A 288,358-nucleotide genomic window follows, 5' to 3' on the forward strand; every position below is an offset into this window, starting at 1 on the left:
CTTATATACCCCAAAATCAGCAAGTCAGAATGACTTGCACTTCTTTTTGAGTGGAAACATCTGGTTTCATTCTCCTGTTGGATTCCACCCAAAGCCTGGCCAGGGCTCGGGAGGGAGAACCAGGGGAGTTTCTAACAAGGCCAAACGCTTGGGTTCTCAGCCTTGAACAAGGCTAAACGAGGGAAGTTGGATACGCATTCTCCCAATGTTTCATCCTCACTATATTCTGTCTAAGTTACATCTTTCACTAGTGAGCATACATATTTTGTTAATGATCAGATACTAATAATAAATGCTAATGGTAATACAGATTTTACTAATTAACAGATACTAATAATGGATAATGTTTGTGAGGTTCACCTAGAGGTCAACTTTATTTCAGGGTCTTTTATTCAGGCCCTAGCACTACACAGGACCACTGCAGACTTTCAAACAGGTGAGATCTAGCACGCAATTATTAATTGCTCCTCATCATAAGGGGCATTGAAAAGATACACACTGATTTATTTGCACTAGTTTTTAAACAGTACTACAGAAATGAGAAGGCAAAACATACTGAGGGAAAAACATCTCAAAAGCTATGTATATATAGATACACTTTTGTCCGCAACAGTCTGAAGCTTGCGATTCATCAGCTAGTCTTTAACCTGAACTCTCTGCAAGATCATGATGTCATTGGGGTGAAAAAATGGGCTACATGAATCACAGTTCCTATTGTTAAAGAACTAAAATTAAGATTTGTTCTATGTGAAGCCAAGATCAAAATCTGTCCTAGCTTTAGTATCTGTCCTGTTGTTTATCCAGTCAACAAAACATTTTTAAGCTTCAGACCTTTTGCACAGTAGCACACGAAACAGTAATAACAATGGAGCTCATTTGTCCCTCTTTGTATTTTCTTTTTATATTTCTCCAAAATCTGTCAAATTTATGATTTTGCAACTAATTCTACATCTGATTATTGCTCTTCTTCTTGGCTAGATATCAAGGACTACTGATATCTAAGGCTGGTATTCTTATCCTCAAAGCCTGAGTGAGCCAAATGCGTGACTCACAAAGTTCCATCTAACAGTCTCTGTTCAAAAAGCCCAATCTTAGAATGAGATATATTGAAAGGAGAAGAGTCAGGCTGAAACACAGACATAGCCTTAAATAGATGAAAATACGCCGTGAGCTTGGAATGTGCAAAGCATTTAGTTTTTAAGATCTCTTCCATGCTTCCATCAGAACCATATGGAGCTTCCATTTCCTTATATTCTACCCCTACACTATCCTACACTATAAACCACACTAGAATATAGTGGCCAACTACATCCAGTAGTTTAAAACATAATTGTTTATATCCATATTAGCTCTACAGTACATTGAGCTTACACAATTATGACTGACAGCAAAGCTCATTGAAGTGTATTTAGTCATTTGCATCCATCTATTTAATTTATAGTTATCTCCCAAGTACTCATTTGTATTTACAATTACAATGCAGATTTACTAATGGCTCTCAAGAAAACAAGACTGTTGGTGAAGCATCATCATGTGCTGGGATGTCACTAGATGATGCCACTTCATAAAAGATGGAGATCACTTTTCAGTTTTCAGAATTTCTGTCTTAATTTTCTGCAGGGCAAACACCACCACAATCTTTTGATTTCAGTGTATTTCAAATGCTCAGCACCTATAGAAATTAGACTGCATTATCTGCGGTGTCATAATGTTGATAATTCATCTAATGCCAGGTGCTCAGTCTCTGTGTAGAAGGAAGAACGAAGAAACTGGAAGAAAAATTTACTACCTCTAATATCTCATCTCTCCAGTCAAGTTGCTGTACAGAAACCAGAAGTTATTGAAAATTCAGTCTCACCTATAAATCTCGCTCCTTTTACACTTTTAAACCATCTCCAGAGTGACACTATAACTGCTTCACGGGCCAGGCAGTAAGTGCTCCAAGTGTAAGATACACATGACTCATGCCACTCCTGGGGCAAGCCCACAAAGGCTGTTGATCAGACTTCTAACTCCAGTGACCCTACAAGGCTGTCAAGCATTTAATACCCATTTTGGGGATGATGAGATATAATCTTGTTATTCCTATGTACATAGTATTTTCAGCTACAGTTTAGACAGCCTTGTCCCTAACAACTTTTGCATTGCATAAGGATGCTTTTTATAGTATCAGTTCATTCTGTCCTGTATAGTTTAAGCTTTGTAAAGCATAAATTAAGGTGTTATGTTCAAATATATATATACAGTTTTTATATTAACATTAAAAAGGTTTATCAAAGCAGAATTAAAATTGAGCTTTGAATAACTAAACTTTCTGATTTTCAAAGGCTGGGGCTTTATGTGTTTGGTTTTTTTTTTGTAAAAATAGTGCATTTTTTTAACATTTTGTTGAATTTGTTTGTGGGGCTGTATTTTTCTTTTTAAGTAAAGAAGAAAAATGTGAGGAAACCCTTGGTATAGTTGTAGATTCCCTGATACAGACGTTATGTAATGTGATATTACTATGGCTTGGTCTCTTTTTTTGGATTGAAGATAGGAGAACTCGAGCTGGGCAGGAATTTTCCTACACAAAGTACATTGCTGAAAAAAACTTATTAATTAAAAACAATGCTGATAATTTATTTTTTAAATGTCTAGCTTTTGTACACGCAGGTACGAGATGGTCACCCTCTCTACTCTTTAGAGTCAATGAGGAGACACAAACGATCCAGAAAGTGATTCACCTCCTTCTAACACAGGCCCTTCCAGATGGTAATTCAGCTCACCGCCATCAGGCACCTGTCTGAGAACAAGACAAACCACCTCCAGGAATGTCTGTTTCTCTCCACTGGCTATCAAGGGTAGACAGTGTGACTGGCTCATAGCTCAAGATTTTTTTTAAGTCTGTGATAGAAATTCCATCTAAAGTGTTAGCTGAAATACAGTGGTTAACTTTTCAGGTTCTGCCAGCCAAGGACAGCAGGTACCACATTATTTGACCCTGTGGGCTGCCCAGACTCCCCGGCCTGGAGAGCCAACTCGAAGAGTTGAGTTTCACAAACATTACTGAAATGTCTATTTCCCAGGAAGTTTTATATATATATATATATTTTTAATTTTTTTTTATTTTTTTTTCCTGAAGAGCATGAAAACATGTGAAGCACCAAGGTTTCTTATGAATCCAAAATTCTCAAACTCAACAAGTCGAACTGGAACCCTGTTTATTTCTGGACTTTGATATTTGATGATGAGGCATTAGAAAAACACAGCTATTTTATCACCTGGTTTCAATCCACTTAATAACTTTGCACCTGATACATTCTCCTCCATTAAGTCAAATTTATGCTAATACTGTCCTGATTACCAAATACTATTTAAAGCTGGTTTATGGGATGATTTCTGAATAAGGTAGGTGTCTAGAGTCAGTTAATTTTATCCAGGAAGATTATATCCAGTGAATTTCAGCTATCAGGTTGTAAGAAAACATGAACTTCACAAGTTATCACAGAATCATTGAATACCAGGTTGGAAGGGATCTCAAGGATCATCTGGTCCAACCCTTCTTGGCAAAAGCATGGTCTGGACAAGATGGCCCAGCAGTCTGCCCAGCTGAATCTTAAAAGTGTCCAATGTTGGGGAAACCAACTTGTACCTATTACCCCTCGTCTTTTTCATGTGACTCTTTGTAAAAATGGAGTCACCGTCTTCTTAGTAGTCACCCTTTAAATACTGGAATTATTTAAATTATTATTATTATTATTTAAATTATTTAAATACTTATCTATCTATAGCTATCCCTGCAAAACAGTGGAATAGCCTCCAAGATGACAGTGACAGCTAGGGAGGGGTCTTTTTCATGCTGGGTAATTCTGTGCTTTTACTGAACACAACACAATCTCTAGCATTGAAAACTGCAAAACTCCAGTATTTAAGTTTCTTTACTGAAAATTCAGTTAGCCACATGAAACTCACTCAATGCTGAAGATACGGGTCTTGAAATAAGAGTATGTACTTAAACAATTCCAAAACTGGATTGGATAGGCTGTCCTCTGCAGGGCTTAATGAAAGATGAAGCAAAGGGCACCAAGCTGACAGGCTCAGAACAACTGTGTACCTTCTTCTGAAGGAGCCTTAGGTGGCAACATCTCTGGCCTCTCTGCACTGTATTTCATGGCATGGTGTGGGCAGAACTTAACTCATTCTATAAATCACACTGTATCCTGAAAGACATGTTTTCTTCTTTTTTTTTTACCTTCTGAAAAATGCTTCAGGCAATAACTTTGTATATACAACACTCTGCTTCTCTTTAGGATCTAGAAAAAGCAACAAAGGCACAGAAGGGATACATTTTTGTCTTAGATTCATTTGAGCTCTCAGGGAAATACCTAAAACACATTTACAGCATGCTGGTTTTAGAGCACTATCTATTAAAATAATAATAACCTATTCCTCTCAGCCCCAGAGTGAAGCAGGTGATTTCATATTTCTACTACTTTACAGAAGCATGGATAAGTACTTTGAAGGAAAGGACAATTTTCAGAGCTTAACACAAGCAGATCTTCATGCTCGACAGTCAGAAGAGGATATCCCACATCAATCCACCCAAGCATGCACACAAAGCAGGAGTTGGACCCAGGAAATATGCAACTAGGACATCTTGTTTTAAGGCACTAAGGGCCAAAGCACACACCAAACAATACACTTTGCACTTGTGCAGGTTTTATCAAGCACAGGATCTGCATCAGTTGCCACTTTTCATGGCAAATATCCCTGCATTCATTTTAGAATCAGAGAAACTGATGCACATTAAATTAAACCATTCACTCAAAGCTCTTTGCTACCTTCTCCAGGCTGAACAACCCCAACTCTCTCAGCCTGCCCTCACAGAGGAGGTGCTCCAGCTCCTTGATAATCTTCGTGGCCTCCTCTGGATCCACTTGAGCAGGTCCATGTCCTTCTTGTGTTGGGGGCCTCAGAACTTGACACCTCAGTACTCCAGGTGGGGTCTCACAAGAGCAGAGTAGAGGGGGAGAATCACCTGGTGGCCACACTTCTCTTGATGCAGCCCAGGATACAGTTGGCTTTCTGGGCTGCAAACACACACTGCTGGGTCATGTTGAGCTTCTTGTCAACCAACACCCCCAAGTCCTTCTCCGCAGGGCTGTTCTCAATCCACTCATCGCCCAGCATGTACTTGTGCTTGGGATTGCCCTGACCCATGTGCAGGACCTTGCTCTTGGCGTTGTTAAACTTCATGAGGTTTACACAGGCCCACCTCTCAGGCCTGTCAAGGTCCCTCCAACATGTCAACTGCACCATACAGCTTGGTGTCATTGGCAAACGTTCTGAGGGTGCACTCAACCCCACTGCCCATATCTCTGACAAAGAGTTAAATAGCAGCAGTCCCAACACTGACCCCTGGGGAACGGCACTTGTCACTGCTCTCCACTTGGACATTGAGCCATTGACCACAACTCTTTGGGTGCGACCATCCCACCAATTCCTTATCCACTCAGTGGTCCCTGTTAGGTGTGAGCTTAACTAGTACTTAACTTGATGTGCAGTATTCTCAGTTCTTTCAGTTGTAACTCTTTCAAACTTAGGGGATAATTAGTTTACCATTGAATCTGAGAAAGAAACAGAGAATGATTCAGTGATTTAATGGCTGACAAAGACCTGAATTTCCATCTGCCTCACTTAAGTGTTTTATAGGCTATATATAGGCTTCAGCTTTTTCCAGAAGGGTTGGATTAGAGGGAAAAAAAAGATAGAAAGTTAGAATTGAGCTGACAAAAAGGATGTTACTGGTGAACAGACTCAGCAGAGGCAAAGGGACCTAATACAAAATGGAGAAAGGGGAGACTAGAGACATGGTACTTAAGAAGGGGAACGTGTAGTGTTGTGCAGTCTTGGTCACAGAAAATCAGCCTGGGCTCCACCTTCTGCAGGTTCTTTGGGTCTAACACAGAGTAGCCCCGGGATCCACCTGCCTTCCTCAGAGCCTCACACAACCTCAGCGGGGGTGCAAAAGTACCAGTCTCCTCATCATAAGGTCTCTGCTCCTCATAATGCTCTTTTACAGACAGAACACATACTCTCAGAGAAAGTTCAGAGGGAAATTAGTGCTATGGCAGTGGCCATTCATGAAGAGACTGGAATGGCTTTTTTCTTTTTTTTTTTTTTTTTCCCCAGCGCTGGCCTGGAGAAAGACGCCTGCCCCAAGGACAAAGACTACGTAATGCCACCGACACTGGCAGATCACTTGGCTGTGTGTTTTGGGGTGTTTACCACCGGTGGGATGCCACTTGGAGAGGTACAGACTACTCGATACCCCATAGTCTAAGGGTAAAGTAATTGCTTTAAACAGCAGAAGGCGCAGACCCACCTTCCCGCGGACAGGGAGCTGAGTCTAGTCCGACCACACCGAGCCATGTTCTGGGGAGCCCGGCCTAGGCAGGGGAGCCCGACCCCGCAGCCCGGGGTTGCCCTGGGGGAGGTGAGGCGAAGCCTTACGGGTTTGAGGCCGGCAGGGCCCCAGGGCGGCAGCACGGGCCCCTCACAGCGAGCCCCGGGGCTACGAGAGGGGCCCCGGGGCGCACGGCACAGTGGCGGGAACAACCCAGCTGCCCGAGGAACGTACCGCTGCTGCCGGGCTCCGTGCCCGGCGCACGGCCGGTCCCGCCGGCAGCCGCGGGGCGGGGCGGGGCGGGGCGGGGCGGGGCAGGACCCGCCCTCGGGGCCGCCCCGCCCGTACAGGTGCGGCAGCTCGCGCCGAGCCCCGCCCTCCGTCCCTCCCCCCAGCGCTACCTGGCGGGCGGGGTGACGCGGCGGCGGATGGATACCGCCTGCTCTGGCGGGGTGACCCTCTGGCGGGGTGACCCTCCCGCCGGGCGCCCCTCCGAGCCCTCCCACAGCCGCGTCCGGGCGGAGGCGCCGCTGTTTCGGCCAAAGCCCGCGAGAAGGGCGGCGCGTCGGGCCGGCGTTAGCACCCGGAGGACTATTTTTCACCGCCGGCGCGGGGCTCTCGTGTCCGTGGCGGGAGTGCGCGTCGGCGAGCGACAGGCGGCCGGCGGATGCGTCTGCGGCCGCAAGTAGTTCCGGTTGAGGAAGTCGGCGCTCGCGGCAGCCGGTTCCCGTGGCTGCGCCAGGGCAGCGCCGCGTCCCCGGCGGTGCCGCGCCCGCCCCGGCCCAGCGCCCGCCCCGGCTACCGCCCCGCCGCCGCCCGCCCGTGGGGAGCCGCCCGCCGCTGCCGCCATGGCCACCCGCTCCTGCCGGGAGAAGGCGCAGAAGCAGAACGAGCAGCACCAGGCCATCCTGGCCAAGCTGCTGCGGGAGGAGGACAACAAGTACTGCGCGGACTGCGAGGCCAAGGGTACGGCGGGGCGGGCGGCCGCTGGGCGCGGGGGAGGCGGCCGGGCGGGCCGGCCCAGGTGAGGCTCTGCCGGCGGGCCCTGCCTGTGTCGGCCCGCGCCCGCCTCGGCGGGGTCCCCGTTCGGGGCGGGGGGCCGGCGACGAGGCCCGGGGAGGGGCGCTGCCCGCCACCCCGCCCCGCTCCACGTCCGCAGGGGCGGCGGGGCGCTGCCGGGGCCGCCCTGCCGGCGGCGGCCACCGGCCCCCTCCCGGAGCGGGGCCTGGAGGGGCGGCAGCGGGGGTCTGCGCGGCTCGGGGAGCGCCGTGATGGAAGGCAGATAACCTTTAATTTCGTCGTGACCGGTCTCTGCTTCTCCACCGAGCTCAGCCGTAGCTACGTTATCCTAAAGTGAGAAACCCCCCAGCTGAGGCTTTATGCAACGACTGGCCCAGCCCTTTCCTGAAGTTTCACTGCTGCGTCCTCTTCCTGCACTGCCAGGTATTGATCAGGAGGGGCTGTGTCAGTGGGCCTGCAGGGAAGTCGCTGGGCGATGCTGGGGGTAGGTGCTAGGCGAGTTGAATGTTGAGTGTCCAAAAGAGTGCCCTTCAGTGCTGACTCAGTCATGTAAACGTCAGGCTCTTTGATCTTCCATGTGTCGAGTTAAATATGTCACAGATACAGTTTTGGTGATGAATGAAAATTTAAAAATTATATTACTGTCAAAAATTACCTCTCTTTAGTCTAATAGTTTTATTTGACACACAAGTAGCTATATATTTATATTTACCTTGCCTTCTGTGGCTTTGAAATGGAAAAATGTAACACATTCCTCTTTCATGTAGAGTTGATTCATTAAGATGTTACCGTAAATAAGATGATTGCACAGTAAGTTATTGTTTTAAGTATAATATTTCCTGAATAACAACCAGGTGTTTGAACTGTATTAATCATACAGAACTCCAGAACTGCCTTGTTCAATCCTTCCCTACCTCAACTGGCATTTAAGTATGGTGAACTAGGTTGAGCAACCAGAAATGGCACTATGTTTGTAATTTCCCATTCCAATCCATGAATGCTACTCTTTCCGCCATGGCCATAAATTGTGCAGTGCCTTCCGGAACACTGATGCATCAGAAACACAGAAAGAACACTTTATTTTCCTAGTGTATAACCCTAAGAAGTATATCATATGGATTGTACCAAAGATATTTATATTTTGCAAGTAACTCTTCTTAGTCATTTTCTAGCACAGCTGTTCTTGCCCCCAGACTTCTGGTTATTGTGTAAAAGACTCATAACCAGTGGTTTTCTGAAAAACGCGCTTGTATGTTTTGTGCATTATGGGCACTTGAGATTTTCATGCTGAATGCTGCTCTGAGTTGCTTGCTGAATGTGTGTTGTTCCATAGCGTAGGCCTCAGATCTGGGTCACTCAAGATCAGAGGCTGGAATTCTCCAACTAATTTTTGTCCTGCCTTCTGAGTTCTCTCTCTAACCATCACCTGGTCTAATTTTCATTTGTAAATCTCCATAGTCCTTGGTATCTTTTGCCTCTTCAGTTCAGTAGCACTGACACTTTTGTTTTCCTCCTTCTTATTTGTGTCATTGAGCATCTTTATCCACTGTTCCTTACTTTGACGCCTCTCTTTGACATCTCTCTTTCTTTTATAAGTTCAATCGTTGATGTATCTTGAGTTTGTTTTTTTCTGTTCAGGTTCTGGAGGACCTATCAATCTCTTCACCAAGCTGTCTTCTGCTTGTACCTGTAATTCAGTTGCCGTATTTCTAGTAAATTATTTTATTTGGCTATCTTAGTAAAATTTGACTACACTTCTGAAGGCTTCTGTTTTCTCTTTTGCTCAACCCCACTTCTCCCTTGCTGTCTCTCTCTGTGCCAGAGGCATGGCTTCATTTCACCCTATCTACCCGGAAAGCTGACATGGAAATACTGTGTGATGCAATGTGAGCTTCAATATTGAGGGAACTTTAAATTCTCTTTCTCCCTTCAAGTTTAATTTGCACTTGCCTAATCCTCTTCTGGCAATTCTCGTTTCAAATTTTGTGTCGTATTAGCTTCATAGTGCCGCCCACCTTTGCCTATACTCTTGTAGTTAAGTGTATGGTTTTCTTGGAGGGGAGAATGTGGAATGATAAACAACTAGTTTCAACTGTTCTAGAGGCACTTGACTGAGAGATGGTCGTATATGGACACTGTCGATTTCTTAGGTTTAGGAAGTTTCCTTCTAGGAAGGAGAGTTCTGTGAACAAGGTTAAGATGCCTCCACTATACCCTGAAGTCTAGATTTCTGTATACTTCAAAAAGACCTGTGACTCAGAAGAAAAAATATCAGTTGTTTAGTTGAAAATCAAGTTTGCCATGAGCACATAATGCTTGTGTTGAAGTCTTTCTTGATTTATCAGCCTTTGTTGAAACTTCTTGTTGACCAGAAGAAGAAGAAAAGCAAAGGATACTTCTTCCAGTTGCAGCCAGCTGTTTTTTCCTAATATGTTTCACATTTAATCCATTGTGGTTGAGTGCTCATGTTGGTGTCTGCCAAAGTTGTAGTTTTGCTAGTCCTGGTATGCAGTGATGTCTGAGACAGCAATTTTTAACATTGCCCTATTAACTAACCAGAGGCTGTGAGCTGTCTGTGTGGCTTTCCCCAGACTGTGACAGTCTCCTTCACCTCTTGCATCACTAACAGCATCCCTTTAATCTCCAGTTGTGTCTATCATTAGTTGGGAGCTCCCTATTGCCAGTTCCACTAAAGATTCTCTTCATCCTGGGTTCTGCAAGCCATGAATGTGAAACTGTTGATGACAAATTATTTAGGACTTCTCTGGTGTCAGTCCTGGTTCAGAATGTATGTTTTTCCTTTTGTTAAAGTAATTGATTCTTTTTTCTTTGAAATGCTGTCTGCTTCAATTTCTGTTACTTTCCTCTTCTGTGTGAGCTTTGCTCTTTTGTCTGTAATCCTCCTTTCTGTTGTTCTGTAGCATCCCCTGAGTTCTGTTTCTTTCTTCCTGTTCACCTAATTGTTGGGTGACATTGTGATTAACTCTGATTGTGTTAACTGAGTTGCGGCCGTATCTTGGATTTTATTCTGGCAACACTTAAAACCATTGTTTTCAGCATGGTCTTTCCGATAGCTGGCAATTCAGCATGGGTTCTTAACTGAAGATTAGACTAGTGTCATCACTAATTCCTTCCTCTTACTGTAGATATTAAAGTCCCTCTTAAACCTTAGGTATTATATTTACTCTAGGCTTCTGTTCAGATCATCACATCCAAGGGATGCTGAAGTCTTGCAGACTGTACTTTTAGGGTCTGGGAATTCTTAGGTATCTAGATATTACTTGAAATCATATAAATATCCTCTTGACCCTAAAAAATTCAATGTGGTCCTATTTGCACATTTATCCCTCATTACTTTGATAGTATCTACTGTAATGCCACTGTTGAGCTCTTCCTTCGTATCATTGAGGCTTCTCTGCTGGCTTTTATTTCTGCCATCAAAAAGATGATCATCAGAATTTACTGTTGTCCTACTGATTCACTCCTAAATTAGTGAGTTAGCTCTCTTTGCTCTTGGTATATGGCCACCATCAGCATTCCTTCTGAGGGAGTTTCAAGCATGCACCTTTTGTGTATTATCACATGCTTGCTCTGTGTAGGAATTAAAACAGCTGCTTCTTGGTTTTCGTCAAAGTAATCTTGCTGTTGTTATTAGAGGTCTTGTATCAAGAACAAACCCATCCTTTGGTGTCTGGCCTACTTTTTTTCAGGTGTGAGGTGTGCAGATACATTAGACAGCTTTGTTCAGCAAGCCTTTTGGAAGGTGAAGAATACAGCTGAGGACACATCTGCCAGAGTAAGCATTAAGCAATAATTAGGATTGCTGACTCTGGCAATGGTTTCTGGAAGTGCTTTTTATTTTGTATTTGCCTTCTAACTGTTGAAATAGCAGCTATGAATCTGACTCCCATTGCTAAAATGTGTTGGAAAGTACCTGCTGTAGGGCCATACTGTGGTTGCCATATGTCACCTTCAAACTCTAAGTCTTACAGCTACCGGAAAGACTAGATGACACCTCTGTGGGGAAGAAGCTTAAAAATCAAAGGCTTTGAAACTGCCTTTGCAATCATTGAGATTTTTGGAAGAGTGAGGAAGTTGGAATGACATTTGACAAGGCAGTGCTTGTCTGTTCTTTACAACCCTATCTGAACAGCCATCTACATAAGGCAGTAGATGGCTTCGCAGTGTTATACTACTGGGAAGCAGTTATCTTACTGTTTCTCATATTTGCAGGAAATAGTAAGAGATGTTGGCAGTAACTTAAATCATCCTGAATTTTGGAAAGAGATAAGCAACTGAAGTTCCTTTGTGCTTCTTTTGTGTGTATAACTAGGTACAACTAGCTTCTCCTAGATCCTTCAAATTCCTGCAAATAGCTATAGATCTGCCTGTCTTGTGTGTAGTCTATATTGAAAGCTGTTGTAAAGCATGTGACTTTTTTCCCCCTATCACTGTAGAGGGAGACTAAATGCAATTTTATTGTTCCAGTGTTGTTATTTGAATCGCTTAAGCAATAGCACCCCTTAGAGACCTGTCAAATGGAGCCAAAAAAAACCCCAGCCTGTTAACTTCAGTCAGCAACCTTTTGACTATAGGGGCCATAATTTGCTATTTCTATGTACTTAATATCTACATATAACATGCTAGAAGTCTCCTAGGCTTGTGTTACTGCTTGGCAGCAAGGCTGGTGGTATTTGGGTGCTGATATTACACAATACTGAATGAAGTACTTGGTAGTTGAAGAGTGTGATGAAGCACAGACAGGGATGCTTTTTCTTAGAAGGGACATGGTATTCAGCAGTATCAAAGGACTAGCCATCAAAGCAAACAGGCCTGTGAAGTAAACTGAAGGCAATCAGTCTTGGTCTAGTGTGACTGTCTCTGCAAATGTGGACAATAAGACTCCAATTACTGTTCCTAACGAGGTTTGAACAAAAGAGGCATGTTTGAAACCAGTGTGAATGTTTTCTAATGTATCTTTTCTGTTTGTTACTCTTGTATTTGGATGTTGGCTTTAGTGCAAATGGATTGACTACTGAAGTATGCTTGTAAATTAATCCCTCTGTCAAGAAGGCAATTACCTGAGTTGTCAACTGCTTTAGAATTTTAACTGTAACAAAGTTAAAATAATGTAATTGTAAGCTTGCAGACCTTTGTATAGGTAATTGCGGATGTCTTGGGCCTTCAAAAAAGGCAAATAAACTTATGTATCAGAGCAGGTGTTCTGTTGTTGGTTTTTTTTTTTTTAATGTTTAACTGGTAGTGCTTGAAGCCTGGTTAAATGATCTCTTACCAGAATCCTAGTACAAAGAGTCCCATCGACACTCTTGTTTGTTCAACCAGAATAAAATTGGTTTACTTTGATTATAAACTTAATGAAAATACTTTTCAATATTTATAGTTTTACTGTATGATCTTTGGATATTTGCATATGACTGAACACTTTGTCTTTTCTTTCTGAAGAGTGGCAAGTACAGGCTTTTAGAAGTATGGGGAGAGACTGAACAGGGAAAACTGTGGTGCTGAAATTTGTGTAGGAAGAACCAATTACAGTTTTGGCTTCAAGTGAACCTAACTTCCCTAACAACTTGCTATTCTCAAACACAAAGTCTCAGCAGTGGGTGAGAAAAAAAAATAAATCTAAGTTGAAATGGGCAAACTAGCTATTGAAACAAATGTGGAATATTCCAGATATGTTTATAGGTGTTCAGACTCAGGTTTTTTGTAGACGATTAAGTCTTGTGTATGATCACTTATGTGGCTTAGAGACCAACTTAAATGTGTGTGAACATCACTTTCTGAAGCTGCTTTTACTGCTTACTTGTTTTGATGGCTGGTCTTCTCACTGTGTTAATCTTGTCTGTATACTTTAATAAATAGTGTACTTCTTCCTCAGGAAATAACCTAAAGCAAATAAATAACTCCTATAGCCCACTGCCTTCAGTCTGTGGAAGGCTTTAGCTTTTGCCTCTGACTGTAAGTGTAAGAAACCCTTGGAACACCTTATCAACAGTATTAGCTTGTTCTAGGACAAGGCACTAGCTGCTCTACCTCCTCAGGTGAAGACTTTCCCATTCCTTCTCTTAAGGTGGAGAAACTGCTGAAGTAGGCACCAGGGGGAATGGAACACAGTTGGATTGTGTTGGAGGTTGCTTCTACGCATCAAGTGCAACTTCTAGCCCTATACTGGAGTTCAAACACAGTAGTAACCAACCAGTAACTGATTACTGCGCTATGGATATCTTGTACCAGTGAATGTAGTTGCAAATATCAGATGTGACTTCGGGTTACTTGGATCAAGAAATTGTTAGTACTTTTCTGTGTGATTCTGTTGCAAGGTTGATGTTGCTCCTGAATGATCATATGAGCATAATAGACTAGAACATGAATTGAGAGATGCAACAACTGGAGGCTTCTAGCTGTCCAGTGAGGCTTTGCAATATCCTTCCACAAAGAATAATGAAGCCAAACCACTTTGATTCAGGGTGGCCCTTGCTTAAGCTTAGCAGCTGAATGATATATCTTGACCTCTAATAATAGTAAGGAACTAGAAATCCTAGTGATTATCTGGTACTTACCTGGTTATTTTTCTTGCCTTCTAAGACCTTAAGGGTCCAGAAACTGCACTCAGTCTCTCCTGACACTATCACCAGGATTTTGTTCATGATTCCCTACTACTAAATAAAAATACCCCAATGCTCTTGTTTCTGTTCTATATCCTTTTACCAGTTCCTGACACTTATTGCATGAGACTGAAACTTTGTTAGGAATTAGTTGCTTTTTGGCCCTGTGAGCTACAATTGTTTCACCCAAGAAAAGAGTTCTTCAGAAGAACACCTCTCTTGCTGGGAGAAGAGGAGCATGGCAGCTTTAGCTTAAAACTTGTGGGCAGGGTCTTGCAGTATTGGATGACTCTAGTGGTATGTTTTCTGCCTGTAAGGAAAGGATTTGTTTCCATCTCCCGACTCTTACAGTGCAGAAAAATATTCTGAAATAAGTCAAGGAAATCTGTTTAACTTCTAGTAGATCAGGATTGTCTGCAAATACAGGTTCCTGCTGTTGAAATTGTGTGCAGGGCCTGAAGTCTTTTTACCAAAGCCCTTAAAATGGTATTTGTGGGTGCAATCTCCATTTTTCAGGACTGAATCAAACATGATTGGATGAGACCCAAAGTGTCATGATGTAGCTTTGAAGTTAGCATTGTTTTGACGGGAGGCTGAGCTAGATGACCTCTGGAGGTCCTTTTCAGCCTAAATTTTTCTGTGACTACTATTAAAAATATTTGTGGGACTTTGGTTTTTTTTATTATGTTGCAATTTTTTTAGGTTCTCTGAGGTGGATTATAGAGGTGTTGGAAACCTTACATCCTTAGTTTGCTGCCCTATATTGAGAAATATAGGTCTTGGCAATCTAAACTGTTTCCTTTGTGAGCTAAAAAACTGGGACAGTTCCTGAAAGTTGATTATTAGTATTGATGAGACCAAGCTTCTGCCTTTTGAAGTTCAAGACACTCTAGCTCTTTTGGTTAGGGGTTACTGGTGTGTGTCTCCTAATGGTACCTAAGTGTGATTCTGCTGCTTAGTGACATGAAAAATATTCCACTTCAGGATGCTGTTGATACAAGCTGTTTATCTTTGCTCCTAAATCTCCTTTTGTGGAACTGAAACTGATGCTGTCTTGTGGATCTGCCCTCTTTGGTCTGAACTCTGTAAAGAAGTTCTGTAGCCTTGAGAAGTCCTTGTCAGAGGAAGCAGTTAAATATATGTATATGATAAGTAGACTTCTAGGGAGGTACCTTTTCCTGGAGGGTGACTCCCTCCCTCTTTAATTCCTGCTTCCTGTAGGATTTAAGAAAGAGTCAGTTATCAGCCATTACTCAGGGAGTAGTCAACAGTTAATTTAGCTCAGGTGTTCCATTGTCCTAGACTGGATCACTAAGGTTTGTTTCAGCATGATTCAGCTTTACATTAGGAATTTAGATGCTTTGTTTTGTTCTCTTGTGGCCACAACTAAATTCCCCAAGACTTAATGAGTTTGCCCTGTGAACAGGTAAAGTTGTTCAAGTACCTCAATGTGAGAGTGAGATACCACTGAAGAGTAACACTGGTGAACCCATGAGTAGTTGAATCCATCTTCATTCTACTGTTAACAATAAATTGCTTTCAGCTATTATGGAAGAGTAGAAGTGAGTTTGAGCTATGATTTTATTGGCATCACAGAATGGGATAGCTTGGGCAACTAGAGGACTACAGTAGATGGGAACAGGTGCTTTAGGAAGGGCAGGCTGGGATGGTGATAAGGAGAAGTTGCTGTCTTCTGTGAGAGTAGCAGGGCTGTGTGCAGCTTTGTGTAAAGATTGCCAGTGAGCCAGCTGAGAGTTTATGGGTCAGGATTAGGGTGAGTGAGCCAGCTGAGAGTTTATGGGTCAGGATTAGGGTGATGGTGTGGGTATCTGCTTCAGATCCTGATCAGAAAGAAGTAGTAATGAAGCCTTCCTCAGACAACTCGGGCCTAACATTCACAGACCCTGGTGCTCTTGGGGGACTCATACCACCCTGATGCTTGCTGGAGGGACAGCACAGCAGGGAACAAGCAATCTAGGAAGCTCCTGGTGTGCATTGATGATCACTTACCAACACAAGTGGTTGAGGACAAAGGAAGAGTCTCAGATGGACCTGATAGACCTATTACTTACAAGCAGAGTAGCACAGGCTGAAGATGTAAAGCTTAGGAGTAGTCTTGACTGCAAGTGACTGTGAGATGAAAGAGTTCAGGATCTCAAGAGAAGGGAATGTAGCGGAGTAGAGTAACAACCATAATCTTCAGGAGAGAAGACTTTGGTCTGTTCAGGGATCTGTTGGAAGAATCATTTGGGAGGTGGTTCTAGAGAATAGAGGTCCAGGAGAGCTGATTAATTTTTTTTTTTCTCCAGGAGTCACTCCTTTAAGCTCTAGTGTGGCATATCCTGATGAGCAGGAAGTTGCACAAAGGCAGCAAGAGGCCTGCTTAAATGAACAAGGAGCTCCTGACAAGACTCAGACATCAAAATGAGACATATAAGAGGTGGAAGCAGAAGTAGATGACCTGTGGGGAACATGGAGATGCTGTCCAAACATGCAAGGATGCATTTAGGTAGAAAAGACAATGTCCACATGGAGTTGAATCTAACAAAGGATATGTGAATGGCAATGAGAAAGGCTTTTACAGATACTTGGCAGCAAAAAAAAAGAGAAAATGTGGACCTGCTGCTAAATGTAGCAGGGGCTCTGGTGTTCAGGGATGTGGAAAAGGCTGAGAAATTGCATGCTTTCTTCACCTTGTTCTTTACTAGTAAGACTTACCTTCAGGAATTCCAGGTCCCTGAGGCTAGTGGGACAGTCTGGAGCAAGGAGGGCTTGCTCTCAGTAGTAGAGGAGGGTCTGGTTTGAGAGTGCTTATAAAGAAACTGAGTGTACCCAAGTCTGTTGGCTCTGATGGGATGTACCTGTGAGCACAGACAGAGCTGGCCAGTGTCATTTTGAGGCCACTCACAATAACTCTGAGGTCATGGTGACTATGGGGTGTCTTGAGGACTGACAGAAAGCAAATGTCATTCCTCTCTGAAAAGGGCAAGAAGGAACATATAGGGAACCACAGGCCAGTTTGCTTTCCTCAGTCCCTGGGAAGGTAACAGAGCAAATAATCCTGAAAACATAATGGAGATGATGACTGGGAATAGTTAGTGTGGATTTATGAAGGGGGTATCATGCCTGACCAACCTAATAGCATTCTACAATGACCAGTAAGCCAGATGACTGGCTTGGTGGATGAGAACATTGGCTATCCTCTTGTGAGGCTTTTGAAACTCTGTCATATAACATGCTCACTGATAGCTTGATGAAGTGCAGTCTGGATCAACAGATGGTGAGGTGGATTGAAAATAGCTGAAATGCCAGCCTAAGATTTGTGATAGGGAGCTTAAAGTTGAGCTGGAGGCCAGTCACTAGTGACATACTTCAGGGGTTGATACTGAGGCCATCACTGTTTAACATCTTCATTAATGACTTGTGTGATAGGACAAACTGCCCCCTTGACAAGCTTGTTAAACTGGGAGAAGTAGTTGATAGAGCAGATGGATGTTCTGCTACACAGAGCAAAAGAGTTGACAGGCTGGAGAAATGGGCCAGCAAACTGCATGAAGTTCAATAAAGGGAAATGCAAAGCCCTACCTGTGGAGGGGGGTGCTAGTGGTGCAGAATTGTTACTTGGGGGTCTTGTGGATTACAGATAGGTCATGAGCCAGTAATGCGCCCTTGCCACAAAGAAGGCCAACAACACTCTTGGACTAAATTTCAGGAAGAGCATTGTTAGAGGGAGGTGATCCTTCTCTTCAGCACCCATGAGACCACACCTGTAGTACTGTGTCCAGTTCTCTGCTCCACAGTATGAGAGAAACATGGACAGACTGGAGCAAGCCCAGCAAAGTGACACTTTGATGGTGTCTGACATACAAGGAGAGACATACAAGAGATTGTTTAGCCTGGAAGAGAGAAGGCTATTGGGGAGATTTTATCAATGTGTATGAATACCTGGATGTCAGGGAGCAAAAATGACTGAGGCAGACTTCTCTATGGTATCCAGTGATGGGACTAAGAACCAATAAATACAAATTTAAACACAAAAATAAACTTTTACTGTAGGGGAGGTTGAATGCTGGAAGAGGTTGCCCAGACAGGCTGTGTCTCCATCCCTGGAGATACTCAGAACCTGACTGGGAACAGCCCCAAGCAACCTGCTGTAGTTTGCTCTGAGCAGGGGGTCTGGACTAGATCTCCAGGGATTCCTTCTAATCTCAGCTACCTCAGATCCAATTCAGCTGTTGTATCACTTATGAGCCGGTTTGGAGTCCTACTGCTGATAAGCTTCTATTTTTCCAGTGCAAGCATCTGCCTATATAGATAGAAAGTAGATTATTTGTTTAAAGTTGAGGTCCTTTATGAGGAAGTGATTAAACAGCAGTAAATGCAGACTGTAGTAGAGTCCTGACTTCTCTTGAAATAGCTGATACAGGAATCTTGCTGTGGTTTGTGCATTCATGGGTTAAAAGAACCAAATCTGGATGTTTGAAGCAAGTGGGAATTGAGTGGCTATGTAGAAAGGTTACTGATGTCTTTTGACTGAAACACTGCTTAAATCTAGCCAGGAGAATACCTTCACAACTTTAAACCGCCTCCTAGAGCTGGCAGAAAGTTGCTTAGAACTGGAGACTCTTGTGTCGGAAATATCTCTGTATCTTAAAACTGCTGGTTGGAGCTCTGTATTATTACTACAAATGTTGTCCCCTGGAAGACTGGGGCAAACCAGACAACTACAACAGAATCCTGTTCTCCCATTCTGACCTCTTATCTGATTGATGTCTGTTGAGAGCCTGAGCAATACTAGTCTTTAAATCTTTCTCTTGAATTGTTTCACGAAAGACCATTCACACAAAACTTTGACTTTCTCTGTGAGAACTTGGCAAGTTTAGATTTGAAGGGATACTGTTTCATATTCATCTTTGTTTACAGTAGTCTTTGAGTACATGGTATAATGCTAACCCTTATTTATCTTTCACTCTCTTGTCTTGATCGCTTGTTGCTTTCCAGTAGGTGATAAATGTATGTCTGAGTATATACTGTCGTGGAGTTCCTACTTGGTGTTATGGTATGCTTGACCCAACCTAGAGAACCTGAGTTCCTGCTTTGTTTCCAGCTTATCCAAAATACTTACGAGTAGATCTGTGTTACTCTGACCAGCAGAGCTAGATGCTTTTGTGTTCTGGGGTCACCTTCTGAAGAGGGAGGAAGAACTTGGAGGTTCAGAGAACATCCTAATGATGCAAGTCTGTGGTAGGTGTGGATATAGAGAGCACTGATTCTGTAGCTTCTGGAGATGGTGACAGGTTTTATGGGAGAAGTGAAGACTGCATGGGTCAATGTACTGCCTATCCCAGTAAACCTAGACTGTCAGTTGCCACCCCTTTCTCTTGGGGAAAGGTTTTTACTTCCAACAGACCATGGAAGAAACAGGGGTAGAGGTTGTAGCTTGGTCCCTGTGAGAGTGGAGCTGGGACAGCAATGTGTGATACTTAGAGGCAGTGTTGCCAAGCAACTAACTTTGCAGCTGTGATTTGGTAAAAGAGCAGTTCTGCTTCTCAAAGCTGTGCCTGGCACTGATGTTGTGTAAGAATATGGTTATATTGATGAGGAGTAGGGAACTGTCCCTCTTGCATGGATGAGAAAATGAATGTGATATTCCATGTTTGGCTATTGGTGGCCATACTCTTCTTGTGTGCTACCTCCTTTTGAAGGAGGAGGGAGCAAGAGTCTGTAGTGCAGTTTTACTGAAGTGCTTTGCTAAATATGAATAAAGCTTCATAGTACAGGACTTCATCAGTAGGATTAAAGGTGGTAGTAGTAGTAGTCGTCCTATAAGAATTTCTGCAAAAGAAGATGGAAGTGATTCCTTGTGTGTAGCCTTTTATTCTTGAATGCAGCTGAACTTGCAGGTGTATTCAAGACATGGCAGTGACTGGAGCTGAGTGATTATTTTAAATAAGCTCTCTGTAATGTGCACAAGTAATTTGTGTTTAAATTTGTCATTCACAACAATTTCTAGAAACAGCGAGTGTATCATTAAGTAATCATACTTTTAAGTATACGGATTGATTTTCCCATTAGGGCAGGTACCTATGGGATATTTGTTCAGTTTCCTGTTGTCTGTAGATGATGGCAAAAACATCCCTTTCTCCAAACATGGCAAATACCATATTTAATGTTCACCCTTTAGATCTCCAGCAAAAATGTGCTTGTGCATTTGAGCTCCCCTCCTAAGCAGTGGTTAAACAGAAGAAACACACCAGTAACACATTGTGTAGGCTTTTTGGTCTTTGTTGTCATTGCCAAGTGATACACCTAGCTGAGTTATTCTTAACTTTAAATGTATTGAACTGTATTGGGTCTGGCTGGGATGGAGTTAACTTCAACTTCCCCATAGCAGCCCTCATAGTGCTGTGATTTGTATTTTTGGCTAGAATGGCATTGATAACACCAGTGGTTTAGCTGTTGTTGAGCTGTGCTAGCACAGCATCGGGGCTGCCTATCCTTCCCCCAGCCCCCCAAGGCCTCTAGGCTAGGTGTGGGCAAGAGATTGGGAGGGGATGTAGCCAAGACAGGAGATCCCAACTGACCAAGAGGATATTCCATACCATATGATGTTGTGCTCAGCAATAAAAGCTGAGGGTGAGGAGGGTATTTATTTTTAAGATGTTTGTCTTCCAGAGCAACTGATATGTGTACTGAGGCCCTACTTCCCAGGAAGTAGATGTGGTCTGCTGATATGAAGTAGAGAGTAAATCTTTGTTTTCCTTTGCTTCTGCGTGTGGCTTTTGCTTTTCTTCATTAAACTGCCTTTATCTTGACCCATGAGGTTTTTTTCAACTTATTTTCTCCCCCTTGGTGAGCATGTGACAGCCAGCCAAGGTTAACCCACCACAGCTGCTGAGGGTTTCTTGTGTGTTCCAAGTAAGAAGTAACTATCATGCCCCTTAGTAAAGATTGTGAAGCCTTGGTTCACTTTCCTGGGTGTTCTGCAGCCCATAGCAAGCAGACTCCGGAGGAAGTGATGCTAAATGCCTGTTCACACTTGTCTTGTTCACTGCAGTTTCCATGGAGTTTGGGTGTTCATGGAGTTCCTGTTTAAAAAGGTTACTCCAAAAATATGTTTATACAGCAAAAAGATTGTCAAGTGTTTGGTCTTAAATGAGACTTTACAAAATATAATAGATTCAAGATCATGTGCTAGAGGATCCTGCAAAATTTTGGGAGTGCATATTGAGTAATTCTCAAGAAACCTTTATTCCGCTCTGAACACTTACAATTCTGTATTCCAGGCTAAATGCAGCTGACTACTTTGGAATTGTATTCAGTTTTTCTTCCTGGCTTCTGAAGAAAACAATACTTTGAGGAAAAATATTTTACAGTCACAACTTCTTTTCTTAGGACGACTGAAGGTAGCCATCACTTTGGAAAAATAGCTTTCAAAAAAATGGAGTGCAAAGGTTTTTTCTGTAACACAAATCTAGTTAAAACAGCTGTGAAGAACACTATGTAAATTCGTTTCTTCCTTTCCTGGTTTCACATAGCTGATAATGATGTCTGAGTGTTGATGATTATCTGTCATGCCAGAATGCTTAACTGTGTTAATTTGAATGATATTTAATTTAGTATGAGATCACTGTAGTTTTAGGAAGCAAGAAAATGCCTTTAGAAAAATGGAAAGCACATTCCAGCCTTGTGTGACATCATGCATTTTGATTGGATATAAAGAAGTTATTTTATTTTTTTAAACTATGCAGTAATCAAATACTGGGCCAAGTTTTCCTTGGGTGGTAGCATACCTTAGAGGTGTTCAAGACAACTGAACAAAGCCCTGAGCAGCCTGGTCTAATTAGATCTGATTGGAGCATCAAGTTAGCCTAAATAACCTCAGGAAGCCCATTTACACCTAAATTATTTTATAGTTTTTATACACTGACTGAGGAAATACAGTAGCTGTATCTTTTAGAAAGCAGGTGTTAAAATATTTCACAGAGCACACATGCCTTGTGTTTTGTGCGCTGTCCCAAACCCAGCTACTAGGCTGGGTATTGAAGCACTCAAAGATCTGAGATGTTTTCTGAGGCTTTGGGAGAGTACAGCAGTGAGGTGTAGTTAGCCTGGCCTGCAAGTCCTGGGGATTTTTGGGAAGGATTTATGTCCATGCCATGGGAGTCTGAAGTGGGGGAAGGGCTCGTTCTGGCTGTCCTCTTCGGTCTGCTCTTTCCCATGGTCTTTTAAGTTAATACCCTGAGGTCCACAGAAAGTGCTGCTCTGAAGATTAATATTTTTACAGTAAAACTCGGGGATCATCCAAGAATGGAGTTGCTGCGTTTGCATGGTAGGCTGTTCCTGTGCCTGAGAACTGCAGTATATTAGTGTTTGGAGGTAGGCCGATAGGCTCTCTCTAGGTGAGAGGGGTGAATAGTGCCACATAAAAATCTACTTAGTCTGGTCTATTTAACCTGCAGAGGAAGTAAGGAAAGGCAGTATGTAGGGTAGGAAAGTAGGTGAATAAGTCTCTGCAGTGCACGCAAATGATGTAGGTTAATCCCAGTAAGCATCTAAGTAACCACACAGACACTTACTTTGTCCTCCCCTGCCTGTGGGCCAGGGGAGAGAATCAGAAGGGTAAGAGTGAGAAAGCCTGTGGGCAGTTTAATAGGTAAAGCAGAAGCTGCACAAGCAAGGAAAGCAAAATAAGGAATTCATTCAGTACTTCCCACAGGCAGGCAGGGGTTCAGCCATCTCCAGGGGGGCAGGGCTCCATCACATGTGATGGTTAATTGGGAAGACAAATGCTGTGATTCCAAATATCCCACTCTTCCTTTTTTCCCCAGCTTTTATTGCTGAGCACAACATTGTATGGTATGGGATGTCCCTCTGGTTAGTTGGAGTCAGCTGTCCCAGCTGTGTCCCCTCCCAGCCTCTTACCCACCCCCAGCCCACTCACTGGCGGGAGTGAGAAGCAGAAGGGGCCTTGACACTGTGCAAGCACTGCTCAGCAATGACTAAAATATTGGTGTTATCAACACTGTTTTGGTCACACATCCAATACACAGTACCATATGGGCTGCCGTGAAGAAAATGAGCTCCATCCTAGCACAAACCACCACGGCCGACAAGATTGATACAAGAAACTAATTGGCCAGTCTTTACAGATGGTTTCAGTATATTTCTACAGTCCAGATCCTGAAATTTGGCACTTTGCTTCTTGTCTACAGACTCGAATCTTTGGTTTCTCTCTGCATCTTTCTCAGGCATAGGTTCATGTGGGAGAGGTCATGGAGGTGCATTTGCCTGCTTTGTAATACAAAATGTATGGGGAGAGCATATCCAGAGTCACTGAGGGTTGCACAGAGGTTGTATAGTTTGGGGAGTGTTTGCTTAAGTCTCTTCAGTTGTATTTGTGTAAAAATGGTGAAGGGAAGCTGATGAATGCAACTGCTAGATAATGTCTCTCTGGTAGAGAAAAGTAACCTTTCATTTTTGTTTATGGCAAATGGGCTATGTTATTATAAACACATCTTGCAAACAAATCTTATTTCTGAGGGTTTTGTCATTATTAAAGGAAGAACTTCAGTTGTTGTTTGAAGATTTTTATTTTTTTTTTTCAGCATATGCTTATATAACCTTTATCCTGCGCCTGGCTATGTTGGGGGGCTCTTACTATATCCCAACAGAGTAGCATAGATGTACACATTTATTTTTTTCTTATCAGTAATGTTTTTACTTAATGCTTAGCTATCAACTTATGAAAACATTTTGTAAAAGCTCACTGTTCCCCAATTATCCTTTTATTTCTATTTTCTATATAAAAGTAATATAAATTGTACAGTTAAACGGTAAGTCTTTTAGCAGTTCCTTTCCGACAAGGGAAAAATTGCAGTCAAGACCAGCTCCAGAAGCTTCCTATTAATACTATGTATTAATGCTATGTAACCTTGTATTTTTTAGAAAGTACCAAATGCTGCTAACAGGAGATGGCAATGTACACACCTTACTCTTGCAGCTTGAACTCTGACACAAGCAGTCTTTCTCTTTACCAGCTAACAGGCAGGATAAAATTAAGGTACTACTCCTTAGCCAAATTGAAATTTGATTTTTGAAGCTGTTAGTTTATTGAATGTGCCAGGGTTAGCACCTCTGTCATTTCTGGTTCTTAGGGCAGTGACTGTACTTTCCAAAGGATGTGCTGTAGCAGGCTGGTATCCCCCATTGCTGGTGGGAGTGCCGTGCCAGTGTGCCATGTACCCTTCATGTGCTCTCCATGTGCATGTGCTCTGGGTAACCAGATGTGAGCGTGGCAGGTGTGGCTGCCAGCCAAGGATCAGGAGTGGCTCTCTGACAGTTCAGTAACCTGTTATGATCCTGCTTACCTGGGTGGTGTTAGGATGGTTGAGGAAATACTGCCAACTCAGGAGTACGAACTTTGGAAGATTGACCTGAAACTGCCTTTAAAACAAAACATTGATATTTGCATTAAAAATATGTGTTTTAGTGAGGAAAGTGGTCTATTTAAATCCTATCATCTTAGAAATAAGATGAATAGGAGGCCTTGGTGACATTTGGGGGAATGAATCCCCCAAAACCTTTTTTTCTTAATACTATTTTACATGAAGAGTGGTCAATTATGTGTATATATATATATAACTTCATAGTGAACTCTAATTATTTTTATTTGTTTGACAACTTAGCATTTACATGATACCATCACCTAATGTTTGGTAAAATGATTATTTTTTTTTTAAAACACACATCTCGCAAAACTGAGATTTTTAGTAAATGGCTCTTTGTTTATAGGGCCAGAAAACTTTAATTCTTTCACTTTGTCACCTTATAAGATTGCTTGTGCCAGATGGGTATTAGACAAGAAAAAGGCTGTGCATCTCAACAATAAACTGGCATTACCTGTATATCTCCAATAGCTGTAACTGGCCAGTCCTCTGATTTACAAACTGCATTTTTTCCATGTTCCTTAGTTTCCTGTATAAGGCTTTTGTTTGAAATGTTGTATGACTTGAATATATTCCAGAATTAAAGTGGTTATCAAGCCAGCCAGTTAATTTTGTGGCTTAAACATAGAACTGAAAGAATATTCATGTCACTGTACTACTTTATACAGCCATTGAAATGGGGATGCTGTCTTAAGTTTTTTGAAGCATTTTTAACAATTACTGATGCTATTGAAGCAAATAGATCAGTGAGCTGAAGGAATAATTGAAACTGGTTGATACGTATTTTTCTCTGACCTAGAGGTGGAACAGGTTATGCAGGGTAAGAGTTCCATTTGGACTCTTCGGACTTGTGAATAGGATTGAACTTAATGGATTTGTTGATGACTTTCATGAAAAATAGTTATCCAGATAAAAAAGACAAATTTGGAGGGTTTCTGTCCCTGAAATTCTATACCATTTAGCAGACACCGGCTAAAAATAGCCGAGTGATGCTTCTAAGGCTTGTTTTCCCACTGTTCTTGCAATATATCATGAACCACAGAAATCTCTGCTGTTATCAAGCTGGGCTCTGGAACAGTGTGTTTAGTTGCTTGAATTGTCTGCCTTCAGTGCAACTTCATGCTGTTGAGTTTGATTTTACTTAAAACTACTGAAATAGCTCCTCTTGTTTGAACTCCCCCCACGGTTTTTTAATGTGGCTAATTTTAAGTTCTCAAATTCTGGGCTTGATTGTCAAAACACAGGTTTACTAAGCTAGCTATAAGAGACTTCTAAAGACTAGAGGTATGTTTAAGGTACAGTCTTTTGTTGCCTCTGTTTATATAAAACAGTATTTTGCTGTATACTTAGACAATGACATCTGAAAAGCATGTAAAAACTGTACTTGAATGGTTTTCCTACTCTTTGGGTATGGAAGTAAAGCAAGGAAGCCCCTTCTACTGTAGAAGAAAAGAAAGCAGGCATAGTATGGGGGAGTAGATGTGACACAAGAATGTGCTTCAGGCTAGTCATTCTGCTTAATCAGAAACTAATTTAGTGGATCAAGTGATAGGTAAATAGCCCCATATCAGCAGTCTCAAAAGACTAAAGGTTCAAGGACCTCAAAGGACATTTTATTTGAGAATAAAAATTCTTGCATTATGGTTCTTTCACAGTTTCCGTTGAGTCAAGATCTTTATGCGGCATCTTCAAGGTCTTTTATTCTTTCTAAGATTTGTTCTTTAATTCACAAAGTCTGATTCAGGGGACATGTTTAACATTGCAATTAAGTTCTTTGTGGGGGGTGTGTGTGTGGGTGTTCTCGGATTTTTTTTTTCTCCCTCTCAGAGTTTGTAAATCAGAAATGTTTGAGGATGGTAGATGTGATACTACCTTTTTGGGGGAGAACTAAGTAGCCTCCAATGAAGTTAGTAAGAGATGGTCTGTGAAGCAGCAGGGTTAGACTGAAAATGAGTGATAGTAATTGTATTGGTTTTGATCATTTCATTATCACCTTGGCTTAATCCCTGTCTCTAGTGTGTTACGTTTGGAGGAGAGAAACTCGGAGGAATTACTATAGTTCTGCTTTGTTCTTTTGGTCTTCCCTGGGTAGCCACTGGAGGAGGGACTGTTTTGTGTTACCTAGCTCTTCTCGTGTTGAATTACATAAAATACAACTTCTGCTTACTTGTTTTCCTTCTTTTCTCTGTATCTGATATGAGTGCTTGTCTTCTGTTCATGAAATTACAGAAATTGCAGATGTTTCTTGAAAACATTCATTGATAACCTGGTTGAAGTCTTGCGTAGCAGAACACTTGTGCAGTATGAATTGCGTGGAGGATTAATGGAGAGAGAGTGAGCAATGCGTGGGCATGCTTGTACTGATGCAACCACTGAGGCTTTTTAGTGAGGCTTTGGCCAAAGAGTGATAGTTTTTAGGAATTGGCTAGCAATCCTTCAGGATGAGTCAGATGTGTAGATTTTCTTGCAGTTAATTCTCTGTTCCACAAGATGGAGCCAGTTATTTGACAAATGAAGTCTGTCAACCATCAGCAGAATTTGAAGACACAGAAGAGAATTAAAGTAACTTCACTGTGCTTTATGGTCAAAGGACAGGCAGGGTGCAGTTGAGTGAAAGGAAGAATTGTAGTCTATCAGAAGTCTTTGAAGATGTTGGCCCAAGATAAGGTTGCTACAGACTATATTGAGATGCAAAGCAGTTAGTGCTCTCTTATATGTAATACTTGGCTTCCTTTCGTGTAGAATTGCTAATTGGTAACTGCAAGAACGTAGAGTGAAAACTAACTTTGTTTTTATGTGCCTCTGTAATACAAATCTTATTTAAACTCAATCTTGACAAGCTTTCTTCATTTAAAACTTTGTCTCAAATTTATTAGTCTCCTGGCTAACTGGTTTTATGCACACAGTGTAAAGGGTTCGGATTAGTTGCTGAGATGTAAAAGAGTCACCCTTCCCTTTGACAGCAAATAGAAAATGGAAGGGCTGTGTGCTTGCTTTCTCTACCCCAGTTCTGACCTCAGGTGCTCTCTGTAAGTTGTGATGTTTAGTAAGAGTGGGCAGCACCTGTGTTGCAGCAAAAGAAGTGTTTCAGTACTAACCTGCATTAAACTGAACAGATGGTAGTGGACTGATGGAGGGGAGGAGATTTTGAATTACTGTGTTAAGGGAGGCAACCATCATCATTCTCCTACTTTGTAACCATATCTGCAGTAATCTTATACTTCATTCTTTGTGGACATCCCCCAGTTATGTCATATCCCAGTACTTTTGTTTCTTTTGCCCGTTTTTAGTCTGTTCTGGTCTCCGTTGCTTTTTTCTCTTTTTTTTTTTTTTTTTTTTAACTTGTTTGTGTGACAGGTAGTCCTCTTTCTCCCTAGTCTTGTCTAGTAGTGGATAACCTTTCTCACTAATTCCTTACTGCAGGTAGAAACTGAGTAGAGAATGGAGTGTTGACTGAGATGTTTAAAGCAGTTAAAGGATTTTTATACAAACTAATCAAATGGAGACATAAAGGAATGTTTCACACTGTATTGACTGCCTGGATTCATATACTTTTAGTATATAAGGCTTCCATGTTTTTTGTAATGCAGATAAAAGTACTTTTGCCTCAGCCTTTTAAATGAGCAGTATCTTGTGAACCTTGTTTTGTACATGATACAGGACTATGCATTCATTGATGCAAAATAAAAGTCAACCAATTTGTAATAAAACTTAAACCTTGGGCTTCTAAAAGCTAATGTGTTTTGTCTTGTGTTTGCTTTGGAAATACCAGCTTCAGTATTACCATTCCTGTCATTCTTGCCTGAAGGTCTGTATCAGCTGTACCCACAAAAATTTGGTTGTTTCAGCTATAATTACATTAGCAGAGCATCAGCAATACTGCGAGTGTTTATTGCAGCTTCTTCAATCAGCTTTCTAATCTAGTGGAGTAGAACATATATTCCAAACTGAATGAGTTATAGGGACAGGGAAGAACGGTACATAAAGGAGTATATGCACACACATTAGGCACGTGCAAGATACGAGTTCAGTTTAAATAATAAGGAGGAGAAACATCTAATCAAAAATTACATCCTGAAGGAGGGAAAGTGTGGGGGAAAAGTGGGGAAATTTTTGAGATATGTTGGGACAAAACCTTTCACCTCACCAGAGAATATGTAAAAATGATGCCTTCACAAAATTCACACTTTGAAGTGCATTTTTAGAATAAAAGAATGTCGTATGAAGATGGATAACTTTCAGCAATTTAAAAATTGGCTTATGTGAAGACTGGTATCTGAAATTATGTAAATTTCTTTCAGGCTCTTTACTTAAGTTTTAAACAGCTGAAGTCAGTTTTTGAAATATTCTCAGTTTTTCAGTAGCTGTAGATATTTCTGCAAGTAGAGAGAATGTTTGTACTGTACAATAATTATACTGCTATGAAGTCTAAGTGGAGAAAAATCTCTTTGGGTTGTTTCTTAAATTCACAAGTTATCTAGCAATTCTAAAAACTTAGACATACCAGGAAACATTGTGTCTTGTGACTAATGGTTCTTTCATTCTTAAGAGTCAAAATAGCCTTTAATAAAGGAGTCCTTAAAAGTCTAAATATGTCACAATTAGTGCTGTTTCTGTGCATCTAATTGAATTCTTGTTTCTGCTGAAAACTTGGTATACAATTCCTGAATGCAGGCTAACATACTAGTGGGTGTGGTGGGCTGACCCTGTAGAGCAGCTGAACACCCACCCTACCTCTCATGATTTTTCCTCTCCTGTGGAAGGGGGAGAAAAATAGAAGGAAGATGAAAAGACTTGTGGCTTGGCATAATGAAGTTTAATAAGGAAAGCAAAAGCTGCACATGCAAGTGAAGTGAAAGAGGAAGTCATTCACTACTTCCCATCAGCAGGCAGCTATGTTCTGGAAAGCAGAGTCTCAGCATGTGTAACAGTTGTTTGGGAAGGCAGATGCCATTACTACAAATGTTCCCCCTTCCTCCTCCTCCTTTCCGCCAGCTTTTGTTGCTGAGCACCATGTCATATGGTTTGGGATGCCTCTTGGGTTAGTTGGGGGTCTGCTGTCCCTGACTGTGTCCCCTCCTGGCCTCCTGCCCATCCCCTGTCTACTGGGTGGGAATGGGAAAGAAAGCCTTGATTGTGCAAGCACTGTCCAGCCATAGGCAAAACATTAGTGTTATTGTCACTGTTTTAGTCACAGATTCAAAGCCCAGCTCCCTACGGACTGCTCTGAAGAAAGCTAAGTCCACCCTAGCCAGGCCCAGTACAGTGGGACATGTTGCTTGGTGTTCTCCATTTAACGTGTAATAGCCAAGACTCCAAATTAATTTGTGTGAAACTATATGACAGCTCAAATCCATCTTTTTATTCAGCTCTCAAAAGTTTGCAACTGTGCTGTGTTTAAATTTCAAATCAAAACTTAATCACTGCTTTTTATTAAGGTAACTGAATTACAGTTGCCAGCAAGCCTAAATATGCCCAATAAACCTTGTGGGTTTTTATTCCAGATTAGTTATTTTAAGAGTTACTTAAATTGTTAATGTCAGACCATCCTAAGGAAGGTTGTCAGGCATTCACAAGAATGACCTAACACACTCAAAATTTTGTCTTGATAATTTCTCTGGAAAATAGCACACACCTTCAGAGCTGACTTTACTTAACTACCTATTAAGAATTGAAAAGGAAATTTAAGTCTAATCGGTAGACAAATATAAGAAAGAAAGAAAGAAGTGAAAGTTAAGATTGAAAACAAAAAGAAGTTTCTCATTTTGGAAGCAGAAGTCTGTCTTTGGGTTGCTGAATTTTTTTCCTTGGTTCATCGAGGCAGTGTTTCAGGGACTTCATAATATCCTAGTATATAGTCTAGGATAAACGTTGGTCACTGAAAGCAAAGGACAGCAGAAGTCTTGTGGCTTTTTTCCTTAAATTAACTTTAGCAAAGGGTGAAAGAGGCTGAAAATATTTTTAAGCAGTTATCTGTATCTTAAATGACTGAAGAAATTACTTGAAGTGCATTTTTATATAGGAGGGGTGCACTGATAGTGTGCAGCAAGCTGCTGAAGTACAGCTCAGCTCTTCTGGTAGAAAGCTTGTATTCAAATGGCTTGCAAAAGAATAAAATTAAAATTGTATTAAAACATTTCAAATATTTCATGTTAATATTGGCTGATTGGAGTTGCACTGTGTAATGCAGATATTGATAGGTAAGATAGTGTTAATACTGACATGTAAAGGTGTTTGAAATAGCATAAAATAGCAGTCCTCAAGACCTTTAATGTCCAGTCTTAATTTCTGAAGCCAAGTGTCTGTCTTCTTTCTTGGCTAACAAAATACATACAAGCAGATAAACCAGGTTACTTTTGTAAATTTTGCTGGAGAAAAACAAATGTATCTTTAAGGACTCAACCAGAAGAAACCTGTGAATGTTTCTATTAAGTGCAAAATCCTTCCTGTGTAAAGAAATAAGGCTCCTGACTTAATACAGAATTGAGATAACTGTAAATTGTTTATTGAATCAATCCAAATTACTGTTAAACATTTGTCACACAGAAAGGTTTACAGACTAAGCTTTAGTTGACTCTTTGGTTAAGTCAAGCACAGCTGGTTTGATGCCCACGCAGAAAACATTATTTTGTAACTTCCTTTGCTTAACTGTGGCTGTAATTGATTTGAATTAATTAAAACATTTTTCATTTGAAATGTTTAATATTCCATATTGTCATGAATGAAATAAATACAGAGATTACGCATGAATGTTTTTGTCTGGCCTCAGGTTTGTCTGTGATTCCACTGCTTAATTTGTTACTTTATTGCTTAAATATACTTGATTTCCCTAAGTTATTTCAGAAATAAGTACAAATTAATGAAATCTGAGCTTCTGGGGAAATATGAAACTTATTTTCCAAGAGAAAACCAGCTAATTCACAAGCTGTATTGTGATCTGGTTTTTTGTTAATAAATTTCAAGTTAAAATATTATACTACAAAGTTAATGATATCTCTCTTAATTTATTAAGAGAGACTTCAGTCATATCAAGTCCTCATTCTGGTCTTGCCTCATTAATGTCCAGCTTGCCTATCTGGGATATCACAGCTGAGGAAGAACCTCAAGAATAGGAATCTCATATGGTGTGTAGTTGTACAAACTCTGCTGTGGTAAAAAGTTTATAGTGACTGTGTAAACACCCTATAGGATAAAAATACAGACATCATATAGGTACTACAGATGAACACCTCTTCTCCGTATAGTAACCTGACCAAAGCTGGCTTCCTGTTTAGAAGGCACATCCTTGTGTTACAGTTCAGGGGAAAAACTGGAGAAGCTGTTGGGCACACAAGACCTTGCCTTACCTTTTTGTTTCTAAATCGTCATGGCTCCATTAAGCAATTGCATAAAATGAAGTACTTTATCCACAGTGGAGTGGCTAAGGAGGTTTTTTGATTAAGTTTCTTCTGGTGTACTACTTTAACTGAAACTTGATTAATATGTTGAGACAAATGGCCAGCAAAACTCTATCCTGAAGCACTAAAACTTGAAGTGGTATAAATTGTAAGTGGGATCTTCCTCAATAGATATTTACAGACTGTAAGGACAGAGTGAGCATTTTGTCTGTAGAGTTTTATAGGGGAAAATAAAAATGCAGGTCAACAGGTTGCTAGCTGTTAAACTATTTAAGCCACACATTGCAAACAACTTCACTGTTCATTCTTACATGACAGTAGTAGTTTTAACATAGAAGTGGCATGTTGGAAATGATGTGTTAACAGATTAACTGTTAGATCTCTTGACCCCTGATATCTAATGTTATGATGGTAGCACTTATTTCAAAAAATGACAGTCACCTTAATCATTTTGGTCTTAAAGGTGAAGCAGTGGACATCAGGTGGTCTGACTTTTTGGGATCTTGAACAAGACAAATTAAAAGCAAGGTGGCTACCCGAAATATAGCCAGCATTTCCACTAGTAAGAGGAAGGCTTCTTGCAACAAATCTGGGGAGCTGTGAATACGTCTTGGGATTTTTGCATAGCAATTCAAAAGAACGGAGTCTAACTGAAAGGATTTCTTCTGCTTCCTCATTTTTGCTATTGTTGCACTATCAGGGCTTTTCTTTTTTTCTGTTCTGTCCCTCACAGATGAGTAGACTAGGGGTGGGTGGGCAAGAAATTGGGAGGAGACACAGCTGAGAGCTGCTGAGTCTTAATTGACAATTCCATACTATGTAATGATGTGCTCAGCAATAAATGCTCAAGGAATGGAGGAGAAAGACGGGACATTCTTGGTTATGGTGGTGTCTTCCAAAGCAAGTGCTGTGTGTGCTGAGGCCTGGCTTTCTAGGAAGTGGCTGGACGCCTGTCTGCCACTGGGAAGTAATGAAGAAATTTTTTTGTTTTTTTCCTCTTTTTCTCCTTTTTTTTTCCTTTGCTTTGTGCCGTTTTTGCTTCACTTATTAAAACTGTTGTTATCTCAGTCTACAAGTCTTCTTGCATTCCTTCTCCTTTCTCCCTGTCCTGCAGAAGAGGAGAGTGAGCAGCTCTGTGGGTGTTTGTCTAGGGTAAACCCAACACACTCCTAAGCCAAAGATCAGGAGAAGAAGGCATAAAATGATTTTCTAGGCCCCAGGAAAGCGTTCATACAATATATTAATATTGAAATGCAAATGGCTGCAGTCGCATGAATGGTCTAGATGTGCATCTGTTGAACAAAGACAGAAAATAATTGCTCAGAATGTTTTCTTCCTCTTCAATGCACCTTCTTACTTTTGATGGTTACTTAGAGCTCAGAACTAGATGGACTTTAAAGCAGTACCTTTAACAGTGGTGGTGTACTGACCTGGAATAAACTGATATAAACGTGTTTAATTTGAGACTGTGTAGTAACTTCATGTCAAATTTCCCAAATGTCACTGTGGGAGTTCAGGCCAGCATACTTTAGGTCTGTCTCAACATGCCAACACAGCTGAGAAGTATTGGTAAGGTTTATAAATCCACGCAATTCTGTGAGAAAATTCATTGGGCTGTGAATGGCAACTCATAGTATAGTTTAGGAATCAAGGGTACAGAATATATTCAGTTTTCCACCATTCTAGTCATGTATATTTTCATCAGTTGGTTTTGCAAATCTCTGTATAATCAAGAATTGCATGTTACTGTTGTAAAGTCTCTGCTATGTGAGGTATTAAAGGATTTGTTGCATTAATATAAGATTGCCCTGCATATAATATCAAGTTAAGTACAGATGCATGTCTTAGGAAGCTTTTAATTGGAGAGAAGGGGGAAACTTCTACTAATTTCTGCTGATACTTGTATCTGATGCATAGCTGTAAGGATTATTCAAAATGTAAGCAAAATCTTCTTGTTACTAGTAAGCCAACTTTCTAAAATGTTTTTTTTTGTTGGTTGGTTGATTTTTTTTGTTGTGTGTGTGGGGCAGTGGACACAGCATATGACTTCCTAGCTTAATCTAACTCAAATGTTATGTGACATCACTTAGAAGTAGAAATGGAGATTATTAGAAGTAATAGATATCCTAGAGAAAGAGCTGTGAACCTTTATTCAGACTTGTTTATTTCTGTTGTCACTATAGAATTATGCCAAAGAAAATCTTAACATCATATGGAATTTCAAAAGTAATGAATTTATTTCTCTATTCCCCTTAGGTCCAAGATGGGCCTCTTGGAACACCGGTGTTTTTATTTGCATCAGATGTGCTGGAATACATCGAAATCTTGGGGTCCATATATCAAGGGTCAAGTCTGTCAACTTGGACCAGTGGACACCAGAACAAATACAGGTAAAATATTCTAAAATATGTTTTAAATTTGGAGGAAATGCAAAGAGTGCTTTTGAAAGGATTAGAGTTTATCATGCAACCCCAACTTAGATTTTTTTACAATCAGAGTAGTTCTTAATGTGTTATATTTCTACTCTAATGAATTTAAGTTCTGAAAACTCACTTCAGAAATTTGTTTAACTATCTTTTCTGTATCATTTTAAATGTACTATACCTTGCTGTGGAGACTCTGAAAGCTGTTTCTTTGTGGTATCTACAGAAAATATGTTGTAAGCGTTTTCCTTTGCAGTAGGGGACAGTAAGGTAGCGTTCATATATCTGTCTGATTCTTGACTGCATTTTTTTGGTGTACCACGTACTTGACTTCCAGGTATGTTCCAGTCTGAAGCCTTTCTCTGCTGCCAGACAAATTTTCTTACTTCTGTTCCTCCCGGTCTGAAGAGCCATCCTGAGAGATGAAAGCTTATATTTCACTGGATGGGTTAGTTTACACTGTAAACAGCATATATGTTGTTAGCTTTTATCCAGCAAGTCTTGGCAGCAGCCCTCCTGTGCCATGGGAACATCTCCCAAGACATACAGCAGCAGAGAGGTCTCCAAATTAAAAACTTGCAGTGTCATTTAAGACACCAATACCATTCTGACTGTTTCAGGATTTAAATTACTGATGGACATGAACTAACTGTTTCCTACCACTTTTCCTTAGTGCATGCAGGAAATGGGAAATACTAAAGCAAGACTACTCTATGAAGCTAATCTACCAGAGAACTTCCGAAGGCCTCAAACAGATCAGTATCCTTTTTGTTTTAGCTTTCACATTGAAATGACTTTTAATGCAGTTTAGATGTTATGACTGTCTCAAGGAACTGCTACATTTGACAACTCACCTTATTTATTTCTTTGATATTGTTGTATAAGAAATGACAGTGGAATTTGGGAATGGTTCAGAATAGATTTAAATTACTTCAGTTATAGCAAATCTGCTTTGTAATGAGATTTGGCAAGACCCAATTATTTTTGCTTTCAAAAGAGGTGACTTCATAAATTCCCTGTATGTAGAAAGTTAGAGTGATACTAGAGAGCTCTTGAATATTCTGTCTTTATCTTGAGTAACTGACAACTGAAGTCAGAAGCATTTGAAGAGGAAACAATGAGCTGAAGGGTAAAATAAGCCATTGGATCTTACTCAAGTGGTGTATGGTTTCCTCCTCTGGATTAAATATTCTGTAACTTCTAGATTTAATATTCTGTGACTTTTTGGAGTTGAAGTGTATACATTCTGAGAAGTGTGCAAACACAGATGACTATCATGGGAATATCTAAATAAACCAAACCTCCCTGACAGCCACCACTTGTGTTGGTGTGTGGTTATCACCACGTACCTGGAAGGGGAGGATTGAAGAAAAAGTTGTCTACTGCCAGTAAATAGCTTTCCTCAAAAAATACCTTTTTCAAATGTACTGAATCATTAGGCTAATGTATAGTGACATTAATTTAGGTTTGTATTAGCTCCTGATTTAGTGATGTTAGTCCACAGGTAGGATTTGCTTCACCTGATCTTACTGGAGCTCTTCAGCTATAATGAGATCCTAAACACATACTGTTAAGTAAGCTGAATCTTTCCCCAACTCTCTTAGCCTGATGATGATACAGGCTATGGAGGCTGATAAATGGACTTAGTTGTAGCTGGATCTGAATTTTCTCTTTCTATATCCAAAAGTCATTTTGTTTCTTCTGCTTATTAGATAGTGTGCTCGATATGCTATGTGCAGAAGACTTTTTTTGGAAGGGTTAGATTCCTCATTATAAAATGCACTTGAGCAAAACAGATACGTTTTTTCATATTTCAGTAGCTTTTAAATTAAACATACATACGCATAAGAAAAAAGTGACTGGAACCAGATAGCACTGTAGTATTCCAACTGTAACATTATGGAATTTATTTCAGACACAAGACTGAAAGAGTTTGACTAAAACTTACTCAGAAGTGGATCTTGAAGATGTTTATTTTGTTCTTACTGCAGCTAACTTGAATTCACTGATGCTATTGTAGGAGAAGCAATAATGCTTTACTCTAAGCTTTCCTTGTCAGACCAGACCAAAAGTCTCATTTTTAGCCTTTAAAAATAGTTCTTTTGTTGACACTGTATACCTTGAAATAATTACGTAGCCTTTTGAAGAGTTGTCAGTTTCTAAGTGGTAGACTTAATCAACTAACTATATTTCATTGCATGTCTTTTCTTTATTAAAAATCAGTGCCAGGAGAGAGGAAACCAACATTTTCTGTTTTATTTCTTAATTTCCCCATAACTTTGGCAGCTACTTACCTATTTGGCATTCATGACAAGCTGTTGTGTTACGGTCATTTTTTGCTTTCCCTCTTGGCCCTTTATATCACTACAAAATCAGCATTGCATCTCATCAGTATTCTGATTATGAACATTCTCAATATTCTGAATATTCTTTTGGATGAACTATGAAAATTCTTTGCATGTAATGATCACTTTTGTATATGTTCTGTATTAGTGTTTTAACTTATTTCTGGTTTTTAGGTAGTAGAATGGAGACACAGGAGGAATGTATATGTGGGATCTGCCCAAAATCTCCTGCTAAAGGTTCCCCATTGTTTCTGTTTCTTAATCACAAGACTGACCTTTGTGGGCATTTTTTTATTCTTCCCTTCTACTTGGCAGGGATGCTCTGGCATGGAAGTTAACTTTGAGGATCATCTTGATGGTTTTTTGTATGGCAGCTTTAGCTTCTTGTTTCAAAGTGTTTTTTTCCAAGAGTAGAGCAAATCATTTCTTTGTCTCTTAATTTTGCTTACTTTTTAAAACAGTTTTGACATCTGTTGAGTTTGCTTAAAATTCTTTTGTTAACAAAAGCACAGTTGGCTATTGATCTGAAGAAACTTAGATGTGGTCCAAAAATTCATGGATGTTGATGTGGCGTAACTTGAATAAAGTGGATATTTTTCAAAATATGCAGCTTAATACCGCAGTGTAATAGCATCCTGAAAAATTAAACCATATGGAATATAAATACTTACAATTCTGTGTTACTAATTTTCAAATTAAAACTTTCTGATTGTCTGAAATACTAAGTGTGCATTCTGGAAAACTGCTGAAAATAGGGAAATATTTATGCAAAACAACTAAAATATCTTAACACCAAAATCTCAGCAACCAAACCTTAGAGCACTTGACAAAATAAATTGGCCATCTGAAAATGTTAATTTTGGCAAATAACTTAGGACTTTTTGTTTGAAGAAAGGATAGGTTGTTCTTAGGTGTTTTATAACAATCAAGTTTCAAATCTTTTCTGTTTACTTATAGATTAGTTTTAATACAGTTATCCAGTTACAGCCCAAAACCATGGAAAAAAATTAAATTCCCTCTCTCTGTCTCTTCCCCGCACTGAGATTATGTAATACAGTAATTTCTACTGCAAGCTGAAAATAAACTTTCTGAGGGAATCCTGTTTAATCTTAGCTAAATTTGAAAAATTGTGGAAGTTGCATATTACACAAGTTCCATTAATTTGTAATTTGATAATATACATTGATTTTTTCGCAAAATGGCAGTTCTTTGGTATGTGTAATCAATAATACAATATTAGTACCAAGGTAGGTGTACTTTCAAAGTGCTCAGGATGCCCTTTAGAACATAGATATATTTGGAAAGAGATAGAAAAGAATGTTTTGGTTTTTGCAACTTTTATGAAGTAATGTCTTCAGGTGACACTTGCATACAATTTGAAACTAAACATGATTGTTCATGGTATAATTTGATGCACAGAATTAAGGTATTGATGGTAAACTGTAATTATTTACTGTATATGACTACCTTTGTTCAGGTATTGCAGTACTGCAGCATTGTCGCTTATAAATACCAAGTGAAAATGTCCCAGCTGTGGAACACTGAGTTACTTTTATTCCATCTTTCTCATGCTGTTTCATTAAGATATTAAACTGATTAATTCTCTGTAGTAAAGAGAAACTCTTTTTGGACACTGCAATTATTCTGTATGTAGTAGTTCTGTTGTTCTAAAACTACAAAATGAGATGGAGAAAGAATCAGGTGGAATTCTTTAATTAGAATAACCTGTCAGCTTTTTAGGTTAATGTTGCTGTTTATCTGAATGTGTATTTTCCTTAAAGTAGCTGCTTCCAGAGCTGTGGAATTTTTCATCAGGGATAAGTACGAAAAGAAGAAGTATTATGATAAAAATGCAGTTAATGCCTTCAATGTAAGTAAACAAGTTTCACCAAGAATTCTATCACTTTTTTGAAAACTGTGTAAGAGAAATGTAGAAAACATTAAAATGTCTTTCACAGTTTAAAACTTTTTGATACAGAGCTAAATGCTTTCTTTTGTATCTCCTGAAAGCTCTTTCTAGGTTAAGTTCATCATACGTTGTATATTATATATGTAACAGCAAAGCATTATGATCCAACGAATAGCTTTCTTATGACTCTTTATATTGTGCTTTTTTCTTTCAGTGATGGGTAGTTCAACAGTGTACTTTGAGTCCTTCCTGAGTATCTTTTTCTGTGTTACAGGGATAAGATAGGATTACAGTTTCTGGTGACTTTGTCTTCCCTTATTCTCTGTAAAACCTTGATGAGAAATCCTAGGGTTCTGGGCCCCTCTTCTGAGGGTCTTACTGCTCTGCTGAATGCCAGACTGTTCTTGCAGCGAGGTGCACTGTAATAGCAAACACAAGCCGTATGGCAAACCAACTGTTTAATCATGTAGCTGTGTGTTCAGTACAGTAAGTTGGTGAGTGCTCTTCTGGCAAGCGGTTTTGAGAGTGTCAGACTTTACTGGAGTTCATAGACTTGTCTGTTTTTTTTGGATACAGCTATTTCTGGGACATACAATCTAGTTTATTTATATAGGTGCATTTATGCTTGAACACAGAGTCCTCTGTACCTACATTATTTAAGTATGGCCTAATATGTAATTTACTACTCCATCTTACTAGACAGTGAACTTTAACAGGGAAACAGGTGCAAGGGTGGATTTAAAGAGTAGGAATTCATGCTGCCTTTTCCATCTGAGAAAAGGGGTCTTTGAGTGATAGTTTCATTTCAGAAGGAAAAAAAACCAAAAAACCAAAAAAACAAACCTGGAAACTAGAGAAGTGTATTTCATTAAGCATTGTTGAAGTAGGGGGAAAATTGCTTCACTTAAGAGGCAGAATACAACTGTGGTTTGAATTACATTGTCAGTTACCCTTCTTTACTTCTATTCCAAAGTAGAAAAGAGGAAGAATTGTTTAAAATTTTGCGTCTTAAAAAAAGTTCAAAAGACTCCCAAGATCCTTCTGAACAGACAACCTAGGTGTCTAATATAGTAGTCCACTGCTGCCTTAGAATGTTTGAAGGCGTAATCAGATTTTGCTTTATTGTGTTGCAGACTAATATGAATCACTTACCTGTCATAGCAACAAGGATAGAATCCAGACTGCTGAGTAGGGAACACCATTTTATTTCTTGCTACCTGGGCTTTTCTTTCATTGACTAATGTAAATGACTTAATCTCTCTGAGATAGGAACAAAATCTGATTATGGAGTATTTTAGCAATAGGTGACTCATGCAGATTCACATTCACCTGCATTTCTTCAAGGCCACCAAACATCAGGTTTGAAGTAGGCAATCTGAAATCACAGTTAGGGCAAAATCCTAAAAGCACACAATAGTAAATTAGCTGAACTAATGTAGCACCTATAGTCCTAGTATGCTGCTTGCATTGGGTTACCCTCCTTGGCTCGGACCCCAGCCCATCTCCCATGCACCTCTAGCGCTGTGACTGGTATTCAGGGATCATCTTTCAAGTGGGCCTGGGACTGACAAGGAAGAGGAAGAAAAGGTGAAGCTGAGCCTCCATTCTGTGTCTGCTATGCTGCTTTTCTGCTCCTGGATGCTGTTGGCAGGGAAGAGGGGAAGTTACTTCCAGCACATGGAGGTCTGTGGGAAGTTTGAGAAGAATGGGGTGAGGAAGGGAGTTCTGCGGGGACATGCATTTGTACCCCCGTGCAGGGGGTAGTGATGGTTTCTAAAGCTTTGCTTTTGCAGTCCTGATGACGTCTGAGACACCTTCCCACTTCCCACTATGCTGGTTGGTGGCTAAGATTCCCTGGGAACTGAGGAGCAGCTGTGGAGGAGGGGGAGATTCCTGCTTGTAGCCTTCAGCCCTCTGCCAAGTGTTTTGGTACCATCAAAGCACTTGCTAGCATGGTACTTTCATGAGCAATAGTCTTGTGAACTGTTCAGGTGGGGTGTCTGTGCTGTGTTGTGGCAAGCTCTTTTCTTCTGGAAAATTTCTTTACCCCACTTTTGCAGAGAGCACCCTGTGTCCTATTTTTAATCAAAGTGAGCATTGTTGGGGTGAGGTGAGCTTTTTAGCACACTTACTTTTTTTTACCACCTCTGAAATAGCAGTGCCTTCTGCTTGGGTTAGAAACAATTTAAGTTGGAGATGTGTATGTATGTTTTCATTTGGTAAAATGAACTCCTTCTGGGTATGAACAGGTAATACAGAAGTGCAGAAACAGGCTTGCTGTGCCCTAAGGGCTGCTTTCCTTAACCAGGTAATTTCGCTGAGGTGGGATTTAAAAATTTAAGGGGCTTTCCCAGATTTCATCCACTGTTATCAATTGCTTGTAGTAAAAGCTTTCTGTAGCAATTAGCTGCGCCTCTGCGATAACATATTTAAGAAGGGGAACCTGGGAGGAGTTGTAGAGTTGTGAGGAGAAGTTTTGAGGAGAACATCTATGTGAACACTGAGGTCAGTGGAAAGAGAAGGAGAAGGGGGAGAGGTGTGCCAGAGCAGAGACTTCCCTGTATGCTGTGGTGAGAGAGCAGGGCCTCCCCCTGCCACCCATGGAGGTCTGTGGTGGAACAGATACTATTTTGTGGCCCGTGGGGGGCTCATGCCGGGACAGGTGACTGTGCCTGAAGAAGGCCCCTGTGGGAAGAAGAAGTCTCACTGTTGTAGTTTGGCACTGGGAGGACTGCAACACACAGGGGTGTCCCATGCTGGAGCAGCTAGGGAAACGCTGTGGCCTATGGGAGTGACTTGTGTCAGAGCTGGTTTGTGGACGACTGTCCCCTGTGAGAGGGGCACTGTGCTGGAGCAGGGGAAGAATGCCAGAAGTCGTTCTCTCACCCTGTGGTGGAAGAAGCGGCAGGGCTGACTGCACCCCCTATTCCCTGCCCTGTGTGCTGCTGGAGGTGAGGAGGTAGAGATATCAGGAGCAAAGCTGAGCCCAGGAAGGAGGGAGGAATGGGGGAAAGTGTTTTTAAGATGTGGTAACACTTCTACTCTGTCTGTTAAGTGGTGTTGTTGTTAGTGTCTGCATTAAATTTATGTTCTCTTCCCCTAACAAGTCTGTCTTTTGCCCATGACAGCAATGGATGAGTCATCCCTCCGTGTCCTTATCTTGATTCCTGAGCCTTTTGCTTTACTTTGTCCCTCCCAGGGCTGGGGGGAAAGTGAGGAGTGAGCGGCTGCGTGGTGCTCAGTTGCACTCTGAGCCTGAACCACGACACCTACCCAGGGAGGCAAACTGATTTTTTTGTACCTCAGGGAAGTATCTTCAAATGAATGTCAGCTCTTTGAAAAACTCTTACAGTTGAAATGAACTGTAAATATTAGATACAGTGTAAGGTTGTGATATTATGACTAAAACTGTGAAGACAACTGTATGGTATTTATGATATTTAGGAAAATGTATCCTTATTCTCAAAGTATATTCCATTTAAGCAGCGTAGCCCATGACAGAGTTAGAAGTAGTATTTCTCAAGCCAGCCCCTATCATAATTCTCTCCCAACATTAACAAGAGTCACACCGGTATGAAAGATTAAACTTCCTTTCTCAGAAAGTAGTTCATAGTCATACTGTGGTGAGGACTCCGTTTGTCAAGACTTCTAAAGACTGACTGTTTAAGAAACCCACATCTCTTGATCTGACCAGATGCTGTCCTGTTTTGCTGTATGATGTAATTTTGAAACATTCAGAAGTTTATGTTTTTTAATGCTTTTTATGTATGCCTAAATTTAAAAAGAGAAACCATACAAGTAAAACCACTTGAAACTGACAGGAGTTACTTGGGTGGATATATATTGTGAGTTTTTGTGTGAATGACACGTGATTTGGTATTGTTAACATCAGGAACATTTTTTGCTCTTTGAATAATCGACTGAGGAGCAGCAGTAGCTGTTAGCAAGTCAACTTATTTTAAATATCCTCAGAACAATACCATCGTAATTAATTTTCTGCAAAACCTCCTCAATTTTTAGGCATACGTAAGCTCTGAATGATGCAATAAAACCCAATAAAACACACTATACATAGTAGTGCAATGATTAGGGCATCTTTATAGATGTGGTGCATCTAAGATACAGAGCAGTTAACTGTGCATTATGCTATGCTCTTTGACTTGATTTATCCCTGAAAGCTTGTACAATGCAATCGAAAGCTTGCATTGATTCTGTGGTTAACTACAGACACGTTACCATAGGTCAAGTGGCATGAGGTTATTTTATATCTTAAAACTCTCCTTCAGGTGGGTGCTGACATGAAACTGTTCAGGAATATCATTCTACTTCAGACTTGCACCTGATTATCACTTTCAAGCATAAGCAAATCCTTTTATATTTGTCATATTGGTTTTTTGTACACAACAAGCCTAGAACTGAAGGGTAAAGCGTGCAGAGCAGTTTCTCTTCTAACAATCTTAGTCCTGAAGACAGTTGCTTATTAAAACTTTTGTTTGCTTTGCGTTCTTATTAAACTCTTTATGCTCCTTTAGTTCACTGTCTCCTGGAGCACGCTTAGAAGAGAACAGCCTGCAGTTAGACAGATACCTTTCCCCAAGAAACTGAACTTGTGTGCACTTGTATGAACTAAATGACTTGAAGGACTTTTCCAGAATTGTTGCAGTAAATATAAGTGGAGCAAATATGAGCCTTGTTGGAGACACCCTTTGAGATGTTTGTTTTTATGAAAGTAATGTCTGAACAGTGTATTCGTCTTGACTCATGATCTCTGTATTGAGTCCCAAATACTTGTAATCAAAGCTATGCAACTGCTAAGGTGGAGCGATGGTTAATGAGGCTCATGATGCAGTGGCCAAGAGAAATAGCAAATGTTGCTTGTTTTAGGTTTTTGGGAGTTAATAATAATCTCCCAAAATTACTGGTTAGAGGAAGTAAGCTTTGAAGTAGATGATTACACAGTTTACCAATAATCCAAGAGGAAATGTGTGACTTTCAGAATTGAGGTTCCAGAAAGAATAAAATCTGTCTAAAATGAGCTGTTGAGTAACAGCTGCTGGAGTGATTCTTTGAGGCACAGGACTGCACTAATGAACGGGTTTCTGGTACCCCTTCCAAATCATTTAATTTGACTGTATCTACATGCTGCTAAGTGAAAAGTTTACTAAAATTGCACAGAGGTTCAGGAAACCAAGTTTGAAGCAATCATATTTTGCAATTTTTAAAAAGCTTAGCACCTCCTCTTTGATGTCAAATAAAAACTGTAAAAATACAGTCTTTTTTAAACTATTGTTTATTTTTATATCTAACACAGTGACCCTTATGCCATACAAGTAATGAGGAAAAGCAGTGAGGTCACTGTTGAGTGTGGATAAAGATTAGCTCTGTAGGTATTATCACAAACAATCTCTGCAGCTTTTAATAAAAATAAGTATGTAGGACAAGAAAGAGCACAACTTCCCAGAATGCGTATGGAAGTTGCCTTATTCAGGGTGGATGTTGAATCAACTAAGTGGATACCCGATACTTTCAGTCTCAAAAATTATGAACTGGAACAATCTATTCCACTACATTAATTATCACATCCTGACAATGTTTAGAGAATAGTAAACGAAGTTTCTATATTTAAGAAAGGGCGTGAATTATGTATGGAGCAGAAGTTTCATATAACTCTTAAGTTCACTGAAGGAAAAGAATAATGGGTTGTTGTTTTCCATTCTTTCCTAAGATGTGTATAATTTAAGAAGTATGAACTTAGGCAACTGGATAAAATGTGATGTGAATTTAGACATTGTGATGGCACATTTTCCAGAAAGTTATCTTAAAGGAGATTAAATCCATAAAACATTTACCACACTAAAATATGTCACGTAGCCACCATAAGATGAATAAATTGGGGTATGATAGCATACGTGAACAGTAAGTTCAGAAGCATTCAGTTATTGGCTTAGAGAGAGGTTTACCGTTACCTCTCCCGGTATTGCAAGAACCATAGCAGGTTTTTTAGTGGTCTGTGAAGAATTTGTGAATCAAGTAGTTTTGAAATATGCTAATGAAGATAGGCATCAATAGGAAGCACCGAAATACTGTACAAAAATGGTGACTTGAGGGCAGGGATAGTGAAAGTGGCATACATTATTTAGCCAGATCATGCTGTTAGAGTGAGTTGAATTACAGAATCACAGAATAGCTCAGGCTGGAAGGGACCCTTGGAGATCATCCAATTCTCCCTGCTCAAAGTGGGGTCAGCTGCAATGGGTTGCTTAGAGCTGTGTCCAGTTGGGTTTTGAATATCTCCAGGCTGAAGACTGCATAGCCTTTCTGGGTGACCTGTTCCAGTATTCAACCACCCCATAGTAAACTGTGTCTCAGTTTACGTTCAGTGCCTCTTGTCCCTGTTTCTGAATACCACAGGCAACAGTCTCTCTTGGTCTTTGATCCCTGCCACCATGTACTTATATACATTAGTAAGACTTCTCCCCTCTCTGCCTCCTTTGGCTTTTTCTCTTCCAGGCTAAACAGTCTCAACTCACTAAGCCTGTCCTTGTCTTAAAGGTGCTCCAGTCCTTTAATTGTCTTAGTGTTCCTCTGCTGGACTTAATCCAGTCTACCTATGTTTGTCTCTCTTGTACTTGTGAGCTCAGAACTAGCCATGTTGTTAGCTCATATCCAACTTGTCCACCAGGACCTCCAGCTCCTCTTCTGCAAATGTGCCTTCCTGCCAGTTGACACCCAGCCTGTAATGGTTATAAGCATGGGCTTATTCCTCCTCAGGTGCTTGGCACTTTCCTTTGAACTTCATGTGGTTCCTGGTGGCCCATCCTGTCAACAGTGCTCTGAATGGCAGCACACCTATCTAGTGTACCAACTGCTACTCCTCATATTTTATCATCTGAAAACTTGCCAGTGATGTGCTCTGACCCATTGCATGGGTCATTAATGAAGAAATTTAATAGTGTTGGCCCCAGTGTTGACCTGGGTATACCACTAGTGACTGCTCTTGAGCTGGGCTTTGCACAGCAATGGCTTAATGAATGAATTAGAGATGTCAGGGTGTGGATTTTCGGTACGCTTGCTGCATTTCCATCAGCTCCCACATGCAGGGTCTTGTTTCTCCAACTTCTGTAAGTACTTTCATTTGAAGAGTAGTAGTTCACACAGCTGGACCACCTAGCTACAAATTACTATGTCCAAGTAAACAAAACTTCTGCCAAAGCTGAAATATATGGTGACTCCATTGCCATTTTAACGTGAATCACGAAAATGTAAATGATTGCAGCAAGGCAAGCCACCTAGGAGAAAAAAAGGTATTGTTCTGAAGTGTTGGGAAGCTCTCACTAAAGAGTTTTCTCTGGAGCAAATATAGAAAATGTTGGTTAGGTTGGACAGGCGAAATGGAGGGCACTCCAGTAAGAGATTAAAAGCATCTGTTTTGTATATCCTGTGTCAGCCTTTAATTAACCTATGGTGACTCTCCATAATATCTCAAGAGGTGGTTATCTGAAGGAGAAGCTAAATAATCTAAAAAGGTTGTGGACAACAATAGGTATGGATGCTTTTGGTTAGAGCTAGAAAAAGTATTTTTCACTCAAGTCTAATACTGTTAAATACGTTTGTATTTTCCAGAACATCGAATTATTGCATATCTGCTCAATGTGAATTTTATGAACACCTATAGCTCTAGCATATGCACAGGCTTCATTGTATTCCTGTGATGAGATATGGGTGCTCTGAAGGGATGGGGAAATGGTGTGTTCAGAATATTGCTGGAATATTTTGTGTTTTGTTAAACACGGGACACTCAAGAATTTTATGTGGTATCCAGTGATTAGCACACTGAATAGGGGAGAAATGTTAGCTTCTGCAGAAATTTATAGGTAATTGTTATTAATAATACATGAGTAGTCTTATGATCCTTTCAGTTTTTCGAGAATAAGCCTCTTGAAAAAATGGCAAGCAATTGGTTGTGTGTTATATGCATCTAATAGCAGTCTGTAATTGCTACTGCTTTAAAATAAAAGACTAATTTTAGTGTTGTAACATTTGTTGGAGATGTCCAGTAATAAAGTCAGAAGTCTGCAGAAATAAGAGAAACATATGTAGTAGTTGAACTTAAAACCTGTCAAATGAGTGTAGAGTAGTCCTCTTCATTTAGGTTATTTCACTGTATATTGCGTGCATATAAAATGGCCACTCGAGGGCACCTCTGTATTTGGTTCAGCTACTGATTTCCTGAATATATTGACATGGTTTGATAATGCACTCTTTTTTTTTATCTCTTGAATCTTCTGAGCGATAACACACTAAATTTCATATATAAATGGAAGCTTAATATAGATTTCTAAGCTTTAACTTGAATCCTTTTTAATAAAAGGCTAAATAATAACATGCATTACATGAAGAGCAGGATTTTGGAAAAACAGAACATAAAAGTTGGTGAAAACTTTATTTAGTACATTGACCTTAATGACCAATAGTGTTTGTATGACTGAACACATTTCTGATGTTCTGCCATCAGAAATATGTTAGTGCAAACTGAAGTAAAATAATTCTGAAATTTTGTATGTTATATTCTGTGATAGCTTCATTTAATGCTGCTTCTAAGCTTACTTTTTTCACTTGAAATAGTAGCCATTGGGCCAGATAGTGTTTGTATTAATGCTTTTATGTTAACTATTAATGTAGTGTATATGTGGATAGTGCCACTACTAAGTAATAACTTAATAAATGCTACAGAATTTTTTTGATGGGGACAGGTAACACATTGCCATATAAGAGACAGGGAACTGGACTAATATTGTAAACCTGCAGATCCTTTCTTTTCCGATCTTAAGTTTTATGTGAACCAGAGTCTTACAAAGCATAGGTGAAAATTAAATCTTACAGTACTACTTCATGTGTATGTATTTTCTTGCTTAGCACTGAATGTACATGATGCTTTAAAGACAGTATTGAGTTTCATTATGCAAATTTTTTTTTTACTTTATCAACTTTCTAAAAAGGAGTCCCAAAACACAAACGATGGAAAGAGATTCATGAATTGCTGACAATGAAATAACTACAAGTCTTTTAGTGTGAAACACGATCAAAGTTTTGTGGATGTAGGAGTATAAATGTACAAACTTCAGAAACAGCTCCTTGCCTTCATTCCATCTTTTAGGCAATTCTGAATTCACTTAATCAAAAGACTAAACTAATCTTAAGAATGAAAATTAAATATTCACATGCTAGTTGTCAGCTTGCAATACATTCTTAATGTACACAAGCACATCAACTTTATTGTTTTTCCAGAAGCATGTATGGTTGGTTGCAGGGGTTGCCGTCACTTTTGGTACTTTAAAGTGCCAATAATCAAGGACATCTTAGCTGGCAGCTTTCCAGAGCATAGTGCTAACATACATTATCAGAGTAGATCAGTGTGTTCTTCTTTACTTGAATTCTGGAAGATGGCTGGATATTGCTTTTTGGACTTTGATGTGAAAACTTAGGTGAATTTATTGCTTTACATGTGCCCAGAAGTGGGGGAGGCTTTGATCACTTGTTTTCAGTGGTTGTGATGATAAATCTTACTCTTAGTACCTACTTGCCCCAATGTCTTTTTCCATTGGATTTAAATTAAACAAAGCTATTTTCTACTTTTCATGCTGTCTGCTCTTCAACCTTCATAATACGTGTCAGTATTGGCCAGTCTTTCTAGAATCTGATTCTATAGCTTTTTTCTTTTTGTTTCCACTGGAATATAACAATTGGATTAAAACTGACAAATTAGAAAAGTGATGACAGAAGATAATTATTGCTGTGGAATAGTGTTTTTTTGCAAACCAGATTTTCTGGTTTTGCTACACTGAAGAGGGGATGTCTGCTTGTAAACAACAGTATTTTAGGTACTCAGACTTGGACTCAAGCATGGAGTAGATCTTTCTTTACTGATGCTTCTGATCGAGCTTATAGAAACAAGTCATTATTTCTGAAGGCTGATAAATACGAAATAGAAAACCCATATGTTACTTTGTGGGATTACATAGTGCTCATTTTCAGTGATCTCAGTCTCCTAAAAAGCAGTTTGAAAATTATTATTAAAACTTATATTTGCAGTCATGAGTGGTGATCAGGATTCTGCTATAAATATTTAAAGTACATTTGTGACTTTCAACTAATTAAAGGCAGTTTCACAAGGTCTGAGTGCAGCACTTACTCTGGGAGAGTTGGATGCGTATACCTGTTACGGGTGAGTGGTTGATCTGGGAGTTCGTCTAATGGTCCCACTACTGGCCAGGGATGTAGAAGTAGGTCACTGAGCAGATGCTTTCTTGTTTGCCATTTGTTGTCAAGCTAATGAATCTCTCCTGACTATAGATGGAAACAGCTCTATGAGCTGCTTTATCACTACAGTATTTTTAGAAACAAAGATTTACTGGACGTACAAGCCAGCAGCACATAACTTGTTGCCAACTACTGTTCCTTACCAGTGTTTCATCTGCTCGGTAACTAATATCCCCCATAACTAATGGTATGTCTGCACTGCAAACAGGATGTAGAAGGTACTAATACTATATTTGAATGGTCTAACCTGGGTTTTGGCACCAAACTCATCAGAATAGCATCAAAGGTTGGGTTGACTTACGCTACTGAGAAGGATTATTTGTTGAGGTTTTTGCTCTACATTACATCTGTAAAGTGTGCTGCAGTTTGAAACTATGAACATACCACAACCTTTCAGACTAAGAGTTGGGGGACAGTACAAGGGATAACAAAACCTGTGAGGTTTTATTTACATACCAGAATATCAAGCAACTTTACTGGTTTCCTAAAATAGGGGTTAGTTCAGGTTAAAAATGAGTGTTTTGAAATCTGCTGAAAACTAGTCACTTGATGTCCAAGATGTTTCGTTTCTCTTCACGCTTGAAGAGGGTGTTAGCATCCGTAATAATGACTTGGATATTAGTGAAAATTCAGTCTTCTAACTGAAAAAAATCCCAAGATAATAGAAGAATACCCTTATGTTGCAGTGTCATTATAGTTTTTGGTTTTATTTGGTGCTCGTTCTGGTATACGGATATGACACAGTATGACACCTGAGCACAAACAATGAGCAGAATAGTTGGCACTGCCAGGACTCGATTCTAGCGGGAGAGCACTGCCTCTCACTCAGGCTCCTCTGCACTCCGTGTGGGCCACAGATTAACTGGTCAGCTGTCCCTTAACTATCAGTTTGTCCCAATGGCAGGTGTTTTTTCCAGGCTTCTCTGGTACCCTGATGGGCTCTCGATGCTCAGTTAATCACTCACCACAATGGACTGCACCAGCTTCCCTTTTAATCCTGTTTTATGTTTAGCTTTATCCAGCCACTCAGTTTGACCTGATTGGATTTTTTCATTCAGATTTCCTTATCAGCGCAGCATGGTAGATAATAAATTTAACATGATGAGGTGGTGATAAAGCTGTTCAGCAGCCCAAACTCATGCTATCGCTTTCATTATATAAACTCAGTCAGTTCTTTATACGTTGTAATGTGTCTTCTCTTAAAGATTAGCTTTAGTCATATGCCTTTTGTACTCTTGCTTAGTTGAATATTTGCATGTGTGAAGCGTGCTTTCAGGTGCTGTTTTTTAGCCTGAAGTGAATATAGTGCTGCTCTTTGTCTTTAAACATTATGCTTGGGCATTTCTCAACTTGTACATCCTGTTCTATATCTCAGGCTAGATGACAACTGCTTTTCACTCTGTCTCCTGCTTACAGCTCGTGTGGCATTTCTCCATAGGTTCTGTGATTCTGTTACTTGATTGGCAAAACTCTAATAATTACTTTCAGACCTTCATAGTATTATTTTATCCTAGATTAGATAATCGTTTAATACATGAAGATGATCTGCTAATTGAGAATAACTATTATGGGAGGATGGAAATGTGATGCAAACACCTGTAGTGCTGATTTCCCCCCAACACCTAAATGAAATTCTGCTTACCTGGTTCTTTGTTGTGAGTAGCTGTTACCTTCTGTTTACCTGAGAGCTACCAAGCTTAAATCCTCTTAAAATCTGAAGCATACAAAAGAATGGGGAAAAAAACCCCACCAACCCAAAATCCCACTTTAGAAATTTGAAAGTATGCCTAAGATGTTCCATTATCACAATTTCACACATTTACATTTAACTGAAATCTTAGTAAGGAACATAGCTTTAGAGCTCATAGTTTAATATATGTAGTTACCTAATAATGTGACATCTTTATTTGGTTACAATGTGGTGTAATTGGAATAAACAGGATCCCGGTGTTCCTATAGCAACAGAATGCTACAATTTGAAAACTGCTTCATTGCAGCAGATGTATCCATAACTCTTCTAATAATCTGAGGATTTTAAAACAGTAAATTTAAAAATGAGGATTCTGTTTAATATTTCTGCAGGTGAAATTTGGTTTAAAAATTAAACCTTACAAGTATCTTTCCTGAAGCTCTATACCACCTTCCAGGATAGGCATCATTCCTGAGCTTTTAAAAATACTGAATATATATATTCTATGAATATTCCAGCTATATAAGCTATGGCAGGATTTTCTGCAAGAAATATGGGGTATTTAGAGATGAGGTAGAGGGGTTTTTTTCATCTTTCAGTTTCCTTTTAGTGAAAGCTTTTTTTTTTAAACTAAGTAAAAACATGTCATCTGAACTGGTTATTTTGATCCAACATAATGACCTGCTCTGTAATAGCTTCATTTGTTTTTAAATTTTCCTTGTAGATGGTAGAGGTGATAGAAGTGTCAGCTTTATAGCTCTGAAGGTCTTCTACATGTTTGGTAAATGTAATTCAGTTGAGTTTTTGTAGTAAGGGGAATAGAAAGATAATGTTTCCATTAAAGTGATCAACTATGCATAAAGAAATACAATAGCAAGATGTATGAAAATGCATTTAGAAAAATCCTATTTTCTTGAGCAAATCACATCTGTTGCATATATAAATTATATCTTTTGGATAATTCTGGAAGTCTAGTGGTACTAATAGCAATTTTTACATACTGATTCCTAGAAAAGAAGTATCATCTGTCTGGAAGGTCTTGGCATCCTACTGCTAGGATGTGGCTTTATATTAAACATAAGATGTTTACTCATTTGGAGTGCTCTTAGAGAAGAGTTAATTAAAACTTTAATTAACGTATAACTTTGAAAGTTATTTTGCATTCCTCTTAATAAAAATATTCTATTACAGTGAACAAGAACAAAGACGCTCTCTTCTCTCCCCCTCCTCTGGGACAGTGTGCCTTCATGCTTCAGGACATTAATATTTCAGTAGTCACACTGGATAAAATTGAACAATGGATGAAACCTAATTATTTTTCTTAGGCCTGTGATATGATCTTATCCAGGTTCATTTTCTTACATTCTATTCTAGTAAGTCACTCATTCCTATCTGACAGATTTCCTTTAAAAATCATACTGATAAAAAGAAAAAACCAAACACCAAATCCTTTGTCTTCTCTTTTTTGTTTCTTCTATGTTGTTTGTATATTTCCCCCACCCCTAAAATTATTGGAAAAATAGAATGAAAGTCATGTCTCTTAGCTGACTCTGCTCCCTCCCTTCGCAGCTGTTCTTGCTTATTTTCTTTCTCATTTCTTTCCTCTGTTTTGTACAGATATCCTCTTCTGATGCTGCTCAGCCTTTGGCATCCTCTCCTTCTCTGCAAGCTGCTGCTGAGAAGAGCAAAGCAGAGGTATCTTGTTTGCGGGTGTAACTCTTGTCAGGTTACTGTTTTGTGCAAATGTTTGCTTCTATAGAGTAATTTGTCTGAGATAAGTAGAGAATTCGAATTGCTCGTAATACTTCAGGCATTTAAAATGCTTCTTTCCTTGCTTGCTGGACTAGATAAATGAAAAGAACTGAAAAGAACAGCAGGACAAAGCACATGCGTGATTTTTACCTCTTGGTGTTATGTCAAAATTCTGTTTCTGCTGTGGTTTAGTGTCACAAAACTGTGGAAACACCATTTCATTCCCAGATAATGGGCATGAGTGACATTGTCCTGTGTCCTCAGGAATATTTTTTGGTATCTTTTTGTAGATTACTTGGTTGTTTCAGAATCTAAATTATCAGTACTGTTCCAGTCATTTATTTCAGTCTCCTTAGAGATAAATACAGAATTAATTTGGAGACACTTTTCTTAACTCATACTGGTTTTTATGTGCCTTCTAGCTGGGATATGTGTGCATGTGGTGATGTTAAATTTACTGTTTAGAGGGGCCTTTGAAAAACTCAGCACACAAACAAGTAGTAGATGAGGCATCATTTGTATGAATTTTCAGTAAATGTCACAATTTGCAACAGTAATGAAATACACTTTTTTAGAATGTGAATGCTCAGTGTTAGACTCTTGGATACTTCACTCTAAATTGAGACTGTATGCAGTATATGAAGTAACTTATGATCTAAACATAAATCATGGGGTTTTTTTCTTCTAAATACAGAAAATATGGACAGATGTTATAAATTATTTTAGTTCAGCTATATTTAAAAATTAATTAAAATTTAAATGACAGCATCATGGGCTAGACCACAAGCCTTGGTGAATTTGACATGTTTTTAAATTTGTACCAGGAATAGCATCAGCCACTTAGAATGAACTCACCTTTCCTTTCTCACCCACCTCTTGATGCATTCAAATTTGAAAGCTCCTCTGTGTAACTAGTATGCCGTGTTTTTAGAAGTTAATCTTTGGGGAAAAAATGAATATTTTTTTCTTAGAATTTAAGACCAGTATAAAGCCAGTTTCATTGTATTATCTTCATAGTGCTTTTTGACTGCTTTTGCAAGTAATGAAACACTTGAGTTGAAGTTCTGGCATGAATACAGCATCTGAGAAATGTTTTTATTTAGTCTGAATTCACTTTTATCTAATGGAGCTGAAGCAGAAAGCTTGCATATTGAAATTGTGAAGTGTGAAGATGAAGGAGTTACAGGTTTTCAAGTCCATAGTGAAAATGAACTGAATAAAAATAAAGTCACTGGGAGTTTAGAGCCTTCTTGTAGGCTTTGTGAGGTGTAGAGGCAGAAACACTGACGCAGAGTTTAAGTCTTCATATTTTCACTATGAAGCTGTCAGGGATTTGTTAAGGACAGTGAGAGGCATTTATTCATATTTGGTCACCTGTATCGAGTGTTTGCCATACAAAACTTACTGCAAGCCCTCATTGTTTTTGAAGTCCTAAAGAATAAAGGTTTACAGATACTTTTTTCCTCTAGAAGCAATGTTTCTCTAGCAAATCATATTTTTAAAAAATATTGACGTTAAACTGGAAATCGGGACATCTTGAAGATGATCATATGCAAAAACTTTAACTCTACTTTCACTTAAACTTCAAGTAAACTTAAGGTACTTCCAACATCCTTTCCCAGGAGGAGAGGAAACAAATCATAGTTGTCTAAGATGTAGAAAAGCTTCCACGGGAGAAGAAATGGGTTTATTTGAATTTTTCAACTTGGGGAGGTTGGAGTGGGGACAGGGAACGAAAAGCTTTTGGAAAAGTTATTGCTCTGACATTATATTTGCAGTATATGATTATGGTCACAGAATTTTGAGAATCTTTAGAATATAGGTTGGTACTCGGTTCGGTGACGCAGTAATGAAAAAGGCTAAGCTTTGTTTGAAAGGCATGGCTACGCATTTGTAATCTTAGGTCAGTAAGCCTGCAAGTCTTAGGTTATTATGATGCCCTCAAAATAAAAAACAACTCTATACTTGTCTCAGACATACAGACTTTTTCTTAAACAACTGGCACTGCCACAGGTGAGATACAGCGTAGTCTGGACCTCTGGTTTGGACTGCTGTGCTCATTTCTGTGTTCCTAATGTTTGCTAAAATCTAACCTGGTCTCTGTTTCTTTTCTTCAGAACAGACATTTCAAATTCCTTTTTCTGCAGTTTTGTGACTGTGGTCATTGTTTCCTATTGCTTGAGTGACACCCACATTTAAGCAGGTGCTTGGTGTGATAGTCTCACTTTCTAGGACCTGGGGGTTCAGTTTAATGCCTGATGAAAGAATTCACAGGGGTTAGTTGGGACTTGAGTAACTTCAGTTGAGTAACCCCAAATCATCTGGTAAATATGGTGAAAGTTTTGAAAATTGATTATTTGAAGTTGTGAAGAAGGTGTTACTTGGGTCCCACCATGCCCATTTACTCCCTCAAAAAAAACCCAGGAAAACACCCCTCCATCTTAGTGTTAGAACTATTTTAACCAACTGTTATGTTACACAGATTTAAAAATTATATATATTGGATGGTAAAAAGAAAAAAACATCCTTATTGACAGAAACCTGTAGCCCAATAATCTGTTTTATTTTTAATACTAGAGCTTCATGGACAGTTAACTAACCTCTCAAACGTTCTCCTAATAGTGGAAAACTTAATAAAACATAGTGTCTTGTGGAGCAAAGCTGTTTCAAAGCTTTGACAAAGGGATCCAAGTCTAGTGGCTAAAAGAACATTTAGGAGCTCCTGTCTCTTCTCCTTTATTACATATGGTAGATCCTTGTTCCATCCATTTTAATGTTTAAGTATACTTTCTAATGCTATGCTGTAGTTGTACAAGGTAGATGCAGATGTTTTGCTAGGTCTAAAAATCACTACTAACACTGTGTCAAAGCAATTGCTGGCCTAAGAAGTTAGTATCTTCTGTATGTTGTGATGCCTTAAGGAATTATTTTATGCTTCTCTTCAGTCAGACTGGGTCTGTAATATTGCCCCATTATTCATTCCAAATTAAAACGAAAAACCTTCTGTAATGTCATTATGATGCATTCAAACTAAAGGGATCTCTTACATTTTCTCTTTCTGGAACAACTTAATGTCTTATGACTCAGTGCATCTGTCATAGTCAACTTTTTACATTCAGGAGTATTTTAAAACTACTAGATTAGCTTTTAAAAATTAGTAACTCTTTGCAGAAAGCTGCATACAAATTACCTTACTATAGTTCTTTGGTCAAAGAGACTGGCATCTGTCATACCAACAGAGGTTATCAGAGTTAAGAAAGTACTTGTAGATGTTTTTTTGTTTTCAGATCTGCTTAGCTTAGGAGAAGAAACACTGGTTGGTTTTTTTCCTTCAGCTTGTAAGAAGAAATGCAGATGAGCAGGTGAAATAGTGAATTTCTTGAATTCTCAAAGTTACAGTATTTTTAGTAGTACTATATTTGAGAATTTCTTGAATTCTCAGAGTTACAATATTTTTAGTAGTACTGTTTGAGCAAAATGAGTCACTTCTGGAAACAGCAGATAGAAGCATAAACTGAATTGAAAGAGAGTAACTGAAGATCTCTGTTTATATTCTTTATGACCGTAGACATTCACTATATTTGCAAATACAACGCTATTGAGTACTAGCAAAATACCTTTTTTTTTTTTTTCAGAAGGAAAAAGAAAAAAAGAAAGAAGAGAAAAAAAGAGAGAGAGAATCAGAAAAACCATCAAAACAGTTAGCAGTTGAAAAGGTAAGAATAGTTTATTTTCTCCAGTTATTTAAAAATTACACATAGTATTAGACATGTACAAAGATTTGAAAAAAATTACATTTTTAATGTGTGTGTGTATATGTGTGTATTTATATATGTATGCATGTGTGTATTTATGTATGCATGTGTGTATACGTATGAATAGTAGTCTGGATAATCCACATGAACGGTTTACATGTGCTGTTACTTGCATACAGAGGTATACATGTGTTTGGGGGAAGAGGAAAGTGAGTTAAGATTTGTTAAGATTTCAGCTCAGGTAATTAAGGTTTTTAAGACGTACCATTTCTACTGTTGCACAGAAAATTTTCAGTTTTATTGAATGCTGTATGGTCACTTAATACTGTCTTTCATAAATGAATTCATTTTAAATGTAAGTGTATAATTTATAGAATGTAATTAATAACTCTAGTCTCAGTAACTTGAAAATACTCAACTAGATATGTCACAAAACATGACAAGCCAACCAGTTAAAGTGCTTCTTTATGCAGTTATATTAAAGCATAATGAGCAGCCTTAGCAATGTAGGTACAATTAAATTATATGCACTTCTGTATAGAGTTAATATTAAAAAAAATGTAATGGGCAATTTAAGTATTAAATGCAATAATTTCTTCTAAGACAGATGTCCCCTCTCAGTGTAGTCTGCGGAATGCATAGGAGTCTCCATCTGTCAGTTTATTCCCCAATAGTGCTGTGTTACAATTATGAAAAATGTTGTGTATTCATACATTATGATTGCAGATGTATTTCTAGTTCAGTTTTCAAATAGAAGTTGTTTATTTTGCATAATAAAACAAGCTACAGAAATATGTGAACACTTGGAGGGGAAAAAGCCCCTCCCCAATACAAATATCTTTTTCCTGAAATTGGAAAGCAGTTTGGAATAAGTTTGCAGAAGCAAACTTCATTATGACAATTTGTGTAGCTTCACTGAGCTAATGGAAAAGGATATCCTTATTTGAATGGCAGGAGCTTAAAGCATATTTATGGATGACAATAAAAATATTATTTTTTTTTATTATTGAAGTTTTAGAAGGGCGTCCAGCCAAATTTACTGTTATATTCTGGTACTTAGAACAATATGCTTTGGTTATAAAGGCTAAAAATATTGCTGTGGTGTGGAAATGTTAACTTTGTTAAAACCGAAGGTCTAGCTTTGGTCTGGTCTGGGGCAGAGAGGGCTTCCCTTTGCAAGGATGCCTGAACCTTTTCATATGACTGGGAATAGTTGGTTGGGTGAGGAGAAAAGATGACAGTGCATAGTTACAGCTGAGGGACTACCCTAATACTTGAAATAAAAACCAATTCACACGCTAGTGATTAGATTTACATTTGAAATGTCATTAGATTACCAGTTAATGATTAAGCAAGTGAAAAGAAGTATTTTGATTTTAAATGCTTGTACTACAAAATGTGAAATTTGGTAAATATATCTGCATTAGATAACAGTGCTGTTGTAACAGCTGCAAAATGTTTGAAATACTGCAGCATATTTTATTTCATTATTAATGTGTCAGCACTGATTGCTCAAATGGAACTCATCTATGTGTCATCTTTTTAATTTAAGAGATTCTTTAAGATTGGGCTTTTCAAGTCTTTTAAGGATCATTCAAGATAAACTATTTTTAGACACAGCCTGTAAACTTACATATTTTAAAATCGCTGTCACTTTCTAGAATACAAAGGAAAGAGGCCTATATCAAATGCTTGCATTTCCATTGGAAAGTACTGGTGAGATAGAGGACCAAAAGGTTTTATTTTTATGTATGGAATGATGTAATGCTTTTGCGGTGTGATTCTGCTTCAGGGAGCTGATATTAATGTTCTTAGTTTGACTAATAACGATACACTTCACATTCAGTTAGAGACTGTCTATAGGATATTTTAAATATTACATGTTGAATCAGTAGGGGAATGCTGGCATCTTGACCATAGTATCATTTTTTCAGCAACTTCGTCAAGCCCTAGATGGATATTTATCCCAGTTCTCAGCTTTCTGGAGAAGGAAGCAGAATATGGACACTTCATATGTGAAATCACCAGTCACTTTTGTTGCTGGCATGGTATATGTCCAGTCTAGACATTTCAGGCTTGGGAAGTTAATTAAAAATATGTGACCAAGCAGTTGGCAGTTCTACCAGAATTTTGAGTCTTCTCTGTATTAAGGTAATTCAAGCAGTGTTTTAGCCATCCTATAGAAGAATCAAAAATGATGGAAAAAATGACAAACTGATGAAAAGTTGAAGCTACAGAAAACTTCAGATCTCTGTACAAGTGTCATGTATTCCTAAAAGTCTTAAGTTCCTAGTGTCTTCTTTTTTATATCTTGTATTTAAGTTTAAGTTTCTTAGCTTTTAAAACAAGAATATGCATCCTAAAAAATAACGTTCACATTCAATTCTCATATTCTGATCTCGCTTCATAGAACTGACTAATCTGCTTCTCCATCCACGTAAGAGCCTTTCTCCAGTGACTTAACTGTTCTTTAGCCTTTAACAAGCTGAATGACTAGTATGATTTCTGTTTCATTTTCAGATGTTGCTGAAAGCTTGTAGCATTGATTAAGTAAACTGTATTATTCCAATATTGTGTTGATGTATCAGGTAATTATGGCATAAAAGATACTTTGTTGATTAGCATGCTTTGATAAGTAAAAAGAACAGAAAATCATATTTTATCTGATGTAACAATAGTGGGCTTTCTTACTGAAATTGCTTTTCAGTAAGCATCATCATGTCTTTAAAGTGGGTTTGTGGGAAACATTTTTTATGAATGCTCAAGTTGGAGACAGTGATTTCAGATGTAGAGTAGAATTTCCTTAAGATCAGAGTGATCTTCTGCAGAACCGTGTGTAGCAGGGGTACTTGTTTGACTTTTTTTCTGGGCCATTCCAGTTTCTGTGACAAAACTACTGGGTAATTTGTAATATAACAAGATCTCACTATGTCAGCTATGGATTGAGTCTAGTCCAGTGATTAGCACTGTATTCAAGCAGCCAATAATGTGATGTTCCACATCAGATCTGCAGAATTCTTAATAAAACAAAATGACATTGCTGAGCTACTGGCAGGTGTAATATTTTTTCAGCCTAATTGAAGAAAGTTGAGAAACTTGCATAACTTACCCAGGGTCCATCCTTCCCCTCTCCCCATGCCATTTCCACAGTTACCAGACCTCAGGTTTCCTCAGTGTTCATGCTTAAAAAAACCTTATCCTTACAGTTGCTCTGGAGAAAAAGAAAATATTGCAAGAAAACTGCTGGAGCAATTATACAGTTCTTCATGACATGAACACTGAGGGCAGGTTATGTGGAGCGGAGATGTCCAGTCAAAGCCCAGCTTGTTTGCAGGCAACTGAAGTGTGAATTTTAGCAATATAAAAATGTGTTGAACTGCAAGAATAAATAATCAAACTGAGCTAATCGCATGCTTCTTAATGCTTCTTACAGGCCAGTAGCAAAAATAATAGCACAAGGCAGACTGGCATGCAGTGAAAGCAGTTTTAGACGTTATATACACACAATTAAGATTAAGAGTTTTTAAATTGGCTAAAACGGTAAATCTGATAATTTAAGAGCCCATTTCAGTAGTGGGGAGGGAAGAAGGTCAGTAGTTTGACCACCAATCTTACGTGTTTCATTGATGGTAACACATGAATATTTTTAATTTGTAGGTAAGAATAAACAGCTAGGCTTTTAATACCTGTTTTTTAAACTTCATCATCCTGCCCACCCTTTCATCAGCTGCTGAGAATCTTTCCCTGATTATTAATTACTCTTTTGCACAGCTGAAGTTGGTGAAATTTCCCAAATTGGTTGTGACTTTTTTTTCCTGTCTTTTCTGCCCAAGCTGACTGAACAAGTTCTACATTCAGAACAGATTAAAACACGGAACTCCTTTTTATTTCTGGTATGTCTACTGAGTAGGATTTTTGTTCATCCTTGGATACTTGATTGTGCTCGATTTACAGACATTTGGTGAGTTTAAAAAGAATTTGTAGCCTTCATCTACATATACTACTGGTGTGTGAGGGAGCTACCAAAGATTCGTAGTAGTTTTCTGAACTAAAATTTAAACTGTGCAGTCATTTTAGGTAGAGTTTCTGCTCATAGCACAGAGGAGCATTCTGGTGTGCTCCATGCTGTTTCTTCATGCAACATGTTGGAGCAGGCTCTGTGTGCATCCCATCCACCTTGTACCTGTTTTCCACTGAGAGGAAGTATAGAAAGGAAGGAGATGGGATACAGTCCGGTCATTCAGGCTGAGGGGTCAGGACTATGAGGGACATGATTGAGGCATGACCAGTGTGTGAACTGGGAAGATTGTGTGCCCCAAGAATAAACAAGAGCTGTAAGGAATGGACTGAGGAAGACTGCTTGTGAAGGATCAGATGGCATAGGGAATAATACCTCATTTAGTAAAGGCATTTGCATTGCAGTATTTAGAACAGAGAACTTGGACTGAGCTGTATGAATGACTTTTTGAATTTCAGAGCAGCTAGGACAATTCTTGCTTTTTTCAAGACATATCTTTTTATGTCCATCTGCAGTACAAATTCAGACAAAAAGAGCATAACTAGGTATGACATCTTGAGGTTTTGGAGTGTTCCCTAAGTAAAAGGGGAGAAGAGTCATATGTTTAAACTTTCAGATTTTTATAGGGTTCAATTTTTATATAGTTTAATTTTTAAATGAAGAAAGCCTGATGTGTGTCAGTGCTAGCAATCCAGAATTAAGCCAGAAGTGATTTGGAAAACTGTCTGTGGAAAATTTGGCAAGTATTTCTGGTATCCAAAATTAGAATGTTCAGCTAAATCCATGGCACTGAATGCTTTGTAACTATTTGGATTCAGCACTGTGTGGCTTTCTGTGGTGTTTATTTTAGAGGTTTCACATCAGTTGAAGTCATACATGAAAACATTGTGATGGTTTCATTGTAAAATACTGCATATTGATGGCCATAGTTACTGTGAAACCACATCTAATTTATTGAAAATAAGCCCTTTTAAGACAAGAATGTGTTGTATTGGGACAGTAAAGTTAAATGGTTAAGATGTAAAGAACAAGCTATTTTTTTCCCCACAAACTATTTGTGCTTTTGCAAACTAATGTTGACATTCAAAGTTAAGACTTTTTCTTTCTGCTGAACATATCAGGATGATGAATATTTTTGAAAGATTGCAATGGTTAAACTTGATTAACTGAAGTACTATTTGACACTGTGAGTTTAGTTTATTATATTGCATTTTGAGTTTGGAATTGGCTCTTGTTTGTGTATAGAGTTGATTTAAGTGACAGGAATGGGTCAGAGGTTATCTTTCAGTGGTAGTATATCAAATGCTGTTTTTCTTCCCCAAACTGGAGACTAAATTGCCAGCTTAGACTCAGCAATAATAGTAAACTGCTGCCTCTCAGTCAGCTGGTACCAACCAGTGCCAGATGGCCCGCAGTACAGAGGTGCTGACATAAGTTTATTTGCATTTTAAAAGTGCTAGAGAACCCATCAAATAAAAGTGAGGGCAAATCACATTAGCAGCTTTTTCCCTTTATATAGGAAAATCAATGTGTCAAATACTCATTTGCCCAAATAGGAAGAACTTGATGTAGTTTATTAGGATGGTGGTTTTCTTGGTTTGTTTGGTTTTTCCCCCAAACCAGCTAAAACTCCCATAAAAATCAACCTGTCTGGGGTAACTGAAACAAGAGGAACTATTAGTCCCCATTAGTTCTCTGGGGATGTGTTTTACTTACTCAAAGTATTCCAAATTATCATCCTAATCAATCTGTACAAGGAGAAATGAGTTGGAGCAGATAGTGCTCTAGTGTTCCTCACTTTTTAAAAACTGAGTAGCATTTTGAGAATGTGTGGAAGAATGAAAAGGCTTCACACTTTTTGGTGTCCACTTAAACACCAGTTTTGTGGAAGTGATATAGTTAGGTGTTTACTTCTAATTTGTAGGAGTAAATTGATAAATCTTGACCTGAACAATAATTTAAATACAGAATTACATTGTAAATATTCGAAATGTTTTCTTTATTTTGATACCATATTGATGATATATTTGCAAAATCACGTGAATAGTTATTAATGTTTCCCTAGATTTCTAAACATTTGCCTGAGTTATTTAATTTTATTTTCTTTATATTCTTAAATAAAATGTAATATAAATGTAAATTATGCTATATATGTGTGGTGGTTTGACCTTGGCTAAATTCCAGGTACCCACCAAGTCACTCTATCACTTCCCCCCCTTCTCCTTGTTTTCTCAACAGGGCAAAGAGGGGAAAGAAAATAAGATAGACCAAGCCTTGTGGGTAAAACAAAAGCAGTTTTTTAATATAAGCAAAGCAAAGGTCTGCATGAGGAAGAAAAAAAAAGATATTTATTCTCCCCTTCGCATGAAGAGGCGATGTGGGGCCTTCTCAGGAGCAGGGCTCCCATACATGTAGCGGTTGCCTTGGAGGACCAAGGGTGACCCCATCCCCCTCCTCCTTTCTCCCAGCTTTATCCTGAGCAGACGTCACATGGTCTGGAATATCCCTTTGGTCAGTTGGGGTCGGCTGTCCTGGCTGTGTCCCCTCCCAAGATCTTGCCCGCCCCGTCCCACTGGGGGTGGGGGGAAAATGTCGGAAAGAGCCTCGGTGCTGTGTAAGCACTGCTCAGCAGCAGCCACAACACCAGGGTGCTATCAACACCCTGCCAGCTCCCAGCATAAAACACAGCACCTGAGGGCTGCTATAGGGGAAAACCAATTCCAGATCAGCCAGACCCAGTACAATATGTAATCAAGGGTTTATCACAGGAGCCAAAAAATAGAATGTGTTTTGCCTTCTGGTTGAATTCATAGTTTTATTTGTACTCAGTCCTTGTTTTCACAAATTCAGACTAAGTAGATATGAGTTAAAGCTCAGGATTTAGGACTATGTAATAAGACAGAGGACAACCTGTTTCCCTGCCTCCTACCCCCACAGCGGGTGAAGGGTTTTAAGGCTTCTTGTTTTCTCAGTCTGCATTTTATGGACCTGTCCCAGCCTGGTTTTACATTTCTAATTATACCTTTTCAGTCTTATGGAAGAGATCAGATTGTTTTGGGTTCTTTGGTTGCTTCTAATGCTAATCTGGAGAGAGGCAAATCAAATTAAGTTCTTCCCAAAACTGTGCAATTCATTCCTTTTGCAGGTAACAAAGGACTCCTTATGCTCGAGGATTGCCTTGAAAAATAGTCTTACTTAATGAAATTAATCTGTTGTGTCTCTTATTACGTACTGAGAGTTGTAGACAAAGAAATTAAGAAATAGATATTGCAGGTAGAAACAACTGAAAGAAAACCCTTTTTTTTCATCAGATAGGAAGAAGGGTATTTGTCTTTTTAGTGTTGGAAAAGGAGTCAACCTACAGGAAGGGTATTGTGTTTTTCCTCAGCCCTGTGCACATTCTCTGTATCAGTTTGATCCTCTCAACTCTGGACTGCAGTAGAACAGTATTTTAAAGTTTGGCGTTTTTTAATTCTATAGAAAAGGAGTCTTAAAACTATGAGAACAAACTTGGGTTAAATTGGCCTTTGTTTAACTTGCCAAACTATTTTTAACAAAAAGATGTTGTTAAGTGTGCTTTGTTTTCATTCATCCTCATTTATATTTTCATTCCATGCAGGGTCAAAACCTAAAACTGCCCTGGGTTTTTGGTTGATAATACTTATTGATAGTTGCCATTTTCAGGTTTCTCCTTCTTGCTTGTGATAAACTTCACCTTTTTTCTTGGTGACTTTGAGACAATTAGGAAGGCAACATCTACATATACTTATGTGTATTTTGAACGAAAATAAAAGTGGGCATATTCAAATAAACTTGAACTAAATCAGCCTTATTCATGGATGAATGCTATCTTTAGATAAAAACAATTATATGACCAAGGCTTATTCATTCCAAGACATTTGAAACCACAGGAGCATGCATGATTGAAAGTGCAAATATGCAATCTCATCTAAAAAGTTTTATAGAAATTATGGTACTAGTTAAGAGATTGTGTACAATCAATCAAATGTGCAAGAACAAAAAGCATGACATTTTAACAATAGTGGTACTGATACATGGAACTGAATGTAAAGAAGGGTAAGGATTAGATGAGATAAAGTTGATAACAGGAAAATATATTTAATTTAAATAATGTCGCTCAAAATAGTAATCTTACCTTGTTTTGAATAATAGACTTCCTTTGTTTTCCTAAAATAATGCAAGTATTGGAGCATGAGCGAAGCAATCAAGTGTGTTTCTGTCTTCTGTTTCATTTTACTGTACTTAAGCTAGAATGTGCTTAAACTCCTCAGGGGAGAGATCTCACTGCCGTGTGTGACCATCAAGATAGGGAAATAGGGGTAGTGGGAGGCACTGTCAGATGTGCAAATCTTACTTAAGAGTAAACATAGTAACTCAGTTTTCCATAACAAACTAATTTTAAATGCCACTGAATATTAAAAACTCCAACAGTAGCTTAGACTTTGAATTGTTATTTTTTAAAAAAATGCCATGGGGTTTCAACAGGCTTCCAAACACTGTCATGCAACTTCCGGTTTCTTCCAGTTTAAATTCATAGTTGACATAGGTATTGATTGAGTGGCTTTTTACTAAAAGGAATAAGAGTATTTATTTGGACTGTTGAATTTATTATGTCTTAATAGTTGTTCATGGAACTAGAACAGTTGCATGGAAAACTGTCATTCATCCTGTTACATAATTATGTCATCACAAAATTAAGTCCAAGGTATTTGGAAGATTGCTCTGTAGCTGTGGTAGAGATAAAAACAAGATAAGGTAGAAGCAGGATCTTTTAACACAATTTAAAGGAAATGGTCAAGTTTCCATTTCCTTCACAAGTTGATGTTAAAGATTGCGATGATATGGAGGGGGATGACAAAGAAAATGGAGTTTACTCAAGTAAAGGGAAATCCATTGTTGTATTGTTTGTGATTGAAATAATTACCTTAGAAGCTAATTGATTTTATCCTAAGTGTTTAATTTTGATATGAGAACAAAACTGAGGAAAAAATCCTGACTAGCAGAAGGAACTGATACAGCTAATGGTTGTAGACATGAACAGATAAAGATGCATAAGTATTTATTAAACATTCGTCCTTCTTCCTAAGTTCTGCATTTGTGAAACAGAATTATGTGCTTGTGTATAAGGGTGATAAATTACTCATCAATTTGCTCCTAAATTCTATAGCAGCAAAAGAAAAGCAGCAAGCTGATACAGAAGTAAGAAAAATTAACCTATGGGGTTATTTCAGTCTGATTAGCTGTCAGTGACAGGATTGAATTTCCGTGGGGGTAATTGAGGGGCTTTCTTTAAATGCACCTCTATAGACATAGTATGCGTAGACTTCATAAAGTGTTTGCATCATACTGCTTGTCGTCATGATAGAAAAGATGCCAGTACAGAGTATCAGTCCAACACTCTAAGAAACAGAACTCTATTAGGAAAACTCCTAATTCAAAGGTGGTTTATATGAAACAATATTTAGTGTGATGCTGTAAGATGTGACTAAAACATAAAGACTGCAAGAACTGGAGGAGTGATGATAGGGACGAGAACCAGAGTAATCTAATGAGTGAAAACAGAGCGCAGTTATCTGCTTCTCCTAGATCCATCAAAGGAGAGTGGTGAGGTGGGTCAAGGAAAGAGATTCTCTCCCAGGAACCCCAGGCAAGTAAGGAGTAATTGCATACTAGGCTATAGGATTTGTGGGAGGCAGAGGGGGAAGAATTTGGGGATAGGACAGAGAATACTGTATGAAGCTTATTATGGTGTGTTTGCATGAAAGACCAAAAGCAGGGAATGGAGGAGTCAAGGTGTGTTGGGGTGGAACAAACATGAGGAAGCTGGAAGGAAGGGGATAAAAAGAGGCAGTCACATATATGCAGGTTTCTGGGCAGTATGCTCATCTGAGCCCTGCACTTGATCATTGCAGGCTATCCTATATTCTTGCCAAATTCTATTTACAGCTATGTTGTGTGTGAGTGCGTTGTCTCTTCTGGGTATGTGTGTGAACACTAGCAAACTTCAAGCTGGACTACCAGACAAGTAGGGTAAGAGGTTGGTGTTGGCTACTGGAAGGAGACTGCAGGTCTGAGGAACCTAAGGGTCAGCAGCTGCGGAGACCAGCATGTAGAAGCCAACTACTGCAAATGCACCATGTGTAAGACCAGGTACTGGAGACACCCATACTGTGCTCACATACGTGTGTGTCCCAACTAGCCAATTTCACACTGGACTAGCCAGTGAGTAGGATATCAGCATCTGGAAAGATCCAAGGTCTGAGCTAGTGACTGGATAAGGGTGTAGGGCCTTGATATTGGATGAACTTAAGTTTCACGTAAAAATCATTTTTCATCAACAGAGCACTTTTGTTATAGTTAAGGAAACATCACAAAGCATACCTTCACAAACAGGGCTGGAAAGAGATGCTTGCATTGGGCTGGTTTTTCACTACGAGCTCAGTCAGTTGCCATGCCTGATACAGCTCATTCTTATCTGGACATGTGTGAAGGAATTACAAATACATACCCCTTAGTTCTGCTTGGGTACACTGATGTTGTGTTATGTATGACTCGAAAGGTTTTCAGAAGGAAAGTTATAAAAGAAAACAGTTTAATAAGAAACTGGAAGTAATACAGCTGCATTATTGTAATCTTGCCCAGACTAATGAGCTCAATAGAAATGGAGTAGAAATATGTAAGCTGAGTTCATATAATCATAATATGTGGTTCTAAAACTGAAGATGTATTTCTAACAGCTTATAAAAATACAAACCATGTTTATTGCATTTCACAGCTTGCAAACTGAGATGCATTAAAACACTTTGACCCTAATCCGATTTAAAGATACTGTAATGGGACACTGGATCAGCTACAGCTTTAAGATAGATCTGTCTAGATTTTCTACTTCAGAATGATTTCTTATAAAACATTTAAAAACCAGGTTTTATTGGATTACAAGTAGAATGCTTGTGTGTTATCTAAATCAAGTTCCATGGCAAGATAATACAAAATAGGAAAAGGGTTGATAAACAGCTTTTTCCTCTGCCTTTTGTGTCCTTGTAAACAGGTCCTTGCTTCTGGGCTCAAATGTAGTCATTTCAGAGACTTAGAGCTACAGCAAACTCTGCTCAAATCCTTGCCCCAGAATCCCTAGAAAACTTGGATACCTCTGCACTCAGACTATGTGCCTGTCCTTCTCTGAAGTCTTGCCATATTTAGCTTGGCTAGAGGTTCCTACTTCTTGTTGTGACTGTTACCTAGCAATCATCTTGTAATCATTTGACACTTTTCTTCAAGTACCAAACTTAGGAGAAGGAATTTACCCTCTTTTTTCAGACCCTATTCTGAACTTGTCAGCTTTAAGAAGGTAATATATTTGAAAATGAGTGCATACAACTAGTATTTCAAATATTGTTGTTATTATATAGAGTTAATACATGAATATAAGAATTTAAAGAGAAAGTTTTAATCTTTGATATTTTGCCATGGTCTCGGCAGTAAGTATAAGAAGAAAGACCACTTCATTTTAGGAAATTATGCTTCTACTGTTGCATACCTTTTTTTGAGCAAGGTAAAAGGGCCTCTGAGAATGTGATGCATTACAAAGGAGCTAAAACTGATACAGTATGAGACATGAAAGGTTTTAAGCCATCTTGGAATACATTGACTGAAGTAAATGAGATCTGAGCTAATGTTTTAAATTTGGTTAAAATAAAATGGTAGTACTGGGTGGTCAATAAGTAATAACAAATGAATAGTCTCAATCCACTTTCCATAGAAATTACTAGCATATTAGTCTACACGCAGATAAAATCATATTAATGGAATAAGGTCATGGTGCAGCTGTCTGTTAGTTCTGCCATGAAGTTTTTCATTCAAGTGACTAAAGATAGAACACACTTTACATAATCTTGTACAAGTACCTTGTCCTAACTGTGAAAATCTAGTGAAATCCATATACCCAGGTTTTTAAAGTGGACATGTAGATGAAGGACCACTAAAAAATGTTTCCTTTGGGAATGTTGTTTCAACTGAATGACCTTCATGTGTACAGAATTCTATTAAACAAAACAAAGCAATTCGTTTTTGTTGATTTGCTTGGTATAAATGCCTTAAATTAGCTTACCTACATCAGTGTGAGTAGTTCAATGTCTCAGAGTGATTCATTGGAATAATAGTAGAAGTATATGAGCTGTCAGGAAAAATCATCTCTACAAACCTATTGCAAGCTCATAGTAAATTACTAACATTATTTTCTCATATGGGAATTCTCAAATGTTTATGCTGTCTTGCAAGTTTTATTGCAAGCAGGTAATGAAGAGGGAAGGAATCCAATTACTTTATGCACAAGGCGTACAATTTCTACCTAATAAGAGCAAAGGAAAACTTTTGTTCAGTAACCATAGAAGCAAGCATCTATGAGCTCTAGTGAGTAAACTAGGAATTGCTTTTAAGTAAGTTAGAAGTGCTTTTCACTAAATTATTTGATGGATCTTCAGCTTTCGTAAGGCTTCTTGTAGTTAAGGTAGGGTATAGAAATAAGAAGTTCATGGGTAGTCAGATGTGTATGAAACAGGTTAAATTCTCGATTCATGCAAATTTTTCATTGAAGTAGAAAATTGAGGAGAATGTGCAGAGAAGTGTTTTTTATGTCTAATATTGAAGTATGAAAGTAGTCTCAGATAAGTGGACTGGGTAGCTGATGGATCAGATTTTTGACAGTGACTAATATCTTGCTTCAGAATAGGAGAGATATTTACAGTAGTAACTTATGACTGCTCTCACTGGAGTTTTTCCACTTCAGAGAAATTAATCATGTGGCTTATGCCTTGCATCATGTATGCTACCCCTTCTAGTGCTCTTAGGTAAAGTAAATGAGAATAAGGTCAATGTTAATCTTAAATGCTGGTGTTGAAATCTGATAAATTATTTACATTAATATCTTGTAGTGAATTCAGCAAAAGTTCCACTTGCTTTTAAAGTGATTGAGTGGGTGTTACATTTCTGTTGGGTGTCATATATGTTTTAGAACTGTTAAACCCTTGAAGTTTTACATATGAAAGTAATTGGCATAAGGTTACAGAAGCAGGAAATGCAAACTTGAATTACTTAACAGTATTCTTTCTTCCTAAAGTCACTCATTTACGATGAAAAATAACCACAGTATTTTCACTGTGTGCTAACACTTTTGAACCAGGCCTTACCAAACAAGTTTGTTTCACCATTCTCAGTTCCAGTGTAAAATGCTCTGAGCTGCCTCTGTCAGAGGAGAGTAATCTGGTGAACAGGGAGGAGCAGAAGAGTAGGCCATAAATGCAGAGTTTAGACTGACCATAGGCTCTGGAGTGTATAGTCATACTGAAAAATGTTCTGAAAGGATTGTAGTGTCCTTAATCATTTCACAAACTTGGATTATTTTCCTATTTTGCTACAGTAGTAATTAAAAAAAGAGAATGAGGTTAACTGCAGAGGAATGTAGTTGCTGCTAGATCTGAATATTCTTACTTTTTTCTCCTTCAAAGTCTTAACACTTACCAGAGGATCTCACATATGTTGCCTGTTCTGTCAACCAAGCAAGCTGCTGTAAAGCTTTCTACTTCTCTCTTGTCTTCCCCCACCCATCTTATACACCTAGCAGCCAGACATACATATGGGCACAGTGCTGAGAGTTGAGAAAGGACGAGCTGTTGTTTCACAGAAAGAGAGTATCGGTAACACTGGCAACAGACCTCATAGCATCCTGCTATGTATGTGAATTTGATAGGTGTGTGACTGTCAGGCATGGTGGTACTGACCTTCCTTTTTGTCCTGCCCATGAGAGAATCATATCCCTTGTAGACAACATCACTTGTGCTGTACTATAATCTTTGTACAGAGAAAGGAGGAGAATTGACTTGGCAATGCTTTAATTATTTTTCTTTTCTCTGAGGCAGAATGAATTACTCATTTAATGGTTATCTCCAGAAATAGCTGGCTGAACAAAATGTGATGAAATGTCTGACTAAGAGACTAGACTTCCTACAGTATGCAACTTATGCTTCAGGTGTTACTTAATGTTCTTCACAATCCCATCTCCTGCAGACTTGCTGTGTAAGTCTCTGTGAGAAAACATAGCTGCTCATTCCAGGGAGTGGGAGTTTACCTTTGGATGAGTCTACTGCAAATCTGTAATGCTCAAGTTCAGGGCTTTGAGGCTTGTGTATGCTAAGCTTCAATAAAAAAAACAGAACTTGGGATTTGACTGTGGTTTGTAGTGTGAGTTCCATATATAGGTTGATTGACTTGACTAATGTGCTCCTTGTATCTGCTTGGCAAAGTCTGTAGAGCAGTAGAGAAAGGGAAAGAGAGTGATTATAAAGAAAATAGACCAACAGTGATGAAGTGTTGCTGCCTATATGTATGTATGTATGTGTGCCTATATAGTCCTTTAATTTTTCAAACGAGGTGCTTAGAGGTTGGCTTGTTTTAATTAGTGGAACAAGGAATATGGTTGAGCAAAACTAGCAAAATTAAAATGACACAGTTATCACAAGTATTACGTCAATGTGGCCTGTGTTGATGGGGCAAAGTTCAGAGGACACAACATCATATGGTATTGAATATCCCTTGGGGCAGTTCAGGTCAGCTGTCTTGGCTAGGTCTCCTCCCAAATTCTTACCCCCAGCCTACTTGCTGCAGAGGCAGAGTGGGGAAAAAGAAAAAGCATTGATGCTGTGCAAGCAGTACTCAGCAACAGCCAAAACACTGGTGTATTATCAACAGTAGTTTAGCCACAAATCCAAAACACAGCACCATACCAGCTGCTATGAAGAAAGTTAACTCCATCCCAGCCAGACCCATACAGGCAATTAGTTTGCAAAATAAATGGTATGAAGCAGACATCAGTTCTCTTGTCCTTGTCAAAGATATGTCCTTATTTACTAGAAAATTTTCTTTAGAGTAACATAGAGAGAAATAAGTCTGTAAAATTAACTCTATAACTTAATGTGTGAATAGAATAATTAACAAGTTAGTTGCTGATTTATTTGGTTTCAGTTAACTCAAGAAAAGTGTTTCACATAAATTAGATTGAACTAGAATGGCATTACTAGTGGTATACTGAGATCAGTGCATTGTGAGAGTTCAAGAAAAGGTAATACTGGTTTGTATAAAACTGAAATTTGTTTTTTAAATTGAGCCCTAGTAGGGACAATTTTTTTTTCTTTTCCCTGGCCTAAACTAGTGTTCTTACTCTATTTTTCAAATTAAACCTCAGGTAACTTTTATTGTTGCACAAAATGAGTAAAGAAAGAATCGGGGGGGGGGATACAGCAATGCAACATTATATGCAAGTTGCTGAATTAAAAGATTTTCTTTCATGACGGAATGGAAAACTTTCTAGTTTTATGTAAATTGGAGGTATTCTACAGTGATGTTCTCTTAATCTTTAAGGATGTATATGAGCAAAATAAAACTCAAAACTTTGTACAAATTTTTGTAACTTTTCTGCCAAAATCTGATGGAAATTACTTTAAAATATTAGGGGTGAAATAGTAGGAAAATGAGTAAGATTGATTAAATCATAGCCAGCATCTGTATGAATGACAAGCAGACTGGCTGGTGCTGCTTCTGTTAATGAAGGCATCAGTTCCGTGTGAGTCTAAGAAACTTTAATTACATAAAAATATTAAAGCAGGCTTATGTTCTTGCTTGCTTTGAAATTGTATTGAATTTCAGGTACCCTGTTTGTCTCCACAGTTGTCTGCTTTTGAATTTTGTTGATGTTGATTTCGTAGCACAAAACATTAAAGTTGACGAAGGTGCAACGTGGGGGTACATGCAGATTGCCATCATACATAGTTCTATCCCCTAATTTCAAGCCAGTTGACTTCCAGTGAAAGTGTGTGGAAATTAAGTGAAGATCCAAATACTCATTTCTGTATTTCAGTTTTATTTAAATAGGAAAGTGATGCTGCTTCTTATCTGTAGACATAAAACTGTTCATTTTTATTAGAGGTAGAGTTATGGGAAGGTCCTAACTATTTTAAAATATTTGCTCTTTAGATACTGAAAGATGATTAATCTTGTTACCTAAGGACTACTTACAGATAAGGTATTAGTACCATGCTGTCACATTATGTTTTTATTGTATTGAAGATGTACTACAGGCAGGATTTAGATGTAACTTAATTTGGGTGTAAAATTGGGAGTCAATCATCACTGGATACTAAACAGAGAATTGAATGAGAGCAGAAACTTGAAGAGGGAACTGTTTCCATTTTATCACCTTTATCAGTTTTTAGCAGACAACCACATACATTTTCTGATATATTTCTAATAAAATACAGTCAACACAGGTTTTAGGGAAATTTTATTGATGTGACTATCTAACATTCTGACAATTAGTCTACCTTTTAAATATTAATCCAAAATTCAGATATTATATGAAATAGTAGCATTTGTACTATTCTGTGTATTACACACAGTCTTTTCAGAAGAATAAAAAAATAGAGGTTCTGATCAGACAATAGAAGAAAAAGCTACTCTTGATCTTAGTTCCTAGTCCATTCTCTCACGACTCCTGTCAAGTACTCACCTTCCCATACCATCAGCATGGCGTGCTTCCCAGAGGATCCTCATAGCAACGGCAGTACTTTCCTGCAGTAGTACTTGATTATTTTTCCCAGATTCCTTTTATTAAGTATAGAGTATTAATATTGCATAATATTCCTGCAAAAGATACTTGCATTTAATTGCTGAAGCAATCTAAAGAACTGCTATAAAAATGATCTCTGAGAGGGAGCTTCAAGAAGAGGCTATTGTAGATACAGATGAGACAAAAATCCAGTGAGGAGGAATATTTACTTGTAGAGGAAAGGGCTTGTTGCTACAAAACCAATCTGAAACATTTTTTCTACGCATTAGGCATTGCACTAGCCAAGATGGATGAGCCCCTGAGAAATCACAGTATTCCAGAGAAGATTGCTTTAGTCCCTTCCACTGAGAAAATTAAGAGATTTTAAGACTGCCAGAAGGCATGGAAGACCTTCAGCCTTGGCAAAAACATTTGCCAAGAGTGAATAAACTAGCTGACAATTTCTGTGTGCTCCGTTGCTTGAGAGAATCACAAAATGGTTGAAGTGGGAGAGGACCTCTGGAGGTCATCTGGTCCAACTCCCTGCTGAAGCAGAGGTCATCAAAGCAAGTTGCCCAGGCCTGTATCCAGACAGGTTTTGAATAGCTCCAAGGAGAGAGACTCCACAACCTTCCTGGGCAACATGTGCCAGTGCTTAGTCACCCTTAGTGACGGTGTTTACTAATGTTCAGATGGGACCTCCTGTGTTTCGCTTTGTGTTCATTGCGTTTGGTCCTGTCACTGGGCACCACTGAAAAGAGCCTGGCTCCAGCTTCTGCACAGCCTCTCTTCATGTATCTATGTGATGCAACTGCCCTGAGCATTCCCTTCTCGAGGCTGAACAGTACCAGATCTCTCACCCAAATGAGAGATGCTCCAGTCCCATCATTACCTTTGTGGCCCATTGCTAGGCTTGGTCCAGTATGTTCTTGTCTCTCTTCTGCTGCAGAACCCAGAGCTGGAGACAGCACTCCAGGTATGGCTTCACCAGTGCTGAGTAGAGGGGAAGGGGTCACCTCCCTTGACCTGCTGTCAATAAATAATCATCCTGATGCAGCCCAGGGTATACCATTAGCCTTCTTGGCCACAAGGACAAGTTACAGGTTCATGGTCAACTTGGTGTCCACCAGGACCTCCAGATGCTTTTTTGCAAAGCTGCTTTCCAGCTGGTGGTTCGCCAGCATGTACTGGTGCCTGGGGTTGCTCCTACCCAGGAACAGGATGTTGTACTTCCCCTTGCTGAACTGCACAAGGTTCCTCTCAGCCCATTTCTCCAACCTGCTGAGGTCCCTCTGGATGGCAGCACAACCATCTGTCATATCGTCAACTCCCCCCAGTTTTGTATCACCTGCAAACTTGCTGAGGGTACACTCTGATCCCTTGTCCAGCTCATTAATGATGTTGAACTGGTCTGGACCCAGTATTGACCCCTGGCATACACCACTAGTGTCTGGCTTCTAATTAGACTAATCACCACCCTCTGGGTATGGCCATTCAGTTAGTTCTCAGTTCACCTCACTGTCTGTTCATCTAGCCCATACTTCATCAGCTTCTCTATGAAAACCTTATGGGAGAAATTGTCAAAAGCCTTACTGAAATCAAGATAGACAATATGCACTGCTCTCTACTTGTCTACCAAGCCAGTCATAACATTGTAGAAAGTTATCGGGTTGGTCAAGCATGACTTCCTTTTGATGAAGCCATGCTGATTCCTCTTACTCACCTTCTTGTCCTTCATGTGCCTGGAAATGGTTTCCAGGATTAGTTGTTCCATCACCTCCCTAGGTATCAAGGTGAGGTTGAGCAGCTGGTAGTTCCCTGGATCTTCCTTCTTGCCCCTGAAGATAAGAGTGACAAAAGAATGTACTTAAGTAAAAGGTTAAAAGGCAGCATTGGGGAAGAAAAACAGTGGAGGATTACTGTAGCGCAGTTACGTTTCATCTGTGATTGCAAGTATTTATGATGCTCATACTGGATCTGAATGACGAGTATGTTCCCTGCTCCTCTACTGAAGAGATGTGCTTTATAGGTGAAAATACTTGTAAGAATTTGCAAGTGTGATTCTTTATTTGCCTCCTTAAGTTGGCAGAAGTACCTAAAAACTGCTGAGCAAGGGATAACTTAAATGGGTTATTGTGGCTCTTTTCAAAACAGGGGCTCAGGTTTTCTTAAGGCAGAAAATTCCAAGTCATGCTAGATAATCAGCTGATCATGTGGAGGATGCAGAAGAATCGACTCCCTAGAACCTTATTCTGGCCTCAGTTTCCTTCAGTGATATTTGCAAATAAACTGTTTTCAATAATCTCAGAATAATTTAAGGCAGATGACATTGCTTGCTTTCAATAGGTACTCCAAGTGAGAACAACCTTGAAGAACAGTGTAGTGGCCATTAGTGACAACTGTGAAAAATGGAAATGTAAGACCTGCATATCAAAGATATTTTGATGCTCTGCTGTTTGTGAGGACAGTGTTTCAGAAGAATGTACTAGTACCATAAAGATGATTTTGAATGAGAAGCTCTTAATATACAACCCAAAGTAAATATATCTAGGAATTGCTGTCACCACATACTTCAGTTAATAAAACCATGTATGTTGCTAAGCCAACCTTGGATGTTGTAAAAAAAAAAAAAAAAAAATAGTAGGCCCAGTAACCTTGAAGGCTCCACTTGAAAAGAAATGCACAACGTTGTGTACCTGTTCCCTTCTGCTTGACTTTCCTATGACAGATTTTTAATGTTATTTTTAGTTTATTTAACACCACTTAGTCTTCTATTTTTATGCAGCCCATTTCCAAAGGACTTGACAAAGAATAGTTTATCTAGTACTGGTGTCAATACTTAAAAATAATTGCTGCGGGAGCCAAGCAGACTAGTAATAGAAACTGAGATGAATCTTAGCGCATCAGGATTCCCAAGCATTTGTCATGCTATATTACACCTCTACAAAATGCAGTAATTTTTAGATAAAGCACAACACTAAATTAAACATTAAGTTTAAGAAATGTCACTGCCTTATTATGCAGTCTTTTGCCTGTTGCACAGTTCTGTGCTCACTGTGTGCAATATTTAGCTTTAACATCTCAAAAGACCACTCTCTACCTAAAGCTTATTCATGTGTGAGTCCTGTTGGAGCAAAACTACTAAAAAGATATTAAACATCACAATTCTCTTTATGATTTGGAATAAAATTTTCAAGTGGCTCCAGTGTGACTTCCCTCTTTAGTCTTTTCTGAAAGTTTCGGCACTTTGTTTAGGCCAGAATTATATAGGCTAGAAGGGATCTCTGGAGGTCTTCTGCTCCAGACCCAGAAATATGTCATGAATGCTTTAGTAAGGCATTGCTTTTCATTGTATTTTCTTCATGTGGACCACAGTACAGTCAGGTAGCCCAAGATCCATGGGGTCAAAGAGAAAACAAGACTGTCTTAAGAAGCAACATGGTGATTATTTACTCTTGTGTTAACAGTAATTGCGTGCATGGAAGTTTCTTCTTCTAAGTCATTCCATTAGTGCTAGCCTTACTTAATTTATTCCTAAGTGTAGGTAACTTTGAAGAAGTCCCTGTCCATCTCCGAATTATGGCAGACCTTCAGCACCAAACACAAGTGCCTTCTGAATTTACACAAAAGCACTCATATGTGGCATGAAACATCCTAACCAGAAATAAAGACATACCGAATTTTAAAACTGTTTGAAATCTCAGACAGGAGGATAGGAAATTCCAGCAGCTAGTGTTTATTACAGTGAGAGAATGGGGGGAACAACATAGTATTGCAGTTAAAATTAAGGGCAAGAGGAAGTGGTTTTTGTTCCAGATAGCTTCTGAATATTGTTTTGTGTGACCACTGTTGTACAGCTGAAGTATTGGTCATTTTTCAGACTGAAGCTTAGTGTATTGGTGAAAACTGTGTAGTTGAATAGTGCTTTAAGGAGAAAATCTCCATCAAGGAAATGAATGCAATATTAATGTTTAGAAATATTTGCTCTATCAAAAACTTGAAAATAATTTTGCATTTTTTTTTAAAGTAATTAACTATGGAGTAATCTTAAAGCCTATTAGTTTACATACTGGCAAGGGAGCAAAGTGGGAAAGAAGTTGCTGATCAGGAAATAAAGTAATCATATTGGAAAAGGATATCTTAAGGGATCTTATTTTTATAGAAATTCCTATTTTTATACCTTGTATCTTCATCGCCTTTCTTATTGAGAGAGTGATGAAACAGAAATATGCATTTAATTATTGAGAATGTTAATTTGACAAAGCAGAAGATGTAAGTAGATTATCCCTATCATATTTTTAAATTTTTTGTTTAGGTAATAAGATTAATTTTCTACAGTAATAAGTACTAAATAAAAGAGACTGCTATTTGAACTCTATCTATTTCATTCTTACTAATGTATGCAAAAGTGTTTTGGTTTCTGCGAAAAGTCTGCATTCTAAACTAACCCTGTCAAGATTTAATTTATTTCAAACTTGTGCTTTTAGGTAGTTATCATAAATCTTATCTAGAGTAATGAAAATTTGCACATTTAATATAATTCTGACAGTTTTGCTTTTCAGTTTAAAGAAGTTGTTCTATATTCAGAATTCTTAAGCTGTTTAAGCAAAAAAAAAAGTCAGTTTCATGAAATCAAGCAACGTGTCAGAAATGCTTCTTTTTACAGCTTCTGTGACCTGTGGTGTTCCTTACAGAGTTGAAGAACTAAGCATGCAAATTTTTATGAAGGATTCTGTTCTGAAATACACTTAATTCTGATTGATGTTCTTAATAGTAATAACTTATGTTTCATGGCATATTTGATGAGGTATGGTCAGTTGTAGGAAACTTTATTTTGAATGGTCACTTAAAAAAATTTCTTGATATGCAAAAATTTACTTCCAAAACCCATACTTTTTCCTCATACCAAATATAAGGGCTTTTTCTCTACGATATTGAGTAGCATTTAGAATCAGTGTGCTGTTCTTCAGATCACATACTCAGAGATGAAATTTGTAATACAATATAGAATCAGGGAATCCATGGAATATTTTTCCAGCAGGTGGTTTCCCAAACAATTTTGATCTTAAGCAAGGTATGTAAAGTCACCTAAGGATTTTTTGCAAAAGGATGCAAGTATTTCTCTGAGAGATTAGCAAGGATCAGTTTGAATGTGAAGGTACCTGTTTCCTGTGGCTGCAGAAATGTTCATTGCAGCTCTTTCCTGGAGCTTTTCAGTGGGGGCGTGCTCAGGTAAGAGAAGTGTCAATAGTATCATAGGCTTCTGTTCACTTGGGCCACCTTTGAATACTCTTCAGTTTCCTCACTGCTCTTCACAGACACCAGGCTTGTTACTCTTTATCCTCAGTTTGCAGGAGAGTAAGGGAAAGGGTTACCTTGATAAGGGGAACTTTATACCTATGTGTTGGACTGTAAGGTTCTCCTAAGATTTAATGACTTCAGCAACCTCAGGAGCCTCAGTGACTCTGTCAAAGCCATGTTATGGGGTTGATAAAGTGGAGAGTTAATCAGATTCTGTTGGTGTCAGCCCAGTGCCCAGCCTGACAGTGCTCTACTGCCATTATTCAGTAAGTCTCTGCTAGTTAAAGGCTGTAGCCATTGATCAACCAATCTACTTCATGGTTTTATGATAAGTATGGAGTAAATGCATATTAAATGCATGCAAGAGAATGCATTTGTCATGTCACTACTATAAACCCCTTTGTACTCATTTTAAAAATTAAGGGTTTGATCGATTCGGGTGATCAGCCTGATATTAGTATGAAAAGAACTATAAACAGACTTATGAAGTAATTTTCATCATCAAATTACATGTCAATACCATCTTACATTTTGAAATCTCTAAGCAAGAACAGACTATGAGGTTTTTTTCCAAACGAGAAGAATGCTATTATTTGCCTTCAGGTTTACAGAGTGAAAGATCATGGACGCAGATTGTGTCCATTGGTGCTTAGCATCTCTAAGTCTGCATGTTCTGCAGATGCTCTTTTCAGGAAGGCTAAATAATGTCATTAGTCTGCTTGTAATTTTTAAATGTAAGCTTTTAAAAACTTGAAGATTTTTCTGTTTCATGCTGCAGAGCTGTATAGTTTGGATGCTGAAATTAATCGATAAATTGAATTATAGACAGCTTTTTGCTTTTAACCTGTCCTGGAACTTAGTTTTATTTAAAAATTGATTACATACTAGTGAAGGTATAAGGATAATTTTTTACACTTATGTGCCACGTCCCCTATGACCATAACTGCAACTTATTTCATTACCAATCAAATTCATTATAATAAACAAATACAGAAAAGGGTTTTTACTTTTCATACTGGAGCAGCATCTTTAATGAGAAATTTTTAAGCACTGTGTGTCTTTCAGAAAGATTACTTGTGTTTGTTTTTTTTTCTTTTAAAGCCTCAGAAAAAAGAGGATCAGCAGTCAGAAGCAAAAGCAAGTCCAAAAAAGTCATCAGAACCCACTATTGACCTTTTAGGACTTGGTAAGCGATGTATAATTACCTGGTTTTAAATCAAACACAGATACATTGTTTTATATTTTAATAGATCTACTTTTATTTTCTCTGTGCTTACTGATAGATGAATTTGAAAACCGTAAGATTGAATCTGTGAATTTGAAACTATAAAGGAAAATGCCATAGGGATCTGGGTATATCAATACTGCTGTTTTGCTAAGGAAAGTAATGAGCTCCTGTGGGAAGGGGAAGTTATCAAAGTAATCTTCAAAGGGCTTGTGGATTGTGGTATTTCAATGTTTATGGTACAAGTGTACTTTTTAATGAAAATACTGAGGTCATCTGAATTGTGTAGCTGTAAAATACCTTATACTGTAAAATTCCTATATTAGTTAACATGAAACTGCCTGACCTCAGCTGACTGGTATCTTGTAAAACTTAATACATTGGGCGTTTCGCTGTTGTGTACTGGCTGTGACCACCACTTGTTGTTATCTAATACACCTTTTTGTTTTCTGACTGACAGGCAACTATGTATTTGTCTTGTAGATAAACTGGTTTGGACCCGAGTCATTTAATTTGCACTATCTGGCTATACTGTTGTGTTTTTATGCTTTTTCTGTGCTTATTGAAGGCCATATTCACAAAATCTGTCTTTTATTTATCTAATATCACTGTAAGTATGTTTTTTCCATTCAACAGAATCTAAAATGGAACTGAAGTAATGAAATTCTGCAGTAGCTATTTTTATTTCCTTTTATTGTTCAGTATTAGGAAAATTTTGGAAGAGTTGTGAGTGGATATTAAGAGTATTCAATTTGTATCAATATAATGGTTATTCTTTAATTTCTATATAGATTTTACAGGACATTGGAAGAGGCTGCTAAGTCTTTTAAATGTAATTATTCTAAAAACTTGACTTTGTAGGAAAATGTTAATTTTTGTTTTTACAGTATGAATAATGTTGCAACAAAACAATAAATGTCTTCTCTGTTTTAGAAATTGCTGTCATTCAAAATGCATATTATTTTCCCTCTGAATGTAGAGTAGCTCTAAAATCCTATTTTTGTACCAGTTATGTATGTTGTGGTCCATATCTTATTCCAAATAATCTGCTACCATAGGCAAGCAAATCTTAATTAACACAGTAGAAGTTAGATTATGGATGTAGAATGAACCTATTAAAAAAAAAAAAAAAAGGTAATTTAGACTTGATGGAAAGCTGATTCTCCTTTATTTTCCTTTAGTAGACCAACAATCTAATTAAGGACTAAAATTTAGTCAATATGTGGGTTTGAGATTGCTAGGCTTCTGAATCCTTTTAGTCATGATTTAAAAACAATCTTGGTAACACTTTTATGATATGATAATGGAATGGGATTACACAGGCTAACTTGAGATGTAATATGCAATAGAAAGTTATAGTTGGTGTTCAACAGCTGTGCTTCTTCAGTGAGATATACAAAGGGCAAAGTTTATAATTTGTATGTTAAAACCCCATAATTTTAGAGGAGGGAGTGTTTAAAGATCTTTTAAATAACAAATTGAAAAGCAGCATAATAAACTCGTAGAACTTGGAATCCACTGAGCTGCAAATGAGACATGTTAATGAGAGCAGACCTGCATATTTCATTTGGAGAGTTGTCTTTTAATTAATGCCTACACTAGCCTATTTCAGATAGTACTAGAAGAAAGATCAGTTTAACCCCATATATCATAGAAGCATAGAATAACTCAGGTTGGAAGGGCCCTCGAAAGACCATCTGGTCCATCCTATGGGAAGAGGAGCCTAGATGAGATTATCTAGCATCTCACCTGATTGCATCATGAAAACCTCCAGTGATGGGGCCTCTACCGCATCTGTGGGGATGTTGTTCCAGTAATAGATCTCACTGTAAAAACTTTCTTCCTATGTCAAGATGAGATCTGTTCTGGTACAACTTGTACCCATTGCCCGTTGTCTTCTCTTTGAAGGGAGAAACTGCCCTCTTTGTAGGTGCCCTTTAAGTACTGGCATACTGGGATGAGGTCCCCCCCAAACCTTGTCTTCTCCAGGGAGAAAAGACCTAACTCCGTCAGTCATTCCTCACAGGGCAGGGTCGCCAGTCCTTTGACCATCTTCGTGGTCTTCCTTTGGACCTTCTCCAGTCTGTCCTCATCTTTCTTGAATTGTGAGGACCAGAACTGGGCACAGACTCCAGGTGCAGCCTGTGAAGCGCCAAGTAGAGTGGGATAATCTTGTCTTTATCTCAGCTAGTAATGCCCTCGTGGATGCAGCCTAGAATCCCATTTGCCTTTGTTGCTGCAGCAGCGCACTGCTGATTAAAATGTTTGATATGTCATATCAAGCAATATTAAAATGGATACGATTGCATAGCTCATTCTTCTTACCGAATGGACGTGTTTCTAATGAGGATTCATTCTCTCAGGACTTCATTGCTGCAAATGAAGAACAGTAGTAGCTTTTACTAGGACAGATCAGAATTGCTTGTGATAGCAGATTAAGTAATTTTAATGGATCACAATTCATGCTAGAATAATTTTGGCTTTCAAAAAAGTCCAGCTTCTTGCAAAGTATTTTCCTGAGTAAGGCTCAGTGTTGGCTTTGGGTATGGTGTTAACCTTTGGATCACTTTTCTCTTTGTCTGAGCTGAGTTTGTAATACTGACCTCATCAGAAGATAAACATCCTGTGAGATAGGACTTACCTGGTGAAAACTGTAGCTAGACAAGACAATTTTCTAAAAAATAATTTTTTTTTTATTTCTTTACAAATTACAAAACTTTCAAGATAATATGCCTAGACAAACTGTATCTTTAAATCTTGTAATAGCAGAAGAGGCATAATATCCTCAGTGACTATACTATCAGATTTGTGTTTCTTTTGAGCTTTTTTAGGTACATTCATGAGGTTTCCTCGAGTCCCTGTTTAGGGGGTTTATTACTGAGATGGTGGTTGGATATTCACATTTCGACGATCCAGCATTATTTGTGGCTTTTGGCCTTTTGATTGAGTAGAATTTAGTTCAGTACTCCACACACAGAAAGGTGGAGAAATAGACATGTGCAAGCTAAATATTATTATGTTCTCCACAAGCAATAGTGTTAGTGTTCTTGCTGTGCAATCCCAGGTTCCTTCCCTCTCTTCCCAAGCTGTGATAAATGACAGACTATTTCTGTAGGCTAAAACTGAAGCTGCATTTTTAGTGATCTCTACAATTATTTGGATCTGCTCCATGCTGAAAGAGTGCCCTATTGAAAATGTGGGGACTTAAAATTGTTGCTAAAATCAATAATATGGGATTTTATAACATTAATTTTTAACAGAATTATAGGAAACATTTTTCAGTTTGAATGTCACAGTGTGTAAACCATGGCTCCAGCACTTAAGTCATCGGCAGTGTTATATTTTCATCTCTCTGGTGTTAACCTTGAACTCTGTGCTCCTTTTGGAGGTTTTTGTCTTACAAGGTAGATAGATGTCTCCACTTACGCCAGACTGATGTAAATACAGTTATTTGAAATACTTGTAAAGAATTGTATGATAGCTATGTACAACAGTGGGAATTTCTTCTTGGAATATTACACAGGCAATTTTGGATCATTCTGTTTGTCAAGGTATGTCACTTACAAATTATTTCAACATACAGAAAACAATGAAAACTTAATATTTTAAAATTGTATTACCTTAAGATTTATCAGAAAGAAGGAAAGTGCATTTTACATACTGTGCATCATTTACTGTGTTTAGATGTGCCCTACATAAAATAGACAATTGCACATTCAGGAGTAACCATTGTAGTAAGTTACAATGAATGGCCAGAAGAAAAGAGATTTATTTTGTTGCTGTTATTAACTGAATGTGATGTGTGGGGCATTCATCCAGCATGGTTGAGGGCTAAAGTAAGATGTGCTAAAAGCTGCTTATCTGCTGTCTGAGGGAAATATTCTCTGAAGAAATCCTGTGAAGTTTTGAGAACTTAATCATGGTATGAAATGTAGCTGAATGTTGCATATCTGAGAGATGTACTTTTGTTGGTACTGTTTGGTAAGTACCAAAGCAGCGTCGTTGGTCATAAGTTGGAAAACTACATGTAAGAAATAATAAAGGTACATTTATAAGTACATAAATATCATGCATGCATATATAGATCATAGACTCATAGAATAGTTTGGATTGGAAGGCACTTTAAAGGTCATCTAGTTTCAACCCCCCTGCAGTGTGCAGGAACATCTTCAATAAACCAGGTTGCTCAAAGCCCTGTCCAACCTGGCCTTGGAACACTTCCAGGGAGGGGTCATCTACCACCTCTCTGGCCAACCTCTTCCAGTGTCTCACCACCCTCATTGTGGAAAATGTCTTCCTTATGTCTAGTCTGAATCTACACTGTTTTAGTTCAAAATTGATTATCCCTTGTCCTATTGCTACAGGCCCCCCTAAAAAGTTTGTCCACATCTTTCCTGTAAGCCCCTTTTAGGTACTAGAAGGCAGCTATAAGGTCTCCCTGGAGCCTTCTCTTCTCCAGGCTGGACAACCCCCACTCTTATCAGCCTGTTCCTATAGGAGAGGTGCTCCTGCCCTCTGATCACCTGCATTGCCTCCTCTGGACTCGCTCCAACAGGTCCATGCATTTCTGGTAATGAGGACTCCAGAGCTGGACGCATTACTGCAGGTGGGGTCTCTCAAAAGCAGGGTAGAGGGGTCAGATCACCTCCCTCGACCTGCTGGCCACACTTCTCTTGATGCAACCCAGCATACAGTTGACTTTCTGGGCTGTGAGCGCACATTGCTGAGTCATGGCCAATTTTCCATCCACCAGCACCCTCAAGTCTTTCTCTGCAGGGCTGCTCTCAATCCCTTCATCCCCCAGCCTGTGTTGATAGCAGAGATTGCCCCTACCCCTGTGCAGGACCTTGCGTTTGGCCTTGTTGAACCTCATGAGGTTCACATAGGCCCACTTCTTGAGCTTGTAAACATGTTAACATTTATAGTGTTGCTGCTAGGTTAAGATTATGCTTAGGTAAGCAAAGTGTCTACCCAAAATGAAAGCATTTACAACCACTTGAGGCATACAGCATTGTTAACTTCCTGGCTTTCCACATTTTATTTTAAGAAGCATTATATAGAAGTGGCCTCCCTATGAAAGCATTTTCACTTCTGCAAAGGTTTTAGCAGTAATTAAAATTTTACTAATACAGTAAATAATTCCATAGTAATCTCAGACAGACAGACCTTTTGTATCTTTGCCTCAGATTTTGTTTGAAGTATTGAACTATTTCTCTCTGTTCTGCTTTTCTAGTAATTTTGTGTAATAAATAATCATACGCAGATTATCCCTCTGTTGCAAGTCTTGGTATGGCTGTCATAAAGGATTGTATATATCAAAACATGGCAGCTTAGTAACAAAGTTCTTGTAAATAGTTTGCCCCATAGAAAATGAGTTTCAGAAACATAATACAAAATTTAAGAGGAGATCTTCTTTCTTGCTGTTTGCTTTTCTTGCTGTCCCTTTGAAGCTCTTCTGCTGGTGATTCTCACTGTTGGTACAGATAAATATACCAAGGATTAATGGTATATATGAAAGCTTTCATAACAAAAGGCAGCACTGCATTGAAAATTGTCATGTCAGGCATTAATAAAATATATACAGAAGAGCACTGTAAGGTAAACCTCGTTGGAACCTTTCACTTACTAAATATATCCTGATAAATAGCTTTTGTTTTTGCTATCAAATTTAAACAAGACTTCCTAATCTGAAATGAGAAGCAGCACCTGCTCTTGCACAGTATGGCAGACAGCAGTCGGATATTGTCTGTCATATTGTCATAAATTGTAAGAAGGAAAGTTTTGGGACCACATCTAGGAGCCACAATGAAGAACAGCATTTAATGACTTTCCACATTACCTTCTCTGACTGAGCGTGGAAGCTCTGCCTTGCCTGTGCTCTCGTTGCAATGGCTTCTGCCACATTTAATACTTCATTCCTAGCTACGGGTGCATTCTCCAGAAAAATGATATAAGTACTGTTGATTAAAAGTTAGTTCTTTCTAAGTAACTCTGTGATGTTTGAAGCTATAAATTTCTCAAAATATTCAGGCAGGCTATATAACTGAATCTGATTTTCACCTGTTCCCTGGAAAGACTACAGCCCTGTTTCCTTCTGTCAAATACACGCCACCTCTTCAAATCAGCTTTTAATGGTAGGCATCACAAGTTGGAGAAAAAGTAATATACTTAGAATAGTTTAGAACTCAGAACTCTGCTGAAGTATCTTTCTCACACTACAGAAATATTTTTAAATGAGGAGGGAAAGGAGGAAGTGCCTCCTAATCCATGACCTGGGACACTGAAGATGAGACTACCTGTAATCTCCATATAAGAAGTGTGAACTATTATGTTGAAATACAAGTCTGTGTATGCCTGCGTGCATATATATATTTTTAAATTAAGATGCCAATATTGCTACAAGTAATAAACCGGAGTGAAAACCCTGTTAGATCTCTTCTATATTCTGCAATTTAGTTCTTTATGGAATATTTTAGCTTCATGGTGGGGGAAGTGTTTTCAGAGTCACTTTTTAATAGACATAAATATTTCAGCTATTACATTTTTGAGACATCAGTAAGACAGGATCATCTGTTAATAATATTCATACAGGCTCAAAAGCATGTTGTAAACAGTGATTCAAAATGTCTGGTTTCTGTACTGATACAGACAGGGAAATATTTATTTTTAGTGTAAAATTCAGTAAGAGATGAAAGGTATGTACATTATCAAATAACACTCTTACAGAAGCGATCTAGCAAAGACCTGGGTTTTCATAGTATTAATTTTACAAGCAGCACATTAAATACTTGAAAAATATTATGTTTTTGCAAATGTGTTCTCTCATGAATGCTCTAAATATGTGAAATGCTTGTTTTAGTAAATTATTACATTTAAATTTTCAGTCTTATATGTTAAACTTTTTACATTCGGGGAAACTGAACCACTTTGGAATATGACAAGAGAGATTTTTTTTTTTGATACATGTGCCTCACTGAGAAAATGAGAACTTTAAATTATTAATTCCAGACAACACTTTTGCATGAAAATTATGCACAGTTCATTCCTAAATTTATCTGAAACACTGAACCTTTGGGGAGATGTTTTTGGAACTGCCTGTCTGCAGAATGACCTCAAAAGAAGCTTGTTACTTAACTGGCCAGTATATTTTTTTACACACATCTTAAAGCACTGGAGTGGATGTAATGGTGGAACAGATTTTACCTATGGCCATTTTGTTGTCCACTGACTTCCATTCCTAGATGATTCTGTGATTCTGTGTAGGAAAAGACCTTGAAGATCATCCAGTCCAACCATTAACCTAACCCTGACAGTTCCCAACTATACCATATCCCTCAGCGCTGTGTCAACCTGACTCTTAAACACCTCCAGGGATGGGGACTACACCACCTCCCTGGGCAGCCCATTCCAACACCTAACAACCCATTCTGTAATGAAATGCTTCCTAATATCCAGTCTAAACCTTCCCTGGTGCAATTTGATGCCATTAACTCTTGTCCTGTCGCTTACCACTAGGTTAAAGAGGTTCATCCCCAGCTCTCTGCAGCCTCCTTTCAGGAAGCTGTAGAGGGCGATGAGGTCTCCCCTCAGCCTCCTCTTCTCCAGACTAAACACCCCCAGTTCCCTCAGCCGCTCCTCCTACGACCTGTGCTCCAGACCCTGCACCAGCTTCGTTGCCCTTCTCTGGACACGCTCGAGTCATTCAATGTCCTTTTTGGAGTGAGGGGCCCAAAACTGAACACAGGAATCGAGGTGCGGCCTCAGCAGTGCCGAGTACAGGGGTAAGATCCCTTCCCTGTCCCTGCTGGCCACGCTATTGCTGACACAAGCCAGGATGCCATTGGCCTTCTTGGCCACCTGGGCACACTGCTGGCTCCTGTTCAGCCAGCTGTCAGTCAGCACCCCCAGGTCCCTCTCTGACTGGCAGCTCTCCAGCCACTCCTCCCCAAGCCTGTAGCGCTGCTGGGGGTTGTTGTGGCCCAAGGGCAGCCCCCGGCATTTGCCCTTATTGAAACTCCTCCAGTTGGCCTCAGCACATGGCTCCAGCCTGTCCAGGTCTCTGTAGAGCAATTTCTGTTCATCAGAACAGAAATAAGGGAAGGAGGAGACCTTTGCACTAAGATGTAAACAGCTTTGTCATAATCATAGATGAGTTTGTAACTTCGCTTTTCAGAATTGTTGCAATGGCAATCGTCCCAGCAAAGTCAAGTCGGCTCATAGTAATAAAATTGGCTAAGGTGGCTACTTTACTTCGATGGTCATTGTTCAAGGCACTCACAGTTTACTCAGCATAGAAGATCTAATATTGCCAAGCCATTCCTATGGCCATTTTGCCTTTGTGGGATTGTTGGATCTTTCTTAGTTCTTGCAGACAGCAGAGTTATCCTTACAAGCTTTGCGCAAGTTTGGGCAATAAATATACTTGAGGTTCAGTTTCCTGTGAATGCCATTCACTTTGTCTTTCTCATATCCCTGCCTTCAAGGTATTTTGGTCCTTGTTGTTGGATCTTCCTGACATTTCTAGCATGCACAATTTGGTCTGTTTCCCATTGGCACGACGTAGGTTTGAGAATCAGCAAATCCCAAACTATTATTGTTCATGTTTGATACTAAATTAGAGTATAAAATAATTTGTGTATCTGAAGTAGTCACAAAAGCAAGCACATGGCTCCCAAAGAACCGCAAACCAGCACCCTTCCACTTGGTTGTTTCATAATTCCCTGTATGAAAAAGGTGCAGTAAGTGCATGAAAAATATGCTGCAGATTTTACATGTACTGAAGTCAGTTCAAAGTTGTGGTTTCTGTAGCAGCTATAGCTATGCCACGTTTCCTGTCCATACTAAGATGTAAAGGCTAGCATCTCTACAGTTAAGTCTGAGTTCAGATATGCATGGATGGTGGTAGCTTTTGACATGTTCCACATTGTCAGATTTTAACATTCATTACTTCTGTGTCAAGTTTTCAGATATACAGCAGTCACAGTCTTTATCTTTAAAATAAATACTTTTATGCAAGGCAGCTAAAGGGGGGGCCACCTACCATTGGAGGTGGGAGGCAGACAGAAGTGAGAAGGCATCTCAGACTGGTTAAAAATACTGAATGGAATGTTTCAGAATGCAGTGCCTTCTCATATGAGTTAACAGCCAGAAATCTTGTTGGTTTTCTGTGATGGTTTCCTCAGTCAGGTGATTCCAGGCTGGCAATGACTGGTGCTTCTTGCTGTTTCTGCTATTTTGTTCCACCTTGTCAGTGTCCTGGGCTACCGGAAGGGGTAGTCTCCAACTGCAGTGAGTTTGCATGTGGCAGAGCAAAGTAATGAAAAATTACAATATTTGACAAGCAGGGAGATAAATCTTGCTATAGTCTGCTAGTTATTTTTGTTCTTAAATAAAAAAGTAGAGGAGAGCAAAGAGAGACGTTCTTTCTGAGTAATAAACTTTCTCTTTTGTTCTATTACATCATTTTTTTTTAGAAAAATAAAATCCTCTGTGATTATTCTTTAGCAGATGGGAAAGAATGTTGCAATTATGTGGGAGATGGCATTGCATTATTTTAAATTAGTGTTGGAAGCTTCCTATGATTTGATTTTAATTAAATACTGCATCTCAGCCGTGCTTTTTACTCATCAGACCAGTTCTCTGTTCACATTAGGGTTCTAGAACCTTTAAAGAGCCTAAACCTCACATCTGCCTTCAGCCTTACGTGTTTCTCTGGGGTAGTAAGACATATGTTTCATGTGTTACCACTAAACTGTTGATGTTGATATTCCAATGATTGACCTTTGCTCTTGAAGTGGATCTTTTCAGTCAGGTAGATAACTCTTGTGGGTGTAGGACGTGAAAATAACTTCTTAAAGTTTAATAAAAGGAGGAGGTGACTGTTTCTCTGAAATATGTAGCATCTTTTTTTTAATGTCCTTGGTGCTTTTAAAAGTTTAATGGTGGTGGTCTCTATTCTGTTGTGTTTAAAATTTGGAATGTATTGCTATGTTAGTTTATAAATTTACTTATGAAGTTTCTGATGGATATATCTGAAGTTAGCTACCTATGTGTAATTGTATGACTTCATAAACAAACAAACAAACCAAAATCCTTTAATTAAGATGCTAGGTAAGTTAAAACTTTCTTTACAGAAACTTACTGTGAATAGTGAGATCAGTGGATACAACACATGCTGCTAGAAGGAATTTTGTTCTTTAAACATGCTGAAGCATCAGGTAGAAATTGTTCTATGATGTTAGTAGTAGTTTTTTCAGTGTACTGTAATCTAGGGATTTTAGGATACTGATCCTCCTGTGATAGATAAACAGCCATGCCAGTTATCATGGTGGTGTTTTGTTTGAAGAGAAAGTTTTGATTTAATTCAGCTAGTTTGTTCTGCCAGAGAAATCTGACTTCTGCAGGGAGTATTGGATACTTTGAGATTTAACTTCTTCTTCTGACTAAAAAAGCTGTCTTTAATTTGCTGTTAACAGTATGCAGTCATTGTAGTGTTCAGCAAAATCTAGACTCACCTTTGTATTTGTTGAGCTCTGTGTAATAGCAACCCACTTGTGATATGTTTAGGAATAACATTTATTAGCCAATTCTTTCTACTTGTTCTTGGACAGCTTGAAATCAAATGAGAAATGGTTTCTCTGTTCTTTCAAAATATTTTGTGATGTCATTGTCTCTACATCTTTTAAAGTATTTTCTTGCTATTCTCCTTAAAGCATAATTCTTGAGCCCTTTTTTCGGCCTGGTACATACCTACTTTCACCTAAATCACTAAATGTATTCATGTGTTAAAGTGGTTACAAGCACCAAGGCTACAGAAGGTTAACTCTGTACAGAACAAGAGCCATAGGTTCTTACAGATAATTAGCCCAGTGTGCCTGGCAGGGGTGCTCATGTGGAGCTATACAATAAAGTCAGTGCAAAGTACTTTAGAAAAAGGGGGAAGAATGGACTTTTTTAATAATGCAAAGTTTATACCATTGAGTAAATTAGCATATCAAGAATAACTCTGTGGATTCTAAAATACAAATTTTAATTCAAGAACACAGATCAGTGTATTTTGTGTGATACAGAGCTACCAAGTTTGGGCTGCTTTAGTAAGACATCTGTTTAAATTCTGACTAAAAATGTTGGTGTGCTTGAAAAAGACACTTGAGAAATGAGTAATGCGTACTGATAAGTTGGCGTGCCTGTCCTTAGGGAAGTCTTTAAGTGTTTTGGTGGTGGTTTTCTTTCTGAAGCACAGTAGTATACCATCTTTTTAGGGAAAAAGAAGTCCTTACAAAATCTGAACAATATCACAGTCCGAAAAACGTCTTATCTCAGAAATTAAATCCATCTTTGATGGAGGCAGGGTAGGAGGGAACAGGCAGCTTTAATTATTCTCATGCTGTTAAAATATTAACAATTTTCACTTCAAATGTGATTCTTTTGTCTTATAAGATGGTCCAGCTGAAGCATCTGTTACAAATGGAGGCACTGCTGCCGTGACAGCGCTGAATGATGACCTGGATATCTTCGGTCCAATGATCTCTAATCCTTTACCAGCAGCTGCTGTACCTCCTGCTCAGGTAAAATTTATTTAGTTATACGTGTGCATAAATATGTGCGTGTGCGTGCCTGTTTTCCTCCAGGGAATTGTTCATTCACACAGAAGGAATACTTTATTCTCAGCACTTATGGCTGGAGACTCTTTAGCTGTAATGGCTATATTTTTCTCACCTCTTCAAGCTTTTGTACTGCTTGGATATAGAATTAGGAGATAGTTTGGTCTTTCCTTCTGATTCCCCCTGGTTATCCAGCTAAGTTGGATTCTGTCTTACCCTGGTCATGGTAGTCATGTTTTCTTTCAATTTATATTCTTTTGTCTTGTTCTTTTTTTAGTAGGTATTGCTGAATATATTTTTAATTTATCTTCTCAGGTTATTGGGCTTTGAGTCATATTTTTTAAGACCTCACATTGCTTTGTGATGCTGATATTTAGGAAAGGCTACAGCAGATGTTTCTGTCTTAAGAGCTGATAAAAATTGGGGGTCTCAAGCTTTATACTCAAACTCAAGAATGGATGTCAGGAAAATATAATACTGCTACCTGGTCTGATCTGTCTTTTATTTCATCTTGGGGCTCGTATGCCTCTCTTTCCTCAAGGAAGGGTAACATAATGCCTGCACCTGGCCTGCTCCCTTTCTTATAGCCATGATAATTTGAAAGCGACTCCATTTCCATGCCGATTGTAGCTGAGAAAGGCAGCTTTTGGACACACAAAGAAACTGCTTAAAGCTGCAGGTCTCTTAAATTAGCTGTCAGCCTCAAAGAACAAGGTGTTGGTGATGAACGTGGCTGGTGCAGATCAGAATGCACATGTGCAGGCTCCCTTACCCAGACTGGCTTCTGAGGGGGAGCCTTTGGAGGAGTACTCAGCTAATCTCCCCATCTGTGGGGTCATTTTAAGGTAATTTAGAAGCTTATTTTTATGGAAGGCTTTCTGTGTCATTCAGCTGAACCAGACAGAACTGTATGTGTTCTTGAATTTATGGTTTGGGACCTGTGATCTGTACATTTCTCTTTATCCAGTAGTTTTCATAATATACTAAATGGAAGGGATGATGATGGAAAGGAATTTTGATTGAACTGAGATATTGTAATTTTCTTTCCAAATGTTCTGTTGATCAATGTGGTCACCTCAAAGCATATCTGTGTTGTTCAGCAGATTTGACTGTAATTTTTATTCATTGTCCTTTAGTCTCCCTTTCCCTACTTGTCGCTTGACTTTGTGCAACATGCTAGGTATGGTTTTAGAGACTGAAACTACATTTCTTTTTAAACACAAAACTAGATAGAACAAGCTTCCCACCATGCCTTAAGCCACCCATAAATGGTGAGGGAAATGAGCTGTATACATACATTTAGGTTTGGATGTGTTAGCTGAAATTGCAAAGGAAAGTGTTGGTGTAGTTTTCTTGTCTCTTGTGGAAGTCTTTGTTCAAAGTACCAGAAAGAAGTGTTGGAGTGCTTGTTGTCTGCTATTCTACAACCTTATGTCAAAATTGATCTAGATGAACCTACCTGTAGAGCTAGATGTGAAAAGCAGTAGCCCCTTTCCAGCTTCACTGAGTTTTTTAATGTATCCGATTTGGGTGTAGATTGAGTAAATTCAAATCTAGAATAGTGAAGTTTCCACTTGGCCCCAAAATAAATGGGCCGGTGGTAGTAACACATGTAATGGATAGGGTTGAATTCTGGTTTTCCCCCTTTCCTGTCTTTCTGAAGCTGGAAGTGACTTCTGCATGTAGTTACTGTCTGCTCAGGAGAAAAGAGCAGCCTGAGAAACAAGAGAAAAGCCTTTCTTGTTTCTGTTCTGGAAACAAGTGATGTAACCTGCTGGTTAAAGAAGTGATTTAACTGTAGAATACAGGAAATCCAAAAGAAGGCTAAATATTTAAGAGTGAGAAAAATCAAAGTGAAGGGTGATTCCCTGGGTGGTGATGATTGGTGATTGGTTAAATAATGGAGTAGCTGCTAAAGCATATTGAATTATATGTATTAGCAATTAAAGACCATAGATCATTTAAAGTGCATTTCTATGATAAAGATTTGGTTACTGGCTCTTCTGTGAGACATGTTGTGAAATGTAGTTTAGCTTTTCTTGCTCTAGTTTCTAAATCGAGTATGACACTTACTAAATGGATTAAAAAGTGGTAGAACAGATAATATTCTCAATATTTAGTAAGTATCACCTTGTTTGTATGCTAGAAAGCATGAATGTATTTACTTGCTGTTAACAAAGCAGTCCAGATTTTTAGTGACATTTTGTTTTTTCTGAGTGCCCTAATGAGGAGTAGCAAACAAAACTTTTATCAAACACATGATCCTTATGGCATATTACAAGATTTAATTCTTGGGTCTCTTCCATTTTCAGTCAGTAATCTCAAAGAAAGTGTAATATAATCAGATAATTTCTCCAGGTAAGAGACAGGGACATGGGCAGGTAGCAGAAGATAGGTTCCTGGTGCTGATTACATGGATTGTTTGGTAAACTGGGGCAAAGGGAATATTCTGTTTTGCTTTAGAATTAACAAGGCCTTGCAGGCCTTGCATTTCAAGTCAGTGGTGTTTAGTCTGGGAACTGATGATGTTGAAGGTACCTCTCATTTGGCAGTGATATGAGTGTTTTTTAAGAACTTCCACCTTGTAATACAGATAAAAGTTGTTTGGGATTCAGAGAAGAGTCAGGAGAATATTGTAGACTGGAAAGGGGGCTTCATAAGGAGATATTTTAAGGACTCTGTCTGATTTCTTGAAGTAAAAAAGTGCCGTGATGATGTGCAATTATTTTCTGCAAGACTACAAATGGAAAAGTGAGCATAAGCTAGAACTCACTCCAGCAGCTGAGCAATCCTAACATTTAGTTCCTATGTTTGGAATTGGAAAATTTAGAGTAGGAATCCATGGCCAATTCTTAAGTTGAAATGAGTAGCTCTTGTTTGAATGTCTATTAACAGAATGCATTGAAGTGAAAAAAAAATGAACTAGAAGAATGGATCAAATGTGGGATAGTGTGGCTTGCTTTCTCACTCAGAGATATTTACCATGATGTTCTGCATAGTAGGTGCTTCTGAGATAGCACAGTGGGGATTTGTGAACATCGACAGGGAAGTGAATTTAATGGTGCTCCTCAAACTGATTTGTAGAAGCAATGTATGACTGTAGATTTTTCACAGGATTGCTTTTCTTTTCCGGCTTAACCCGAAAGACAGCATTTACTGCTAAATGCGCGGTTTTATGGCACTGTGGAGCACAGAAATGTCTGTTTGAATGTTTTATTATGAGACTGAAACAACATGATGTCTGCAAACCTTAGGATTTATGACCATTGACATAGCCAAGACATGATTTTCAAGTGAACACAAAAGCATTTGTTTTTCCTTTTTCAAATGTGACTTGAGCGTTAAGGATCATGTGCACTTTTACTCTGCTTTCAGATATGTGTCTTTATTATAGCTTTCAAAACCACTGTTTCTTCCTACTAGTCTGTCTAGCTGGATGCTAATAAAAGCTGTTGAATTTGTAAAGGACTGGTAAAGAATAATATCTGAATGAATAACTTTTCCTAGAATTTTGCCTCTTCGCAAACTCAGGGGTTTAAGAAGAGTTAACTTAACCAGTTCTTAATGTAAAGCTAGGTAAAAGGCATATACTATAAATTCTCCCATTATGGGTTATTTATGGACAGAAAAAAGGAAAAAAATACATTTTGTATGTTTAGTAATGCTTTTTCATGTGAGGTGAGCATAGTTAATTTATAGCTATTAAAACAGGTTTTTTTGTTGTCAGACATTGTACAGGAACTGAGCAAAGGTCTATCATTCTTAGCTATACTTAAAAAGATTTTCCTAAATTGTTTTAGCCAGATTTTAATTTAAGATTTTGTATAGATATGTTTTCCACCAAAAGTGTGATCTTCATTCTTCACTGAAAATTGTAGGGAGAGGGAGAAGGGGAGAATTGTGAAGTATTAAGTTTGAAAGTCTTAATTCACTGAAGCATTTAATGTAAGTCTTTCTCCAAGCAGGATACTGAAATCCAGTCAACCATTTTTGGATTTTTTTTGTGTGTGCCTAATTTGAATTGTATTGTATTGGGAGCTAAGAATTGATTCAGTGGCTACAAAAATACGGTTTTATAGAGATGATATATGTTCTTCACGATTCATGCCTGACAAACTTCAGTGTAAGTAGTATGTTTTAGATAACTAGATGTTTCCCCTGAGGCCAGATGTGTGTACTTAGCATGGTTGCCATAGATCATCAAACAAGCTTCACTTGTTAACAAATTGTGATGGTGGTAATGTGTCAAATCCACAGTTTTTATGAAAAAATGGGATGCGTCAGAAGGTTCCTTTATTGTGAATGTTATTTAAGCAGAGTCTTACTGGAGAACTGTTTAGTCCTAATATGATCAGTTGAATTGTTTGTAGTTTCTGCTTATGTTTATTTTACCCCTCTCTAAATTTTGAGGTATATGAAAGCCAATGTTTTAATTCCTTCATTTGGGTCAGGGCAATCCCAAACATGGATACAGACTGGGCAGTGAAAGCAGTCCTGCGGAGAAGGACTTGAGGGTATTAGTGGATAGAAAACTGACGGTGAGCCAGCAATGTGTGCTCACAGCCCAGAAAGCCAACTGTGTCCTGGGCTGCATCAAGAGAAGTGTGGCCAGCAGGTTGAGGGAGGGGATTCTCCCCATCTACTCCGCTCTTATGAGACCCCACCTGGAGTACTGTGTCCAGCTCTGGGGCCCCCAACACAAGAAGGACATGGACCTGCTTGAGTGAGTCCAGAAGAGGCCCATGAAGATGATCAGGGGGCTGGAGCATCTCCCCTGTAAGAACAGGCTGAGGGAGTTGGGGTTGTTCAGCCTGGAGAAGAGAAGGCTCCAGGGAGACCTTATAACTGAAAGAGGGTCGATTTAGATTAGATAGAAAGAAGGAATTTTCTACAATGAGGGTGGTGAGACACTGGCACAGGCTGCCCAAAGAAGCTGTGGCTGCCCCCTCCCTGGCCAGTGTTCAAGGCCAGGCTGGACGGGGCTTTGAGCAACCTGGGCTAGTGGGAGGTGTCCCTGCCCATGGCAGGGGGTTGGAACTAGGTGATCTTTAAGGTCCCTTCCAACCCAAACCATTCTACAGTTCTATGATTTATCCTCTCTTTGGAGCTGAAAATGCCTTAGGTGGAGCACAGTGGAAGTGCAGGCATCATACCTCAGAACCAGAAGGGACCAGCTGGACAGAGTCTAGAGGAGAGGAAGAATATTTTAAGTTCTAGAGAAGGGAAATCTGAAGAAAGAGTTAGAAATGAGACTCCAGCGGGGATAAATGTCTTCAAGCCTAAAAAGGTTGATTGCAAATAAAAGTCTGCATTGTTTGCTGTAAGTACTGGACATACAGTAAGAAATAAATTTGAATTTTTAATCTTATTGTAGGGATAATTATGTTCTTGTGTACCACCTGAGACATCTGACATCTTCATCTGACTTTTTCAGGTGTTGCTGGTAATTCCTTAAAGCAAGAGAACGGATGAGATTTCTTACTGGTGTTGTTTGGTTCCATGAACTGTATATAGTTGAGTGCCTGTTTCCTCATCAGTTATTACAAGGAAATAACAGTTGATGTTTTTTAGTGGAACTGTCTAGATGCCTAAAAACAAAATACACAAAATCAAAACCAGAAAGAGTTGAAATAACCAGCAAGTCCATTGATAGTGCAAAGATAAAAAGGATAAAAATTGTCCCCAGAATTTAAGACCTTAGTAGTGTACTGCCTTACTTGCTTGCATAAGAGTGATGGTGTACTAGGCTAAATTTTCCCTGCTTCCCTGGAATGCAGACAGCTTTTCCAGTCAGCGGGGAGAAACTGAAAATGTTATGTGGGGCCATTATTTATCACCATTTAAATGAGAAACAGCAGAGGCCTGACTTTTCTACAGCCCATCCCTGCTTACCTACAGGATACCAGCCAGTGCCAGAGACCTGTAGGTAGCAGGAAAGTGCATGCATGCCATTTTCTCTTCTGCAGTCCTTCACTCAACTGCACGGTCCCACCATCCACTTCCCTCTTCCATTTCCACTGCTGCCACCTCTCTTTGGGTTTGCAGGTGTCAGAGCAGCTGTCCCTGCCAGGGCAGAGGCTTTGACCCAGACAGAACTTTGGATGCTGGACACAGCCCTGCAAGCTGCAGGCTGTGGGGAGTGCATGGAGCCTCTCCCTGAGGCCACAAGAGATGGTCGTCTTCCCTGCAGGAGGTGTGCTCTTCTTCAAGAGCTGTGTCACCAGATGGAGGAGTTCTGGCAGGAAGCAATCAGGCTGTGCAGCATCAGAGAGGATGAGAGACAGACAGGATCTTCTCAGAGACACAGCAGCTTCAAGAGCCCTGGACCCCGACTGCAGTAGAGACACAGGCAGAGTCTGTTCTTGTCAGGGTGGTAAGTGCAAGCTCTGGGGAAGGCACAGAATGGAAGTTGGTGACTTCTGGCACCAGCTCCAGCTGAAGACTTGCAACTACAGAACTGTTCCATGGCGCTCAGAGCTGAAGAGGTGCTTTCAAGTGAAGCACCTGAGGCAACCGATACTGAGCCGTATAAGGCCACCAGGATAAAGTGGCGAGTGATAGTCGTGGGCAACTGCCTGCTGTGGGGGACAGAGGCACCCATCTGCTGACTTGACCTGTTGTCTAGAGAATTTTGCTACCTGCTAGGGGCTTGTGTTGGGGATGTTGTGAAGGGAGTGCTAAAGCTTGTCCATCGCTCTGTGACCCCTTGCTGTGGGCATGTGGGCACTGCCAGGGATAATCTGGAGGGAAGAGTTGACTACAGAGCTTGGGGGGTGGTTAGTAAGGGGTACAGGGGCCCAGGTGGTGTGGTCCTGAATCATGCCAGTGGAGGGAAAGAGCGTAAAGAGGAGAGCACTGATGCTGCATGTCAGCAATTGCTTTCAGAGCTGGTGATGGCAAGAGGGTTTTAGTTTCTCTGACTGTGGGACCCTGATTGAGGATTAGTATCTGCTTGCGAGCAATGGGATCCACCACAGCAAGCAGGGCAAAGCCGTGTTTGCCAGCAGGATGGCCACCCTGGTAAGGCAGGCTTTAAACTAGGGACAGTAAGGAATTTACCAGCAGCCCTGTGGGGAAGTGACGGACAGGGTCAGGCAAAGGGCCTGCAGTGATATGAACAAAAAGGAATGCAAAAATCAATAAAACAGGTCTTAAATAACGTCACCTCAGGCATTTGCATGTAAGCAAGGAAGTGCCTGTAAGGCACCATTACGGGAAAAGCTACCAGACCCCTTTGGGGGAATGAGCATGGTGGGGTGTCTGTACACTAATGCATGCAGCATGGGGAACCACCGTGAGAAACTGGAGATCTGTGTGCTGTTGCAGGGCTACGGTCTTGTTGGGATCATGGAGATGTGGTGAGAAGGCTCCAATGACTGGAGCCTGCAGTGGAGGGACACACAAAAAGAGGTCCTTCCTCTTTAGGAAGGACAGACTGGGAAGACAAGTAGGTGGAGTCGTCCTTGATGTGAGAGAATAGCTGGAATGTGTAGAGCTGTGCCTGGGAATGGGCAATGAGCCAGCTGAGAGCTTTATGGGTAAGGACTTTAGAGCAGACAGGTCTGGGTAACGGTGCATTGGGTGTCTGCTGTAGGCTGCCTGACCAGGAAGAACAAGCAGATGAGGACTTCTGCAGACAGCTAGGAGCAGCCTCACACTCGCAGGCCCTGGTCCTCATGGGGGACTTCAGCCATCCCAGTACCCCAGTATAACACAGCAGGACATAAGGGATCCAGGAGGTTCATGGAGAGCATCAACAACAACTTCCTGACCAAGGTGACAGAGGAGCCAATGAAGAGGGGTGCTCTGCTCAACCTCATACTTGCAAATAAGAAGGGGCTCATTGGGGATATGAAGGCTGAAGGCAGCCTTGGCTGCAGTGACCATGAGATGGTGGAGTTGAGGACCCTGAGAGAAGGGAGCAGGGCAGAAAGCAAGTTCACAAGCCTGGACTTCAGGAAAACAGGCTTTGGCCTCTTCAGGGATCTGCTTGAAAGAATCCAAGGGGATAAGGCCCTGAAGGGAAGAGGGACTCAAGAAAGCTGGTTGATATTCAAGGATCACCACATCCAGGCTCAAGAGCAATCTGTCCCACTGAGCAGGAAGTCAGGCAAAAGATGCCAGGAGGCCTGCATGGATAAACAATATGCTCCTGCCAAACTCAAACACAAAAAGGAAGCCTACAGAAGGTAGAAGCAGGGAGAGGTAACCTGGAAGGAATACAGACACCCTATCCAAGCATGCAGGGGTGGACTTAGGAAAGCCAAAGACCAACCAGAGTGGAATCTGGTGAGGGATATCAAAGGCAACAGAAGGACTTATAAGTACATAGGTAACAAAAAGAAGAGTGGGGAAAATGTGGCCCCATTGCTGAAAGGGGTAGTCATCCTGGTGACAACAGGACACATAAATGTAGAGCTGAGGTACTGAATGCTGCCTTCGCCTCAGTCTTTACTAGCAAGATCAGCATTCCGGAATCCCAGGCCCCAGAGACTGTCTAGGCGGAAAGGCTGGAGCATGGAAGATGTGCCCTTGGTGGAAGAGATTTGGATCTTAAGCAAACTGGATATAGATCATGACCCTGACGGGATGCACCCACAAATGCACAGGGAGCTGGCTGAGGTCTTCATGAGGTCACTCTTGATAATCCTTGAGTGATTGTGGTGACTGGGAGCGGTGCCTGAGGATTGGAGGAAAGCAAATGTCACTCTGATCTTCAATAATGACCAGAAGGAAGACCCAGGGATCTATAGGCCAATCAGCCTCACCTCAATCCCTGGGGTGCTGTGTGTCCACTTCTGGGCTCCCCAGTACAAGAGAGACATGGTCATACTGGAGAGAGTCCAACAAAGGGCCATTAAAATGATGGACTGGAGCATCTCTCCTATGAGGAGAGGCTGAGAGCTGGCGCTGTTCAGCCTGGAGGCTCAGGGGGATCTCATCAATGTTTTTAAGTACCTCATGGGAGGGCCCAAAGAGGACGGAGCCAGGCTCCTTCCAGTGGAGCCCGGTGACAGGACTGCAGACAATGGACAGAGGCCATCTGGACTGCTACAACTGTCAGACCAACTTAAAATAGTGAGGATGTCATGATCTTTATCTGATGTTTTGCAGTCTTTGGGGAATTAAAGCCAAAATTAAAACCCTGATTTTTAGTCTCGTGCATTAATCTAAACTTCTTGTCAGCCACATGCTATTTGTGTAGTCAGACGGCAAGTGTGAAGTGATGGATTCAGCTGCCATATTTGTGGTCCTGACACATCTGCCCAGTATTTCACAGTGAAAACTTCCTTTGGATAGTATTAATTTTTACAGGTAGTACATAAGCTATCAATGATAAAAAATATTTATGTTTAAACATGAAGCATATTGGAGATGAGTTCCAGTAGTTCTGAAAAATTCTGTTACAATAACATGAAACCACTTGGCAGTATGTTCCCTATGAGCAGCCGATGACTGTTTAGTTTTGGTATAATGACTGAGAGCACTAAGTGTAGCTTTTCTTAAAGGAAAACTATATTAATTTATGCCAGGCATACTTTTACAGGGGTCTTGGTTAGCATGAGAATGTTAGATATGTGAAAATCATGTCAATGTTGGTTTGGTTTGGGGTTTTTTTTCACTTGAATGCCACCTGCTGTTTTCTTGCCATGTATTTTGCATTACCTTCCATTTATTTAGCTGATGAACACTTTAGGGAGTGCTTGTTCAGTGCTTTGGCTCCTCTCAGAATCTTCCAACTGAATAAAGAGACGTTAAATGAACATTTAATCTCACAATGTAAACATAATAGATGATCAGTCCTCCAGGTCTTTGGCTCTCCTTTCTCTTCTGTGCACACATGCAGTGATTTGTTTTATTGTGTTATATAATAACAGTAGTTATATAGTAACAATATGTTGTTTGTTAGATAGTTACAGTATTTCATAGATCTGGAGACATTCCAAACTGTGGTTCATCCCAGATGAGAAGAGATTTTTCTGACGCTATTATTTATTTAAAAAAACCCACCACAACAACAAACCCAGACGTGTCTGCTCTTCTCCCTTCTAGAGAAAAGCAAACCCCTTCCTTACTGCAGTACAAGCAGCAGCAGAGAGGAAGCCATCTCTGTGAACTCGCTTCCACTGCTTATGCGTGCTCCGCTCCACTGAGCACGGCTGTCGTACAGAGGCAGGTGCCGTGGTAGGAGGACCATGTCAATATGGAATAATTCAGTAGTGGGCTTTCCTGGGCATGGTAAAACAAATATGGCTATTTCGGATGGGCCTCTACCTGAATGTATTACTAAATCCAACTCCTGTATTTTCAGACTGGTTATGCCACGCTGACATAGTTCTCTCAAACGGAGAGGGCTTCCTACTGCTTTGCAATCAGAAATTTTTGTCAGTAATAAGCAAGAGGCAGTAGCTTTTACAATATGTGTGTAAGGAAGATTATAGTTTACGTGTACATTGGCCAGAGAAGGCGTCACAGAAGTTGAACAATTCCTGGTCTTGTTCTGTCTGCTTTTCCTTTGCAGTTGCCATCACCCTACCTTTTGTTGCTTACTAAAGTCTCACGACCTTGGCCCGAATCAGCTGTTGTAAAAATGCAGGGGGTTCAGTTGCCGCTGAGTTCCCATTTCTTACTCTTTTTCTCTTTCCTTTCCACAGTAGTTTTGGAGACTTTTCACCGTCAACCATATGAATCTGTACTCCTTTCTCCTGATGGTTTCTGGCCAATTTAGTTGGTACCAGAATTGTTTTGCAGTGTTCTTTCCCCTCCGATTTACAACAGAGCTTTTTAGCTTTTCAAGAGCTTAGCAGTTCTGGTGTCAGATGTCTTTTCTGAAGCTGCATATTGAATGTTTCTATTGTGGTGTTTGTACAAATCCAGCGTGACCATAGTCAATTTTTCAGGGCCTAGTCAGCAGCCTGTCAGTCAAACCAGGAAAAGTTTCGTGGTTGTTTTAAGCAACAACAGAGGTATGTTACTATCAATGACTTCTTGCCTGTCTGATAATCTTTGTACAGACAGACCTGGTTGCAAATCCAGTCCGCTCGTGGCGGTAGTGCAAGGAGGATTTTCCTTCTGTGTAGGAAAGAATTGAAACTCGCACGTGCTGTGGGATTAGGCAGGTGTATGCTAAGCAATTGGGTATCATTTAGCTGGACTAAAATAAGGCCACAATTTAGGTATGCATTGCAATCCTGGCTCTTTTTCAATGCATATACAGTTGATCTGTATTAAAAGTTCCCACCGGTAACAGGATGACTTGTGTAATTTAAGAAATAGAACAAGACTGCAGCGTGTTGACTAGTTACCTAAGCAAGCCCCCATATGGAACTGTATGTGTATGAGCAGCAAAATAACAGCACTGAAAAACACCTGGATGTCATTTGTTCACAAAACATTTTGGTGCAAGAGCAACAAAAAGCCTGACAGCCTGTATTTCGGTTTTTCAGCCCTAGACTGCAGTAAGTTTTAGATAAATTATGCTTTCTCAGTTAACGAAATGTACTTAAAGAATTCTAAGCCAATTATAAACATCATATTTCAGAAATGTTATTACTTGAAGTAGACAAACTGAAATTCTACTTTTGCTTTTTCTCCAGAAGTACTGTTCATGTTCATTGTAGTAGTATATTCCAAAGCACTTAATCTTTTATTTTAGCTCTTCTCTAATCTATTCTGCCTATGAGAGGATTAATGAGATGTGAATTGTAATCTCCTCATTGATTTCCTAATTATTTTTCATAATCTATACTACAGATCGTGGTTTATGCTTCTCACTGGTGAAAAATGTAGGAGCAACAGGAATGAATAATCTGTGTGTGTATGCCCTGGAGCTGGTGGGGGGGTTTAGTTATGTGTGTTTTGTAACCTCTGTCTGGTCTTCCTCCCATATTGTACATATTGTTTTCTTGTCTTTGGTCATACCACATCTTTTTAAATCCTCATTTACTTAAGGTTAATTTCTGTAAATTAACTGGATTTTATTTGGTTCAGGAGTGAAGATGTGCAGTAAATATTTAACATCTTTTGCTGGTTTCATTCAGGAGTCTGTCTTGACCTTTGTTTCCCAGAGCACTTCCACTAAACCAGCAGCTGCCACCTTGTCTGCGGCATCTGGGGATCTTGATCTGTTCACTGAGCAAACAACAAAATCTGAAGAGTCGGCAAAGAAACAACTCTCCAAAGACTCCATCTTATCACTGTATGGCACAGGAACCATGCAGCAGCAAAATGCTCCGGGTAAATAATTTTGTCAAGGTTTCTGTGCAGTCCTATTTTAAGCTTTGCCTAAAATAGTAATCTCCCACAAGTATTAAACTGAGGTTGGTACCCTGCTACCTATAGTCAAATGAAGATACTTATTTTTACTATTTATAAAAATGAGAAAATTATTGAAATGTAATAGAGAAACTAATGAAAAGAGATAGTATGTGATTTTAATTTACTTATAGTTGTTCAAATTATCAAGTATACGATTTACTGAAAGATTTGGGAACTCAGTTTCTGCAGCTGAATTCATCACTTAGGGTCCAAGTCTCTGCTGTGCGAACTGCAGGCTGCCAGGACCAGTACAGAGCTGTCATGTCTTGATCTTAGCTATGTTTGTATGAAAACAAAGACCTCCAGTACAGTGTTTAAAAGCTTCTAGTTCACCACAGGGATTTGCCGGACTCTTTTTGGCAGTTAACCTCTGGTTGTGAGTCCCTTTCCTTTGAGAGATTTTAAGCAATTTTTTACTTTTACCAGACAGACATACAACAGGACAAAGTTATCCTTCAAAATTATTTTGGTGCACTTCTGACTTATGGGGGTGGGGGAGAAAATCACAAAACGCTTTTGCTGAAATCTTCCCTTCTATGGTCCAGGTATGTTCATGGGGTCGTCTTCTATGCCATTTACCACACAACCATCAACTCATTTTCAAGGCTTTCCAGCCATGGGAGTTCCTGTGCCTGCAGCAACTGGGATGATGGGAAACATGATGGGACAATCGGTGCCAGTCATGGGACAGAGCACTGGCGTGATGGTAGGAATGGGAATGCCCAACGGATTTAGTGGTACTACACAAACTGGTGTGATGGGACTTCCTCAAAATGTCGTTGGACCACAAGGTGGAATGGTGGGACAGATGGTCACGCCACAAAATAAGTATGGATTGCAGCAAAGCCAACAAGCTCAATGGAACCTCTCTCAGGTAAAGACTTCCTATTCCCAGGCAAGAGTGCTTTAGGGCAGATGCTGCTTCTCAGATACAGAATGTTTGCCTGTAGGAGGAAAGTTGCAGTGTAGCCAAGTTACAGACTGCTGGACTGTGAACTGCCCAGAGGCATGTGGAAAAAAATCAGCCAGTAAGGCCAATGGCATCCTGGCTTGTGTCAGCAGTAGCATGGCCAGCAGGGACAGGGAAGGGATCTTACCCCTGTACTCGGCACTGCTGAGGCCGCCCCTCGATTCCTGTGATCAGTTTTGGGCCCCTCACTACAAAAAGGACATTGAATGACTCGAGCGTGTCCAGAGAAGGGCAACGAAGCTGGTGCAGGGTCTGGAGCACAGGTCGTAGGAGGAGCGGCTGAGGGAACTGGGGGTGTTTAGTCTGGAGAAGAGGAGGCTGAGGGGAGACCTCATCGCCCTCTACAGCTACCTGAAAGGAGGTTGCAGAGAGCTGGGGATGAGCCTCTTTAACCTAGTAGTAAGTGACAGGACAAGAGTTAATGGCATCAAATTGCACTAGGGCAGGTTTAGACTGGATATTAGGAAGTATTTCTTTACAGAAGGGGTTGTTAGGTGTTGGAATGGGCTGCCCAGGGCAGTGGTGGAGTCTCCATCCCTGGAGGTGTTTAAGAGTGGGGTTGACTTAGCACTTAAGGACATGGTGTAGTTGGGAACTGTCAGTGCTAGGTTAATGGTTGGACTAGATGATCAAGGTCCTTTCCAACCTAGTTGATTCTGTGATTCTGTCAATAATTCAATTAAAGATTCCTAATATATAAGCAGACAGTCAGTTTTGCCAGGGTAGACCAAACTCATTTCTCTGCTTCTGTAGCTACTATCATCCTGGCATCTGAAGTACCCAGGCAAAAAGCTAGTTTAGCTAGAGTTACAAAATACTGAAAGGTAAACACAGCCTTATAACTAAAAGCAGAATTTGGGTTCTTGAGGATAGCCATTAACAATTAATACTTTAATTTACAGGCGTCAGGATAAATTTCAGTGGGATGTGCAGTGCTTTGCACTCTAACATTTTCCTGTAGACAATTTGTTTAGGCTAATCTATTATTTATATGTAGCATTTTCATGCTATTTTTTAATTTCTTAAACATGTTTAAAAGGATCTCTAAAAGTGTTAGTGTACACTTTGTGCTAATGAAACATCTTGAAATCAGGTTATTTGAGAGGTTAGTGGGGGACACACATACACAAACACACACAAACCTAAATGATCCCCTTGGAGTTCAGTATAGATGATAACAACTATTTTTTTTCATAATATTCTTTGAATTATAACAATATAATAGTTCCATGCTGCTTACTCTAATTCAGGAAGTGAACCTTAGTGACTTATTTAAATTGGATTATATTAACTTTTACTGTTCTGCGTAGTCCTGTGGTATGAATGTTTATGAAGGTAAGCAGCATTTCTTACATAGATAAAATAAAACAGCCCCTACTTGAAAATACAGGCTGTCATTCTGCTTTGAAAAGTAATTTTTAAAAGGTGAGAATTTCAAAATATCAAATCAAAAAATTCTGTGGATTTACTGTTAACAGTCTTTTTCTAGGTATCTAACTTAAAAAGACCCATATCGGCTTTAAAATTAAAATCATGCTTCTTACCAAATCTGTATTAGAAGTTGGCTCACAGAGCGAGCTCTTAACCCGTTTCTGTACGCCTTGCACATCAGATGTTGTCAGCATGCTGACATTCCACGGTTTGTAGGGGAACTGTGATCTAATCTCTGGCTCCAGTTGAAAGGGGGAGAGCTTGCTGTACTTACCAGAATAGCACGCTTTATATAGTCTGCTGCTTAAGAATTCTGTTCCCGGAGAGATTAACAACTAGGTAAAGCATGTTTTCATCAGCTTTTTTTAATTTCCACATTCAGTGATGGGTTGGTTTTGCTGATATACATGTGAAAGCACACAGTACTGAATTTTACCCTGAAATACTAGTTTGTAATTTTTTTCCACCAGTGTTTTGGTTTCATTTTGCAAACTGGCATTCTTTGTTCATGTGTACATGAACTCTGATTTTTACCTAATGCTGCCTCTAACTTGATTCTAATGTTGCTTATCCAACATCCCTCCCTATTCATCGGCTCTGATTTAATGGCTCCAAATGCTCTTTTGCTCTCAGACTCATGAGAGGGGCCATCCTCACTCTGTACAGCTAGGTGTTTGGCTTCTCAATAAGTGTTCATTCTTGAGGAGGCAAGGGAGAGTAACCTGGAGAATGTTTTTACATTGAGCACTGAAAATTAGTGATTAGTTAGTATTTGTAGAAAGTAGAAATATTTTTTCATGGTCACTGAAGTCAATGTGCTGAATTTCAAAGTCTTTTCCACCTTTAACTAGAAGTCTTCTTTAATTTCATGTGAATGATTTCACTTGTTTTTAAGAAATAATGGTATCTTGAGTAGATTCTTCAGCAAGAATGGTTAGATTTAGATAATGCTCAAGTTTATAAATCCGCCTCATTCTTTGTTAATGCCACCTCAATGGACAATTTCTATAAAAACTTGTGTATTAAAGATTTTGAGGTCTCCAAAGAAACGTTGCTGGAACACAAAACGCCTGGAGCTGCAGATGTAGACAAGGCTCCATTACTTGCTTTAGTGTTTCTTTATGGCAGCTGCCACAATTTTGTGGCTTAGCTCTGAAAGCAAGCTCTCGACAGCTGAGACACATCGGACTCCTTTGCCCCACGCTTGGTGAATTCACTAGTGGGGTGTTCATACAGATTGATGTACAGACCAAGTGCCACAGCCGGTCAGCTGATGCATGATGGTGACTGAATGGCTCTGGAAAAGATGATGTCTTGAGAAATGCTTAGAAACTTACATCGGGTCAATATTTTTACTTAAGGAGAAGCATTCCTGTTAGGGGAACGTACTCTAACTGGGTTGCTAGCTGGGGGCTGGCTGCGTCTTGGCTGGCAGGGTGTTGCGCCAGTGCTAACCCGGCTCCTGTGTGTGCTTCACAGATGAACCAGCAGATGGCTGGAATGAATCTCAGCAGTTCCAGCAACGTGATGGGCTTTGGGCAGCCCCCCAGCACAGCGGCGGGGTGGACTGGGAGCTCCTCTGGTCAGACTCTCAGCACACAACTGTGGAAATGAAAGTTGCAACAGAAGTCTCGCCCCGAACAACCACCCAACATTCCTTGTTCAAAGGCATTTACTTTCACTGTTCCTTCCATGTACATATTCTTTTTCTTTTTCCCCAGCTGTTCTGATTAAAACTGACTGACCGTGTTGTGGTCTATATTGATCTAAATTTGATGTAGTGAAAAGCAAATCAAGAATACATTTATAGATCATTGGCAGCGTCTCCATACAATGCATATGATTTCATAGACCATCTATTTAAGAAGCTGCTTAACAACCACATACTGATTTTTTTCCCTCAAAATTCTAGATCAAATGTTTGCATATAAAGGATGTAGCTATCATGTTAGTAATATCCAAAAATATGAACCTTGACCCCCCAAAATTACCCAGTAATCTTGTAGAAGGTACTGTATGAACAAATGTTTAATCATATATAAATAGAATGTAAATGTATCACTGAGCAATGTTTTCTAGTGTATCAAACAAATTTTGTTTCATCATACATTTCACTGTGATGTTATTATGGTGTGCATAACAGGGAATATGGTTATTGAAAGAAAGATAAACCTGGATGTTACTGTAATTCTACAAATCAATAGTTTATTCTTTTAAAAATGAGCATTTGATCCATTCGAGTTTCCGGTGATCAAGTGTCCAATCTGGCTCACGAGGCACGCACACAGCAGTAATGCTGAGAACTCGCGGCACAATATGTATACAAGGTAACTCAGTGTGAAGAGATCTGGTTTTCCTTGCAGAGATATCCAGGTTTATGACAGTGATTGTGTTTACATTTTATGGTGCCTCATAATGATAAAATGTTATTTCCCTATATTAAAAGGATAAATCCATAAATGATTGTGGGTTTTTATTTCATTATTGTATGACCTATTTGACCGCTATTTGTTTAAGAAGTCTACTTTTAATGAAGGAAAACGTGTTCAGTGTGGAAGGTCCATCTATGCAAATATTTAGATTAACAGTTTGTGAGTTAAATCAGTTTATAATTACACCATTAAGCTGGATAAATACAAAAAGTATATACATAAATGATGATTTGGAAAACACTCCATTGCAGCCGTGTTTCTCTTTGATTGCTTTTACTATGTGGAAACAGCCTTAAAACAAAGGTAAGTGTCAGTTTATTAAGACGAGAGTTCAGAAATGCATGCAAATGAGTTAGAACAAAGCACAGCCTCTTGATTTGCTGATCAGAGTATCTGACAGCTTCCTTTTGTTTCCACAGAAGTCCGTCAGATGACTAGTACAAGGTCTCACACAGACGTAGACTCTCTTAACTGGCTGAATTCGAACCCCTTCTGACACATCCGTTGTACTGTGCCTCCTGTGCAGCTGTGTCTCCAGATCATACCTCAATATTGACTGTGTCCAGATGGTATTTTGGCTCATTAGCTAGATTTACTTTTTCGGTTCGTGTGTGCCATACAAGAACCTAGAAAATACCATTTGTGTTAGTACAGCCATCCACAGAGATGATATGAAAGCGTTTTAGTAAGTGTGGAAATCGGTACCTTTGTGCAGTTGTTTGCTTTTGGCTCCAGTTCCTCCACTGTTGTTATCTGTTTCAGAAAATCAGATTCTTGCATTCCTGGTTGAGAACCACGACGCTTGAATACGGCTTTTGGATGAGACAGAATCACCTGAAGACTCACAGCAAATCCTTGGAGAGAGGGGGGGGGAAAAGTGTTAAGAAAAACCTTCAGGCTTTACATTTTTTGCAAGTTACACTTAAGCCTAGAAATGTCCCATGTTCTTCTTAAATATGTGTAAATTTGATTATATAGATACACAATATTTGTAGGTTTGTACTTTCTACATTGTTTTGTTTTGCCCTGCAGGTGCAAAACAAAATGTTTTTTTAATTGCACCATATTTTCAACACGTTTAATCAAGTTCCCATCATGTAGAAAACATCAGCTTTTGCCCGAAAAGTCAGCTGTTGCTAGGATCTCGGACTATCCTTCCTTTCTACTTTTAATTAAGCAATAAAACTGAATTTTAAAATAAAATGTATAAAATTTATACTGTACAAAAACTTCTAGGTTTAAAGGGGAAAGTCAGAAAAAAGGTTAAAATATATTACTTGGATGTAACAACTGTGATCTTTAGAGAGCTTTAACTATTGTTGATGAAAAACAAGTCATATTAATATTTTGCCTTGCACACGGTGTACTTATTGTGGACTTGTGAATCATTTCATCACTGGTGATCTGCAAAGACAGTCTGTGGCTGATCTGTGCGTTGCACAGCACGGCTGAAAGGGCTGCGTGGGTGCACATGCCCCTCTTTGCATTGCATTCCTCTAACAACGTACATTAGGGAGACTGCAAACTGAGAAATCACTAGTTTGAACAAACTCACCCTCTCTGAAGCAGCTCTCATGAATCTCCAATTTGCCATTATTTATAGAACTCTCCAGTTTTCATTCAGCAAGGTTCAGGCGCATGTATGCTTCTTTAAGTATGACTCAAAACTCCACTGATATACTTGTAAAGAAAAATTACATTTGTAACTCCTTATGTCTAATTGCCCAGCCTACCAAAGGAATCTGTTTTTTGTCAGTTCAGAGTGGTTCCAGCTGTCCCTTTATAACAGCAGAAGTAATGTTTTTGACATCTGTTCTGGAAAACTACAAGAACATTTAATTCTAAAGCCAGTATTAAAATTTTCTCATTTAAAAATGAGTATAACTTTCTCTAATGACATATAAATCTGTCCCCTTTTTTACTAGAATTACCTTGCTACTATATTTTCCTTGAAAGTAGCTGTGGCTTTTATGGGACCCTTTTAAACAGGAAAATATAAGGAGGCAATTACTGTATCGCACGTGAAGAAGGCACACTGAAAACACACTTTTATTTTAACCATTGTCCTTTTGCTTGTAGCAAAGCACAGGAAGACACCACAAAGTAAATTTTTTTTTTTTTTTTAAATAAAGATTTGGACACTGCAGATGAAGACTAGGGGTTGGATGTAAACTGAGGTGACAGTTCACTGACAGACATGGTTGAAGAAAATACGTTTAACTTTACACATTATATCCTGCCTAAGATAAAAAGTAGGTGTCTGGATGGAAAGGGCTTATCCACACCTTGCTGAGTAGTGAATAAAAGACTTGCAGGAGGTGCAAGGCTTTGGCTGTAGCCTGTCCTCGCTCCGTGCGGATAAGCTCTGCGGCTCCTGCTCTGCAGACTGCACCACCTGCTTACAGCAGTGCTGGGATCCAGCTGTTCTCTGCTGCAGCTGCAGCGTTTAGGCAAGCAGTACCAGGCAAAAGAATGGCAGCTGGGACTTTTCTTCCCAGGTAGGGGTTTGTCTTCAGCAGGCTACAGGCTTTTGTTGCTTCCTATGACTTGTAGCCTGGCTGTGCAGGAGCGCAGGGTGGGCGCCAGACCAGTGCTGTTCGTAGCCACGTGTATTCATTTGTGAAGAGCTGAGGTTGAGTTTAAACTCCCTCAGCAAGAGAAAGCTAGCTTTCTGCACCTTGAAAGATAACCGTAGACCTATCACTGATGAACAAACTCACCTGCTTAAGTATTTTTGGTTAGGGTTGTTTTGGTTTTCTTTCTCAATTAGAACAAACTATACATTTTTTGTGCAACTGGGCATTAATGTGGCTGATATTTTGCATACACACACACACCCCCCTCCCATATTTGCTTTGCAAGGGAAAGCGCTGTTGGAGCCCTGATAGCTGTGTGCACTGCCGTTTCTTTTTAAAAAGATTTTAAGATCTAATTTGTAAGATTTAAGATGGTCATCCATAAAGGAGAAAATTAAGTGAACACCAAAATTAATGGAGTGTCCTAGTTTTTAGAGTGGAGCAGGAATCCCATTCTAGGCAGAAAACACAGACACATTTTCTGCTGATCTTTGTGTGTCTCAGCTTGGCTCCCCAGCCCCCATAGCCCATACTTATCCATACGTTAATTTCTCCTACACTACCTTGTTGCCAAGTTTGCTCCCCTGTTGAGAAAATTGGATTCAGTTCTGAGGGTGGATTTTTCCTATACACAGATCTTCGGATGTGCCATGCCCGCTGCATGTAACACGTGTCCTTGCTATTGCAAATCACCATTTTAGGGCACTATCAAAAATCCCCTGTGTTTTCAGGCATCAAATAAAAGTCAAACTATTAAACTGAGTGTTGTACGTGGCAAGGACATGGACTACTGTGCGCTGTCTGGCCTGTGGCCTGAGGTTTGTGTCCTTGATCAGTAGCCATGCAGTCTTTGCTTCTTAAAAAAATCCAATAAAGCAGCAACTTGAAGAGGTAAAATATTTCAAGAAGATTTATCTCCTGGCTCTCTGGTTCTTCAGCTCTGCTTTATAACTGCTTTAATTTCACATGTATGACATTTTGTATTTATGTAGATAGACCAGAAAGACTGCATTTTCTGGTGACAACTTTCAGTTGACTTTTATCACAGATGGATCATTTTGGCATCAAAAAGAGAGAAAATGGCTCGGGTTTTGACCAGACTAGTGCTAGTTATTTTACTCAGGAGATAACAATCCTGTGGTAATAGATGAAAACACACTGTTACTTTGAACTCTATCCCCAAACAGGTATTAATCTGGGATTACTGTCTCCAGCATAGCATAACTGAACAGTGTTACACACATACAGTTCTTTTGTGTGATCATTCTTTCTACAAGGTCATACTGGCCTAAGTTCACATGAAATGCCACAGGACAGTTTCATAGCTGGAGTGTGAAAAGGTGTTTTGGGGTTTTTTGTGTTTTAATGAAAGACTGTAAATTAAATCTAATTGGCTAAGAGCCACCTAGATAAGACTTAATTTGTTGGAGGACAAGATACCTGGGAGACGTGACAAAGATTACATCTGTGCTTCTTTCTACAGAAGCTGTTTCTGTTAATTCACACCTTGACTTGTGTTAGATCAATAGCTTCTGTTAAAAGGCAGAACCATTCTTCTTCATCCAGTTAGACTGAGCTGGTCTTTACAGATTTTTTTTCTGTGATTAATGCCTTTGCTTCCTGAATGCTCTAGATAGGAGAGTAGCTGAAGGCAAGCTAGAAACTGGGAGTGTTTATCATTTCCAGAGCATATAAATGCTAATGCTCAGTGCTAATGTTGAAATGGATATGCCGGTTTCCACACAGTTCAAGGTAGTACCTTTGGCTTGTTGAACATGCCATGGCTTGGGGTCTGCTTTGTTCAAGTTATCTTCCCCCTGTGATGTATTATTTGGGTTGCAATAAGGCAGGGATGCTCAACCAGGAGTTCTTCTAGTTCACAATAAAGGCATCTGCTGACAGTTAATTCACCATATAAGAGGCTCTCTATTTTAAACTCAACATTTAAAATAGCTGTTACCCTTTGATGGAGGGGTGGTTGGGGGGTGGCTTTGAGCGTGGCATCTGCCATAGCCACTCAGAATTTTTTTGTTTGTACTTGTGATTTCCAGCAGTGGCTCTTTCAGACAAAACATGCCATGCTTTGCAGTGTCTGTAGTAGACTACCTTTTTTTCGTCAGAGAACCAGAAGAAGTATGAGATTTACTAAAGATCTCGTAACTATAGTGAAATAAAAAAAAAAAAAAAAAAAAAAAGGTGCTTCCTTGGGCCCTAGCAGAATTAGGGCACAGTGGATGAGCTCTGGACCACAAGTCCAAAATCTGCTTGCCCAGTGATTGACAGGCATGGATTAATCTCTATGACTGAACTAGCTCCTGGAATGCTAATGTAAAACATGCATCTGTTTTCCTTGAACAAGCTTGGCATTAGGAGAATCGCAATCTAACTTGTTCTCAGGGGTGGTCAAAACCTCTGGCACTGGGAACAAGGCAAAAGTAAATCACTAACAGCATCATTTAATATACAAGATTTTAAATCGTGCCTATAATAAACAACACATTGCCTACCTCAGAATCTATGTCACTTTTTACTTACATCACACAATTCTCTCTTACTTTTCTTCCCTGGTGATAAAGAAGTCTGTGTCAAACTCTAAGAACCCACCTACAGTTGAAACTGAGGTGGAACTTAAAAAACACCAGAACTAATTCATATGGTATGTTGGTTACCAGAGCAGAAGCACAGCTACTCTGCTTTCTGAATGCAATTTAGCATTGGAGAATAGCAGTGTCAGTCACAAACTTCCCAAAAGAAATAACCAATGTTTACTGAACTGATCTAATGTGATTGCTCTGTGTGAGTACATTTCAAAGAAGAATCAAGGGAAGTTGGCCAGGTAGGGTCTTTGAGCTGATCCCAATGAAATCAGCAGGACCTGTCTCCACTTGCAGTAGATCTGAATTTGGCCCTGTATTTTGGAGTCCAGAATAAGTTTATGTGCTTAAAAGCGGGGATGCGCTTCCTCTGAACAGCCACAACTTAAACCAGTGGTCCCAAACCTTTTAAGCAGTCATTTTTTTCACACCCAGCCTCATGACCAAATCCTTGTGAAAGTCACTACAAAAAGATAGTTCTGTAAACCAAAGAGAGCCTCCTTACCCTGCCTTAGGAATCAGAACATTAATTATAAACAGCTGTAGACAGCTGAACAGTTTATATGCACCTTTTTTTTTTTTTTCCGGGTAATATTTTCAAAAGAGATCCTTGATCTTCGTTATGTGCAGTATATGGTGTAAACCTAAATTGCTTGTATATTTGGTGCCAGCAGATGGAGGATTGCCAGTGATGTACTACAGCATGAACTTTGGTTTGCTAACAAGTCCTCCAAGTCCCCAGGGGCATGTTGGGGAGTCAGCGGGCAGGGGGCAAGAGTGGAAAACTGAGTGTTAACACTCATCCTGTAGACTGCCCCTGTTCAGATGCCTATGCAGTTCTGGATTTACAGGTTCCACTCTTTGCCTGTGCCCTTCCATCGTATTTCTGAGGGTAACGAAGATGCAAACTTAACACCATTTTTTACCAGCTTTCACAGCATCCATTTCTCTCCCTGCTGAAATTAAAAATGTAATTTATTTCTTCAGTTATTTTTTGAAAACTAATAAAAGTAGTAACTCTTTGTTTGTGGATCCACAATGACTTCCTGTACTCTCCACACTTGTATCTTTGTCCCTATAACTCTCCCTTCCATGATTTCAGTAAAAGTATGAGCAGGTAATGCTCCTAATGGAGCTGGTTTTCCCTCATGGCAGTGTTTCAAACTATAGCCATCTACAGTCATCACCGTCATTCCAAATAAACAATTAAAAAAATGAGTAAGTCAATTATAAAGTAGCTTTTTACAACATGAAGTCTAAGAAGGGTCTGCTTTTATACTGCCTGGTATAGATTGATGACACAAGAAAAGGCAGGGGCTCCTTGCAAAAATTAATTGGATGAATTAATTTACAATTTGTTTCAGACAAACAATTTATACAATATAAAAAAAAAAAGTTGCCGCATAAAATTAAAAACAAGTGAAAGTAAGTTCAGATATCACCAAGCAGCAACTTAATTAGATGAGATGTGCAAGCTAAGACTTCTAGGCTATTTAGTGCTAAAGGGCTACATACAGTGGCTGCACTTCACAAGTTTTAAAAGCTGCTTATGCCGAGAAATGCTTCTGTTCCACTCATTAAAAAAATGGAAGAACAGTCATTATGAGAAACATTCGTGTATCATGAAACTTGGTACTTGCCTGCCATGTCAATAGCGAAGGGCCTGTCAGCTCTCCAGCCAGTGTACCAGCCGACAACTTTGCCGTTTTCCACGACTGGGCGCTCATACCGTCGTCCTCCTACCAGTCCCACGGGCCATACCGACACTTTGCGGGTCGTGCGCATCTGCAAGAGGCGGGCACAGTGTGACTGCATGCACGATTTCCTAGTAGGCTCTTTCTGTAAGTATTGGTGGAAGGCCTACACATTAATCATCAAGACTAGGTATTTAAAAGCAATTCTAGCTTACAGATTTCAGCCCCACAGAGTGAGTCTTTGAAAGCTGCACGTGCCCACTCATTTTCTGTGAAATCTCCAGCTCTCTAGCCCATAGGCACCTCAGTTCTACTGAAAATACCCTATTTGTATTATTTTTTAAATAAAAATTCTAAAAGCCATTAAAAACCAGTGTTTTCTTGTTTATTTGGGTTTTCAAAGGTGTAGCAGATCTTTTTTATCTGCAAGACTATAGCATTCTTGCAGTGGGCTTATTTTGTAGATTGCTGAGGTATTGTACAAGCCCAGCAAGAGAGGATATTATAATAATGATTAACAAATACACACTTCATCAAAACAAGCACAATTAATTTGAGACTGGTAACAAATACACTGAGTACATTGTGACATACAACCCTTCCCCTACCTGCAACATGCAGATTTGTACGATAGATGCAGCTCAGATCTATTAAAGGCTCACAAAGATTTAAGTTTTGGCCAAGCCTTTTTACCTTCTACTTTTTCTCTTGAAAAGCTCTGCTAAGTTTCTGAGAAGGACAGAAAGCGGGTCAGACAGGATGTTTCTGCTAGTTTGCCATCAGTAACAGGAGTTTTTCCCAATGGTGTTAATGTAACTAACTGCAATTCTGGAAACATGGTCCTCATCTAACCCAGAGGAAGCTCTAGCAAAAAGCACGCATGACTGAGTTGGTGAATTCTGCTCACTGGTTAGTAGACCTTTTTCTTCAGTAAACAGAAGGTAACATGACATGAACCCTGACACGCTGCTCCCCATGGGAAAATCACTGACAGTCTGGCATGAGAACTCAAGATGATGAGTGCATGGACACAGCAACCTGCACAGCTTAACCACACTGGTTCAAAAGCCACTCTTTTAACTACTATGCTTAAATATGGTCCTATTTAAGCAAATATTTCACTGTCAGATGGGCTTAACTTGATCAATTTTTGAAACAATCTCTTGCCTTCTGTTGTAGTTGAGGCCTATTCCTTAAGGAAAGGTTATCCCTTTCTGCTTCTAAGCACTCCTGTTAGCAAAAGCAAACACAGTTTTACATATTTGTAACTGCAGTCCCCTATCGATAGATGTTGAAGTAAAAGACAACCTTGTTTAAATATTAAACACTTCCCTCTTTTTCTGCCAAGGTGAAAGATTTATCATGCATATCATCTAGACTCCCAGAAGACGCACCAGAAAAAACAAAGATGTCATGTCACTCTGGTTCACATTCTAAGCTAGAAATATTAGCAGATTCTTAGGAGAACTTTCACATAGGGAAAGCATGAAATATATATTTTAAAATCCACAAATATGTACGTACACACAGAAGAGAAGCATGTACCTTTTCTCTGTCCAGTCCTGTGTGTATCTTTACATTTGTTTAGCAAAATTTTCTCACTTCCACCCTAATAACTGTTGCAGCAAGTCACACCTTCTCACTCAGTAGCAGCAGCCTGTACTGGGTAAGAACAAGCTACGTATACAATTGGCAATATATGGGTTTCTCATGACAAGTATTCTGTCCAAACCACTGACTATTGAACTGCCAGCAAGAGACTACCATGAACCTCTACAGGTTATTGTTATGTTGTGAAATGTGTTTGTCTGTAACTTCTCCCTGCTTATTTTTCCAACCTCTCCCACTCTTCCATTGACGAAATGCAGTTAGCAACTAGCTACTTGGATATGGAAATCAGTCAAGCCTCACGAAGATCTTTTAGCTCTGGTTTTAATGATACATCTATTTCATAATTTTTTATTAACATCCAAACACAGGGCATCACCCTGCTGGGCTTGTCTACACAGGCACATTTACAATAGGTTTCCAAGGGCACTATCAAGCCATGTACACCCAAGTCCACTACACCAGAATTAACCACAGGAGGAACACAGATGCCCACTAACTTTTTTGTGTTGCCATTAATACCTACTGGAGAGTACAGATACCTGAACCCATTACTAGGGTACTGATTTACTGCATTTTAGCTACCCTGTGCCAACTGCCTGCACCCATGGTAAACATAATGCCGTAAGACAAGGGCAGGTACACTATAACTACAAGAGAATAGCTAGTGCCTGGTAAGCCCAGACCTTGCTTCTCCTCACGGTAAACATTTGGGCAGCTGTACTGCAATCTGAGCCAGATCACATGAGACTTCTGAATTGGGTCAACAGCAGCATCAGCATTTATGCTAGCAGAACCAGACTGATTTACATTAATCCTTTACCTATACAATGTGCAGGAGAATCTTGTCAATGAAAAGTATCTCACTGACCTCAGGAAACCAGCATGAAATGACCCAAGAAGTTTTAATTACTACAGTCTTGGGTCTATCTCTGTGTCTATGAGTTAAGTCAGTAAAGTCACCATGCATCAGAAGGAAGTACGTAACCCTTTACAGAGCTCTGTATTTTGTCCTTGCGTTACTTTCTTTATTCTCACAGGTTACATTTTTGGAGAATGAAATAAGCAGGTGTCAAGAATACAGCAATCCCTTTAAGTAAAAGCTGAAAGAACACATCTAGACCAGTACTTATGCTAATTCTGAAATACCTTACAGCCTCAGGATATACTAGGCAGATGAAAGTAGGAATATTTCTTCTAATCTTCAGAGAATAGCATTACTGCAGTTAACATACTGATGTGTTAAGGTTGTATTATGCATGATGGGGAGAAAGCTATTAGGGGGATTAAAAGGCCAGCTTGCATCTGGAATTTGATGCTGCTAATCACTGGGACACAAAAAGGCAATTCAAAAACATGTTCATTCTAAATAGCATTATTGGTGTGGGTTAAACAACTGCCAAAATCCTATAACTTACAAACAGCCTCCTAAATTACTCTTCTATCTGTCATTTTAATGTGCGGTAGCACAGGCTGTCTTAATACTCAGCGTTTTAAGTTCTAGTAGCTTACATGAATGGTATTCATCTTACTTACACTTAACTCTCTGTAAGTTAGCATCTGGTCTATCCTAGTTAGACTTCAATAGTTAATGAACAGAGATAGGAACCTACTGACGTGGTTCATCCTGCCTGGCTTAGACAGCTATCTTAAGGTAGGATGAATCTCCCTCTGGAAATGCTTTTGTCCTCTATTTACTTTTAGATTATTTGAAAGGAAGTCTTGGGCATAGGGGGAGAGTGAGGTACTGGATGGGGGAAGATGAGAAAAGGATCCTGTGAGATGGTAGAACAAACCTGAATGAAATGGTGGGGACACAAGTGGCAAGGAGTAGGTGAGAAAGTGACAGGAGAGAGGAGTAACAACAGACCAAAGAAATCTCAGTGAGGTGATGGGTATAGAACAGTAAATACAGTAGCAATAGAGAAACCACTAAAGAATAACAAGTGAAAATGCAGAAAATGTAGCTGAGCAATAAAAGACAGTGATAAAAGCATTGCCAAAAATAGCATCTCATTAGTCAATCAAGAAAAGCTGCTTAATGGGATGCACTGGACTGATGGATAGGGAAGATACCAAGCCAGTAATAAAATATAAAAGCCCAAGGGGAATGAAGGCAAATGACAGACAGGAGGAAACGTGGCCATACTTGCTACAGTGAAAAGACTTCCAGACTGGCACAACCATCCTAGTGTTTTTGCAGCATGATGTTAATGAGCTTCTATTCAGGATTCAAAGATCTCTGCAAATGCAAACCTGGCTGCCACACAGAGTAAGCTTTTTTCCTCCCCCTGTTTCTCTGTCACTTCAACCCCTGTGTAATCTGTGATCTGTACTGGTCAGGCTATAGATTATCATTCAGGCTCGCACACACACACACACACCCCATCCCAGGAAGACTCAAGCATATTTGTATGCAAAATTCAGATTCATTATTAACAAAGACAGGATCTAGAGCTCCTTCACTACAACTCTTCAACAGGGGAAAATGTTAGGGGCTAAAGCACAGGCACATCCAGGTTCCCTATCAGTTCTCTCACAGGCATCTTGCATTACTCATAGGTCATTTAAAGCCAAATTCTGCTTCAGCAAAACTTACACAACTGCCCTACAAGTCAGGGATAGCTCAGCTTCAGTGATGCTATGCCCATTTACCTAGGCATTAAATGGAGCTTCTGCCCCTACTTACCACTGCTTCAAAGGAGGTAAAAAAAGGTAGAGGTAAAAAAAGGAGAAAATCTGTCCCAGTAGCTTTTGTGGTTCAGGGACTCTGACGCTTAGAGGAGAGTAACTTCAAAAAGCAAGTTTGTTGTCAGTAAACTTCACTGTAAAAAGGGTATGCCTCCATGGGAAAACTTGTAGAAAGGGTCTACAAATCCAAAAAATTGTCAGTCACTGATCTAGCTTTCTCTGCAACACTCACAGGTGATCTGATGTAGTGCTTCACCATCCTCATTATTAGAAAGCTTGCAGAGGGAGGATAGATTAATTTCCCCTTCTGTCAAGCAACATTTTACATATCAGATACAATGTTTAATGCTTCTAAATTATACCCACATCCTTGGGCACAAATATCAGTATTGTTTCCCTACAGGAGAAGACTGTACTAAATTTAAGTAAAGCGGTTAAGAGCCAGTTTCTCTGGATTGGGAAGACTTCCAAAACATTTGCTGTTCATTATTTCCTTTTAGCCCTTCTACTAATTCTTACTCTCATCCTACTTTCTGTTGTTCTACGAGGTTGTGTTCACTGAAGAGCTGCTGACTGTTCGTAACTAATTTCATAGTAACAGTATCAGTTTCACAGGTGAGAAAAAGACTGCTGTCAAAGCCAGAAACTGACACTGTTTGGTACTTTGTAACCAGAGTCACTCACTTGGATAGGTCTGTTTCAAACAGCTTTTTTTGGTCACCCTTTCCTCTCATTTTTAAATATTGCATTGCTACTCTACCAGCCTTTTCTAACGCAGCCTCTTTAACACAGGTACTATGCATCTGTGTGCGAGGGGAATGTCAGTGTGCATTTAAAATCTGTCATGTATTCTTAAATCATTTATATACTAGAAAGGTATTTAATGCACTGCTAACTCATATTTAGATCCTTTTTTATTATGAAGAAAATAACTAATGACTGCCAGCTAATATTTAATTCTGTCTGGACTACCAAATGCTATTTTTAAGGCTATAGCAAAAATGGGATTTTTCCAACCATCTCCAAGAGGTACAACAAAAGTTCTTCATGTTTTAAGAGACAGAATCACTTATACTACTTTTACATCTTTTGCATAAATATATCCATTAAAAATACACAGAAGTTAGCTTAATACAGTGTATAAAGATTAGGATAGTTATGCAAAAGTTATCAAACGAGCACTAAGCCTTCCCTAGTCAAAGGTGGAATAAATAGTAAATATTCACCTCTTCTGTAATGTCTTTTCTAAGTTGCTCTCAAAATATTTTACAAAGATTATCACGGGAAAACTGAAGCTTGTGTGACATGCAATGCCTGCAAGTATTTCTGTTTTATTTTTAGTAGCAGGGGTTTGAGTTTTCGGGCTACAAACTGTTAAGGGCCATTAGAATATCTGCTACCTTCACACACACCTCATGGGAAAGTGAAGAGCAGGGACATAAGATAATGTTTTCAATCTGAATCGCTTGTACAACTTAACTTGCCCTCTGCTCTACAGTGCCACTATGAACATTACCAGAGTTGGACAGCCCCAACCTTCAATTAGAAGGTCACACCCATTAGCCAAGGCAAAATCTTTCCTATTTTTTCCTCTGTTTTACATGAATCTTTGTTGCCATTTGGCTGATTTGAGGATGATCCTACCTGGGCAATATAGGCCACTACATAAGCAATAGCATACCTTCAAAATATGAGGGAATTTTTGTTTAATGTGATGTTTAATTTACTCCTGCAAAGAGTGATCCAGCTGACTGTCCTCTTCACCTAGCATATTCTCAACCTTCTCTGTGGTTCTGTGAAACTTGAGTAATCTCTAAAGACTACCTCAACTCCAGAAGAGGCTGAGCTCTCTTTCCTCCCACCTCCTTTCCAGCTCCAACTCTACCATCATAGTCAGGGCGTTCTCGTGCAGGCAACAGCTACAGCAAATTGAATTCTGGTCCCCAACTCAGTGAACAACAGGGTTAACTGCTAAGATATTAAATAAAAGCTTGGATTATTTTTCCCTTCAAAATGACAATTAAGGCTGTGATTTACTTTGAACTCCATGCTGCAAGGCTGTCTTTGGACCACACCTTAAAGTGTGGGTTCCTCTCAGGAGCCCCAGTCTGCAAATCCTTGACTTACACTCCGAGAGGGTAGTGGTATATGTTGTACTGGCATGTTCTAGGCACCTAGCAAATCTTGCGATGGAATTTTAGACACTGATGACCAAAGGGCTAGGGGTGGCAGTGAGCAAGCTCACTTCCTCATGCATGTTGAAGACCTTTACTTAAGGAGTTCTTTGTACTTCTTAAGCAGTTCACCCCTCACCCTGAAAGGTTTCAGGGGAGTCTGCACAATCAACAGCAGAGGGGACCTCCAGCACTAATTCCTCCAACCTGCACACATATCCAAACATGGACCAAGGAAGTGGTGGCCTTTGGCCAACTACTCGAAATACAGAAAGAGCAGAGAAAACGCCTGAGATGTAGAAACATGTGAATGATGTGTAGAGTTAAGGGAAGTGGAACTTTGATATGTCTGTCTTCAGTTTCCAGTGCTTAGGCTAATCTCGTTTTTAAACTCTCTCTATGAAGGTGGAATGCCAACTTTATCTAAGGTTTTCTTTCTGGAAGTCTAAAAATATGAAATTGGCAGTTGCTAGGCATCAGTCACAATATTACAATAACTTGCATTCAGGTATAAGATGAAGCACAAATGCAACAAAAACTATAACAGAGTCACTCCAAAAAGAACAGCCTATAGTAAAAAACAGAAGTTATAATGATTCATGTAGAAACATCTGTAAAGCACATCAAATACAGTAGTTGGGATTTCAGGCCTCTCAGTGGCTTAATTATAAATGCAGGCTGACGTTCAACTGATAAAAGGTGTTTTCAGAAAGCAGACTGTTTTTGATGGAGAGATGCAGATGGACACCTCCAGGTGAGCAGACCATACCTGGGCAGAAAAAGTATAATTATTTTTGAGGTCTGGATCCCCAAATGATAAACGACAAAATACAATATGCCAGAACCACTGGTATTAAAGCAAAAGCATGATTTTTCACCTGACCACCATTAATTATACTCTCAAGCAGAAAGAGTTGAGAATAATTTAAAAGCCACACCTCCACTCCTGGAGATACTTCTTCACCATTGCTGCAGCCCCACTTAGTACTCTAAAGAATTTCACAGTTGCTGAACAGATCAGTCCTTTCCCCGAAGCCTTTCCAGGGAAGGTGAGCCTTTCCTAACAAAATGCTCAGCTGAGCCAATGCTGATACTCAGCACTGTAGCAGCAGAAGGAAAAAACAGGCTCTCCACCTTACTCTACGAAGGACCACTAAACTGGCTCACACCCTGTCCCGTTTGACTTTGAGGACACAGTTTTGCTAGCCAAAACTAAGCTATACACCTCCATGCCATTGTATGTTTTAGGAAAAAAGACAATTATAAACAGCACTAGAGGGTTCCAGATTTGCTAAAGACGGTAACATTTTTCAGCAAAGCGCTACTGTAAGCTGGGGTTTTCTTTTCCTGATTTCCATGAAACACATTTTACCCAGGTCTATTGAGCCCAGCTCACTCCATATCAAATATAAGTACTCATTCCTATAAGTACCAGACAGAATTACTTTGGACAGAGATTAGAATTTACTCATCAAAAGCTCTCAGAAGCATCCCATGACATTTCACGTCAAAGCATGCTACTTTTTGATCACGCCGTTATGGTTTATACACGTCCACTCACAGTAAAGACTTTGCTGATTTTGCTTTGTTAAAAAGGCTCTGTATTCTATAAGGGCACTAGGGAAACCCACAGCAAAGAAGCTGCCTTAAACATAATCCTTCACTGACGTGCACTTCCCTGGCACGCCTTCTACCCTGTAGTAACACTCTTCCGACCTCCGAGTGAAACACACCCCTAACGTCAATGCTTCTCTCATGCTGGCTTTATGATGTCAATGCTTCTCTCATGCTGGCTTTATGATCCTAACTAGTGTTGGTTCCCCCCACTTCCCCCCCGCCCCAAGCATTCACTGCTGTTACTGAAACCCAGTTGACTCAGAAGAAAGCCATTACAAAGAACACAGACCTACTATTTCGTAAACCAGCAAATGTACACAATTGCTTGGGGGCAGATACAAGCAGACATTGCTGCTGGCAGTTTGGGGCAGACATGTTCCAGGACCCGTGTCAGTGACATGCTGAAGGTCACCCAGACAGCACAGGACGGTGGTAGGACCAGAATTCAGAGCTCCTGTCTTGTCCCTCTACATTTATACTACCCTCCCCAGTGAGCAGACTACAGTTTATCAAACCTCCTTTGGGATTACATGACTGCAGATCTGGACAACTGTTCCTGGCAGGTAACCAACTGAAAAACACTCCCTCTCAGGTATTGTTGCCACCGCTTTCATGACAGGAATTACTACTGGATTTCAACTGTACACGATGTGTTCTGAAGCTGTTCTCTTCATGCTTGGAGAAGACAAGCATGGTTTACCCTCATAAATCAATCAATTCCTGATGGAGAGATCGGGATTTACTACAGAGCTGTCAAGATGGAATCCATAAAGACAGGGAAGTTTTTTTAACAAGAAAAAATCCCCACAACACTCAAGCAGTGCCCCGACTGAAAACAAGACTACTGTCTCTCTCCAAGCCCAACCTCCCACTTGTAAAGGCACATTCCGTTGGCAAAGCCTGCCAAGGGACTTCTGTTAACCTTGCCAGGCTGACAAGGCATTCCGCGAGTTACTACCAGAGGCGTCCCAGAGACCTTGCATACAGCTCATTAGTCACCCCAGAAAACGGTCATGGGAACTTGCAGCAATAACCGGTGCAAAAGCTCCTTCTCTGCTCCTGTAACAGAGCTTTCCAACCACCGCATGTCACACAGAAAACTCCTTCATGCATGTGGGCTTCCTTGCGAATACAGGGCTCAGAATAAACACCTCTTCCCCAGCAGCTGAACCCTGGTGAAAGAGAAGCCTCAGGACTGCGGAGCTGCATGCCCGAGGTTTCCTTTTGCTGGCAAGAATGGTAACACAGATTGCCCCTTGTGCTTGCAATTTTCAAGGTTAACCCTTCAGACTGATTTATCCCCTTGCTTTCCTGCATTTCCTAACTGAGTAGAGAGGTATTTTGTACCTTTTTGTTTCACCATTCACAGCAATTAGAAGAATAATACAGGCAATGGTAAAAGAAACCTGACCTGACTCCCTTTCAGTAGCCGTGGGTCACTCAAGGGATATGCCTGCCAATGTTGTTCCTTTAGCTTGTCCCTAACGCTTGCAGTCCCCCCAAAAAGGAGATTCGTCTACAAATATCTTTTTTCCCCACACTACTCACTGTGGCAAAATGTATTTTCTGCATCAGTTTACAGAGCCTCTAAGATTGAATGAGATTACTTTTATATCCCCGAACAGAGGTGGACACTCCCACCACATCAAAGATGGGTACGTGGAACTACTCTGCATTATAATGCGCTAAGCACAGCCAGATTTTAGGAAAATCAATTACAACAAAGGTTTAGCCTCCAGGCAAAGGTCTTCAAATTAGCAGCTTCAGTGCTGAATGCCAAATGGGCAAAGTAAGTAGGGCACCCCTGCTGAATGGGGACCCCGCACCTGCCCACCTACCGGGAGCGGAGAGGGATGCATTATGAATCTGACCACAAACGAACATAAGCATTTCTAAAATAACTTGCTCTAGGGAATTTCACGTGCTTAACGCTTCTGTGTATCGTGTTAATTTTAACCTCCTGACTAAAGCATGGGAGGAAGCACGATGCTTCCAAACTGCGGAATACGGGCGTACAGCACTACAGTACTGTCCAGCAGCGGAAGACACGGACCGCAGTTTGTCTGGAGTCCTGCACGCTCCCTGTCTGCTGCCAATCTACTTTTCCGTTTCCCTCCCTCGCTTCCCTGCCAAGGTTACTCTTCTAGCTGTCACAGAAGACGTACATGATCTTTCTTCTGCTGTTTTATGTCCACTCATTAAACACCCCTCCTTCCTGTCAGGGGGTAGCCAGAAAGCAAGCTGGATACCCTCTCTCCCGAGCGCTTGCCAATTCCCACCGAAAAGGAGCAAAGCCCTTTACCAAGAGGCTGCAATAAAGACAAAACCAGGTCCCTTCACAAAAGAGGCTCCTGAAAGGGTGTTTAGCCATTACACAAAAGATCTGCTACTTTTGAGAATGAAAGGCTTCAAAAAGACTGGGCAACTCCACGTGAAGGAGCCGGCTCCGGATTAATTCATTCGCGCCAAGGAAAAACCGTGAAGGATGGCGACTCCTGATGTGAGTTTGCCCTACAGGGAGAGGGACTCAGCCTAAAAAAAAAAAAAAAAAGAAGAGCTCTTCTCACCCCGGTTTTGACAAAACAACAGGATCCCTTATACAAACCCTAAACTTGCCTGGCTCGGCAGGAAAGCGAGAAAACAGCACTAAAAAGTTGGGGGGAGCATGGAGGGGAGGAAACTTAAAATCAAGAGAGGGGTGTCCGCGGGCGGGCAGCGCTGGAGAGCCCGGCTGAGGGACGGGGCGCTGCAAGGTGTCCGCACCGCGGAGCGGGCTGGACCGTGCCCGGGTTTGGGGTGAGGGACGCCGGGCGCGCCGCAAAGCGGGGACGGGGCGGCACAGCCCCGCGCAGCGAGACGGGACGGGCGAGCGGCGGGCACCTGAGGGGACGAGGAGAGGCGGGAACGGCGGGCGGCGGCGAGAGCGGCGCCTGAGGGAGGCGAGAGGCGGGAAACAGCGGGCGCCTGAGGGGAGGCGAGGGGAGGCGGGAAACGCCGGGCGCCTGAGGGGAGGCCGGCGGTGGAGCCGCGGCCGCGCGCGCCCCCCGCCCCGCACGCACCTCCTGGAAGAGCTCCAGACTGTAGGTGTTGTCGTCGTCGGCGAAGAAGAGCACCCCGGGCTGGGGGGGCGGCAGGTGCTGGTGCCGCTGCCGCAGCCAGGCCAGGCCGGCGTTGCGCTGCTCGGTGGCGCGGGGCAGCCCCGGGCGCTTGTAGCGGCGCGGCGTGGGGACGTGGAGGTGCGTGCAGGGCAGGCCGGCGCCCGCCACGAAGCGGCTCACCAGCTCGCTGCGCGCCGCCGCGTCCTCCACCAGGATCCAGTGGAGCCGCGCCACCTGCCGGAAGGTGTTGGCCAGGCGCGTGAGTTCGGCCTTCTGCACCGGGCGGCTGTAGGTGGGCGTGATGGCATAGATGGTGGGCAGCGCCGCCTCCGGCCGCCGCCCGGGGGGCGACCGCCCCGCCGCCGCCCGCGGACCCCCACTACCGCCGCCGCCGCCGCCGCCGCGGGGGGCCAGGGCGGGCAGCGGCGCCCGGCTGCTGTCGATGTCCAGCACGATGATGACGATGAGCACCCAGGGCAGCAGCAGGAGGAAGCGGCTGAAGAGCAGCGACTTCATCCTGCCCCCGGCGCCCTCCCGCCGCGCCGCCCCTCAGCGCCGCCCCATGGACGGGCGCGGCGGCGCTCAGCGCATGGCCGCGGGGGGCGGCCCGGCTGCCCCTTCCTCGCCCGACCGCGCTCCTCCGCGGGGCGGCCGGGCGGCGGCGGCCTGTGAGGGCAGCCCTCCCTCCCTCCCTCCCCGCCCGCGGGCGAGAGCGGCCGCCGGCGGGGCGGGTCGGGGCGCCCCGCGGTGCCCTGCGGCGGCCCGGCGGGACAGGTGCCTGGCTCCGCTCCCGCCGCGCCTCTATTCCGCGAGCGGCCGCCCTTCCTCCTCCTCCTCCTCCTTCACCCTCAGCATCGCCGGGCCGGGCCGGGGGGGCGCCGAGCCGTCGCGGCCGGGGCTCGGCGGGGGGGCTCTGGGGAGACGGTCCTTCCCCGCCGCTTCCCCGGGCGGCTCTGGCGGTGCGCGGGGGCGGGGAGGGGAGGGCGGGGAGGCGGGAGGGAGGGTCCCCGCGGGCGGGGGCCGGGGGGGCTCCTGCCCCGCCCCGCTCCGGCTGCCGCTCCCGGGCGCCGCGGGTAGGGGGCTGCGGCCCGCGGAGCTCCGCGCCCTCGGGGGGCGGCGCCGCCGGCGGCGGGGGTGAAGCTCCTGTCCTCCGCGGCTGGCACCGCGGCCGGCGGCAACTTCGGCCGGCGGCCGGGACGCCCTCTCCGGGACAGCGCCGGCCGCCCGCCGGGCCGGGCCGGGGGTGACAGAGGAGTACGAGCCCCAGTACTTACCCCAGTGCTTACTTCTCGTGGCGGCGGGCACCCGCTCGCTTCGTGTTTGTCGTTTGTGTTTTTAACGGCGAAATATTTTGGAGCTCCGCGGAAGTCAGAAGTTGTCGATGAGGCGGCCGGTTCGGGCGGTCCCCCTCGTTTTTCTTCGGCGTCTGTCAGGCGGTGCCGCCCTCCCGTCCCCCGTCTCCGACGGCGGCACCGGGGCCCGCGGCGTGCGCAGCGCGGACCGCCCGCCGCCGGACCGCATCTGCCTCTTTCCCTGCCCTACTGCTTCCCTACGGATCAGCCGGGCTTGAGAGAGAGCTCCTTTTTAAAAAGCATTCGCGTATGAGAATTTCATAGTAATCCACCTGCCTTTATTTCTCGAAAAAGGCATTCATCAGGTGCCGCAACACACATGAAATGCACAATCTAAAACCTCTTACAAATCCTTTCCTAGGATTCCAGGGAAGTTTCCGATGCATTTTTCAACACTCCCTGCTGTCATAACTAAAGACTTAGAGCCGGAATTATGCTTTTAAAACTTCGTATTGCATAAAAACACAGAGGAGCAGCATTAGTAAATATTTACAAATTACTGAATTCTCCACAATTCTCTGACCAAAACATTTGCCCTCGTATGGATCAAATGATGGTCTCACGGACTCGTTGACTATTTGAGATCAGAAATAGAGTGATTCTTTGCCGATACATTGACTTATTGGCAGGAATAGCATACGTTAGAGAAATCGGTCGTGGCTTCACAGCAGCCTCCTTGGCTTAAACTGCTCCTTTCGGTTCTGTTTTGTATGCATCCTTTAGCATTTGCACGGGTACGACAAATGCAGATTATGTGGACATCATGTATATCCATCATTCACATCTATTTGCGATCAATTTGTCATTCAAAAGAACGTATCAACGCAGAGGGCTCACACACAGAAAGGACGTTGAAGTGATGTAATACAAGCTGAAATCCACGTGAAAGTGAGGGTTACACATGACCAGGTACTGAACGTCTAAATGAGGAAACATCTGTGTAGCAGAGAGCTAATTAGAGTAAGCATGTTTAGTGGAGGAGTGGAAAGGCTGTTATGCGATTAATGAAATAATATGGAGGAATGCAGTGAGCATAAATAGTTCAATATATTCAAATCAAAACCGTCTCCAAAATGAAATTACAGTTGCCCATTTTGTGCTGATGCAGTTTATCTAGAGGACAATCATCTAAACACTGTCTCTGTCTGATGACTGAACCTACCATTGTTTTCTCATTTACAGTGCGATCCTTTTTACAGAGATAATTCATTCAAATAATGCAAACATACGTAGCAGAGCAACATACCAAGAAGCTATTGCTTGTTCTCGTTTGAAAGTCAGTAGTCATTTGGAAAAGTTAATTCAGAGCTAGTCACTTCTAGATATTATATCATAACCTGTCAGGACCCTAAAAAGCTGTTGGGGCAGAACCTAGAAACTAAGGGTTACAAATGGACATGTTTGAATGACATTCTTTATAGCCAAAAATAATATAATATTAGAAAATACTGGCTTTATATTTATATTATTTTTCATCCAGAAGTATTATCTTTCATGGACTTGCGTGTCATATTCAGAGCTTAGCCTAAGAGAGAATACTTAATAGTTTATGGCTATAAGACCTGAATGAAGGCAGCAATTAGAATAGCTAGATGTAATTGCAGCAGTTTAGGAAGGAGTACAAACACTAACTCAGCACCAGGGAGATATGCCGGTGAACTACTTGGTGTTCTTCCATCTCTTTAATTGTATTCTTGAAAGCTGGTAACTATGTGTTTCTGTACACTTGCTAACATAGTATTTACTGCTTCCAACTGTACACAAGATCGGTAACATAACAATATGAGACATTCGGCTGTTTGGTAACAAACCGCAATAACTGTATTTTTACCCCAGAACCGTTGTAACATGTTTTCATGTGACACAGAACAGGCACGGAGGTCATGAGTCAGGCACATCAGGTGTGATATCAAATACTGCAGCAGCACTCTCTGTTAGCTTTACGTATAGATTACCTTAGATGGAAAGGTAAAAGATAATGAAGGCACTACATACAAGCCAAATGTTTTTTATTAAGCTGTTGTTCCTTGATAAGCAAAGCAAAATGTTCTTCCTTTGGAAATTGGAGGAATCCGGTCAAATAACCACTCCATTTGTGGGGACAAACCATCTACAGAGACAGTTTTTTTCTGCCAAACACCTTAGCAGTGGTTATTATAAAAATTGTCACATTTGATTTGAGGCCTCAGGTGCAACTCTGAAACAAAGGACGAGTTTCTAACTTGTGATGGATGGTACCAATCACTGTGTGATTCAGGCTGTTCCTATGGTTTCACACACAATATGCAGTACAGTGCATATTCTGGGTTGTATCAGGGTGTGTGGGCAGGCATTTCTCTTCAGGATCTGGCCCAGAATTGTTTGTTTGCAGTAGTTTATGACTTGGCTCATCTATTACGGTATTGCTGATTGCTGCCCCCATTCTCTGAAGATCTTTATCAGAGATGTGTCAGGACTTGGCACCCAATTTTTCATTTGTTTTAAAAAAACCTTACCTCTGCTTCAGTTTCTTGCGCTTCTTACTAGCGGAAGATGCCTGTCTCTGTCAGGAGAATGCTTGACACAGTGCTAGAAAGCAGCGTGTGTGTGCAAGTGTGCATATGCACGTACATACAAAAGAAATCTCATCCCTGGGAACGCTCTCTACAGGCCCACAGAGGCTTTTTTACAAATTGGGGCACAGTGCTGGCTGGACACAGTTGTAAGGGATTGCAACGTTAACCAGCAATTGTATGCTCCACTTTCTTCCTTCTTCATTGGTTTCAGCCTTTCCAACATCTAGAAAAGGATAGGCATGGCAGGAGGTTTGCTATAGCTGTGCCATAGATGTACTGTTCCACTTTCTCTAAAACAACCCAGTTCTTTTTGCTTTTCTCTCCCCCCATCACTCAGGGTCACCCACCCCTCAGGAAGCTCCATCTAGAGGCTTCTGCTGTGACCCAACCTACCCACCCAGCCTCGCTGCTGGACATGCCCAGCGCAGGGACAGGCTGGCCCAGCTCCCTTTGAATTTTCCCTCGGTTCCTGAACACTGAGATTTGCTCAAGCTAGGTACAACATTACAGACCGTTCTTTTTCAGATATTGGAAAGATGGTCAGAGTTATACATAGCATTTGAAATAAAGCTATTAAAATTTATAGTTTTGTACATTCTGTGGCCGATAGAGCTATTACAGTCCTGTGGGAAGCAGAAGAAAAAACAGTTGGATAAACATATAAAAATGTGCAATTATTTTTAACTAGTGGATAAAATACTGCAGAGAAATAGTCCCTATTTCACATGGCTGTAATTGAATAGATTAAACCCAAAGATGATTCATTTCTTTGGACTGCTTCATGATTTTCTTTCAACAGCAGTGACTGGTGATAAGTGAAGGTGGGTAATCAGCCCTGGCATGCAAAGGTGGCTCATCAGCCTACTTTCTGTGATGGGTAAAACCAGGTACCAGGTGACTCAAATTAGAGCAGGCGAGAGACTAGCCTGCCTGTCTAAATTAAATATATGCAGTGTACTTAATGGTGTTTGTATTTACACCTTTTGGCATCACTCAGTCAGTCAAAAGGTGTGATTAGCCAGAAAAAGAGCACTGGGGCTGCATCTCACAGGAGTGTCGAAGAACATTTCATTGTCTACTGCACACTCAAGGGCATAAGCCTGATCTCAGTAGAGTCACTGGGTATCTAGGGATTCAAATGAGAACAGGTTTATTATGTGTTAGTGAAGGCCCAAAAGACCAATGCTTGAGCCAGGCATCCTGCAGAGAGAGTAATGTTCTGCCATCTGACAGGCACAGACCGCCACCCTAAGTGTCTGCATAGAGGTATCTTGGCATCAGCAAGGGGTGAAGAATGGGGAAAAAAAAATAAAGGAAGCAGCAGCACAGGATGCAGCAAAAGTATAATTTCTTCTGTCTTCTGCTTGTTTAGACTTATTTCAGCCTCATTAGATTACCTAACACTTTTTCTAAGAGAGCACATTTTCCTGCACTATCCAGCTTTGGAAGCCCCCAAGAAATTTAATCATCCAACTCGGAATTGAAAGCCCCACACTTGCACTCAGGACACTGTGTGTCAGAAAAAACAAGCAGTGAAGACCAGGCTGGGCTTGCTAAAATGATGTGTATGGGATCTGTACTGTTCCAGAAACGAGAAACCAGCTGCCCGAGCTGACAATGAAGAACGAGATTGCATGTTTATGTATGCACATAGGCCATTTTGAAATAATTTTCTCTAGTGCTTTGTTCCCTTTCCTAATAAGCCAACTTGTTTATCACTATAGCAACCAGTGACAGATTCCTGGAAAGAAGAGCTGCAAATGTCCATTTGGACCTCTGTGGTCACAGGCGGGTGGTACAAGCAAGGCATCAAACCTGCCTCCCAGATCTCTGAAATGCCACGCAGGGACAGAGCAGGGTGAGGCAGGCATGCCGTGGTGTGGCGTAGTGCGAGGGGGACATGCAGAGCCAACAGGGCTATGCATAGCTTGATGGAAACCATCACAAATACAAACATTGTTTTAAATGCATTATAAGGCAAAATAAGTTTGAAATGCAGAGATGAATCCTGAACGCTGGAAAGATTCAATTATCTCTCTGTGCCATGGGCTTCAGTGATGAAGACTGGAAGAGGTTGGAAACGGATGTGCAAAGAACCTGCTCAGGAGAGAACCTCCAGACACGGAGGATGGATATAAACCAACCCTCTCACCAAACATCTGCTGCCAACAAACACCTCTGAAACCTGTGCCAGAGAGTATCCCGCCAGTGCTGAGCCACGTTCCAGGTGACATCTCACAACTACAACACTTGCTCAAGTGGCAAAAGTTGGTGTGGCAGAGCGAAAGATGCGATCTCCAGAGATAACCGTCAGGCGTAACATAGTTACACAGGAAGGGAAGTATTTAGTTTCTTCTCAGCCTCGAAAACTGCATGCACAAAAAAACATATGTTACAAGAATATTAGCAGAAATGCAAACTCAGGCATTCAAGGACTGGAAGCACTACAGTTAAGATTGTCGAACCTTAAAGTGGTCACTTTGAGCACTTGTTCTTATGATTCAGCCTTTGCACCTTCAATCTTCTTTTAAATCTACCTTTTCAGATAATAAGAGGATCATCCTTATACTGTTTGGCTACTCCTCCCCTGTATTCATATAACTTGTATCAGAAGCCCCTGAGCTCTCTCTGAGTCCTCGCACCTGGACCTGGTCAGTTTGCTTCTATTTTGAGCAGGCTCTGGGTATGAAAAAATGAAAGTTAAAAGCTGTATGGTTGAAAAAGACTACTTGACCCTTGGTCCTGGTATGAAGAGGGTTGAATGTTTTATTACATGTTTTGTTTGTAATGTAATGTTATATTAATGAGGTAATGTTGTTGTAGCACCAGTGTCCTAGCATATGTCAGGCAAGCTTTTAAGGAGACATATCTTCTAGTAGACTACATGATACAGTAAAAAAACTCCAAGCAGCCAAATGTTCAGGCACACAAGCTTTTCTTCCGTTCTGAAACAGCAACTTACTGAAAAGCCCTCAGAAAAGGAACAGCTCCATGTTATTCCCTGGAGTTATTCCTTATAAAGAAAATGTTTTCTTTCACAGTGTTGTGATTTTTTGTAAGAGCCTCAAATTGATGAATTTTTTATTTTTTTTTTTTTTTTTGTCCTTGAGAAGTCAAATGGTCTGCTCCAGTTTCTCTTGAAATCCCACACCTTGTTTCAGACCTACATGAGGCCTTGTTGACAGAATAGATTGTTTTAGTATAACCAGATGTGGACTTAAACCAGCATATCGCCAAATTCAAGCAAACTTCTCTGCAAGCACGCTTCACCCTACCTGAAGACTAAATCTTCCCCATGTGAATCTATGATCCTCTATCCCACTGGCTAAAACCCCACCTGAACTGACAGCAGTGACACTGAGACAGCTGGCAGTCACCATGGTGAGTATTGTATGACAAGCCTTGCAAACTGTCTTGCAAGGCAGCTGGGTGACACCTCATATTGTGAACCAGCAGATGGGAAAGTTTCTTCTTCTTGGCTGGGCACTTGGTTTTGTGATATAATATTTAATTCTGGGTTGGCCCTTGCCACATGGAAATAACTGTCTGATGTTGCTCTGGTCTTTATAAAGATATATTTTTTAAACTGGTGTTCAGAGTGCATGTCTGAAGTGATAAGTGGTTTATGTCATCTCGGAGATGATGAGTGTTTTACAGCGCTACTGTCTGAGCAGTTGGAGACTGGCAGATCACTTCAAAGACCTAGAGTATATACCTGCCTCCTCAAATCTCCCGGGAGTTCGTGGAGCTAGCTAGCCAAACTGGGGGTATTTCCTTACCATATACTATTACATGTGTTGTATACAGTAACTGTATAAGATTTTAGGGACATTAAGCAGGCAACATGAAAAGGCATGAACAAAGGTGTGGTCTCTTTGCAATAACCTTACAGTGCCAGAACATCTGAGGATTTATCATGGCTAGAGGAGAGCAGGCACCTTTTCAAACCATCTCTGCCCTAAGCTCACATTTTTCTCCTCAAGAAAGGCTTGCCTTTACATATCCAATACCAAAAAGAAAGGGGAGTTTGCTGCATCCTGATGCAGGCTGTGAATGGTAGTACTTCCAAGGCAGTGAAGATGGCATCTTTGTTATGGATAAGATGGGCAGTGGAAGAAGGCTGACACTATATCAACACCAACCAGAAACTCATGCACTGGGAGTGTTACTTGTAACTCTGTCTCTTTTTTTCTCTCAAATAGACTAGACCAGAGAGAGGGACAGCTGGGCTTGGTCAGCACCCAGTTGGCCTGCATGTCTTGTCAATATGTCTGTGGATTACTGCTGCCTTTCCATCTGTTCATGGTGTCTCCTCCCACACTGACATTCTCATTAAACCCTAACAGTGGTCATGATACTGTAAATATACATGTTACACAGTACCCGTGTGCTGAGCTTGCAAACTCAGCCCATGATTAACTGGGCTCAATGACACTGAGAAACTGGCTCTATGTTGGTGGTGTTTGTAGCACTGCTGCTGAGCCGCTGAGCTAATGTATTCCTCCTTCCCTCTTCACTCACCTTCCCAGTATTTCTTCTCTGTGTTGTTCCATCAGGATGTCCCTGGAGCCTTCCAGCTTGTCAAGTACAGCACACTGCTCTGTGCTCGAAAGCATATGGCCAACAAAACAAAGAGCTTGCAGCTGGAATTTGAATGTGGCACAAACTGAATTGCTTTAAAAATCAAGGTATGTGCTAGGAAGAAACAAATTGTAGAAATGCCAGGCACAAAAGGTCACGTAGTCCAACCACTGATCTCAAGCCAGGAGACATTTGTCTAAACTCTAAACTTCCCATGATGATAATCCAACTATCTCCTGATGTAGTACCTAATTGTCCTGACAGTAAGAAAGTTCTCCTGACATTTAACATAAGCCTTGCTGTTACTGTATGTTCACAGGTTACTGTATCAGTGCAAATGGAGAATGACTGACCGCTTTCCCATTTATAGCAACCTTTTACACAGCTAGCACCAATACCTCCCCTTCATCTCTGCTTTTCTACAAAAAGCATTTTTTTCCTAAAAATTATTTTTTAAATTCATAATAAATAAAGTTCTTCTCATTACATCTGTATATTTCTTAAAATGTGGACTCCAATACAAGAAAAATTGCTCTGCTCAAGATCTTATCAGTACCATGTGAAGGACAGTATTTACCACCCATGCCTTCCATGTATTTGGAACAGTTAGATTCATGTTCTTCTATTATAGGTCCATTTCTATGGTACTGTTCCCTAACCAAGTATTCTGTACATAACTGTACATACTGTACATTATGTGCATTCTGTACATACTCCCTCCTTTCTAGAAGTGGCAATATGGCTCTCCTTCTTGTTCTTGTTCTTCTTCTTGTTCTTCTTCTTCTTCTTCAGGATTCTCCCCATTCCCCACAAACTCACAAAGTGTTCAGTGATTTCTGAAATTTTGTCACAGGATGCTAATTTGAATAATTTCAGCTCATTCAAATATTACTTAAAAGATTCTTTTCCTATTCTATCCTGTTCTCTTGCTATTAATTTTAAAGATCATTAGGCAACAGATCACAGATCATTTTTTTAAGAAAGATTAAGTCATAAGAAAAGACATTGCACCTTTCAATCTTTTTTCTGTGGTGGAACAAAAAGCACATTTTTCATTAACATCTTGGTTAAATTACAGCAGCAGAGACACTTCCCTTAGACTGCTGGTAGGCTTGTACACTCCCTTCTTTGGCAATCTGATTTGCCTTTGTGCCTGTAGTTGAAGCATGAGTGCAGGAAAACGTAGGAACAGGAATGCTCATTGGATAAAACAGCAGATCAGGGATGGGAGAGGTATTGCAGCCTCACAAATCTGCAGTACCCTGACTGTGAGATAGGAGGAAATCACTGCATAAATCCCAAAATATGAGCTGCTGAAGGCCTGTAACAGATTAGCAGTGTAGATCCTGGCTCTCCAAGGGTAAGGGAGCACATCTAAGCAGCTGTGGGCAGGCATGTGGGTCAGGCAGAGGTTGAAGAGGCTCAGGTTAGCATCATACCTTAAAGGGGGTGGGTAATGGGAGCAAAGAGCCCTTCTTCATCACAAGGCGAAGGATGAGGACACGCTATTATTCACAGGAGTTATTTTCCAAGGACAATTTGCCCTCAGGCACTGTTGTTTTGTTAATAAGGATGTGGCCAAGCTAAGCAATTTTCTCTAAGTCATTGTGTGCATTTCTTTCTCAAACCATGTCCATGGCAAATTATGTATAATTGGGCTGTAAGGCTCTCTGTGTCCTGCTTAATCTGCTGTTTACTGATATGCTCTTTATCAACACTGACAATTTTTTTCGTGATGATTTTGTCACCTCTAACAGAATGTAAACAGTGATTATGCAAACAACTTACACTCCTATTCACCATGTTCAAACACTTTGATTTCTTATCTTTTTAAGGGTGAGGTCTGGATACAGAAACATGGCAGCACACACTTAAATTTACTATTTAGGGCTGGATGAAAGCACCATCCTTCATCAGGGATGGGCCACCCCTGCTGTGGTCCACTGAGGCTTGCATGTAGGACTGTAACTTCAGATAGTGCTTGGGGCATATTGTCAGCCAGATAAATCTCCTCCTTCAGAGAATAGGGCTGTGCCAGGCATTTGTATGCTAGGGGACTTCTCTGATAAGCACAAGTAGCATATCCCAAGTAAAAATATGCCCACATACAACCCTATGTGCCAGTGTAATGATACATGGCTTTCACAGGCATGAAGTCCCAAAGCATGAAAATTAGGTCTTTCCACAGCAGATTTCTTGCCCTGTAGCTTGAAATTCAGTACCTATCGGTGAGATACCATATGCAGAAACTTTTATTTCTTCCCCGGTGGGAGGAACTTTAAGGATTTGGGTTTATCATATGTTTTATATGTTTATCATATGTTTTCAAATCATTGTTTTAAGGAATGTTATTCTTTCAGAAATCCTTGACCAGCTTTGGCATTTGAGAAGAATAAGGCATCTCATCCTTTGTGGAAAGACAAGGCAAGTAGTTGTACCTGTCACAACCTTCCTCTCAAATGATACTATTTGTAATTCTCAGGTAATCCAGTTTAACATAGTTTAGCTTTTTGCCAGAAGTTTTCACTGAAGATGAGATATTGTATAATGCTCAAATGGCATAGTTTAACACATCAGCTCTTCCAAATCTGCATTGACATTCTATTATGTATAGCATAAAGAGAAAAGCCTTGTGAACTTGCTCAATCAGTAATGGATACGGGAACTATACCTTTTTTTATCTATTATTTGTTCTTCCACTTTTAGTCCTGCTGTTATTCCAAAGAGGAGTGAAATTATTCCACTACTTCACAGAAATCTCTGCAGTGTAAGGTTGAAAATGACCTCAAGAGGTCATTTCATCTAATGATTTCCACACGTTTTCAATCAGTGGATCAGTGCCAAAGTTCAGAATATTTCCCAGGCTACCATCCAGCTTTACTGGCACATCTTTAATGGGGAATAACTGCATCATGATTCTGTAGGCCAGTTATGCACCAATGAACCCCAGGCTCATGGACCACCAGCTGTCCCAGGACCTTAGTATGGATTTCTTGTGACCAGTCATCTCCTTCTGTTGCAGATTCAGGTATGTACTGCTGCCACCTTCATATTTCACACAATCTATGCTCATGTCCCCCATTTTCAAGGTAATCCTCAGTCTTGAGCAGAGAGTAAGCTCCGAGCAGAGAAATGACTCTGGCAAGAGCCTGGTCCCAGTCACCATTCTCCCTGAATGGCTCTGGTCTTTCTCTGGCTGGGGAAGCTGACATGCACCCACCATATAAGGGATATTTCTATGAAACTGTGAGCTGATCAGAGGCTGCCATCCCCAAAGGCTGGCAGGAGTCTGGGCAAATCATCCAAGCAATCTGTGGTTGGTCAGCAGAAAAAACAGCTCTGATTTAGTCTATCCTCATCCTTGAGTCAAAATTGATCAGATTTACACCATTCTCAGCTGCTCTTAGAAATGTTCAGTGTAGAGGATGCCGGTAGTCTCTGCAGTAACCAATGCTCAATTGCCCTTTCAATTAAAAGGACGATGCCTAATCTAAATTACCTTTCCCCTCAGCAACAAAGATTACTTGTTTTCTTGCTGATTTTGGAGGAAGAGTACACATTTTGTGCATGTGAAGATTCACATCATCCTTGTCTTCTTTCCAGAAAAGACAATATAAATTCTTTTAGCCATTCCCATGAAATGACATTTCTTACCATTTGTGTTGCTCACCTCTGAGCTGTGTGATTCATAGAGCTATGTTCTTCTAAAAATACCTAGCCCAAAAATGGACACAGTTTTCCAGCTGAGGTCACTAGTGCCAAGCCAAGTGAAAGAACCGCTTCCGATATTTTATACCTGTTAATGGATCCCAGAAGGGCATTTGAATGTCTTGCAACAGTGCTATTCAGTTGCAATCCATTGTCATCTTCTGGATCCTTTTCTGCAGCAGAATAAAACCAAATAGATCGGTACAAATTCTACAGGGCCCTACCTTTTGTCTCATTGCATTTAAGAAACCTCCTGAATGACAAACTCAAATAGTAGTTTTCAATCAGTTGTACATTCAACTCATAATTTTATCTGGGTCATTTTCCTTCAGCTTACTTATGAGAACATTGTGTGGGATTGTCAAAAGCTATGGCATGGTCAATATAAATTCTGTCTATGATTCCTCATGCTTTTGCTAGGTTTCTAACCATGTTAAGGAATTTTGTTAGTATGATGTCATGTGATTTGTTCTTAACAAAACTGTATATTGTCTGTTTTGTTGTTATTAAGTCACTGTTCAGCGAGACCATTTCCAGGTACTGAAGTTAAACTCATCCATCATTGCATGTCCCATAGTTTTCTTCCTAGTCTGCTCTTAAGATAGATTTTGTTTGCAGTTTTCCAGCCCTCTGGGACTCCCTGTCCATCTGCAGTTTTCAGAAATGATCATTAACAGTTCAGAGGTTGCTCAGGATAAGTCCTAAAATAGTCTTGGAGAAATTTTCTCAAAGCCAGCTGACATGAGTACAGTTAGCCTGTCTAGATAGTCTGTCCTCTGCTCCTGTGCTCTTGTTGAAATGAATCTCATGAACTATCTGGTCAAAAATAACTTTTTTTTGTGATTAATAAAGGAAAAAAAGGAACTTCATGGAAGGTCAGTCATGCATATTTCTTGTAAAATATTATGCCTGTTTGGGTAGACTTTTCTGAAAACCTCACCTACAATGCAATATACAAACCCTCATGGACCAAGTGCAGCACAGTGATTTCAAATTCCACCCAGAACTCCATATGACAAATACATTAACTTCACTGTTATAATAGTTGCTGGCTAGATTAAAAAGTAGAGATGGAATCACAGTCACTGAAGTCATTCCCTGAGAAGATCAGTCCTTTATAGATCACTATTTATTGTAAAGTCTGAATCATTTATCTTTCTCAGAATCCTTTAAAGGATTAAGTGTTAAATTATATATCATTTTAAGAGTCGAGTTTGCTAGTCTTTTCTCTCCTCATAATTCACTACTTTCACCTCTTCCTGTATTTATAGCGTGCATGAATGAAGTTTGCCCAGGCAGAATGCTACTTTTGAAAACTAGTTAATATCTGTACTTGGATGTAACACATAGCAATCATAGTTTTTATTTTTTCATATTCCTTTTGTTCTTCCAGGTTTCTGTGACTGATGTCAATTTTACACTTCTATTTTTTTTAATGCAGATTTTTTTTATTTATTTAACATCGTTCCTCCTTCTTATGTCAGAGTGATAGATGCAAAACATCACCTGAAATCCTGGGTGTGCTCCTTTTGCTCACACACAGGCTCTCCGTATCACTGCAGATTCACCTGTTCACAACGTCAGGTCAGGTGTTAAGGGTAGTTAGAATTTCTAAATGAAATTTTCACTCGTTGGTAGTTTGGTGGTAGCTTTGAACTGACTTTAACAAGGTCAGAGCACCAGCCACCATTTGTCCAAAGTTCTCAGTAGAACATTCCTACTGTGTGATTCATGTGACTACAGGGTAAATAAAGGTATTTGTCCTTGTTTGTGCATTACCTCTTTGCAGGGAACGGATAATCACACAGAATGCACCAGGATGAAGGTCTCACAGCACTGATTGCACACAAAGAAGCTCCAGTCATGAAGAATTAATGATCTAATTTCAGAGACAATAACTGACTATAGCACGGAGGTAGAAAACTAAAGAAAACATGAGAAGTTTTTAAACTCTTACAGAAAACCAGGATATTTCCTTCAATGCTAAATAGGCTTTTTTGTGATAAACAGACCTTTTCTCCTCAATAGGGAGCTACATGCTTTTTATGCCTTCTAGATATTGCTGCTCTAGACAGCAATGCAATAAAACAGCCATTTTCATTATTAAAACCTTTTTTTCAACTGCTTATAGCTTTCTGCAAATAAAACTTGCTTGCCTGATTCCTTAACATTGTGACTGGGAGAAAACAACAACAACAAAAAAAGAAGCAGACACTAAAGTGGTATAAAGAACCTGTAAAATATTAAATAAGAGCAAACAACAAATAAAGTTTGTCCAGTCTCCTAGATTTCAAAGAATAAAGATTAGGTAGAGTAAGTACAGGTGATGTTACTTTTCTGACAGGAGCTGTTTGCAGAAGTTTGTATCGAACTAAATTACCTAAGCAGTACCCCCTGAATAAGCTAAATAGCACTGGCTCAAGGTCCATCCCAGAAACACAGGAGACCCAATTGCTTTATCTGTGTTCCCCTCAATGAGCAACTCTTCCCCAGTCACAGAAAAAAAAATATTCAAAGACAAACCCCACACCTTTGCAGGGCTATGCCTGTATCTTGCCTCCTGTCTTCTTCAGTGAGCCCTGGCCAAAGGTGGGCTTGTCAGATACAGCTGCAGTGCTGGGTCTGGCTGTGCTGCCTCTTGCTTCGTCACTGGTGGTGACCCAGAGGTGATGCCCGGGTACAGAGCACTCAGACAGAAGTCCGAGTCCTGCCTAAGGAACACCTTCCCGAGGAGAAGCTTTTTCATTTGCAGCTTCCCATCCTATTTGCCGCAGGTCTCATGTTCAAACCTGTTCAAAACAGAGTTGTGCTCAGAGGTCTTGTTTAATGCAGAATATAATGGGACAATAGAATTTTATTTACCTGAAATTTAAAATGTATCTGCATCTTACCAGGAGCAGTCCTACCAGTCTTACAAATAAAAGGCATATGGGTCTTAGGCAAGCCCAGTATTTTCTCCCCAAATTCCAGCAGAGACTAGCAAAGAGCTCCCTACCTTGTAGGACTTCTGTCCCCTGCGGCTCCTCATAGCTTGGCTCTTTCCTCCAGCAACTGAGGCCTCCCAGAGGTAACTGACAGGCTCCCTGCATCTACTTGCACGGGGATTCACCTTACATGGATTCATTAATCCGGCAATGCAGATAGACTCCCACACCTGCACAGAGTTCATTGTAAGTCTGGGGCCAAAATAATTCACGACTCTACCACGTGCCATAGTCAGGCTCAGTTACTCATCCCAGCCTTACACCAGAACAAGGTCTAGGGGTGAGGTGACACCAGGGGGGAGAAAATCAAATTAAACCTCCAGAATAATAGAATTTTCTTACATTATTTTCTCCATCAAATGAAATGTCTCTGTCTTCCCTAAACTGCTTTTGTCAAGTGCCCTGTCTGATTGGTGCTACAGGATTGTTTGGAATGAGCATGGTCTGAGAAAACAAACTTCACCCTCTGGAGAATTTTGCTGGGGATAATAGATCTGCATGAAGGTCTAAATCAATAGAAGTCTTTCTGAATGCATTTCCAGGAAACCTGGACACATCACCAGTGACTTTGACTAAAATACAAGGTGCCAGCCAGTGTTTGGAAAGCAATTTATTGTTAAGTAATTTACATTTCATAGCAAAGAAGGCCGTATAGTAAGAACCTCATCCACTGCAGGAGGGTGAAGCAGAAGGTGTTCAGGGACTGCAGAATGCTTGCACAATTTTGGAAGGAGGTTTGAGGGTTATTTTTTTTTCGGGTATGATTTCTCAATCCCATTCCAATCCCAAAGGAAGCCCTTCCTCTGCCTCCCCTCAATCTCAGCATATATTCAGCTTTTGCCAATGTTTGTGGGATGTTTTTGTTTTTTTTCCTAAGGTTCGTTTTCTCTCAGAGGATTATTTTCCCCCTTATTAAAAGTTTTCTTTTAGGCTATTGGGGTAGGTGTTTAAGGTCTGGATTCTGTGGCTTCTTGTTTACATGTTTTCAAGTGTTTCTCCTCAAGCTTAACTGGAGGAGAATTAAATGTAGAAGCTATACCACCACACAGTTGCTTGAAAAGCGCACCAGGGATTCTTCCTCTTTTACCATCTACTATTAAGACTAGAGCTTATGAAAAGTCTGATTCTCTTAAATCCAACTTTATGACTCAATGGCACCCCCAAACCTTTCTTTTCAGCACCATCCTGCAAGCACCTAAACTGGGTACACATCCTTCTGTGATGATTCCAGTGTTTGCCAGGCTTGTTTTGCCCTGGCATCTCCTTGGCTGAGTAGCTCAGCAATTACCTTCAGCCCAAACCTAGCTGAGATGACCTAAGCCCGCATTTGTCACCTTCCACTGTCCACACAACTTAATGGCATCCATGTACTCTATGAGGGGGCTCAGGTCAGCCTCACAGCAGAGCCTGATGATGATCTGAGGATTAAAAGTCTAGATTTACCACCACCCTGCTATGAACTGGGTGTTGATGATTTTAAGTGTTAATTACATTTCCTTTTGTTCAGATTTGGTTGATACAAACTGGGTTGCTTCCAGGGATTTTGTACTGAGGGCCATCACAGCCTTGAAAACCTTAGAAAGAAGCTCAAGATGTGAAACTCATTGCAGTGGCAGAGAAAACAATTTGCAGGAAAATAGAGAACAGCTGCAAAAAGGGCAGGGGAAATGGAAGCTCTCCAAGGCTCCCCCAGGGCCTGGTGAGTTAGCAAAAATCAAAAGAGAAAACAGCATGCAAGTCTAAATCCTGCCAGTGACAAGTCCAACAAACAGCTGGAGCAAAAGGTGACTGCTGGAAAGAAAGCTGCCACTCATCCTCACCCCTCTTTCAGAGGTATCCTTTATATGGAAAAGAAACACTAGCCAGTTCTGCTCTCTTAACTATTTCTCTCTGATTTTCCCCTTGGATCTGCCTGGTTTTTTTACCCTCAGTGACATCCCCCCACATGAAGTCTGGGGCATCAGGGCTCCCTGGGCAACCTGGTCAAGGACAGGGCTGCTAGTGATGCAGGGGCCACAGGTTCAGCTGGCTTCCCACATCCTTACACTCAGCTTTTCTTTCCCTCTTTGGGACAGGAGAGGCAACTGGAGAGAGAATATTACACATCTGGTCTTCATAGAATGGTTTGGGTTGGAAGGGATCTTCAGAAATCATCTAGTGCAACCTCCTTGCCATGAACAGGAACATCTTCCACTAGACCAGGTTTCTCAAAGCCTCACTCAACCTGAGTTTGAACACTTCCAGTGATGAAGCATCCCATAACTTCTCTGAGCAACCTGTTCCAGTGTCCCACTACCCTTATCATAAAAAATTTCTTTCTTATATCCAATCTAAATATAATCTTTTTCAGTTTAAAACTGTTGCCCCTCATCTTGTCACAGCAGTCCTTGGCAAAAACTCTCTCTCCATTTCTTATAAGCCCCCTTTGTATATTGACAGGCTGTGATAAAGTCTCCCTGGAGCCTTCTCCTCTCCAGGCAGAACAACTCTCTCAGCCTTTCTTCACAGGAGAGGAGTTCCAGCCCTCTGATCATTTTCTCATGGACATCCTCTGGAAGTGCTCCAACAGGTCCATGTCTTTCTTATACTGGGGACCCCAGAGCTGGACACAGTACTGCAGGTGGGTCTCATGAGAGCAGAGTAGAGGGGCAGAATCACCTTCCTTGACCTGCTGGTCAGGATACAATTGGTTTTCTAGGTTGCAAGAGCCCATTGACCATTCATGTCCAATTTTTCATCCTCCAAATCTCCCAAGTCTTCTCCACAGGGCTCCTCTTAATCAATTCATCCCCCAGTCTATATTGAAATTGGGGATTGCCCTGACTGAGGTGCAGGACCTTGCACTTGGCCTTGAACTTCATAAGGTTCACAGGGGCCCACTCCTCAAGCCTGTCAAAGTCTCTCTGGATGTCATCCCTTCCCTCCAGTGAATTAACTGCACCACTCAGCTTCGAGTCATCTGCAGACTTACTGAGGGTGCACTTAGTCCCACTGTCCATGTGTTGAAGTTACCCATTTCCATGTTGAGTGCAGTGTTCCATTCATACAGAAACATATATATATTTTCATAAATAGGATCTCTCTTGTAAAATATTTACCATCTAGAAGTACAGAATGGTGCAGCAAATAAACACGGAGGCAGTAGGTTTCTACACCTAGAAAGTTCATAGAAAGTTAGAGGCAGTGTTCACAACATTGAACAAGGTTTTAAAAGAGCTTTGAAGGTCACCAGGAATGGTGCACCCAGACCCAACTCTGTCTTTGACAGCCTCCCTGAGTGTTTAACATTTTTGTTTAAAGCGATTTCAAGATAACTTTAAATATGGCACTGTAACTATATTGTTTTAAAATATGTTTGTAACAGAAGAAAAAATTTTAAAAATTGTGGAATTTTGCACTGGTATCTTGAGATTTTCTAGTTGGAGAACTACAGCTAAGGATTACAAGCTCCCAATATGAATGCATGTTTTAGTGTGTGCTTATAATATACCCACAGAGGAATAAAAGGAAACACCATCTATTTTGGCAACCCTTGCACTTTTCAAATTAGATGCAGAAAAGCTATTCTAATTATTTAAAGGTCTCCGAGTCTCAGCAAATTGTATTGACAGGGCTTTCACTTTTGATAAAAACCAAACCTGAAATGTTTTTGTAAATGTGTTGGTTTTGTCTAGATTTTTCTTTTGCTGTTATTGCCCTTTTTACTGGGCAAAAATTATGTAGGCAGCCACACTTATGCACATTCCCTTCCCTAGTCCTGTTCTTCCCCACCACAAGGTTCCTGATTTCTCCAGTGTTTTACATCCCCATCTCCTGACACACCATGACCCAGCTGCACACAGAGCCAAGGGCAGTGGATTTGCTTTTAAGCAAAGGCAGAGGCAGGAGAAGAGAAGGGTAAAGGGAATTTAAAGAGGGGATTTGAGAGTGCAAAGCATGAAGCTGGAAGGACAGGCAGTATGAAGGGAGCCGAGTACTGGCGAACCAAGAAGAAGATGAGTCAGGATGACTGAAGCAGAGAGGAGCGAAGATTTTGCTACAGATTGTCCTGTCATGAAATTGAAATATGGGGCTTTAAATTGCAAGGTAGGCGAGGCAGAATGAGATAAAAGGAAGCCAAGGGAGTAGTAGTGAGCAATAAGCTGTGTTTGTGATGCACATGCACACTAAGCACATAAACCAATTAATGAAAATATTGCATTAGCATCTGCAGTGGGATCGTCCCTCCTCTGTGCCCACATGGAGCTCTCCTGGAAGTCGCTGCCTCTTTCCAGTAGGGACCTGCTTGTGCCCATCCAAATTTTCCAGTGGAAGAAGTGGTAACTGCTCTGCTTTTAATGAGTTCCCTAATAAAGACATGATGACTGGCAGTGTAATTTCCCTTCTACACTTTGTGCTTTCATGACTGGAGTTTATTATTAACCTCACTACTACATTTTCTGTTATTTTACTCTGGTGATTTAATTGTATTTCCACCTCAGTCATGTGCATTCGCTTTCTAATAGTCTCCTTTCCCAGATTGCTTTCATGTGAGCAGCAGGGTTTTTCTGTTAAGTACTCTGCAATGTTTTTAGTATGCATTTCTTTCTGGTTTAATCTCCCTCTTTTTCCCTCTGTGTCCATGTATTAGTCATCCTTAATGGGGTACAGCACCTTGTGCTCTCTGACATGGAAAACAGGGACAATGTAAGCAAACATCAAGGACAAAGCATAAAAATAATGGAGGCAGCCTCTGTAAAAGGGGAATTAATGACTCAGGCAAGTAGATGCCACATGTAAGTAATTTTAAGGAAAGAAAGCATCAGCCATGCTTAGAAATGCAGATGTATTTATCGCTTTTCAGCCCCCCTATTTAGCTGTTACTAATGGCCTATTGAAAAGGAACAAAGGGAATTTCTGAATGCAGAAGGAGAGATGCCTAAGTGAAGTGGTCCCGGGTAAGGGAAATTTAGGGCACAAGCAGCAGGTCTGATTCTTATTTTATTAATGCTGACATAAATCAGGTGTGTGCCCACTGAGTGAATGAAGTTATGCCTGGGTAGGGCTGGAGAGAAGTTGGTCAGGTCTCCCATCTCCACTCTAACACGGAGCAGCAGCCCCCTCAGGAACTGTACCTTTGCTCACACTAAGTAAAAGAAGATAGAAATAAATCTTTTTACCCCACTATAATATACATGGACACGTGCACAGCCGACTAGGGGTATGTGAGTGATAGTGCGTGCTTCTAATAATGTAAAAGAAGCAAAAGTGCAGTAACCCCCACAGTATGGTCAGTGGTTTAGTATTGTCAATAAAAATAATTGAGAGTCAACTCATTTATAGTCTGGCCCCTTTCCAACACGAACATTTTGGGGGAGCTGTACATTGGATCTAAATGAAATGTAATTTGCCAGAGTTAGTTAAAGGTCTCTAATGTGAATGAGAATCAGGATCTTTGATTTTATATTGTGATGCATGTTTCCATTTGACGCATTACACACAAACACTATTTGTCTGTAAGAGGTATGGGTGGTCACATTCATTTCCTGAAAAACTGTGAGTACTGCAGAAAACCTTACGAAGCTGAAACAAGGCTCAGAGGGATTGCCTTGTAGCAAAGGACAAGCTTTCCTGCTGATGGGGTTATGAGAAAGACCCTGAGATGAGGTTACAGTTATAAATACCTTCATGAGAAGAAAAATCTGAGTGCTAAAGAGCTCTTTAAACTACTGGGGAAAGGTATGATAAGAACCACAGGCAAGTGGATAAAAAGGAACAAAATCAAATGGGAAACAAAGCATGTCTGAAAAGCTGAAGCTGAACAGTCTGTTGATACAGCAGAAATAGGTGGAGAACTCTCCATTTCTGGTTATCCATGCTGGATACCCTGCAAGAAAACATACTTTAGCAAGGCACATACAGAGGGTTCAGGAGAGGGAGATCCTGAGTAAATTTAAGGGCTTGTATTAAATAAAGATTTGATTAGATGGTCTAACAATCTTGGCTTTAACCCCGGTGAACCGTTTGCTCTGGCTGTCCATCATGTCAGTGCTCTTGGCCGGGTGCCCTGGCGCAGTGCTGGCGGGTGAAGGCAAGGCACGGGCAGAGGCTGGCCAGGAGAGGAGCGGCTGCGTGTGCAACCTTCAGCATATGTGTGCCTGGCTGTGTGACAGGAGCAGGCTCTTCCAAAAGCAATGCTAATGAAATCCTGCCACAGGGATTGCCAAAACGTGGGAGCTCCTGTGGGTTACCTGCCTAAAGAGCTCTCCAGCCTTTTGGCACAGGAGCTGCCTGCTGTGGTTTCACAGAGCTGGGGGACGCTGTAGCACTTTGTCAGCACCCTTGCGGGACCCGTGGAGTTCCTGTGATGAGAGAGAAATATCAGTCCCTACTTTGCAGATGGTGCAGTGAGGCACCAGAGCCTGTATTGCCTGGTCTGAAGGCTTCGGCATTATCCAACACACATTATCCAACAACCCGCAGCTACTTCCACTGCGGTTTTCTTTACCCAGAAAGTCCTACAGTTGTGAATCGGCTGGGATTGTTGACTTCCACCCTGGGCTCTGCTGCTCTTTGTGGTGCTGCAAATCTCTTTCTTCTTCATGCAGACCTTAGGAGGGTAGAGAACTACAACCTTTCTCCAGAAATAGAGAAGAAACATCATTGTTGCATTCATGTTTGCACCATGCACTCCTTGTCCCCTTGTCTTCCTAGAGTTTTCCAGGTGACCTGTAAAAATGTGTCCCACTGCATAAAGTAGGCTCTTTGACTTCCCCAGGATGCCTAGCTGGGAGATGTCCTGCTGCTGGTATGAGAAGTCCCTTCCTCAGGCCACTAGAGATAAAATGGATGGGAATGTAAATAACATGCTCCAAAATAAAAACCTACCTGCAAGTAAACTGTGGAGCCTGTTATGAAGACATGAACCATGTGTATTAAATTTATGTATTAGAACAGAATGGGAATTGGCAGTAGCTGTGGGACGTCAGGAAGTCCTTCATCAGACCCATGTGACAGGGCCCTCTCGCACAGCACAACACAGCTCCCCTTCCCTTCCCTTCCCTTCCCTTCCCTTCCCTTCCCTTCCCTTCCCTTCCCTTCCCTTCCCTTCCCTTCCCTTCCCTTCCCTTCCCTTCCCTTCCCTTCCCTTCCCTTCCCTTCCCTTCCCTTCCCTTCCCTTCCCTTCCCTCGCTGCGCGGGGCCGCGCGGGCGGCGCAAAGGTCGGGCAGCAGCGCCAGCTGGCGGCTGGCGGCGGCGCCGAGGGCGCGGGGGCTGCGCGGGGGCTGCGCGCTTCCTGCGCTCACCGGCGGACACGCGCCTCCTGCGCTTCCCGCCGTGGTGTTGCTACTGGCGGAAAGAAGAATTAAAATAAATAAATAACTTTTTTTTTTTTTTTTTTTTTAAGGGGAAGTTTTGGGATCTGGCACATTAAAAATGGATCTGCCTCCACAGGAAACTCACGCTGCCTGCTACAGCGTTTTGGTCAGTGGAAAATCAGTTATTAATCAGCAAAGAACTATTGATTTTCCAACTGCTATTTCCATGGAGCAGTAAGTCAGCCATTGCAGCTGGCAAGCGGTGAGCTGTGAAGCGCCAGCAGGAGCACCTCTGGCCCAAAGGACCGAGTCGATCCCCAGTGGGAGATACGGGATACTCTGGGGTCACTGCTCAAATAGAGCAATTTCCAATTTGCAGAACATGTGGGGAAACATTCTGTGTTTGTACTTAACCAATTAGGGTGAATTTACTGTTGTGTTGTGAAGCAGAATGCAAGATGGGACATACTATTCAACTCCACATTAAAAACGTATTTTAAATGGATGTAGGCTGTTTTCCAGTCAATTCATGGTGGATCTGTGAAATACATCATTTTCCTCTGTCAGAATTCAGTCAGCAAAGAAGCCTTCTCTTTTCTTTCTTTTTTTAATGCAGTGGAAATATTCATAAGGCATTCAGCAACATACAGTCTTCTGATCTTCTACGTACTGGTGGTTTGTGGTGGTTCACCCAGGCAGATGTGTGCTGGTCTGGACCATACGACTTTGCCTGTTTATTTTAGCTAGGTCTATAATGGAGTTTTTTTTATCACCAGCTGCTGGGATTTGGGTCCTTTACATGAAACCTGCCCAGAAATGGAACATTCTGAGACCTGAGATTCTTTTGTAGTCTTTGTCCTAAAATCCCTGAGTAATATACTCAAGCATGTCATTGAAATATATCTACAATGCAGAGCTTATGCTGACATTTACCCTGGAGCGCATCAGCATCAGCAGTGTATAATGCTGCATAATAGGAACAGGCCAGTGTTCTTTCATACTTTTTAGTATGAAAATTAGAATTTCATGATCTAGAAGATGTCCTGATTTGGATCTGAATTTTAACCGTCCAGCAGTCAGCAGAGAGTGAACATCAGCTTGGGTCTATTATAGGCACTTTTTCAGTACACACATGGTTGGGGTTACTCTGCATTTCACTGCATTTCTCTAACTGTTCAAACTGTGGTTGTTTCTTCAGTCATGGTCCAGCAACACAATGGCAGTAGCAATGACACAAGCTCTCACAGCTGTCATTTAGAATCCGAAGTTCATTTACTCACTACTGAGACTTCTATCTGAAATAATCCAATACCACACAACCATTACAGGCAATTAGAAAGAGAGATGAAATGTCTCTTTCAAACTGGAGCTACGGAAGAATTAGCCTGGACCTCAATATGAAGAGCACAGTGCATAGCTTTACTCTGATGATCACTGTCAGGAGAACATTAGATGGTAGGTTAGATGCTAAAACTGCTCATGGAAGATAGTGTCCCCAGTGTCACAATTACTGCTGCCCCTATGGAGAACACTCTCCTGGCTTCATACAGTGTCACAGGCATATGCAGCCCTACTGCAAGGAAAAACTGCTCAGATCACATGGTTTAAATCGAACTGGGATTAAAGCAATTTATTGATTTATTAGCAGCACCTATTTAACCAGAAACCAGTGAACTCTATGTTCAGGACTGAAATCAGCAACACAGCAGATAAACCACAGTACTAGACACTTGCAAAATGTTAATAAATGCCTGCAGATTTCTAAGTGTGCTTTTATAGCCCCAACATTGACGAGCCCCCCTCCCAGGCAGCGTGCATTACACAACCCATGCTTTGTGTGCAGGTGCAGGTGCCCGTGTGCTGCCCCTCCTGTGGAGACATGGGTGCTCCCACGGTGCACACACCGCACCGCTGCCGGTACCCCACTAAGTCACTGCTGTGGGCAGGTGCCCCACAGGCACTCTGAGGAGGCGGGAGGTCCCCCCGAGGCCACCCGCATGCTGTGGAGTTACTGTCTGGATGCCAGTGACTCCCGCATCTTCTGGGGAGCTGCGGGGGATGCTGCAGGGTGATGCCTGGCAGAGTCCCAGCAGGGTCACTGCTCCCCCTCCTGCTTCATGGCATCTCCCCCTCCTTGGTCTCTTTGTCATTCCCTGTTTAATGACGATGGCCATCTTCCTTGTTAGCACTACCAGCTTTGGGAAATCACCCTCTCAGACAGTTTTTGGTGGCTTGTAGACTCACTTAGCTGAGGGGGCCATGGAGCACCCCAGTCGGGGATGTGTTCTGTGTTTCCATTGCTGCCTGTCACTGCGTGAGCTGGGCACTGCGCTTGTTTCTGAGTAACAAAGGTTCGTTAGTTGATACTCCTAGTTGTGCTGCCTTGCCCGGGAAGGCCCCTCACCATTGGCAGGAGGAGCTGAAGAGGAGCTCTGCCTGTCCTCTGCTGGTCCAGTCCAGGGTTGTCCCAGGTGACTTTCCTAGAGCAAGACCTTTAGAGACATGAACCCTTTGCTTTGCTGTTAGAAGGGTTTACAGAACAGCTGCAAAGGTCCAACTTTAGTGGTGGTTGGTTATATAGCCCTGGGCCTGCAAGGCTGTATAAATTTAAGACCCTCTCTGAATGCAGCTTCCTAGAAAACTGGGGGTTTATTTCTCTCTCTCACCTGTACTGATATTCTTCATGTGTAGATCATAGTATTTTTTATTTATATGTATGCATATTCGTTTTCAACCTAATATTTCTGCACATCTTTTTATATTTTTCTTTATTTTTTTCCTTAACCATGTTTTCCAGACAGTGTTTTCCTTTTATGTGACTCCATCCTTTTCCATGCAGTTTCCCTGAAACGCTTTTTTCCTCTGCTGCTTTCCCATCTGTGTCAGTCCATCTCCAGCTTGATATTACCTAATTTTTTTTTTCTTACTCCTTTCTTAAAGGTTTCAGCTCTTTGGTATCAGTCACTGTCACTGTACAAAAGCAACCGAGAGTGTTCCCAGCAGCGCTGGGCTGACAGCGCCTTGCGCAGTCACCCTCCTGGTGCTGCTGAGCGAACATCCTTGGGGCTACGCAGGAGCTGATGTCAGCATCTCCTGTCAGTGTACAATAGTGTTATGACTCTCAATTTGCAGCTGTCTGAGTCTGAACAGGACATAGAAAAAGAAACAGCAATTTGTGGGCACATTTTTCTCCTTTTTTTTTTTTCCTTGAAAAACTTCAAGTGGTCCGAATTTAGCCAGCTCTGGTGCTTCTCTCTGGTGGCTCTGTGGCAAAGCTTGTATGACAGTAAAACAGGGAAGTGTAGAGAAAAAAAAGTAGCAGTAATGATATTTTCAGATGTGAGAGGGTCCTTATAGCTGTAGGGCTTTAGTACTGTCCAGCTCAGACACTGCTAAATTGTCCTTTAGGGGAAAAAGAAAACATGAAGTGAGAATGGAAAACAGTCCCTTTTGAGTCCCTTCTTATATTTCACATGCACTCACATCTTCAGTTTCATAAACCAGACCAGGTGGAACTGAGCCTTGTGTCAGCTCCTTCCACTCTTTGAAAGATGTAAAATGCAACGTCCAAATAAATCAAGAAAAGTTTAGAGGAAAGCTGTATTTACAAAGCTACAATGCAACTTCTTTACTTCGCTCCCTGCAGCCCTCCAGCTCTTATGTTTATGTACTATGTGAAGCTTTCTAAAGCTGACATTTGGGATTTATCCCTGGAGGATTATCTTTCAAGCAACATATCACTTCTTAGTACTTAAGATTTTTTTTAGCATTCTGCGTTCATAATTCTAAGACACAAATAATACTATCAATATTAATGCATTGAAGACATTTTCTTCTGTACCTGAGGGTATGTTACTACCCACAGAGATAAGTAGAATTTAGTAAACATATACAAAAATCTTAACTTTTGTTATCATGACATGTCTTCAGTGCTGTAATTGTAATAACACTTCAGAGCATAACATTGTTACTAGCTGTAAAGGAGCCAGAAGCTACCTCTCAGGAAAAATTGACTCCACTGAGTCAAGCATCTCTGCTCACACTGAGAAAATACCGAAAAAATATATATACACACACATATCTATGTATAAATATATATATGTGTAAAAGTGGAGTTACTTATTGAACTGAAAAGAATTTCCTCTTGTAAAAAAACTTCTAATTGACTTTCTGTGAATATTTACATAAGAAAGCATTTGTTCATTTAAGAAGAAAGGGTTAAACAGTTGTTTTAGAATGCACTTAGGTTCCTATTGTCATAAAGACTGTGGAAGAATATTGTCTTCATTCTGTTTCTAACCACCCCATGAAAGAGGTGAATTGCCAGGTCTACTGAAATCCCTGGAAATTTTTGAATAAAGGTGAAACAATGACATTTAAATCCATTCATGGATAACTCATATGAAGGAAATAAGCTTCATTTAATTATTTTATATTATGAATAGTAGTCCTGGTTCTGTTCTCATTCTTGGATGTAAACCTGGAGTATCTTTACCAATCCTGCTGAAATAGTTCTATGTTTATAATAAATGATGGTAAATAATAATTGCTAAGAGAGTTAGGTCAGTCACGTTCACTACAGAAGAAAAATGTTTTAGAGGGTTAGACACAATTGATGATGATGAACATTCCTGTACCAATGTGTCTCACCTCTTTCTGTCCAAGAACAGTGGTCTGAAAGAAGAGTTTACAATTTCAGGACAATTGCTATGAACAATACTGGATGTAAGTGCACAGTATTTATGTCGCATAGACATGAGTTTATGGACTCAGTGTGCCTCAAATACAACAGGATACACATAGATAAAGAACTGGGTAAGTTGCCCTAATTATTTCTCACCATTTATATTGAGGAAGACTCTAATGTTCCTTGCAACAGAGTACTATTTATGCTTCTTTTCTCTGTCCATAATTTTTGTGTAATCTTTGCTGTGGAAGCCTCAAGACTTTTCTTCAATATAATTGTTAAACAGTAAGTCTAAAAGTTATTATTTAATTATTTTTTTAGACATCACACAGAAATTAATAAACAAGGGTACTTGCCAGAGATATTTTATATTTGGACTAGAAAATAGAAATAATTGATGTAGTGATTATTTATTTATATATTTCAAACAGGAAGCAACAAAACTAAAGAGAGCACATTTAAAAGCTTTATTAAAGGCCCTAGGCAAAGTATTTCTTCTTGTAATGTATTTTAATATGCTAACTGATTTATGGATAATAAAGCTGATTTATGGATAATAAATCATGAGATATTCGCAATGGAATAGGGCTCACTTGAAGTTGGTCTTGGTGTCATCACAAAATTAAACCATCCACCCAGACGTCGCAAACTATAGCTGTCTCACCACTAAGTCATCTGTGCTGGGATGCTGAACCTGTGATGTTCCTATGTATACAAGTCCAGAAAGGATTTTTGCGTATTCTGGTTCCCCAGGTCACTGGGTCACAGATCCTGTCTGAGACTGCCTGCTTTGGCCTCACTTTGTGGCTTTTACTGACTCCAGTGGTCAGAAACCACCTCCTGACTTCCAATATAATATTTTTCCTGGTTGGTTTGTGCCTTTTTTTTTTTTTTTTTTTTTGTTGTGCCAGTGTTTCATTTTACCTGAAGTAGCTTTTCCCTTCCTAGAGTTTACCCCCTGATGTAGAAGAGCCTTGTCCTTCCTGAGGGTCTTGCTCATTGAAGCAAAACAAGCTTTCCTAGTCTCTCTATTAAATGCAGCAAATAGCTCTGCTCATCCTAAAAGTTCTTTCCTATGTCTAGTCCAGTAAAAATTCAACTTTCTTGTATGTAGATAACTAGAATTGTATGAGACCCCAATGACAGTCTGTGTTTTGTTGGAGTCAACACAACATTTCACTTGCCTTTATCGTGGCTGCAAGGCATGGGGACATCTGTGAATACACACACGTGCTTGTGCATATGTACAAGTGTATGTCTTTATGTAAATAGACATGTGCACGCACACACACACATATATCTATACATTATTTTATCTGTTTGTTGCCATCTGAGGAACTCCCAGATTACAGCATACATTTTTATTAGTATTGCTGAAGTGCAAAGCCTTGTGTGTTACGGTACTTCTTCCTGTCCTCAGGACCATCTCTCCCTGTGTGACAGCCAGTCTCCCCTGTACTGAGGATGGTGTACTTGGCAAATTTCATTACCACTTGTCCACTCTTTGCACTATTAACATTGTTAAAAATAAACCAGACAATCCTTGAAAAACTGCTCATCAGCTTCTTCCAGCCTTGTACTATCCCTTCCAACCTCGTACCATCCCCTCCAGCCCAACCTGTTGACATTTTCCCTTCAGGCATCCTTACTCATGCTACATGGCTTGTACCCCTTCTTCTCAAAACAAAATATTTTTCTGTGTGACTGTATAGCAGATGTTTCACAGATGTCTAGATAAATGAGATTTTTGTCTTAGTAATGCATAATAAGAATAGTTAAAAATATCAATTATAGTTCCCAGGAAAGATGTTAGGCTCATCTGACAGGTATGTTGCATTAATCTTCCATCCCTCTTCACATGTTTAATTAGTTTTTCTTCAAAAAATTACTCCAAGGCTGCACATACAAATCAAGTCAGTCTCTCATGCTCTGAATTGCACACTCCAGTCTTCTCCTCTTTTGCTTGTTTAAGATCTCCACTCTCAGACTTTTGACTGTATGAGCCCAGTCTAGCATGGGAATAACTCTCCATTTCTAGCTACGTTGCTGATATTGAGGTGAGAACTACTTGCCTCGCTGTGTTTGAGTTTGTGTTATTGTATGCAAGAGCGCATCCCTAATAGGGATTTAATGAACTGTTACCCATTAAAGAACAAACAACTCTTGTGATATGGTCAAAGACTTAGATTTGCTTCAGAAGAAGCTGGAAAAAGTCCTGGTGAAGATAACTGTTTCTGCAGGCAAGCAAGGAAAGTTGGAGGTAAGAGAAGATGGGATGGACGAACCACAGCAGCTCTGTCATTTCTGTCATTAAGTTTGTCACATTAAACCTGGAATGAAAATGCCTCTTCCCCATGGTCCCCATCCAGAAGCAATTGCCAGCTAGCACTTTTACAAGTGTGCCTATGGCTGGGGTGGTGGGATGCAATCAGTGCTCTGGCTCTGTTCGTCATCCTTCTTTTTCCCAGATTTATAGCCTATGCATATGGCCTGGGAGAAGAATGTGGGTTGGAGTGGTGGTGCAGTTCACTTGACTACCACTGATGCAGTAGCAAACATTGTTGCTAAAGTGGTGAAATCCTTTGGCATGGAGCAGGATGGGAGGGCTGCTGAGACTCTGTGGGTCAGTGGAATTCATCTTTGCCTTGTGTCCCTGTTAGACCTGGACTGAAAATCAAGGCCTTTGCTTCTAATGAGGATGGCAGCGGCCAGCAGTGGGGGGGTTGGATGTGAGGTCTTTGTGCCTGGTGGGTGGGGAGGATCAGTCATCTGAGCAACAGATTGCCCAGAGAAGCTGTGGCTGCCTCCTCTCTGGAAGTGTCCCAGGCCAGGTTGGATGAGGCTCTGAGCAACCTGGGCTAGTGGAAGGTGTCCCTGCTCATGGCAGGGAGTTGGAACTAGGTGATTTTTAAGGTCGCTTCCAACCCAAATGATACTATGATCTAGGAGCTATGATCCACAGCAAGCTGTGTGGGGCCTCTTTGAGAAAACCTCGGTGTCCCAAGAAGGGAAATGAAAATGCACTGAGGAACTTAAAGAGCACAAACAGCTGCTTCAAAAATCTTACACCGTACTTCCAGCACATCCCTGCAGTGTCAGTTGCGGCAATAGGTCTGCCAAAACTCTCTTTCATTTCCCCATTGCAGTGTAATGAAGGTTTGATCCCCCAGGTTAGCTCGTTTTTAATCCCTTTTTTCAGGTGGGCATGCTTTTTTCTTTTTTTTTTTTCTTTTTTTTTTATAATGCTTAGTAATCATGTATGTTCAGTCCCCTAGGTGGTATGTTAATTCCTTTCTTTCATCTGCTTAATTAGAAGATTTTGTTCTGCATAAGATATATGAGGCAGCTGGGGCAAGGTCTTATGAACTGGTGAGCATCCAATAACTATATTAAGCAGTTTCTTAAGGCTTTGAAATTGTCTTCAGATGGTAGCTGTTGACAAACCCTGAAGTGAAGCACTACTTGAATATTCACATTAAAACCACCATTGCAGTTAAGTTAGCGATGCATGATTAATTGGCTTAAAAGCAATGGATTCATGTGGAGTAAAACGCCTCTATGAAAATCAATAGCATGACTACAATTAGCAGGAGCATTACTTTGAAGATATTAAGGGCCACAAATCAAATTTGTCAGCTGAAGAGTAACAGTGGCTGTATATACAAACAAACAGCAGTTGTGTCTGTAACACAGCATGAGGAGCTTATGGGTCTTTCCACATATTCTTTCCCTTCTCTTAATGGCCACAGCCATAGAATAGCATGACACCTACTTACAGAAAGTAACAGAGTTAAAGGTGTTACTTTGCTTCTACCCCCCATGTTTGGCCAGGCCTCTTGGTCCTGGGCATGTGCAGATGCGGAGGATTCGACGCCATCACCCAAGAGTGGCTCCCCTCTCTCTGCCACCCATGTTCGCCCCCATTTCAGCTGGTGCTGGCAGCCTGCATCAGCCCCACAACTGACAGATGGGCAACACTAGCATTTCACAGGGGTCTTGCTCCTCTACCTTGAAAGTCCAAAGGCTTTTTTTGATTGTTCAAGTGTTATAAATACTGCTCCTCTTCTATTGTATCCCCACAAACTCCCCTTTATGCTATCACATAAAAGCCTCTCCAGGACTGAGAGTCGCTTGAATCTGTAGACAAATGAAATAATGTATTGTGGTCATGTTTACAGTGGTACCCAGGGAAATGGTACAGATTTCAGAGTCTTCCTAGGATATGTGCCCTGAATGAAAAAAAAAATCGCACCACTTGGGTGCGTTTTCATGTATTTCACTCACACAAATATGCTGAGTGGTTGATTCTGTGTATCACTGCAAAAAGAGAAGGCTATCTGTCTGCTGGGACACTATTCCTCTTGGCTTGAAGGTGACATAAACTGAATTTAACTTGGAAATTAACTGAGAAGGATGGAAGAGACTTCTTTAACATCCATGCCTGGAGATCTAATGTTTAAAACAAGGAAAAATCAAATAAACAACAATATGACCATCTGTAATGGAAGTACAGATGATGAGAGGATGGACAGTATGACGTTCTAATACTGATGGGAACAGGGAGCCTAACCAACAGCCATATTGACCTAGATATAAATTAGCCTCAGATACAAAGCAATTCACACTTTTAAAAAACACAATAAAGTATCTACACTCTTCTTTAAAAATTAGGAACTATTTAATTAAGTAAATTATCAACTAATATGGAAAAATACAACATATTATAAAATTATAAAGTTGGGGTAGAATATTGTGCATGATCCTTAAAGCTAATAGTAAGAGGGTGCTTTTGAAATTTGCTGATGACATGAAGATGGGACGTATTGTCAATATGACAGAAGAAGAAGATACTGGACACAAAAAACTACTACCCCAAAGAGGCAGACAATGCAATAAACTTCAGCAGAATAAAAGGCAAGATTATTTAAAGATTAATGTGAAGGATTTGCACTAAAAACTGGGAAGTTATCAGCTGGAAATGAAAATGGAGAGAAAGCACTGGGTCACTGAGCCAGTCAGAATGAATATTGTCATCAGTGTGAACCAACCATGAAAGGCAAATCCAGGCTGAGGATATCCCTGGTGACATATTTCCAGTGGACCGAAAGCAGCATTCAGGAAGTTTTGTAGAAGACCGTGCTGAGACCTTGTCTGGAGGATTATGCATGGTGGTGGCACCCCTGTGCATGAAGATGGAGGAGCTCCAGAAGACAGACTGTGGGATGAAAGGGGGGGGGGGGGGGGGGGAGGTAGGGGTTTGCTTCACTTAGTCTTTCTGAAGCTGAAAAGAGATGTAATTGTTCCCTGCAAACACATCACGACACTAAATTCTGGAGAAACAGGAGAAAAAAGCTATGTAAGCCAAAGAATATAATTCACTTATAAACTATTGGAAATACATTTAGGCAGGTTTTTGGAAAATATATTTCATTATCAATATACTGAGGATCTGGAATAAAATAATGGTGGTATAAAACCTGGTCATCATTAAAGTTTGGTCAGCTCATGAAATAGGACCAGTATATTTGGCAAGTGACTGGTATTAAAGGCTCAGGAGCTCCTTTCCACTCTTATGTATTCCTCTGACTAGCACTGCTTAAAGCTAGGAACAGATAGAGAGTTTCATATCCCAGAAGAATCAATGATGCTGGTCTGTAACACCAGGTCCAGGCTGTTGTAATTGCTTAAAGCTCAGCCATCCTGGTCTTCTTTCATTGGACCTGTGCATGCAGTGGGGATTCAAGGAGAAGAAAAACTGGTTTTGTCTTGTTTATTCATAGCCCAGCTGCTGTTTCTCCCTCTGAGACAAGTGCCCAGCATCCCTCCTGTTGTGCCACATTATTCTGGCACCTCTGTCCTCTGCTGCATCCCCATGCTGCAGGTAGCAAATGTGCTTTCTGTGGAGCATGTGACATGCAAAGCATCACGGTGTATCAGACATCTCAGAACAAGCCCAATAAAATTATCCTAGAGCTAGGTGAGAGATTCAAATCTGGAAACTCCTCCTCCTCACTACCAGACCTCCCCAGCCAAGAGTCCTTAGATATTTGTTAGCCCAATACACAACTGCCTCATCTTGGAGCTGCTGCAGACCAGGGAGGGGGAGATCCGAGCGCCCTGTGTGTTGCACGTGCTTGGCCTTTCCTCGCAAGGCAGAGTCACCTCAGACTGCCATAATCTGTGTTCATCTTCTTGTGTCTTGCGGGGTGCAGTGATGGACAGGTTGCCCTGTTCTCCAGAAACCCTTTCGTCTGCCCTTCCTTAAGGTTCAGGAGAGATACTGTGGAGCATCTTCTGGCTCTGGTCCCCCCAAGCCAGGCTGGGAGGCACTCCTCCCTCCAGCCCCAGCCTGTGCCATTGATGGTGGCTAATAAAACCTGTCCCACTATTTAGTGAAGCAGAAAACAGATGTCAAAGTACAGAGAGGTCGTTTTTTGACTCTTCTAAGTGAATAACTGCATTGCAGGACAGAGGCAGTGTAGTCGTCAGGCTGGCAGAGATGCAGTGGGATTGTGCTTCAGAGCACCTTTTTTTGAAAACAAACAACCCTGCTGTTGGGGAGGTGGAGAGGCAGATTTAATATTTTTTGTCTCCTAAAAATGTGTGATTTATTATCTGAAGGCAATAATTCTAACTGGTGTTATTGGTATGCGGCACACAGGGATCTTAGTGCTAGCGCATCTTTATTAATGTTGTTATAAAAGCTTCTACTGGGCTCCTAGTTATCAAATGACTCTGACAGCAATTAATCCACAAAGGCCTGTGTTTTAATTTCTCACTATCTGAAAAGAAATGGGCTGGGTGGGTGGAAAGACTCCTATTTTCAGCTGCTTTGTCCTTTGCTTTAAAGCCTGGCACGTTGCAAGTGTAAAGGAGGAACATGTAGGATTACAGCGGGAGGAATACATCTTTGAAAAATAAATATCCTGCCATAAAAAGCATGTTACAACGTGACAGGTACCATCTATTGATATAATGGAGTCTTTGATTCCCATAGTGCCGGCCATTATAAGAAGAGGTACATAGAGATGTGAGCCAGAGCCTTGAAAACCCCTTTGAATAGCAGCAGAGCCACAAATAGCAACAAGGGATTTAATGATAAAACATTTTACAAAGATTTTGCTGTATGCACTGTGAAACAATAGAGAGTTAATGAATTATTGGAAACAGCAACTGTCTCCTTTGATACAAATCAGAGACTGAACAGGGAAGCAGCTAATTTCTAGGACCTTTTCCTTCTTCAGCCCACTCTCTAGCCTTGGTTATACGTGATTGCACAGGAGATCCAAACCCAGCAGAATTTATGAGCAAAAATGATCAGCTAACCCAAGTAAGCAGTGGAAGAATAATACCTTTTTTTTTATTACTTTCTCTTGGCAAGGCTTAAAACTTTCCCAATTGCATGATATTACAGTAGTGCATCATGTGAGTTTAGTGAAATGAGTGCTGAGTGAATGATACATGAGCTGAACGTGGAAATGGGGAACAGTGGTCATTCTCAAAAAATGTAGGCACATGTATGTGTCTGAACTTTTCCCCCTCAGCTCATTGCTTAGAATTTGTCCAGGCAAATCTGTCTTTCCGTCTCTTTTATCAAACCCTGGAAGGACAATGCATTTTCTAGATTATATTATAGCTTTGGGGCCAAGTGTCTCCCACATGGGTCTTTTTGTGTGGCTGGAAAATGCCGTTTCAGCAACACTGTGGTGTGATGGCCCTTGTTTCCGGGGAAGATGTATTACTGCTTGCCTGAAGAACCTGCAGCCTGGGAGGATAATTCCCTTTTATTAAAAATGTGGGGTGATACAACCTTGAAAATGGCTATTAGCCTATCTAGAGGTGGCGGAGGTAGTAAGGTGTGGGCTTTGTGAGACTGGCTCTTCTTTCATGACCAACATGTAACACATCTGCAAGGATTTTTTTTCCAGATAGAATTTTATTTCTCATACTGTCCTGCCCCAAACCTTTTTCCTTTGCAGGGTGATATAAAACCCTTCACGTTATCTCTCTTGGAAATACAAAGTCTTTTAAATGATGCTCTAATGAATGATGGCTTTTTTGTGGATTTGGCTTGATAAGAACAAGATGTAGGTCTCAAAACTGAGGTCAAGCAGGAGTTCTGTCACAGTGTTTGTTGTCAATATAGTCAGGAAGCTTAGGTCAGGAAGCCTTCTGCTAGCCATTGCTCTAGGAGGCAGGTTTTTAATCCAGGCACTTTTCTGGCTTAACCTTGTCAACAGGCTTGCCAAAGCTGCGTCAGGGTTGTACATAAACAAAGCAAACCATTTTGGAGTTGCTGCTTGGCTGTCCCTGGTGCTCTCTTCTCCTTTTACTTATCTCAGTGTGAAACTGAGGTTTCTGCTCAGGTTTGGTGCATTCTGCATGCAGCAGGGATCTGGAACATCCTCAGGGTCTCTCTCGCCTGGCGAGAGAGAGAGAGGGAGCAGCGTGGGGTCCTCTCCAGCCCTCCTCTTCCTGCTGGCTACCCAAGCAACCTGCCCCTCTCCTACATCCTTTACTTAGGTAGCACTTTTGTAATGAACATGGTTTGAGCTTCAGCCCAAGCCAGTTGTAGGGGGAGTGAGAAGCTGCTGGATGTGAGAGTTTGTGCTCAGGGTAAGCCCAAGCCCTGGGTTGAACTTGATGGTACAGACCCTTGAGACCAGTGCTCCTTGGAGGAGGATTTTGTCTTGGAGGGCTATGGCTCAGGTCTCCAGCATAGCACTAAAGCATATTCCTGGTATTTAACAATGAAAGTAATAACTACTAGCTGTTTGCAAACCACGACCAACTCTAAATGGCTGAGGAAGTAAATAGAGACATAGGGGCAGTAACACTACAGGGTGCAGAGGTATCTGGAGCAATGCAAGCACCACTCAGACTTTAAAACCTTTTATCCTGAAAGCAAGTATGGTCATCTTGTCAACACACCTTCTGGTTTTAATTACATAACTGGAAAAAAAGAAAGATTTAAAGACATTTTTACATAAATGTCTCGAACAAGCACTGCCCAGATTTTGTAAGTAGCCTGCAGCTTGAGTATCTGTTAGAGATGTGTATCTCTATGAGGCATATAAGCAACAGGAATGGGATGCCATGTGTGTTTTGATCTTCACATAACTCTGTATTGTACAAAAACTGTTAAGGGAAATGAAACCAAAAGATCACCCATAGGAGCACAAGGCAATGTTAGTGCGTGGTCCTGTGGGGGCAGGGGCCGAGGAGGTGACGTGCAGGAGCAGAGTCACTTGGAAGAGCTGCAGTGCCTCATAGCAGGGCATGGGGAGAATGGAAATAGGTTTGTTCAACAGCTCTCTGCACTTAAATCCCCTTGTATAAGGGGAAAACAAGACAACTGGAAATGAAGTAGTGAACGAGGATCCCTGCAGCAAGCAGCGCTTTTGAAATCACAGCCAGCCAGTGACTACGGAAACCTTATATTACCCAAATGGGAATAAATAATTTAGGAAGGACCCCAATTAAAGACTGAATTTGTCTCCCAGGCTCAGACAGATGGACTTCTTCCCTTGGGTAGATAATTTTTGTCTCTCTTAACAAAGTGCAGCTCCATCTAGCATTTCAGCAAAAAGTAACACCAGACCCACAGAGCTTTTTATCTTTTCAGCAGCCAGTGCTTCACCCATACAAAATAAAGATAATATTGGATTAACCTCATCTGTAGTAGAGTATGTGCAAGCAAACACACTTTCGCTGCCTAGCTAGAGAAAAATGATGGCTTTTTTTTCAGGATAAAAATGTATCTAGTAAAACAAGTGCACTGTCTTGTGCCTTGCTGTTAGTTGCATGGCAGCCCAGGTGAAGTCCCTCCTGTACCGCCACTGCCTCTAGCTTAACTCGAGATGAATGAGGACGGGCATGGAGATTTTCCTGGCTGCCTGCGTGCCTGCACAACTTCCCTCACCTGTCCCCAGGGGTCTGCTCCTGGAACTGAAGGATAGTTGTACCAGGGAAGGGGAGGAGGGGCTGCTGCTCTCAGAGGGATAAAATTCCATCCCTTGTGGCAGAGCTGATGTCCAAAGGCACAGACTAACTCTTACCATATGCTGTCACTAAGGGATGACAGAGCACACACCGGGCAGCACGGTTTCTTTCCCCAAGTTTGGGTCTCTCTACAATTATAATAGAGTTACAAGCTATTTTTCTGCAGCTGAATTGTTTTTCCTGGGCTACATGCATTAGTAGTTGCAGCAAGTGCTGCCAAATGAAGAGACTGGGGAAGAAAATCAGTGAAGGCCAAGCAATCCATCTTGAAAAGCCACCTGCACGTAGGAAAGGAAAGAAAGGATCCAGGAGTGCCTGAAAGTTAAATTTCACCAAAGGGGATGGCAACATGTAGAGTTTCATCAGGCTCTTCCCTCTGCCCTGGTTCTCTTCTTTCTTCCTTTATTTGAATTGCCTTTTATATCCCCTTCCACCTGCCCTTTCCCTTCGTTTTCCTTCTTCCCTTCCAATTAGTGTTCTTAAAATAACAACCATAGTAAAGATAGAAGTGAGAACAAGAGGAAGAGAAGTTTTCCTGGAAGAAAGTAGTATTTGCCTCATCCTGTATCTCACTGGCACGTTCAGCACTGGTCTGGGCTTCTCCAGCTGGATGCTTGCTGGTAGCACTGGCCAGCTCCACGGCATGATCCCATTTTACGGGCTTTTAGGCACTGCTGTAGTAAGCACAGAGATTGTTTTTTATACATTATCTTCTTTCCAATTCTAACACATCCCATCCCAAAGATTCTGCTCCCATTCTTTTGGGAAATCAAATCCCATGTTGTCTGCCGTCATCCATGATGACTGTCATCTGACGATGAGTGGAAGCTGCAGGGTTATTCAGGCTCCTGGGAGGGGAACAGAGGCATTGCGGGTTAAACAAATTATGACAGCACGAAGACAATGGAAATGCATACAGTGAAAGGTTGTTTGGCCTTGGGAACTGGTTTCTGCAGGCCAATTTGAGGTATGAATCTCAAGCTGTTTAAATGGAAGCAGCCGTCAGACATTTCCTAATCACAGAGGTTTGCCTCCCATGTTGGACCAGACTCCCTGATTAGAAAGTCCATGGCTGGGGAAATGACTGTCTGTGGGAGCTTACCTTGTATTTTTATTACTTGCAAATAGCTGTTAAAACATTTCCTACTGCAATTCCAATTCATTCAAAATTTTCAATATTGTCTCTTGAAGTAGATTAAACTCTATATAGAGTCCTTAAAAATCAAACCTTGGGTAGTTTCCAAAGAGTCATAAAGCTAGGGTTGCAGGATGATAACAGTAATTTGTAAAAGTAAATATGATAAAATGAACAGCTGCTTGCATGAAGTAGCACCACAAACTTCCTAATGACTAGATTGGTTCATTTGGGGTTTCAAAATAATTTGAGTTCTGCTTGTCTGAGTGCTGTTAATTGATCAGAAAGTAAAGCTGATCACTGCTTGCTTTTCCCATGACATATATGCTTTAATAAATTATTGCTTGCAACTCATACAGTGTTAGCCATTATTGACTTCAAATACATTAGCTGGACGGATGGAAAGGAATGTTCACCAGAACCATTAATATCACACTGGGGTTTTCTGAGGTTCTCAGCAGGACCTCTGCTATCTGATAAACTCTTATCAACGACCCAGTGTTTTTCAGAAAACTGCTGAAGTATTTTTCTTAATAATATGTTAAATGATTTTTCTTAATAATATGTGAACTCTTCTTACTGGGAGAATTTTCATGTACTAAACACATTTAGTTGGCCATAGACAAAAAAATAAATATGTATCCTCAGATTTCAGCTGCTGATAAAGGTTTATTACATTCTTCAGAATAAGGCACATTTATATGCAGCACTGCTGGGTCTCAAACTATAAACTGGCGCTTTCTGGATTTTCTTAATAAATGCTCTTGTGAAAGTCTCTGGAGAAAAGGTGTTTGACTTTGGAAACCCTCTCTCCTCTGAAAACAGTCTCATGCAAGTTTGGAAAACTTCTTGAAAAACTTGTAAAAAACACATTTTTAGGAACTTGTATGAGACTCAAGAAAATGCTGGATAGAAAACTGGGGAAGGGTGGAATGAAAAAAGGGCAAGGAGAAAGAAAAAGTGAAAGAGGCACTTAAAAAGAGAGGTGGGGGAAAAAATACTGAAAATGAAATGAGATAAGAAAATATGAAAGGGAAGCAGAAGAAGATGAAAAAGTAAGTGGCACATATGTTTATTTTATAGGAAGTTGGCTGACAAGCTGAATTTCTGCTCTGGTCAGGGACTCAAAATTATGGTGGGCTCTGGATGAAGAGTGAATAGCAAATACCCTAAATTAAGAACTCAAGAGACTGGAATCTGTTTGTTAAACTGTTCTGGAACAACAAACCCACCATATTTTAAGACCAAAGCTTGTTGATGAATACTATGCAAGTAGAAAACAAGCTAAATGTCTTGGGTAAGAAAGCACTAGAAAATGCTTGCTCAGAAAAACTGATGAAGTGAAAGACCATATTGTGTTATCAGCTTTCCTTACTTTGAATTCCATTTAAAATAATGAGATAAAGAACCTTTAGCCATTAACAATAACACTGGATTTTCCTTCCCTGCAAACAACTGTCCAGGTGACTCTGTGGCCTGTGCTGATTTACGTAATCCTTGCAAGCTTCTTGTATGATAAACTGTGAATTCATTTTTCTGGAGTGAATTCAGCTCCACTTGTGATGAAAATTCAAGGATGGGGAAGCAAGAAGAAGGTCTGTGTAGAACCAAGAGCTGGTACTGGTGACCCTAGGCATCACTGCTGGCTCACTGACCTTATCCCTCCCTGAAAATGTGACATCTTGGAGGCACTGTACAAATACTGCAACAATTATCAAGGAGATACGGTTTTCCTGAAATGCATCAGCAGAAATATTGTGATTTTCTAATAAGAAGGGATGCCTGAAGAGAAAAGAGGATGAGCATTTTATTATTTATTTGACAGCAACACCAACCACAAAACAATTAATTGACTCTGCTGTAATCATCCCAGCAAAGATTTCTCTGTGCGTGAAGATCAGCAGTCTTTCAGAGTCTTGACAAATAAAAGAAGGGCTGTTTGTAAAACAGACTATTTTTGTTATTAAAATCTTAACAGAGGTGGAGCTAAAAATCCTAAAAATGAGAGAATCTGTCAGGATGCTGAATGCACCCATTGATGGTTTCTGGTGGGGTGGGTGGTGCTGCAGGGAGCTGGGACTGGGGAGCAGGTGAGGTCGGGGCCAAGTCCCCAGTGGGGACCGAGCTATGGGGCTAGCCAGCCCCATACCTGGATGCAAACCAGCTGAGGCATGGTGAGGCAATTCAGCTTACTAGTGCATGACAGTATCTGAGTTTGGGAGGGAATAAAAACCACCCTGTGGGTCTCAGGCTACTGCAACCCTATCACCTCAGAAACTCTTTTCGTTTATCTATAGTCTCTTATCTGATTGACTGTTGGAGATCTGTAATGGTAAGAAAGTGATGACTTTTCCTGCACTGGCTGCAAGATTCAGTGCAGCAGGGTGAACTTCTCACCCTAAAATTAATCTGGGATAATTCCTGGGCTTTCACTCTTTCACCATTTTTAGCTGTTATCATTCTATCAGCTTCAAAGGAGATGAGCAGTCTTGACTTGCATCACTGTCACTAGAGCAGAAATGCACCCCTTGTTTCTAACAGAATGGTCTCCATATTTCACAATAAAGTCTTCTTCTAGGAAATTCATCGCTTGCATCATAGCACTCTGAATTATAAAATGTGTGAGAAGAGGAATCTGTCAGAAGATACCCGTGCTTTTTTTTTTTTTTTCTCTTCCATACATCAGGCAAAGCAGAAAATAAGAGGTGAGGAAAAACTTCAATTCAGTATTACATTTCCACAGCGAAAGAAAAATTCAACACTGTAGAACACAAACTGATCTAGCATGCGCAGTATGCCAGACTTTTCTACATGATGGGTTAGATCTCTTACACATCTCTGGGTCAAGTTGGAGCATGTAACCTCTTTGCCACACTTCAGAGAAGTTTGACAGGCCAATGGGGAGAAGGTAGCTAAAATAACAGCAATCTCTACTTTAAAGACAGATGTGTGCTGCCATCCAAATCAAAGGTGTATGGAGAGCAAACAGTGGTGTAGGTGTTTATATGGGTACATTTTGTGAAGGTTTTTGTGTCTTTGAGAGAAGCTGTAGGAAGAGCAGAAGCACTTAGAGAGAAGACGGCAGTATTGTCCTGGCAAGGGAAGGTCTGACACAAAAATCTAGGGAAAATGAGGTAAAACATCAGGGGGTGATAATTAATTAACAGATCATTCCTTGCCTTGCTTTAGAGCTCAGAGAAACAGAATTTAGCTTATTCTTGGTGAGGAAAAAAGGTTGCATTAAAGCTGTCTGACACTACTGTAATATTTTCTCTTTGATGAAGTTAAACTCCTGCCTGCAGTATGGTCAACAGTTTAGTTGAGAAAGTGATAAGAGCTCTAAAGATGAAAGTATAAACAGAGTGAAAAGTGAACAAGTATTGAGAATCAAATATTCTGGATTTACCCAATTAACAGCCTCCAGAATATTACAGTTCATGGATGCCTAAAAGCACTGCTGGATTCATACAAATACAGAATGGTTGACCTGTGAAGGTATCTGGTCCAATACCCCTGCTCAAGCAGAGCCACCTAGAACTGGTGGACCAGGACCAGGTCCAGACAGCTTTAGAGTGTCTCCAGGGATGGAGACTCCACCACCTCTCTGGGCAACCTGTACCAGTGATCAGTCACCCTCACAGTGAAAAAGTGTTGCCTGATGTTCAGAGGCAACATCCTGTGGTCCTGTCATTGGGCACCACTGAAAAAAGCCTGGCTTCATTTTCTTTGCACCTTCCGTTCAGGTATTCATATACACTGATGAGATCTCCCCTGAGGTTTCTCTTCTCCAAACTGAAGAGTGACAGCTCTGTCAGTCTTTCCTCATAGGAAAAATGCTCCAGTCACTTGATCATAGTGGCCTTTTGCTGGATTAGCTGCAGTATATCCACATCTTTCTTGAACTGGGCAGACTGAACTGGAGCCAGCACTCCAGATGTGGCCTCACCAGTGCTGAGCAGAGCAGAAGGATCACATCCCTCGACCTTCTGGTAGCACTCCTCCTCATGCAGCCCAGGATAGTTAGCCTTCTTTGTAGTAAAGGTACATTGCTGTTCAACTTGATGTCCACCAGACACCCCAGGTCCTTTTCTGCAAAGCTGACTTGTCCTAAAACCTGTCAAAGACAGTGCTATCATAGCCTATAACTACGATAGTGAAGGTCAAGTACTGCATGCAGAAACGGCTGCAGAATGGGCTAACATGTGGATGGGTTGCCATGTTCTATACTGCAAGGTAGGGACGTGTCTGAAAAATGAGTTAAAGTTCAAGAGTTGTATGTCATAGCAGTGTAACAGTGTGTACCAGTAAGAATTTCCTTTATGGCTCCTACAGTCATTAATTTAGTGTATGGAAATAGTGTGCCTGCCAGAACTGGAGAAGAGCTGGAATTATGCTTCAGCCAGAGCTTATACTCTATTATTATCTTATGCTCCATTATTATTTAAATGCAGAGCATGTTCTGGAATCAAAACTGTGTTTCTGTGCATCTGGAGATAAAAAGTCAGGGGAGAAAAAGTAGCTATATAGATATTTTTTAAATTCTGTGAATACTGTTCATTCAGACAGAATTCATAAACCAATAACTTCTTATCTTATATTCATGAAAAGATTACCACCAGCATGTAAATGAGATATTTAAAATCTTAATCACTCTATCACTTATAAATACATTTTGAGATTTTCATGTAATTACATTACAAGAAATTCCATAAAATGAAAGTGAGTAATTAATCACTTACATGATACAGCCAGAACTGGAGACTCCAAAGTGGATGGTAAAATCTATTTTTATTTGGACTTTTAAAGCAACAAGAAATAACATTTTAACATATGATGCTGTAATATTGGCTCCTGATAAAATCTTCATACTTCAAAACATAGACAAACTGAGAATGGACTAATTGAATTGGGACATGCTAACGCTGAGAGAAGAAAGGGGAAATACTAACATATGCAGCAACATATGGATAATGACAGAGCATATGCTTATTATAATAAAATGGTGCTTCTGATATTTAGATGTTCCATGGTAAAGAATGAGTATATGGAAGACAAGGACCCTGGTGAAAAATTGAAGCCTCATCTATGTTAAGTGTAAGAGACGTTATAGCATATAGAAATTACTTTTTCAAATGATACAAAACCGACGATCATGTTTCTGTGAAATCTGTTTCGTGGAGTTGTAAGAATGCTGAGGGCAGCCTGAACATGGAAGAACTGCAAGGAGGGACCCATATGTCTAGTAAAGGGTGTATTGTAATTACACAAGCTTCTGCAACTGGACACTGGCAGTGTATGTTTGATTTGTCACTGTGTGTTCCCAGACAGACCTTGCACCAATTTACAGCAGTGATCTACAGATGGCAAACAGAAGAGACAAATGGATGGCTTTCCCTCCCTTAATACTTCATCAAAATATTTGGTCTGATTTGGTTAGGCTTACAGGAAAGGGAAATTTACATTAGATATTTGTGAACTTTTTCTTGATAACACTGTGCAGGATAAACAGGGACTTTACAACTTGCACATAGCACAGCCAGCTTATGAACTGTTAATGGTCTGAGCAGGACTTGATTACCAAAATGAAGTTTTTACCTAAAGAACAAGGAGGCATCTTCGAAATGACCCTGTGTTTCATAAGAGTATAACTATAGTTTATTTACCCAGATTTTTAATCTAGGCCATATATATTTCTTGCTAAAGTTTATCACCCATGAAGAAAGCTACTTGCAGACTCTAGTTCTGCTTTGTCAAAAGCATTTTCTAAACCAAACAATGGAGCGATGCCAGGAGAGAGCACTTGCAGCATCATCAGTCTTTTCTATATGTCTATAAATGTTTTCTGCTTCTGAAATAAATCTGTGCAATTGGCTCTATATAAATTGACAGGAAGGCGATTTGAATCTTCTGACATATGTAAAAGATGTAGTGTCTGTTTCAGTTGCCTCCAGAGTGGTGGTGTCATTTGACAGGGCTAAGAACTGCCTCCATCTTTGCATCACCTCTTTTTCTTCTTTTTCACCTCGACAGAAAAGCATGTGCAAAGGTGAGAGCATCTTTTAAAATATCTAGCATTAGCTAAAAGGAGTGTTAATCTGAGGGAGATGTGAGAAAAAAAGGCAGATAGGGAGTCTACAGACACAAAATGAGCCAAAGCTTAACATTAGGGGGGGGCAATCAATATGCAGCCATAGATATGCAGCCTTTTTGCTGTCTACAATATTTACTCTAAGATACTCCAAGGTGACTTCTTCAGAGCAAGGGAAGAGAAGCAGGGAGCAGTGGGTACTGCTTCAGATCGTGGCGGGCACTGAGGTTTTGCCAATGACTGCAGTGGTGCAGGACTGGCTTTAAAACTCCCCCTCATCCCAAAGGCCCCACCCTGCATCAACCTGCAGGCAGCACTTTCACACCCCTCAGTCACTGCTGGAGCATACTTAAATAAGAAGAGTGTGAGTTAGAGCTGGACTAACACATCTGAGAATATTAGCAAGAAGAATACTAAACCCCAGTGCTATATGAGGGGTTAATTAACAGTGTGAACCACAGCAGCAACATTGACAGAAGGCTAACAAGATACTATATTTTCCCTAGAAATAACTGTAAATAAAGCATTTTGGTTACTAGACTGCACTGGAAGAAGAGAGCAATAGACTGACTAGATTTCTAACATTACAGGGCTCAGAGGTGATTAAGCTCAAAAGAAGTTTAAATAATTGTTGGGAAAACACAGGATTCTGCTGCAGAAATATTTTGCCAGTGGCAACCTTCAGCTATCTCCTGTTAAGGAGTACAAGGACATTTTGGGATGGAGAAAACCCAAATGATTCGATGGAGAGACTCCTCACTGTCCCCTCCTGGAAAGGTGATGTGAGCTTCTCATGAACTCTTCATCTCCTGCCAAGGCAGAAAACGAAACAGTGACTACTGCATCACTGAACAGTTTGTAGGTGGAAGCTGGCTCTGGCTGAAGACTGGTGAGATGGAATCCCAGCAGTCATTGCCAGTACTAGATGCCCAGTAACCACAGATATTTATGTCCTCTCTCATGTGCGCTATTCCCCTAGGTGTTATTCCTCTTTGAATTTTGTATGCAATGCTATAGATCACTTTTCACTGCCCTGTTCTTCACATCTTTGTGAAAGTCTATGTCCCATGTCCTTTACGACATAGGGACTGTTTGATCTGTGTCCTGATCACACTGCTTGCTGCTTCTCAAAGGATGAAGGACTGCAAGGTGGTGTGCTCTGAAAAGAGGTCTTTCACATTTTGAAGGGATTTGGGGTGTCTAAATACCTGGAAGTGTTTTGTTAGCAGTCCTCGGGTGCAGTGTGGAGGTGAGACCTTTCATCTGGATAAGTGCCCAAGGTGCTGCAGAAAGAGGAGGGGAATTCTGTTCCAGTAGACAAAGGAAATGTGTCTGTGAGAAGAGCTTTTAATTTGCTTCTCTTAGGTCTTTACACCAGTGCTCATTTGGACCTGCAATAGTTGTAGACAGATTGCAAAATCAGTTAAATAGTTTCTGTGTTAAATAAAGATGGAGTACACACAGGACCAAATTAAGTGCAACATTATGTCTTTGCATTTTTTTATATAATGAATTCTTTATTTGTCTGTTTATTTAGGTTTATTGAATGTGCAATGAGTGTGTTAGTGAGCTGTATGAAATTTAGTAGCTGAAAACATCCATCTTGGACAAAATTGTATCAGGTAGATTCATAGCTACCACATTCCTTGAGTGAGGCATTTCTTGTTTTCTTCCTAAAGTAATTTCAGAATAAGCAAATAGGAAGTAAAAATAAAATAATTTAATCTAGTCAGCTACATGAGACTATTCTTAAAATTAGGTGCATAGTCAAGGGCACATCTGAACTTCGACCCTGAAAATATCATGTGTGCTACAAAAATCTCTCACTGTTTAAGTTGCTGCATTTTCCAGAAGCATAGTGTATGTTCCCAATCAATACAGGTTTAGACCAGAGAAAAATCGTAACTTTGCAGCCTACTGATTGCAACACTCAGCTGAAAGCAGGGGAGAGTGCAGAGACAGTCTGTTAGGAGAAAAAGTTTCTGCATTTTATCCAGTGACCGGTATAAATAAAATGTCTAAATACCCCTTAGCACAGGAACTGAAACCAGAAATTCTTGTTCGGTGACCCTCAATTAATTATCTCATTTGGCCATTGGTTATTGAATTAATTTTCTACAACTTGGAGAAGTTCAAATAAGAGAAGTAAATAATGCTCATAACTTGATAGTGTAATGGTGACCAGAGCTCACCAGGGATGTAACAAAAACTGGTCTGAAGCCTCACAAAGCAAAGAGAGATTCGAACTTTTATTTCCCATTTCTGAGGGAGTGCTTGAGAGAGGATCCAGAATGATGAGGTAAATTTACCTCAGTGGTGTCTTTAGAGTGACACTGGTGAGTTTTACATGTCTCAGGGCAAATCATATCAGAAACAAAAACACTGAGTGTCTTAATTTAAGAAACTCAGAGTGAGGTGAATTACAGTGAAGGACACATAAGCAATTATCCCGTCTCCTCATGCTTTATCAAGGCTTGCTCTCAGTCCAAAATTTTTTGTGATCTACTTGCTTCGCAACAAACTCTATACAGTCCTTTCTGGGTTCCTTGGGACTGTCTTTTCTTCTGATGCTGTGAACTTGTAGGGCTGCTGCCGCTTTTTGCAGCCTGTCCACTGCCTGCCTCCTGTCCTCTCCCCTGTCCCATCTTCCCCCAAGGAACTTCTCCCAGCTGTGAAGGCTCAGGTGGTCCTAGGAGGAGTGCTCCTCTGTGGTGATTGCTTTGGTAACAGTGTGCTGGACAAAGACTGCATCAGCCCCATGGGCCAGAGCATGCCTGGTTCAGTGTCCCAGCCGCCCAGTGTTGGGAGAGAAGATCACCGAGGCCACTGTCAGCCTTCTCCCTCTCAGGATTTTGCAGGTGAGTTACTGTTTTGTGATTTACTGTTGCCCATGAAGCCATGCAAATGCCACATCAGGGCCACTCATGGGTGTGGATGTGCCTGGTCTTCTGCTTGTTCCCATGGGGTAAGGTCTTCTCCAACCACCCTTTCACAGTGCAGGGAGATGGGGCACTGCCTGCCATTCCACAAATGCCCTTCTGGAAGCATGATTCTTCTAATACTAAAACACACATCTAAACAAATATTAAGCCCTGCCCTCACCTATTTCTCTCTAATCATCAACTGATCTGAAGGTGACTAGTTCACATGTAGACACCTTCCCTGTATCCATGCCAGTTCCCCAGACAAAGAAGCTACAAATTCCCGTTTGGCTCTATGCCATTAACAGCGTGGTCCAGCTTTTCTGGGAAGCATGCAGGAGCAAAACATCCCTAATAGATGGTTTTCCATAATAAGTGGGGCTGGGACCTGCTGGAGATGTTAACAGTGCCTACACCATAAGTGATTTCATTTTGTGATGCTCCACATTTGGTGGTGGGTGTGTCAGGGAGAGGAATGTGAGCCTTTTCAGAAGCCCAGCTCCTCACGGGAGACATGCTAACCACAGTCGATGGAGAGGTTATGCCTGACACAATCCTGCACTGAACATTGAAAGCATTCCTTTGGCTGCACCTCAGGCTGCAAGCAGAGGAAGCAGCTAATGGGTCCCTCACCTCCTTCCCTTCTCTGCAGCGTCAGTGATCCTGAGACCAGTCTTATTAATGGAGAAGATCAAATCCCTACTAGCTCAGGTACGACCACTGTTCAGTAATTTGGCATGTAGTAGCACCACAAGTCGCTCTTTAGGACTAGACATCTTTGAGTTATTACCTCTGGAAACACAGGAGACTGTCCCTGCCCTGAAATGCCCCCCAGACTAATAATTTATAAACCCAAGAAGCAGCTCAACATCTTAGTGTCTGCGTTGGATAAATACCATCTCAAAAACATTTTCCTCAGCATGATTTGTTTGTGTTTGCAGTGGATTTGGACATCATGTGCAGGACTTTCTCAGGTATGATTAGACATGTAAAGAAGCAAGCATGAACTGGCGGACAGCCTGAGAGCCTAGAGAAGAGAAGACTCTAGGGAGACCTTATAGCAGTCTTCCAGTAGTTGAAGGAGACCTACAGGAAATATGAGGAGGGACTTTTTACAAGAACATGTAGCGATAGGACAATGAGTAATGGCTTTAAACTGAAAGAGGGTAAATTTAGATTAGATATTATGAATAAATTCTTTACTGTGAGGATGGTGAGGCACTGGAACAGGCTGCCCAGAGCTGTGGCTGCCCCCTCCCTGGCAGTGTTCAAGGCCAGGTTGGACGGGGCTTTGAGCAACCTGGGCTAGTGGGAGGTGTCCCTGCCCATGGCAGGGGGTTGGAACTAGATGATCTTTAAGGTCCTTTCCAACCCAAACCATTCTGTGGTTCTATGGAGGATGGCATTAGAAACTGAATACATTGTGGTCTTGAAAATAATTTCAAAAATATTTAGAAATTGGAAAGGCCCCTAATATCTACTGCTAGGATGCAATTTAAGTTGGAGGGAGGTCTTTCTTTAAAGTAGAATATAGTGATGAACTCTATCTCCATTGGACGCTGTTATTACATTTCCACACTGAGCTGCCACTTTGTTTCCCAACAAGAATGACATACTTAATAAATGTGGGATTTATTTGTGTCTCTAATTTTGAAACAAATCCATTCTGGACTCATTCTTTTTTCAACTTTTCTACTTCTATATGTGGTTCTCTTATTGAAAAGGAGGTCAATGAATTAAACTGGAATCTTAGCTCCCATTTGTCATGCCTGCTGTTTTGAGGAATACTGTTTCCCAGCAGTTTTTAAAACACTGTCTGATCTAAGGGGAGACCATTTTGTTTCTTTAGCTGGAGTTTCCACTGACACCTTTTATCTTGTGATGTGCTGAGAATAATCATCATTTTGTAGGAAGAGATCAGCACTTCATATCATTAGACACTGGCTTGACTCATCCAGAAGGTGGGGGTCCCAACCATCTTTGCTTATGGAGCAAGACAGGTGATATATTTAGGAGTATCTGGCTAGTTCTTGTTTATTGTATGAAAAATTCTTACTATGTGCATAATAAAAATGATGCAAAAAGTTATACACTTAGAGGATCTGGACCTAAATATTAGTCCTTACTTCTCTTAAGCAGACCCAATCAAATGCTAGTATCTGACATCTTCTCTTTCCTCTTCTCTTCCCTGTGGATTTCACAACTAGAAATCTTTTTTAAAATGAATTGTGCACTTTCAGACAATGTTTCTTGAGTTATGTGCGTATCAATGTTGTTTGCATCCTCTTTTCCTGTTTGTTTCTGAATATTCAACTTAGCTGTAAGTTTCCTTTTTCCCCTGTTCTTTATGTTGTTTTTGCTTCCCAATCCATATTATAAATTATGTGCCCAACAAAACCTTTTTTTTAAAGTATGTGTTGACATGAGGATTATAGGCTTATAGAAGGGCCTATACCCACGAACTTTAAAGATGTTCATTAGTTTTGCTTCATCTGAGACATTTAAGTAGTTAGTCTGTATCTCTCTATATGTCTCTGAATAACCCGTATGATTGTGGATATGCCCTGAGTATGCATATCCAGATAGCTGTGCTTTTGCTTATGCTGCTTGAAGCAAGTAACAGAAAGAAGCTTCATACGTTAATATGATTTGATTTATTATTAAATAAACCAAAGTTTGGAATCACAGTGTCAGACCTCAGTGAGACTCTGCTTGTGCAGTGAAGTCCTATGAAGAATTTCTTGAGAGCAAGAATCTCCTCTGCAATGGCAGGGCAAGTGTGGCAGCACTAGCTTTGGAGGACGTGAAGTGGGAGCTGCTAAACTGAAGGCTGCTTGACAGCAGAGGCATGGGGTGATCCAGAGGGCACCTCCTGTGTGCATGGGGTCCGTGCTCTGCTGCCTGGTTCAGACACTAGCTCTGTTCTAACAGCACCTGCCCCCTTGGTGATTCGTTATATGCAGCACAACATCTCTCTCCAGAGGAAGACCATAAGGTGAATTAGTGGGTTCCCACCCTGGCTCAGGCTGCCTGGTGCAGCAGGCAGAAGGGGGTTCAGGTGCATGCCTTCCCTGGGGAACCTGCGCCAGCCTCCCACAAATGTCAGCACTTTGACCACCTTCAGGCAGCTGCCATGGCCAGGTACCCCATGAGCACTGGGTACCCCACAAGTGCTATGGCCACGTGCACCCCCTGGCTCAAGCTGGAGGTGGGAAACCTCACAGTCACCCTCCATGTGCTGGGTATGGATGATGAAGTAGTGCTTTTTGAAATACTTTCTGCTTTTCCCTAGATCAGCAATTTTCTTGGATGTGTGCAGCCAGCAGCTCTCATCAGCCGATGAAACCCTGCTCGCAGACTATAACTTTCTGTTTGGTATCTGATGCCTCTGTCTTGGGTGTTCAGCTTGAAAGTCCTCATCAAAAGGGCAGTATCTGTATGCATTAGTATGTCTTTCTTGAAAATTCGACCCATTTATGAAATCCCAGATTGGTCACATATACAAACATTGCATCCAAATCAATGCCCACTTTATGTATAATTCATTCAGACTCACTTTATATATAATTCATCTGGACAGACCAGAAAGAGCCATTTTGGCCGGGCAACACTTATTCTATGTAAAATACATTTCAAAGTATAAATGCAACTGAGGTCTTACCAGTAGTACATCTTTTGCCATGGACTTTGTAGTGTGCTGAGGCTCTCCCTAGTTTTGAAAAGATCCCAAACAGCAATCTTTAATCATTTCCCTTTCCACTCTTCTCCTTATCAGCTGTCTCCACACATCAATTCCCCCTGAACTTTTGTCCTCTTTTTTTATCATGTACAATATTTGTCCTGACTTATTTAGATTGCAGGCTCTCTGAGGAAGGGAATGTGCTTTATCTACTTGGAAGAAATAGCCATGTAAATGTATGGCACTATATAAATGCTTTGTAATACTAATCACACAAAATGTGCATGAAGTTTGTGCGGTTTATGGTTAGTAGATTTTATGGTGACTAAGTCCTTTCTATCCCTTGAGATGACAAACACCTTTTTTAATGCTCTCAAGGCATCTCAAGCCCCTCCTTCTGCTTCTTTTATTATCATAGACAGATAAGGCAATGTATCTTCTTTATTTTTATTTTTTTTTAATGTGGGAGGTCTGCGGAGAGGAGGGAGTGTTACGCTGGAGCTGAACATATCAGCAGAAATCATCCAATGGCATTTTTAAACGTTAATGATGAGAAAGATAGATATCTCAAGACAAAAGGCCTGAGGCCGTGTTTTATTTTCCCCACTGTAAATCAGAAGTCAATTTTCTAGTGAAAAACTGTCCAGCGTAAAGTGGTATCATAGTTAGGCCCATAAAGACTAGAACTGTAGGCAAAGTTTACAAGGGGCAATGATAGAGAAAGGAGAATAGTAGGAGAAATAAAAGAAATATGAAATATCTATTACAATAAACATTGCTGGAAACATAGATAATAAGACTGATGAATTGGTAGCATATCTGTTGCAGGAGGTGTAATGTATCATTGGTATTGCCAAAGCACAACGCAGCCAAAAAAATGATGGGATTAGAAACACCGAGGAGCAGAATTTACAGAAAGGACAGACCAGGTGATGTGGAATGTAGTGTGGTCTTAACACCAAAGAATAATTTTATGTTTGATAAAAGAATATTAGGGCATTATCTGCCACAAAAGAACCTGACTGAAGTTGTAATAAGAAAGAGGGCCACATTAAAATGAGTTTTGACTGGTTCTTAATAGAAACTTATGTGAAATTATCACACCTCCCCAAGCTTTTAGCAAATCACTGCCAGACATAGTTCTTCATGTGTTTTCTGCATAATAATCTCTGCATAATGCAGTAGCAATTGAAGGATGTTCCCTTTCTCTCTTGACTTAGATGGTGCTTTAGGAACTGAAGTTTCCTTGCTAACATACATTTTTTACAATTAAAAGACAGTCTGCCTATGACAACAGGCAGATGTCCTTTATAATACAGTTTAGTATTACTTAGATAACCCTGCAGAAAGCTGATAACATAAAGCCAGTAACTTGGATGAACATTTCTTTCAGAAGGTATCTTCCCTATGCCTTGTTATCAAGAGCTGGAGAGTCAACCACTTATTCTCTCGGTATTTTGTGCTAGAATTCATCAACCTGATGTTTAAAAATATGCTGAATTTAAATTTTGTATGTTCCACTTCCCAACGATTAGTTCTTGCTATGTCCCTAGTTTTGTTAGTAATTGCCCAAAAGCTCTGACTGACAGCTCTAGAAATGTTAACCATCTAGTTAAAATCACATTTAGTGCATGTAGAAAACAAGAAAATTTGTCTCTTAATCCTCAGCGATCTACTTCATACTTGTTCAGGCAAGTGTTTCCCTGGGGAGATACAGTTTTCATTTTCCATCCATTGAGTCTTTGGCCACATCATGGAGTCAGCAAGCAACAGGGACTATGTTGGATGTGAAACACTGGACTGAACCAGTAAACCAATTTTGCACCAGCCAGGAGCAATCTTTGCTGTTTTTCAATCTGTCATTTTCAGAATCAGTGGCTTGCTGGCAAGAGACACTAAGCTCAAAATACAGTCTTACTACCAGTCCCCTGAGCCAGCCACTCCACTAACAGTTTTTATTTAATTTATCTCTGAATTATTCTACCACTGCTAATTATAAGGTGTTCAAATTGTGTTTTTACTACTGATTTACTCCCTTTGCTATCAGCGATTTTCAGCCTGTCTGTAACTCTTCCTGACTCCTATTCTAAACCAGCTTTAACACAACATCCTTTTTCTTTTCACGTACAGGCTCAAATTTTCAAGTTGTATGGGCAAAACTTCCCAGGCATTTTTCCAGTGTCAGATTTGTTTGTCTGTAGCACCTGATACATCCAAAGAAGCAGAGGAGGATTTACATGAACACTTACCCTTGCATGCTTCCAATTAGTGTTTACAAACTGGGATTTTGCAAGGCTAATTAGATATGGAGTAAGACATACAGGCACTTGAAACCAAGGATAAGATTCAGATGGCATGAATCATCTGTGACTTCTTTTGGACCATGACTTTTAGAGATCATCATCCAAACTGATTCTTAGGAGTAAACAGAGAGCATACCTTCAAGCAGCCGAATCTCGCTCCTGGATGCCTATCTGTGGTAATTGAGTAGATACTCTCGCTTTCTCTAAATATGCACCCTGTAGATAGACACACACCACTGCTTGAATAAATCAAGGGAAAGTAGCAAGCTGACAGGCCATCAGAAAACACAGCATCAGTTTCCCAAGGGGCATATTTGTAATATACCTTTACCTTAGGTGCTTCTGTCTATTGGGAAAGCAAATGGAGAATGCTGCTCATTCACTGCCAGCATGGAGGAAAACTTATCTCACTCTTTGGGCAGGTGTTTGTATACATCAGTCTAATCCATTCTTGTCTCTCTGCTTCTACAGTACAGCTTGAATCAATAGATCATGCAGATTTTTCCTCCTACAGCTCTGAAAGCAATCTTCTGTGCACAATGCACATTGATATTAGGGGAATGCTTGCTCCAGCCAGTTAGGACGTTTTAAAAGGTTTTGGACTCGCTCCCACTGAGAGTAGTGGCAAAACGACCTTTGATCCCTGGGGAGTTAAGGTAAAGCCCCAGATTTCTGGCAAAGAAATTAACAATGTAGACATTAAAAGCAAAATAAACTGTAGTGATAATTTTGTGATGACATATGTCTGGCACTTTCTTACATGTGTTTCAGATGGACAGAAATGGTCTGGTATCCTCCCCAAAACTGTATAGACAGGTATTAGTGCATGTAACACTCTTATTCCGAAAGGGGCAAATTATCCCACAGTGATAGAAAGAGAATTAGTGGGGGTTTTTTTAGCGTAGCTGCTGCAACCAGATCATGTTTTCCCCTAGCCCTGAGCAGCATGCATATATACAAGTACTCCAAACCGATGCTGCCCATGGGTTTTGGCTATGATCCTCTGCTGTTGCTTTCTTCCTAGTTTTAGCTACTCCTGGTTTCCCTCGCAGAGGCCGGTTGCCTGCTCCCTGGGGCTGCGGCTGGCGGCAGTGACACTCCATTTCTCTGCTGCTCTGGCGTGGCAGTTCAAAGTCACTCTGCAGAGGAGCCCGACTCTTTGGTGCATGGCCCTACTTCTTATCATTCTGTCACAGCACAATATTATCAAAGAAGGGATTTTCTATAATTAACAAAAAAGACACAAACTGTGGTCATTAGCACTATCAATATACTGAAGAAAGTAAAACAGTGCCAGACTACAAAGAGTGTTTGTTTTTCTGTATCTGAATGTTATGGTAAAATATGCTTCCTCAGTTATTAGATAGCTCATGAATAAATATATTATTATGTTAGGCAACACACGCTTGCTATGTTAAACACAGTCTTCAAGTTATTGTTCTTAAAACCTTGAGTTTCAAGTTATGTGATGGTTTTATTCATAATCATCTTAGAGAGAAAGGGATTTTTTGCAGAAGCAGCAAAATAGTTTGCTCTCTGCTGGAGGTGCTGATTTGCATCAGTCCCTAAAGCAAAGCTGACCCCCGGGAAACAGGGATTTGCTCTTTGGTAAAACTCCTGCAAGAAGAATAGCCTTGCATGCCTTCTGGCTTTTTCTTCTCGAGATCAGGGATATGTGTAAATAAAGTGAGTTATACTTAAACTGTATCTACAGTGCAGTTTGCATTGTAATGTAGAGATACTTCAGTAAGCCTTAAAAAAAATTGCTTGGCTCCTGAAAGCAGTCTGCTGCAGTTTAATCTGGTTTTCAGCTCTGTAGAGGTCTACTGTGAGCTGGCCTGGAGCTGAAATGCAGATTAAACTGAGGCAAGAGGGAATCTTTCCAGGACTCGGGCTAACATCTTTGTGTTTATCCTTGAAGAAAAGTCTGACTCTGTGTCCTTGGCATCTTGTCTCCTGGGATGTCACCTGCACCGTGTTCCTGCTTGGGAGCAAAGACATGATGCCTCAGCAAAAGACCTGAGACTTGGGGAGAGATGACTGTGTGTTTATGTTCAGCTCTGTTAATTGAGCCTTCCTCCTTTCAGGCTGAGGAGCACCAGCACATCAAAATGAGAGGAGGCAAAGTATATGTAAATGAACCAGATCAAAATAATTAACACAAGGAAGAAGTAATTTCTGAGCAATCAAAAAAAAAAAAAAAAGCCTTGTGAAACAGATTGTAATAAGAGGGCTTACATATTCTCAGTTTCCCTTCTATAGGAGAAGGACATCCAACAACATCTCAAAAGTACCCTCTATTAGGGCTCGCTGTTTTCCATTTTTCAACACACATTGCTATGATTTCTCTCATGCTTTTGGAGGGGCTGCAAAGTTCTGTTGTCATCTTTCCTGAAGTCCTGCTTAAAAATTCTCCTTTGCCTCTGTGTGGTAGCAGGGCAATGATCAGTCTTGTTATTTTCTTGGATTGAATTATATGTTTGTTGTCTGTACCGGACTGAAGAGGCTTTGTGTGCTATTTGCAACAAAATGTCTAATTTCATACCTTTAATTTCTTTTCCTCTGGGGCCTGAAGAAGGTACCAATTATTTCTTCACAACATGCATCTGTTTGGGCAGCAGCCTCATAGGTGACAGGGAGTGCTGCTGCCTGTGATCCGTTTCCCACAGCAGCTCTGCACAGCTTCATTTGGATGAAGAGATGGACCTTTCCAGGATTCCAAGTCATACCCACATTTTTCCTTTTCACTGTATTTCTTCAGGTTCCTTGCAGCTCTGGCATTGTTTTCCAACTGGCAGGCATTCTTGTTTTTAATTTTCTGTTGACTGAAACACCAAGGACGACTCTCACTTCTCTGGTGCTGCTCTATAGTGTAGCCATAATCAGGCACCAGGCTCTGACTATGCCCTGAGGCTGCCCCATGGGAAAGGCTCTGCAACCAATCTGAGTGCGTGCCAGTTTTGTTTCTTATTTTCCCTTGAATGGGAATAATACGGGTTTCTTAATATTTCTAAAAATTGCCATTAATCTGGGCTTTTTTCCCCTAACCTGTGGCCCAAGCAGCTAGTACTTTGCCAGCTAGCTCAGCCCTAGCAGAATCAAAGGGAAGCAGTTCTTGGACAACTGAGTTGTATTTTTCCAAAAGCACAAGCGAAAATACTTTGCCAAAAGACTTTATTTTTTTCTGGTGTCACTAGTCCAGGATTTTATATGTGTCTTGACTTCCTGTCTTTAGCACATGTAATAATAAATTTAAGCAAATCCTCCCATATTGCTGTTCATCTGAGGCCAATATAAAACGTGGCAATAACAACTTCCATATTTTCCTTAAAAAATGATGTTATATTACGTTAACATTTTCCTTTCTGTCGCCTTCAAACCAAATTCTGTCTCCTTTTGAAGATTTCTTTTTATACTGATAAAACGTCTGGGAATATGCCATCCCAGCCACCTGCTAAGAGCCTTAATCACCCTCTGCAGTCTCATCCCGAAACAGCTCTGGCAATCAGTGATCCATGTTTTGGCTGGAACCAGACAGGTTTTGGAGGTTTTTGGAAATCACATTGACAGGAACATCATTCTGCTCCGGTCTTTGCTCCACTGCATTCCTGTCAAGTGTTTTACAAGTGCGCCTGCCTTCTCCAAATCCTCCCTAATTTGTATTCTATTTGCGTAAGATTTTGCCTACCCCGGGAAGTCAGAGCAGCCACCAGCCTGCCTCCCCTCCTGCCTCCAGCAGCACATTTTGCCAAGGTGTGCAGGGACGTTGCATATTTTTTCACAGTGTGGTTTGGAGGGCCCCTCACTGTACATATTTCAGTGACACAAAGAATATCTTAACAGATAAATGCACTGAAGTTCCATTTGTCCAGAACCTGGCTGCACCCTCATGCCTTAGGTGTTCACACCCTTTTTAAAACCCTATGCAGTCAGCCATCCAGAGAAACAAAAAGATACAACCTGTACCTGTCAACCCTTGAGCTATTTTTGTGGTCCTATATATTCATGCCTTCAGAAGCATCACTGAACACCTCCAAGGGTTGGTGGTGCTGTCAGACATGTTCCATTCAGTGCTCTCCTCCTGTCACTTCCCACTCAACCTCTGACCCTTGTTGATACACCTGGGGTTTATTATTCTCCAATTCAAGGAGATCTTACTGTTTTCAGGCTATATGTTAGGTCATCCTTCCACAGCAATTCAGTGAGGAAAATGAAAGATAGCAATTACAAAGACAAAAGGTAGAAGGGAGATGTGCTCCTTTTCCTTGGCATGCCTCCCCAGCTTCCAGCAGCTGGCAGCTTAGTTGTATCCTAGGCTGGAGCTTGTGTCTGAATTACGGTGCTTAATAGGCAACAATAGGCCTGTGTTAACAAATCCAAGTAATCCTTTTTCAAACAAATTTATACTTTTGGCTTCTAAAATAGACTGCAGTGATTAGACCTACAGTTATTTTGTGTGGTTTGTGAAAAAGAACTTCCTTCTGCTTGCTTTAATGCAGCTGCATGACCACTGCAATGATGCCCTCTAGGTCTTGTATCAGCTGTGATAATGGATACAGAAAACTTGCATGCTTTACCCAAGAGTTAGGTAGCAGGTCAAGGGAGGTGATCCTTCCCCTCTTCTCAGCACTGGTGATGCCATACCTGGGGTGCTGTGTCCAGTTCTGGGCTCCCCAGTACAATGCAGACATACACAAACTAGAGAAAAGTCAACAAAAGGCCACTGAGATGTTTAAGGGACTGGAGCCTCTGTGACATGAAGAAAGACTGTGAAAGCTGGGGCTGTTCAGCCTGGAGAAGACTTAGGGGGCGATCTCATCAGATCTGATGGAAGGGTAGAGAAGACAGAGACAGAGTCTTCTTGCAAGTTCATGATAATAAATCAGGAGGCAGTAGACACAAGATGGAATATGGGATGTTCATCATGAGAATGGTCAAACACTGGAGCATGTTGCCCAGCAAAATTGTGGAATATCCGTTCTTGGAAATTTCAACACTTAGGTGGGAAAGTCCCTGAGCAACTTTGTGTGTTTGGAACTTCTTTGAGCAAGGGGTTGGACTTGGTAGCCTTCAGAGATCCCTCCCAACTTAAATTATTCTGATTCCATAAAGGATCATTTTCTACTTAGTCCTCAATCCTGTTCATGATTCCAGAAATTCTTGCTTATTTAACCTCTTTTCCTGAGGAAGCCACTCAGTACCTTGCTGCCCATCTTTTGTGATTTCTAGTTCTCCTTTTTGAGATGGGGTGACGTGACCATCAGTATCGTAGCCCTGAAAAAATGAATCTCTGTTTTCCCAGAGCTCGAACTGTTGTTGGTCTCTTTTTGGCACTGGCACTAAATGTTTATGGTCAGTTTCAACAAGCGCATGGCTCCCATAAATAAAGACATGAAAATTTACAGTCACAGAACAAAGCCAAGGCCTCCTTCTCTTCTTGAATGTGCTAACAGCCTATTTTTGCTAGAACCCACAACACATTAACCACCAGTCTTCAGTTTTGACCTCCCAACTGCAAGAGGACATGCAAATATTCTGCATGGAGGCATCCATGTACAACTTTTTTGCGCTTTCCAACTCTGAATATTTCCACAGCTTCTTTAACTTTTCATGCACATCACCTGTCTTTGCACACCAGCAATCACCAGGTGCTGAATTAGACCTGGTGTCCACACCTGTTTCACCACTTGGAGGAAGCATGGTACTTTCTATGTTCTGTAAAGGCATCCTACTAGACGTGGTCTTAAACTTTCTATGGGCTACCCATACACCTTACTGTGTTTCCTTTTCTCCCATGTATGTTATATATAGGACTAAAAGGGCAGAATTTAACTGCAGGCTACAACATCTAAGTGCAGATATCTGCATAAATATGTTCACAGACACAGTAAATGTCTAAGCACCCAGTGGGACATTGAAGGGCTTGGTACAGTTGCCTGCATGAGAGTGTTAAATGCTATTTGGGATCCCCTAGCATAGCCCACCTGGTGTGCAGCAGCTAGTTCACTGGGGTGGGATGTCACCATAGAGACTATGTTATTTTGACCAGGCTCAGATGCCCTGAGGCATCTCAGATATCACTCAGTGCTTGTGTGTTAGCATCTATCTCTACCCCTTGGTCATCTAAAATGCTTTCTGGGCTCCACTGACTACTTTTACTAGTGTCTTGGTTCCATTTGTCCATAGATATGCACCAAAAGATGCTGGAGACACATTGGCTTTGCCAGTCCATTGAGGATGCCTAGTGAGAAAATGCCACTGTTCTGATGCATGAAGCATAGACAAATACCAGCCATTTCTTCCAGCTGTTCAAGTGTTATAACTGGAGGAAAAAAAATTGTTTACATGTTGATTTAAATCCTTTTGAAACCATGCATCAATGAAGAATTATGTCTTTTTACATATATTCAGTATTGCATTTCTAATTTTTCTGCTCTAAGGTCTGCAGAGTAATGAAACCATCCTTTTATTGCTTTTGCTTTATGTGAGAAGAATGTTCTTAAAGATAGGAATGATGGGGCAGATGTTTCTTCCAGATCCATCTTGTACTCTGCTAGCATCTCCCTTCTCCCTTGGAATACATCCCCACACCACCTCTTTGCGTTTCTGGTTCCCAGCTTCTCAAATGAGCTCACACTCTTAATGAGACCAAAGGATGGTCACGTTTCCAGCAGAGGAATGCAGATTTCCCCTCTGTCTAAGTTGTGTCTAAGCCTTTGTTTCAACTTTTCCCTTCAGATCCCATCCCACTCCAGAGATGCTAGGTTTCTCACCCTCCAGCCTAAACTTTAGCTATTTGCTTTCTATTCCCTGTATTTATTCTCTTAGCATTAGTATCAATGCTTTTAGGACCATGTTGGTTTATTCACCTCTGCTCAGTTAAAAATGAATAAAACTCTGCTTTCAAGCTCCATCTCCCTGCATGGTGTCCATTATACAGAGGTTTCCAGTGCAATTGCTGGTGTGTTTTTGTTCATGTAGTGTGTACAACCTTATAGAGGCTCTCTATAAACTCTCACTGAGCAATATACTCCACCGCAATTCTCTCATTAGTTCCCAAAGGTCAGACCTTGTCATAGCTTCTCATGTTTGCCAAAGGACATAGATCTTCTTACATGGTTTTTTGAAGGCTCCAAATTCAAGTTTTGCATCCTTTTTACTTTGCACCCTTTTTATTTTGCATCTGACTCTTGACTGTCAAAGAGCTAGTCACATTCTGGAGGCTTCATACCAGACTGTTTTTCAATTTTACTTAGAAAAATCTAAGCTTAATTTGTTGAAGATTAATCCTGGGTCTTGCTGGAACTTCCCTATGAATCTTTTGTCCCAGTTTCCAGTCCCAATCTGGTCTCTGCTCAGAAATAGAAATTGCTAAAATTGTGATCAGTTGCAAAAGTCTGTTTTGTACAATAGAAGCACATCTGACACTTGCTTCATTTCACCACTATTTCTCATTTTTTATGCAGTAACACAATTTCGTTATCAGAGTTAATTGTGAGCTATTAAAACCAGAAATGCTTCAGAACCAACAGAAGTTAGAACTATAGCCTAATATCTGTCTTCTTTTGCACCAGTCACCAAACTCAAACCTTCTTCAGTCATTTTCCATATTTCTGGAGAATTTAATCATCTTTGGTGGGGTTTTTTTTGTTGGGTTTGTGGTTTGTTTTTTGTTTGTTTGGTGTTTTTTTTTTTTTTTTCCTAAATCTGCTCTATTCTTCTAGGAAATTTTCTTAGTTAATTTTATTTCTGTACCCACACAGCACTCATTTTTCTCATTTTATGCTGCAGGAGAGACCAGAACAGTTTCTTTTGGTGTTTAAGCTCTGGCTGATCATGATTTCAGCTCATGAACCTCTGCCCAATGAAAGACCTGGTCCTGACCAGCCCTTGCCAGCCTCTGCTGAGACGTGATTCAACACAGACTTCCTCCCTGCCGTTCCAAGAAAGGTAATAATAACAGATGAATACAGACATGGATGCTTAGGAGACAGCAGGAAGACAATTTACAAACTTAACATGTTACCTCCAGGGTTACAGGGCATCACACATCTGCTTTGTTGCCATAAACATTACTCCTTCTGCCTTCCCTAAATGTAATGGATCTTTTCTGCTAAATGAATCCATCAGTTTATGCAAGGAGACAAATGTCTTTCTCTCCCTGTATCTGTGAGTGCTATGGAGCCTGAAAACTGGTACAAAGCAAGACATCAGCAGTGTATGGGGAAAGGTAAATAAAGTATGTGTATGGCATTAAGTGATGGGCAGCTGCTTTCACAGAATTCAGGCTGTAGTGGGGAAGTGAAAAGGATAAGCTTTGGCTTGAAATTAAATCCACCTTATGACACCATTTCTTCTTCAGTTATATGTTTTAGTTTAATGTATCCCTGTTGGTGCCCAAGTCAAGGAGCAAAGGCATGGCTCGTTCTCACTTCAAGCTGCAGACCTATTATTCTACCAGTGGGAAATAAGGCTTTTGCAGTCTATTATGGGAAGCAAAATTACTTCATCCTCAGGAATCTAAGTATTTCTTGTGCTAGCAATAGGGAGCCCATACAAAGCTATAATTTGCAATCTGAATCTAATTTCAAACTTCATCTCACCAAAAATGAAAATTAATGTATGAAGGGACTCCTTGTATCACAAGTACTCTCTTTCTGAATTCTATTACCTTCTGAGTTAACCCATAATTTAGCTTTTTTAAACAAATCAAATTGAAATTGATGGATGCTTTAAAGTTTATAGTTTAATTTCTTTGTGTACCATATCTTAGCAAATTACAGTCAGTTTAGGATAAAACCAAGTGTACATAATATGAAGTAATCTTGTCAGAAAGCCTACTTGCTTAGGCTGCAGAGTTTTTGAATCTTCTTAGCATAAAGGAGAACGTTTAATAGACCTTATCCAAGTGAGTGAGACCATACAGTCCCGCACATCTCCTGGAAATAGATGGTAAGGACGAATAATCACCATCATAGACATGGCTTTAACCTCTAATTCAATGCATATATAATATGTATCCTTCTGTTCTCAAGCACACTACACTGGAGAAAACACAGCTTGTCTTAATGAGAGTGACAAGAATGATTCTGAGGCGCCAGAAAGACAATGTTTCCTGAGTCAAGGTGGGACAGACCTCGACTTTTATGCAGATGGAGTCTTTTGAATAGTGTGTTTACAAAAGACTTAAAGACTAGATTGACTTGCTAGGTTCAACAAACACTGTACCAGGAGGACATTCCTGGGGGACTCCTGTAACAAGCAGGAGCCTATATGGGCTGTGCCGCGGTGGGGAATCCCTCACACGACAGGTCCACAGCCTGGGATTGCCTCACTTCAGCCCTGGAAACAAATCCGAACAGAGGAAAGGGTTGCATGACAACACACATGTGCAACGAATGCAGGCATATGCTGCAGTAAGGGGAACCCCAAGCCATCTCTGATTACCAAAGGACCTGTTCTTAGCTGCTTGCAAGTCAACCATGACATTTCCCACGCCAGCTGACTGCCCCACTCTACTTAGTAATCTTTTTTTAAAAAAGCTGTTACATGTCAGCTCTTTCCAAGAGTAAGCTCATGTAAAAGCTAAGAAAAGTAAATAAATGATCCTAACTAGTTCCTTAAAAAGTTCTTTCAGAAAGCAGAGCCTTGTGGTCTGGCAACTGATCACACTCACACCAGGGATACACACTTTGCTGTCTCTGTGAAAGCTTCCTTGAACTTGGATCAAGTGCCAGACACCATGGAAAGCTCTGCACACAGGTGCTCAGGGAAGATTTACCAGACCCCAGAAGCAAATCTCTCTGGAGAGCCTGCTGGTAGTGGGCAGGGTGTGCTGCCTCCGTGGTGCCACGGGTGCTGCAGAGCTGGCCAAGGGCATTGAGGGCACTTACAACAGCTACGGTTCCTGCCAGTACACTCCCTGGGGATGCTCATATCTGAGATAAACAGGGTGGGCAGAAATACAGGGAAATACTCAAGATAAAATTGTCCAGCAGCCTTAATTCAACCCCTGACACATACATATTCCCTAAACTTGAGACCTGACTTTGAAATCTTAACATTGAGTGTTATTTCTTACCTGCAATAAAGAGAATGCATTTATTATATACATCTTACATTTCCATAGGAATTGTTTATTGACCGCTGTTTTTCTCATGTTTCTTTTGTGTTGCTGTTATTTTTTCTGAAAAATGCTTTCCCCCCCCCCCTAAAATTCTTTCATTTTTCAGGTAGGAAACCTGGAGAAATAGCCTGTCTAACATGGGTTAATGTGGTTATTTCTCTGTGGAGGAAGAGTAATCACGTGAAACATGAGTGCTGGTTCTTGTGAGTGCTTCCATGGGTCAGGTGGTACTTTTTTTCTGACTTGCATTACCAATTACTTCAGCTCTTAACTTGGAAGGACCGAAGAGTGCAAGGAGTTCAGTACCACATTTTCACTCTTCATGCATTCCCATAACTGAGCTCTCAGTTCTTTGCCAGCAGAATAACAACACGATCCAGTATAAATCAGCATAGACAAATGCAAACAGTATATGCAAATCGTGGTATATACTTATGGTAAAGAAACTGATTGAGAAGTAAATCAAGCTGATCTGAGTCATTTTCCAAAACCTTTTAACACCAGACTGGACAACACGCCATGTGCCTAAATACAGATGTGTGGGCAGAGAGGTGGCATTTGTGGGACAACAATTTTCTCTTGGAAAGCCATGGAAGCCCCAGTTTCAATGATATCTACTGTGTCCTTCAGAGGCCATTTATATAGAATGATCCTACACATGGTAGATCTATTATTTTGAACATCGTACCTTTATGGGAATGTGTAGACAATTGTGTAGTAGATTAGCCTTGACTATTTTCATGAACAATGTTTTTTTGTACCACTAACAAATATTTTTCAGAAGCAAAAGAAGGAACAAATATACTCGGTGCACTTTCTTATTTATGCACATGTATTATTGCTAAATAATGCATATTATTTGGCAACAGAAAGTTATTCTTGTGCCTATTGACATTAGTACTGCTGTTTCTGCAAACATTTAGATTTCTCATACATATGCATTATCTCGCCTTTCTCACCACACACCAAGGTAAGCAATCATCATTCAGTATTTCATTGTGTGAAATGGCAATAAAGACTCTTGTAGCACCCACTGCTTTTACAGCCTCTGGCTCTGTCCTTTAAACAGTGCACTTTTAAACATTGCTTCCCAGAGGCACAGAGGCTGGAGAAAGCGGGTCCAGGAGCAGAAGTTCAGCTACGGAACTGGGGGTGAAGTGTCACAAGGTCACTCGGAGCCCATCCATACATGTTTCTTCCTTCCCCTGGGGGGCAGCAGAATATTGCTGTTAAGGTCAGTTCACTTGATGCTAAACCCTTGGGACTAACATAGCACAGCTTCCTTGGCTCTGCTGAATTTTTCTGCCAGGTATTCCTGCCATCCTGGAAATAATCTGTGGTGCCACTGCATGGGAAAAACATTACCAGGTAAGAAGAGTGGGTTGAAATGCAATGCTTCTACTGAAAATATCGTGTGATACAAATTTCTAACCTGTAGGTACCTTCAGGTTGCAATTTGCCTATTGCCTCTCTTAAATTCCACATCAGCTCCAGGAAGACTCATGTCTAGGATGCTGAATTGGTTCACTGAAGGTGTTACATTGGCAGGGCTGGGAAATGAGATCTGCCTTGTCAGAAAGGTGGGACCTGCAGACCTGGACCTACAGACAGTCCAAGAAGTCTCTGCACCTTCTTTATGCTACAGAAGTAGCTTGTCCTTTCATGGGCAGGCACAGTGCAGGTCATGTTGCATACCCCAGGAACCCCAAAGCATTACATATTCTATCTGATTTGTTTGGGGTTTTGGGAGCAACGTGAATGTTATTCTCACAGAGCACCTATGGCTCAAGCTGTTCAGCACAGCTTTTCCATATTGCTTTGCCAATGTCTCTTAGCATTCACCTGAGGTAGAAGCACCATCCTTAAAAGAAAAGGTTCTTAAGACATTTCTCATCCCATATTAAAAGTAAATGTTCAGAAACAATGACAGTCTCTTGAAGTAGTGAGACTACCTTGAAAACCATTAAAATTTTGAAAATAAAATACATTTGAAAATCTCTTTACTATTCCTTTCTGGGACCATATTTTCAGTTTAATTTTTAACTATTTTGGTGATAATAAAGAGCTGACCAAAACAGAGGGTACTTTAATTCACACTGTCAGAAGTCCTACAACAGGCTGCAAGTGTTGCCCTCCTCATCCTCACCTGCTGCCCCTCGCTCAGGCTGCAGCATAACTCTGCCCCTTGCAGTGGTAGGCATTTTTGCAGTAAACAGTGATGGACCATAAGAAAATACAGGTGGCTACAAGCACATTTCACATAGTTTTTCCAATCACAGGGACCTCAAGAGCATTGGTTGCATTCTGGCGTCTTGGAAATAAAAGACACCATACCCCATTCTCAGTCTCACCACATCCTCCCTTTCAAGCACTGTTTGAAGAAGCCCAAGGCAATCGCGTAGCTATTGAATCACTTCTGTTAAAGTTAGACTTCCTAAAGCTGACTGTGGTTTATTAAAAAAAAATAGCGCTGGAAGAGATTTAAAGAAAGCGTAAATTGTATTACCTTGGAAAGTACTGGAAAGTGAGTGTTGAGGTCCAGCAAGGGCATATAGGGTAATGTATTAAATATGACATCCTACCACAAGCAGGACTTCCTTCAGCTGTAGGAGATGTGATGAAAAACAGGGCTAAAAGAAGGTTAAGAGGCTCTGGATTCTCAATTACTTTGTAACAAAAGTGTCTTGAGGTGATTTATGAGAGATTCAGGACTTTTATGTCTTCTGGGAAATGAAATTTTTTTTTTATGGGAAGCTGTTCAAAATGCCATAAACCCCTATTTTTTCCAACTAAATATATTTTGTACCTCCAGGTATTGTATGGCAAAATAAACAATAATAATGATGAGGACAGGTCAGATGAAAAACCTAATTTCTGTCGGATAAATGTCTGCAGGAGAGGCCTCTCAGCACCGTGTGATGGATCAAGAAGGCAGCAGGTTGCCTCTGCATGTGGGGATGTTCCTCACCCAGAGCTGGCTGGCACAGCCGAAGCCCACCATGCCTGCCTGGCTCCCCATGGGCAGCATTGCTCCATGCAAGGGCGGGGGGGGGGGCTGTCCCTACAGCTGACCCACAGCCCTAACAGGCACACGCCATAGCCGAGGAGGATGATATAACAACTTGGCAACCGCTAGCCCTTATATTGTTCTGAAAAGCAACTGTATACAATACCATGCTCTCCCATATACACAGCCTGTATATTAGGGTCATCAGTGCTTCCTGGAGTGGTAAAACTACTTTTTTTTTTTTTTTTTGCACGGTTTCATTACTGTCATCCCAGAACAGCCAGCACCATGATGGGATATTAGCCGGATGCTTTTCATTGTAAAACATCATCAGCTGAGTCATTTACTGAATCCTAATATTTTTGCATCTGGGCTGCAGGAAAACAGATGTACACAAGTGACTCTGAGGACTGAAATGACTCACGGTGCTTTATCACTAGTGATGGCATGTGAGAAGGAAAGACAGCAGCTTGAACCACAGAGCCCAGTCTAAGCCCGCAGGGCTGATAACTGAAACATTTTTCACTTGTAACTGAAGCACATCTCTTATGGAAGCTGCTGAATGATGGCAAACCCCAATACTGTGTGCCACTTTCTTACAGAGGCATTTCACAGCATGTAAGGGCACTGTAAGAGCAATACCATTTCTCAGATGTGCAGCATGGCTCCTGACTCTAATATTGTCTTTTCTGTATATCAGTGGGAGTTCTTGACATACAAAAGAACAGTACCAGAAGCAAAATGTCATTTGCAGGTTGGGAGTAAAAATTTTGCCCTAAGACTGTTTAGAAATGAAATTTAAAATGTACAGAGATTTACTGGTTCAGCCTACAGTCAAACTACTCAATGCTGCAGTGCCAAAGAGAGTCAACTACTATCAACCATTTGCTTATCCTCCTAAAGCACCAAAATCAATCCCTGAAATGAAGTAAACATAGTTGCATTGATCTGGCAATGACCTAATTTTTGAAAGTCACTAAGAGGCTACAGTGGTATTTTAATAAAATACAGCATTTTTTTGAGTGTTGACATGCAGGTAATGGGAGGGTTACATGGTTGCTCTGATCAGTCTCAGGACTGGAGAGCATATGGTAGTAAGAATCTTCTTCAGGGTACGACTGAGAGACAAGAAGATCATTAAAAAAACCAAGTGTGTTCAATTAAATGTGATGGGCTTGATAGTGAGCTGTTTTTTCTGGATATCTCTGGCATAGGAACAAAAAGATGCATTGTTTTCTATTTCTTAGGGGAAGCTTGCAGAACGGTACTCCTTTCACACAACAATTTTCCCTCCCCCTTTCAGCTCTCTTGCTTGGAAAGGCCAGTTCAGGCAAGCAGCACAGGAGTCCAAGCTGTGAATCCAGGTTGGAGACCACTCTCAAGTCTCAGAGTAACAAAACCAAAGACACACACACTCCTCTCTTCAGCCATTTCCCTTTTGACTGACGTTCTGGTCAATTTTCTGGCCTTTGCATATTTGCTGCCTTGGATAAGGTGCCCAGAAGTTTTCCTCATTCTTGGGAGAAGCTCCATAGCTGATGCTTGAGGAACTGTGCATGGGTGGAGGTGCCCCTCCTGAGGCTCCTCTTCAGCTTCACGATGATGCTGCTCCTGCACATGGCCCAAACATCTCCATCCTAATCAATCCTTCATCATTCTGCGTAGTCCTTTTGGATTACACTGAAGAATTTAGGGGGGCCATGAGAACTAAGTACTTAAAGGATGTATGTTGATACAGCTACTAATGAGGCTTTGCTGTAGTTGCCTGCAGAAGCAAAGCACTTAAGTTGATGTCTCAGCACATCACACCATCCTGTATCCCTAATTAAATTCTGTATAGTAGTTTATGTCCCTAGAAACCAGTAATCAGCTGAGATGTTATTTCTGTGGTTCCCTACAGTATCCATTATTTAGCTTTTTAAACTTTCATTTCTAAGGCAAGCTCTCTGACCCTCTGTTAAGTTTTCAACCATGTAATCAACCTCCTTCCAGCACTACAGGATGTTGTGTCCCTCTATCACTATAGTGCTGTATTACCTTTCATGTTTTACCTGATCAGGCTTGGAGCACTTTGTTCCAGTGCCTCACCAAGGTTCCTTAGAAAATCACCCTCTCGGTTAGGTGTTTAAATGACTCCATCCCTAACAATCCCAGAGTTTAACAAAACAGGTTCTTTTTAAAGGGCCTGGCTGTGGTTACCCGAAACAGTTCCTGCTCTTTCTTTTGATGTTACCTTCTGGATACCTTACGCTATCTCTTTGGAGCTGCTTTTCTATGCTGGCTTTGTATGTTCTGTATTAAGTTTATTTTATTTTGCCTTGGAGCCCATGGGTCTATTTTGTAATTATAAGTCTTTGTTGCCTTTGAGTTCTTTCCAATGTAGCAGTACCTATTTTTAATTGACTTGGCAGAGAAAGGATGTGAGCCTGAAATGCACCACGGATTACAAGAACATTATTTTTTAAAGTTTTGCCTGATCAAGAACAAGGTAGACTTTTGATCTTTTGGTAAAAGCTCGGATCACCTTCTAAGTCTAACCAAGAGCACTGCCTGTGTCTCTTGCAATGTCTTAAACCATTTGGAGAGTGAGAAGGCCACGAGCTCGGTAATTCCTCCTGCAAGGATGAACGTGGGCTTCTTCAAGGCAATTGAAGCCAAAGGGCTCTGTGCCTGTATAACATTTTAGGTCATATTTCTGCTGATGTAAGATGGATTCAGAGAGAGAGTTTTTGTCTCAGCTGGATACCTCACTGAGCTTGAAAGTAATTAGAGTCTCGGAAGAAGCATATTACAAGCAGAAGAGTGACTTAATTGTAACAAATTAGATTTGAAGTAGAAAATATGTTATTATTGGAGATTTTTGTAAATTATTTTTCTTGTATGGATTATAAAGCATCATATTCCTACATTTATAATTATTTGCCTTTGCTTCTAGTTTAATCTTAGGGATTAAAGCTGAAAGATAAAAAAAGTGCATTAATGTGGTTTCAATTTCTAGGAAGAAAATCTTGATAAGAAATACCAGATCATCCTAATAGTTTTACAGAATAACATCAAAGCCACACCCACGGTTGGTTACTATAAATCTTTTATTCAAATGGGGGTGGGTGGATGAAATAGTTATAAACCCCCTATATAAACATATGCAGATGCACATATAAGCACATCAGATCAGTATTGAATAGTTTGATAGTGGTTATCTGAGTATATAGTGTTTGTATTTAGTATAAATATTTTGGAATTATGTGATTTTTATCATTTACAGAACAAAACTGTTTCCACTTTGTGTGCATGCTGAAGCAATCCTCTCATTCAAAATCGTAGGATGCGGTGCAGCCTCACTGCTATACTCATTCCTGCTCCCCTGCACAGGCTGCACCCTTGTGGAACTGATCCTGCAAGACACTGAGCAACCTGCCATGAGCAATAACACTCTAAAATACAAGCTTATGGCTTAACTATGTAAGTTATTCCTCTGAGCTTGAAGCACAATTTAAGTGCTTCAAGCTAGGCCAAGTACGTGACGAGGCCAGAAGTGTGGTGCCCACCCCCTTGCAGGAGCAAGCTCGCTCTGCAGCGGCACTCCCACACATGGCAGTAGATGTGTGCACGGCTGGATTTTTTGGAAGCGTTTTTGCCTGACAATTGATCATGTTATTCATCATGATAAGAGTCCACCCAGCAAAAGAGCAAGCTGGTGGCATGGGACACAAATGTACATGTCAAGAGCTTGACATAAAGAGCGTTTTGGGAAGGTAAATTTCTTCAAAATACATAGGCAAAAGGCCAGATGGAGAACCAAGCTTTTAAAATGAACTGATTTTCAGCTTGCACAGCCAGCCAGAGCCTAGTATAGCATCTTCCAGGCACATGCTCTAATTTGCGCTAGTTTGGGTTATTGTAGTGTATTTCATAACATTTGATGACAGTTTAGAAAATCTTGGTTCCTCTAAGACCAATGAGAGATGGTGGCAGACAAGGCTGCTGAGAGCATCTCTCCTCCAACTTGGTGCAGGAAGATCTGTATTCTGGAGATGGCACTCTTGTTGGAGCCGACAAAAGCTCTGTTCGGGGTAGAGCATACTGGATTCTGGGCACTACAAACATACTCAGGTTGAAATACAAACATCCTCTTCCGAGGTTTTTTCCCCACACCAGAAGACTTGTAAATAAGATGTTGACATTGCGGCAGACCAGAAGGCTCTGGAGATGGCTGTGGGAAATGAAGTGCACAGAGCTTTACCGCATATATGCTTTCCTAATGAGTGCAGGAGAGTTAACACCCGGCAGCTTTTAAAGCAAGAGCAACACAAATGAGCAAGGACTGGGAAGCTTATATTTGAAACCAAAATTTATTCTTTACTTTAAAAATACATGTTTGCTTCTAGAGAAGAAATTGTTCTGCTGAGTTATCTGTTCTCTTCTGGTTAAGTAGGAATTTTAACAGTAAATAGTTTTATTGTAGAAAAGAACATTTCCTGGCAGTTAATTATCTAATATACTGAACACATAAGGGAAAAAAGGTCCAGATTTTAGCTGACCAAGGCAGTGGATGGTCACCAACATGGAAAATGTTAATATTTTACCCTTCACAGATATACTATGTCTCTCTATCGGTGTATTTCAAAGTGCCCAATCATTGTCATATCTCCCTGGGTACTTCACAAAATCAGATAAACCATGGCAACTGAATAATAATGTGGCTTGAAAGAAAAAGCCATTAACAAAAAGAAATGAATTCTCCCCGCTAGTTCCTTAATTTAAAATTCACACCAGGCTTCAGCAATCTGAATATTAGAAGAAAAAATTTCAAAGAGAATATGCAATGACTAAGTGGTTATACATTCCCGTCTCCTCCCAGAAGAGTAAATGACAGCTATGCTTGGCGGAAACCTGAGGAGTTGCACTATACCCAATCAGACCAATTGTATCCAGTTTTTGCCTCCAATGATGGCCATCAGCAAACTGGTTTGGCACAGCATCTTTGGTTTTAAGCTTTGTATCTCAAAAAAGGCGGCTGGGCTCTACTGCATGTGTAGAGGAATTCTGTTCTTCAGTGCAAGGCAACCCATGGAAAGCAGGAAGGCATACATGCCTCCTGCATTTTTCATCCTGGCAAATACAACGGCAGTTAATCTCATTAAGCTGCTGGCAGCTGTGATGTTTAAGGGACTGTGGTACAACAGCAGATCCTCTCCCCATCACGTGGCAGTGCACCAGGAAGTGATAAAGACCACTTGTTCTATTCCTTGCAGAAGTATCTAAATCTTGCTAACCTTTCAAGAGCAGTGGCAGTGAATTCCACATGACAGTTGTATAATAAAAATAAATAATATTAAAAAGTATTGTCTTTGGGGATTTTCTAATTTCTACAAGGGTGGTTGCTTAAGTTTGAAGGTGTCAATAGTAGACTTCAGTTTCTCTCCTATTTTTTGTATTATATGCTTTCTCATTTGTCCGTCCTAACTTTTAAAAGCTCTCCTCATATGGAAGAATACATTTTATGCATATTTTTGGTATCATCCTTTTCACTGGTTTCAGCTGTAATGTTCTTATCTGGACTATTTGAAACTATGCACCCTAAAGACCTCCTTCTAGCCTAGTTAATAGGGCTTCAGTGACTCGCAGGAGAGGTATTTGGTCTTTTGATTTGGTACTATTCTTTGTCATCGTCTTAATACAGCTTAACATTCATTTGATCTGCTTTCTTATTTTCTGCTGAAACTTTTTCAATGAGATATCCATGGTGATGGATCTTATGATTTATTTGATTTAGAGTACTGTAGTAGAGGTAGATGCAGCTGCCTTCTGCCTTGCATATCAGTTAATTTAACAGCAACTATGTCTTACATTCTGTTTTATCTTTCATTATGTGACCTTTTTGGCAATGTTGTTAGCTTCTTTGGAAAATCAACACTGTCTTTTGTTTTTCTATTATGAAGTTGTGTCACCCTGAAATGATGTGACTTCATTCATTCCCATTCAGACCCTTTTCTGGGTAATATAACTCCTATCCATGGATGTTTCCCTGCTTAGAGCCTTTCTTTTTATTGAAGACTGGTTATATAGCCTCTCTCTGCTTTCAGGTTCTTATAAAACCAGAACAGAATGATTCTCCCATGTCTGGTTTTGTCTCCATACATCACTGGGGAAATATTCAGAAAATTTGGATGAAGAAATAGTATTATTATATTTTTATTGTATTTTAAAGGAAAAATAAAAATAAACATAGAGTCGGACTAAGGTCATATTTATTCTGAAAGAAATATTGAAATCTGTAGAACTGATATACTGTCATATGATAACCATAAACAATCAAATCACTTAAGTCGTTCATAAGAATCATTGTTCTTTTCTATTTGCAGAGCTCAGAGTAAGACAGGGATGGCTTCTTTGCCAGGCAATAACTACAATGTGCCATCATGTAGGATAACAAAGCAGGCTTTGGCTACTCTAAATTATATAATTAGAGCGATTAGTAAGAATACCTGTGCATCAGGAGAAGTAAATATTAGATTAAGGAAAAAAAAAAAAGATTTTTCTTAATAGCTTCAGCCCCCAGAGAGAAGTTAATCCTGCATTTCAAACACACACCATAAACTGGTTCGCTAATAGTCTCAGCCACCTGCTAAAAAAAATAAAGCGAGTCATTCATTTACAAGAACTTGATAAGGTTGATAAATCCTCAAAGCCTAATGAAGTAGAGGGTTCTGAGCAAGGATTTAGCTAGGTTTGTATCTATGGTAAGGCCATTCTTGTACCATACATCCATTCCCCTGAGCTATTTACAGAAGGCCTTTGACATTTTGGGAAAAAGCCGGACAAGAACACCTCCTCATGCTGCCTCTGTAGCCATGCCACCGATAAACCTCATGAGGCTGCCCACAAACCAACAAGCCCAACAAGCTGCTGTGGGCTTTCCTGAATGCTGACATATGCATATAAAGAAAATGGTCTGTACAGCCTTGTATTTCTGCCGAATTGACAAACACAGTCAGATCTGACTTTTCAAATCACCAACTTCAGCACACCCAACCATAATATGCTAGTGCTAGGCATGCGAGCATGTTTTCAGAGCACCCCTGAGCCCAGAGCCTTAGAGCTACAGAGCACCCCAGGGAACCACAGAGCTTCCATCTCCTTTCAAACTGGCTGCAGCCTCACTATCCAAACCACTACATTGGATCTACAATGTTTACTTATAAAATGAAACTTCTAGAGTTACTTATTCCAGGGAAGGGGTAAGATCTTCTGAACAAGATACACACATGCACACAGAGATATGCGTATATATAGCAAGTAAGTTGGTGAAAATTAAACCCAAACCTTCAGCTATCAGCTGCAGCCTCAAGAAAAGACAGACTAAGCCACACACCCAGAGGAATATCACACCTCTCTTCTGGCAAAGCAGAGAGGGATAGGGCATGTTCTGCAACCTAAAGTCCCTTGACTGATGTTGGATTTCAGGTTGCCTGGAGGCCCTTCTGAAACACAGCAAAGTAGTGGCTGCCTGAGCAGATCTCTCCCAGGGCAACATGGCCTAAGGAAACCAATAAAAAAAAGGTTTGTAAGCCTTTTAGAACTTAATATATTAACACAGTTATGGTAAATTCCAGGCAGAAGTCTATCGACTCTCAGGAAATCCCTGAGCATTGCTACCCTTGCGTGCCCGGCATCGAGGTGCACTGGGTGACTGGGCTGGCACAAGTCTGCACTCATCTCCGGAGGGCAGCGAGGTGTTAGGTGAGGTGGGGATTGCAAGCCAGCTTCTGGCAGAGAAAATCAAAGAGCGCTGTGACCAAATACATTTGAGGGAGGACAAGTTGCATTCTTCTGAATTCAAATAGATGAAGAATTTGCATTCTCTGCAGTTAAGTTTTGCTTGATATGTTGCAAGGTAGTGTGCCCATACCCACTGAATTACTGGGTCTGCCTGGATTTCTTGCTGGAATCACCACATTATCTTTTGAACTTCAGGTAAGGTTTGATGCGCTGTCATAGTGTGGGGCTCCTGTGGGGTGTCCTACTACTGGCTTGGGTATTGTGCATGGTCCAGGTCCTCTCAGTGCCAGGGACAGCATTACTAGCAAGCCAATTATGTGAAAAACTGTGCAATGGACATTTGCACTTTGCTGGCTGCATATACAGTTTTCAATAACCTTGTAATCTCAGCCAAGAGCATGCTTGGCAGGGCAAAGTTTTGTCCTGTCTCTGGACTTACCCTTGCCAGAACTGCCTCTGCCAAGATGCAACTCTAACAGGATTAGCCTAGACCAAGTGACTCACCTAGGGAGTTGGTGCAATGAAAAAATATTACTTTTTTTTTTTTGCTTTATGTGATTAGTAAATGAAATATAACCAGTTAACAGCACCAGATAAACAGTCTGCAGCACTCTTTAAATAATATAGCGGACTATTAGCAGTTCTAACAGGAGTTAGCTCAACCCAGCTCTGCCTGATACAAATACCAACATCTGCTCTCTAGCAGGAGCTAAGTAGCAGCGATCACATCATATATTTTCTGAAGAGAGCTTAAACCACAGCCTTTCACAGTTATGAAAGCAAAGATATTTTGGATTTGTCGCCTGAAAACTCCATTTTGGGGTAGCAGTTAGTCAACAGGATTTCTGACACTGACTTCAGCGAGATCTGTAAATCAAAACATCTTTTGCTGGAAACATGGTGGTGATGTATCTGTTCGGAAAAGAATTATTCAGGGTGAAAGGCTATGGAGCACACATTTAAAATTGTGGGCAGATTATCAGGAAAAGCTTCTCAAAAATCATACAGTTGCAAGACTGAAAGAAACTCCAAGAAAACTTTTAAGCCAAACCCCTGCTTTACAGAAGAACCAAATATTTTCACACCACTCATAAGAGACATGTTTAACCTCTTCTTAAACATCCAGTGAAGGTTATGTAAAAGTTTTCCTTAGAAGTTTTTTTCCAGTATCTTACTAGCCCAAGAACTGGAAATTGCTTCCTAATATATCACATCATTTTTCATTACTGCAAGTTTAACTATTGCCTTGTTTCACTAGACAAGAAATAGTTAATCACTGTCCAATTAAAAGTCTTCTTTCTATTTTTATTATATATCCTCTATATTCTATTTTCTGAAGAAAACAAACAATGTATTTTAGCCTTTCCTTAGAAGCTAGTGTGTCTGAATTGTTGCGTTCTTTCATGCTCAGTTTCTGTGGACCTTCTCTTCTCAAAGGAGGGAACTGAAGCAGGACATAGTATTTCAGCAGCACTGAGAACAGCCAAATTATTCATTCACATATCTTATCTGACACTCTTGCCAATACATCTCATGATATTTTTCATTTTGAGCAGCAGCTTTCTGCTTTTGACTCATGTTAAAATGGCGTTTCATTGTAACCCCAGATCCTTTTCTGCAAAGTAATCCCAGATCCTTCTCTCTTGATATCCCCAAGCTTATATTTGTGCATTTGATTTTTTCCTTCCTAAGTACAGTGCTTTGTACTTGTCTTTATTTCATTTAATCTTATTGATTTCAAGCCATTTTTCTGATTTGTCAAGATAATTTCAAATTCTAAACTTGTCCTCCACAGAGCTTGCAACGCCTCCCAGCTTGGTGTCATCAGCAAATTAGTATACATGCTATTCCATCATTTGAACTGCTAATGAAATTATTGAACAGAACTGGCCTAAGATAGCCCCCTGAGGGAGCCCATATAAAATGCTGTCCAGTTTGATAGAGAATGTTGATAAGAATGTGAATCATTCTGGCTATATTTTTCCAAGCAACATATCCTCTGTACAGTAATTTCAACCAGGCCATCTCCCACCATGCTATGAAATGTTGGAGAACATTATACAGGACAGTGTCAAAAGCCCTACTGAAGAAATCACAGCAACTGTTCTTGTCTTAATCAGCAGGCCTATCAAGAGAGGAAACCAAATAGGTTTGATATGATTTGTTTTTCACAAATCCATGCTGGCTGTTTCTTATCACCTTATTATTCTCTAGGTGCTCATAAATCGATCATGTAATAATTTGTTCCAGGATCTTCTTAGGTACTGAAATTATGCTGAGTTCTCTTAAATTCTCAAGGGCTTCCTTTATTCCCTTTCTGAATATAGAAACCATGTCTGTCATTCTTTGTCATCTGTAATTTCTTCTGCGCTTCATGAGTTCTCGAAGATACACTTTTCAGATTTCCTCTTTTGAATTCCTCTGACCCAAATTCACCCCAGCACACGGTCCTTTCTGTGACTCTGCAATTGCCCACCCCCCCCTAAGGCTGCTCATGGTCTTCCTCACCACAGCCTCTGATTCTGTGCAACAGCCTTGGCATTTGCAGACAGGGGAGGCATCCCTGGCTTTCCTCCAGCTTGAGCTGCTCCTTTCCCACAGCCCAAGGGCTCCCCCAGCAAGTCCTACTCATGCCAAGCTTTGCAGCTCTGCTGAGAATGGCTGCTGCACAGTCCCATGATGCCTGTTAGGGGGTATTACTGGGTCTCTTAGAGAGGATGTTCAGAAAATCCACTCCAAGGAAGGAATTTAATATTAAGCGAGTGAATTATTACAGGCCCTACATTCTGAGGTAGAAGCTCTTAGTAAGGCTTCTTGGGTAAAGTCTTACTATATATTCAGCCTGGCATAGTAGTCTGGAGAATATTTCAACGTGACATAAAAACTTGAACTTGACTAATTATTATTCAAAAGATTTTTTTCCTTTGGTCAGTTTTGTAACTCTTTTTTTTTTTTTTTTGTTAAAATTAATATTTCTGGAAGCAATTGCATTTGTGAGAACCAGAGCCAAAAAGTGAAGAAAAAAGGTATTAACGTATCAACCTTCAATGTGTCATTTGTTACATTCTTTCCTTCTGTTAAGTACGGCCTTTCTTTCACCTCCATCTGCCTTATAATGAATTTGAAAGTAAAAACCAAAGAAGAATGAAATCCAAACTTTTTTGTTGCTTACTCTTTCAAAGTGCATGTCATTCAGATGGTTATTATTTTCCTGGAAGAGCCAATAAGGTTTCTTGGGACAATTGCAACACGACCAGGAAAAACATAGTAGATGTGCCGCAGGAACCTGTCTATATTGACAAAGTTATGATCTAACGTGATTTCTCCTCTCCCTTCCTGTCTGTAATATTATATGAACAAAAGAAGGAATGTACCAATAAAACCAGAATTTGGTTAATTATGCCCTACTTCAGCTAAGCAGCTTCTTTCTCAGACACAAACATCTTCTTGCAGGGTTATTTCTGTTCTGAAATCCTGACGTAGTGTTTCTCCTGCAATCAAGAGCTGACAAGTGTGTGCATGCCAGCCAGGCAGTGCTCCATTTCAGAAATGGGTGCTGGCTTAGCAGAGAAGAGCACAGTGCTCACTGTGAGACCGAGTCTGTGACACCCACCAGAAGGAAGATGGAATGAGTAGGAGATGAAACTGAAATGATGTGTACCTTCCGCACGTGTGGTGTTGAATAAAGCCAAATCAACAACTTTCCGTATTTGGCTCCATAGTAGACATTGTATTTTCAAGGTTTAATGCCAAGAACTTTTCCTCTGCATTTCTGTTTTCATGCTGAGAAATGGTCACCATATTGATGCAAAGCACATAGCTCCACTGTTCCTCTAGCTTTGCGCTAGATATTTGGAAGCTGGCAGCCTGGAGTCATAGGTGCATGGAATTGTCACTTCCAGCAAGAGTCTATGCATTTGACAGCCTTGACTGCAGATATTTTTCTTTGTGAACTTTTCATTAAAAGATTGTTGTATATACCTACGCATAGAGCATAAGGTGTTAACCAGTTCCCCAGGGAGTCTGCACTTGGCACAGTACATTAATGTAATTTTGACATGACTTTCACCGCAGCTGAGCAGGGATAGACATCCAAGAAGTCACAGTTCTTCCACAGCCAGGACCTCCACTATATCTGCCACATAAAACTAGAAATAAATAGACGCTCTCTTGAATTAGAAACACATGGAGGTCTCCAAAGTTTGTTTTCATTTTACACTGGGACAAACAGTTGGACTCTTTTTTTTTTTTTTGGTAGAACAAAATATATTGAATATAGTGATATCATCATTTGTGTTTTAACATATCCTAAAGGCAAACTGAATTATTTTAATTTTGGGTAAAATTTTTGAAAAAAATGATTCATTACCTCCAACTATTTCAGTGTAAATGAGCAACCGGTTGTGCACATTTTCAACAATTTCTCCCTCCAAATACCTGTGACCTTTTTTAATCCACCTCAAATACCTTAAGAGCAAGTCATTACACCAATATCTGTCTGCCTCATACTTTTTCATGAATTCACCTTCGCAGGTCATATGTTTATTAAGGAAGTGGTATTATTGCTGCTTTAGATATAGGGAAAGTAATTACTCAAGGGTAGAGTGTCTTTCAGGTCCAGGTGTAATGTTCTTTCTCTGACACATCCCATATGTCTTTTTAGCTCCAAATATCAAACCACAGACTCAGACAACTGCAGGCAACATACATTCTGTTCTTTCTCCATCCTTTTTGCCTGCTGTGAACCACCAACCTGATTCCTCATCTACACCAGCGTGCACAGCATAGCCCAGGCACAGAAATTAATTCTCTTCTCTGTCAGTCTTGAATAGACCCTGCCTCACCCAGAAACCAGGGATCTGTCCAAACCTGTGGCAGGTGTCAACAGTCCTCAAAGGTGCACACAACACCAGTAGGTCAGTATGGCTGAGCTGTAAATTCATCTGTCCCAGCTGTGCCTCACTGTTATCGTCAGGGAAGTGAAGTGATGGTGCTGGATGATGCACGAACCCAGTGGTACTCAGCTCCTTAGGGGAGAAATATCTTGGCACAGAATTGCAAAACAGAGGTATTTCACTGAGGGAAATGGGCTGCAATATTTCATCATATACTGCAAAAATGCCATCTCATAAGCACAATCATCTTGACGTTGTCCCACATTGCACATGTAGCTACGCACTGATTTCTTCTCTAACTAGTGCCTAAGTGGCATCTTTTATGTCATTTGTAGTGATTGCGCAGTGATTTACCACTGTAGTAAGTATTGGTTATTGTTGGTGAACTCCAGGTCTTAAGTTTTTGTTTATCATGAAAGTAGAAGTTTTCATCATCAAACTGTCAAAATTTATAGGTTGTGACTCATGTCTGTGCCTTTCTTTTCCAATACAATCTCAACAACTACAGGATAGATTCAGAAAAGTTTCCCTGTTCTATACAAGTTTTAGTTTTCTCCCTAGGAGAATTAATTTCTATTTAACAGGTGGAAACATTTAGAAAATCCCACAGTGAAGTAAAAATAACATCATTTCTGCCATCAACACAGAACCCACTCTTGGCTTTTGCAGGAGGATTTGCCCTGAGGAAATACTGCTGCAGCAAGTATAATTACAGCAGGGTAATACATACTGGAGAGCCAAGTTATAGCAGCTTTATCAGAGACTGTCTTATACCACTAAATCTGTTTTACTACATGTTTTACTAAAGATTTTCTTTAGAAACTGAGGAGACTCTGACAGGGCTTCTATCAACTAATGTTACTCCTATGGCAAATTCAATGGATTAATATTGACTCTACAGTTCTGATACCCTGGGAGATTTAAATGTGTTCTTTAATACTGTCCAGGCTTCCCTTATTTTCCTGCTCATTTTTTGTAAGACTCAAAACAGTCCTTCCATCCTATCATCCATTTGCTCATCCTTATTGACATAGTGTTTTGTGCAAATGCTGGAAGTAGAGGGTACTCTTTTGTTGTGAGTTTTGGTGTCCCCTTTCAGTCTTACCTTTTCCCAGTTATACCTGGGATACTGCAGGGTTATTCACCACCTCCCTCTGCCCAAGGTACTATCTGGGACTCAATTTTCTTTGTTGTACTCCCAAGCTCATAGTAGAGTCTTAAAATGGTAACATGCACCCACCCTTCACCAAATGCTCTTCCAGTTTCTGGACAGAACCCTTTTCTGTGTGCACATAGGCGTGTGTGCGTGTGTGTGTGCATGTAGCAATGGCTGTGTTTCCTCCCCACTCCCCTCAGGCCTGCAGTAATTCCAGGACACCTTCCCTGCCTGTGCAAAAATGCAGTGTAAGACCCCTCCTTTCATTGTGCCATGCAGGGGCACAAGCAGACCTTGATAGCAAATTCCTTTTACTTTACCTTGTCCCCAGCTTAACTGCATTGCAGACTTTTTGACTGAAACTATGTAAATGCATTGTAAGAGGTTTAACCAAAGGTTTTCCACAGCCAGGTACAGCATCAGGTAGGTTTCAGCAGAACTGTTAGGTATTAGGGGATGTTTCATTAGGGGAAAGAACAGAATAGCATCTTTCCTTCCCCCCAGGTGTACCTTTGGGACTCTGCTGCTGTTCTCTGGCTGACCCTGCTGCTGGCAGGGCTGGGGGACAGCTGGAGGGGCAGTGCAAGAGGTAGGCTGAAGGCAAGCAAAGCAGCAGTGCCCTGAGCTCCCAGGAGGTTCCTGTTTCTCCTGTCCTGCATCTCACTCCTGCCTGGGGCTGCTCTGGGCTGGATCCTGCTGACAGCAGCTCCTGATGCTCTTTGGCAGACCAGGGATATGGATGGTGCGGAGACGACCAAAGAAAGGAGATCCGCATCCCACCAAACCTTTGGATAACAGCTTACGAAATATATTCTGTGCTTTACCTCATACCTCTGGTCTCAGAAAAACCCAGCTGAGTCTTGCGTAGGGACAAAGCACCTTTAAAGTATGCATGTTTTGTCTAATTCCAAGTTGTTGCATTAATTGGAAACCAGGTTTTCCTAATAAAAGTAGGAAAAAAATAGTAATCACCATCTGTTATTCTGTTAGGCACAGAATGAAACTCTAGGAGATAGTTACCTTCCATGCAGCACTCAGCTGGTCATAGGCAGAGATCGCTGAAGAGTACTCCTAAAATCCCAAGTTACAGTCCTCTAAGGCAATGAAAGGAGGTTGGCAAAATGTGCAATATTGATGAAGAAGATGACAAGAGAGAGTAAAGAAGCAGTGGTTACTGTTGAATAACCCTTTGGGAACTGCTCCCTGTTCCTAAATATCTCTTTGGCTGGTGCATTAAAGGACATTAGTGCATTAAGGCTGATTTGGGTGACAACTTGTGCTGGGATCCTTTACTTTTCTCTGAAATTCAACAAGCCATAACAGATGAGGAAATAAGGTTTCTTTTCTTTATTTTCTTCCTGCTAATTATGATGGTCTGTGTAAAAGCACTGCCTAGTCAAATATCGGGGTCCAGCTGTGCAAAATGTTTGTAGAAAGATTTTTAAAATTTCTTTTCCTTCCAGTGGAGAGGGTTTTTTTTCTTCAGGTGAAGTTGTTCATTATGATATAGATGATCAAAAAAGGGGTGGCTGTCTTGGAAAAGGAAAATAGGTATCAAGGTCCTTAATCATGTCTTTAATGAGGGGAAATGAATGGCCACTTTATAGGTGGATTTTTTTCAGGAGTTTTCTTCTGATTTTAAATCAGTGAGTTTATTCACTTCGACAAAAATCAGAATGACTGTTCATGGTGGAGATCAAGGGCTTGACTTTCCCAGTATCCTGTTTTCAGTTACAAGCAAATGCCAGAGAAGAGTGGGGACAGGAGAGGAGGATTTGATACCTTGAGTAATCTCCTGGCCCCCAACTATTTTCAGTTTAGAGAATTTTCTGAGCCTGGTGTGTTTCCTATACTGAGGAATCCAAAGTGAACCTATTCTCCACATGCATTTGTCCAGCCTGTCCTTAAACCTATGCAAACACTTTTCTCTTACAGCTTCCATTGGCAGCAAGTCTCCCAAGCCTACCACCATTGGTGAATAACTAGTTCTAGTTTTGTTTTGCACCAAGTTGCTGTTAGCCATATTTGTAGGCTCCTAGTTCTTGTATTGGAAGAAACAGTTGCTCCTTCTTTACTCTCTTTGTGCCATCATGATTTTGCACATCCAGAATATTTCCTCTTACTCCTATTGGTATCTTTTCAGAGGGATGATCTTGGCCTGCTTGTTCTTTCAACCAGAAGTATGGGAGCCTTCCCCAGATTCGATCCTCCATGATACTCTTACCTGAACCTCTCCCAATGCCAGAGCATTGTTTTGGAGATTAAACAATTTAGACCTGCACACACTAGTCAGGGAAGATTATGTATCTATTTCCTCCAAGGTTGAACTAGAATACAACTGTCATTCTTTTGCTTACACATACAATGAAAGCTGACCCATCTATTTTCAAAACAATTTGTATTTTACAGTGACATCTCTGCTTCCGTGCAACCCTGTGAGATGCTGAGAACTTCAAAATGCTGTGTGTCCTCCATTCATCTTCAAGTCCTATAACTCCACATAGTTTTTATTTATGCTATGGGAACAGTTTTGTTCCCTTTCCCTTTTCTTTTTAGACTGTGGGATTTTTTGCAGGGGTATGAGGGTGTGTTAATTTTCTTCTTAATGAAATTTTGCTAACCCTATAGCAAGCAAGAAACACAATAATATGTTATTTTAATATCTTTTCCTGTGCACTGATGATACCTCTTTGCAGACTGCTGATTTTGCTGTCATGACCTTAAGATAGACAAAGAATGCCTTGGCAGATTGGGGAACAGCTAGGATGCTTAATAAAAAACAGTAAATCTGAGGTTTTAATGGTAGATGGAGTAAATGATGAAGCTTTACCAAATCTTGTCTCCAAATTTTAACCTAATTTTTCATTTGAATTTATAGGTTGCAACATCATTGAATATAATTCTTGTCTATAATGTGCTTTATTAAACCATGCAAGCAGTTTTGTCCCAATGGGCTAATATGCTTGGTAAGAAAAATTGAGCTGATTAAATAATGCCCACTTCACCCTCATTATCAAGCTCTTTCAGTATAATAAAGCACAGTCATGTCACGGCTCCTGGCTATTTGCAACACTCATTATTATCCTTATTACACCTCTTCATAATTTGTCTCCAGCATTTACTGATGTATATTAATGTATGTGTTCTGATACAGCCAGCAGAGTTTCAAGCAGAGTACCTAAACCTGTATGTCAGGTATCTGACCTAAATCCATATGTCAGGGAAAAAGCATCTACCAGCTGACATTTCAACAATTGCTGTGCTCAGAGCACCTTTCTGCTTGCAGGTATTTTGCCATACATGCCAGCAAAATGGTCCTTGTGTGGGCACAGCTCTGTGTTGGTAAAAAAACAGCTTGGATATTTTTACACATATAATTTTCTATGGTCATTCAGGGTGATATAAGCTGGTCTAAAACTACCTCAGACCATTTTTGCCAATTAACTGAACCTCCATTAGAATGTGAGTTGACATCCATGGTGTTTTGATGTTATTCAGAGACTGAAAAGCATACAGCTATGCCTTAGGGGTCCTGAATGCACATTTAGATGATTAAGTCTCATTTCAGGTACTAAGCCCTTTTCCTCTTTTCAAGGGGTGGTATTTTTATAGTTGTTATTTAAAAAAAAATAATTATTTATTTCCAAGTATGAGTGGAGCTTTCCTTGCCAAGTCATCTGCCTTGTGACTACTCTTCTCAACTCCTGCTTTCCCTCCTTCTCTTTCTCTTTTCATTGGTAAGCCTCTCACTTTATTGTAATTAGTAGGTTTTGTTCCTCACTTTAAAAGACCTGCTCCTTTCCCTTTTCAAGCCTGTTCTTCACCTCAGCTATGATATTTCTTTCTTTTCGGTTTCTTAATTGGCTTTGGAGTTGGACTGCACAATGTGATTGTGAGGCACATTATCCAGAAGAAAGACTGTGAGCAGAATGTGCAAGGTAATGCAGAGCTGTTTGTGATTGTTTACTAGTCCCAGAAAAAGCTACGCTCAAAACCAGAAGGGCATAGTATTAGAAAATTACCCTAGAAGCAGGTGCAAACAGTTATTGTAAATACACATGTGCACACGCTCAGAGAAGAGGTCAGCTGCGTAGAAAGTGATGTAATTAAGAAATAAGAATTCTCAAAAAAAAGGAAAGGAAAACCGAACATGGATCAATCAGTAGCCAGTTGAAGTAAGGGCACAAGAGAGACATTTTTTTAAACATAGCAGGAAGAAAAGGAAAAATTATCTTGGTTCATTATTAACATTATTAAATGAGCATAAAATAAGTATCTTTTTAGTGAGGTTCTAATAGGACTAAGGTCCTTGCCCTTTTCGGCCAAACTTTTTATCAATGATCTAGAAGAAAATATGCCCTTATTGCTGATAAAGCATTCAGATGACAGAAATATGCAGTGTTGATACATAACCAAGAAAAAGGGACGGTAGTTAGAAATCTGGATTGCTTACAAAGGAAAGCAAAAATAACCTATATGTGTTTTGCTATGGGCAAGTAGAAGCAATATTTCAGTATAAAAGGAATGTAGGATTGTGAGATTTATATGGGGAAGCCACACAGGTTCTGAAAAATGGGTTGTGTTGATAGCAAGTTGAGTGCAGGCCATGTCCATACTAATACACACTTTAGATGTAGAAAAAAAGGGCATACCAAGCAGAACTGAAAAAATATATCTGACAGTAGTGCAATTTCTGCTAGGCATCTATACTTCAAGAGAATCACTGAGAAATTGGACATAACTCAGAGAAGAAAGCCCTGAGAATGATTAAAGGATCGAAATGTATGCCTTGTAGCAAGGCACTCAAAATGTCAATATATTTGGATTATCAAAGAGAAGGTTAAGCAAAAGTCTGTTTTCAGTTCAGAAGTATCTACAAAGGGAAGAAAATGTTGCTAATGGAGGATCTTCAGAGTAGTATACAAAAGCACAATTAAAAGTTGAGGTAAAAGTAATTCACACTAGAAATAAAATGGAAGCTCCATCAGGGAAGATGATTAAATGTGAAATACCACGCAGAGAAGTTAGATCAGCACTATATGTTTCTTTCTTAAAAGTTTGATCTTTACCAGCTGATGGAGAGAAGCAAGAAACAGTAACATATTCTTGGAAGTCCTCTATATATTGTAGAAAATCAGCACATGGTTTGTGAAAATGCTACGGTATTAGAATTTGATAACAACCTACTAAAATTCTCAGAAAAAGGGGGGCTTTTTATTTTTACAGTGTTTCCATCAGAATCCCCCAAATTTCTCATTCACTAATTCTTCCTAAAAACCCCAGAATCTTGATGATTGTTCACTTATTTTTTTCAATTTATTCTTCCATTCTTATTCTAATATCCAATAGATTGTTTCTAATTAAATTGAAACATATTTCATCTGTGGTTTTTCTTTTTTTCATAATGAATGTAAGTCATTATCAACTATGTCTACCAACTGCTCATCTGATAAGCCTTGACCTGGAACTTTGCTGAAAGTGTTAAGGGATTTAATGAAACCACAAAACTGGTTCCAGGAATTAGCCATTACACAGAGGGAGAAAAAAATGTAGATAGCAGTACAAGACATTGTAATTCTCTGTGTTACGCCGCAGGAAAGTAAGCTGGCTTTAGAATGACATAGTCAGTCAGTCATAGGATAATTGTACTCTTTAATACACAGAAACACAGTGCACCTTGCCTGGAAAGACAAGATTTTATAACAGTTTAGAGGCCCATTGCTATGTATGTGCCTTGATATGCCATGAAAATTCCTTCAGACTGGAAGAACACTAATATTGTGCTAATATTCATACTGTGAGCAGAATGACCCCGGTAATTATACATTGGTTGTTTCTGACATCAGTCGGAAAGCTGTACAGGATTCAGTTGTTAATGAAGTAAAAGTTGACAGCATAATTAATACCAGTAAAACATGGAAAATAGATCCAGTCAAACACAGATCATTTCCTTTTTTGGTAAGTTTACATATTTAGTTAAAAAAGGTAACCACCTAACTGTAATACATCCAGACTCCTTAGTAACAGACACCATTGTGATAAAAAATATATGGAGTCTGGTATCAGTAAAATACATCTTAGAATGGCTTCAGTGTTGTCTAGCAGTCAAATTTTAAACACTAATTTTCAGTGGGGAATCACTGGCAAATATTCCGCAAGCATTGCCAGTAGACTGAATACTGCTGAAAGTTTTGTGAAGATCTGGAAATAATCCTGAGCTCATTCCTAACAGAAACTTTGGATGATACTGGTAAAGTAGTAAATATTGATGAAGGCTAGACAGTCTTCTGAGACATCTGAATAATTCAATATGCTAGCCCATTCATACAGAAAATATTTTCATACAGCCAATGCATCCTAATGTACAGGAATAGAAACTTAGCCCATACCAAAAGAATGGGTATTTATTGGCAAATCATGGACTCCTAAAAACCATTTGGGATTAGAAAGAGTGAAAAGGTGAATGGAGGCCAGTGTGGAGGAAAACTCAAATCTTGTCAGTAGTAAGGGAGGGCACCAAGCAGGGGCAAAGTGATGCTTTTAGACAGGTGAGCCTGGTACAGAACTGTTCCACATATTTTTAATAGCAACATGTTTTGGAACAGTATTGAAATATTAGAGAATGTGCATAAGAGATTCACAGAAATTTTCTGAGAGTGGGAGCAAATGCTTCTCAGTGAAGAAAATTTCAGTATTTCTACACCATAGTTACTGCACTGAGGTTTGTGTCACTGTTCCCATTGCTTGGCCTAATTCTTCAAAAGGTCACTCTGTGTAGTGTATCAAATGAGAGCTTGAGAGACAAATTAACTGCAAAGTGTACATTCCTTAATAGGAGAAAATACTGGAGACTATGTCTTCAGCCATTCTGGGAAACTCATGCCGGGAACCAAGGCAGACAAATTGAAATGGGAAACAAGACACAGATTCTTCATGAGTGTGATTAGCTATTGCTAAAAATCCGCACTGGTGTTTTTTCTCTCCCTCATTGTATTCACATCAGGTCTGAAGGCATTTAGGAAAGTCACTATATTCAAAATGAGCTATTGGGCTTACTGTAAAGGGCAGGGGGGAGAAAGGGTTCAGCGTGATTATACAAGAGGCCACTCTCTAACAATGTAATGCTCTCTCTGGCCTCAAATCCTGTACAGTACTGCTGCTGGTTTAAGCTATTTGAAAAAGGAGTGATCTGGATGCAGTATCAGAGAAATTGTATTTTGTGCGATTGGCTAATGAGGATATAAAATTCCCCTGATCATTCCCTTGCGTTGTCAGACTATTATGTCTAGCAGTTATTTTTGAACTCTTGCTAATAGACAAGAAAAGATATAGGGGATTAATCAGAGGAAATTCAGGAGGCTCTTATTATTTCCCCTTCTCTTTATTCCCATAGCAATGACAAAGATGAAACATGCTCTATAAAAATGCCAGAACTGCTAAATCAGGACTCATGTGAACGCATTTGCTTTTACTGCTGCCCTTGTGATTCTCCTGCTGTTTACATGGCTTTTATAATTGAAGTGATATTGTTGAAATCATATCCAGCACAAGAGCTCTGTACTTATTCTTCCTCCCCATGACTTTGGTCTCAGATTTCACTGATAAATGATGTGAAGCAGTACATTATCTTCCAGCTATGCAAACACTCATTCTTCCACACCTCCCCAGACGCAGACATTCACACCATCCACAGAGCTCTGATCTTCAGTCTTCACCTGTCTGTGTCATTAAAAGAAGAGGCAGATGCAGCCCCCAAATCAATGGGAGGAGCTCCGCAAATACAAGCACATCAAGTAACACCGAAGATTTTACAACAAACCAGAAAGTGCTAATAGAAATGTTACAACCCCCACCACGCTCTTTCTCTCCCTCTGCACCTCTGGAAAGCTGAGACTGGTTAAAGGGAACTTTCTTTCTCAGCTCTCCAGGATCTTTGCCATCAAGGTATTAATGAATTCAGTCCATTTATTCTAGGTATGATTTCTTAGGTTGCATAAGGTCAGAATGCATTGAACTTGTGGAGCACTATCCTCACACAGCTGTCTCTGTATTTTCATATACAATTTCTGCACTTTCTCATGCTTACTGAAGGATGTGGGAATGCACTGCTAGCATCACTTGACCTTCCCATCCAGCTGACATTTTGCAGACTTTTACAGGAAGGAAAATGAAATGGTCTTACTCATGGTCACACAGCATGTCCATGCCAGGTTAAGTCAGGTAATTCCAAACTCGTGACTCCCAAAAATGTCAGGCATGACAGGCACACAGTCTACCATACACTTTTTTCTATTCTGACTTTCCCAGTCAAGTACTGCACAGGGCTCAGCTGTTGAGAAGTTTTATTTTGAAATTTAAATGAACTTCAGCACCAGTGTGTCCTTTTGTATTTTTGTCATCTTCTCTCCATGTTTCATTCTGACTCCAGTCTGAGGTGACACAGGGTTTTATAGGCTGGTGTAGACATGGATATTATAGCAAGAAATGAAGGTTCATAGTGAGTCCAAATGCCCTCACTTTCCATTGAAATCAGTGATTCCCAGCATCTCACAAGAGTGCGTTCTGTGTTTTTACACTACATGCCATAGTATATTATCCAAAACGTCAGTTTAATCTTGGGGCAGCAATGAATGACAGCTTGGTTTGGAATTTTTATTTCACGCAGCACTGAAGCCACACTTCAGTTTACTAGCTAATGGAGAAATGCAAAAGTAAAAATATTCTAATTTTTTGACAAAAATAGAGGTTTGTAAAAAGGCTATAAGGAGGAATTTTTACTATATTTTTGTTAATACACAATCTGTTTTGTTTCATTTGTTCCACACTTGCTTTTTTATTCAAATCGCATTAAAGTGGTGCAGAACATGAACTGCAGAGGATATTTAACAGACCTGATAATCGAAGTCACAGTGTTGGAATTCATAACCAGAATTAAAAAAAAAAAAAATATACAGTGCTTTATCAGGACCACAAACTGCCAAATGTGGTAGCATTTTCCTGTCCAGAATCCCTCTCAGATGCCAGTGTCATGCTGAGCTGATTTTCCTTGGCACATCAGTTTCCATTTTGGAGAATATAAATTTGATCTTTGGGCCTTGGATCGATTGTACCACTGACAATTAATGATATTTTGAAAAAAACTGTACAGTTCAAAACCCACCAGAATGTGTCTGGCCTGTAACATGTCAGGAAAGGAAAATTTAGCTCTTGTAAAAAAATACATCTCCATTAGCCTCAATAACAGAAATGCAATAATATCTTGGACACTTTTAGTGTGGAATAAATAATAAATGGTGCCTGAGCAGTGCTTGTCACAAGGAGAGTAAAGTGCTTGCATGGAAAAGCAAGAAAAAACAGATTTTTCCTGGTCTTCCCCCAAAAGCCCCCCACTTACCCATGCTCTGTGATTGTGATGGGGACATAGTGCTTTTGTAAATGTTGACTTTCAGATGAGGTATGTGAGTCTTGATCAGCTGTATACAGGACCTAGCAGAGAATTTAGAGGGAGAGTTATTAGCTAGAAAACCAGGACAAATTCCTTCTTGGGCAATTTCCCTGCATTTAGTAATACCTTCAGGAAATGAAGTTGCTGTTCTTCACTTTCTGTTCCAAAAAAGTAAGTTACATTTACAAATTGTTGGTGTCAAGCTGGATTGTGTTCCCCCAGGATAAGATCACTTTCCAACAGGTCCCTTGTATAAAGACAGCCCTTAATTTAATACATTTTCCATTTGCCATTGAGTTTTTACTGCTATGGCAGCTAGGCTGTGTTAATCACAAGTGCTGTGGTGTGCTCTTGATCAGTGATGTGCCTGCCTAGTCTCAGGGTTTTGTTCAGCATGGAGCAGCAGGCTGCCATGTCCCCCTGCATTTACACACTCACTGGGCAAAGGTGACACAGAATGTAGGAATGAACACAGAAAACAAACTCTCTGAGGAAGGAAATGTCACATTAGGTCCATGTTAAGCCTGGGTTTTGATAGGAAGGGACTAACCATGAAAAATCATGTGAGAAATAATGAAAGAGTGACACTGAAGGAAAAGGAACTGAGTGGGGAGAGGGTAAGGAAAAGCAGTGAAGCTGAAGCAATTGGGAGATGTGAGATGGAAGGGTTGCACTAAAGGCTGAGCAAAATTGCGCTCTGTTCTGTGAATGGCCATTGATTTCCCTTTGGCTAGTCGTGGCAATTTTGCAAGAACGGCTAGTACTTTGTCCAACTGTAAAAAGCTCAAAATGGAACTCTTAAAAGCACACCTTTACAATATAGTCTCTAAGACATTTTGGGGGCTTTTAAATTGAAAAATGCTAGATTAAAACCAGGTTATTAGCAGTAATTACATGTTACAATCTTGCAAACCTCTGGTTCCTTCATTCCCGTCATCAAAGCTTTTTATATCACAAGATTTTTATTAAATTAATTGTAGCCTTACATTAAACTTGTCCTGCATTTTATCTAGCTTTGGTTTCTGGAACAATAGTTTATCCTTTCAACTATGTAACTTTTGAGTCCCTTTGTAGCATGAGAGAAAGAGAAGATGATGAGTTGATTCACAATAATTATATTGTTTCACTGTAAAGAATCACAGAGCACTCTCCTTGAGTTCCTTAATAAAGGCCTAGCTGTTATTAGTAAGGCCTATTAAAATATAAGGCTACCTAGAAAGTTGGTATCCTCACAAAAAATGTGTATCTTTGTTCTCCTCTTTAATCACTGTTATATTAGTTGCTTTTTCTGCAAATTAACTAAATTTTCTTTCTCAAATATTGTCCTCCTTTAAGCTTTCCATGATTAGCTAGAACATTGACTTTTCAGCCAAATTCAGTTTAGCCTTTTCTGTCTCTAATTCAGAACTGCCTCTTTACTTACCTACTTTAACTGATCTCTAAAATTTGGCTAGTACTTGACATCTCCTGTTGGATATCTAATTATGGCCTTAACTGAGGAAAACCAAAACTCCTCATCTTCCCTGTCATGTTCTCAAACTTTCTTACTCTCTGTTACTGCTGCCACTGCCATTGTCCCTGTGTTGTCCTGTACACTATGTGGAGGTTATTTTTCTCCCTTCTCCAAACATCCAGGCCACATTTCAATCCAGAAGAAACTCCTTCTAAAGCATATTATGGTTGACGCTTTGCACACTACCATTCAGACCCTTCTCATCTCCCATAGCAGCGAAGACTACTGTAACACATTTGGTTACTTTTGCTTGTATTACTCCTTTCAAACTATCAAAAGATGAGACAAAAGCCGCTGTGTTCCCAAGCCAGCAGCCCAGCTTGCATACCCTGCGGAAAGACTTCACAAGTTCACCCTTTCTGCTGCAGAACCCAAGATGTTACACCTCATGGCTAAAGCTTCACAGTTTCACCTTGTCCTACCTTTCTGATTTTGTCTCAGAACATGCTGCCCTTCTGCCTTTCATTATCATGCTACCAGCTTTGAAAGTTCCCTTCTCTGCCTCACTCATTGTAATTTTCTTTGCACATCACTCCTTGTACATGTTGCACTCACTCTGCAGTGAGGCCATGATCCTGTTTAAAACTCTGCTCAAGACGTCACTGCCTTCTACAGACTACATGTGTAGCCTCCAAGAAATTAGTAATCCATTAATAGCCAAAACACACTGAAGCTGATATTCTTGGGGTTTTCTTATATTACACTTACAGAATCAGATCTAGTGACCCAGGTAGCACAGAGCTGTGTTTTATGTAACCACAGCATCATGATTATTCATCTCATCACTGTGCTTATCTTTCATCTGGTTCTTCATTCTTACAATGTGTTTTGAATTCCATTTTAAACTCTTTGGGGCACAGACGATGTCTTTCCATGTATCCATAGTCTTTACAATTCCAGGGGACTTTGTTCCCAGTTGAAGTAAGTCTTTGGGTTCCATCACATCTCAAAGAACAACAGTAACAATGATTATGTTCCAGAGTAACAAAAGAAAGCAAAATTAGTAGTAGAAAACAGGACTGAATTCTGAAGTGTTTTTCTGGACAAACAGAAATAAAGACAATTCCTACTGTTCTTTAACAAAGATTCCAGAACAAGTGACATCCCACAGTCATATCCTTACCAGTGGTCAAAGCAGTACCTGTGACAGACACACACATGACTGTACAGTGGTCCTAAGGCTAAGTGTATTTTAGTAGTGCATTTCCAGGTGAGTTGTTCTAGTTATGACCATCTTTTCATACTTGTCAAGATACTTCAAATAATGTTAGGCAGCTGACCTTTAGGAGACCAAGAGATACTGAAGGTATTCTATATTATGTTTAAAGGGTTAGCATTTTTATGTATTTTTATAAAACACAATTGCTCTGAATAGGTTCTGTGTAGAGCTGTTCACAAGAGTAGACAACTTTCATAGAGGAAACACAGAGCCCTCTGTGGAGCTTGGTGTCCCCTGTGAGGAGACATGTTGTGAGCCAATGGGCTGTCCTGGGGCATGCACTGAGGGAGCACAGACTTAGGCAAAGAGCATCTTTTGCAGCTTTGTCTGTTGGATGTTTCAGGGATTAAAATGGTACCAAAAACCCACAAGTGGGATCTAAATCATCATTTTGGCCTAGGCTGCAGCACAGCTGTAGAAGGCTGGAAGGGTGGCCTAGAGTCATACCACTATAACCAGATGGACAGACACTTGGTGATGCGGGAAAGCCCATGCTTCCACGACACTGAAATGCCAATGACTACTATAAAGAGCAGCAGATAATCAAATGTGTCACTGAATGTGGGGTGTCAGTCTGCTTTTCTTTCAGGAGAGGCAGTGATATCTGAGGGGTTTAGCTTCTAAAGATGCAGGTACATTGGTTGCTGCTAGAAGCTGGAGCAGAAGTCACATGTATCTTCACATGTGGTCCCCTGAATTGAGAGCTTTTCTGTCTTTAAGTTGAAGTATTAGTTATACCCAAGAATAGTATTTAAATCGTGCTATTCAGGATGTTATAAAGGGAAACTAAAGGTTTCAGGTGGACTTCTGGCAAGTGGGACTCTCTTTGAATGGGCACCAAGAGTGATTTAGAAATTCTATGGTTAGTTGGGACAGGCTTGTTACAGGTGCCAAAGGCTGGAGGGAGGAGAAACGTGCTCTGAAGCATTGTGGTTCAGGAGTCAAAATAGAGCCTGGAAGGGCAGCAAAGTGGGGATGCTGGGAGGCTGCAGCATCATATCTCTGCTTCTGGGGTGGGAAATACAGCAGATCTCACACATCTTTATAACAGACTCTATGCTCTTACACTGATTTGATTTCACTAGGTTTTCTATTGTCTTCTGTGCCTTTCCTCAGAAAAGTGAGCTCTATTCCATGAAAGGATCATCATCTGGGCCAATACAGCCTTTCTTCCCCTTCCTAGTTTAATCATCTTGTTAATTGTGATAGTAACATTAAATAATGGACATTTCACACCACTTACTCTTCGCAACATTAGTTTTAAAGCAATGATCTCTAACCCTACTCATGTGAACAATCTCAGAGGCATCAAAGCTCACTACTTATTTTAGGTAAAAATATCAAAAACATCCAGGGTTGTTCTGGAAAACTTTGTCTTTACTTTGTACTTTATTTTTGTGATGGCAACATAAAATGGTAGAAACAGGAGAAGCAGTTAACACTGAGAGATCTTAAGAGGATTTTTTTAACACTGGGGCCAAATGGCAGGCTGACACTGTGGCTTTGTTGAAGGCTTATCAATAATCAAGTTATATCAAAATAAAATCATGCATTATCAAACACATCAAAAAATATCAAACACGTGTTTTGGCAAAGCTCGTGTATAATTGATTTTAAAACATTTTAATTTCTTTAGTTTTGCCTTTTTACAAAGCTGCTCTGGTCACTGGATGAAAAGTTGTGAGCAATTTCCCAGGTACATTATACCTTATTCTCAAAACTAATCCCTCTGCTTTTTCTTTCAATGACTTTGTGTGTAAATGGCAAAGTAAACAGGGACTTTTAACTACTGCCTGTGATTAAGTGAAGCACAATTTATAGGGAAAGGTCTCTTTTAACAGGATAAACTGTTGTGCTCGAAAAGCCTTTTTCAGGTGATTAGAGGTTAGAGCATTCAGGGAGCCCTGAAAGGAGAACTTGCTTGGCAAACAGCTTTGGGGAGGGTTTAGTGAGGGGAGAAGACTCTGGAGGTGTTATGGAAAGAAACTGATGTTTGTTCTTCCCATCCACAAAATTTGCTCCTAAACCTCCCTAATCTCTCTAGAGTGCACATGCTGTTTTGTGAGCTTTCTATTTTCACTATAGCCCAGTGACAATTTCTGCTAGCAGTTGCTCGACTTACTAAGGTTTGACCTTTTCTTGCAGATGAAAACAGCCAATGTAATTTTAAAATCCTAGGGTAATTTACTTTAGTACTACAGCATACACCAGAAAATAACATACTAACTAACCAAATGTCAACACAACACAATTATTTAGGACAACTAAAATTATATCTCGAAGGCATTCTAGAGTATAGTCATAGTGGAGTCCTCTTTAAGAAAAAAATTGTCTTGATGGGTTCTCCTCAGGAATGCATAATTTGTTCAACCATGTCCCATCACTTGTTATCAAGTGAGATATTTAAGAGAAGTGATAACTGCAAAAAGACAGCAAAATTATTAGCCTATCATAACTTCCTAGGGACAATAATTTTTTTTACAAGACTGTGCATACTGAGTGGAAATATATTGCTCAATAGTAATGGGAGGTAAGGAGCAACTATTTTATAGTTGCCTTATAGTACCTTTAAAATCCCCCTTACTCAACATTTGCTGACATTGCATTATTTCCCATAAATGTATTGCAAGTATTTGTAATAAAAGCTAAACTAAAGAAGAAAATAAATCACTGGTGTCCATGTTAAGAAGTAGCCTTTTTTGCCCTCATCAGAAAAGGTAGTAGTGATGCCTGTCCCCCCTTTTATACAGATATGTGGGCTAGAATTCACCTTTAAATGATGGAAACTGTGGTACCTCAGCTGGGACGCAGTAGTTGCATCCCTTTGGATGCAATGAGTGGAGAGAAACACAGAGCACAAGTGGGTTGGGCCATGGCTGAGGCAGAGCTGCCCACCTGGTCCACCTCCTCCCTCTGTACCAACGTGGACAAAGGTGCCTGTTCCCATGCACAAGCATTTCACCCTCCTCTCTTGAGGGCTATTCACACGCCCTTTCTTCCAGGAAAGTTCCTACAGTTCTCAGCACACACCTGTCAGGGAAGACCATGCTGTTTATTGCTGGTTGTTGTATGATAGATTCAGTAAGAGGCCCCAGCTAAACCTGGGCTCTATTGTGCAAAAATAGCAAATGTGCTTGCCTGCTCTAGTCTGAGACTCTCACAGCCTAACTAGCAAAAATAGGACATATTTACATTTCCCCAAAGAAATCCCTTTGCTCCTTGTGTCAGAGGCTATTTCATCTCAGCTGTAGAAGGATTACAGGCTGAGCTGGGGAGAGAAGTCCAAAAACCTCTCCCACAAATCCAAACTATTTGAAGAGCTCCCTGTCCTTGCTTCATTGCAGGACTAGTGGCCAACTTCGAGGGGAGTGCAGGAAGCTGCCCACAGGCCTTCTGCATATTTCCCGAGGCGTGTACCAAAGGAAACGTCCTGTTTTACTCCTCTACAGGTGTAGATATAATTCAGATAGAAAGATTTCTCTCCAGAGATACCTTTGTTCCAACATTGGTTATTTAGCTACATGCTGTCAATCCTGCTGCTGTTGCCTCAGCCAAACCCTGGCTGAACAGGGAAGAAAGATGACACTTTCTCTTCTCTATCCCTGGTGGACAATACTAAATTACCCTGCCCAGCATCTGCCTCTGCTACATTTTCTTGTAGCTGAATGGCGTGGATTAGCCCTCCAAAAACGCACAGTTACTCTGAGAGGAATAAACAGGGTGCCTGGCTTGGTTGAGACTTTTTGTTTACCCCACACACTCCCCTTAGAGAAAGTAGCAGAAGCTGATTAATGTGTGGGTTTGGATCTCTTTGCACAATCCACGTATAATGGGAAGAAAATGGGTAAAGAACAAGTCTGTGGAAGATGCTAGTGTTGCTGAGATGTGCAGTGGCTGAAGTAGCACAGGGCTGACCAGCTGCAGAGCATGGACCCTGCTCACATCTGGGCTGGGTGGCTGGGCCACGGTGGAGCCAGCAGGGATGTGGTCCTATTCTTCCTGCATCCCAACCATGACAGGGGCTAAATCTCCTAGGCATGTGCCTTCCAATTTATTTTTTATTACTTCTTTGGGACTGGTAATGTTTCTGACCCTCTGTTTGTGCAGTGCCTCACTTTGTATGAGGCTGTCGCCCTTTCAGCTATCCCTAGAGATATTGTACTTTTAATACATACCATAAGGAGACAGAAATAGTTTTTTCACATAGTAGGAGGTAAAAATGACAGACATTAAATAGTAAAAGTAAACCAGAAGGCTGCTCATCATTCTTTCTACGTACTTCATTTTAGACTGAGCTTTGTAATTTATAATAAAGCAGTAAAGTTTTATGAATTCTGGTATTTTTGTTTCACTCCCTACTCAAACTTTTGAAATTGGGTTAGTAAAAACAGAAACAAAGAAGACAATAATCTGTACAAGTGCTAGAAATGGGAGCACAGGGGAGCAGTTTGAAGCTGTACATCCAGCTGTGCAAAAATGTTGTGGTTTCTGCTACTGCCTCAAATTGGTGCTGGCTATAGGGCTCAATTCACAGACCAGACCTGGATGCCAGTCCTAGTTTTCTAAACAATTTAAGTTTAACTCTCTGTTTTTTCTGCTCTTTTCATCTGTCCATTAATGTCAGTCAGCCTTGCTGTTTCCTATTGTCCTCTCCTCCTACCCATCTAGGAATGTATCTCCTGCTGCCCAAAACCATTTTGTCAGTGCTTTCAGGTCTTCCAAATTGCTTTGGAAAATCCCTTTCCACATGTTGCCGAACAACTGATTTTTAGCTGTAGCTTTTGTCCTTCCTGTCTCCTCCACACTTTTATCTCATAATCACGATCACTCACTGGGTCATGCCAAATATGGATTTGAGCTCTTCTTGGCAGGATCTCTGTCCTTACATGTTTGTTTGAGGTGTGTAGCACATACCTGATAGCTTGAAAAATAAATGAGGTGAATCATATTAATCTATTAAGGCATGATTTTTAGAGAACTGAGGGTGCAAATTTCCCAAAAGCTCTTGCGATTTTTATGGGTGACTCCTAACCATACATCTCATGCAGATCTCATGTGGATCTCACTCTGGGTCTGGGGCAGGACTGAGGAGGTAGCCCACAGGATACCTGCATTAAGGACAGAAGAACTATGGCTCTGGGTGCTAGGATGAAGCCCTTCCCATGTTAGGGAGCCAATTTCAAAAAAAGCAACACTTGAAAACTACTTTTGAGACAGCCAAGGTATTTCCTTCAGGTAGTGACCCAGCAAGGCAAGACTCATACAGCTGTAAGTCATCCCCCAGGTATAATCACAGAGTTTTGGGAAATCTGGAATAGGATCTATTCTGGTAGAAACAAAGCACTGACCTTGTAAAAGAAGTCTTTTCTATACAGTGAGAATGAAGGCGGAGCCTTGCAGAATACAGAACCAAAGAAAAGGTTCACGTGCTGGACAGCATCAGTAGATGTACCTATGCTGATAAAGCAGATAAAAAATGCTTAAAGTCTTGGCAGCAAAAAGGTGAAGAGAGTTTAATTACAGACCCAAACTCATTAAGTGAGACAGACTCAAACACAGGACTTCATTTATTTGTAACAAGGATGTTTAACCTTAACTTCCTGGTGAAGTCACATTTTATATTTACTGTGCAAATCTAAGTGATGACACAGATATCAAGTCAGTGGTGAATCAGCGCATGTCTGATATTCAAAAAGAGAAAAGTGTTCTAGCTTTTGGTGTACTTTTTTGCCGTACTGGAGAATGTTTTGGTGTTTCCATTACTCATTTTGGCCATTAGGCCAAAAACCTCAGAAGCTGCAAAAATGAGAGATCAGTTACAGCATCAACATTTTGGTCCAAAGTCTAATCTATACTCTACTTCTTTGTAAAATCTAAGTGTCAAATGCAGCAGTTCCATGTTCACTCATCTCTGCTAACCATGCTCAAACACTTTCAGATTTTAAAAATTACTTGTTTTTAATTTCTGTCAATCTTTGGATAAGCTCTGATAGATCTGAAGTGATTTCAAATTACAGAGATGATTCAAACTTTGAAAGTATTCTAAAATACAGTGTAATAAATTGTTCCATTTCCTCTCCCAATGCCCTAAGCCCCCAGGGCCTGTGTGATAACCACTCCTTTCTCCAGTCTGCTTCATCCTTCAATGAAGCAGATTAATTTAATAACCTTAACATAGGGAATTTTGTATCTCTCTAATCCCTACAAGTTGGAGCCCTCAATACATATACCCTAGACACTGATAAATTGAAAGCTCATTCAGAACCAAAGCGATAGAAAGACCAAGGGAAATCGTGACACCCATCAGTTCTCATGGCAGCTCTGCTGCTGTCTGCACTCAGCAGAGCTGACAGGGGTTTCGATCCAAAGGCATCACTCTCAGACAGAGCAAAATGTGCAGGGGAGCTGAAGACATTGAAGCACTGTGTACGCTTCCTCTGGACATCATACTGTAAAGGGAAAATAATTGAATTAGTCTGAGGCTTGGCTGGTGTTGACATTTTCAGTGAGAGGAGTCAACCTGTAAGCTTCTGCAACCTTCAGTCCTTGCTGACATAAAGTAATAGTTTGTTCCTTGCAATAACTTACTTGCTTAACATTTCAGATACACTCTCTGAAGTACGTTGGGAACAAAACCACTCCCTAGATAAGCATAAGCTACTAATATAGAAGGATACTATTTACTTCTTTGTGATGCCCTTTCCTTCACTCTCACTTCAAAATGAGTTTTCTGTTGGTAAATATCCACCAGATTGACAGCTTTATAGACTGCAGCTCTTATCCACATAACAAGTATTTTGCAAATAGCAGGACCTTAGCCATCCTTCTTGCCACAGTATCTAAGCAAGTGCTTACCAGGAAGGAGCTGCCTCACCAGAAAAAAGTTCACTCACTGCAACGCTCATTCAATTTATAATTGGTTTGTCAAGGGTGTTAATTGGTATTCTAAAGCAGCAAGTTACCTTGAGACTGGTATTAGAACATAAAAACACTGAAAAAGGGAACACCAGCACAGTATTAATCTCGCCTAACTTTAAAATATCTTTGGCACAGAACTGAGCTACTTGTCCAGAATTCTTGCATAGTTCAGGGAAAGAAACAGGACTATCTTGAATGATTTATCTCAGGCAAATTGAATCTTACATACCTTATTTATATGCAGATACCTATATTGCAAGCACCCGAATTCGGATTGATGAATACTATGCCAAATGGTGTTTAGATGGCCAGAAAATTTTTTAGTTTTCTGGCCTAGATCAAATTCAAAGTCATGATTTCAAAGGAAAAAAATGAATAAATAAGTACGTTGTGATTAAACTGTGATTTTGAAAGACGCTATTAGTCTACGTGAAGTACTAAATTGCCACTTCAGAATGGATAATAATAATAATAAAAAGAAAAAAAGGAATATGTTTTTCAGATAGAATGCCCTGTTTTCAGAATCTTAAACTGTCCCAAAATAGTTGGTATTAGTATTATTTATTATTTTAATTTTATCTGCAGAGCATCAGAAACATTCATGTAACTTCACAGAGAAATAAAGGTGACAGGCCCTGACTTAAGAGCTTAAAATATTAATGAGACTAAACATAGGAAGTGATGGCAACAAATGAGTGGGGCATGGAAGAAATAGTTCACAATACTGTAGTGGCATGAGAGAAGCACTTTGGGGTGGCTATACCTCTTTAATTCCTCTTTGACTCCTCCAGTTACTATTTTGTATGTGTGAAAGGGGTGATAGAAAAAAGTCAAAGGACTTGCCCAAGAAGAAAAGTGCCAGAATTGAGACTATAAACTACAAGAATTCACTAGACCTACCTCAAGCCACTGTGCCAAATCACTCTCTGAAGAGCTCACAACAGTGGAACAAGTAAAAGTCTGAAAACATAGTAAGGTAAACAGTTTGTTGTTCTTCTCCTTATTAAAAGAGGTTAAAGCAACTTAAATAGAATTTCACTCAAACATTCCCATCCTGATGGACGAATTTCAGTCCAGTGTAATTGGAAATGGCATTTGAAAAACCTTGATAAAAAGGTTTTAAATGAAAGCACTGACAAAGAGCAGTAAAAACTGGTAAGGCTAATGTAAGATTGTTTTTTTCTTCTGTCCCCACAGTAATTTTCTAACCCAGCTATTGAATTTCTCAAATATTTGTTAGGTATCTCCTGAGGGATGCTGTGAAAGCTGCCATTCAGCTGCTCTAAAGGAATCCTTATTGTCTGAATGAAGGAGACACATTCAGCTCATGAATTCAAACCAAGCTTCTATTTTTACTTCAGAGACTTTGGACAATGTTTTTCTTGTACTGTTCCAAATTATGGATCCAATTCACCTCAAGCTACAACAAACTACAGTTTCAGTATGTTCTGGGAGAAGATGATTGATTAGGTGCCTGACAGAACACACACTGAATTAAGCAGGATCATCTAATCCCTTCCCAGTTAATCAAGATGTCTTCTGGGATGATCTGTCCATAGCCCCCCTCACACTGCATGGTAACTCTTTCCTCGAGTCTTTAGGAAGAACATCATCAGCATTTGTGACCCTTCTATACAGATACCTCTGGAAGGGACCTAAGATCATTAAGGAAATACACATCTGACCTTCAACCAGATGTGACAGCATGGGGTTACGTGTATGGCTTCAATCAAAAGATGTACAAGATACTGTGTGATAAGCCAGAGTATTCTTCTAGAACTTTATTAGCAAGACAACCACAGTAAGGGGCAAAGAGAGTAATAGTCATGTATGAATTGGATATGTACAAACTGGGGATAGCAAATGAAAGAAAGCCTACACCTTAAACAGGTGGTGCAACTACCAAAATTGTGACAGGTAGGTCTGTAACTTAAGATTCTTCCTGGTTTGTATCTATGACAATTTATTGTATCTATGACGCTCCTTTATTAATGGCACTGAAGGAAGTACCCTGTGACATGTTATTTTGCTATTTAATGTTTCTGAGCGCCACCAAATGTTGCAGGAGAACCTGTGTTTATCTGTCAGAATGCTCAGGAGGAAAAGGCACTCTGTGCATGTGAGAAATTGTGTTTTGGGGTGTCTAAATAAGGACACAGCACAATGAATGAGGGGGGAATTGATACAGTGTGAAGATAGGTGACAGGAGAAATGGAACTGATGTGAACACGGTATAGAGCATGTGTAGATACTATGCTTCCATATACCACATAGAAAACTGATTATATCTACGAAGTAGCAGAAATAATCAGGTCTACATATTTTAAGGAGTGAACTGAAATAACCCATCACTCTATAGAACAAAATCTTACAGCATATTACAGAGAGATTGTGAATAACATTGTACCATCTGGAATTCTATTTCTCCATATCTTATATGTTAAAATAAAACTAATCAGTGAAATCTGAAATCAAAGCAATCAACATCGCACTGAATTTCCTGTTGCTAGGCATCACTTGTTCACACTGTGATGTGAGGTGTTGTTTTGTTTCTAACATCAAAAAAAGTGGTAATATTTTCCCACCTTGTAAACATTTAATCAGGCAGTGAAAGAGAGAGCAGGTGCCAAAAAGAAGACTGGCTAGATCCATCATTCTTTAAAATCCTGGGAGAATACAATGATCCAGTCTAGGGAAATGGACTGTTCCCTATGACCATGTTCTTGCCTTTATGCTACTGGTTTTGTTCTCAGACTGGCAGGCTGGCTCCTATCCACTTAACCTTGGTTTGAGCCCAGTAGCTTGGATTTTTCTGTAGCATGTACTGCAGGAAATCATTAGGTTCCAACCTGAAAGTGTCAAGAAATGGAGAAGCCACGCTTTCCCTGAAAGTTGTTCCCAAATTATTTACCCAGACTGCTTTCAAACTGAATGTGACTGGCTCTAGGATCCAGCTGCTAATTCCCTCTGTCTTCTCTTTCTCATCAGTAAAGGCTCTTTGAGTACCTCATCTTTTCTCTCAGATAATTACATTATAATCAAGTCTTCTCTTGAGTATCTGTTGGATAAACTAAATTCATTGAGCTCTGTATGAATATCACTGAGAGGCTTTTCCTGTAGCTGCAAAATATTTTTGGTATCATCTCCAGCATTTCAGCACCCTTGAAAAATCATGGACATTAAAAGTACAATTTAAATAATCTAAATTTAGTTGTCTAAAACACAGGTGTCTAGTCTAAAATAATAGTAGTGGCTAGAGAGCCACAGTCAATGGAGAGAGAAAGGCACTGCCAGGAGTTTATCCCATCTCTCTCAGGCACCTAGGAAGGGCTGGATGCCCCATGAAGGTGTCTAATTGAATGCACAAGATGTCTGAATGGCTAGGTTAGACTATATACCTGTCTTTTAAATAGTGAATACTAGTCAAGATGCGTAGCACCACAGAACTGTACAAATGCATGTATCAGTCAGAGGAGAAGATATCACCTCCTACTCATTCCTTACTTTTACTAGTAATACACCCATCAACAGAAGTAGCTTCTTCCACTCGGAATTTATATTCAATTGCTCCTCTGCTATGAGCATTAAATCCATTTTTAGAGGCACATTTACAGCATACGTTCACGCATTCTGTAAATAGGCCTATGCACTCACAGATTCTGGATGTCTATTTTTTTTATGCAGTTGTTACAAAAATGCATGCTGTGTGAAGAAGATCAGTTTATCAGACAACTCTGTCAAGACTCCTTTGCCACTGTGTCCTTCTTATTGTAATACATGTTTAGCAACACTTCGTGCTGGTGTGGGCCCCTAGAAATGCATTACACACTAGGACCCAGGGTGCTGTCAATAAAATTCACAATGATGTCCCTACTTTGGAGAGATTACAAACTAAAACAGCACATCTGTTCATCATTCATTGCAAATGATGTAACATCCCATGTTGCATTAGTTCTGAGGAGAAAAAAGGAAAGAAACATACCTCATCAAGTGACTTTGACACTTGTGTTACACAAGCACAGTAGTTTGAAAGGGACCATTATCACAAACTGGTAAGAGAGGATTTGATGGAGAGGGGGACACAGTAGTCTCGGATCTGTTTGAATGATGACCACAGTAGGATGGCTTTTCTTAATAGAGTTTTGTACAGCAAGATTGCGTTTGTTACAGTCTTCTCCAGACAAAGCAGCTGCTGAGATAACTGGAGCTTCTTTCACGTAATCCCAGCAGTTTAAGCAGAAAATACTAGAAGCTGTTGCTGTTAAAAATATGCTCTGTGTACAACTAAGCTGGTGTGCAGAACTGTGGCTCCCTTTAAATGATGTGGAGGACTAATGTTAATCTGACTGCAGCTCTTCACAGACAATGCTGAAAAAGCTCTTGCATTACACACCAAACTGAAGATCATTTTGATGGCAGAAATGTAACAAAAATGTACAGAAATGCCACTTCTTAAGTCAGCATTCTCGGATATCTTTGTTGGACATCACCACGCTCAGCAGTGACATTGTCAAAGCTGGAAAGAACATTGCTGAAGCATTTTACATTATTTTCAAAAGCAGTTTCCTCCTTGCTGGAAGGATTAATACTGTTCAGATAAACCATATCTGCTGGAGCAACAGAAAGGTCGATATGTATCTGATTTTTATTTACCAGACAGAGGACAGTTTTGTAGTATAACTTCTTGACAGTAGCTCCTTTTAGCATGCTACAGAATCACTTTTAAAAAAACAGCTTGTGTTCTGAAATCAAATTTGCCACTGGGGGAGTGTTTTGCTGTTGATTGGAAAGCTACTGCTGTAAAGTTGAACTGAAACCGAATTTAATTGAAAATAATTCAGTTCTTGTGTCTGATTTAATGGGGTCAAAAATACTATTGTTTACATAAACCACCAAATTGAGAACACGAAAACCTAGATATCTCAGCTACAAAGGTTTAACCCACAGCTTAATATTTGGCTCAGTGTTAGGAACATAAAAGACTTCATGAAAATGTCTGAAGGGATAGGTAGATAGGCAGGAAGTCACTCAGACAATATTTCAGGTGCTGCCACAAGCACTACTGTCACTGCTGCCTCAGCTCCCTGCTTCCAACCCCGTAGCAGAGATGGCTGAAAGAGGATGTGAGCAGTCCTCACCCATTCCTGTGCAAATTCTCCATTTTAAATTAACAGCAGATCAATCTGGTTTGTGATAATCTAGATTATTTTATTTTAAAGTGAACTAGGCTGGAGAAGAGCAGTCTCTTTGTAGAAGTTATATAATTTCTTACAGATTCTAGAAGTGGCTCAATTCACCCTGGGAAAAGTATAATGGCCAAAGGAAGCAATCACAGCTTATGTTGTGATATGTAGTAAAATCACTACTTTCAGCCAAATCTCTGAGTGCCATAAGCAGAAACAGCCCTACTGACTACCATTTAACCTATCCAGTGATTCTGCATCTATGTCTGTGCAGGATACCAATTGCTCTAGTATGATGCTGGCCTTCATGTCTATGACAGTGCTAGTAAATAACATAGGCGAAGGGATGTATGTTCTCTAAAAAAATGCTCTTTCCTCCCAAAGCAGGTGGCCTTGCTCAGTGTGGTGGGTTGACCCTGGCTGGATGCCAGCTGCCCACCAAAGCCACTCTATCATTACCTTCCTCAGCTGGACAGGGGAGAAAAAATATAATGAAAGGCTCGTGGATTGAGATAAGGATGGGCAGAAATCACTCACCAGTTACCGTCATGTGCAAAACAGACTTGACTTGGGAAAAATTAATTTAATTTATTGCCAATCAAATCAGAGTGGGGTAAAGAGAATATAAAAACAAATACTGAAAACACATTTCCCCCACCCCTCTCTTCTCCCCAGGCTTAACTCCACTCCAAGTGCAAGGGGATGGGGAATGGGGGTGGTGGACAGTTCATGGCACATTGTTCCTGGTGCTCCTTCCTCCTCCAGGGTAAGACTCCTCGCAGTCTTCACCTGTTCCAGCGTGGAGTCCCTCCCACAGGAGACAGTCCTTCATGGACTCAACATGAGCCCTTCTCGTGGGCTGCAGTTCTTCATGAACAGACTGCTCCAGCGTGGGTCCCTCCCACGGGGTGCAGTCCTTCAGGAACAGACTGCTCCAGTGTGGGTCCCCCACAGGTCTCAAGACCTGACAGCAAACCTGCTCCAGCTTGGGCTCCTCTCTCCATGGGACCACAGGTCCTGCCAGGAGCCTGCTCCAGTGTCACAGCCTCCTTCGGGCATCCACCTGCTCCAGCGTGGGGTCCTCCCCAGGCTGCAGGTGGAGATCTGCTCCACTGTTAACCTCCATGGGCTGCAGGGCGTAGCCTGCCTCACCATGGGCTGCACCACAGGGGAATCTCTGCTCTGGCACCCAGAGCACCTCATTCTCCTCCTTCTTCACTGACCCTGGTGTCTGCAGATTTGTTTCTCCCACATAGTCTCACTCCTCTCTCTGGCTGCAGTTGGGCAGTTTTTCCCCCCCTTCTTAAATATGTTATCCCAGAGGCACTACCACCATCGCTGATGGGATCGGCCTTGGCCAGCAGTGGGTCCGCCTTGGAGCAGGCTGACATCGGCTCTATGGGACACGGGAAGCTTCTAGCAGTTTCTCACAGAAGCCAGCCCTGTACCTCCCCTGCTACCAAAACCTTGCCATGCAAATCCAATACACCCAGGGCACCCATTGGGAACCTGCCTGGGAATGTGCTGTTTGACACGGGCCTGAGCTGCTCCGTGAAGCATGCTAATCACTAAACAACAGAGACAGTCCCCTGGAGGGTGTTCAAGTCCCTTGTGTCCAGTTGTGTCTGGCAGTGCAGGTGTAGCCTGCAGGACCTGAGAAAAAAAATTTTTCACTTCTGAGAAAATCTGGATGAAAGACCAGATATATAACCTGTGTTTGTAACATGGCTTGACACCTGCTCCCTGAGCAAATCTGGGTTCTAGTTAAACTTCCATTAGCATCTGTTCAGACTTACAGAGGATAAGTCTTTCATTAAGCCAGTTACTAATGTCAGTGATTTTCAAGTTCTTAGTTTTTTGTAAGTACTGTCTTAGCCTGTTCGCAACTAACAGCAATGTACACTGCAAGTTATATATTAACACTTTATAGTGAGAGTACAGAGGCTCAGGTTATAGAAGTGGAGCTCTGGGGATTCTGCATAATGTTATCAGGCAATATCCTATCCCCCTTGTTCTGTACTCTAGCTGTGGAGCACGAGAATTATATTTAATATTGATAAAGTGGTATTAAAAAGACTTGGTTTAGTGGCTTCAGCTTGGGTTTCTTGAAAATTAAATTATGTTTCTATTTTAAAGAAACAACAAGAAATAGCAGTGACAAACAAAATATCCCTAGGGAAGTATCTGCTTGAAATTCTAGATGGAACTGAGATAGGCAAAATGCAGGTGTCCCAGTCTCAGACAGAGACCTGATGTGGGGAGAAACTCTCATCTTTGCAGATATTTCCAGACTTCATGTTTTTCAGGTATTCTCTGTTCCCCTGTACAGTTTGTTTCTCCTAGAAAGCTCAGGCATGGAGCAGAGCAATTATCGTACCAACACATAACAGAAAGACGGTGTTTGTCCCAAGAGGCTGAGGATGAGATCCAAAACACACACGTCTATTTATTTAGACAGAATGTAAGGATACAAACCACAGGCACCTACTTTTCCTTGCAAACACTTCCTTTGGGACCCAAAGCTGGCTGACACACCTATGACCGTTATTACATGCTGTTACAAACAGGTTGAGAGGCATTAGACATAGACATTCCAGAACTTCTTGCTAGAGCTCCACGCCAAGATAATTTTTTTTCTGTTATTAGCCAGTTAATATATACTGGGGTTTTTTTCCCCTCCAAATTTGCTTTTACTCAATTAGTCACTTCATGAAAAGCTAAGGATGATTTTTTTTTTCATGTTAAATCTAAGCATTCACTTGTCAGGTGGATCAACAACAAAAAAGGTTATGCATGTAGAATAATTGGTTTATGCAGGTGAGTCATGCCCCTGATTTGCTTCTGAATCTAAATTTTACTTCAAATATTTTGCTCAGGTTCCTTTGTGCATTTTTCTGCTACCTGCTGTAAGAGTTAAACACTCAAATTTCCTGTGATTTAAGCTGTGAACAGACGGGTTAGAATAAAGGAAAGCATTGAGAGAGACCAAATGAGCCAGTTTTCTGTCACTCTTTTCAGGCTGATTATAAGTCTCATACTGTGCTATGCCCCCTTGCAGTATTTTACAAAAGATTTAAAATCTGTTGAAAAGGTAAATGAAATTAATCCAGAAAAAAAATAGATTTTTCTAACAGTCTTTGTTCTACCAGATAAGGGACTGCTTCTGTATCATTTAGAGTCTTCATACACAGTGAATGGCTTTAATAGTGTCACTCTACTTGGGAGATATCCTAGCCCACACCATGCTTTTGTCATGTTGGAGTCAGCCTTCCCCTTGAAATGGTTGCTGCTGCTTTGTGAAAAAAAGATTTTGGTTTTTCAGTCTTCCCACAAAGCATTTATATTATTCCCTGAAAAATCTCATTAAAAAATAGGAATTTAACCATCTTTCACTTGCCAAAGTTTAAGACTGGGAAATAACAGGAGTAATACAAACTGGGTTAATATTATTTTAATCACTGGTTTCTTTTAATCTTCCACACATCAGAGGTAGAATAGCTTTTCCTGAAGAACAAAGCTTTCAAATACATATTTTGTATTTTCCCCTGCTGTGTTAATGAAACTGGGCAGGTTTTAGGGAAATCAAATTAGTCTCCTCTTTAAATATTCATTAATTTAAACAGGAGGACTGGAAAATTGGTCACTAGCTATTCAGTAAATAGCACTCTCGAATTGGCTATGTCCTTATGATTGCTATGATTTTTTTTAATAACATTGATTTCTTTATGCAGTGAAATAACATATTGATACAAGCACATTCAGGGCCATTAGTATGGTTATTGTTCAGCTGCTTTCTGTAGGGTTCCTGCTTAAAAAAATGATACCTTGATATGACCTTGTACATACTTTGAGAAGGCATTAAGTAATATTTCTCTGACTGTCAAACCAGTAGCAAACCTCAGGGAGACCACAGCCATGAACACTGTAAAACTCAAAACAAAAAAATATGTAAGCACTTTGGGAAAATGTACACTAAATCCTATTTTTGATGAAACAGTCTCTTGAATGTGTAAGTGATTCTGGAATATGGACTTTGTGCTTTTTAAAATGCTACTTATGTTGCATATATCTATGTTACAGGCCTGTCATATTTCTGTCCCAGATTTCCTAGACAGGAGTTTATGAACATGCCCATGGAATTTGCAGTGGCCAGGATGTACCCAGACTGCCATACATTTATCATTCAAATGACAAGTATTCGCAGAGTAAGTTTGAGGTCTCCTCTATGCAGTGAGCATGCTGAGGAAGCACTGATTAACTGTCCAACACACAAGCAGCACATCTGACCCCTCACCATTCAAGTGTGTCCACCAAAGAGCTGACCTGTGTATACATAAGGGACATTTATTAGGAATTTGAGGAGGACTGGAGAGGCTCCTGTCCTTAACTGACTGCTGGAGATCTGGAAATCCAGGACCAGTGTCTGGAGTCATCTCCCACCCATACTAAATTTTCTGGTTGTAAAAAGTAAATCCCGTGGGAAACCTTGATAACAGCACTTTTACGTACTATAGGTCAAGTTAAGGGAGCATTTGAGCTAAGAATATAGGAATCATCCATATTCACCTTCATGTCACATAGCGCCAGGCCGGTGAAGATGCTGAGCACTACCAGGAATCCCATCCTCAATGTACAATTAGTCTGTGCAATTTATCAATTAGCCAGTTCTTCATTTGTTGGTCACTGGCTGCTTTTGTGCAATGATGAATGAAACTGCCCAGTATGTCAAAGGGAAATTTCAAAAGACAAATGAGAACACAAACATAGGTCACAAAAATAATCTTACTTCCTAATCTTTATGGGAATACATTTCTATACTAGTAAAAAGAAAGGAAAACAGGAATGTACACATTCCATTATTACAAGTTTTCTACTCTATATACTGTACACATTATAGTCAATTACATCTATATACATCAGCTTCTTTGAGCTACTGCATAGGAATGTGAACCTTCTTCAACAACACCTTTGAACAACTCCTGCTTCTGAAAGCCAAAAATACCAATATTTCTCACATCTTCGGAATAATAAAGTTATTCCTGACCTGTGGCAGTAAAACAAGGACTATATTTTTTTCTTTTGATTCTATGTATGTTATTTTACTGAAGTCTGTGATATAGTAAATGGTTAGTTCAGGACGGACAAAAAAGGTGCAACCTGAACTCCTGAAATACAATTTTTGGAGAAAATATGGGAGTTGGGCCAAGGAGACAGGACACATAACACATTGGTTGGGATTTATGTCCTTGACTCACTCTTCTATCATTCTCAACAGGGGACAGAAATTCTGCCTTGGCTCCAGAGAAGGGGGTTGGTGATCGTCAACATGAACCCTGGGACACAGCTCTGTTGCACACACAGGTGCATTTAACAGTAGCTGTGAGAGACTTCAGTGTCTGTGTAATCCCTCTGCCAGCCACCAGCAGAAGCCAACAGTCATCATAACCAAAAAGATCCTGGTTCAAGTCTTACTGGTTTTTTCCAAAGTTAATTAAAAAATAAAATTATTTTAGAATAATATACAAACACAAACATATTTTACTAAGAGGAAAGGAGACTATGGGGCTGTGTTGGGTGCGGGCGCCGTGTGCGGGCAGCGGGGCTGCAGGGCAGCTCTGAGGAGCGGCACAGGGGGGCCTCGGGGAAATGTGTGTAAGGAGGGGCAAAACCACCAGAAAGCAAAGAGGAGCGTGAAAAAATAGTGAGAAACTGCCCTGCAGGCACCAAGATGAGAGAAGGAGGGACAGAAGGCAGTCCAGACACTGGAGCAGAGATTTCCCCTCAGCCCATGGAGAGGATCACACTGAAGCAGGTTCTCCTGAAGGACTGCAGACCATGGACAATCCACACTGGAACAGGGGAGCAGCGTGAGGAGGAAGGAGAAGCAGAGAGGAGCTTTATGGATTGACTGCAACCCCCATTCCCCATGTCCTTGTGCCACTCAGAGTGGGAAAAGCAGAGGAGTTGGGAATGGAGGAGTGAAGTTGAGGCTGGGAAGAAGGCTGAGGGGGGAGGTGTTTTAGGATTTGTCTTTGTTTCTCAGCACCCAGCTCTATTTTAGTTGAGAATAAATTATATTAATCTTCCCCAAGTTCAGTCTGTTTTGCTTGTGATGGAAACTGGTAAGCAATCTCCCTGTCCTTATCTCAACCCATGAGCTTTTTCATCTTACCTTCTCTGCCTGTCCTGTTGAGGGCGGAGAGTGAGAGAGTGGCTGGGTGAGTATCTAGCAGCCAGCCAAGATCAACCCACCAGAGGATAATGTGGAGAAAATACAGCATCTTCACTCAGCTAGATATTTACCCCATGGTAAAAACCAAACCAGACTAAACCCACTTCTTTCTATCTAACTCTACTAATCCTTTGCCTCAGTTTCCCTACATGCTTCTTTATGTTTAGAGAGGCTGTGGATCTATGAATATTCATTTTCTCCCTCTAACATTATCTGTGCTTACTGCTTTGTTGGTGAAGACACAGCCTGGCAATGCTTTGAGCCTTGACCATCTGCCTCAGCTAGGGAGTACCATGGCAAAGCAACAGAGAATGTGAAGGCAAAAGAAAGCTTCCCAGGTATATGTGGAAACAGGCAACCCAGTGGGACAATTCATTGCCACAAGCAAAAGGCAATTATCCAGGGCTGGAACTCAGGTAAATGTGGCAGGTTATGGCATTTTCATTCATTTTGCTTCATTGAGTCAAAACACTTAACAAAAACTCTTTCTTTGGCACTAGGGGTTTTTGATGTGATAGGCTGTCCACATGGCTGTAGACAATAGGCCAGTGCTTCAGGAGTCTGTGAACATCTAGGATACTGCATTTTTGTTATATCCAGCACAAACACAGACTAGATGCTTTCCTCTTTGGAACTGGCCAAGGATAGCTTGAAGCATTTGCAAACAGTCTATTCAATATTTCTTTACAGATCATATTTTTTAACCATCTCAGCATTCTTGTTACTCCACATCATCCTCAAAGCTGAGGTACAAAACCTTGGATCAAGACATGTAGGTTACACCTTCAGCATTATTCAGCATTATTAAGGCTGACTTACCATAGCTCTACAAATCTGTTCATACTGACTATCACTAAACTACCTGTGCTCAGAGTTTCCTTCATGCTCCTGTTAAGGAAGATCTGCTTACATTTGTTTGCCCTCATATCACAGAATCATGGAATAATTCCATTTGGAAGGGACTTAGGGGCTGTTCAACCTCTGCAAAGAGCCTGTCTCTTGCTCGTTCTCCCTGACAGTGTGCAGCTGCTCACCTCTGCAACTCCTTCTTCTGCCAACAGCTCCTGACCCAGCACACATGTCCATCCACAAGGACACTGCCACCGTCCCCTTACACAGCCATGGGGCATTAACTGGGTGCTGCCTGGGACTGGGATGGTGGCATCCTCCCCCTGAACTCTGTCTGGGTTGAGGCCTTCAATATGCTGAGGCCGATTTTCCCTCCCAGGTAGGAGACTGTGTCCCATGGTGCCTCACCAGTCTCAGGTTTATTTATATAAAAACTGTCTGGTTTTAGGTATACATACACACCATTTTCACATTTTGGTGCTTCCAATTGTCTGAAGAAGGCTTTATCTACTTCTTCCTGATCAGGTGGTCTGTAGCAGACACCCATCACAATATCAGTCATGCTGATCTACCCTCTTACTCTTCACCTATAAGCTCTCAGATGGCTCATCACCCCTCCCAAAGCAGAGACAGCTGCATCTCCAGTGCTATCTCACATAAAGGCAACTCCCAGTTGTGATGATTTTCCAGAAAAGGTATGAACATCTTCCCTCATCATGCTGTCATGTAGGCTTACTCTAATTTGCATGCATACCCTTAGGATGGGCCCCTTTCTGCTCCTTTCTGCTTTATATTGATTATAAGGTAGGCTTCTTGTCCACATCACGCCACACTCGTTGCTTGCCAGCCAACTCCTTGCTTGATTATAGGTCATCATCTCTCCCCCCCATCACTTCTACTTTAAAACTTCTCCTCACCATGTTGGCCACCATGTTGACATTTTTGCCCTGCTTGGTCAAGGAGACCGCATCTCTTCCAAGAATTTCTTGAACATCAGAAAGGCTTCCAAGGTCTTGAAGACAAATCTTTGTTGACACCGGCTGTGCAATCCCTTGTTGACCTGTAGGATCCATCCACTCTGCCTCAAGACCTCTTCACTGGTGGGACTGAGGAGACACTTCTTAGGCCCCTGTGCCCTTGGCCACCACCCCTGGATCCATGCAGTCATGCTTGATGTACCCCAGGTCCCTGAGATCATTGGTGCCCCCATGGAAGAGAAGCAGGGGTAACAGTCCCAGAGATGACAGGCCTCGGCAGTCTCTCCACAACAGCCCAGATCAAAACCCCCAGCAAGCAAACCTCCTCTAATGAACTTGTTTGCAGCTTTATCTCCAAGAGTTTCCAGGAGTTCCCCTGTGATCCCAGAAGACGTTCCCAGATATTGAAGCCGAGCCCAGCACCTACTGTTGGCTGCCTCTGTTAGCTGTGCTGTCCCACCAGGTGGGATGGGCAGTGCTCTGAGGGCCTGTGTCCTTGCAATGTGACTCAGGCTTGGCTCGCCAGCCAGGCTGGCCCCATCTCTACTCCACCAGAAGAAGAGCCAGGCTCTGTATGAAAGAAGAGCTGAGGGCTTTTTGCTAGCCTCTTTTTTAATTTTTCATGACCTTTTTCGAATAGAATGGGGTTTTTTTCTCCATTAACATTTTGTTTTGAATGGTTGGTGAGCTTTGCTGGTACTTGCCTAAAGGAAAACGATATACCAACGGGGAGCAGGAGTGTTTTAACAGTAAACTCAAGTGCCATCATGTCCAACATGGCTTTTCTTCTTGAAAAATTGTAGATGAGAATCTGCTGCCTTCGAGGCCTGGCTGAAAACAGACTAGAAAACGAACAAACTGTGAAAACACTAACCTTTCTCCATGACACAATTGATAGGACAGTTGAAGAAAAAACCTACAACATAGTTCAAAGTTCTGAAAAGAAGAAAACAAACTGGAAAATAGTGGAGGAGAAAGTTCTGGACTCACAATATTTACGTACAGGCTCAATTTTAGATGTGTCAGTATCCCACTGATCTCAGAAGTTCTGTTTAGTGAATTGAAACCCATGCACTCAAGTGCTTGTCTTGGCCTATGTACTTCTCAAAACACCAGGAGGTATTTCAAGCAAACAAAAATGTAATCAGTGGCCTTCTTACAGCTCAGCCAAAGGTTTTTAAAAGGTGATGATTTTGAAAACCTAGATGTAGAAGGTCTTTGGGCTGGCTCGGAAGAGGGAGGTGTTGTTTTGTGAATGAGTTATCATAGCGTTTCCTGATTTAGACATAAGCAATTGAAGAGATGACCTTACTTTTACATTGAAAAATGTTATCAGATGTGACTAATTGGAGACTGGAGGCAGGGGAGAGCTTAGAGGCACAGTAATTGTTCTTGTCTGATGAGAAGTATCAAAATGGAATCCCTTACAGAGATAAATTAAAAAATAAGATTCCTGTGGCACGTTGATCATAAGATTGATTTTTTTCTGGACATGCCTGGACAAGGGGAAAAGAGCTGAATATGATTAAATACAATTTCGCTGCCAAGGAGCTGAAGAATTTCTTCTCTTTCCTACATGCCTTGTTCTGTATAATCATCACATCCCCATTTGTCTGCTCAGCAGTTACACTTTTAAAAAAGATACAACTCTTCTATTCTTTCAAGAATACAGAATGTACTATCTGGCTGTGAAATGTCTGTGTTTATAGGAATTTCAGTGTTAGGGATCTGAGTGACTGACTGTTAACAATTATTTTCAGTTGATGAATTTTGTTTCAAGACCACATTGACCCTCTGTCTCGTGGCTGAGGACACATAAAGAACACTCAAACTCTCCTGTGGCATCACAGTACACATGCAGTAAGCCCAGAGTACTGAGGCCAAGGAGTGGGAAACCTTTGGGAAGCCCGGGACAGCCAGCTGCCACCACCAGCCTGGCCAGTCCATCCTCTGAAGCCTGTCACCAGTTAGGACTTGGGCCTGGGGATGTCTGAGCTGCTGTGACAGCTGGTGCTGTGGTGAGCATGTCTGACTAGGAAAAGAAGAGAAGATGCTGCTGTCCACTTTATGTTCACCCCTGTCTCCACAGGCTGGCATTTCCAAAATAGGACTTTTTTTTCCCCTGAATACTTCAAATCTTAATGCCACCTAATGCAATACAAAGTGAATGAATTTACAGCTTTGTGATGGAGATTGTACAAAATGCCCTTGGGAAACTCATCATAAGGGAACTTCTTTAGAATTATACAGTCTCATTCAGGAAAAGCCTTTGGGAGGGGCAGATCCTGGTGCACACACATGGGACATTCAAAAGAGGTGTCCTGTGCCCAGCAATCACAGCTGGGATTCACTTCTTTAGGTTGTGCTTCAGGGTCTCCTGTTTTTTTCAGCTACAATGAGGTCTCACCAGGCAGGGACATAAAAACTGGTAAAATGGACTAAATCAGTGATGGGCTGAAAAATTCTCAGTCCTTTCTTTTGAAGTAGAAGAGCAATATCTCTTGATAAGGGAAGAAGAGAGATTTGAAAGTACATTGGCTCTATAGATTTTCCTTCCCAGCACTCCTGCTCTGTCAGGGCTCTTCCACCACCTTCAGAAAGGGATGCAGAATGCATCCCTACCTGAAGTACTCACTTCAACAGAGCATTTCTCTCTCACAATGGTTTTCAAATCTTCTAACATGCAGACGGTTGCTTTGAGTGGCTGAACCTGTCTGAACCTCGCTCAGGATCCCTCTTCATTTGCCTTCACAGCTGCATGGATGCTTTTCAGAGGCAAACTGTGTTCCTGGAGAGTGGGACAGGGCAATCCAGAGAGGGGCCATGCCAGGCACACATCTGCTTTGCTCTGGGGCTGTTTGGAGAACTAAGCATGTTTCACATAGGCTATGTCTTCTGTCCCTCTTGTTGTTTCCCTAGCTAATTCTTCCTTTTCAGTCATTGCGCAGCCAGCTCACACCATGCTGCTGACAGAAACAGCTGAGTTTCCTTCTTTACTTTCTGATTTGTCTTCACCATGGTCCATGAGAGAGATATATGTAAGTTGGCGTCCCTGTCACTGTACTCTTGACATGCTAGCTACAGATCAGTCTTCAGTGTTGAAGATATTTCTGTCACTTTTGCAGGCTTTTCTAATGCCAGTGCCAGATCTCTGCATTCCTCTCTGCTGTTGCTTTTATTACACATTTCTGCTAGCTAAGGACAGAAGAGCCAGTGCTGCTCTCTGTTACAGCCCTTTCCCTTTTGAGGCACTGCACTCACCACAAGCTGGACATAAAATACATTTTTGTGTGCTTCTTAGCTAGGCACTTAATCTTCTCTGGCATTCATGTCTTGCTACATTTTTCTTCAGTTTAACTAACAGGTTTTGTAAATTGCTGTACTACAAATACTAGTGTTTTCAGCTCTGGAGTGAAGCCCAGAATAGAGAATGAGTATTTTTCCACTTTAAAAACATAATTAAAACATGACTTTCAAAGATTAAGAAAAGATTTAGAAAATATAGTAATATATTAGAATAAAATGTTAAATTTTGTTTTGTATTTTGTGGCATATATTTCTCTGTTGTTTCTGTAGTACAGTCAATGATCAAAAATAGGTCAGTTCCCAAGCCACCCAGGACTGAAATGTGTAAGATCAAGAAAGAAATGAGAGAGGGGAAGGAAGGAAGATACCATTATTTATCTTCCTTTGAAAGTCTAGTTTTACTAAACTCAGACTAAAAGTTTTAAGCTTTCCTAATGTCCCAAGAGAAGTAAAAACATTTTAAAATAGAAGTAAGACAGTTTGAGCTTTCATGTAATTACCAGATCATGGTATCAGAAGAAGAGGAATTTATCCTTTAGTTGAAGGAAGGAAAGAAACATGTTATCCCATTTCACAGATGAGGAACAGAAACATAAAACCTGTCCCACTTCGATCTTCTAGCTGGGACTGCTGTGTTCGGAGCAGCAGTGTTCCCTTTGGTGTTCATGGAGCAAAACAGGCACTTCTAGAGAACAGTTTCCTAAGGCAGCAATCATGCTACCTACATGAATATGCTCAACACCGACAATTCAGTGCTTTCACAATCACTCATGAGAATCACAAAGCCACAAACTGCTTCAAATCAGAAAATTTAAGAAAAGACACTCAAGGTTTTTTCCCTTTTCTGCAGCTGTTAGGTAAAGGTGGGTCATAACTCTTAACCATAAGGGCCCAAAAGACTTTTTTAAAATATATGATTCTTGAGTAATCCTGTATCTACTGACGGTTTTAAGAAAAAAATGACACAGCTCTCACAAGCTTCAGACTAAAGATAGAAAGCTGGCAACCTTCTATCTTCCCTCTCCAAATGATAGATTTGATGTGCCATTGTTTCAGTGGGGCTTCCCTTGCCTGACTGAAAATTTTTCTGTTGTTGCTTCATGTAGCCAGCCTGACCAACGAAGTGGTAATTCATGGCTGGTTGGTTGGTATCAGATGCTCACCCTGCTATGTGTCCCTGCCAAGGCTCCGCACAATTCGCTCTATTGAAAAGCCAGCTCATTTCCACTTGCAGCCAGATCTATTCATATTCCTCTCAGAGTTAGTGACAATAAATATTATGAAATCACACAAATCCAGATGGTGTGGGTTGGAGTTGCCAGCTGTTCTACCACTTGTGAATTGCCTCTCTTGTCCTGCAGCTTGGCTTCCACAGAAAGCATCTCATCAGTTTTCTATGGTTTCATTGCATTTCTTTACAACCCATCCTTGTCCTGAGATTATTTTCAACTTTCACTGTACATATATAAGAGATAGAGGCAAAACAAATTTGAGGCAGGAAATCAAAGAATCTTTCACCTCAGAAACTGAGGATTATTTTTCAAATAGTAACTTTAACCTCTCAACAGCATCTCAGTTTTCACCTATGAAAAGAGACCACTTCAGTGGTTCAGCTGATTTTTACTAATTCTTTTTTGTAGGACACTTATAGCTAGAAGAGTAGCAAAGTTTCTCTAATCTTGCCAGTAGATATCACTGCAAAATCAGGAGGAAACAGTGCCAAATGAACACTGAAAGTGAAATACTGTCATGACCTGCACAAATAGTGTTGTGCAAATCCTAAACATTCTTATGATTACCTGGATTTAGCTCTGAGTGCTTGCTCTGAGTTTTGACTCTTTGAGCCTGGGGTGGCATCTGCAGGCTGGAGGCAGTCTCCAGTCCAGTGAAGTTACCATCCAAATGATCACCAGGGTTAGGAGAAAAACTGGAAAATAGCTATGGTTAGCAGTGCTGTCATTAATGTAGACATGAACGTTGATATGATTAAAAAATGTGTGACTGCCATTAGGTTTGGTCTTCATATTGGCTGTCTTCTGAGCTTTTCTGCTGAAAAGAGATGCAGACAAGAGTGAGCTGGAGGCAGGGGAGATGGGATCAGCCTGCAGCCAGGACACCAAGAGTGGGGGAACAGAAAGCCTGAACCCAGAAGGGCAAGTAAAGCTACCAGCTGTGGGAAAATGCTGTAAGCCAGCAGTCTCTAGGGCTGTGGTGCCAGGAGGGAGCAGGCACCAGCAGAGATGCAGATGTTCACAGCTGCTGCTCTGGCTGGTACCATGGTTTGGGGCTGTGGTGGTGGGATGAGGGTATTTGAGGAGGGGAGAAGATCCTTAGGAGCCCTCCAGGCAAGTGAGGCACCAAAAGTTTCTTACCAACAGTTTACCTCATTACATTTGCAGGGAAGACTATTCAATTACATTGTTTAATTACTGTTTCCCTTGTCTAGTTACAATACTGAAAAATAACAATAATGAAGAGACAGGTCCAGTCAAGCAGTTGGGTTCAGGCATGGCTGCTGCATAACTCAAGCAAAGTCCAGGGATCAGAGGCTGAGCTTAACCTCAGATCCCCCATAAAGCAGGAGAGGCCTCCAATGAGGCATCTGATGGCTTTTTTTTCCCACAGCTCTTTTCACATCAGTCTGATCCCAGATTAGAGGGCTGCACCAAACCCGTCGTGGGATATTTCAGAGCCTGTTGATGCACCCAGGACCCTGACATCAGGTTTGCTCTTGGACAGAAAAAAATAAAGAATTGTGAGTAAGGACAGTTGTTCCATGAGGATCTACAGAGTGATCACTGGCCCTTGAGGAAATCTTGCTCGGGGGAGGCTCAGGACTTTTTAACAAAGCTTTTGCTCACGTTACAGGAAAGTTAAATCAGATTTGCAGATCCATAAATGCATCAGGATTTTGAATGCAATGTGTCTCTTCTGAAACATTTCTACTTATCTCCAAATCAGTGACATCCAGTCAGTTCTGGCTGAGAAAGCGAGTAGGTGACCACCCACCTTCAGTCTATACACAGCCCATCTCACAATGGCATGAAAGCTCCTCTTTTCATCCCTATATCATAACTTCAACAGTATCCTTGGGTCAGAAACCCTCCAATCCAACAGATGCCTTTCTGTGCCTTTTCACTGAGCATCCCTCCTTGCAGATCCCCATAACATTTCACTAATTCCTGTCTACCTCCTCACACTGGAATTTTACCATCAGAGAGTGCCCAGAAGTGGGACATCAAGCATCTAGGAAACATGATTTAATACATAAGACAATTTAGGGTTAGACAGACACTGAACTGGAGTTACTTGGATGACAAATGTCACATTTGGTATGCTATTTTTTATTTTATATTTTTATTTTGTACTAAAGGATTTAGTCACCCAAATTCTACCTTCACCTTCACTCTTAGACTGCTTACACCAAAAGTCTGTGATTTGTACAATTTCCCAAATAATTCCTGACAAAGTCGAGGAGACTTGCTGGGATTTACTCAGGTGTCAGTGGAGGAAGAGTCTCTGGGACAGCTTTTGCCCCACTTCTAATTTCAACAAACAAGTCACAGAGGAGTTGGATTCTCTCCAGCAAAGATCCTTGAATTACAGTGTGACTCTTCTTATATGAATTTATCATCCTTCTGAGTGCCTGTGAAAAGATCTTTGTAAAGTCCTGGCAAAACTCTGCCTTGAATTTACCTGGTAGGATGCCTATTATCTCAGTAGCAGTGCAGCAAATGAGTCAGCAGAGAATGTGCCACTGGGTATGTTACTTAATCATTCACATCTGCTGCATTTGGGGACACATCTGAAATAGGCATCAGTGTTCCCAGCCGTGCCCCAGGGAGGCACTTACCCTATGCAAGTGTGACTCAGCAACATTTCTTAATTATCTGATGGTTGCAGGAGATTTCAAGATTGAAATTTTGTCAGCAGCATTTTATCCAAAGTGGTGAAAAGCTTCTAAAAAGCACTACTGGGACATATTCTTGCTAGCTTTATGGCACTGGGCCTTCATTACCATAAACAAACCCTGATACCTGAGTGTAGTCTTTTGGGGAATTTCCTATAAAGCCACAGGAAGGCTCATTGCATTCACTGACGCTTGTGTCCTTCCTTAAAAGCAACAGTACTTCCTACACAGGCTGGACCTGAGTCAGAGTCTCCATTTCCCAAGGGATGTTGGCTTTTCCTCACTGCTCCTCACTGTCTGCAAGGCTGTGCTGCCTTGGCACAGGGGTTACAGGTTTGTTATGATCTCACTGGGTGAAGGGAGCTTGGCATCAGGTGTCTGCACAGTTTAAGGGTGGGATAACCACAAAGACTTTGAAAATATGGGCATTGGTTGAGGAAAGAGTCCCCAGAACAACAAACAATGCACCGATGGGTCATTACCCGTCACTGAAAAAGTGCAAGGAAGAGACCTGGGAAGAGAATGCTTCTGCTTTAGGAAAGGGAGCAGCAGCTGAGCAAGGAAAGAAACAGTGAGCATCAGGGTGAGGCACCTGCTCAGCCTGGAAAGTAACATTCCCACCAGGATCAGGCAACGTGTAGCCTGGAGTGGAGGCCTAGGACTGGGAATTGCCTGGAAACTCAGCCACTTTATAAAGGGACTGAATTTGGGGGTTGGGAAGAGAAAGCAGATGCCCACTTCCTCACTGAAGAGCTCCTGGGCATGATCACCTCCACCTCATGACTGAGGCCATGAAGGACCGTGGCTACCAGTGCTAGTTACACAGGTCAGCCCCATGGTGTTGGGCACTCAGTCGAGCATGATCGTCAAGCAGGGATGGCTTTGAGCGTGCGATGGCAGTGACTGAGGATCAGTAAGAAGCAACCACCAGCATGGGGGGTGTTGTTGATGCACGTCAGCATCACAAAGGTTTGTTTCACAGTTTAAACTGTAAAAAAAGTGCCATTATTACCATGTCCTTACCATAAAAGAAAGAGAGAGAAAAAAAAAAAAAAAAAAAAAAAGGAAAGAACTCTAAAGTGAAGAGTTAAAATGTGGGGTTTCATAACCTTTTGAAAACTGACTGAAGAACTACACTGCTCCTTAGCTTCCTCTAGATGCAGAGAAACCCTTCATAGACTTCCCAAGAACACTCATTAATTGAGTACCAGCATTAGGTGTCTTGTAGTTTTGGAAAATTCTACTACATTTCTGCATTTTTAGTTAACTACTACAGATTTGCCTCCAAGTGACAGAGGGTCCCATGTAGGGCTGAAGGTCCCAAGTCCTAGTTCTCAGAAGTAATTCAAGGCCCTAATTTCAGCTGCCAGTTTGGAAGCAGAAAATTAGAAGCTTCCTTGTTTAAGCTTTCAAAGGAAATTGGAGAAGTGAAAATGTGAGGTTTCTTTTTTTTTTCTATTTCTATTCTGAAATTTGAAACAGCTGCCACAAAATGTTTATAACCATACATAGTGCTCAATAAATGTCTAAACCTGGAAGGAACTATGCATGAATTATGTCTGATTTATACATTAAATAAAAATAGAAAGAGCCAGTTGAATTTTAAATGTTCTCCCTACATTCAGTAAGCTTGAAATTACGATGTCTACAGAATATTGCCTGCAAAAATGTCTAATGCATTGCATGTACTATATAAAAATATTTTAAAAGCATTCCAAGAGTTTATCAGATAAAGCAAATACTTGGGTCTAATTAAACCTTCTTAAATTGGCTTTTCATAGGGAGAATTCTTAGAAAATAATTTTATTTTTAAACTCACCCCATAACATGCAGACCAAGATCAACCATAAGAAAAGGTCTGAGCTGCCAGTAATTGCTGTAAGTAACTGCACTTCGGCAGGTCAATAAACCCACCGGGCACATAAGAGCCTGCAGGAATCAGACGTCAGCAGTGAGGCAGAACAACACCCTGCCTATCCCTGGACCCTGGACATGAGTGATAGATCCCAGGCCAGCTCCGAGAAGGCCAGATCTTCAGCTTATCTCCTTACGGGGAAATGAAGCTTGTTTGATTACAGAATCTTTCAAGAGGTGGAAGCAGTGCCATGTTATGACCCTGACCTCAGACTCTGCTTGACTGTCTCTCTGTGCCAGCCAGGAGTGCCATCCTTCCAAGGTGGGGACAAAACTGGGGACTCCAGTGTTTCTAAACATCCACTCTTCCTGCCACCGCTGACTTTAAAGAACAGGCTTCATCGAGCCGAAGTGCAAGTTTCATACTGGGTACAAATGAGTCAATAAAGTCTTACTAGAGTTTTGACTACAATGTAATTCATATCAGAAGATATGTGAAGTTAATGTTTGAAAAGCAGTGTCATTACGTATCTTTATTTAGGTGCAAAATACTTTGGTAGATACTTTTGCTGCTTCTTGCGAGGATTATTTTTGAACTGCAGATACTCTCCAATCACATTTACTGATTTAACTTTGAAATGTTGGTTTTGAACTTAATCATAGAATGTGTTGGCTTGGAAAAGACTTTAAAGATCACCTAGTTCCAGCCCCCCTGCCATGGGCAGGGACACCTTCCACTGGACCAGGTTGCTCAAAGCCCCGTCCAACCTGGCCTTGAACACTGCCAGGGAGGGGGCAGCCACAGCTTCTCTGGGCAACCTGTGCCAGTGTCTCACCACCCTCACAGTGAAGAATTGCTTCCTTACATCTAATCTAAACCTACCCTCTTTCAGTTTAAAACCATTACCCCTTGAAAAAGTCCCTCCCCATCTTCCCTGCAGGCCCCTTTGAAGTACTGAAAGGCTGCTATAAGGTCTCCCCAGAGCCTTCTCTTCTCCAGGCTGAACAACCCCAACTCTCTCAGCCTGTCCTCATAGGTTTGATGCTCCAGTCCCCTGATCACGTTCATGGGCCTCCTCTGGACCCCCTTGAGCAGGTCCATGTCCTTCTTATGTTGGGGGCCCCAGAGCTGGACTCAGCACTCCAGGTGGGGTCTCATAAGAGCAAAGTAAAAGGGGAGAATCACCTTCCTTGACCTGCTTGCCAAACCATTTGATGCAGCCCAGGATATGGTTGGCTATCTGGGCTACAAACACACACCACTGGCTCATATTGAGCTTCTCATCAATCAACCCCCAAGTCTTTCTCTGCAGGGCTGTTCTTAATCCATTCTCTGTCCAGACTGTATTTGTGCGTGGGACTGCCCTGGCCCCATAATACTTGGCATGTTTGACTCCAGAGAGGGAACATATTTAATATTCTGTCTTCCAGTTTATTACCCAGCCCACACAAACAAAGCAAAAAAAATCCATTAAAATGTAATTTTAAGAAGAGTATTCCCAGGTTTTGTTAGCTAAATCACATTTTTGCAGTTAACATGATTGTTATTAACATTTCAGACCTTGCCCCCAAGATCATCCGTGTATATCAAAATTTTCTTAGCCCAATTTTATGGCACAACTCTGTTAGAAAAATATTTCAGTGAAACAAAATCAAAACAAAACCTTGTGGTTTAACTCCCTAAACAACAGAGGTAGTTTAGATTTATTTCAGCCATCTCTACTGCCATTCTATGCATAATAAAAGTACTTCCCAACTCCTTGCACAAACACAAGCACTGTCATATTGGTCCTTCCTTGCTGTGTGCTCTGTGTGCCTCCCATCACCCTAAAATTTAATAGGTTTTACCCCCCCAAAATAAAGTAGGTGAACGCATGCCCTTAGAGGTACGCAGGTATTTCCATCATATTTTCATGGAGGCAGGGAGAGAGCAGCTGGCTCCCCTACTGTCCTAAAGGCAACGACAGACAGTGTGGTGCTGTGTTCCCACATGGGTGCCTACCCCTTGGGCTGGGGGAGGCAGCAGGCAAGGTGCAGGGCACTGAGTCCATCACCCCCTTGTTCCACCTCCTTCAGAAGATGGTTTGTGTTAATTTAACTAGGGCCAGCTAGATCTGGGATATCGGTTTATGCTCTCACCCCTGTAATAAGCACTTTTCAGAAGTGGCTCTGGCACCTGTGGGGGTCCATGCTCCCACAGGAATGCTCTTCTTACTGCAGACATGCTTAAAGTCTGGAGCTGCTAGTACAACAGTCAGCAACATAACTGTCTCCACATAGGCCATGGCCTAACTTTAGCTGTGAAGTTTATGCTCAAAGGGTAGAAGAGGGTAATTACATTGCAATGAGCAGATGAACAATCACAGTTGCCTCGGGGAGCTGTAACAATTTTCCAAGGAAACCTACACACTAACACATCATGTTATTGCCTCCCAGGTCAACCCCATGCCCAGGTGACCTGACAACATGGACGTAAGTTAATATGGCCATGCTAAGGCCAAGCTTCATTCGAGACATGGGCCACATATGAAGCCCACCTTCTGCATAAGGAGCACCTGCTTCTCCTTGCTTTGAGAAGAAACGTGTGAGAATAGTAAACCCTCTCCAAACCTGCTGGGTCCTTTCCAGAACTACATAAATCTGCAGTCCCACACATGAATAACAGCTTACCACAATACTGAGGAGAAAAGGAGCTGAAGCCATCCAATTCTAGAGCTTCAGCACAGGATAAATACAACCAGCAGGTTGTTTCCCTGCTAAGCCCAAGCAGCAGTAGCCAGTTGTTGGCACTGCTCCAGAGGCTTTCTGCCTGCACAATCATAACGGATACTTTACCCTTTAATGTTAACAGTGTTTTCATAGTATATATTTTTCTTAAATTAAAAAGAACCCAAAACTTTTAGTAAAGCTCACTCTAGGCCTTCCTTTGTTCCTCTGCTATCCATGGGGGTTTTGCCACTGACAACAAAAAAGGAGGACCAGAGCCTTTAATGCCCTACTTTTAAGTGTTAATACATTTACAGAAGACTGTACAAACAAGCGCCAAACAGCAATTACACATTACCAGAGCTACACAATATTTGTACATGTTGCTAAAACAATGCTGCTAAATGAAGAAGCTTTATTAGTTTAGAGGTTTTGGCTGCTGTTATTAAAAATATATTTACCTGAAAGGAAATCCAAGTATTTCATTTTACAAACAATTTAAAATATAGCAGTAAGCAACATAACTATTGCTTTTTATGTTTATACAATTTTTTTTGGCATAACACTGCCATACAGTTACAGAATTATAAAAGATATCTTTATAGTGCATTACAAATCCAGAAACTGGTTACCACTCCTACCACATACATATGGTATTGGTACTACCAAACATGCACGGCATTCTGTAATTAAACACTGCAAAGGAATACAGAAAAGAGAGCAGGACCATTCATAAAAACTGACATGTAGCTGTTTCATTTTGCAAGTAAAAATTGTTGGGTTTTGTTTTTTTCTTTTTACTGCACTTTTTACTGAGAATACATTTTAACAATGAAATCTACAATATTTCCAAATTTTATCAGTGTAAAACTATACCTAATCATCTGTTGCTGAACTCAAAGGACAAACAACCATGGAAGAGGTTAAAACACAGAAAAAAGAGCAATTAATGATTAGCAAACATGCTTCAGTAGATCCCAAAAATAAGTGCCATAACCTTTTTTACTGCAAAACAATAATTTTCACATAGTTAGCCACAGTAGTAAATACATTCAGTATATTTCACAATAAACTTTAGTTGATGAATATGCCACCAGACCTGTAAGCGTGGTAGAATTAAAAAGTGCTTAGTTTGAAGAAATAAGACTTCTTTCAGAACAATTTGCCAATTCTCACATTTGCTATTTTATAGCAAACAGCTATAAATACTTCTGAAAATAAAGGTGATTATAACCGTAAAGCCACAGGAGGTTTCTATTTAATTGATCTCTATAGCTTTTGAACTGTATTTTAGGCATGTATTAAATATATTCTTTAAAACAAACCCTTGCTTTCGCTTAAGTAAGTATACTTAAGAACACGGGCTGTAAAAGGAACACAGCTTTCAGGAAAAGAAATAGTTCACAGGCAATACAGAGCACAGAGATATTACAGAGACACAACTTACACTCCCCTTGGAGAACTGCATCTAAATACCTGTTAGTGGTGAACCTACGGTGTTGACCACAATGTGAATGGGGGGCAGTTTTGTCCATGCTTAGGCTTTTTTAATGTCCTTCATTTTCAGGGTCCGATGGCCATCAAAAACACCTTTTGACCAGTTACTCCAATTGCAATTGGAACTGGGGACACGTATGAAAATAAGTTACCAAAATGTGCAATGAAAGCATGGTTCTCAGCAATCCCCAGATAGCATTTCCATCTTCTACACGATCACAACGTTACACCCACTGATACTGGTGTCTCCAAATCCAGAGGTACCTCACTCAGATGTGGGGTAGGAACAGGTTTTGCCTTTGGCCGATCTTGCTTTTACACTGACAGGGAAAAAAATAAATCTATTCTGCAGTTGGAATCTGACTTTTAATACTTCATACAAAAGGATTTATGGGTAAAAATTTATTCAGAAGGACAACTAAGATAATATTGTCATCAACATAGGACAAGTTTTCTGCCTAAGCAGACATCTTCTGCCTAAGGACAGAAACATAGTACATTTTCTGCCTAAGCAGGTATTTTATTATTAGAATCTCCCACGGCTTTTAAAAACTGACTTGGCTTACTGTTCATTTTACAGTACTTTTAGTAACTGTGTTCAAATGCACTAGCAATTCTTGAATAAACAGATCTGAGACAAACAAGAGATTACTTTTTCCACACAAAACATAATTAAAACATGGAACTCACAGCCACAAGGGACTGTGGAAGCTGAAAGAAACCATGAGTTCAAAAATCGAAAAATTCCTGGAGAAAAACGGGGTCACCTTATCTGTTCTTTGTTTCACACCGTCTGTTGGTGGCCACTGCTGGAGTCAGGATACAAGACTAGAAACATCTTTGGTTCTGATCCGCACTGGTAGCTCTTAGGACAATGTACATCATTAGCATGACATTGTCAATCTTTTATTAATGGCAAAAGTTACTTCACATACTTGCATCTTATTCATAAATACAGCTTTTATAATGGAAATTCAATATAATGTTACCTGTAAAAGTATGGCATAAAACCAGTTAAATTTTCACTTAAACATATACATCTTAGTATAATTTGTGATCAGTACCATCACAACTCTCACAAAAAGGTGCAAAAAAATAATTCAATTAAACAGATATACATAATTTTATTTAAAAACAAACATGAGTTGTTTTCCATTTAAATGTAGTAAATCTTCCTTGACTTACCTTATTGGATCATCCATCAAAATTATACAAAGCTTCTGAGGTTTGTAAACTTTCTGTTTATAGCATGGATATATGCAACTGCAGATTATTAGAATTATCCTGGAATAATTCAAGGAAGCTTACACCAGTTCACATAAAATATTAACTATGATTATACAAATATGTAATACCTCAGACTGCTGCAATCTTAGAGCAGGAAATTGAGGAGCCAACCAAACCAGGGATCAGCTCTCAAAGGCTTACTGACAACATTTTTAGTATCCTTCAGGATCAGGCCTTTAAACATGAGCAATATGGGCACCAAGAGTTCAGTTCTGCTCTTATATACGTGCACGCACGTAACTGCTCTCCTTATCTGAATGGTCTGCGGCGTGCACCTCATGTACCCAAGCTTTCAGTCTCTATGCCAACACAGCATCACGTACCGAGGCACAGTTACGTCCTGGATAGTAGGGCACAGAGCTGTAAGTAAAGTGCTGCATTTTTGCATGATTTGTACCTTCACTTGCACGTGTGCACTCAGTGGCATTCTGTCAAGTTGCTCATTCATATCCCTTCACCATAGAATACGTAAAATCAAAATCACAGGTGTGTGCATATACACACTACTCCCATTTAACAGTACCAGAGGCTACTCAGATGTACTTATTAAGAAAGAACACCTGTGCTCTGTTTAATCAATAAATGAATAGGTCTGACTCTAGTAAAACACTGGGCCAAAATACATTATCGTCGTAAGTACACGGAAATCCCTGAATACTTAACCATACAGCAAGACAAAAACGAGTTTAACTGCGAGCAAATGTCCTGACTTTCTTTGCACATCCTCAGTTTCTGAAGTAATGGTTAAAAACCGAAGTACTGGCATTTATGAGAATACAATCATCTCAGCATATATTGTACCATAAACCTGAAAGAAAATACTTAGAAACTTCAAGCACAGGGTGCTTCTGTTTGCTAAGGCCATGATTCTGTAATGAAATGCATACAGTACACCCACTTGATCCTCACAAATCTCAATGGGATGCTACACCGTGTGATTGCCTTGCAACAAATCCTTCTTTGAAGCACTTACAAAATCAGAAGAAACAACTCCTCCATGAAAAGAATGATAAACCATTACATTTTACACACAGCAGAATTTGTTAGTTAAAGCTGAAGTGTCCCATGGGAGTAATTCTGTTGATAAAGCTGTAAGACAAGACTACAGAGTGCAGGAGCCCACTTGACACAAAAAAACCTCACTTACCTAATCCCCATACTTCTTTGTAGGCAACTGGCATGCCATGACTCTTCTAATTTCTATGAAAACTGATAGAAAAATACTGACTTGTATATATAAAAAAAAATAACAATTGCAGAGTTAATAAGGATAGGAGTCCTGACTGTATTTGCAGATGCACTGGGCCCTTAATGCAGACAGCTCTGCCAGATTAAAAGGACGTTAAATACTTAATTATGAGTGGAGAACCAGCAAGGTGAAATCTGTGTCACAATAACAGAATACCATACTGCAGAGAAATCTTTTGGATGCACATTCCAAGAGCTTCCTGGTTTAAAATTAGAGCAAGATTTCTTTTTTTTTTTTTTTTTTTTTGTTCAGTAGACAAGACGAAAGATCTCCTGAGGTCATCAATGTTCAATCAAATTACAGTACAAATATAATAACACCATTGGCATCCCTTATTTCACTTGAACACTATGCATTTTTTTACAGTGTTTAACCTTAATATTAAAGTCCATAAATTGAAGGCTCTGTGTAACTATCTACCTTACAGTTATGTTACTGATACACAGGGTATAAATTTTCCCTATGTCATTCAAGAAATAACTGCGTAAAAACTCCATTAGGTTGGCATGGTTAGGCACTCAAGACTGAAAAAGTCATAGGCAGAACATAAAGTTGTCCTCCCTGTGCATATGCATGTGGTCAGAGTCCTTAACTACATGGACCAATTTTATCTCAGCATTTCCCATCCCCGTCTGCTCTGAAGGTCAGAGGCAAACATGAACAAGGGGATTCTAGTTCAAGTCCAGGGTATGGTGGAAGGATTCTCAGCACCTTTCCAGCTTTAAAGAGGTGGTGGCTGCAGGAGGAATTCTCTGGGGCATTTCTGCTCAGACTTAATGGCTCCTTGAGCAATCTGGGTTACTCTTAAAAAAATCCATGTACATACATTCTTTTCCTTACAAGTCAGCACAGAAGAAGGAATACATCTTCCTTCATTCCCTGCCTCTTTAGGACAGAAAGAGCCTAGTCTTTATCCATGGGTACCAAGATCTCTAACTGTCACTTTATTTGATCCCAACAAACAGTGCTACCTGGGGAAAGCAATGGATGATGCACTGCTGTAACAGGAATTAGTGAAACAGAAGAATAAAAGATATTTTATCTATGTTCTGAAACCCCTGAAGACTTTGTCATTTTGAGTTATAAGTCTTGAATAAAGTCCTGTAACACTCTGACACTCAAACTGTAGTCAGTGACTTGCCTCATAACATTTCATCAAAAATACATTAAAGACAGTGGATAATATATAAATTTTAAGATAGAAAATACATACAGAAGTTTTAGACTGTTTTAGACTGTAGAAATTGTGAATTCTACCTGCATTATTTTTTAATTCATATTCTACACAACTAACTTGCTGGGTACGATCTTGTTTGGCAGAATGGCATGAAGAATGGTAGAAATGGCAGAAGAGGCTACTCAGGGAAAGCAGACAGTCCTTCAGTGAAGAAAGCTGGGAAAGATCCTGAGTGGGGAACTCCTACCAGCTGGGCTCCAGCCAGGACAGCAGACCAGTGCCTCAGGTTTCAGCTGATGATCAAAATAATATTAAACTGTGAAAGACCTCTGATGAAGAGCAAAGAGAGGAAACAGCTGGAGGGAAGCATCAGGACTGCCTTTCTCTCCCAGATCAGCAAGAGGGGGTTCAGTATTGCACAGACTTTACCCAAAATTGGCTAAGAAACATTCAAGTTCAGGTAAGATCCAGCTAGACAGGCCTGGTGACATTTTCTCTGATGGCTCTGATGATTATGAAGTGCTTTGTGGTGAAGACACTGATTTTCAGCTGTCCAGAGGCTCTCCAAGTGCTGAACCCAGCTGGGTGAGTTATTACAGCTGAACAACAGGGAACTTTCACACTGAGACCAAATCTGAGTGACCAAAGAGATCCCTCCCTCCAAATTAGTAGTAGTAACAAATGAGTTGAGAAGAGAGAACTTAACAGGGACTAAAAGAAATCTAAAGTGCAACTTCCCTTGTACCCAAAAGCTGTGGATATTGTTTCGTTGTAAGTTTAACTTTTATTCAATGTACAATGATACCCAGCCGCATAGGACATTTTGATATCCATTAGTAAGTGTCTCTGACAAGGATGCTAATCTAAGGTAAAAGATGCTGTGCAAATACTGCTGTTAAACATGAACATAGTTCCTAAAAAAGAGTGTTCACTAGGGAAAAAACTGTGCTCTTGAAAGAATTTCTAGTAATTTCATAAAAGGAAATCAACACAAAGCATATTAAAAGAAACTTAAAAATTCTGATGTTCCAAGGCTTTCTAGTAAATTATGGGTTTGAGTTGTTTTTTTTTTTTTTAATACTGGATTAATTTAACAGAAAAAAAAAATAGATAAGCTTTTCTATGCTATCTGTCTGGAAAAGATAATGGATTTCTTAGCTTTAATATACACGATTGATTTAAAGAGCGACACCTGGCTGACTGCTGATAAACTGAGGTTGAAAAAAAACAAAATTCATTAACCTAACAGAAGCCTAATCTGATGCATTCACAACAAGGATAGTCTCATGAACATTTTATACAACACTAGATGGAAATTTCACCCAAAATGAAGGAGCAATGAATAATTTGCTTCATTCAATATGAAACAATGATTTTTAACCTCAGACTCATGATTTGAGCTCATCCTTGGTTTTTGTGGTGGTCCCCCCTGAAAGAGTATCCTTGTCAAGGCTACCTTGTAGATCTGCTGACGTGTTATTTGAAGAATTCTCAGTGTCACATAAATCTTTCTCTATAGTGTCTGGATGATTTCCACAGTCATTGTTCAGGTTTTCGTCATCGTTTTTGGAATGAGAAGAGTCCTCCTTTCTATCTGAAGTATCATTAATTTCTTCTGATTTTGAAAGCTGACTGGTATCAGTATCACTGTTTTTTTCACCGTTGTTCTGTCTAAGAGCATCACAGTTCATTTCTTGTTCATCCTGGTCATTTTCTTCCCCGCTTTTTGTGAGTTCCACCTTTCTTTCTTCAGTTGTTTTACCAGCTGAGCTTCCACTTGCTGATGTGTTCTTAGGCTCTTTTGGTTTCTTATGCTTAGAAATATAACTGTTGTGAATAGAAATTGGAGATGCTGGCTTTTTATTTGTTTTGCTTCCCTCTGACTTTTGTTTTCTTGGGGGTCCCCAGATAAAATGGTCTGAGGGAGTATAATGTTGCTGGGCAAATCTCAGGAGTTTCCTCCTTTCTCTTCGGTCTCTAATAGTATACACAAAATATTCTAGAGCACTTTGCTTAATGTTGGGAATGGTATCTTCCACAAGAGCTTCATGGAGAATAAATTTTACCAGGGGAGATTTGAAACTCTCATATCCAAGCTCGCCAAGACTTTTCAGAATTCGAGTGATTCTCAAGTAGTTGTGTTGAGACCTTTGGAAGAAGAGGGTGAAAAAATTCCATTGAATCAGAAAAAAAACCCACACCTTACAGATACAGAATTGGAACAGCAATTCCTCACTCCTTTTTACCACTCCAGGTGTGTACTTCAGGCTTCCTATACTTTAATTTCTCACAGCTGCTGAAGCTTGCTAGTACCATCTTTGCCAGGATGTTGTGAGTGAAAATTAGTATCAGTAAAAGGCACTGAGGCAACAGGCTGAAAAAAAATAACATAGAACCATGTACTGATTCAATTCCTTCTGCTGTATGTATTCTTTCTGAGGAGAAAACCCAGTCACTTTATAAAATATAGGTTTTGTAGTGCATTGCAGTAATACAGCTACAAAACAGGATTCACTGCACTTCACTTAAGGTAGACAGTTGGGTCTCCACTCTAGACTAGCTACCTGCACTTCTGATACAGTCAGTGCTGGCAATAAAACAGGCACCTCTGGAGAACAAGTCTCACTGTTGTAAGTGTCTAAGATAAATGGAATGAACTATCTTCTGGAAATGCTTCTGAAGAACTCTCTCCCTCATAAAGTACACCTAAGTGAACAGCAAAACTTAAATGACTAAATTTTAGATGGCTAAAATCAGGCAAAAAGATTCCTGACTTAAAACTGTATAGCTACTCACTGGTGAGAATTTACAGCATTAAAATGCACAGCGAGTAACATCTGGGCTTCATGAAACCCTGTTTTATCTGTGGCCTGAGTTGAAGCCTACACCCATACTGGATCATGTAATATATTCATAACAAATTATTCCCATCGTTCACCAAAAATTATCCATCAGCAATTCTTCCTACAAGCTTTTATTTGGACAGGAAAACAAAATACTCTAAGAAAACAAGCTTCAGCTCTAAGGTCAGAGGTACTAGGAAACTGATCACAAGGTCTGAAAAGAGATTTTGATACAATTGATCTGCATGGGACAAAATTCAGTGCAAACTTATGCTCCACACAATGCCAATGAAAAGCAACAGATGTAATTTGCCAAAAGTTGAGCCAAACTTTGACTTCATGTGTATCTAAAGTATCTCTCCAGTTAAGCATTGCAATTAAAAAGTATTAAATAGATAATATTTCATGTTTTGAGAAGGGAGGGAAATCTTGTTATTTAGCTTCCATACAGGTGTGGACAATTTGATTTTTCTCAAAAAAAAAAGAGAATACAAAGATAAACCACCCATTCTTTCCAACTGAGAAGCAGTGCTTTAGGATCAGGTGAAAATGTGTTCAGTAGCATGAGAAACAAATTTGTTTGGAACCATGATTTTCTTCAGCTCCATCTGAAGTTGTATTTTCAAGGATTTCAGTTGTGTCATACTGGTAATGTGCGAGAAGCACTATCAAAAAAAGAGAAGGGAGGAACATACACATACAGACACAAACCAGGCATTGACTATTTATTTTTCCCTTTTTCCGGGCAATCTTTTGAAACTGTATCTTCCCTTTCTCTAGAAAACAAAAGGCTAAAGAGATTCAACGGCAATTCTAGAGTGAAGTGCATGTCATTACTTACTCATTCAAATGTTGAAATCTTTCTTGCCAGTTAGCAGCTCGTGCTACATTTCCAGTTTTATCAATTAGTTTTATTCCAAAAAACTCCAACATCATTTTGTAAGCCAAAAGGAACCTTCTAATTGCTTCTTTTGTTTTCTTGAATTCCTAATAAACAAAGAATACATCCAAAATTCTAAGTGGCACTACAGCAAGTACTTCTGCATTGTATAAAACAACTCTACATAACAAAAAGCAGTTATGTATCAAAATTAATGTGATGGTTTGTATTGAGCTCAATTTGTATTACCTCAATTTCATATGTAGTTAATTCTTTAGCATAGAAGTTCAGACCTTGTTCCCTCAGTGGGAAAAGCCTGTTAAAAGAAAAAGTGCATTATAGCTCACAGTATATGAACACCAAATCAAATTAATGCTTTGAAACAGAAATAGGTAGTAAGTGACCAACCACTGTATGTAAGTGTGGTTATGTTCCAGTTTTTCATAGTCTCCTTTCCATTTATTGAGGACTTCTTCAATATAAACCCCTGCATAAAAATAATTTGAAAACTGTTAGGTAGCCATCAAAACCAGCATTCGGCTGCATAAAGTACATGGCATGTTAACATAATAATAGAATACATGTTTTAATTCTCTTTCACATACTATGTGAAATAAGGTCTATTACACCATAAATTAATTTTAATTTAAAATTAATTTAGTTACTAAAACTTAATTAAAAATAAGAGTTTATCAAATTTCAAGATAAACAAACCCAAATAACTTACACTGAGTTACTTACCAGCAGTAGGTGTGTGACAGTAACTACTTTAAAATATACTTTCCAAAAAGTTTGCAGTCCTAGATCCCTTTATCACACTGACTGGCAATTAACAAGCCACTTACAGGAAATATTGCATTGTGAATCACCTGTCATTGTTTTAACTTGACAAAACTGTGCATATAGATACAGATACATATGTCATCTTAGTAGAACCTTTAAAGCCTCAACTGTTTTAAGAAATCCTCTGTTCCAGGAATCTCTCCAGCTGCAAATAACATTACAACTGGGAAATCTTTCTCAATTGGCTGTGGCCAAGAATCTTGCTGCCATTGTTATGAGTCTGACCTTGGGTTCTCAGGTCATGCTCAACAAATGAGAATTTCAGCTGTTAGTGGTCTCAAAACAGTCACGGAATTCAGTCAGTTCCTGTTGGAAAGGCACAGTAATAGAAAAAAGGGGACAAAAATACATGTAAAAGGAAATTAATCATGCTTCACACTGAGACCGTGCTCATGAAATTCAGTCACGGGCCAGGGCACTCTTCCAGGCACTGCATAAATACACAGAATACGTAAAAAGATGTTCCTTGTTACAAAACCTGTATAGTCTCTTTCCATGAACGAACACTCAGCATTAGCCTGTTTCTACTCTGAAATGAACAACAGTTTTACCACTGCTGCATGGCCTCTCCCAAAGTCAAACTGCACAAGAGTGGCCTAAAAAGTCCAAAGCCCCACGTAGATAGTCTATTATATATTTGAGATCTCATTCTCTCCCCGCAGTGAAAACATCCACTTGGGTCTCAAAAACAAAGGAGAACTCATTTTCCTCAAAAAATGGAGAAAGCAGCCAGTCAAAGGGGCTGCTAAGAACGCAGGGTTTCCAGTGCAGGCAAGGCTGGAAAAGGATGTTGCAAAGAGGGCCTCCCACCCTCACTGCACTGTATCCACCCTACATTTCAAATACTGGAAAACTTGTTACTCAGTCCCAGGGTGGAGATATAAACAGGCCAGCTCTGAGTCAGAACTACAAGCTAAACCTGTAGGTCATGGAATTAAACTTCAGATCTAGTATTGCACCAGAAATGTCTTTTTTCAGTAACATTCCCCATTAGTTCAGTTTCTAATGTGGTAGCTTATACTACCCCTGAACACTCTCACAGATCCACAGACTTAGGTGGCTACTCTTCCCCATTCTCAAAAAATTCTACATAGCCTGAGCTCACAGTCATCAACACTTCAGCCTCCAGGCCTATCAGCTACCTTTGACCCTACCAACTGCAGTTTTCTCCTAAAATATTACAAGAAATTTTATTCTTTACAAATTTTAGGAGGAAAGCCCTCCTCTAGCTTTCATGACTATCTCTTCTCATGGCTAACCCTCTTGAACTGCTCCTTCATTTTGCACTTTAAAGGATCCCGAACCTTTTCTGGCTTTCAGTTTCAGGTTCACATGGACCTTAGTGCCCTTCCCTTTCTTTCTGTATCTGTTCTCTGTGTAATGTCTCCTGAATTTGCTACTGTTGTACTGGTAATTCTCAGATAGAACTCTCCAGTCAAGCTAAAATCACAGCATCTACCTGTGTATATCTACATAAAGTTGAAGATGATTAAAACAAAGGTCTTATTCTTTCACATAACCTGACTTGTTTTCTCACTTACTGAGGATATTACCCCTATCTTGCCTATAAACAGCTCTCATCTTCAACCCTTCTATATGTACATCTTTAATTTTAACATTCCTTCCCATCCAGCTTCCTATCAGAACTTTTGCATCGCAACACCCTTTTTCCTGACCTTGAAAAGTGCCCTCTTGTCACACTTACACCTACCATGAATGCTGCTGGTAAGATGATGTTTCTAGACTGCAGCTTTTTTCTATTATCTTATTTTGCTTTGCCCTCTTCCACTGTGAAGCCCTTTTCTGTAACATCAAACAAAAACTACACACCTTCACTTCCAAAGCATTTTGTGACCTGCCCCTTCCTACCTTATCAGAACCCATTTGTTGCTATGAGACCGATCCTGCCTCAATGGCAGCCTCCACGTCTCACCTCTGTACTCCACTGCACACTTTGGCATTTCCTCTCAAGCTGCTCTCATGCCGAGAGAATCTTTCTGCAAACACCTTCAAAGTAACCTCCTCATCATTCTTTTAAAACTCTCCAAAGCTTATTTTTGGCCTGCAAACATTTCTTTGCCAATGGCTAAGCTCTCCTGTGCCAAGACTCCTGTCTAACATTCTGACCAAGACTGTTTTATTGCTGCCTCCTGCTTCCTCATCTGTCTGCTACTCTCTTGTCTCTCATACTTTGACTGCAAACTCTCTAGAGGAGGGTTTGTGATCTTTCAGCTTGTCCCGTGTTTGTGCAGAACCCTGCATATGAGGTTCCTTCTCCACTACCAGAATCACTAGGGACGTTGAGAAATTATTTTATCATTGTTATTATAACAATCTCACATAAGGTAGTTACAATACATTCTTTTTCCCTTACACAGTGCTAGGGGTAGCACCCTGATCCCCACCACTCTTACTCAAGCAGCAAGAGTTTATGCAGTATAGTAGAACAACTTTATTTAATAAAAGGTAGTGGCACTGCTGTAAAATAAAACAACTCCCTGTACTACATCATCTTGGAAAATGCATGAGAAAAGCACCATGTCCCTAGAGCAAAAGCTAACTCTGGTTTAAACATAACCTGCTCCCATGTTATCAACATGCTACTCCAACATGGGAGGTTCAAGTTGTACAATATGTAACTACACACCTTTAATTTGTCAGCTCCGCAATTATTACTGCGGTTTCACTTTCTTACTATTATGAGCAAGCATTTTTTTCTTATCACTATTATTGCCACAGATTACTCACCATCAGGTTTAAACGGAATTTTATTTTTGTAAAAGCGGAGATTGCACAAGTCATTTTGATATCGAAGATCTTTAAAGTTCTGCTAAAAGAAAGTAAATAGGACATTATCAGCCGACAAAAACCTATCACAGTATCCAGAAAGCGAGATTGCACTCTTTGAATCATTTGTGGAAGAAATAAAGAGTTTTAGGAATCACAGAGCGCTACTCAAGCACTTAAAAACTCAGTCTAAGGATCTGCAAGTTCTTTCTGGCTGGTACCTTCTCCTAGAGCAGCAAGCATAGCAGCACCTTGACTTCAGTCTCAAGGAAACCAAGAGACAAATAAAATGGTCAAGGCACAAGCCTTTTTCTGGGTTCCTACCGCTGCCCCCAGGGTTACAAGTCTCATGCTTTTTCACGCACACCCAGGATGAAAAGACTGCACTAGGTTCACTTCTCTTCCACTGGCATAGTTTGGGCCTCAGCATCAGCTTTTTCATTCTTGTTTCTCATATTTGTTAGGCACCATAAAGGTTTAGGAATGTTTGGGTTATGTGCTGTCTTCTACTAAAAAGGCAATTTTAAACCATAAAATATTCTTACCGGATACTGATGTCGGTACTTGTATAAATCTCTTGCCGCATAGAAGCTTCTCTTTGGCTTCGCTGTCAGCTCAGTTCCATCACCACTCTGAAACATTTGGAAAGTAGATAATAACTAAATAGTGAATTTGTGTAATATTAAAAATAATTATTTTTCATGACTGATTTCAGCAATGTAAACGAACACAAGTGCATGTATTTGCCTACTGTTTGGTCAAACACTGAAAACCTCCCTGCCGAATACTTAACACCCCACACCTTAAACCTAAATTAAAAAATAAATTACAAAAGCAAGACTATGAAATGTCCTTCCAATGAGATTGAAATTGATTTAAATCAACAGGTTGATTGGCATTTCCAAACGCAAGACTTCAAAGTAACCTAACAAGTGCTAGCACAAGATGATATAAGTAACTGAACATGAAAATGCAGAGATACTACTCATTTTGAACAGGAAATCATACTATTTGCAAAGACTATTTGTCATTTGTACATTGACTTAATTGCTATCATTGCATCCTGTGGAAGAAAAATGAATAGTCATGGACAAGCCAAATTGCAGTTCTACCAACTTCTTGAACCATTTTCTATTATTTGTTTCTTATAACTTAAATTTAAAGCCCAAGAAGAACCACTAAACCCCAAAACAAAAACCTGCTTAGAGAAAATACATATGTATGAGAACTTGAACTGGCCCCCAGCTGTTTGGAAGCTGTGACCTGAAACAACCAGAGCCCATCAGTGTCAATGGAAATAATTCTGACTTCAGAGAATGCTTGAAAAAACTGCACGCATTGGACAAAAAATAGAAGATGAAGCGTTAGTGTAGATAGACTTCAACTTGCTACCAACAACTTACTTTGTAATTTCTTTATAACCATACTGCACAAAGAGTTTTGTATTCTTCAATCTCGTAAAGTAACTCTTTACATTAAAACCAAAGGCTTTCCACTCCTTGCAATACGGATGTAGTAGGTTAAAGTCAAGTCTAAGAAGGGAAGCCCCCTGTGACTGCACTGAGCATTTACCTTTCTTACTGCCCACTCCATTGCTTATCAATAGCACATTAACGACAAACAAGCATCCGTTTTTCATTCTTCGTTTTGCAAGACCAGCTTTGCCCATACCTACAGGCAAAACACACTTACTTGAACAAGCAACACCCCTTGGCAGTTATCAGACATTAGTATCGCCGTGCATTAAGCACAAAAGGGGAAAATGCTTACGCTTATTTCATTTTGCAGCTTCCGAACCAAATATCAAGGCAATACATCTAACAGACTAAAATAAAAGACCCAGCTGGTCCACCCTGCATTCCGATAAAATTATTGGCGAAATTTCTTTTGGGTCGGCATTTTCAAAGGTTCCTAAAAGACAGAAATTTGCTCTGAAAATTCCTCGCCCCGGACCCACCGAGGAGGCACAGATCCGTTGCCACGTACGACCCAGCATTCAGATTTTTATCCCGTTTAACTGAGAGGCCAAGTTGAAAACTACATTTCATTTAAGGCAGAACCTTCCTTAGAAGCGGCGGCGGCGGGACCGACAACGGCTTCAAGGCCTCAATTTTCTCCCAAGAGCGGGCTACCGTGACGGCGGGGGAAGACAAAGGGAGGCAGAACCAGCCCATCACAAGCCGCTCCGTGCCACGGCAAGGTCCCCGCGCCGTGGTGCCTCCGCCGCCGGCAGCCGCCCGGGCCCGGCGCCGGCCCGACGCTGCCGCAGCGCGGGGAGGGCGGGAGGCAGCGGGTCGCCCCGGCCCGGCGCGGGCCCTCGGCTGGGCTCCTCCGCTCGGCTCCGCCCGTTCTCCGGCGGCGGGGCAGCGGCCGGAGCGCCCGGCCCGGCGCAGACGCCAGCGCCCAGCACCGGCCGCCCTGCCTCCCCCGCGGCTCCCGGCGGTACCTGCTCCGGGCTGGCGGCGTCCGCCTCTGCCCGCTCCCCCTCCTCCGGCGGCGGGGACGGGGGCGGCGGGGGCTCCTGGGGCCGGGACTCTGCGGCGGGCAGCTCGGCCGGCTCTTCCCCGCCTCCCGCGGCGGTGCACACCCCCTCCTGCCGCCGCGGCTCCCCGCCGGGCTCCGCCGCCTCGGGCTCCGAGTCGGTCTCCCAGGTGGAGTCGCAGTCCTCCACCGTGGTGGGCTCCTTGAAGCTGACCCCGCTCAGCAGGCTGCCCATGGATCGGGCAGGGCCGGCCGGGCCGGGCCCGCCGCCGCCGCCGCCGCCCGGAGGCCGCGGAGGCCGAGGGCTGGGAGCGGCCGCGGGCTGCCTACGGCTGCGGCATGGCGGGGCGGGGCGGCGGCCGGGGCTGCTCCCCCGCCCGGCCCCAGCCCACGGACACGCGCAGGGCGGAGCTGGAGGCTCCGGGATTTCCAGCGGAGACACGCACGCCCGGCCAGTCCCCCGCACCGCCCGGTGCGCCCGGCCCTGGCACCGGGCACCGGCGGTCCCGGGCCGCCGGCAGCGCGGAGGAGGCGTGCGGGCCGTCCCAGCCCGCCCCGCCGCCGCCTCGGGCGCCGCTCGCCGGCCGCGGGGGCCCCGGGCCGCCGGGGGACGGCGCCGCGGGGCTGGGGCGGCCCTGGGTAACCCACAGGGAGATGGCGGAAATCTGCCCTCCGAGGAGGAGCCCCGCGGGGGATTTCTCCTCCCGGAGGACACCTCGGTGTGCCCCAAAGGGTTACGAGAAAAGCGGGTGGGTGCGGGTGTTTATCGAGAAGGGTGGGGACGGCAGCCGCTCCCGAGCAGCGGCCTGCCAAGCAGGTGCTCATCTGGTGACGGAACAGTCGTGTTTCACCAGCAGCCTGCAAGCCCGGGCTGCCCGCTGCCCATGGGAAGGGTTGTGGTGCGGTGCACCCCAAGGGGTATGCAGGTGCCAGAGGAGGCAGGAACGGAGGGGGCAGGAGTGAGTGTGGTAACCAGCCAGCTTCAGCTGCTCCTAAACCCCGAGAGTTCGGGGCTAAAACCGACGTGACGTAAAGGATGGATTGGGCAGGGCAGTGTATTTTGTATTTGGCTAGAGCATGCCTTTTTTACAGAAACACTGCCTGGAGGAAAGACCTGATGAACTGAAGGCTTAGCCTGTTGTTCCAGTGGCTGCTCTCACCCTCATGATTAAAAATGTGTTCCTCATTGCTAATCGGAGTTGTCAGGCGTCAGCTCACACTTACGGATTTCTGCCTTTTCCTTGGAGACAGTTTTGTGGTGCCTGCTATATTGACTGCTCCTAAAGATGTGCACAATCATCAAGTCATCTCTTCTTAGTTAAACTGGTCAGGCTTCTTCAGCCTCTCATGGTAAATTACCTTCCCCATCCCCTCACTCATTTTTGAGCCTTTTTTCCCTGCTGCTGCTTCAATGTTTTAGCATTCTTTTCAACTGCAGGCACCAACATTTTAACTGGATGTCGGGATCATCAATGTAGAAGCAATATCACCTACATATTCGTGTTTCCCAATCCACTCCCTATAAACTGAAAGATCATTTAAACTCAAGTTGCCACAGCATCATGATTAGATGCATTCATACCACTCACACGTAACCCTCCTTCAGGTACATTTCAAGTGTATGAGCTGCACACACCAACACACCAAGGACAGGGAATTACTGGGCACACTCTAGTTGTCAGGCCTTGGTTCAGGCAAGCTTATTTGTGGTTGCAGCTCACCTAGATGCAGCCACAGCTGCATGGCTGAGCTATGAGCTCAGCCTGAGTCTGCCTGAAGTGCCCCTGCCTCTGCCCCCCGCCTCCCCCCCCCCCCTCCCCCCATCACCTGACTTGGTTAAGACAGGTCTCCTTATCCTCTGCTCTTCCTGGAGATTAATGAAGCCCATTCAGGCTTTCTAACACCCCTTATCACCATCATGCCAGCTGTTGCCCTCCTCAGGATGCCGCTGACTCCCACTCAGTCCAAGATCGAACCTGGTGGTCCCAGCCAAGACCCCCACCCCAACATTCAGGCCAACACCCCTGCCTCTGTTTTAGCTCCAGTACTAGCGGTGGTCCCCATTCCACAATAGTGGTTGGGACAACAGGATGATCATACACAAATTGGTCAATCTTGCCCACTCTTCCAGTGTTGGAAATGGTCATTTAGGGATACTTCCTGAAGGATTTAAGAAATGGGGCACTTACTGAACAGTCTGTACCCTGAGATATCTTCCCAGCTTATGAAAAATCAAAGCCTTCTCCAGTGCAAAAGGTTGTATCTCAGTCTTCATTTTAATAGCTATCAAGGGACCTGTTCCTATACCATTTACATATAATTTGATCTCTGTTACATAGTGGAACAATGTTACATAGTTTAAATACACATTATCTAGTATATATTGTAGAACATAGAATATTATCATTTCATTTGCTGTTGGTCAGTTCTTTTTAGTTCTTTTTTAATGAGAAACAGAGTATGATTATTCCCCATTCAATGCTATTCACAGTTTTATAGATCTCTGTCACTTCAATACCTACTGCTTTTCTTCCAAGAGGCAAGAGCCTATCCTGTCATCCTGTACCTAGCATGAAAGCCATTGCATTGCTCTCAGCCTTGTGACCTTTTTCTGTAAGTTGTCAAGCTCTACATTAATTTTTTAATGTGATATCCAGGAATGAATGTAGTATACAGGAAGGTTCAACCTCATTCTTGCCAGCTGACACTGTTTTAATATGAAATTAAAAATACCCATCAAGAAGGCACAAGAAACATTATAAGGCGGCCAGCGGTAAGGCTGGATGCTAAAGCTGCTATTGGAGGAACACAGTCTTTTATAAAACTTATGCTTATGTCTCACATTTTTGGAGAGTTCCCTCTTCTTTGGCCGTATTTGGAGGAAAGGCAGATTTGTTTCCTGCTTCCACTGTATCTCCTCCCAGGCTGTTGGTATAGTTTGAAGGACCTGACTTAAGAAATTCTGATATCTGGAACCTGTTTGTCTTGACTGCCTGCTGACTAGCTACTTCCATTGACCAACACCAACTGGTCCCAGTATAGACCAGGTCTGCTTCCCCTCCCCTGCTAGAGTTTTTATCAATATTCTCTCACATTCACTGTGTTTATACTAGGGACAGCAGAGCCTCAAAAGCATGCCTTGTGCATGCATCAAAAATCAGGTGAGGCTTCTGGTGATATTTAGTTCTCATGGCAATCAATCCTACAAACTACAGATCTTTTTGCAAGAAAGCTGCCTTTTGTGCAAATAACTGCACCTTACTGTAGAAAGCTCATTTCTACCTGAAGAGCAAAGCTGTCAGCCAAATCTTATCACAGAGCTTTAGAAGGATTTTTAAAGGATCTGGATCTCAACCACTGATAAGAACTGGGAGTCAAATTAGTTGACTTGCTATTGTTACAGGAAGCCAGTGCCAAGAGCAGAAGACTGCTTTGACTTACAGTAGTCAGAGGTGATGTGATGGAGTTTCCTGAAGTACCAGGATGTATTTTTGGAGCTTCTTAAGGATCAATAACTTGTATAGCATATTGCTTGCAATCTACGCAAGGAGTAACAGAAATGACATTGGCTGAAGCTTAATCAACTGATGGTGGATCACCAGGGTGGTGCAGGTTTTTCTAGCCACCCAGAAATGTAAGGTGTTATTCACTGCTATAAAGGAGCTGATTATCAGCAGGTAAGCTAGAAGAACTCTCAGATTAGAAACTGAATTGACTGTTGGTATGGCACTTCAAAAAAAGGCAGTGGCACCAATGATGCAAGCCTTCAAAATATTTCAAATACCCATACAAATAATTTCGGTCTTAGCTGGAGCCATCTCTCACACAATTGGTTTTCATCCTTTAGCTTTTCATTGGGCAGTGGGTAGTTTCTAAGTGATTTTGCTCAAGAAAGGAAGATTAAACAGCTCTTATGTAGATCAGCATCCAGCAAGAATTGCTAGTTAGAGAGCTATGGGGCATCCACTTTGTGCCTACTGAGACCTGGCTGCACTGTTATGAGGCTGAATGGGGAACAAAGAGTTCCTTCCCTGAAAGAGTCATCTGCTATTTTGTCATCAGTTACTCAACCGTCTCTCAGCTTCCCAGAAGAACATGGGCTGGACATTTCAAGATAAGAATACTCTAAGCTCTAAGCTTTGGATGTGATAGAGCAGATCTGCACTTTGCCAGGGGTGCGCACTTTTCCTGAGAACAATGTCTTCTTTCACAGTTGCTGCTTATTGCTAATTCTGGTTGTGAACCAGAGGCAGTCAGGAGTCATGAAGAAGTTCTAGCACCATACAGAGCTTCTCAGGGTGGTATTTGAAAGCTTGAACAGATCCCCACCAGTCATATATTTAAAAAAAAAAAAATTAAAAAAAAAAAATCAGTTATCTCACAGTCATAACTGGTAGTCATTTTGAGAAGGTTGTGAACTTTTGGCACTTCAGCTCACCGAAGTATTCCAGTACAACAGAAGATGACTAAGTGCTAAAGCCAGGAGGACCTGTTCCAATCAAATAGTCTGACTTCCATATAACACAGGCCAGAGGTGTTCTTATCCCACCCATTTCTGAAGAACAATAGAAGACCTAGGGAACTGCAAACCACTATACATCATATACAGCCTTTCATAAAGCTTATAAAAAAAGTGCATTTGACTTCTGGTTATATGCATTTATATACATTATAAACAGCATGGATTAGTCAAAAATATATTTTTTTTCTTTCATGAGGAGAGGTTTTATAAGGACTTCAAAATGGAAACCGCATCACTTTCTGGAAGCTCATGCTGCATGTATATCAGTGTGATAACTGTAAAATTTTATTAAAAATTAAATATGAGGTAATTGTAATACTTCATCATTATCTTGAGAGGATGTTTTGAATAGGATACCAGAGAGGTCAATTAACAACTGTGGAGAGTCTTACCAACCTAATATTAAGGTGATATAAAGCTGGGAGGGATTATGCATCCTCAGAGGATACGAGTAGACTACAAAACCACTTTGATAAATGGCAGGAGAGCACATAATAAATAACACTGTTAAAATGAAATTTAGTCAAGATAATGTAAAACGATTCATAGTGGATACTTAAACATACAAAGCTAGATTTTAGAAACGCAGAAAGGCAGCAATACAACAGAAATGTCTGGGAATTCCAGTATTATTAACATATGTTCAGACAAAAGTCCAAATATATTTGGACACCAACATATATTTGGGCAAGTGGCCAAAGTCAAACAGCTATCACAATGTTTTGTATGCAATAGCTGTAGCTGTCTAGTATTTTAATGGGGTTTGTTACTTTGTTGGATTATTTTTGAAAGGAACTGGGCATTCTCAATATCTGACTATGGCAAATTTTAATTCTCTTCTTCAGTAACGCCCCAGATGATTGCTAAATGCCAAGTTTGATGTACTATCTATAGAAGGTGAATCTAATTTATAAAGTTCTCCATAATTTTCCTCTAGTGAATGTCACTGGAGATGATTAACTAACTGGAAACTCAGAAGTCAGGTTGTATATTTGCTTAAATTTGTTTCTATTGAAATCTAAAATTAATTTGCAGAGAAGAAAAGACTTCACATAGATCATGCTAGACAGTACAGATTAGTGTTTTAAGCTCACTAAAGCCAGTAGAACTTCTTCCATTTCTTGCTGGGTTATGATTACAACCCTGAAGACCTTAACTGAAGCCCTATTTATTGGAGTGTCTTGTACTAGGGCTCTGTAAAAGGTCACAGCTAAGGTAAGCCCAGAACAAATTAATAGAAGAGTGTACCTTAAGATGGTCTAAGTGGTCAGAGAAGTAGCTTCAGTCTGGTCCTTAATCCTCTAAGATTTGGCTGTTTCTCCCCAGTCTGGCCTTTCAAACACAGCACAAGACTGCAGCCAGTTTCTTGAGAGGAAATTAATCCAGTTGTAGGATGCAGTATGGTCTAAATGAGCTGCTGTGCAGCAACCCCTGATTTATAGCTAGGGTCCTACATTACCCTGGTGATGGACTGAAACGAGCTGCCTGGGTTAGCATGCTGAGCTGTCCTGCAGTGGGGCTAGACTACAGTGCATCAGCAAGTCAGCTGCCTGGCACCACTAATAAGAAATGACATTTACTTGCCAGAAATTCACACAGGGTTAGGTGATGCATTAAGTTTTGCTGAAGGGCTCCTGGACTGCACGAGGCAAGCTAGTAATTTTGGCAGTGGAACCTAGAAAGAGGTTCTTCTCCCTGAAAGACAGACAGAGAGTGTGATTCAGAAGCCTAAATGTAGGCATCCAAGTGCCCTTGGAGATCCCTTAGTGTGTCCACCTTCTGCTGTAGAAGGGCACTGATGCTCCATAGGCCCAGTAGGTCCTGCGGTGTAGCTGCCAGCCCCATGGAGATGTCTTGGCTACTCTAGGATGTCTTAAAGGGAACAATATGCCTACTAGGTGTATGCTTATCACATACAGGCGTAGGCCAACTATGCCTATATGTGACTGGTTGGTTGGCTGAATCACTTCAGAAGCTGCATGGACTGTATTGATCAGAGCTCCATTTATCTAATGGATGCTTACACCTCCAGTTAGCTTGCAGGCATACATCTGTGTGTAAACAAACAAATATAAGTGCTTTATTACAAAGTCAATCCTGCCCCTAATCTCCCTGAGCACCCATATTTCTGTTGGGAAGGTGTATTACAGACTGTCCTTGACATTGGACGTGTAAATGCATATTTCTGATCTGACAGCACACGGTATCTCCTGTCTTGAACTTCCAGAATTCCTAAACCAGGCACTTCCTACCTGTACCAGGTGTAGAACCCGACTTACCGGTGTACTCAGACTTGTACTCCCAAAACCGGTGTGACTGTCTTCTCTGGGACATTAACCAGAGACACAGACTGGACATTCTTCTTGAGCCTGAACAGGCTTCTCATTTGGGGGATTTATATGTCCTGAGGCCTCTAACATGTAGATGTCTAGGCCTGAGTTAATCTCCAGAAGATGATCCATATCATCCTAAAACAGGCATTTTAAATATGTAAGCTAAATCACTAAAGAGTTTTTTGTATCTACTGATTATAAAGGAAGCCAAGGTCTAGCCAAACTCAGGTTTAGACGTCAGACTTTCAAATTGCAAAAACTACATGACATGATCCAGGCCCACAGTCTTGAGGTTTTCTGAAGCTGTTGAATTTTTAATTGAATACCCAGCTTCCCATAGGAACAGGAGAGGGAACACAACTGAACCAGTGGTGAGCATCCCTTTCCTTGGCATCAGGAATATCTATAATCAGGTCATACCGTGTAATACGTTTCCAGTGAGAGACTGAGAGGACCCTTATTTGAGTATCTGTTGCCAGGAGGCATGCAGTTCAAATCTCTTTAGAAAGAGACAGGGCTTTAACCTTCCTGCCACATCCTATTGGATTTCTTATGCATAAGATCACAAAGATAAAGAAACTAACAGGAAAATTGCCTTCTCCTTGGTTTTTGAATGAATAGCCAGTCTTCAGCTCTATGACCAACAGAGAAGTATGAAAGGATATAAGGAGATCACAGCATCATACAACCCTGATATGTCATTATACTGTGCTTTATTTCCTCACCTAAACACAGCAGAAGTTGTGCAGAGCCACTTTGCCATCCATCACAAGGAGGCAATAATGAATCCTATTCTGCTCTGCTTGGGTTAAAGGACCTGACTTCAAGGTGACATAAAGCTGGGCCATCCCCTGGGAGTGCAGCCCAGCAGTACCAACATACAGCCATCGCAAATTTGGCCCACCTCTGCCAGCTGAAAGAAAGGCATGCACAAGCAGTAATACTTCAGTGTTACTAGCAGTAACACTGGTCAGTTTGACTAGATTAGGAGCTTGTTCTGTCCCTGTAAAAGATATTGCTGGTAAATCATTTCAAGACCACAGACTGCTTGCTCTTTCTTAACCGAGTTTTTGTATGTGAATTTATGTAGTTGGGATGGTGCAGCATAGCTGTTTCAAAGACCTAATTGATGTCAAGATTGATGTGACTAATGGGACTCACAGGATCCCTACAAGTAAAAGAAGTCCACGTTAAATGTTGTGCAGTTCTGTAGTTTGCTTTTGGGTGAACGATTGTGGATTTTATACAGTTCGTCAAGGATAATTTGAAAATGCCTAAAATCATTGATCTCTGACAAACTCCTCAGGAGTTAGCTCCAGTCAGAGGCTGGCACAAGGCCAAAAAATGCAAGTGGGACAACTGCAGGCAGTGAATCTGCCACCACCTGCTTTTCATCCTTTTCCATGTCATGCTTTGTTTGTCATCTGTAGAAAACCTATATAAATACATAAAGTGGGGAAGAAGTTCATGAGAGGAGCTGTTTTTAATGAGATCACTGATGCTCCACAGAGCTTTTATCTTGTGATTAAGGCAAACATGCATAGTCTGAGGTATAAAAGCAAGCAAACAAACACAGCCAGAAACAGAAACCACCAACAATACTGGTTTTCATTTACTTATCACATTTGATTATCACATCAATTTTTACATGTGGGCTAGTTCACTTAGTTAAGCTATTCAGCACAGGATTAAAACACAGGTCCAGCCCCCTAGCTACGCTGGGGCAGAGTTGTCTTCTGCATTAACACTGCCTGTTACCCTTTGGTGGCACCTCAGAGTGACCCTTCCCCATGCCTGCCAATCTCTGGGTGACTTCAGGGTGAAAAGGCTGGAGGAAGAAGGCTGCACAGCTGAAGAATTCAACTACTTTGGAGTGATGAGGAGCAAGAAAAGCCCACAGTTTGTGACACGAACCTGATTTGAGATGGAACTGAAGCATGTTATACTTTGCATAATGTGAGCTTCAGAGAAAACCCTCCAAGCAGTTGGTGCACACAGATTCTGGAATGAGTGATTTTTTTATCTTCCTTGTTGCCCCTGTTATACTCCCTATCACAGACTTGCTTAGATCACCACGGGACAGACTCATCATAATGCTGTTGTGTTCTGTTCTGAAGAAAACATGTTAGTAGAGCCTGTAAAAGCCCCTCCCTCTTTGTCTCTGCGTGCTACCAATACATTAAGTGTACTTGCCTTCTCAACCAAGCATGCAAGATGGTAAGTTTAAAGAGATTAAATTCTACTACTAGTAATGATGGAGAGCTAACAAGGTATAAGGAAGATCTTTTCCTGATATGGAGAATCTGAGTTATATGTTAACAAATAATGATAACAAATGTTCACTTTAGGAATCTGGTGCAGTGACCAAAATTGTCTGAACACAGTGAGCATGTGCAGTATTCCAGAATTAGCCCATTGCATTTTATAACATGCCATGTTACAGCATGAAGCCACCTGGCAGCTGGAGTGCAGGCAGCCTTTGATATGCTCAGGAAAAGACCGCTATTCTTTCACATCGGTGTTTGACAAGGCTGAATGAACCAGTGGCATCCAAATGAGCTCACTTCTGTGTTGAATAAAGAGATGAGTGAATAAGCACATCATTGCCCTTTTGCGTGTGGCAAAGTGGGCCAGCAAAATACTGGTGGTAATGTGCTAAAATACAACAAGTGCTTTGTCCTCCTTCAGTACCTCACAGCCAGGAGTTTGCCTGCAGCCAGATTTGGGAAGAGTCAATTTGTCAAAAAAAAAAAAACAAACCCTAGGTGAGCCAGGAAATTCCAGGATCTGGGGATGAACAAGCAAAACTAAAAAATCCCCATGTTGTCAACATAATTACAGGTAAAATCAATTAACAGTGGATAAAGCTGTTAAAATACATTGTCAAACAAAGGTCATTACAAAGCAAAACACAAACCAGGACACAGGCAAAAGAGCACGGCCAAAACCAGACTCAGCAGGCAGAGCTGAGGACAGCCAGAAATGAAAAGGACTGATCCAGGCCAGGGACCCAAAGCAAGGAACAGTTTCCTTGCTGGGTAAAAACGGTTTATTCAGATGACAGGGGGATCCTTACCCAGAGGATAAGAGCAACTAAACAATATACTTGCTTCACCATTGTCATAACCTAAAAAAATCCCCATACTTATCTTACAACAGAAATGTATGGCTAACAAACCAGAGGCGATCTTTATTCTTGAAACTGGTGTTAAAAAGAACAAAATCAATTGTTTTTTCTTAAGAGCATTAAAGAAATGGCATTTCCTGGCTTTTGGTGCTTTGTGGTGGTGTTTCTTTGTAGTGGGAGGCTACAAATTACAGTCAGGAGATTTAACACTGCAAGGAATACAGGAGAAAAAAAAATGATGCATGTTTATGCTCATTAAATGAATTCTTCAAAGGAATCAGGATGAAAACAAAATAAAGATTGCCAGCCATGTATGAGTAACAATATTGAGTGTTCTGGATGTTTTTTAAGGGAGCTGGTTGAAACTCCGACACAAGCAGTTCACCCTCATGAAGGTGTCGGCAGTTTCTGGAATGCAATGATCGTCTCCCCATTCTGCTCCAGATGTAAGCAATGATTAATTTTTGCATTACATTTCTACAAAATTTTCACCCTCTAACACCACTTATAGCTGTCCTTAAACAGGGAAATACTTGACAGGTCTGAGGGTATGCCAGAGGGAAAAGTAAAGCATCCACGATAGTGTAGGCATCATGTTAAGAGCTAAAAAGATAGAATAGGAACAGCCCTTTTCAGCACCGTCAGTTTGAGCAGACACAGCGGTGGGACATGTATCTAAGAGCTTTGGTGTGTTCTTTCATTTACATTACAAAGAAATGTTTTTGGCAGAAAGTCAGTGTAAGCAGCATTCATTAATCCTTTAAGGAGTTTGATAATTCAGTATGTTAGTACACTGCAGGCTATTGATGCTGTCAACCATCCACCAAGATATAAATTAAACCTTGATCCAGCATCAGTATTTCTGTATGCAGTCCTGAGATTTAATGGGATTGGAGCTCAGATCATGGGGTGAAAACTAGTGATGGCTGATAAGTTTGTGAGATGTTTTGGGCCAGGCAGAAAACACCAGAAACTGAATAAAACTTGTGAAGGAAGTCATCATTACTACACTGAGTATGAAAAATGACAAAAATGAGACAAGTGATTCAACCTGACAAAAAAATCCCAACCCTCAGGAGAAATCTTCAAGTACATCTCTGAACTTTGGCTCAGATACAGAAAGGAGAAATGGGCTTCTCATGCAGCTCTGGTCATCCACAGCATGGGTGTCTCTGAATGGTTGCTCAGAGTCCTCTTACAGTCAGTGGAGAAAACCAAACTTTTAGATTATTAATCATTTAATCCTAACATAGACATTTAAACTAGGCCTGATGAAGGCCTCTTTCTTTGTCTTCTTTGTAAAGGGAGAGCAACTGACTTACCTACCTGTAGACATCTACACTGAAGATACCTAAAATTACCCACTAGGAGACCCATCCTCAGTACCTAGACACATTTTAATTTACCAAGCTGAGCTTGTTCTGCTTGGCCATCTGATGACTGACTGTCAAACTCAGCTGGTTTTAAAGGACTCTTGCAAATATTGCTCCGCGCTGCAGTGGTGTCACCTAGAAGTCACAGTGCAACTCTCAGCACCCAACTTTGCTGCAATTAAGTAGCTGGCGAGTCTCCACAGACTTGCTCTATGGCAAATGAAGAAAAAGGGGGACTGCCACATCAAGAGATTCAGAAGTGTAACCTGACTTTGGTGGTTTGAAGCTGCATCTGTATTAGTGTTCTAGTCTGGATCAGAAGAGAGCTTTTAAAGCTAAATTCCCAGTCCTTCCATCTACTAGGACTTTGTTTACATTATTCATTCATGCAGCCTCAGAGAACATGAACTTTATTTTTTTTAGATCAAGTAATCGGGAAGAAGGAGTCCAGGAGTATACCAAATACACTCCAGATGCAATGGGCATTCAGTCCATGGGACCAGATTAGGACTATTCCAAAGAAAAAAAAATCCCTAACATTTTTATAGTGTGGGTGTCAGGTCCTCAGCACTGACTGTTTTGCTCTTCAGGTCTGCCACTGGTTTGCACTACCGGCTGATGTAACATGAAGTGAATAGGGCCCCAGAAGAGGCCCATCCTCCCTTAACCATTGGAGGATTTTAGGAAGATGAGATAGCGAAGTTATCATACTCAAAAATGAATGAGACGAATAACCACCAAATGGTAGTTTTCCAAAATCTGCTATTCGAACAAAGGAAACATCCATTAAACAAAAGCAGAAACAAATCCCGCACAAGGCATGAGGTAGCGAATTAACTGAGGATGCAAAATACCTGCTGATTATTGATTACTTTTCTGGGCCTATAGAGTTGGTATATCTGGCTGAGCTGGCTAGTAAATTCAACAAACAGCTACCCATGGGATTTTGTTTATAGCAGCACAGCTTCAGGAGTTCATCCAAGCATAAATTGTAGTAAACTAACCATGACATTATTACCTCCAGTTAACATGGCTGCAAAATAACAGTATAAACTGCAAAGCACAAAGACCATTTTCAGCACTACAGACCTAACTGAGTGTACCAGTCACCCCAGTGAGAAGTAGTACTGCACACCTGATAATAAAGTAGTATTATCTCTACCAGAGTCCAAATACAAAATAAAATACTTTAGGTTAAATCTTTTAATTATGAGATGGTACAGGAGGCTGATGAGAAACACCACTAATCGGGGCTCTACGAAGATGGCCTGAAGCATACTGAAATCAGCTTAAAGACAGTCCTGAATTTCTATTGATTTTGGATCAACCCTTTGGAAAAGACAGACCTGATGTGGTACTCAGATGGGAGATTGCCTGGGAATACATGGTGCTGTAGGTTTGTGATGAGTAACCAACACTAGTTTAGCCACAGCACCACTGTGAAGAAAGTTAAACCTATCTCAGCCTGACCAATACACTGCCCAAATTGTCCCATGCACCTGGCACACAGGAATTAGTTGCCTCAGGGAAGAATCCCATGTCACATCCCCTACCAGCTGGTTACCCTTATGAGCAGATAAAATCAGGTTCACAACCCACATCTGTATGAGAGCTCTGATTGTGTAGGGATGTTCAAGAAACCGAGTGGTCATTGCAATAAGGCTGGAAACATCTACCCTGGAGGAGAAGGGGGAGGTGTCATTCTTCACTCACCCCACAAAGTGACTCCCAGAATAGAGGGGGAAGGTGTAACTGCTGCTGTCTCCATAAAACAGTTCTCCAGAGACTGGAAGGGCAGTGATGCAAGGGACAAATACAAGACCAGGCTCAAGGCCACTGCTTTTATCATAGGTTTCCCAGGCAAGGCAAAGAAAATGATAAACAACACAGAAAACAGGAAAAGCTGAAAGGACCCATTAACAAGCCCTGGAATTCAATGTACAGCAAGAAAGGGTGCAAGTAACGGAGCAGGTAAGGGAGCAAATATGCCATCATCAGGGCCAGCAACAGCAAGTACCAGGCTGCCAAGTAACAGCTGGGTATCTGTAACAGCTGTAAACTCAGTCTAGCACACTCCAATCAAATCTGTAGTCCCCACTGCAGGTGTTAAAAAGGGCTGTGGTGGGTTGACCTTGGCCAGCAGTCAAGCACCCACATAACTGCTCACTCACTCCCCCACTCCAGTGGGACAGAGGGAGAAAATAGGGAGAAGAAAACTGAGACAACTCATGGGTTGACATAAAGACAGTTTAATAGGTAAAGGAAAAAGAAAAAAGCAATTGAACCAAGGAAGTGTCTCATCACCTGCCATAGGCAGACCAATGTCCAGCCAGTCTCTGAACACTGACCATGTAGGAAGCCACTCCCTGTCCCTTCTTCTTCCTCTACCTCAGTGTTTATTGCTGAACATGATGCTATATGGTGTGGAACATTCCTTTGGCCAATTTGTGTCAGCTGTCCCAGCTGTGTTCCCTTTCAACTGCTTGTGTGCCCCCGTCTTACTCGCTGGGGGACAGAGTGGGAAAAAGAGGAATCCTTGGTGCTGTGCAAGCACTGCTCATCAACAGTCCATTGGTGTGTTACCAACACTGCTTTAGCCACAAATCCAAAACACAGCACCATGTGGGCTGCAATGAATTAACTCCATCCCAGCCAGACAACTACACCTTGGAGCTACTGCTTCAAGTGATCATTACAAGAGTTGATTCATGTGACATTATCTATAAGCACCTTCATTGCTTCACAAGCTTTAAGGTCTTCCTCGTGCAATGTATTTGCATACTTTCAGGGAAGTTACAAAACCCTTTATCCTTCCTGTAAACAAATGGACACTTTGATACTCAGGAAGAAAAAATGACATACTTTTCATACATTGTTCTTTAATAATTCTGATTGAAAAAATAGATTGGCGTGTTTCCGTTGTTACTTTTTTTTTTTTTTTTAGACTAGTAAACTGTTTCAATCCTTCAAGTTTTATCTGAGTATGTGGTTAAAATTGAGTTTTCCTGAGAAGGCTACTCTGAGTTAAATTTTACCAAAGGATCAAAATATCTTTTACTTTAAAAAAAAACTAACAAAACAGCCTTTTAAAAGTATATTGGAACAGGGCTATCTCATTACAGAATCACAGAATCAACTAGGTTGGAAAGGACCTTGAAGATCATCTAGTTCAACCCTTAACCTAACACTGACAGTTCCCAACTACACCACATCCCTCAGTGCTATGTCAGCCCTACTCTTAGACACCTCCAGGGATGGGGACTCCACCACCTCCCTGGGCAGCCCATTCCAACACCTAACAACCCCTTCTATAAATAAATACTTCCTGACATCTAGTGTAAACCTTCCCTGGTGCAACTTGAGGCCATTAACTCTTGTCCTATCACTTGTTACTTGGTTAAAGAGACTCATCCCCAGCTCTCTGCAGCCTCCTTTCAGGGAGCTGTAGAGGGTGATGAGGTCTCCCCTCAGCCTCCTCTTCTCCAGACTAAACACCCCCAGTTCCCTCAGCCGCTCCTCGTACGACCTGTGCTCCAGACCCTGCACCAGCTCCGTTGCCCTTCTCTGGACACGCTCGAGTCATTCAATGTCCTTTTTGTAGTGAGGGGCCCAAAACTGAACACAGGAATCGAGGGGCGGCCTCACCAGTGCTGAGTACAGGGGTAAGATCCCTTCCCTGTCCCTGCTGGCCACACTATTGCTGACACAAGCCAGGATGCCATTGGCCTTCTTGGCCACCTGGGCACACTGCTGGCTCCTGTTCAGCTGGCTGTCAATCAGCACCCCCAGGTCCCTCTCTGACTGGCAGCTCTCCAGCCACTCCTCCCCAAGCCTGTAGCGCTGCTGGGGGTTGTTGTGGCCCAAGGGCAGCCCCCAGCATTTGGCCTTATGGAAACTCCTCCAGTTGGCCTCAGCCCATGGCTCCAGCCTGTCCAGGTCTCTCTGCAGAGCCTCCCTACCCTCGAGCAGATCAACACTCCCACCCAACTTGGTGTCATCTGCAAACTGACTGAGGGTGCACTCGATCCCCTCGTCTAGATCATCAATAAAGATGTTAAACAGGAGCATCCCCAACACCGAGCCCTGGGGGACACCACTCGTGACCGGCCACCAACTGGATTTAACTCCATTCACCACAACTCTCTGGGCCCGGCCATCCAGACAGTTTTTTACCCAGCAAAGTTGTTTGCTCTGTGTTTGCTCAGTCACCCAGGCTGACACCAGCACAAGCTACAGAAATGCCCACACCATTGTCTCCTGATGTACATATTCCCTGCAAAGCTGAGTCACTGGGTGCAAAATAGGTGTATTAAGGAAAAAATATCTGTAGAACTTTACACCTATAAAATTCAAACTTAGTTGCACTGATTTTCTGAGATTGCATAAAACCACCAGAAAGACTAAATGTAATGTTCTACAAGGAACCACAATATTTTAATTTTTTTATACTATATACAAAACTAAAGGGACACAATTCAATACATCTCTTAATAGCTAGTGTTCTTTAAAATGGAAATTAAAAATCAATCTCTGTGGTCTTTGTTCAAAAGTGTTCTTACTTTCATTCAGACAAAATCAGACATTAATACAATTGCAGCTTCTCTTTGTCTGTTACAAAACAACACCGACAATTCTGGTCCTCTGTGGGTATCTCTGTGTATAACATGATCTCACACACTGATGTAGTGCTGCTGCTTCATTCTCTAACCCTTCCCATTCATTTGCAAAGGAGGTATACGTTAAAATAATGAAGAATTATTCTATTGAAAGCATTTACTTCCTTCAGAAATGGAGACAGCTAGCAAAGCTAAGTGATAAAACAATTTAGAGAAAATCATACAGCTTCAGCTGTGAACAAAAATTTACATCCTTCCTTATGCTTACCTTTCATAACAGCAGCATCACTCCTGTTCTCCTTGTAAATGAACCTCTTATTGCTTGTATTAAACTAACCTTTACTGGTCCCAGCCAAGGACTTACTATGCCATGCCCCTGTACAAAGCCATAGCAAGATACTTCCCTGACCTTGAGTAACTTACTTGGGATCTCAGCTCATGTAAGCACTGCCGAGAAAGTCATACAGCAAATGACAGTACAGCAGCACTGTTCACCTGGAAAACTAGCTCTAAATTAAGACAAAATGCAGCCAAGTGATGTGAAAATTGAACACAGAGAGTGTGGGAAAGTGGATGAGATGGGTAACTCTGAGAAAGTGGTGTGTCTACACTTTGGTGGGCTGCAAGCAGAAAGCATAGGATTTTGGGGTGGATCACTTGGTTTATTGGCCCCAGGGTTTACCTCAGGTTCCTGTCAGGCATCAGCAAAGGTCTGTGAGATGGCATCACCTGGCCTATGCAACGCTATTCCCTTACAACATGTGAAGTGCACATCAGCACCAGAGCCCTGTCCTGAGGGCACAGACCGCAGAGTCTGGCAGCAGAGCTGACCCCTGCTTATCCAGTGGCAGGGGGGGTTTGCCAAAGTAGAATGTTTGCACTCAGGGGCTGACACCAGCACAAGCTACAGAAATGCCCACACCACTGTCCTCTGATGGGCAGCTCCTGCTGTACATATTCCCTGCAAAGCTGAGTCACCAGCTGTACTGAGGTACAAAGTGCAAAGACAGTGTTCAGTTGATGTGACATGCATGACAAGGCATTCAAAACAAGAATACAGCATTGACAAGATATTGTGGTAAATGCCATGGTAACCTAAAGAATTAACTGAGAACATGCTGTGTAGGATCTCTGCCTACTTGGCCCAGCTAGTGAAAATCAGCTTTCTTCCATTCCTATATGTAATTCTTTGTCTCTTGGGTGATATTAACTCTGCATATATCTAGGCTGAGCATTCCTCCAACACTAGGGACCAGTTAGTTTACACCATTCTTTCAGCTACTGCTCTTACACCAACGCTTGATGTTACCCAAATGAAGATGTACATGTTCAAGGGCTCTGAGCAGACTTCTTCAGTGTTAGACAGAGGGAGCAGGATGTGTGTAATTCAGTTCCCCAGACTAGATGTCTGGTAACATCTGAGATGTACAGGGGAATCAGGAATATTCAGTATAGCAAGATACGATACAGAGCTTCTGGTAGACTTACACCCTAAAAGCAGCATCTGAGGACATCTCAGTTGGCAGACATGTTTGCAAGGGCAATTTAAGAGACAGCACAGGATGGTTCTCTGGTTGGAAATTTAGACGTTAGTGTTCAAGTGTTTACTTCTGTGCTGTGTCTCCAAGCTCCACAACAGTCAGTGGGAAATCTAACCAACAAGGCCCATTGTAGTCAATGACAACCTAACCAACATAGCTCAGGAAGCCTAAACCTGATTTGCCTCATTGCAGAGTACACATGTGATGGCTAGTTAGCTGAGGCTCTCACCTCTCACTGAAATGAGAGTATACAGCAGTAGCAAGGCTGTAGACACCTACAGTAAGGCATCAGTCCCAGGTGGGATCCTTCCCACCTAGCCAGAGCATTTTTGACAACTATGTTCTATAAGACAAAAAAGAAAAAAACTTTGTTGCCAATTTTTTACTTTCATGGCAATGCAGTGGTTTGGTGGTGGGTTGTGGCAAATACAGCAGTGAGTTATTCACGCAAGTTCAAACCACAGAGCAAATAGGTATCACACACCTCCCCCCTCCCAAAAAAGCGCCTTTAGTTGCTTATTAGAAATATTACAAAATGTTCCTCCTTTTCTTTTATGACAGCACAATGACAGTCATGTTTATGTCTTGTCTCTCTATTGAAATGACCCCAAGTCATAAAGCCTCAAAAATTCATCTGAAGTTAGACAGTTGCTAAGCTAAGACTGGCATCATCCTGACCCAGGCTGACTGTATTCCCCCATGCATCTATATCCATCTGCTGTTATCCTTCAGTTATGGCAAGATTATCCCTCATTTGGGGCAGGGGAATGCCTTTTATTTTGTGGCTGCTCAGGACTAAGGAATAGGTGCTACAAGAATACAAATCATGAGTACCACAGTGCCTGTGATAATTTATTGTCCCCTGCTGGCTTGCCTCTTCTGCAGGAGACCTGAAATCCTTGCGTGCTTTTCATGAAGATGCACGTACATTTTTGGAACTTCACTTCCAATAGCTGGTGAAAACAATTCAGTATAATCAATCTTTTAAGATCTACTGCTGAGCATCAGCATACTCAGCAGAAGCCAGGACTACCAGTTATTTTCTTTAGATTAGCAACAGGTGGTGTAGGTGCTCTTGCTTGGTCAACCAAACCCAGTAAAGGGGTGACTGATATGTGAAGGAGAGATGAATGTGGAGCAAACCAGGGGCAGGTTTTGTTCACAGGCTGAGCAGTTAGGCCAGGAAACAGACTGAAGCCAGTAGAAGAGTCTGGACTTCCATTGTAGAAGCTTTCTGCTAGTGTTTGTAAAGCACTTACTTACATCAGTAGTTCTACAAGAAGGAATCTCTGAGAAATCTGCTCACGCTAAGGAGAGTGCAGTAGCTATGGTTACCAAGCAAACACAGAGAGGAGGCAAAGCTGAACCACCACTCTGGGCACTGCACACCATTTTTAACACCAAAAGCCTTGTTTGAGCTTTCCAAAATACAACTATGGGAACAGCCACCCACGTTCCCCATTACAGTATGTGTGTGTATATATATATATGTCTGTGTGTCTATGCACGTGTATATATACGTATATCTATAGTAGGATGAGGGGATGACAAGAAGAACAAGAAAAGTAGTCAGCTTTTACACCGTCATACAACTATAAAGTCTGTCATGTACTCATAGGCAACAATTTGTATGCCTGGTTAGACAGCCCAGGGCCAGCACCATGGGACTTTCCCAGGGAACTTCTGCTACGTCAAAGAGGAAATGGGTGTCTTCATTTTCCCCTGAGGATTTCTCAAGAGGTACAAGCAGTTCCCTGCAAAAGAACTGTGTTTATATTGCAGGCTCAGTGCAACACTTCTAGAAAAGCTCCAATTAATGAGCACAGGTCTTAAGTACTAATGTAGTGTGGCAGCAGCAATGTGGAACTTGGCATGTGCCATAACCCCCCCTGAGAAACTGGGTAAGTATTTAAGCAATTATTCCACATCGAATTTCATATAAAATGGCTTCACACAGTCATCAAGCTCATTAACTGGTGGTTTTGAAACAGGGTGGGGATAGTTTAGTGGCCTGTAGCCCTGCCCATATGGCGAATTCCCCAGTCATGGATTTGGACCTGGGCATGTCTGCATAGTTACCTTTATGTCTTTGCTGGCAATGTCTTAAAGCCATACCTATATAGCTTCCCGATAGGAGTCCTCTCCTAAGTGGCCATGAGCATGGCCCCTTCCAAGTCCTTCCCGTGCTGCTGTCTCACAGACAGTCCCCAGAATCTTGCTGCAGCACAGTGCCTGACACACCATCGGACAAAGCACCCTGGATGCTTGAGCTCCTGGGCTATCTGGACAGTATGCCTGGCTATGCCTTAGTGTGCACTTACAGTCTAATCATGGTTTCTTTAGCATACCATGTAGACATACACTCTGAGGCAACAGTTCAAAGTAGTCATCTAGATTTCCTCTTCAGTCACAAGGAAGAAGCAGGCACCTCCTCAGCACAAAAATCTTTCAAGGTATTTATAACACTAAGCTAGTTATTTAGACAACATCTGTAGACTAGCTAAGAGTTTGGTCTCTAAAGTTAGGTAAAATTAATCCCGACCCTTACTAGATATGGTTTGCTGAAGGTGGAATGGGCTGCTGCCAGTTTGTCCCTATGCATCTTCTCCAAAAGGACAATAGGACAGCAGTGGTAGCAGTCTCGTCTACTTTGGCATCAACTTCTAGATGAAACGGATGAAACAATACCACTGAGTATTAGAGCTGCTCAAGTGGGTCCAGAGGAGGCCATAAAGCTGATCAGGGGGCTGGAGCACCTCCCCTATGAGAACAGGTTGAGAGAATTGGGGTTGTTCAGCCTGGAGAAGAGAGGGCTCCAGGGAGATCTTATAGTGGCTTTACAGTACTTAAAGGGGGCCTGCAGGGAAGATGGGGAGGGACTTTTTATCAGGGAGCGTAGTGATAGAATGAGGGATAATGACTTTAAGCTGAAAGAGGGTAGATTTAAGTTAGGTGTAAAAAAGAAATTCTTCCCTGTGAGGGTGATGAGACACTGGCACAGGTTGCCCAGAGAAGCTGTGGCTGCCCCCTCCCTGGCAGTGTTCAAGGCCAGGTTGGACGGGGCTTTGAGCAACCTGGGCTAGTGGGAGGTGTCCCTGCCCATGGCAGGGGGGCTGGAACTAGGTGATCTTTAAGGTCCCTTCCAACCCAAACCATTCTACAATTCTTTGAGACATGCTGGAGTCTCTGGAGTATCTGAGATATCCAGGCAGGACCAGCAGATATGACATGAGACTTCTGTGAGACTGTTGTCCTTTTGGAGCAGTAGCTGGGAACCAAGAAGACAGCATGAGGGCATCTTGGCTAGCATTGGACACCTAATCCTGTCTACCCAAGTGCTGTCTGTGTGACCTACCTGTAAAGCCAAGGCAGACATAGTCAAAAGACCCTGGAAATCAATTCAGCTTCACCAACAAATGACACCATTGCAACCAGAACACCCACACAAGGCTGATAGATCAGACACAGGATTTAACAAAAACTCACAGACTGCTGGAGCAGCAGCTGGAGGCCAGGCAGGATGTACAGTAAATAACTGGACACCTGTGCTTGGGGATCTGAATGGAGCCCATAGATTCTTGTTGCTTCCATGAGCTGTGACTGGAAGTCAAAGCATTTTACAAGAAATTAAACTAAAACCTGTATCAGCTTTCACCTACTTGTTTCCAAGAAAAGGCAAAATTTAGTCTTCTATTTTTTTCTTCTATGACACCTTTCTAGGCATTAGAGGCAGTCTTCAGTGTAGTTACAGGGTTGGTCAGTGAGACACTGGAGTCATAAGACCGCAGTGCCCTTTTGGACTAGAAGCAAGAAGCCAGACAGGGCTAGGGCAGCAGTTGCTTATGCTGGACAAGCAAGTCACATTTATGTCACAGGCAAGATGCACATAGTTTTAATATTTTTTAAAAAGAAAATATTAATCTTGAAAATGAAGAAAAAGCAATATATATTTAGTTTTAGGGCAGTAGGTTTTCAGTTTAGGCAGGAGGGCTTCAGTGTCTAGCTTCTTTCAGCACGATCACAGGCTGAACTCAGCTGTAATACAAAAAAAAAAAAAAAGGGGGAATTCTAAACCCTATTTCTTTCAAACAGTGAAAAGAATAAGGTTTCCTTTATTCAAGCCAGTATACAGACTTCCTGCACTCATACAGAAAGGAAGCTTTTTTCTATGCTATAAGTAATATTAAATCAAACTGAAGATTTAAGAAAAGAATTCAGAGTAAAAAACAACACTACAGACACTGGTAAGGAGTTTCATCTTAACCAACAGAGCCCAAGAAAAATGAATCACACAAATTCTCTCATATTGAGAAATTTATGCATCCTATAATCCCCAAAGGGAACAATCAAATCTGATAAAAATCTTTAGGCCAAAATTAAAAATTAACAATAAAGCTGACAGAACTGCCTGAACTACATATTTTAGCACAGTTATTAGAAAGTCAGCATAAAGTGCCTCTTAATCATACTCATCATGTATCTGTTGGCAGTAAATCCAAGCAACCCTAGTTTTATATACCTCTGTAGACTTTATTTTATTGCTTACTTGCTTAGTAAATTTAAACTAGGTATATTGGCAATGTGTCTAGGGTGTCACCTGGAAAAGGTAAATTTCCATCAGTCATTATGAGCTTGCTTTAAAATATCCAGTGCTTGGAGCCAAAGACATGAGTTTGCAAAGCTCAAATTACTGGTCAAACCATTAAAAAGATCCCTCTTCAGAGTATTTTTTATTCTTGATACAGTCAGCTCAGTAACTCTGCCTTGAAGCGTACTCAGAAGCTTTAACCAGTGGTAGTCAAGATCTTAGAGAGGAAGCAGTGATAAACCTGCGATCCTCTACATTTCCACAGAGTATCTACAAATCTGAGCGAAACAGAAGATCTAGATATACTGCCAGGTAATGACTCAGCAATATTGTGTGTAAAAATTATAGTGAAAAAATTAAATAGGCAGTGATGTATTATTGATCTAACAACTAATTTCTGTCAAATTCTAGTCATTACATCTTTGTTAACTTCTACATGACTTTTCCAGGAGGGAGTGCCCACTAAAAAGCTTACTGAAGGATATAATTCGGTATACAAATTGTAAGTAAGAGGCTTTGCAAATACATTTAGTATATTAAACTTTTCAGTTACTAGCAATTCAAGCAAATGCTTTAAAAGTTAAGAATCTCTGAATCCCATAAAGTCCTGGATCTTCCAGTTCCCCAAGGAAAAGACAGATAAACCTGGACTTCTTCCCAGTCCCACTTGCTGAAGAATGAATCACATTAATATTGCCAGAGCAGGATGTGAGGAAATATGCAACACTTTCCATCAGGTACCATGAAGTCCCATGTCAGATGTCACAAGAGTTTCCAAGCTATTTCAATGTTTTAACAAGCACAAGGAAAAAT

The 288,358-nt window shown here is 40.9% G+C and overlaps 3 protein-coding genes across 9 annotated transcripts; 1 reads left to right on the plus strand and 2 right to left on the minus strand.

The window, feature by feature from the left end:
• Positions 1–7,005: 7,005 nt before the first annotated feature.
• SMAP1 (small ArfGAP 1) lies at positions 7,006–108,009 on the plus strand. Of its 4 annotated transcripts, none has more exons than XM_074895845.1 (11): positions 7,007–7,351; positions 34,130–34,263; positions 34,970–35,055; positions 38,436–38,511; positions 52,178–52,255; positions 55,948–56,028; positions 79,104–79,188; positions 90,667–90,794; positions 102,872–103,067; positions 103,694–104,022; positions 107,029–108,009. In XM_074895845.1, the coding sequence occupies exons 1-11, from the start codon at positions 7,234–7,236 to the stop codon at positions 107,161–107,163; spliced, it is 1,446 nt and encodes a 481-aa protein (XP_074751946.1). In that variant the 5' UTR covers positions 7,007–7,233; the 3' UTR covers positions 107,164–108,009. The 4 variants fall into 4 exon arrangements, with proteins under 4 accessions (XP_074751948.1, XP_074751946.1, XP_074751949.1 ...); XM_074895846.1 differs by having other exon boundaries at positions 7,022–7,351; positions 102,899–103,067; XM_074895847.1 differs by lacking the exon at positions 52,178–52,255 and having other exon boundaries at positions 7,006–7,351.
• A 31-nt stretch (positions 108,010–108,040) lies between these two features.
• B3GAT2 (beta-1,3-glucuronyltransferase 2) lies at positions 108,041–127,427 on the minus strand. 3 transcript variants are annotated; one of them, XM_074895852.1, is made up of 4 exons: positions 127,308–127,427; positions 114,792–114,936; positions 108,687–108,835; positions 108,041–108,607 (listed from the first exon to the last, which is right to left on the minus strand). In XM_074895852.1, exons 2-4 carry the CDS (start codon positions 114,934–114,936, stop codon positions 108,521–108,523), a joined length of 381 nt encoding a protein of 126 aa, XP_074751953.1. In that variant the 5' UTR covers positions 127,308–127,427; the 3' UTR covers positions 108,041–108,520. The 3 variants fall into 3 exon arrangements, with proteins under 3 accessions (XP_074751953.1, XP_074751952.1, XP_074751950.1); XM_074895851.1 differs by lacking the exon at positions 127,308–127,427 and adding an exon at positions 126,214–126,694; XM_074895849.1 differs by lacking the exon at positions 127,308–127,427 and adding an exon at positions 125,995–126,694.
• Positions 127,428–250,667: 123,240 nt separating this feature from the next.
• OGFRL1 (opioid growth factor receptor like 1) lies at positions 250,668–265,871 on the minus strand. Of its 2 annotated transcripts, none has more exons than XM_074895854.1 (7): positions 265,411–265,871; positions 263,510–263,596; positions 262,926–263,004; positions 259,743–259,821; positions 259,584–259,650; positions 259,296–259,441; positions 250,668–257,759 (listed from the first exon to the last, which is right to left on the minus strand). In XM_074895854.1, the coding sequence occupies exons 1-7, from the start codon at positions 265,678–265,680 to the stop codon at positions 257,000–257,002; spliced, it is 1,488 nt and encodes a 495-aa protein (XP_074751955.1). In that variant the 5' UTR covers positions 265,681–265,871; the 3' UTR covers positions 250,668–256,999. The 2 variants fall into 2 exon arrangements, with proteins under 2 accessions (XP_074751955.1, XP_074751954.1); XM_074895853.1 differs by having other exon boundaries at positions 262,926–263,007.
• Between the last annotated feature and the right edge of the window lie 22,487 nt (positions 265,872–288,358).

The sequence above is a fragment of the Athene noctua genome, chromosome 1, assembly GCF_965140245.1.
Source record: "Athene noctua chromosome 1, bAthNoc1.hap1.1, whole genome shotgun sequence".
Lineage (NCBI taxonomy): Eukaryota > Metazoa > Chordata > Aves > Strigiformes > Strigidae > Athene > Athene noctua.

What these genes read in the sequence shown, in the direction of transcription:
- SMAP1 (XM_074895845.1), top strand. Translation starts at nt 7,234, where the DNA reads ATGGCCACCCGCTCCTGCCGGGAGAAGGCGCAGAAGCAGAACGAGCAG. An exon ending in TATTGACCTTTTAGGACTTG is followed by an intron (nt 79,189 to 90,666) that starts GTAAGCGATGTA and finishes TTGTCTTATAAG; the next exon opens with ATGGTCCAGCTGAAGCATCT. An exon ending in GCAGCAGCAAAATGCTCCGG is followed by an intron (nt 103,068 to 103,693) that starts GTAAATAATTTT and finishes TCTATGGTCCAG; the next exon opens with GTATGTTCATGGGGTCGTCT.
- B3GAT2 (XM_074895849.1), bottom strand. Translation starts at nt 126,549, where the DNA reads ATGAAGTCGCTGCTCTTCAGCCGCTTCCTCCTGCTGCTGCCCTGGGTG. An exon ending in GTCTGGAGCTCTTCCAGGAG is followed by an intron (nt 114,937 to 125,994) that starts GTGCGTGCGGGG and finishes CGCCTCTTGCAG; the next exon opens with ATGCGCACGACCCGCAAAGT. An exon ending in CTTCGCTATTGACATGGCAG is followed by an intron (nt 108,836 to 114,791) that starts GCAAGTACCAAG and finishes CCTCTCTCCAAG; the next exon opens with GATTTGCTGTGAGTCTTCAG.
- OGFRL1 (XM_074895853.1), bottom strand. Translation starts at nt 265,680, where the DNA reads ATGGGCAGCCTGCTGAGCGGGGTCAGCTTCAAGGAGCCCACCACGGTG. An exon ending in AATTCCGTTTAAACCTGATG is followed by an intron (nt 259,822 to 262,925) that starts GTGAGTAATCTG and finishes ATTTTTATGCAG; the next exon opens with GGGTTTATATTGAAGAAGTC. An exon ending in TAACTACATATGAAATTGAG is followed by an intron (nt 259,442 to 259,583) that starts GTAATACAAATT and finishes TTTGTTTATTAG; the next exon opens with GAATTCAAGAAAACAAAAGA.